Raw genomic sequence first — 288358 nt, forward strand, 5'->3', positions numbered from 1 at the left:
CCGGACCTGCTAAGAGGTCCAATACTCGGAGTCTAGACGACGGAACCCCTCCTGCCGTCTAAGATGGATGCCGAGAAACTTGTAAAGTGGTTGCTGGAGAACCAGCAAGAACAGGTGGCCCAACAGCGACAAAAACAGGCACACCTGCTGCAACAGATGGCCAGCCAGCAGCAGCTACAGACGACCCAGCACCAGGAACGACAGCAGCAACTCCTTCGGGAGTTGGCCACCCAATACCAAGGACAACAAGAGCGCCTGGTCCAACAAATAGCTACGGTAATGGGACCGCCAGGAGTTCCCGCCCCCAACACCACAGGCGCGGGGCTTGTGGACCACCTGGGGGGACTAACGGTCCGCCTCACAAAGATGGGACCAGGCGACGACCCGGAAGCATTCCTGGTGACATTCGAGCGGGTCGCCACCGCTGCTCGGTGGCCCCCAGAACACTGGGCCACGATGTTGGCCCCCTATTTAACGGGACTGGCGCAGATGGCCTACCGTAACCTGGATTCCCGAGAGGCCTTGGACTACCCCCGGGTGAAAGCGGCCATCTTAGACCAGACCGGCATTAACCCCGAGACGTACCGCCAGCGCCTCCGTAAAGAACGGTACCCTCCTGGAGCTCGGCCTCGGGCCGTGGCCCAACGGGTACGGGACCTCTGTTGGAGATGGTTGGAGCCTGAGGGCTTGACCGGGCCACACGTAGCGGAAAGGGTGGCCCTCGAACAGTTCACCCAGATCCTCCCAGAAGGAGGGAAAGCATGGGTACAGCGTCACCGACCGGCCACCCTGTCCGCGGCGGTGGGCCTGAGGGAGGATTACTTAGCAGCTGAGGAAGCCCAGACTCACCCCCGTAGGTCCGGAAACCTGAACCGGGGAGAAGGCCCAGACAGAGGAAGCCCTCGGGGAGCGGGGGCTCGGGAACCTGCCCCCCCTATCCGACCCGCACCTACTAACCTCCACAATCCCGGACCCAGGCGGGAAGTCCCTCGGAGGCCGAGTCGAAGACAACGGCCACCCCAAGGGGGACGAAGCCCAACAAGGGACGGCAACGGACCCGCGGAGGGCCGGAACCGCTGCTGGGAGTGCGGACAAGAGGGACATTTTCAGCGGGAATGTCCTTTTATGGATTGTAACTATGGACAAGTATGGGTTGCCGGTCATAGAGCCCGGAAAAGGGGCCCAGGGAAATTGGTGGTTCTGGTGCGGGTCGAGGGGATCCACACGAGGGCTCTCGTAGACTCAGGATGTAGTCAGACCCTCGTACGGGAGGGGCTGGTCCCGAACCTTAGACTGGCAGGGGATAAGATACACTTACAGTGTGTACATGGGGACATTCGCCCTTATCCCATCGCCTGGGTGAGGATCGGGATAGGGCAGCGGGAGGAAGTCCTCCACGTGGGCATAGCCCCCAGATTGGCCTACCCCGTCGTGCTGGGACGGGATTGGCCCGAGTTTAGGGAGGTCCTCCAACAGTATCAACTGTCAGCTCCGCAAATCGAAGGAGCTACGTCTCCAGGAAAGGAACTCCTCGGACACATGCCAGAGACAGACCCCGGGGAGGGGACGTCTACAGCGGGACAGACACCCGCCGAAGCCCAACATCAACCCATGGAAGAGACTCAGAGGGAGTTGGAACGAGATATTGACTTTGTGAGGGAGCAGAGAGAGGACCCAACGCTGAGTCGGGCTTGGGAGCAGGCCATTGTCCCCGGAGCGGGAGAGGACGTACCTCCAAGACTTCCGCAGGGGCCACGGTTCGAGGTCCAACAGGACCGCCTATATCGGGTGGTGCAGGAGCCACATACGCCTGAGGTCCTCCGACAGCTATTGGTTCCCCAGAGGTTGCGACGAGGACTACTACACTTGGCACATGCCAACCCATGGGCTGGACATCTGGGGCGGGAGAAGACCCTTCAGAGGGTGGCCCGCCGTTTCTTTTGGCCCGGCATTCACCAAGAAGTCCGAGAATATTGCGCATCCTGCCCAGAATGCCAACGGGCGGGACCAAAAGGTGTACCCCGAGCCCCGTTAATACCCATGCCGGTGGTCGGCGTACCCTTTGACTGTATCGGAATGGATTTAGTGGGACCCTTAGAAAGAAGCAAGACAGGGAATCGATTTATTTTAGTAATCGTGGACTACGCAACCCGGTATCCCGAGGCTGTTCCCCTCCGAGCGGCCACGGCACCGGTGATTGCCACCGAACTCGTGAAGGTCTTCGCTAGGGTCGGGATACCCGCGGAGATCCTGACTGATCAGGGTACTAACGTATCCTCGAAATTGATAGCAGAATTGTGCCGCCTCCTGAATATACGGATGCTCCGAACGTCAGTTTACCATCCCCAGACAGACGGGCTGGTAGAGCGTTTTAATGGGACCCTGAAGTCCATGCTGCGGAAGTTCATAGAGGAAGACCCCAGCCATTGGGATACATGGCCAGCCCTGCTGTTCGCCATAAGAGAAGTACCCCAAGCGTCAACTGGGTTCTCGCCCTTCGAACTTCTGTACGGCAGGCAGCCCCGAGGGATCCTGGACCTCTTAAGGGAAGACTGGGAGACTCAGGAGACTCGCGTGCTCGGAACCACCCAGTATGTGCTACGTCTGCGATAACGGCTCCAAACCTTGGGGGTTTTTGCCCGGGAGCATCTGCAACAGGCCCAAGAGACGCAGGTTCGACTATATAACAGAGGGGCTAAGGCACGTAGCTTTAACCCCAGGGACCGAGTGTTACTCTTGCTACCCTCGGCGGAATCAAAGCTCCTGGCCAAGTGGCAGGGACCATACGAGGTGATCCGACAGGTCGGACCCGTAGATTATGAAGTCCGGTTACCGGGACGACGGAAGGACACCCGGACTTACCATGTGAATCTCTTAAAGGCCTGAAAGGTTAGGGAATCCTTGTTCATCACCTTCTCGCCCCCAGACCCAGAATTGGGACCCCTAGCAGGGGAACCCTTAGACCACAAGCCAGCGACACTCGGGGCCGGCCTTACCCAGGCACAGCGAGACCAAATATCGCAACTGGTAAAGGACTTCCCCGATGTGCTATCAACCCACCCGGGACAAACCAACCTGACGAGCCACCATATCGCAACGACGCCGGGCCAGAAGGTGAGAGATAACCATCGTCCCATACCATGGAAGATGTGGGCCACAGTGCGACAAGAGTTGGACACAATGCTTGAAATGGGTGTAGTCGAGGAGTCGAAGAGTGAATGGCGTAGCCCCATTGTTCTGGTCCCGAAGCCCGACGGGACCACTCGATTCTGTATCAATTTCCGGAAGGTTAATGCCATCTCTAGGTTTGACGCATACCCAATGCCCCGGGTAGAAGAACTCCTAGAACGACTCGGGGGAGCGAGGTATTTGTCGACCCTAGATTTAACCAAAGGATACTGGCAAATCCCCCTTACGCCCAATTCCCGAGAGAAAACGGCCTTCCCAACACCCTTCGGCCTCTTCCACTTTGTAACCATGCCATTCGGGTTACACGGCGCTGCAGCAACGTTTCAGCGGCTGATGAATAAGCTCTTGTTGCCTCACGATCAATACGCAGCAGCATATATAGATGACATCGTGATCTACAGTCGCAGCTGGAAAGACCACCTTCGCCACCTCAGGGGAGTCCTCCAGGCCCTCCGAGAAGCTGGGCTCACGGCCAATCCGGCGAAATGCCATCTCGGCCAGGAAGAGGTGACCTACCTTGGGTATGTCGTAGGGGGAGGGAAGTTGCGCCCCCAAATCAATAAAGTACAAGCCCTTATGGACACAGCTACGCCCATGACGAAGAAACAGGTACGCCAGTTCTTGGGACTAGCCGGGTACTATCGTCGCTTTGTACCGGACTTTGCGTCCATAGCTGCACCCCTATCGGACCTGACAAAAAACTCCCAGCCACAACAGGTACAATGGTCCGACCTGTGTGACGAGGCCTTCAGGACGCTGAAAGACCGACTCATGCAGGAGCCGGTCTTGCGACACCCCGATTTTTCAAAGGAGTTCATTCTCCAAACAGATGCGTCAGAGGTAGGCTTAGGGGCGGTCCTCTCCCAGGAATGGGAGGGGGAGGAACACCCAGTCCTATATCTAAGCCAAAAACTACTCCCCCGCGAGAAACACTACGCGACAATCGAGAAAGAGGCCCCGGCGGCGAAATGGGCCATTGATGCCCTGCGCTATTACTTACTGGGGAATACCTTCAAACTGATCACCGACCACGCACCCCTCAGATGGATACACAGCATGAAGGATGCGAACCCCCGAATTATGCGCTGGTACCTGTCCCTCCAACCGTACGACTTCAGCGTGTTTCATCGTCCGGGTAAGGCGCATGCTAACGCGGATTTCTTTTCTAGACAGGGAAAGGAGGGTGGAGAGACGGACCAGCCCCGGGGACGGTCCTTCTTAAGGGGGAGGGTGTGTGGCGGGGCCAGGCAACCCCGCCTTAGCCCAGAAGGAGTTAAGCCCCAGGGACTAGAGGGAGGGGCCAGGCAACCCCGCCGTAACCCGGAAGGAGTTAAGCCCCAGGGACTGACAGCGGAAGTCCCGCCTCCCTGGGCGGACTGGGCATGCTCCAAGTGCTATAGGAGTATAAAGGGAGGGAGACCGGCTCAGTCTGGGGTGGAGCCCGTAGGCGCAGGACCTGCCGGGGAAGCTCCTGCGGCGGACCAGCCAGAGCCGGTGGCTACGCAGGGAAGAGACGTGCTTAGAGGAGACCCAGGGGACAACCGAACTCGCCGAGCACCAAGTACCCGTCGACTCCTGGGAGACCCCAGCGGAGACTCTGGTAGGAAGGGACCCCGGGAGGGTGACAGAGTGGTACCTCCCCTCCCCCCGCCGGGGAATCTCAGCGTGTTTCGGTCGGAACCCCCCCGCTGAGTTGGTAAAAAAGCCTCACGCTACCCTCCACCCGAGGGTCGCTTTTGGGACTCTGGCCGCTAGGCCACGCTACCCTCCACCCGAGGGTCGCTTTTGGGACTCTGGCCGCTAGGCCACGCTACCCTCCACCCGAGGGTCGCTTTTGGGACTCTGGCCGCTAGGCCACGCTACCCTCCACCCGAGGGTCGCTTTTGGGACTCTGGCCGCTAGGCCACGCTACCCTCCACCCGAGGGTCGCTTTTGGGACTCTGGCCGCTAGGCCACGCTACCCTCCACCCGAGGGTCGCTTTTGGGACTCTGGCCGCTAGGCCACGCTACCCTCCACCCGAGGGTCGCTTTTGGGACTCTGGCCGCTAGGCCACGCTACCCTCCACCCGAGGGTCGCTTTTGGGACTCTGGCCGCTAGGCCACGCTACCCTCCACCCGAGGGTCGCTTTTGGGACTCTGGCCGCTAGGCCACGCTACCCTCCACCCGAGGGTCGCTTTTGGGACTCCGGCCGCTAGGCCACGCTACCCTCCTCCCGAGGGTTGCTTTTGGGGCCGCTAGGCCACGCTACCCTCCTCCCGAGGGTCGCTTTTGGTGACTCCGGCCGCTAGGCCACGCTACCCTCCTCCCGAGGGTCGCTTTTGGGACTCCGGCCGCTAGGCCACGCTACCCTCCTCCCGAGGGTTGCTTTTGGGGCCGCTAGGCCACGCTACCCTCCTCCCGAGGGTTGCTTTTGGGGCCGCTAGGCCACGCTACCCTCCTCCTGAGGGTTGCTTTTGGTGACTCTGGCCTATAGGCCCTACCCCCCGGTAGCCACGGGCTGGGTTCCAGACTCTTGCCATTAGGCTGCGTCCCCTTGAGGCAAAGGGGACGTCATAGACTTTGGCCACTAGGCTATACAGCCCTGGATTAAAGGGCTAGTTGACAGACGGTGGCGGATAGTCCACGCCGCCCGCAACCTTAGGGGCGTGGACCGTCACAGGTGCCCTCTCTACACCCACAGAATGCCTGACATTGATGAGGAGAAAGCAGAGGACTAGGAAGGGCATAGTCAGCAAGGTCCTGCAAGCCAGTGATGCACGGGCCTGTGAGCAAAAGGCCCGGAGGGCCAATATGACTAAGACTAGGGAGAAGTAAAGAGAGGAGAGGAGAGAGAAGTCCTATCAGGACAAAGAGAGGGAGATGCACCAGGACATCATAGATCTTCTCAAGCAGCAAACCCAAATGCTGCAGACACCGGTTGACCTACAGGTCCAAAAATCCCAGACTCTCCACCCTTTGCAGTCCTTGGAGAACTCCCTTCTAGCAGCTCCCTACATCCCCAATGTTCCATGTGGCATCTCAGGCCACATCCTAACCCCTACCACTCCATGCTGGGGGACAGCAAGGAAAACCACAGCTTCACATACACTGACCTGTGCAAAGCATGGTTTGCCCATGTGTAGCCACAACAGCCTGCATTTGTCTGCTGAAATGGACAGAAATATTTGCTGCCTTTCCAATTTTAAAGTTCCACTCTGTTAATTGATGTTAAAGCTTTGTTTACATTGCCTGCACTTTTTTGCACATTGTTTTTCTGCACTGCTTTTTGCCACTTAATACATTTCTATGTTTGGAGAATAAAATTATCTTTATTAGTTCACAATATATATATTGCAGAATGCATAGAGGTACTAGGAATTGTGTAGCAATACCCAATTGATGTGGTCTCTTTTGTAGAAATTGTTTCCATTTCATTAAATAACTGAATATTAACCAGTCCTGATTAAGAATAACTCTATAATCCAGTGGTTGGTGTAGTCATCGGAGAGGTGAAAGACCCCTATACGGATCCCTTCACCTCCCCAGACAGAGGGGAGAATTGAACCAGGTTCTCTTACATACCAGGTGTGCAACCTAACCCCTGGCTGAAAGGTGATAGTTCTCCTCCCACTTTGTGGGGAGTTAGGCATCCTCAGAGAACACCTCCTGGATCAGGCAGCAGATGCAGAGGAGCACCCATCTTCCCTCAATTTGAGGATCGGCTTGGAGCTTCAGCACGAGATAAGCGTCTGAGCAGCTAGAGCTAGGCAGCAGGGCACCTGCTCTTAGGCATCAAAGGAACTTTTACAGCAGTAACGTAGGAGCCCAGGCAGTTTTGTGGATCGCAGAGGAATCAAAAAGTCCCCTGGTGTGGGTGGGACGAGCGAGGCCATGATCATGTTTAAGTGTCTTTAATGCCAACACAGGACACTGTGGTAGATGGGGAAGGGGAGGGTTCCCTGCTGGGCTATGAGGGTCTTCCCCTCCCTGTAGCCTTGGTGACTAGGTGGGCCCGACTTCAGGGCTGCACAGGCCTGTTAAAAATCCCCATTTCCTTCCCACCTCTGCCCAGCCTCATCCCGGGAATTGGTAACCCCCTGGCCACCCTGCCCACCCCCCCCCCACACCCTTGCTCACCCCTCTTCTGATGTTATTTACACTCTTTGCATTTCAGTGATGGCTTCACCCAACAAGGATATTTCTTGTCTCTCTGTCCCCTGTGTAATGAGTTCCAAGTTCTCCACATCAGCTGTACAAATGCTGCACTTTCCCAGAGCTGTATCTCCCACACTCTCCTCCACCTGGCTCTATCTCATGTCACTGCAGGGATCACGCAGTCATCTCCTGCTCTGTTTCATTCTCTGCCTTTTGGATGGTGACTCTGATATTTGCCCATCAGTGTTTGTGCCAATGATTATTTATCATTCCCATGGTTCAAAAAACACTAAAATCTCATGGCAAAGGGCTGGGGAAAGGAAAAAAATAGAAGAAATGACTATTCTCACCCATGGTCATTTGTCTCAAGAAGACCATAATAAATATCAGCTATAGCCTGTCAAACAAAACTAATATCCACTTATGTGACGAAATGGCCTTCAGGAAAGAGAGAGAAACCCATGTTACATGGGGAAGGGTATGAAGTTCATATAAAATTTAATCCCAGAGCATGTTACATCTGATGACTCTAAATCAAAATAGATTTTCACATCATGTTCTCTTCTAAGCCACCACTCAGCAATCCCTCACTATTAGGTCATGTTATTTACAAAAGTTTTAGCATCATTGTAATGAAAAAAAAAAAATCCCACCAAAAAAATAAACAAAACCTTTCCATGGGCAAATAAGCAAGTTTGGCAAATAAAAGCCCAGAAGCCACTTCTGTTGATGGACACCGGGATTTAAACTCAGACTGGTCACACTGCATTGGGGATTAATTTAAATCCCCCCTCTGGGTTAGTGACACATTCATCTCCAGTTTTAACTCTAATTTAGAATCAGAGAAATCCAAGTGTGATTCCTAAGCATGGAAAGCTGAGGACACTGGGGAATGTGACCCTTTGGGAGGTGAAGGGGTAGCACTGAGAGAAAATAGCTTCTGTCTGAGCCATAGAGTTTAATGCTGCTGGGGAAAAAGGGGAATCACAATGCCACTGGGGGAAGAATGGAATCCCTTTGACTCATCCCATCGCCTTCAATGCAACACACCTGCTAGCCTGTGTGGAGTTTCTGATGGGACATTAGAGAGACCTTCCCCTTGTAGCTTTTCCCACAGACAGAACATTTATAGTTTCTCTTTCTGTGAGCTCTCTGATGTGAAATAAGTTCTGACCTCTGCCTGAAGCTTTTTCGACAGACAGAACATTTATATGATATCTTTCCAGTGTGGGTTTTCTGATGTTTAACGAGGTCAGAGCTGCTAGAGAAGTTTTCTCCACACTCAAGGCAGTTAAAGGATCTCTACCCTATGTATTTTCCGGTGTGAAATGACGTGAGCCTTCCGACTGAACCCCTTCCCACATTCAGGGCAGTAATAGGGTTTTTCTCCTGTGTGGATTATCTGATGATTCATAAGGTTTGAGCTCTGCTTGAAGCTTTTCCCACACTTGAGGCATTTATAGGGTCTCTCTCCAGTATGGATCCTCTGTCTAATAACAGCTGAGCTGTCACTGAAGCCTTTCCCACAGTCAGGGCAATTATAGGGCATCTTTCCAGTGTGCATTCTCTGATGTTTAATGAGGTGCGAGTGCCGAGTGAAACTTTTCCTGCACTCAAGGCAGTTATAGGGTCTCTCCCCCGTGTGGATTCTCTGATGCTTAATTAGGTTTGAGCCTTGATTGAAACTTTTCCCACATTCCAGGCAGTTATAAGGTCTCTCTCCTGTGTGGATTTTCTGGTGTGAAATAAGGGTTGAGCTCCGCTTGAAGCTTTTCCCGCAGTCGGGGCATTTATAGGGTTTCTCTTCTGTGTGCACTCTCTGATGCACAACAAGGGTGGAGCTCCGAGTGAAGGATTTCCCACACTCCGAGCAGTTATAGGGTCTCTCTCCTGTGTGGACTCTCCGATGAACAATCAGGGATGAGTCATTACTGAAGATTTTTCCGCACTCAGCACATTCATACAGTTTCCCTTTAGTGCAGATTCCTGGCTGGATCATGTTTTCAGGAAGGTCCTTCAAACCAACCCCCTGGTCAGTGGATTCACCCTGTTGTCTCTCCCCTGAGGAGGTTCCCTGCTGCGCCTCTGGCCTGTGCTGATTTCCGCAGGCTTCTCCCTGCTCAGGACTCCAGGACACATCCCCTTCAGATCTTCCCGATAGTGTTCTCTGTGCTTCCATTTGACCAGGACCTCCCTGCTGAGGATGCTCCTCCTTGTTCTCACTCACCATCCCGTCACCTGATGTGACAGAGAGACAATTCAGACAGGAGTCAGTCCCTGCACTGGAAGAAGAGCGCAATGAAGCAGAGAAACTGCCAGCTGCCTCAGCAAGGGTTAAAGAAAGTGTTTGAGTTAAGCTAGCCCCATCCTGCTATACCTGCAAACAATGCCAGGACTGGAGGGAGGATAAAAGAAGGGACCCTGGTTCTGCTCAGGGCTGAAGGGATGGAGCAGTGACCTGCCAGCCAGGGCAGTCACCTGGAAGCCAGCACTGGCTCCCCAACCAAGGGGAGACCGCGAATGAACCCCCAGCACCAGAGGTAACAGACTGAGCGGACCCCAGAGACATTGTGGGCTCATCCTCACCTTGCCGGAAGGACCTTGGACCACATCAAGGCATTTCCCTAGACCCAAGAGGGAACCCTATGGGCAGCAAGCCACTGGCAGATTGTATTAGAGGGGCCATGCCCCCAACTGAATGGACTTGTAGGAAGTAGCCCAGGGCAGTGGGTTCTGACCCCCTGCCGGGAGGGACACCAACCCCACCCTGTTCAGGGGTTGATATACACAGGGCCATGCGCTGGGCCCTGTGGTGAGGGAGGGCCTGGGTGCCCCTTACCACTCCCCTGGCCTTAAAGACAAAGTACACAGCCCAGTAGGGGACTGAGAGCCTGGCAATCTGAGCACTAGGCTGCCCGACCACCCGAGCCCCTGGGAATCTCAGAAAGTGGAACAGGAAAGGGGGGAACAAATTAAAGTATCTGTTGGGATAATTGAAAAAGCAGGATCTAAATCCTTCCCAAAACATTTCCCAGAATGTGGGGGGAGGGGAGACCAATTCTGCTCCCACATCCCATCCAAACATTCAAAGGCAGGGAACTGCTCCCTGGGGTCAGTGAGGGTGGGTGGGAAGTCACGAGCGACATCTGCCATGTGTATACACCACCGGCTGGGGACAATCCTGACCTGGGGACAGAGACCTGGAGATGCTCACAGGGCTTTTGTGAGAATCTCAGCTGTTTACACGCAAGGAGGGCCATCTCTCCCTGGCAGCTGCAGCCCTGGAGCTGGGGAAAGTTGCCTCTTTCTCTGGCCGCTGCAGCCCTGCACGATCCAAATTCCCCCCACTCCCTCTTCTCACCCCACTGCCCCGTCCCACCTACCCACTATTCTCCCCAAGGCCACCACCTCACCTTACATGTGCATCTTCTCCAGGGTCCAGGCACTTAATTACTAGAGCCACACCTTTGTGGCTCCACTAATTAGGTGGGTGGCCCTTCATTCTCTTGTGTGCAGCCGCCCAGGTGTGCACCTTAGAGGGACTATCTGCAGACCACCTGAATGGCGCTCGCGAACCACAGTTTGATAACCTCTGATCTAGACCATCCCTCACAGGTGTTTGGAGATTTTTAAGAGCAGGTTAGACAATGATGGAGAGTCCACAACCTCCCTAGGCAATTTATTCTAGTGCTTAACTACCCTGAAAGTTAGGAAGTTTTTCCTAATGTCCAACCTAAACCTCCCTTGCTGCAATTTAAGCCCATTGCTTCGTGTCCTATCCTCAGAGGTTAGAGAGAACAATTTTTCTCCCTCCTTCTAGTAACAACCTTTTCTGTACTTGAAAACTGTTATGTTCCCTCAGTCTTCTTTTCTCCAGACTAAACAAACCCTATTTTTTCCCCCAATCTTCCCTCATAGGTCATGTTTTCTAGAACTTTAATGTTTTTTGTTGCTTTTCTCTGAGCATTCTCCAATTTCTCCACATCTTTTTTGAAATGTGGTGCACAGAGCTGGGCACAATACTCCAGTTGAGGCCTAATCAGCGTGGAGCAGAGCGAAAGAATTACTTCTTGTTTCTTGCTTACAACACTCCTGCTAATACATCGCAGATCACTTTGAATCTTAATCTTATCCTCCAAGGCACTTTGCAACCCCTCCCAGCTTGGTATTGTCCACAAACTTTATAAGTGTACCCTCTATGCCATTATCTAAATCTTTGATGAAGGTATTGAATGGAACCAGACCCAGAACTGATCCCTGTGGAACCCCACTCAATATGTCCTTCCATCCTGACAATGAACATCTGATAACTACTCTCTGAATGGCTTTCCAACCAGTTTTGCACCCACCTTATAATAGCTCTATCTAGGTTGTATTTCCCTAGTTTCTTTATGAGAAGGTCATGTGAGACCATATCAAAAGTCTTATTACAGTCAAGATATACCACATCAATGGCACACGGCTTCTGCGTCTGTTTAACCAATTCCTCACCTGTGTGGCTGTTTCTCAGGATCTCCCTTTCCTCAGAGTCCTGGAGATCTTGGACCCATGACTCTTCCCTGGGAGATCACAACACGTATGGGAATGGGAAATCCTGTTCCAGGCAAAGAAAACATGTGAGACCAAGATTTTACATTTATTCTAAGACACAGTTGTTTCCAGATGTGCTAGCTGGGTGGGTGTGACATAGCAAGGGTACAATCCAGACTAATGAGCAGCTGTGTCACCTCTGCCCTGTAACCTTGGGTGCCTTACGATGCCTTGCTGAACTAGCACCCACCAGGGCCACACACAAACAGCCTACCAGCATGCAAACCACACACTCAGTGTGTGAGAGAGAGTGTGTGTATGTGTATAACTGCAGCCTAACAGGCACACTTGGGTTACACTCTGACTCTCACCAGCCTTGGTTATACTTCAGTGTGACCCACACGCACCCCCAATCTTAGATTTCCCCCCAGAAATGTATGGCCTGTAGTACCCAGCCCTCTCCTGGACAATACAAATAAAATAAGTCCTTAATTCCTTAAAGGAATAATGACTGCTTATTACTTTAAATAAAGACACTCCAACTTAAACACACTAGATTGGATAAAACAGTAAAACAAGTTTATTAACTACAAAGAGATAGGTTTTAAGTGAATACAAGTAATGAAGCATAAAAGTGAGAAATGACTACAAGAAAAATAAAGAGAAGATGCTTTCTCACATCTAACAAGATCTGAAGCAAAGTTTCTCACCACATGATTCCAGCAGTGTTACTGACCAACCTTCGGGTCAGGACCCATCCCCCATAATCCAACAGCTATTTTCTTTGTTTGCTCAGGTGCAAAGGGGGCCTCTTGGGGTGTCTGCCGCTCTTATTTATAGTCCTGTTCCCCCTTTGAGAAGCATTTCCAGCTGAGAACCAGGAGACAAAGAGTCTGTGTGGAAGGATTTTCTCTGTTGCTTTTTTCTCACCTGCTTGCACTCCCTTTGTCTCCCTTCCTGCTCGATGACTCTAGTTACTGCTTAAATGCTAATGAAGCAGAGCACACATTCCTTTGTTTAGGACAGACCGGTTTGCCAACTTCTGCTATGGTTTGGAACAGGGGTGGCCAACCTGAGCCTGAGAAGGAGCCAGAATTTACCAATGTACATTGCCAAAGAGCCACAGTAATACGTCAGCAGCCCCCCCATCAGCTCCCCCCTCTCCCAGCGCCTCCCACCCACTGGCAGCCCCGTGGTCAGCACCTCCCGCTCCCTCCGCCACCTCCTGATCAGCTGTTTCGTGGCATGCAGGAGGCTCTGGGGGGGGGGAGGGGAGGAGCGAGGGCGCGGGAAAGGGTGGAATGGGGGCAGGGCCTGTGGCAGAGCCAGGGCTTGAGCAGTGAGCACCCCCCAGCACATTGGAAAGTTGGCGCCTGTAGTTCCAGCCCCGGAGTCTGACTATACAAGGAGCCGCACGTGGCTCTGGAGCCACAGGTTGGCCACCCCTGGTTTGGAACATGTGTTAACAACATCCTACAGGAAAATCTTAATTTTACATACAATGTTGCCACATATTTTATCAGGACAACACTGACCACCAAATTATGAATTTTCAAGAGATACCTCAAAAGTCATACTTTGTACAAAAAGTATTCCAGTGGGGTGTAGGATATGAATACAGGAGTGTATTCCATCACGTCTATAAACCAAAGGGATTGGAAACTGTTTCTGGAGACACTTTGAGGAGGACAGATGGTTCCTTGGAGACTTGAGGTTCCCCCCGGCAGGAGATTCAGGGTCCTCCACATACCAAGGGATGTTATGACCCAGACACAGCACAGGTCTTCAACCTCTTATCCCCTCTCCTAGCCCTGCTGAGATCAGAGCCCTAACCAGTCACAGGCAGGGCTGGAAATTACCCCTCCCCACCGAGAGCAGGGAACTTCCCTGGGGAGCTGGGAAATTTCCCAGAGCTTTCATTAAAAACACACACAATTTCTACTGTGAAAGTGCGATGCCCAGAGCTGCTGACTCTGGTGATTTTTATAATGGAGTCTCATGATATTTAGTTGCAGATGAAGTCAAATGGCCCTTAATCAAGTTGGCCACTGTTTCCCTAGAGATTTGGCATGTGGAAGTGAGGCTGCCCCTAATAAAGATGGCCACCCACTGCCCTTGTTTCCAGTGTGAATGATGTCAGGCTCTTCTCAAGGAATATGGCTGGGGCTCTGTGGTTAGGAGACTGGACAGGAAATTCAGAGGAAAAGTGGAAATATAGGAAGCTATAGGGACTCTGGGGGGGTCCAGGAACATGTGTGGGGGACAAAGAGAGGTTGAGGGGGATTCAGCCAGCAGGAGGCTGAGCAGGTGCAAGAGAATAGACAGTGTAGGGGCATGTGGGACAGTAGCTGTGAGAGGTGGGAAATTGTAAAGGGAAAGGCAGGAGAGAAAAGGAGAGTGTGGGGGAGAAGACTGGCTGGGGTAAAGAGGAAACAGAGTCGTGATTAAGCAGGGGGATGGAGAAGTCAGAAGGGTAAATCCCAGCAGCTGGGGGGGCCCACACTTTTCCATCTGCACTGTTGGAGGTGGAGTTTTGTAGATGCAGTGTGATACACACACCAGGGAGCTTCACGCATACATATCTTCCCTACCCCCTGGGCTCAGAAAACAGAAGGCAAATAAAAATTGCCAGAATTTTTTTTTTAACTTGAACTGGAGAAATTACAGTCAACTTCAGAGAACCTGGAAGGGCGCTGAAGGAGAAGAACGTCCAAATGATCTTCTCAGAAATATTTCCTGGCCCACAAGCCAAGCAAGACAGAAAGCAGAAGATTCTGGAAGTGAAGTACTGGATAGGTAAGTGGCGTAGGGTTTTGGGTTTGTGGAACATTGTACTACCTTCTGTGGGGTGAAGGGGCTGTACAGGTTGAATGGCTGCATCTCAGCAGAAGAATATAGCTGCAAGGGCACAGGCTGGACAGAGTATTCAGAAAGGCAGTAAACTAATACCAACAGAGGAGTGTGAAAAGAGGGAACAAATGAGCACTCAGCAAAAAATTAAGAAGTTGAGAACAAAATTAATCAAGACACCAAGAAACATGAAAAGAAAATTCTTGAATTGCTTACATACCTATGCTAGGGGCCTTGATAAAAAAACGAGAAACTGAAATTACTCATTTATGAGCACAAATTCGATCTAGATGGTGTTACTGAAACTGGCGGGATGATTCACATGAGCAGAGTGTTAAAATCAATGGTTATAATCTATTTAGGAAAGACTGAACAGGCAGAAGCAGAGGGGGCGTGGCACCCTATGTCACAAATGGCATTACCTGTTTCTGAGTCACCAACTTGAATGCTTACAGATCAGTGTACTAACAGATAAAGCACAAGATGAGGTACTAGTTGGTGTCTGCTACAGACTACCAAATCACACTTAAAGAACAGGATGAATGGCTCCTCAAGCATCTTTCTATAACATGTAGGGAAGAAAGCTGTGTGATCATGACGAACTTTAATCTGACTGACATAGGCTGCAGTTCGCATGCTACCAGTACTAAAATGTCATTAGAATTTCTCATTTATACACGATAATTTACTCACTCAAAAGTGTTGCAACCAACATGCGGGAATTCTAGCTGAGACCTCATCTTGACAGATAAATTCCTCTTCATCCCAGCACTAACAATTAGTGGTTACAAACAGAATAAAGTCCAAACAAGTTATAGTTATCTCTCTCTCTCCTTGGTGCTTTAACAGGGCCAGTTTCACAAAGCTGAAAATGGTTATGAGCCATATCAGCTGGTAACAATAATTTAAACAGAAAAACATCAGTTACAATGGGAAACTGGTTAGGAACATTTTACTAGATGGCCATAGAGTCACAATCCCAAAAATCGAGAAAGCAGGCTACACTGGTTAAAAAGGAACAGCCTGGCTTAGCAGGGAAGTGAGAGTATTTTTGAAAACTGAAATATGCACATACATACATACTCACACCACAAATGGGGAAAAGGGGAGGGTGATAGAAATTAATATGTTAGAAGCTAGGAATAGTATATAATTGATAAGGGAAGCAAAAGGACATAGGGAGAACTCTATGATCAGAATAGTTAAGGACAATAAGGAGTTTTTAAAGATTACAAGGAAGAAAAGCAATCCTATCAATGTTATTAGTCCATTGCTATATGAAAATAGCTGTCAATAATAATACAGAAAAGGCAGAAGTGTTCAATAAATATTTTTGTTCCATATTTGGGAAAAAGTTGATGATATATTCATATCATCTGATGATGATGATGCTAAAATACTGTCCACTCTAACAATAACTTAAAGGAGAATGCTAAACAGCAGATATTAAAGTTAGACATTTTAAAATCAGCACATCCGATTTTTTTTTTTTTTTTTTTTTTAAATCAAGCTTGGAACAGTGGAGAAGTTCCAAAGGACTGGAAGGAAACTAATGTTGTGCCAATATTTTAAAAGGGTAAATGGGATGACCTGGGTAATTATAGGCCTGTCAGGCTGACATCAGTCCTAGGTAAAATAATGTAACAGCTGATGTGGGAATTGATTTCTACAGAAAGGTAATATAATTAATGGAGGGTAATATAATTAATGTCCATCAACATGGATTTATGAAAAATAGATCTTGTCAAACTTAGGATTTATTTGATGATTACAAGTTTGATTGATCAAGGTAACCATGTTAATGTTGTATACTTGACTTCTGCAAGTCATTCAACAAAAGCCAACTCTTGTAACAACATTTTTATCAATGACCTGGAAGAAAGCAAAATCATTATTGATAAAGTTTGCAGAAGACACAAAGATTGGAAGAGTGGTAAATAATAAAGAGGACTGGTCATTTTACAGAGATTTGGATCACTTGGTAAACTGAATGTTGGCCAACAAGATGTGTTTCTCTACACCCCATATAAACTCCCACATCTAGGAACAAAGCAGGCGGTATTTGCAAAATGGGATACTCTTTCAGAGTCACTGCTTCCCGGGATAAAGATCTGACGCTCAAGATAGATAATCAACTGAACGTGAGTTCCCAGTGTGACGCTATACCTGAAGCATCACATTAGCCCTTTTAATGTATAAACAGGGGAAACTTGAGTAGGAATGGATAGGTTATATTACCTCTCTGTGTGTTACTGGTGCAACTGCTACTTGACTACTATATCCCTTTCTGGTATCCACAATTCAAGACTGATGCTGTACAATTGGAAAGGGCTCAAAGAACCACAAGAATGATTAAAGGATTGGAAAACCTACCTTATAGTGATAGACGCAAGGAGCTCAAGCCATTTAGCTTATCAAACAAATAATTAAGTGGTGACGTGATCCCCATCTACAAGTACTCATATGGGGAACAGAAGTTTGATAATGGGCTCTTCAATCTAGCAGACAAAAGTACAACAAGATACAGTGGCTGGAAACTGAAGCAATAGAAATTCAGACTAAAATTAGGTGCAAACTTTCTACCAGAGAGAGTAATTAAACATTGGGAAAAACTTACCAAGGGTTGCAGTGGATTCTCCAACACTGGAAATTTTAAAATCAAGATTGGATGTATTTTTAAAAGAGCCACTCTATTTCAATCAGAAATTAATACCGGAAAGTCCTATGGCCTGCGTTATTCAGAAGGTCTGACTAGATGATCACAATGGTCCATTATGGCCTCAGAACTTATGAATCTATGCCTGTCTCATAACTTTCTGGAGTGACTCTTGGCTTCGGAGTTCTGCAGGTTGGTAGTAGGTCTTTGATAGCTGCCTGTTCAGGGGTTTCTTTCCTCATAGTGGGTAATTTCTAACTCTTCCTGCTGGGCCTTTCCCACATCTTCCAGCTTCACGTTAAAGAGAATGTAGTGTCCATATAAATAGTTGGTTATCCCTCGTCATGTTCTAGTTTTAGAAAGCTCCAAAAATGTCAGAACAGCAGTGAAAGTAGTTAGGCTTTGGATATCTGTACTAGTTAAATAAGTAAGGTTATTTGGAACTCAACTGTGCCTGGGGTTTCTACAAGTTTCTTTGTGTTGTGTAAAGAGCAAAAGACATAACAATTGGTTATGCGGATGGGACTGGAACTCCAGGGATAGAGTGGAAAAGGAAATGACTCCAGAGACCCAGTGGAAGTGAAACGAAAAGTGATTGCACAGCCTGCAATCACTGGGATTGTCATTAAACTACTCATTTACTGGGGAGATGGGGGGGGGGAGGGTAAATATGTCTGGATGTTTGGAAAAAATGGACTTGTTTGTTAGCTCAGCAGAGGACTCCCATCTATCAAAGAACTAGAACAGTATCTAAACACTAACTACCTGAGGAGAAAAAGTTGGTGGTTTTATTAAGTGTAATGGAGGGGCACACAGAGTCCCTGGCATGAGAGGGAAATCAGGGACACTGGTAGGGATCCCCCCCACACACACTTACTCCTTGACAATCACTTACCTGTGCCTGTTACACTGCAGCCATTTCCCTTCACTATCCCCAGGGAGAGTGGGAAAATGTGGAGTGAAACCTGGATGTTATTTTCCAGCCTGTCGGTGAAAAGGGCAGAGGGAAGGTTTCAGACGGGGACTTTAGACAATTTCACACACTGGTTCACCACCCTCCCTTTCCCTGCAAACAGATGTTCTGCATTCTGTCACACTGCGAAAATGCTGGGGCGTTTTTCTCAACCCACCAACACATACACCTCTACCCCGATATAACGCTGTGCTCAGGAGCCAAAAAACTCTTACCACGTTATAGGTGAAACCACGTTATATCGAACTTGCTTTGATCCGCCGGAGTGTGCAGCCCAGCCCCCCCAGAACACTGCTTTACCATGTTATATCCGAATTCATGTTACATCGGGTCGCGGTATATTGGGGTAGAGGTTTATATTTAAATCCTCCCAGAACCAAATACTAGAAAAGAACAAAATCAAAGCAGCTGCACTGGGGCTCCCCGTGACATTGTCACCCAGGGCAGTAGCAGGGACTACGCAGAGGTAGGAACTGACTTTTCCTGCCTCGGGTCCTTGTCTTGTGCAATGAGAAGTGAATCTAAAGTCAACAGACCTGGGAAGGTTTAGGCACCTGTAACTTCTCTCCCCACTTGCTTCTCCTTTCCCATACTTTTCCTCTCCCTCTTTCATTCTCCTTCCCCCCTCTGGACAGGAGATCTGGTTGCTGTTTTGTTGCGGCCATGTCTACTCTGCAGAGTTAAGAATGCATAGCCCTTTAGGGTAGACGCAGCAGGAGTATTTCTTCCGGTGCAGGAACACCACTTGTCTTGACAGCCGGGCCAACAGAAACAATTTGTCGGCATAGCTGTGTCTAAGGCCTGGTCTACACTACGAGGGTAGGTCGACTTTAGCCGCGTTAAATCGAATTAAGCCTGGACACGTTTACACGACGAAGCCCTTTCTTTCGACTTAAAGGGCCCTTTAAACCGGTTTCTTTACACCACCTCCGACGAGGGGATTAGCGATAAAATCGGCCTTAGGGGGTCGGAATTGGGTTAGTGTGGACGGAATTCGACGTTATTGGCCTCCGGGAGCTATCCCACAGTGCTTCATTGTGACCGCTCTGGACAGCACTCTCAACTCAGATGCACTGGCCAGGTAGACAGGAAAAGCCCCGCGAACGTTTGAATTTCATTTCCTGTTTGCTCAGCGTGGAGAGCACAGGTGACCATGCAGAGCTCATCAGCACAGGTAACCGTGATGGAGTCCCAGTCCCAGTCCCAGGATCGCAAAAGAGCTCCAGCATGGACAGAACGGGAGGTACGGGATCTGCTCGCCATCTGGGGAGATGAATCAGTGCTGGCCGAACTCCGAAGCAGTAAACGAAATGGCAAAATATTAGAAAAGGTCTCCAAGGCCATGAAGGACAGAGGCCATAACAGGGACGCACAGCAGTGCCGCGTGAAAATTAAGGAGCTAAGGCAAGCCTACCACAAATCCAGAGAAGCAAACGGAAGGTCCGGGGCTGAGCCGCAAACATGCCGCTTCTACGCGGAGCTGCATGCCATTCTAGGGGGTGCAGCCACCACTACCCCAAGCGTGTGCTATGAGTCCCTCACTGGAGAAAGACACAGGGAAGCGGGTTCGGCGGACGAGGAAGATGAGGATGGAGAGAACATAGATAGCTCACAGCAGCAAGGAAGCGGAGAAACCGGTTTCCCCAACAGCCAGGATATGTTTATCACCCTGGACCTGGAACCAGTAACCCCCGAACTCACCCAAGACCCTGTGGGCACACAGGGGACCTCTGGTGAGTGTACCTTTGTAAATATTACACATGGTTTAAAAACAAGCGTGTTTAATGATTAATGATTAATTTGCCCTGGCAATCGCGGCCAGTACAGCTACTGGAAAAGTCTGTTAACCTGTATGGGGATGGAGCGGAAATCCTCCAGGGACATCTCCAGAAAGCTCTCCTTCATGTACTCCCAAAGCCTTTGCAAAAGGTTTCTGGGGAGGGCTGCCTTATCCCGTCCGCCATGGTAGGACACTTTACCACGCCAGGCCAGTAGCACGTAGTCTGGAATCATTGCATAACAAAGCATGGCAGCGTATGGTCCCGGTGTTTGCTGGCATGCAGAACTACTGTGGTGGAGTATCGCTTACCATTCCTTATCGCTCTTTGTTATCCTCAGGAGAGTGATATCATTCGCGGTCACCTGGTTGAAATGGGGCGATTTCATTAAGGGGACATTCAGAGGTGCCCCTTCCTGCTCTGCTGAACAGAAATATTCCCCGCTGTTAACCACGCGGTGGGGGGGTGGGGTGAAGTGACCATCCCAGAGAATTGGGTGTGTGGGGGAGGGGAGTTAGTTGGGTTTGTGCTGCATGTTAAACCTGAAACCGCAGCCCCTCCTTTTACATTGCAAACCCATTTTAAATGGCCAACCCAACGGGTGCTTGGTATGGTTAATGAGAGCAGTACTGTTTTAAACCATCCCCACTTGTTAACAAGGTTAAAAAAGCCAAAAGACTGTGTCTTACCATGGCTGCCTGCAAGCTGAAATCTGTGGCCTGGCACTGCGTGAGTGATCTCTCACACCAAACCGGCAGGCCCTCAATATAAGAGGAAAAATGCGACCTTGTACCGAAAGCACATGTGCTATGTGATGTGAAGAGCAAAATCTAACGTGAAAGAGTGTACCCATTGTTCTCTAAAATGTATCTTTTTTTAACCACCTCTCCCTTCTCCTCCACCAGCTGCAAATGTTTCACCTTCACAGAGGCTAGTGAATATTCGAAAAAGGAAGCGAAGGACGCGTGACGAAATGTTCACTGAACTACAGACTGCCACCCACGCTGACAGAGCACAGCAGAATGCGTGGAGGCAGTCAATGTCTGATTTTAAAAAAGCCCAATATGAGCAAGAGGAGAGGTGGCGGGCTGAAGAGCAGAGTTTGCGTGCTGAAACGCGGGCTGAAGAGGAGAAGTGGCGTCAGCTTGTACTCAGAAAGCAAGAGTCGATGCTCCGGCTGCTGGAGCATCAAAGTGATATGCTCTTGCGTATGGTTGAGCTGCAGGAAAGGCAGCAGGAGCAGAGACCGCCACTACAGCCCCTCTGTAACCAACAGCCCTCATCCCCAAGTCCCATTGCCTCCTCACCCAGACGCCCAAGAACACGGTGGGGGGGCCTCCGGCCACCCAATCACTCCACCCTAGATGATTTCCACAGCAATAAGTTTTAAAGTTTTAGAGTTTTAAAGTGCAGTGTGTCCTTTTCCTTCCCTCCTCCCCCACCCATCCCGGGCTACCTTTGCAATTATCCCCCTAGTTGTGTGCTGAATTAATAAAGAATGCATGAATGTGAAGTAACAATGACTTTATTGCCTCTGCAAGTGGTGCTTGAAGAGGGGAGGGTAGGGGAGGGTGCGGTGCTTGGTTTACAGGGAAGTAGAGTTAACCGGGTGGGTGGGGGGTTGGAGATTTCATCAAGGAGAAACAAACAGAAGTTTCACACCGTAGCCTGGCCAGTCACAAAACTAGTTTTCAAAGCTTCTCTGATGCGCACCGCGCCCTGCTGTGCTGCTCTAACCGACCTGGTGTCTGGCTGTGCGTAATCAGCGGCCAGGCGATTTGCCTCTACCTCCCACCCCGCCATAAATGTCTCCCCCTTACTCTCACAGATATTGTGGAGCGCACAGCAAGCAGCAATAACAATGGGGATATTCTTTTCGCTAAGGTCTGAGCGAGTCAGTAAGCTGCGCCAGCGCGCTTTTAAACGCCCAAATGCACATTCCACCACCATTCGGCACTTGCTCAGCCTGTAGTTGAACAGGTCCTGACTCCTGTCCAGGCTGCCTGTGTACGGCTTCATGAGCCATGGCATTAAGGGGTAGGCTGGGTCCCCAAGGATCACGATAGGCATTTCAACATCCCCAACGGTTATTTTCTGGTCCGGGAAGAAAGTCCCTTCCTCCAGCTTTCGAAACAGAACAGAGTGCCTGAAGACGCGAGCATCATGTACCCTTCCCGGCCAGCCCACGTTGATGTCGGTGAAACGTCCCTTGTGATCCACCAGGGCTTGCAGCAGCATTGAAAAGTACCCCTTGCGGTTTATGTACTCGGTGGCTTGGTGCGCCGGTGCCAAGATAGGGATATGGGTTCCGTCTATCGCCCCACCACAGTTTGGGAATCCCATTGCAGCAAAGCCATCCACTATGTCCTGCACGTTTCCCAGAGTCACTACCCTTGATATCACCAGGTCTCTCATTGCCCTGGCAACTTGGATCACAGCAGCCCCCACAGTAGATTTGCCCACTCCAAATTGATTCCCAACTGACCGGTAGCTGTCTGGCGTTGCAAGCTTCCACAGGGCTATCGCCACTCGCTTCTCAACTGTGAGGGCTGCTCTCATCCTGGTATTCTGGCGCTTCAGGGCAGGGGAAAGCAAGTCACAAAATTCCATGAAAGTGCCCTTACGCATGCAAAAGTTTCGCAGCCACTGGGCATCGTCCCAGACCTGCAACACGATGCGGTCCCACCAGTCGGTGCTTGTTTCCCGGGCCCAGAATCGGCGTTCCACGGCATGAACCTGCCCCAGTAACACCATGATTTCCACATTGCTGGGGCCTGTGCCTTGTGAGAGGTCCATGTCAATTTCCTCATCACTCTCGTCGCCGCGCTGCAATCGCCTCCTCCTCAGCTGGTCCTGGTTTTGCTTTGGCATGTCCAGGCTCTGCATATACTCCAGGACAATGCGCGTGGTGTTCATAGTGCTCATAATTGCCGCGGTGATCTGAGCGGGATCCATGATCCCAGTGATAGCTATGGCGTCTGGTCTGAAAAAAGGTGCGAAACTAGTATCTTTTGCATCATTCGGGCATTGCGATCTCAACCCATAATTCCAATGGGCGCCGGAGACTGCCGGAGACTGCGGGAACTGTGGGATAGGTACCCATAGTGCAATGTGCCGGAAGTCGACGCTAGCCTCGGTACTGTGGACGCGGTCCGCCGACTTCATGCACTTAGAGCATTTTATGTGGGGACACACACAATCGGCTGCATACAACCGGTTTCTATAAAACCGGCTTCTATAAATCCGACCTAATTTTATAGTGTAGACATAGCCTAACTGGGGGTTTTCTCGGCATGGCTATGTTGGTCCGGGGAGTGGAAGAAACCACACAGCTTTATCACTGTAAGCTGGCTCGGCTCCTGCAGAAGCTCAGGGGGGCAGAGCCCAGGGTCCGGGGGAGGGTCAAGGAGCGCAGCAGCTCTGGGACTCGCAGACTCCCGCTCCCCACCCCCGGGAGCAGAGCTGAGGCGAGGAGGGGCCGTTCGTGCGGAGTCATTTCCTGACCGGCCCCGGCCCCGGCCCCAGCCCCTTTCCCCCGGGTCTCTCCCCTCACCCGCAGGCTCCGGCTCAGGGGCTGGTGGCGGTAGAGCCCGGTGCTGCCCCAGGGGCTGGTTCCAGCCCTCAGAGAAAGTCCCCCCGGCTGGGCACAGAGGGGCGCTAGGGAAGGGCTCTCCCCGCACACACCCCGCTGGGGAGCAGCGGCTCAGCCCGGGCTCCCGGCTCATAATGGAGCTATGGAGGCAGCAGCTGCAGCGTCTGCGCCGCCTGACCCAGGAAGCTCAAATTGCAAATATCCCAGATTCCTTGGCAGACCCAGTTAAAGGGCCCGCGCAGAATGCCCGTCCCCAGCCTCTGCCGCACCCAGAGCCCTCTGGTGGCAGGAGCTAATGAATCACGCTCCCCTCCTGCGCTCTGCCCTGGGGTTGAACACGTGGCCCAGGAGTAAGGCGGCTTTAGGCCGATTCCCCGGAATCAGCCCCGCGCCTAAGAGGGCTCGCGCACAGTGGCCTTTTTAATTTTTACTCATCCGTACCCCTGCTGCCCGCCAGGACTGTGTCTCTTTCATTGGGGGACTCTATCGAGCGATGGCTCTCTGGTCCCCAGGACATCTCCCCAGGCTCCTGATTCCCACTCAGACTGCAGCACCACTAGGAGAAGGGAGACAACACTCACTCACCAGCTGCCTTGCAAAGGGCACCCAGACTGCCAGGCACACCTTCAGCAGGAGCTGGGGGACAGATGGTAAATGATTTGGAAAAAAACCCACAAAAACAGAATGGCACAAACAAATGGATTAAAAACTGGCTAGCTGACAGATCTCACAAAAATTGTACAATGAGGAACCATCACTGAGCGGGTATGTTTCTGGTGGGATCCTGCAAGGATCCATTCTTGGCCCTACCCTACTTCACATGATTTTCATCAGTGAGCTGGAAGAAAACCAAAAAGTATCACCCATAAAGTTTGCAAATTGCAAAGGGGGGTGGTAAATCTCAAAGAGGATAGGTTGCTGACAGAGCCTCTGGGTGGCTTGGTGAGCTGGGTGCAAGCAAACAATTTATGTTTTAATATGGTCAAATGCAGAGTTGTGAATCTAGAGCCAAATAATGTAGGACACACTTGCAGGATGGGGCACTGTCTCGTGGGAAGCAGGGACTCGCTGAAAAAAGACTTGTGGGACATGGTGGATAATCAGCTGAACATGAGCTCCCAGGGCAATGCCATGGCCAAAAGGGCTAATGCAGTCCTTGGATGTATAAACAGGGGAATATCCAGTAGGAGTAGGGAGGTTGTTACCTCTGTATTTGGCAGTGGTCCAATCGCTGCTGGACTATTGCGTTGATAAACTGGAGAGTGTTCAGAGAAGAGCCGTGAGAATGATTAAAGGACTGGAAAACAAGCTGTACAGTGACAGAGTGAGCTCCTGGGGTCTATTTTTGCTTTGCAAAGGGAAGGTTAAGGGGTGTCTTGCTCACAGTCTATAGGTACCTACGTGGACAACAGAAATATGATACAGGGAAGCTCTTCATGTTGCCAGACAAAGGTGTAACAAGATCTAATGGCTGGAAGGTGAAGCCAAATGCAGACAAGTAACAAGGTGCAATTGTTTAACAGTGAGGGGTTATTAGCCAAGGGGGAAATTTACTAATTTTTAAATCAAGATTAGATGTTTTTGAAACCATATGCTCTAGTTCAAGCAGGAATTAATCCAAGGAAGTTCTATGGCCTGTTATAGAGGAGTTGGGACTAGGTAATCACAATTGTCCCTCCTGGCCATGTAATCAATGAATCTATGTAAAGCTTCCCCATCGAGACCAGCCCTAGAACTATTTGGAAATCAGTTGAGAGTAGGATTGCCAGGTGTCCGGTTTTCAAAGGGAATCTGCTGCGTCCAGTCAGCACATCTGACCAGACACTGCAGTAACTGGCCTCTGCCATTTGGGGACAGGAAGAGCAGCAGCTGTGGCTGGAGTCACATGGAGGAGCTGCTCTCTGCTCAGCTGTTGATGCCTGACAGAGAGCAGTGGCTGGCTTCTGGATTAGGCTGCAAGAGGTAGGTGCCATCGCCCGGGGGAGAATCCTATCCACCACCCTTCTGCCCCCCGTGCTCTGATTGTCCCGTCCCTGGCTCCTCACTATGGGGACTCGCCCCTCCCCACCCCTGGTCCCTTGCTCCAGGGACCCACCCCCACGTGTCCCGGCTCATTGCTTTGGGGACCACCGCCCGCCCCGCTCCGCTGTGCCCCGATTGGGCAGGTGGGCAGGCTCCACATCAGCTCCTCCCAGCCTGACTCTGCAGGCAGCGAGTCCTGGGAGAGGGGGGAATGAGCAGGGCCAGCTCCAGGCACCAGCTAAGGAAGCAGGTGCCTGGGGCGGCCAATACAAAGGGTTGGCACTCCAGTATTGGGGTGGCACGTCCGGGTCTTCAGCTGCAATTCGGCGGCGGGTCCCTCAGTCCCTCTCTTCCTCTTTGAGCTGCCGCAGAAGTGCCACCGAAGAGGAAGAGAGGGAGTGAAGGACTTACCGCCGAAGAATGGAGCGGCGCAATTGAGCTGCCACCGAAGTGCTGCCGACCGGCCCTGGGAATGAGTGGGGGGAGGGAGAGTGAAGAGTGAGCGACAGAGGGTTGGGGGAGAGGCCTTGGGGGAAGGAGCAGGGCAGGGCAAAGATGTTCGGTTTTCAGCAATTAGAAAATTGGCAACCCTAATGGTAATGCTGAGGGTGGGGACCGGGAGCAGAAGTGGAAAGCTGAATCTAAATGCACCATGTGTTGCTATTTCTTCCTCTCCCTTCTAACCCTTCTTCGCTACCAATCATTCCCCTTTTCTGCTATTTTCCTCCTTTTGTTACTTTCACTCCATTTTCGCCCCCTTCACACAGCCACGTTCTCTGTCTCTCACACACAGTCTTGGAGGGGGAGGATCTCTCAGCTGGCCCTGGGCCTCCTCTCTGCCCATTGGGTCTCTCAGACCCACCCCATCCCCACTGGGGCTCTGATCCACCCTCTCTGAGCTTACAGTCCAAGGATCACCATACCCCTGGCAGAGCTCTGACACACACACACACACACACACACACACACACACACAAAATATTAGGAATTTATTTGTACAAAATGAGACATAAAAGATTCTCCCCAAGCCTGAATTTCATGAAACATGAGTCCCTGAACCACCCCACCGTCCAGAAACAAGAAAATCCCTCCCAGGGCAATTATTTCCTGAATAATCCTGGTGTGTCACAATCTCAGATGAGTCCCTGCCTGAAAACAAGGATAAGGGATTCCAGCTACCGTCCTTCCCTTCCAGTAATACACTCCCCATGACAGAAAGAGCTGGGAAGGGACAGGAGAACATCAAATACTAATAATCATGGATTACATCAAAAATGTAATGCCCATTTTGCTTCAGTACTCATTTATGTGACCAGATAGTTAACATAATTAATATTAACAGCAAGGGAGGAATGCAAGCCAAAATAGGGAAAGAACAGGTTAAAGAATAGGTAGATAATAGTATTCAAATGGGGATATCCTGATGAAATTTACTCTAAGGTACTTAAGGAACTAGCTGAACCAGTCTCTGAATCATTAGCGAGTATCTTTGAGAACTCCTGGTGGGTGAGTGATGTCCTAGAACACCGGAGTAAAGCAAACATTGTAGCTATCGTTAAAAAGGGAAACAAAGAGAACTGGGGGAACGATAAACCAGTTACACTAACTTCAATAACCGGAAAGATACTGGAACAAATTATTAAACAATCAGTTTGTAAGTACCTACTGGATAATAGGATAAGAAATAGCCAACATGGATTTGTCAACAATTTCAAAAAGGCTTTGACAAGGTCCCTCACGAAAGGCTCTTAAGCAAAGAAAGCTGTCATGGGATAAGAGGGAAGATCCTCTCATTGATCAGTAACTGGTTAAAAAAATAGGAAACACAGGGTAGAAATAAATGGTCAGTTTTCAGAATGGAGAGAGATAAGTAGTGGTGTCTCCCAGGGGTCTGTACTGGGACCAGAACTGTTTAACATATTCATAAATTCTTTGGAAAAAGGGGTAAACAGTGAGGTGGCAAAATTTGCAGATGATAAAAAATTACTCAAGATAATTAAGTCCAAAGCAGACTGCAAAGAGTAACAAAGGGATCTCACAAAACTGGGTGACTGGGCAACAAAATGGCAGATGAAATTCAATGTGGATAAATGCAAAATAATGCACATTGGAAAAAATAACCCCAACTATACATATAAAATGATGGGAGTCTAAATTAGCTCTTACCACTCAAGAACGAGATCTTGGAGTCATTATGGATAGTTCTCTGAAAACATCCACTCAATGTGCAGCGGCAGTCAAAAAAGCAAACAGAATGTTGGGAATCATTAGGAAAAGGATAGATAAGACAAAAAATATCATATTGCCTCTATATAAATCCATGGTACGCCCACATCTTGAATACTGTGTGCAAATCTGGTCACTCCATCTCAAAAAAGATATATTGGAATTGGAAAAGGTACAAAAAAGAGCAAACAAAAATTATTAGAGGTATGGAACAACTTCTGTGTGAGGAGAAATTAATAAAACTGGATTTTTCAGCTTGGAAAAGAGATGACTAAGGGGGTATATGATAGAGGTCTATAAAATCATGACTGGTGTGGTGAATGTAAATAAGGAAGTGTTATTAACTCATTCTCCTAACACAAGAACTTGGGGTCACCAAATGAAATTAATAGTTAGCCGGTTTAGAACAAACAAATAGACCTATTTCTTCACACAACTCACTGTCAGCCTTTGGAACTCTTTGCCAGAGGATGTTGTAAAGGCCAAGACTATAACAAGGTTCAAAAAACAGCTAGATAAGTTAATGATGGATGGGTCCATCAATAGCTATTAGCCAGGATGTGCAGGAGTGCAAAACCATGCTCTGAAGTGTCCCTAGCCTCTGTTGCCAGAAGTTGGGAATAAGCAACAGGGGATGGATCACTTGATGATTTCCTGTTCTGTCCATTCCCTCTGAAGCATCTGGCACTGGCCACTGTCAGAAGACAGAATACTTGGCTAGATGGACCATTGGTCTGACCCAGTATGGCTGTTCTTATGTTCTTAAATCATACCAAACCAATCTAATTTCCTCTTTGACAGGGTTACTGGTCGAGTGGCTAGGGGGAAAGCAATAGATGTGATACATCTTGTACTCCTGACAGAATTCTGCGCACCTGCATAGCTGCAGAATTCTTATGGTTTGCAGTTTTCTGTGCTCCCTGCTCAGAAAAATGCAGAAGAAATATGTGGGGGACATGTATCTCTTCCCTGGCAGCACAGGTGGTGCATCTGTCCCAGCACACTTAGAGTAGCCGTCAGAGATGCAAATCACTGCAGGGGAGGGGAGCTGGGCGTGCATGCCTGCAGGGGGGGCATTAATTACCATCAAGGGGCAGGGCTGGGCATGCGTGAGCAAACCAACGAGAGAGACTCTGTCCCTCTTGCTTTCTCCTGCAGAGCACCCGGTGTGGAGGGGTAGGGCTTTTTGTTAGGTATAAGGCAGGCTCTATCCCCTAAGGCAGAAATGTAGCGGCCTGCCTATGTTCCTTCATTGCAATGAAGCAGCTGTTTTGCCAGGTTTGGAAATGTAATCAGCCAGTGCTATCCCTTAAATTGCCTGGAGGCTCATTTTATAGAAGATAACAGGGATTGGATTGAAACAAAATTCAGTCAGTTTTTATTTGAGAGGGAACAAGGTGTGGAAGAATAAGAGTGTTCTGTGCAAAACTGTTTCAACATTTGAAATAAAACACTAATTTTCTGAGGCAGAAATGTAGCAGCCTGCCTGCATAGTAATGTAGTTAATGTTCCTATTCTTAGTTAACTGTTCCCATTCTCAGTCAATTACCTCAGGAGCATAAAACCTATAAAAGTTTTAAGGCTCCTTTACATTGCCAGAGTGATGTAAAGGAGCCTCAGGATTTATTTTACTTACCCATTTAAAAAACAAACAAACTTTGAGGACAAATAAAACATTTATCAAGCAGTTAATAAAATGTCAGGACAATCAGAACCAAGCACTTCCCAAAGTACCCAGCCAGGTACAGATGAAGTTACCAAATGGCAAAGGGATATTCTTTCTTTTGCACAACATGAACAGCCTTCACATCATGTATCAAAACGGCTACACCAGCTTCTCGTGCTTGAGAATATCCCTACAAAACTGCATGTGGATGGGGACAAATTATTTTGCACATCCTGCAATGCTGTTCTCAATCATGACTGGCTGTCTGTAATTGTGGATCTTTTTGCATTAAAAAAAAAACACATTATTTTGACAAATAAAATATGCAGAATTTTAAAATATTGTGTGCAGAATTTTTTATTTTTTTTTTGGCACAGAATTCCCCCGGGAGTAATCTTGATTTTAGTAAGGCTTATGACACAGTCCCACATGACATTCTCATAAGCAAACTAGGAAAATGTGGTCTAGATGAAATGACTATAACGTGGGTGCAAAACTCTTTGAAAGGCTATACTCAGAGAGTAGTTATCAATGGTTCATACTCAAATATGAAGAACATGGGAGGGATTTCTAGCACTTTCGAGGACAGGATTAGATTTCAAAATGACCTTGACAAATTGGAGAATTGGTCTGAAATAAAGACAGTAAAGATAAATGCAAAATATTACACTTGGGAAGGAAAAAGTCAACTGCTTTATAATGATAAAGCAGAGCTCCTGAAACTGTGGGGTGCGGAGGAACATTTGGGGGGATGCGACGGGGTCTGGGCCAGCCCTCTTGGGGTGGAGGAAGTGCCACCCAGCCCCGCTTCGCTCCCAGCTCTGCTCTGGCACTGCCCCCAGCCGTGGTCCTGCACCACACCCAGCCTCAGCCCACAACCATGGCCCAATCGCGGCTCCACACCCGGCCCCAGTCCCAGCTGCGTCCCCACACTAGGCCCCCTTAATCCTGTCCATGCCCCCTCCCTCCCCCTGGGAGCTGCAGCCCTACTCCCGAACCCGGCTCCCGTGGGGTAAGGGGGGCACAAACAGGGGTAAGGAAGACCATTACTCTGAAAAGTTTTGGGACCACTGCTATTAGCATAGTTAAGCTCTGGAATAGACTATCAAGGGAGGCTGTGGAATTCCCATCATTGGAGGTTTTTAAGAACAAGTTGGACAAACACCTGTCAGGGATAGTATAGGATTACTTGGTCCTGCCTCGGCACAGGAAACTGGACTAGATGACCTCTCAAGGTTCCTTCCAACCCTGCATTTCTGTGATTCTATAATCCTGTGAACACAGTACACAGTAATAACAACAATAATAGTGAAACTCAGCCTCTCCTGTACTTGCATTCTCCTGAACCACTTCATACACAGTAATTAGTGGCCCCTCACAACTCTCCAGGGCGTTGGTCAAATATTATCTCCATTGTAGGGATGGGAGAAATGGACACAGAGAGAGCAGGGAAAGTAACCAGCACTAGCTCACACCCAGGAATCTTAACTCATTTCCCCCACCCTCCCCTCCAACTGCTACACCACACTCCCAAAAAGACATCCCCTAGAGTTCCCACCTCTCTGGGTAATCTCCATGTATTCCCCAATCTCCAGCCACCCCCACCATCCATGACTTCAGAGATGTCCAATACACTGAGCAGTGCTCTGGCATCCTGTTAGTTCAGATCAGCAGCTCTTCCTGCCTTGTAACTACAGCCCCAGAGGGCCCCTTGCTGCTTCCCTGAATAACATTCCTCTGTCCCTATCCCGAGATGCCCTAGGAGCTGCAGAGACAACTCAGGCAAGAACTGCAACGGGGCATTTTTACCTCTCCTCCAAATTGGAAAATGTGTGTGTAACCCACAGAAATGTCTCTCTACCAATCCCAATCGCCTGCTCACCCCAGACCCTGAAATCACCCAGTTCCTGGGTATCCAGCGTTCCGTCCTCTTCTACCCGTCAACTATCCCCCACTGAAACCCAAACCCTTCATCCACTTGCTGCCCCCGCAAAGACCATCTATCAATGAAACACATTTACACTTTGCTTCAGGAGAGCACAGACCCACTGTCCATAGTGAGAGCTCCTGCCACCTGCTAGCCTGTGTGGAGTTTCTGATGGGACATTAGAGAGACCTTCACCTTGTAGCTTTTCCCACAGACAGAACATTTATAGTTTCTTTTTGTTGTGTGGGCTCTCTGATGTGAAATAAGTTCTAACCTCTGCTTGAAGCTTTTTCGACAGACAGAACATTTATATGGTGTCTTCCTAGTGTGGGTTTTCTGATGTCTAATGAGGTCAGAGCTCCTAGTGAAGTTTTTCCCACACTCAAGGCAGTTAAAGGATCTCTCTGGCCTGTGCATTTTCTGGTGCGAAATAACGTGAGCCTTCCGACTGAACCCCTTCCCACACTCAGGGCAGTAATAGGGTTTTTCTCCCGTGTGGCTTCTCTGATGATTCATAAGGTCTGAGCTCTGCTTGAAGCTTTTCCCACACTCAAGGCATTTATAGGGTCTCTCTCCAGTTTGGATCCTCTGATGTCTAATAACAGCTGAGCTATCACTAAAGTTTTTTCCACAGTCAGGGCACCTATAGGGTATCTTTCCAGTGTGCATTCTCTGATGTCTAATGAGGTGCGAGTGCCGAGTGAAACTTTTCCTGCACTCAAGGCAGTTATAGGGTCTCTCCCCCGTGTGGATTCTCTGATGCTTAATTAGGTTTGAGCCTTGATTGAAACTTTTCCCACATTCCAGGCAGTTATAAGGTCTCTCTCCTGTGTGGATTTTCTGGTGTGAAATAAGGGTTGAGCTCCGCTTGAATCTTTTCCCGCAGTCGGGGCATTTATAGGGTTTCTCTTCTGTGTGCACTCTCTGATGCACAACAAGGGTGGAGCTCTGAGGGAAGGATTTCCCACACTCTGGGCAGTTATAGGGTCTCTCTCCTGTGTGGACTCTCCGATGAACAATCAGGGATGAGTCATTACTGAAGATTTTTCCGCATTCATACAGTTTCCCTTTAGTGCAGATTCCTGGCTGGATCATGTTTTCAGGAAGGTCCTTCAAACCAACCCCCTGGTCAGTGGATTTACCCTGTTGTCTCTCCCCTAAGGAGGTTCCCTGCTGCCCCTCTGGCCTGTGCTGATTTTCGCAGGCTTCTCCCTGCTCAGGACTCCAGGACACATCCCCTTCAGATCTTCCCGATAGTGTTCTCTATGCTTCCATTTGACCAGGACCTCCCTGCTGAGGATGCTCCTCCTTGTTCTCACTCACCATCCCGTCACCTGATGTGACAGCGAGACAATCCAGACAGGAGTCAGTCCCTACACTGGAAGAAGAGCGCAATGAAGCAGAGAAACTGCCAGCTGCCTCAGCAAGGGGTAAAGAAAGTGTTTGAGTTAAGTTAGCCCCATCCTGCTATACCTGCAAACAATGCCAGGACTGGAGGGAGAATCAAAGAAGGGACCCTGGTTCTGCTCAGGGCTGAAGGGATGGAGCAGTGACCTGCCAGCCAGGGCAGCCACCTGGAAGCCAGAACTTGCTCCTCAACCAAGGGGAGACTGCGAATGAACCCCCAGCACCAGAGGTATCAGACTGAGCAGACCCCAGAGACATTGTGGGGCTCGTCCTCACCTTGCCTGAAGGGACCTGGGATCACACCCAGGCATTTCCCTAGACCCAAGAGGGAACCTATGGGCAGCAAGCCACTGGCAGATTGTACTAGAGGGGCCATGCCCCCAACTGAATGGACTTGTAGGTAGTCCAGGGCAGTGGGTTCTGGCTCACTCCCAGGAGGGACACCAACCCCACCCTGTTCAGGGGTTGAGATACACAGGGCTATGGGCTGGGACCCTGTGGAGAGGGAGGGCCTGGGTGCCCCTTACCACTCCCCTGGCCTTAAAGACAAAGTACACAGCCCAGTAGGGGACTGAGAGAGAGCCTGGCGATCTAACCACTAGGCTGCCTGACCACTCGAGCCCCTGGTACAAATGGGAATCTCACAAAGTGGGACAGAAAAGGGGGGAACAAATTAAAATATCTGTTGGGATAATTGAAAACTCAGAATCTAAATCCTTCCCAAAACGTTTTTGGGGGGTAAGGAGGGGAGACCTATTCTGCTCCCACATCCCATCCGAACATTCAAAGGCAGGGAGCTGCTCCCTGGGGTCAGTGAGGGTGGGTGGGAAGTCACGAGCGACATCTGCCATGTGTATACACTACCCGCTGGGGACAATCCTGACCTGGGGACAGAGACCTGGAGATGCTCACAGGCCTTTGTGAGAATCTCAGCTGTTTACATAAAACTGTAGGACTGGAAGGGACCTCGAGAGGTCTTCTAGTCCAGTCCCCTGCACTCGAGGCAGGACTAAGTTATCTAGACCAGTGGTTCTCAAACTTTTTTTTTCACGGACCACTTGAAAATTGCTGAGGGTCTCAGTGGACCACTTAATGATCTTTCCAAATGTTGTTTGTACCGTTAGCTAACGATTGTAAAGCACTTTGGATAAAAGCGCTATATTAAAAAATTAATAATTAGTTTTTTTGTTCTACAAATAAAAGGACAACTCTTATTTTAATATCAGTAGTCTTACCTTTCTAATGCAAGGGATGTGCCTTCTCTCCCCTGCCGTGGCAGCCCCCAAGCTGGGACTGGGAAGGAGGGGGGGGTGTCTTTTCCTCTCTCCCCCACTGTAGCATCCCCCAAACTGGGGCCTCTTTCTCTGGCCGCCGCAGCCCTGCATGTCCCAAATTCCCCCCACCCCCTCTTCTCTTACCACTGCCACCTCCCACCTACCCCCTGTTCCCCCCACGACTGCCACCTCACCTTACATGTGCATCTTCTCCAGGGTCCAGACACTTAATTACTGGAGCCACACCTGCGTGGCTCCACTAATTAGGTGGGTAGCCCTTCATTCTCTTGTGTGCAGCCACCCAGGTGTGCACCTTAGAGGGAACTATCCATGGACCACCAGAATGGAGCTCGCGGACCAGTGGTGGTACGTGGACCACAGTTTGAGAACCTCTGATCTAGACCATCCCTGACAGGTGTTTGGAGATTTTTAAGAGCAGGTTAGACAGTGATGGAGAGTCCACAACCTCCTTAGGCAATTTATTCCAGTGGTTAACTACCCTGAAAGTTAAGAAGTTTTTCCTAATGTCCAACCTAAACTGCCCTTGCAGTAATTTAAGCCCATTGCTTCTTGTCCTATCCTCAGAGGTTAGAGAGAACAATTTTTCTCCCTCCTCTTAGTAACAACCTTTAATGTACTTGAAAACTGTTATATCCCCTCTCAGTCTTCTCTTCTCCAGACTAAACAAACCCAATTTTTTTTTCAATCTTCCCTCATAGGTCATGTTTTCTAGACCTTTGATCATTTTTGTTGCTCTTCTCTGGGCATTCTCCAATTTGTCCACATCTTTTCTGAAATGTGGTGCAGAGCTGGGCACAATACTCCAGTTGAGGCCTAATCAGCGTGGAGTAGAGCAGAAGAATTATTTCTTGTCTTGCTTATAACACTCCTGCTAATACATCGCAGAATGAGGTTTGCTTTTTATTTTTATTTTTTTCTTTGCAGCAGTGTTACACTGTTGACTTATTTAGCCTGTGATCCACTATGACCCCCAGATCCCTTTCCACAGTAGTCCTTCCTTGCTAGTCATTTCCCATTTTGTGTGTGTGCAACTGATTGTTCCTTCCTAAGTGGAGTACTTTGCATTTGTCCTTATTGAATTTCATCCTATTTACGTCAGACCATTTCTCCAGTTTGTCCAGATCATTTTCAATTTTAATCCTATCCTCCAAAGCACTTTGCAACCCCTCCTAGCTTGGTATTGTCCGCAAACTTTATAATGTACTCTCTATGCCATTATCTAAATTACTGATGAAGATACTGAACGGAACCAGACCCAGAACTGATCCCTGTGGGACCCCACTCAATATGCGCTTCCAGCTTCACTGTGAACCACTGATAGCTACTCTATGAATGGCTTTCCAACCAGTTATGCACCCACCTTATAGTAGCTCCATCTAGGTTGTATTTCCCTAGTTTCTTTATGAGAAGGTCATGTGAGACCGTATCAAAAGTCTTACTACTGTCAAGATATACCACATCAATGGCAGATGGCTTCTGTGTCTGTTTAACCAATTCCTCACCTGTGTGGCTTTCTCTGGATCTCCCTTTCCTCAGAGTGCTGGAGATCTTGGACCCATGTCTCTTCCCTGGGAGATCACAACAAGTTTGGGAATGGGAAATCCTGCTCCAGGCAAAGAAAACACGTGAGACCAAGATTTTACACTTATTCTAAGACACGGCTGTTTCCAGATGTGCTAGCTGGGTGGGTGTGACATAGCAAGGATACAATCCAGACTAATGAGCAGCTGTGTCACCCCTGCCCTGTAACCTTCGGTGCCTTACAATGCCTTGCTGAACTAGCACCCACCAGGGCCACACACAAACAGCCTACCAGCATGCAAACCACATCCTCAAAGAGAGAGAGAGAGAGAGTGTAAGTAACTGCAGCCTACCAGGCACACTTGGGTTACACTCTGACTCTCACCAGCCTTGGTTATACTTCAGTGTGACCCCCACTCTTAGATTTCCCTCCAGAAATGTATGTCCTGTACTACCCAGCCCTCTCCTGGACAATACAAATAAAATAAGTCCTTAATTCCTTAAAGGACTAATATGACTGCTTATTACTTTAAATAAAGTACCCAGACACTCCAAGTTAAACACACTAGATTGTAGTTAATAAACTTGTTTTACTATTTTATCCAAAGAGATAGGTTTTAAGTGAATACAAGTAATGAAGCATAAAAGTAAGAAATGACAAGAAAAATAAAGAGAAGATGCTTTCTTGCATCTAACAACAAGATCTGAAGCAAAGTTTCTCACCACATACTTCCAGCAGTGTTACTGACCAACCTTCGGGTCAGGACCCGTCCCCCATAGTCCAACGGCTATTTTCTTTGTCTGCTCAGGTGCAAAGAGTGAGATGAATGGGGGGGGGGGGCAGAGAAGAGGTCTCTTGGGGTGTCTGCCCCTATTTTTTATAGTCCTGTTCCCCCTTTGAGAAGCATTTCTAGCTGAGAACCAGGAGACAAAGAGTCTGTGTGGAAGGATTTTCTCTGCTGCTTTTTTCTTCACCTGTTTGTGCTCCCTTTGTCTTCCTTCCTGCTTGATGACTCTAGTTACTGCTTAAATGCTAATGAAGCAGAGCACACTGTTTGGGACAGACCGGTTTGCCAACTTCTGCTATGGTTTGGAACATGTGTTAACAACATCCTATAGGAAAAACTTAATTTTACATACAATATTGCCACATATTTTATCAGGACAACACTGACCACCAAATTATGAATTTTCAAAAGATACCTCAAAAGTCATACTTTGTACAAAAATTATTCCAGTAGGGTGTAGGGTATGAATACAGGAGTGTATTCCATCACTTGTATAAACTAAAGGAATTGGAAACCGTTCCTGGAGACCCTTTGAGGAGGTCAGATGGTTCCTTGGAGACTTGAGGTTCCTCCCAGCAGGAGATTCAGGGTCCTGGAGTCGAAAACTCGCACATTTCCCCTTGTGAGACATGGCTGCCATTTCCCATTACTTTGGGAGGGGTCTGGGGGGGCTGAAGTCAAATGGCCCTTAATCAAGATGGCCACTGTTTCCATACAGATTTGGCATGTGGAAGTGAGGCTGCCCCTAATAAAGATGGCCACCAACTGCCCTTGTTTCCAGTGTGAATGTCAGGCTCTTCTCGAGTAATATGGCTGGGGCTCTGTGGTTAGGAGACTGGACAGGAAACTCAGAGGAAAAGTGGAAATATGGGGAGCTATAGGGACTCTGGGGGGGTCCAGGAGGATGCGTGGGGGAATCAGCCAGCAGGAGGATGAGCAGGTGCAGGAGAATAGACAGTGCAGGGGCACGTGGGGCAGTAGCTGTAACAGGTGGGAAACTGGAAAGGGAAAGGCAGGTAACTATAGGGCAGGAGAGAAAAGGAGAGTGTGGGGGAGAAGACTGGCTGGGGTAAAGAGGAAACAGAGTCGTGATTAAGCAGGGGGATAGAGAAGTCAGAAGGGTAAATCCCAGCAGCTGGGGGGGCGGGGGGCACACTTTTCCATGTGCACTGTTGGAGGTGGAGTTTTGTCGATACAGTGTGATACATACACACACACACACACACACACACACACACACACACCAGGGAGCTTCACACATACATATCTTCCCTACCCCCTGGGCTCAGAAAACAGAAGGCAAATAAAATTGCCACAATTTTTTTTTTTAACTTGTGATTTTTAAGTTGAACTGGAGAGAATACAGTCAACTTCAGAGAACCTAGAAGGGCGCTGAAGGAGAAGAACATCCAAATGATCTTCTCAGAAATATTTCCTGGCCCATGAGCCAAGAAAGACAGGAAGCAGAAGATTCTGGAAGTGAAGCACTGGATAGGTAAGTGGCGTAGGGTTTTGGGTTTGTGGAACATTGTACTACCTTCTGTAGGGTGAAGGGGCTGTACAGGTTGGATGGCTGCATCTCAGCAGAATCACAGAATATCAGGGTTGGAAGGGACCTCAGGAGGTCACCTAGTCCAACCCCCTGCTCAAAGCAGGACCCATCCCCAACTAAATTATCCCAGCCAGGGCTTTGTCAAACCTGACCTTAAAAACCTCTAAGGAAGGAGATTCCACCACCTCCCTAGGTAACCCATTCCAGTGCTTCACCACCCTCCTAGTGAAAAAGGTTTTCCTAATATCCAACCTAAACCTCCCCAACTGCAACTTGAGACCATTACTCCTTGTTCCGTCATCTGCTACCACTGAGAATAGTCTAGATCCATCCTCTTTGGAACCCCCTTTCAGGTAGTTGAAAGCAGCTATCAAATCCCCCCTCATTCTTCTCTTCTGCAGACTAAACAATCCCAATTCCCTCAGCCTCTCCTCATAAGTCATGTGCTCCAGCCCCCTAATCATTTTTGTTGCCCTCCGCTGGACTCTTTCCAATTTTTCCACATCCTTCTTGTCGTGTGGGGCCCAAAACTGTACACAGTACTCCAGATGAGGCCTCACCAATGTCGAATAGAGGGGGAACGATCACATCCCTTGATCTGCTGGCAATGCCCCTACTTATACAGCCCAAAATGCCATTAGCCTTCTTGGCAACAAGGGCACACTGTTGACTCATATCCAGCTTCTCGTCCACTGTAACCCCTAGGTCCTTTTCTGCAGAACTGCTGTCTAGCCATTCGGTCCCTAGTCTGTAGCAGTGCATGGGATTCTTCCGGCTTAAGTGCAGGACTCTGGACTTGTCCTTGTTGAACCTCATCAGATTTCTTTTGGCCCAATCCTCTAATTTGTCTAGGTCCCTCTGTATCCTATCCCTACCCTCCAACATATCTACCACTCCTCCCAGTTTAGTGTCATCTGCAAACTTGCTGAGGGTGCAGTCCACGCCATCCTTCAGATCACTGATAAATATATTTAACAAAACCGGCCCCAGGACCGACCCTTGGGGCACTCCGCTTGATGCCAGCTGCCAACTAGACATGGAGCCATTGATCACTACCTGTTGAGCCCAACGATCTAGCCAGCTTTCTATCCACCTTCTGGTCCATTCATCCAGCCCATACTTCTTTAACTTGCTGGCAAGAATACTGTGGGAGACCGTATCAAAAGCTTTGCTAAAGTCAAGGAATAGCACTGTTTTCCCCTCATCCACAGAGCCAGTTATCTCGCCATGGATTTGTTTAAATTGCAAGTGAAGAATAACTGAAGGTTTTTTGATATAAAGTCACTTTTCCCTGACTGGGAATCAAACCCAGGCTGTGGCAGTGAGTGCACCAAATCCTAACCACTAGACCGCCTCGTCATAGAAGGCAATTAGGTTAGTCAGGCATGACTTGCCCTTGGTGAATCCATGCTGACTGTTCTTGATCACTTTCCTCTCCTCTAAGTTCTTCAGAATTGATTCCCTGAGGACCTGCTCCATGACACATTATATAGATTAAAAACTGTCTAATTGTATAATGTCTCTTTCAACGAAAGCTAACTCTTGTAACAAGTGTTTTCTGTCTGATATGTACCAGGCAAGTATTTGTGAACTTGTTAGAAATTAATAAATAGTTAAAAAAATAAACTAACTGATAAGTCTCAAAATGTAATTGTAAATGGGGAATCGCCAGAGGACAGGTGTGTTTCTAGTGGAATCCCACAGTGGCTAGTTCTTGGCCCTATGCTATTTAACATTTTTATCAATGACTTGGAAGAAAGCAAAATCATTATTGATAAAGTTTGCAGAAGACACAAAGATTGGAAGAGTGGTAAATAATAAAGAGGACTAGTCATTTTACAGAGATTTGGATCACTTGGTAAACTGAATGTCAGCCAACAAGATGCGTTTCTCTACACCCCATAAAAACTCCCACATCTAGGAACAAAGCAGGCAGTATTTGCAAAATGGGATATTCTTTCAGAGTCACTGCTTCCCAGGATAAAGATCTGAGGCTCAAGGTAGATAATCAACTGAACGTGAGTTCCCAGTGTGACGCTGTACCTGAAGCATCACATTAGCCCTTTTAATGTATAAACAGGGGAAACTTGAGTAGGAATGGATAAATTATATTACCTCTCTGTGTTACTGGTGCAACTGCTACTTGACTACTATGTCCCGTTCTAGTATCCACAATTCAAGAATGATGCTGTACAATTGGAAAGGGCTCAAAGAACCAGAAGAATGATTAAAGGATTGAAAAACCTGCCTTATAGCGATAGACACAAGGAGCTCAAGCCATTTAGCTTATCAAACAAATAATTAAGTGGTGACGTGATCCCCATCTACAAGTACTCATATGGGGAACAGAAGTTTGATAATGGGCTCTTCAATCTAGCAGACAAAAGTACAACAAGATACAGTGGCTGGAAGCTGAAGCAATAGAAATTCAGACTAGAAATTAGGTGCAAACTTTCTACCAGAGAGGGTAATTAAGCATTGGGGAAAACTTATCAAGGGTTGCAGTGGATTCTCCATTACTGGACATTTTAAAATCAAGATTGGATGTTTTTCTAAAAGATCCACTCTATTTCAATCAGAAATTAATACAGGGAAGTCCTATGGCCTGCGTTATTCAGAAGGTCTGACTAGATGATCACAATGGTCCATTATGGGCTCAGAACTTATGAATCTATGCCTGTCTCCTGACTTTCTGGAGTGACTCTTGGCTTCGGAGTCCTCCGGGTTGGTAGTAGGTCTTTGATAAACCTCTGAACATGTGGCTGTTTCCTCATAGTGGGTAATTTCTAACCCTTCCTGCTGGGCCTTTCCCACATCTTCCAGCTTCACATTAAAGAGAATGTAGTGTCCCTATAAATAGTTTGTAAAAAGCGACAAAGAATCCTGTGGCACCTCATAGACTAACAGAAGTATTGGAGCATAAGCTTTCATGGGTGAATATACATGTGTCTGACGAAGTGGGTAACTATAAATAGTTTGTTAGCCCTCACCATGTTCTAGTTTTAGAAAGCTCCAAAACTGTCAGAACAGCAGTGAATGTAGAGCAAAAAACACAACAATTGGTTATGCGGATAGGATTGGAACCCAGGGATAGAGTGGAATAGGCAATGACTCCAGAGACCCAGTGGAAGTGAAACGAAAAGGAAATCACAGCCTGCAATCACTGGGACTGTCATTAAACTACTCATTTACTGGGGAGATAGGGGGGAGAAAAAAAATGGTAAATATGTCTGGATGTTTGGAGAAAATGGACTTGTTTGTTAGCTCAATAGAGGACTGGCCCTCATCTATCAAGGAACTAGAACAGTATCTAATCACTAACTACCTGAGGAGAAAAAGTTGGTGGTTTTATTACCTGTAATGGAGGGGCACACAGAGTCCCTGGCATGAGAGGGAAATCAGGGACACTGGTCGGGACCCCCAAACACACCTGCTCCCTGGTAATTGCTTACCTGTGCCTGTTATGCTGCAGCCATTTCCCTTCACTATCCCCAGGGAGGGTGGGAAAATGTGGAGTGAAACCTGGATGTTATTTTCCAGCCTGTCAGGGTGAAAAGGGCAGAGGGAAAGTTTCAGACGGGGACTTTAGACAATTTCACACACTGGTTCACTCCCCTCCCCTTCCCTGCAAATAGACGTTTTGCATTCTGCCACACTGCGAAAACGCTGGGGCGTTTTTCTAAACCCACCAACATATATATTTAAACCCTCCCAGAACCGAATACTAGAAAAGAACAAAATCGAAGCAGCTGCCTTGGGGTTCCCCCTGACATTGTCACCCAGGGCAGTAGCAGGGACCAGGCAGAGGTAGGAACTGACTTTTCCTGCCTCGGGTCCTTGTCTTGTGCAATGAGAAGTGAATCTAAAGTCAACAGACCTGGACAGGTTTAGGCACCTGTAACTTCTCTCCCCACTTGCTTCTCCTTTCCCCCTTTGCACAGGAGATCTGGTTGCTGTTTTGTTGCGGCCATGTCTACTCTGCAGAGCTTATACATGCATAGACCTTTAGGGTAGATGCAGGCTATGTCTACACTACAAAATTAGGTCGGATTTATAGAAGCCGGTTTTATAGAAACCGGTTGTATGAAGCCGATTGTGTGTGTCCCCACATAAAATGCTCTAAGTGCATGAAGTCGGCGGACCGCGTCCACAGTACCGAGGCTAGCGTCGACTTCCGGCGCATTGCACTATGGGTACCTATCCCACAGTTCCCGCAGTCTCCGGCAGTCTCCGGCGCCCATTGGAATTATGGGTTGAGATCGCAATGCCCGAATGATGCAAAACAGTGCCGCGGGGGGTTCTGGGTACATTGCGTCAGGCCCCTCCCCCGCCGTCACAGCAACGGCAGACAATAGATTCGCGCCTTTTTACCTGGGTTACCTGTGCAGACAACATACCACGCCAAGCATGGAGCCCGCTCAGCTCAGCTCACCGTCACCATATGTCTTCCGGGTGCCGGCAGACGTGGGACTGCATTGCTACACAGCAGCAGCAGATAACTGCCTTTTGGCGGTAGACGGTGCAGCATGAGTGGTAGCCTTCATCGGTGATCGGGATGCTGGTAGCTGTGGGGCTGGCAGCCGTAGGGCTGCATTGCACCAGCCCCTTGCCTTTTGGCAGTAGATGGTTTATTACGACTGGTAACCGTCCTCGTCGGACAATCATGGATATCAGTCATAGTATATTATTTTCTGCCAAGTATTGTCTGCTGAGCACCCAGAAGAGGCCGAGGGCGATCTGGGTGCTGGCAGACATATGGCTGGCACACGTGGGGCTACATTGCTACACAGCAGCAACCCCTTGCCTTTAACCGTCCTCGTTGGACAATGATGGCTACCAGTCGTAGTATACTATTTTCTGCCAAGTATTGTCTGCTAAGCACCCAGAAAAGGCCGAGGGCGATCTGGGTGCTGGCAGAGATGTGGCTGGCACACGTAGGGTTACATTGCTACACAGCAGCAACCCCTTGCCTTTTGGCAATAAATAGTATATTATGATTGGTATCCATCATCATCATACTGGTACGCGCCCAGTATTTGCTGCCAAGCACCCAGAAAATGCTATCAGTCATGCTGCACTGTCGTCTTAAGATGTAAAAAATAGATTTGTTCTGTATTCATTTCCTTCCCCCCTCCCTCCGTCAAATCAACGGCCCGCTAAACCCAGGCTTAGGAGTTCAATCTCGGGGGGGTGCATTCTGTGTGACAGTTGTTTGTATTTCTCCCTGATGCACAGCCACCTTTCTTGATTTTAATTCCCTGTACCTGTATGCCATGTCGTCACTCGCCCCTCCCTCCCTCCCTCCCTTCTTCCCCTGGTCTTTAGATACTAGTTTTGCACCTTTTTTCAGACCAGACGCCATAGCTATCACTGGGATCATGGATCCCGCTCATATCACCGCGGCAATTATGAGCACTATGAACACCACGCGCATTGTCCTGGAGTATATGCAGAGCCTGGACATGCCAAAGCAAAACCAGGACCAGCTGAGGAGGAGGCGATTGCAGCGCGGCGACGAGAGTGATGAGGAAATTGACATGGACCTCTCACAAGGCACAGGCCCCAGCAATGTGGAAATCATGGTGTTACTGGGGCAGGTTCATGCCGTGGAACGCCGATTCTGGGCCCGGGAAACAAGCACCGACTGGTGGGACCGCATCGTGTTGCAGGTCTGGGACGATGCCCAGTGGCTGCGAAACTTTTGCATGCGTAAGGGCACTTTCATGGAACTTTGTGACTTGCTTTCCCCTGCCCTGAAGCACCAGAATACCAGGATGAGAGCAGCCCTCACAGTTGAGAAGCGAGTGGCGATAGCCCTGTGGAAGCTTGCAACGCCAGACAGCTACCGGTCAGTCAGGAATCAATTTGGAGTGGGCAAATCTACTGTGGGGGCTGCTGTGATCCAAGTTGCCAGGGCAATGAGAGACCTGGTGATATCAAGGGTAGTGACTCTGGGAAACGTGCAGGACATAGTGGATGGCTTTGCTGCAATGGGATTCCCAAACTGTGGTGGGGCGATAGACGGAACCCATATCCCTATCTTGGCACCGGCGCACCAAGCCACCGAGTACATAAACCGCAAGGGGTACTTTTCAATGCTGCTGCAAGCCCTGGTGGATCACAAGGGACGTTTCACCGACATCAACGTGGGCTGGCCGGGAAGGGTACATGATGCTCGCGTCTTCAGGCACTCTGTTCTGTTTCGAAAGCTGGAGGAAGGGACTTTCTTCCCGGACCAGAAAATAACCGTTGGGGATGTTGAAATGCCTATCGTGATCCTTGGGGACCCAGCCTACCCCTTAATGCCATGGCTCATGAAGCCGTACACAGGCAGCCTGGACAGGAGTCAGGACCTGTTCAACTACAGGCTGAGCAAGTGCCGAATGGTGGTGGAATGTGCATTTGGGCGTTTAAAAGCGCGCTGGCGCAGCTTACTGACTCGCTCAGACCTTAGCGAAAAGAATATCCCCATTGTTATTGCTGCTTGCTGTGCGCTCCACAATATCTGTGAGAGTAAGGGGGAGACATTTATGGCGGGGTGGGAGGTAGAGGCAAATCGCCTGGCCGCTGATTACACGCAGCCAGACACCAGGTCGGTTAGAGCAGCACAGCAGGGCGCGGTGCGCATCAGAGAAGCTTTGAAAACTAGTTTTGTGACTGGCCAGGCTACGGTGTGAAACTTCTGTTTGTTTCTCCTTGATGAAATCTCCAACCCCCCACCCACCCGGTTAACTCTACTTCCCTGTAAACCAAGCACCGCACCCTCCCCTACCCTCCCCTCTTCAAGCACCACTTGCAGAGGCAATAAAGTCATTGTTACTTCACATTCATGCATTCTTTATTAATTCTGTACACAACTAGGGGGATAATTGCAAAGGTAGCCCGGGATGGGTGGGGGAGGAGGGAAGGAAAAGGACACACTGCACTTTAAAACTTTAAAATTTATTGCTCTGGAAATCATCTAGGCTGGAGTGACTGGGTGGCCGGAGGCACCCCACCGTGTTCTTGGGCGTCTGGGTGAGGAGGCAATGGGACTTGGGGAGGAGGGCTGTTGGTTACAGAGGGGCTGTAGCGGCGGTCTCTGCTCCTGCTGCCTTTCCTGCAGCTCAACCATACGCAGGAGCATATCACTTTGATGCTCCAGCAGCCGGAGCATCGACTCTTGCTTTCTGTTTACAAGCTGACGCCACTTCTCCTCTTCAGCCCGCGTTTCAGCACGCAACCTCTGCTCTTCAGCCCGCCACCTCTCCTCTCGCTCATATTGGGCTTTTCTAAAATCAGTCATTGACTGCCTCCACGCATTCTGCTGTGCTCTGTCAGCGTGGGAGGCAGTCTGTAGTTCAGTGAACATTTCGTCACGCGTCCTTCGCTTCCGTTTTCGAATATTCACTAGCCTCTGTGAAGGTGAAACATTTGCAGCTGGTGGAGGAGAAGGGAGAGGTGGTTAAAAAAGATACATTTTAGAGAACAATGGGTACACTCTTTCACGTTAGATTTTGCTGTTCACATCACACAGCACATGTGCTTTCGTTACAAGGTCGCATTTTTCCTCTTATATTGAGAGCCTGCAGGTTTGGTGTGAGAGATCACTCACGCAGTGCCAGGCCACAGATTTCAGCTTGCAGGCAGCCATGGTAAGACACAGTCTTTTGGCTTTTTTAACCTTGTTAACAAGTGGGGATGGTTTAAAACAGTACTGCTCTCATTAACCATACCAAGCACCCGTTGGGTTGGCCATTTAAAATGGGTTTGCAATGTAAAAGGAGGGGCTGCGGTTTCAGGTTTAACATGCAGCACAAACCCAACTAACCCCCCTCCCCCACACACCCAATTCTCTGGGATGGTCACTTCACCCCTCCCCCCCACCGTGTGGTTAACAGCGGGGAATATTTCTGTTCAGCAGAGCAGGAAGGGGCACCTCTGAATGTCCCCTTAATAAAATCGCCCCATTTCAACCAGGTGACCGTGAATGATATCACTCTCCTGAGGATAACAAAGAGCGATAAGGAATGGATGTTGTCTGCATGCCAGCAAACACCGGGACCATACGCTGCCATGCTTTGTTATGCAATGATTCCAGACTACGTGCTACTGGCCTGGCGTGGTAAAGTGTCCTACCATGGCGGACGGGATAAGGCAGCCCTCCCCAGAAACCTTTTGCAAAGGCTTTGGGAGTACATGAAGGAGAGCTTTCTGGAGATGTCCCTGGAGGATTTCCGCTCCATCCCCATACACGTTAACAGACTTTTCCAGTAGCTGTACTGGCCGCGATTGCCAGGGCAAATTAATCATTAATCATTAAACACGCTTGTTTTTAAACCATGTGTAATATTTACAAAGGTACACTCACCAGAGGTCCCCTGTGTGCCCACAGGGTCTTGGGTGAGTTCGGGGGTTACTGGTTCCAGGTCCAGGGTGATAAACATATCCTGGCTGTTGGGGAAACCGGTTTCTCCGCTTCCTTGCTGCTGTGAGCTATCTACATTATCTTCATCCTCATCTTCCTCGTACCCCAAACCCGCTTCCCTGTGTGTTTCTCCAGTGAGGGAGTCATAGCACACGGTTGGGGTAGTGGTGGCTGCACCCCCTAGCATGGCATGCAGCTCCGCGTAGAAGCGGCATGTTTGCGGCTCTGCCCCAGACCTTCCGTTTGCCTCTCTGGCTTTGTGGTAGGCTTGCCGTAGCTCCTTAATTTTCACGCGGCACTGCTGTGCGTCCCTGTTATGGCCTCTGTCCTTCATGGCCTTGGAGACCTTTTCTAATATTTTGCCATTTCGTTTACTGCTTCGGAGTTCGGCCAGCACTGATTCATCTCCCCATATGGCGAGCAGATCCCGTACCTCCCGTTCGGTCCAGGCTGGAGCTCTTTTGCGATCCTGGGACTCCACCACGGTTACCTGTGCTGATGAGCTCTGCGTGGTCACCTGTGCTCTCCACGCTGAGCAAACAGGAAATGAAATTCAAACGTTCACGGGGCTTTTCCTGTCTACCTGGCCAGTGCATCTGAGTTGAGAGTGCTGTCCAGAGCGGTCACAATGAAGCACTGTGGGATAGCTCCCGGAGGCCAATAACGTCGAATTCCGTCCACACTAACCCAATTCCGACCCCCTAAGGCCGATTTTATCGCTAATCCCCTCGTCGGAGGTGGTGTAAAGAAACCGGTTTAAAGGGCCCTTTAAGTCGAAAGAAAGGGCTTCGTCGTGTAAACGTGTCCAGGCTTAATTCGATTTAACGCGGCTAAAGTCGACCTAAACTCGTAGTGTAGACCAGGCCGCAGCAGGAGTATTTCTTCCGGTGCAGGAACACCGTTTCTCTTGACAGCCAGGCCAACAGAAACATTTTGTCAGCATAGCTGTGTCTACCTTGGGGGTTTTCTCGGCATGGCTATGTTGGTCCGGGGAGTGGAAGAAACCACACAGCTTTGTCACTGAAAGCTGGCTCGGCTCCTGCAGGAGCTCAGAGGAGCACGGGGGGGCGGGGGGGGTTCAAAGAGGGCAGCAGCTCTGGGACTCGCAGACCCCCCGGGAGCAGAGCTGGGGCGAGGAGGGGCCGTTGGTGCAGAGTGACTTTCCTGCCCAGCCCCAGCCCTTTCCCCCGGGTCTCTCCCCTCACCTGCAGGCTCCGGCTCAGGGGCTGGTGTCGGCAGAGCCCGGGGCTGCCCCAGGGGCTGGTTCCAGCCCCCGGAGAAAGTCACCCCCGGCTGGGCACAGAGGGGCGCTAGGGAAGGGCTCTCCCCGCACACACCCCGCTGGGGAGCAGTAGCGGCTCAGCCCCGGCTCCCGGCTCACAATGGAGCTATGGAGGCAGCAGCTGCAGCGTCTGCGCCGCCTGACCCAGGAAGCTCAAATTGCAAATATCCCGGATTCCTTGGCAGACCCAGTTAAAGGGCCCGCGCAGAATGCCCGTCCCCAGCCTCCGCCGCACCCAGAGCCCTCTGGTGGCAGGAGCTAATGAATCCCGCTCCCCTCCTGCGCTCTGCCCTGGGGTTGAACACGTGGCCCAGGAGGGATCCAGCCAGAATCTTTTTCCAACCCTGGAAACGTGTCCCACAGAGCAGCATCCCCTGCTGCCCGCCAAGGCTGTGTCTGAGCTCGAGGGTCTCTTTCATTGGGGGGGGACTCTATCGAGCGATGGGCTCTCTGTCCCCGGAGCATCTCCCCAGAGTCCTGCTTCCCACTCAGACTGCAGCACCACTAGGAGAAGGGAGGAGAACACTCCCTCACCAGCCGCCTTGCAAAGGGCACCCAGACTGCTAGGCACACCTTCAGCAGGAGCTGCGGGACAGATGGTAAATGATTTGGAAAAAAAAAAAAACAGTATGGCACAAAACAAATGGATTAAAAACTGGCTAGCTGACAGGTCTCAGAAGAATTGTACAATGAGGAACCATCACTGAGCAGGTGTGTTTCTGGTGGGATCCTGCAGGGATCAGTTCTTGGCCCTACCCTACTTAACATTTTCATCAGCGAGCTGGAAGAAAACCAAAAAGTATCACCCAAAAAGTTTGCAAATTGCAAAGAAGGGAGGGCGGTAAATCTCAAAGAGGACAGGTTGCTGACAGAGAGCCTCTGGGTGGCTTGGTGAACTGGGTGCAAGCAAACAATTATGTTTTAATATGGCCAAATGCAGAGTTATGAATCTAGAGCCAAAGAATGTAGGCCACACTTGCAGGATGGGGCACTGTCTCGTGGGAAGCAGGGACTCGCTGAAAAAAGACTTGTGGGACATGGTGGATAATCATAGAATCATAGAATATCAGGGTTGGAAGGGACCTCAGGAGGTCATCTAGTCCAACCCCCTGCTCAAAGCAGGACCAATTCCCAATTAAATTATCCCAGCCAGGGCTTTGTCAAGCCTGACCTTAAAAACCTCTAAGGAAGGTGTCAAGGCTGTATCCCTACTTTGAACTTTAGGGTACAAATGTAGGGGCCTGCATGAAGACTTCTAAGCTTAACTACCAGCTTAGTTCTGGTCCGCTGCCACCATCCCAAAGCTAATTCCCTTTCCTGGGTAGCCTTGAGAGACCTTCACCAATTCCCTGGTGAATACAGATCCAAACTCCTTGGATCTTAAATAAGGAGAAATTGACCCTTCCCTCCTCCTTCCTTTCACCAACTCCTGGTGAATACAGATCCAAACCCCTTTTGGATCTTAAAACAAGGAGAAATCAATCAGGTTCTTAAAAAGAAGGCTTTTAATTAAAGAAAAAGGTAAAAATCATCTCTGTAAAATCAGTATGGAAAATAACTTTACAGGGTAATCAAACTTAAAGAGCTTAGAGGAACCCCCTCTGTCTTAGGTTCAAAGTATAGCAAACAAAGATAAGCACTCTAGTAAAAGGTACATTTACAAGTTGAGAAAACAAGTAAATCTAAGACGCCTTGCCTGGCTTTTACTTACAATTTTGAAATAAGAGAGACTTGTTTAGAAAGATGGGGAGAACCTGGATTGATGTCTGGTCCCTCTCAGTCCCAAGAGCGAACAACCCCTTAAACAAAGGACACACACAAAAGCCTTTCCCCCCCCCAAGATTTGAAAGTATCTTGTCCCCTTATTGGTCCTTGGGGTCAGGTGTCAGCCAGGTTACCCGAGCTTCTTAACCCTTTACAGGTAAAAGAATTTGGAGTCTCTGGCTAGGAGGGATTTTAGTACTGTACACAGGAGAGCTGTTACCCTTCCCTTTATAGTTATGACAGAAGGAGATTCCACCACCTCCCTAGGTAACCCATTCCAGTGCTTCACCACCCTCCTAGTGAAAAAGGTTTTCCTAATATCCAACCTAAACCTCCCCAACTGCAACTTGAGACCATTACTCCTTGTTCTGTCATCAGGTACCACTGAGAACAGTCTAGATCCATCCTCTTTGGAACCCCCTTTCAGGTAGTTGAAAGCAGGTATCAAATCCCCCCTCATTCTTCTCTTCTGCAGACTAAACAATCCCAATTCCCTCAGCCTCTCCTCATAAGTCATGTGCTCCAGCCCCCTAATCATTTTTGTTGCCCTCCGCTGGACTCTTTCCAATTTTTCCACATCCTTCTTGTCGTGTGGGGCCCAAAACTGTACACAGTACTCCAGATGAGGCCTCACCAATGTCGAATAGAGGGGGAACGATCACATCCCTTGATCTGCTGGCAATGCCCCTACTTATACAGCCCAAAATGCCATTAGCCTTCTTGGCAACAAGGGCACACTGTTGACTCATATCCAGCTTCTCGTCCACTGTAACCCCTAGGTCCTTTTCTGCAGAACTGCTGTCTAGCCATTCGGTCCCTAGTCTGTAGCAGTGCATGGGATTCTTCCGGCTTAAGTGAAGGACTCTGCACTTGTCCTTGTTGAACCTCATCAGGTTTCTTTTGGCCCAATCCTCTAATTTGTCTAGGTCCCTCTGTTTCCTGTCCCTACCCTCTAGCGTATCTACCACTCCTCCCAGGTTAGTGTCATCTGCAAACTTGCTGAGGGTGCAGTTCACACCATCCTCCAGATCATTAATGAAGATATTGAACAAAACCGGCCCCAGGACCGACCCCTGGGGCTGCTAACTAGACATGGAGCCGTTGATCACTACCCGTTGAGCCCGACGATCTAGCCAGCTTTCTATCCAATCAGCTGAACATGAGCTCCCAGGGCTAATGCAGTCCTTGGATGTATAAACAGGGGAATATCCAGAAGGAGTAGGAAGGTTGTGTTACCTCTGTATTTGGCAGTGGTCCAATCGCTGCTGGACTATTGCATTGATAAACTGGAGAGTGTTCAGAGAAGAGCCGTGTGAATGATTAAAGGACTGGAAAACAAGCTGTACAGTGACACAGTGAGCTCCTGGGGTCTATTTTTGCTTTGCAAAGGGAAGGTTAAGGGGTGTCTTGCTCACAGTCTATAGGTACCTACATGGACAACAGAAATATGATACAGGGCGGCTCTTCATGTTACCAGACAAAGGTGTAACAAGATCTAATGGCTGGAAGGTGAAGCCAAATGCAGACAAGTAACAAGGTGCAATTGTTTAAAGTGAGGAGTTATTAGCCAAGGAGGAAATTTACTAATTTTTAAATCAAGATTGGATGTTTTTGAAGCTATACGCTCTAGTTCAAGCAGTAATTAATCCAAGGAAGTTCTATGTCCTGTTATAGAGGAGGTGGGACTAGGTAATCACAATTGTCCCTCCTGGCCATGTAATCAATGAATCTATGTAAAGCTTCCCCACAGAGACCAGCCGAATAACTATTTGGAAATCAGTTGAGAGTAGGATTGCCAGATGTCCGGTTTTCAAAGGGAATCTGCTGCGTCCAGTCAGCACATCTGACCAGACACTAAGGGTATGTCTACACTACGGGATTAATCCGAATTTATATAATTCGAATTTGGGAAACAGATTGTATAAATTCGATTGTATGCGGCCACACTAAGCACATTAATTCGGCGGTGTGCGTCCATGTACCGGGGCTAGCGTCGATTTCTGGAGCGTTGCACTGTGGGTAGCTATCCCATAGCTATCCCATAGTTCCCGCAGTCTCCTCCGCCCATTGGAATTCTGGGTTGAGATCCCAATGCCTGATGGGGCCAAAAACATTGTCGCGGGTGGTTCTGGGTATATCCTCCCCCCTCTCCAGGAAGCAACGGCAGACAACCGTTTCGCGCCTTTTTCCTGGGTGAACAGTGCAGACGCCATACCACGGCAAACATGGAGCCCGCTCAGCTCAAGACAGCAGTCATGAACATTGTAAATACCTTGCGCCTTATCATGCAGTTTATGCTGAACAAGAACCTGGAAAACCAGGCGGCGAGGAGCAGGCTACAGCAGCGCGGCGACGAGAGTGATGAGGATATAGACATGGAATTCTATCGAACCGTGGGACCCGGTGCTTTGGAGATCATGCTGTTAATGGGGCAGGTTATAGGCATGGAACGCCGATTCTGGGCCCGGGAAACAAGCACAGACTGGTGGGACCGCATAGTGTTGCAGGTGTGGGACGATTCCCAGTGGCTGCGGAACTTTCGCATGCGTAAGGGCACTTTCATGGAACTTTGTGACTTGCTTTCCCCTGCCCTGAAGCACCAGAATACCAAGATGAGAGCAGCCCTCACAGTTGAGAAGCGAGTGGCAATAGCCCTGTGGAAGCTTGCAACGCCAGACAGCTACCGGTCAGTCGGGAATCAATTTGGAGTGGGCAAATCTACTGTGGGGGCTGCTGTGATGCAAGTAACCAAAGCAATCACTGAGGTGCTGCTACAAAAGCTAGTGACTCTGGGAGATGTGCAGGTCATAGTGGATGGCTTTGCTGCAATGGGATTCCCTAACTGTGGTGGGGCGATAGATGGAACCCACATCCCTATCTTGGCACCGGAGCACCAGGGTACCCAGTACATAAACCGCAAGGGGTACTTTTCAATGGTGCTGCAAGCACTTGTGGATCACAAGGGACGTTTCACCAACATCAACGCGGGCTGGCCGGGAAGGGTTCATGATGCTCGCGTCTTCAGGAACACTACTCTGTTTAAAGGGCTGCAGCAAGGGACTTACTTCCCGGACCAGAAAATGACCGTTGGGGATGTTGAAATGCCAATAGTTATTCTTGGAGACCCAGCCTACCCCTTAATGCCATGGCTCATGAAGCCATACACAGGCAGCCTGGACAGGAGTCAGGAGCTGTTTAACTACAGGCTGAGCAAGTGCAGAATGGTGGTAGAATGTGCATTTGGCCATTTAAAAGGTCGCTGGCGATCGCTACTGACTCGCTCTGACCTCAGCCAAAGAAATCTCCCCATTGTTATTTCTGCTTGCTGTGTGCTCCACAATCTCTGTGAAAGTAAGGGGGAGACCTTTATGGCAGGGTGGGAGGCTGAGGCAAATCGCCTGGCTGCTGATTATGCGCAGCCAGACACCAGGGCGATTAGAAGAGCACACCAGGAAGCGCTGTGCATCAGAGAAGCTTTGAAAACCAGTTTCATGACTGGCCAGGCTACAGTGTGAAATTTCTGTTTGTTTCTCCCTTCATGAAAACCAGCCCCCTTTATTGACTCATTCATTCTCTGTAAGGAACCCACCCTCCCCGTTCCCCCAGCTTTCTTTCAAAGGAAATAAAGTCACTATCGTTTAAAAATCATGTATTCTTTATTAAGTGATTATAAACATAGGGAGAGAACCAAGAAGGTAATCTGGGTGAGGTTTGGGAGGAGGATAGGAGGGAAGTAAAAGGCCACTGAACAAATTCAATATAATGACAGCCTTTTGGTTGGGCTGTCCACTGGGGTGGAGTGGGAGGGTGCACGGAGCCTCCCCCCCCCGCGTTCTTACACGTCTGGGTGAGGAGGATATGGAACATGGTGAGGGGGGAGGGAGGTTATACAGCGGCTGCAGCGGCACTCTGTCATCCTGCTGCCGTTCCTGAAGCTCCACCAGACGCCGGAGCATGTCCGTTTGCTCACGCAGCAGCCCCAGCGTTGCAGCCTGCCACCTCTCATCTCGAGCGTCCCTCAAGACCTCACGTTCACTGGCATCTTTCCTAAATTTAGATACAGTGTCCTTCCACTCATTCAAATGAGCTCTTTCATTGCGGGTGGATTCCATTATTTCTGTGAACATGTCGTCTCGCGTCCTCTTTCTACGCCGCCTTATCTGAGATAGCCTTCGGGATGGAGGAGGGAGGCTTGAAAAATTTGCAGCTGCTGGAGGGAGGGTTGAAAAGAAGGAGAGAAGTTTTTTAAATGATACATTTTACAGAACAATGCTTATACTCTTTCATGGTGAAAAACACTATTCACATTACATAGCACATGTGATTTCAGTACAAGGTCGCATTTTCCATCTTAATATTGAGTGCCTGTGGCTTTGGTGTTAGAGATCACAGACGCAGGTCCGGGCAACAGAATTCAGCTTGCAGGCAGCCATGGTAAGCCATTGTCTTTCGGCTTCTGCGCCCTCCTTTCCCACATACCAAGCAAAGCCTGTTGACTGCTGCGGTTTTCCTGTTAACCTTCAGCAGCAGAAAACAAACTAACCCCCCCCCCCATCCAATTCTCTGGGATGATCGCTTTATCCCTCCCCCCACCGCGTGGCAGGTATCAGGGAAGATCCCTGCAGAAACCAAACTAACCCCCCCGCCTCCCCCCCTCCCGCCATGAATTCCCTGGGATGATCAATGTACCCCTCCCCCGACCGCGTGGCTGGTAACAGGGAAGATCCCTGCTAGCCAAACGCGAAAAGCTCAGGGCCAATTCCCCCCCCTGTGCTTGGCTAACTGCAGGGAAGGATTTCTTTTCAGCCACAGGCAAACAGCCCAGTAGGAACGGCCACCTCTGTCCCCTTAATTAAGTTCCCGTATTTCAACCAGGTTACCATGAGCGATATCACTCTCCTGAGGATTACACAGCAAGATAAAGAACGGATGTTGCTTGAATGCCAGTAAACACCGGGACCATACGCTGCCAGGCTTTGTCAGGCAATGATACCAGATTACTTGCTGCAAGCATGGCGTGGTCAAGTGTCCTACCATGGAGGACGGAATAAGGCTGCACTGCCCAGAAACCTTGTGGCAAGGCTTTTGGAGTACCTCCAGGAGAGCTTCATGGAGATGTCCCTGGAGGATTTCCGCTCCATCCCCAGACACGTTAACAGACTTTTCCAGTAGCTGTACTGGCTGCGAATGCATCCCAAGTCCTCAGGGCAAATTAATCATTAAAAAACGCTTGCTTTTAAACCATGTTTTATATTTTAAAAGGTAAACTCACCTGAGGTCCCTTCCATGGGGTCATGGTCTTGGCTACTGGCTTGGGAGGGTACTTCAGTCAGGCTGAGAAAAAGATCCTGGCTGTTGGGGAGAACGGAGTGCTGGGTGCTCTCTGCAAGCTCGTCCTCCTCCTCCTCCTCCTCTTCCCCATCCGCAGAATCCTCAGGTGTAGCTGATGAGACTATCCCCGACCCGGAATCCACGGTCACAGGTGGGGTAGTGGTGGCGGCCCCCCCTAGAATTGCATGGAGCTAGGCGTAGAAGCGGCATGTCCGCGGCTCTGACCCGGAGCGACCGTTTGCCTCCTTTGTTTTTTGATAGGCTTGTCTGAGCTCCTTGACTTTCACGCGGCACTGATCTGAGTCCCTATTGTGGCCTCTCTCCATCATGCCCTTGGAGATTTTTTCAAAAGTTTTGGCATTTCGTCTTTTCGAACGAAGTTCTGCTAGCACTGAATCCTCTCCCCATATAGCGATCAGATCCAGTACCTCCCGTACGGTCCATGCTGGTGCTCTTTTTCGATTATCAGCCTGCATGGTTACCTGTGCTGATGAGCTGAGCTATCTGTGGTCACCTGTGCTCTCCACGCTGGGCAAACAGGAAATTAAATTCAAATTTTCCTGGGGCTTTTCCTGTCCACCTGGCCAGTGCATGCGAGTTCAGATTGCTGTCCAGAGCGGTCACAATGGTGCACTCTGGGACAGCTCCCGGAGGCCAATACCATCGAATTGCGGCCACACTAACCCTAATTCAAAATGACAAAATCGATTTTGGCGCTACTCCGCTCGTCGGGGTGGAGTACAGAAATCGATTTTAAGAGCCCTTTATTTCGAAATAAATGGCTCCATTGTGTGGACGGGTGCAGGGTTAATTCGATTTAACGCTGCTAAATCCGAATTAAAGTCATAGTGTAGACCAGGCCTAAAACTCCGGTTTGGCTGCAGTAACTGGCCTCTGCCATTTGGGGACAGGAAAAACAGCAGCTGTGGCTGAAGCCACATGGAGGAGCTGCTCTCTGCTCAGCTGCTGATGCCTGACAGAGAGCAGTGGCTGGCTTCCAGACTGGGCTGCAAGAGGTAGATGCCACCACCCGGGGGGAAATAAGAACATAAGAACATAAGAAAGGCCGTACTGGGTCAGACCAAAGGTCCATCTAGCCCAGTATCTGTCTACCGACAGTGGCCAATGCCAGGTGCCCCAGAGGGAGTGAACCTAACAGGCAATGATCAAGTGATCTCTCTCCTGCCATCCATCTCCATCCTCTGACGAACAGAGGCTAGGGACACCATTCTTACCTATCCTGGCTAATAGCCATTTATGGACTTAGCCACCATGAATTTATCCAGTCCCCTTTTAAACATTGTTATAGTCCTAGCCTTCACAACCTCCTCAGGTAAGGAGTTCCACAAGTTGACTGTGCGCTGCGTGAAGAAGAACTTCCTTTTATTTGTTTTAAACCTGCTGCCTATTAATTTCTTTTGGTGACCCCTAGTTCTTGTATTATGGGAATAAGTAAATAACTTTTCCTTATCCACTTTCTCAACATCACTCATGATTTTATATACCTCTATCATGTCCCCCCTTAGTCTTCTCTTTTCCAAACTGAAGAGTCCTAGCCTCTTTAATCTTTCCTCATATGGGACCCTCTCTAAACCCTTAATCATTTTAGTTGCTCTTTTCTGAACCTTTTCTAGTGCTAGAATATCTTTTTTGAGGTGAGGAGACCACATCTGTACACAGTATTCGAGATGTGGGCGAACCATGGATTTATATAAGGGCAATAATATATTCTCAGTCTTATTCTCTATCCCCTTTTTAATGATTCCTAACATCCTGTTTGCTTTTTTGACCGCCTCTGCACACTGCGTGGACATCTTTAGAGAACTATCCACGATGACGCCAAGATCTTTTTCCTGACTCGTTGTAGCTAAATTAGCCCCCATCATGTTGTATGTATAGTTGGGGTTATTTTTTCCAATGTGCATTACTTTACATTTATCCACATTAAATTTCATTTGCCATTTTGTTGCCCAATCACTTAGTTTTGTGAGATCTTTTTGAAGTTCTTCACAATCTGCTTTGGTCTTAACTATCTTGAGTAGTTTAGTATCATCTGCAAACTTTGCCACCTCACTGTTTACCCCTTTCTCCAGATCATTTATGAATAAATTGAATAGGATAGGTCCTAGGACTGACCCTTGGGGAACACCACTAGTTACCCCTCTCCATTCTGAGAATTTACCATTAATTCCTACCCTTTGTTCCCTGTCCTTTAACCAGTTCTCAATCCATGAAAGGACCTTCCCTTTTATCCCATGACAGCTTAATTTACGTAAGAGCCTTTGGTGAGGGACCTTGTCAAAGGCTTTCTGGAAATCTAAGTACACTATGTCCACCGGATCCCCCTTGTCCACATGTTTGTTGACCCCTTCAAAGAACTCTAATAGATTAGTAAGACACGATTTCCCTTTACAGAAACCATGTTGACTATTGCTCAAGAGTTTATGTTTTTCTATGTGTCTGACAATTTTGTTCTTTACTATTGTTTCAACTAATTTGCCCGGTACCGACGTTAGACTTACCGGTCTGTAATTGCCGGGATCACCCCTAGAGCCCTTTTTAAATATTGGCGTTACATTAGCTAACTTCCAGTCATTGGGTACCGAAGCCGATTTAAAGGACAGGTTACAAACCTTAGTTAATAGTTCCGCAACTTCACATTTGAGTTCTTTCAGAACTCTTGGGTGAATGCCATCTGGTCCCGGTGACTTGTTAATGTTGAGTTTATCAATTAATTCCAAAACCTCCTCTAGTGATACTTCAATCTGTGACAGTTCCTCAGATTTGTCACCTACAAAAGCCAGCTCAGGTTTGGGAATCTCCCTAACATCCTCAGCCGTGAAGACTGAAGCAAAGAATCCATTTAGTTTCTCCGCAATGACTTTATCATCTTTAAGCGCTCCTTTTGTATTTTCATCGTCAAGGGGCCCCACTGGTTGTTTAGCAGGCTTCCTGCTTCTGATGTACTTAAAAAACATTTTGTTATTACCTTTGGAGTTTTTGGCTAGCCGTTCTTCAAACTCCTCTTTGGCTTTTCTTATTACACTCTTGCACTTAAGTTGGCAGTGTTTGTGCTCCTTTCTATTTGCCTCACTAGGATTTGACTTCCACTTTTTAAAGGAAGTCTTTTTATCTCTCACTGCTTCTTTTACATGGTTGTTAAGCCACGGTGGCTCTTTTTTAGTTCTTTTACTGTTTTTCTTAATTTGGGGTATACATTGAAGTTGAGCCTCTATTATGGTGTCTTTAAAAAGGGCCCACGCAACTTGCAGGGATTTCACTTTAGTCACTGAACCTTTTAACTTTTGTCTAACTAACCCCCTCATTTTTGTATAGTTCCCCCTTTTGAAATTAAAGGCCACAGTGTTGGGCAGTTGAGGTGTTCTTCCCACCACAGAGATGTTGAATGCTATTGTATTATGGTCACTATTTCCAAGCGGTCCCGCTATAGTTACCTCTTGGACCAGCTCCTGCGCTCCACTCAGGATTAAATCTAGAGTCGCCTCTCCCCTTGTGGGTTCCCGTACTAGCTGCTCCATGAAGCAGTCATTTAAAGTATCGAGAAATTTTATCTCTGCATTTCGTCCTGAAGTGAAATGTTCCCAGTCAATATGGGGATAATTGAAATCCCCCACTATTATTGGGTTCTTAATTTTGATAGCCTCTCTAATTTCCCTTAGCATTTCATCATCACTATTACTGTCCTGGTCAGGTGGTCGATAATAGATCCCTAATGTTATATTTTTACTAGAGCATGAAATTTCTATCCATAGAGACTCTATGGAACCTGTGGATTCGCTTAAGATTTTTACTTCATTTGAATCTACACTTTCTTTAACATATAGTGCCACTCCTCCCCCTGCACGGCCTGTTCTGTCCTTCCGATATATTTTGTACCCCGGAATGATTGTGTCCCATTGATTGCTCTCAGTCCACCAGGTTTCTGTGATGCCTATTATATCTATATCCTCCTTTATCACAAGGCACTCTAGTTCACCCATCTTATTATTTAGACTTCTGGCATTTGTGTACAAGCACTTTAAAAACTTGTCCCTGTTTATTAGCCTGTCTTTTTCTGATGTGCCAGATTCTTTTTTATGTGGCTGTTTATCATCTGATCCGGCCCTTACATTATACTTTTCAGTCCTCTGCTCCTGACTATAACCTGGAGATTCTCTATCATCAGACTCTCCCCTAAGGGAAGTCTGTGTCCGATCCACACGCTCCTCTGCAGCAGTCGGCTTTCCCCCATCTCCTAGTTTAAAAACTGCTCTACAACCTTTTTAATGTTTAGTGCCAGCAGTCTGGTTCCACTTTGGTTTAGGTGGAGCCCATCTCTCCTGTATAGGCTCCTCCCATCCCAGAAGTTTCCCCAGTTCCTAATGAACGTGAACCCCTCCTCTCTACACCATCGTCTCATCCACGCATTGAGACTCTGAAGCTCTGCCTGCCTACCTGGCCCTGCGCGTGGAACTGGGAGCATTTCTGAAAATGCCACCATAGAGGTCCTGGATTTCAGTCTCTTTCTGAAATCTATCCACCATCCCCCTTCTGTCCCGCTGTGCCCTGACTGCTCCGTCCCTCGCCCCTCCCCACCCCGGTCCCTTGTTCCAGGGACCCACCCCCACGTGTCCCGGCTCATTGCTTTGGGGACCAACCCTCTCCCCCCCTCAACTCTGCTGTGCCCTGATTGGGCAGGTGGGCAGGCTCCACATCAGCTCCTCCCAGCCTGACTCTGCAGGCAGCGAGTCCCAGGAGAGGGGGGAATGAGGTCCCCCACTCATCCCCCTCCCCCGGGACTCACCTGCTGCCCGAGGGAGAGGGGTGAGGCCTTGGGGGAAGGAGCTGGGCAGGGCAAGGGTGTTCAGTTTTCAGCCATTAGAAAATTGGCAACCCTAATGGTAATGCTGAGGGTGGGGACTGGGAGCAGCAGGGAAGAGCTGAGTCTAAATGCACCATGTGTTGCTATTTCTTCCTCTCTCTTCTAACCCTTCTTTGCTACCAATCATTCCCCTTTTGTTCTATTTTCCTCCTTTTGTTACTTTCACTCCGTTTTCACCCCTTCACACAGCCACATTCTGTCTCTCACACTTACACACAGTCTCTTAGGCCACACAGCCCTTGGGATCTCTCAGCTGCCCCTGGGCCTCCTCTCTGCCCATTGCATCTCTCAGACCCACCCCAGCTGCACTGGGGCTCTAAGCCACCCTCTCTGAGCTTTCAGTCCCCTCCTGGGACTCTAAGGATCATCATGCCCCTGGCAGAGCTCTGGGAGACAAACTTCACACACACACACAAATTATTAGGAATTTATTTGTATAAAACAAAACAGATTAATGTAAACATTTCAGTGACTCAATTTTCAAAAGACTCTCCCAAAACCTGAATTTCATTAAACATGAGTCCCTGAACCACCCCACCGTCCGGAAACAAGAAAATCCCTCCCAGGGCAATTATTTCCTGAATAATCCTGGTGTGTCACAATCTCAGATGAGTCCCTGCCTGAAAACAGGTATAAGGTATTCCAGCTACCGTCCTTCCCTTCCCTTCCAGTAATACACTCCCCATGACAGAAAGAGCTGGGAAGGGACAGGAGAACATCAAATACTAATAATCATGGATTACATCAAAAATGTAATGCCCATTTTGCTTCAGTACTCATTTATGTGACCAGATAGTTAACATAATTAATATTAACAGCAAGCGAGGAATGCAAGCCAAAATAGGGAAAGAACAGGTTAAAGAATAGTTAGATAACAGTATTCAAATTGGGATGTCCTGATGAAATTTACTCTAAGGTACTTAAGGAACTAGATGAAGAAGTCTCTGAATCATTAGCAAGTATCTTTGAGAACTCCTGGTGGGTGAGTCACGTCCCAGAACACCAGAGTAAAGCAAACATTGTAGCTATCATTAAAAAGGGAAACAAAGAAAACTGGAGGAACTATAAACCAGTTACACTAACTTCAACAACTGGAAAGATACTGGAACAAATTATTAAACAATCAGTCTGTAAGTACCTACTGGATATAGGATAAGAAATAGCCAACATGGATTTTTCAAAAATTTCAAAAAGGCTTTGACAACGTCCCTCACGAAAGGCTCTCAAGCAAAGAAAGCTGTCATGGGATAAGAGGGAAGAGCCTCTCATGGATCAGTAACTGGTTAAAAAAATAGGAAACACAGGATAGAAATAAAAGGTCAGTTTTCAGAATGAAGAGAGGTAAGTAGTGGTGTCTCCCAGGGGTCTGTACTGGGACCAGAACTGTTTAACATATTCATAAATTCTCTGGAAAAAAGGGGTAAACAATGAGGTGGCAAAATTTGCAGATGATAAAAAACTACTCAAGATAATTAAGTCCAAAGCAGACTGCGAAGAGTAACAAAGGGATCTCACAAAACTGGGTGACTGGGCAACAAAATGGCAGATGAAATTCAGTGTTGATAAATGCAAAATAATGCACATTGGAATACATAATCCCAACTATACATATAAAATGATGGGGGTCTAAATTAGCTCTTACCACTCAAGAAAGAGATCTTTGGAGTCATTATGGATAGTTCTCTGAAAACATCCACTCAATGTGCAGCGGCAGTCAAAAAAGCAAAGAGAATGTTGGGAATCATTGGGAAAGGGATAGATAATAAGACAGAAAATATCATGTTGCCTCTATATAAATCCATGGTACGCCCACATCTTGAATACTGTGTCCAGATGTGGTCGCCCCATCTCAAAAAAGATATATTGTAATTGGAAAAGATTCAGAAAAGGGCAACAAAAATGATTAGGAGTATGGAACAGCTTCCGTATGAGGAGAGATTAATAAGACTGGGACTTTTCAGCTTGGAAAAGAAACGGCTATGGGGAGCTATGATTGAGGTCTATAAAATCATGACTGGTGTAGAGAAAGTAGATAAGGAAGTGGAGGGGTAGGACTTTTTGTTAGGCATGAGGCAGGCTCTACCCTGAGGCAGAAATGTAGCAGCCTGCCTGCCTATGTTCCTTCATTGCAATGAAGCAGCTGTTTTGCCAGGTTTGGAAATGCAATCAGCCAGTGCTATCCCTTAAATTGCCTGGAGGCTCATTTTATAGAAGATAACGGGGATTGGATTGAAACAAAATTCAGTCCGTTTTTATTTGAGAGGGGATAAGGTGTGGAAGAATAAGAGTGTTCTGTGCAAAACTGTTTCAACATTTGAAATAAAACACTGTTCTTGATGGGGAAAAAAACAACATTGTTAATGGTGCTATTGATAGTTGATCTCATTTTCTGAGGCAGAAATGTAGCAGCCTGCCTGCATAGTAATGTGGTTAATGTTCCTATTCTTAGTTAACTGTTCCCATTCTCAGTGAATACGGTACACGGTAATAACAGTAACAGTGAAACTTGGCCTCTTCTGTACTTGCATTCTCCTGAACCACTTCATACACAGTAATTAGTGGCCCATCACAACTCTCCAGGGAGTTGGACAACTATTATCTCCATTGTAGGGATAGGAGAAATGGGCACAGAGAGAAGAGGGGAAGTGACCAGCACTAGCTCACACCCAGGAATCTTAACTCTCATTTCCCCCACCCTCCCCTCGAACCACTAGACCACACTCCCAAAAGGGCATCCCTCAGAGTTCCCACCTCTCTGTGGAATCTCCACCATGAATTCCCCAATCTCCAGCCGCCCCTACCATCCATGACTGCATAGATGTCCAATACACTGAGCAGTGCTCCGACATCCTGTTAGTTCAGATCAGCAGCTCTTCCTGCCTTGTAACGACAGCCGCAGGGGGCCCCTTGCTGCTTCCCTGAATAACATTCCCCTGTCCCTACCCCAAGATGCCCTGGAGCTGCAGAGACAACTCAGGCAAGAACTGCAATGGAGCATTTTTTTTCTCTCCTTTAAATAGGAAAATGTGTGTGTAACCCACAGAAATGTCTCTCTACCAATCCCATCTCCTGCTCACCCCAGACCCTGAAATCACCCAGCGTTCCATCCTCTTCTACCCCTGCCAACTATCTCCCACTGAAACCCAAACCCTTCATCCACTTGCTGCCCCTGCAAAGACCGTCCATCAATGAAGTACACTTACACTTTGCTTCAGGAGAGCACAGACGCATTGTCCCATAGTGAGAGCTCCTGCCACTTGCTAGCCTGTGTGGAGTTTCTGGTGGGACATTAGAGAGACCTTCACCTTGTAGCTTTTCCCACAGACAGAACATTTATAGTTTCTCTTTGTTGTGTGAGCTCTCTGATGTGAAATAAGTTCTGACCTCTGCTTGAAGCTTTTTCGACAGACAGAACATTTATATGGTGTCTTTCTAGTGTGGGTTTTCTGATGTCTAATGAGGTCAGAGCTGCTAGAGAAGTTTTTCTCACACTCGAGGCAGTTAAAGGATCTCTCTGGCCTGTGCATTTTCTGGTGTGAAATAACATGAGCCTTCCGACTGAACCCCTTCCCACACTCAGGGCAGTAATAGGGTTTTTCTCCCGTGTGGATTATCTGATGATTCATAAGGTCTGAGCTCTGCTTGAAGTTTTTCCCACACTCAAGGCATTTATACGGTCTCTCTCCAGTATGGATCCTCTGATGTCTAATAAGAGCTGAGCTGTCACTAAAGTTTTTTCCACAGTCAGGGCACCTATAGGGTATCTTTCCAGTGTGCATTCTCTGATGTCTAATGAGGTGTGAGTGCCGAGTGAAACTTTTCCTGCACTCAAGGCAGTTATAGGGTCTCTCTCCCGTGTGGATTCTCTGATGCATAATTAGGTTTGAGCCTTTATTGAAACTTTTCCCACATTCAAGGCAGTTATAAGGTCTCTCTCCTGTGTGGATTTTCTGGTGTGAAATAAGGGTTGAGCTCCGCTTGAAGCTTTTTCCGCAGTCGGGGCATTTATAGGGTTTCTCTTCTGTGTGCACTCTCTGATGCACAACAAGGGTGGAGCTCCGAGGGAAGGATTTCCCACACTCTGGGCAGTTATAGGGTCTCTCTCCTGTGTGGACTCTCCGATGAATAATCAGGGATGAGACGTTACTGAAGGTTTTCCCGCATTCAGGACAGCTATAGGATCTCTCTCCTGTGTGGATTTTATGATGCACAATGAGATGTGATCTCCGATCAAAGCTTCTCCCGCACTCAGGACATTCATACAGTTTCCCTTTAGTGCAGATTCCTGGCTGGATCATGTCTTCAGGAAGGCCTTTCAAATCTCCCTCTCGGTGAGTGGGTTTATCCAATCTCTCCCCAGCGGAGTTTTCCTGCTGCCCCTCTGGCCTGTGCTGATTTTCACAGGCTTCTCCCTGCTCAGGACTCCAGGAAACTTCCCCTTCAGATCTTCCCAATAGTGTTCTCTGTGCTTCCATTTGCTCAGACCTCCCTGCTGAGGATTCACCTCCTTGTTCTCACTCACCATCCCATCACCTGATGTGACAGAGTGACAATCCAGACATGAGTCAGTCCCTGCACTGGAGGAAAGGGAATGTCAGAAAGCGGAAGAGGAAAGGGAGGAACAAATTAAAATACCTGTTGGGAAGATTGAAAAATCAGTTGTATCCTTCCCCAAACCTTTCCCTAGCAGAGAAGTGGGGGACCAGCAGGGCCGTCCTTAGGCATACGCAGCACATGCAGCTTCATAGGGCACCATGAAATTTGGGGTACCAAATTGCCCCAAATTTCATGGTGCCCTAGGCAGCTGCATGCTGCATACGCAGCAACACCAGCCCCGGCGACCAGCCGTAACCCTCGGCCACCCCCCACTGCAAGGGGCAGGGCCGTCCCTAGGGGGGTGTGGGGCCCCGGACAACTCCCTCCACCCTGCCTCTTACCCTCCCCCCCTTCTCTGCCCCCAGCCTGCCCCCATTCCACCTCTTCCCCGAGTGACCCCAGCCATGTCACTCGGGTTGGGGAAAGGACCACCCCCGGCTCTCTCCGGCGTAGGATGACCAGACAGCAAATGTGAAAAATCAGGACAGAGGGTGGGGAGTAATAGGAGCCTATATAAGAAAAAAAAATCGGGACTCTCCCTATAAAATCAGGATATCTGGCCACCCTACACTGGCGGGGGGAAGCGGAGCGCTGCAGCTGGGAGCTGGCGGAGTAGAGCAGGCTGGGGCCGGGTTGCTCCACTCCCCGCCGCTGCCGGTGAGTGCGGGGTTGCTCAGGGAAGAGGTGGAATGGGGGCGGGCCGGGGGCGGAAAAAAAAGTGGCCCCCCACAGCTCCTGCCTCCCAGACTCTGGGGGGGGGGAGGAGGCCTGGGGGGCTGTGTAGGGCACCCAAATGGCTAGGGACAGCCCTGGGGACCAGTCCTGCTCCCACAGCCCATCCGAAAAGTCAAAGGGAGGGAGATACTCCTAGCTGTCAGTCAGAGTGGCGGGGAATTCATGAGCAACATCTCCTTATGTATACAACGCCTGCTGGGGACAGTCCTGGGTGAGATAAGGCAGAACTGGAGGAGGTCATAGGGTCTTTGTTCCCCAGTAATTCCTGCATCAAGCCCATAAATTCTTGGGGAGCTACAGTAAATCTTTTAGAAAGACTCCATTTCTGCTTTAAACACTTACAGTGACAGAGAAACCAATCCATGCCATTTTGGATTAAATTTCACAGGCCTTTTCTTCCCGGGGGGAAAAAAATAAACAAACCCTTTTTAAAAAGCTATTTTGAAGTCCTAGGAGTTGTTTAACAGAGATTATTAAAAAAAAAAAAAAAAAAAGCAGGCTTTTTCAAAACAAAATATTTCCTCCAACTCTGAATAACAATACCACCCTCCACCCCCCACGCAGGTAGAGCTCTTGGTAAGTATGAGTATTAAAATCAGCTAGTACAAAGTAAAATTTCAGACCCATGACTTGTTCATACTGCTCTATACTATACACCGAAATGTAAGTACAATATTTATATTCCAATTGATTCATTTTATAATTATCTGGTAACAATGAGAAAGTCAGCAATTGTTCAGTATCAGTGTGCTGTGACACTTTTGTCTGATTTTGTAAGTGAATAGCTTTTTGTATGATTTCGTATGATTTTGTAAGTGAGTAGCTCATAAGTGAGGTGAAACTTGGGGGCTATGCAAGACAAATCAGACTCCTGCAAGGGGGACAGCAGCCTGGAAAAGTTGAGAGCCACTGACCTGGAGTCTCTGGCTCAGGAGCCGGTGTGGATAGAGCCCAGGGCTGCCCCAGGGGCTGGTTCCAGCCACTAGACAAAGTCTCTCCTGGCTGGGCACAGAGGGGGATTTAGGGAAGGTCTCCCCCACACAGACCCCACTGGGGGAGCAGCAGCAGCTGCTCAATCCAGGCTTCCAGCTCACAATGGAGACAGCAGCAGCGTCTTCTCCCACTGACCACCCAAATGCAGGAGCGGCACAACCTCTAAGCCTCTGTCACAATGATTATTATGTATTGCAGTGCGGAAGTGCCAAAGAGCCCTTAATTCTCCCTACTTCCTGCCTCACCCCTGCCAGCACCGGATACAAGAACCGCTCTCAGCAACCCCTTCCTGTGTCCCTGAATATCAACCCAAGCAGCCTGCAGCCCTCCCTGGGACCGGCTGTAACTTGAGCTTAGAATGTCCGTCTGCAGAGAAAGGGGTGGGGGAGGGAATTGGGGGTGTGAAATGCACTAAAGTTTGTCTCTCTCACCAGTAGAGACCTGGAGCAGAGCTCTGTGTGGCTCCAAAGCTTGTCTCTCACACCAAAAGAAGTTGGTCCAATAAAAGCTATTACCTTGCCCACTTTGTCTCTCCAAACTCCAGCATAAGCCCCTTCTGAAATTACCCTTCTTGCCCTGCCAGGATGCTCATCCGCATTTTGCTCCTCACAGAGCCATCCTCTGGGGGCGAAAAGGGAAATTGGCTGCTTTGTTGTTACTGAGTAGGCTGGGGGGATCTGAACATGCTCAGTAACATCTGCTGAAGCCTCTGCCCTCACTCAGCCCTTACTCGCAATCAGAATCTGCTATACACAAGTTTTACAGGAGGGGAGAGAGGGGGCAAATTGGTGGGGATGGATGGGCAGATTTTGTTTTTGCAGGGCTCAAAATGTATCCAGCGGTGGGTCCAACTGGTGGAGGGAGGGGAAGGTGAGGGGCAGATAGACAGAATCGGGGTTCAGAAAGGGGGAATGCACTGCCAGACAGGGGCAGAGGGGATAAAAAAAAGTTACCATACGTGGGATGAGCCAGCTGCAGTGCTTATCAAAATAGGATGTGGGTAGCAGAGGGGCTTGTGCTCCTCACTGGATAGTCCAGCTCAGCACCCTTTTCCCAGGCCTATGGTGTTAAAGGCGCAGTGTGGCCCAATGCCCAGATACAGCAGCCCGTCTCTATCTGAAATGATTCACTGAGCTGCCAAAAGAAATTAGATTCAGTTGCCACCATCTTAGGGCTTGTCTACACTGGAAAATTTTACCAGTTACACAGGTGCAGTTTTACCAGTAAATTTCCCATGTGGACACTGTTATTTCAGTCCAAGAGTGTCTTTTTTTCAGTTTACCTGAAACCATTTACCAAACTATAGAAGCTAAACCACAAAAAATTGTAAAAAGCCGCTCTTATAGAAGAATAACAGCGTCCACACAGGGAGTTACACCAGTATAACCTTCCAGTGTAGACAAGCCTTAAGTGCTTTTTCTTGTCACCACTTGTGTGTGGAATTTACTTCCCAAATATTCCCGAAGGGCACTATGCTATCTTCCTGGAAATTGCTCCGAAAGGGAAAATTCTACTGTAGTTTTACTAAACATAGATACATGAGCTAGGTTAAACCTGTTAAACTGTCTGGCCTGTACCCTTCATTTAAGATAGCTGTGAGAAATGGCTGGGCAGCCTCACCTAAGCCAAAGGGATATGGCAAGCCAGTCCAGAAGTTAGCACTATGTGAACAGAGGGCTACACTGGGTATCGTTTGACCAGAGGTATAGATGTGTGTGTGTAACAGAAGCAGCAGACAGAGCACAGAAAGAGAGAGACAGACAGACATAGCCTGATGAAGCAGCCACAACTCAACCCTGGAAAAAGCCTGGGCAGAGAGCTTTTGGGGTGCAGCCTGAAATGCTTCCTCTGAGCAAGGATGCTGTCCCCTGTTGTTTGATTCCTTCTGTGTTCCGGGAAACAGCACTTTGTACATTTGTAAATAAACTAAATTTCATCAAAGGTACCAGACTCCATCTTCAGTTTCTCCTCCCGACTGGGAAAAAAAAACAGTGGCCTGAACTTTGAGTAGATGTTCAGGTCAAAATTGGTAATGCTAATAAACCCACTTCAGCAAGCGAATCAGGTTGTATTGACATGATCAGAGAAACATATGGATTCTCATGCAAGGGGAAAGTGGGTCACTGAGAAGTTTTAGCCCTTCCCCCCTTCCTGCTCTCCCGTGTGGGAGAAGGAATCAGTCCGGGTGTTTTCCCTCCAAACCAAGGATTTCCTGACATTTAAAGGAGGAGGTTGGAAGTAGGACTAAAATCTAAGGAGCTTTTTCTATAAATATTTACTAATTAGAGCAAAGGAAATGGAAAATATTTTTGAACAATCAGAGAAAAATGAGCAAATTCTGGGAAGAATTTATATCAATATTTAATAAATAACTAGAGCATGTTGATTTCCCACAGTCCTGCCATCAACACGCGCAGCAGGGAGCCCTGGCTGATGCGGCTTTAACACAGCACAGAAGGGGAATGGAGCTGGAAGGGTCCATAGCTGTTGGGGAGGGGGCAGCAGAATGGGTGGGGCAGGTGAATGGCAGGTTGTGGAGAGCTGGGTTGGGCTGTGGCCAAGGGTGGGAAGCAGCTGGGATGGGATAACCTTGGGTCTGGACAGTCTCCTTCAGAGACCTTATTCTTCCCTTCTCCTCCTGGGCTACCCTGAGTGCTGCATAGGGTAGCATTCTGTAGATATTTAAAAACTCAGTTCCCCACTTCCCTTTCAGGGATATGAAAACAATCACACCCACCCTGGGGATTCTGCAAAAAGACTCCTCAACCTGTAGTTAATTGATACAACTTCCCGGACCCACAGCTAGTCCTTCCAGTACTTTGGTAATTGCTGCACTAGGGACCCAGGAAGCATGGAGCAGCCCTGGAGGGAGGGGAACCCCTCATTCTTCCTCATCCTGGCTCGTCTGGGGAAATAAAATGGCCAACTGCCCCATTAGCAGCCATACAAACACTATTATTCCTAATGGGGGAGGCCCCAAACTTTATTATGAACCACAAAATAGGTCACTTTATTCAGAAAAATATGTCAGTTTAATCGATGCAAAGAGGAACAATTTGATTCCTTAATGTGAGGGAAAGTAGATCATTGAGTGGTTTAATTCTGTATCTGGGGTAAGGGCTCAGGGAAAAGGTTTCCCTCTAAAACCAGGAGAAGTTGCTGCCATTCCAAAGGGTGAATAATCCCCCAGATCTGTGAAGATTTGTTCGCAGTATTTCAGAATTAGGTGGAAATTGGCAAAATCTGAGGCAATTTTATACTAATAACCAAAATCTACAGGGAAGGGGCAAAATCAAAGGAGATTTTAAATCTAATTCAGTAATTAGATGGGGAATGGAGAAATTTTGAATTGATTTGATATCGATATTAGATCATTAGAGAGAAAAAGAACGAAGGTGTTGTTGGGGTTTTGGGGGGGGGGCCTTATATAATTTCAGAGAAGGAAAGGCAAATGAATCAGGGCAATTGTTTCCCTCCAAACCAGGGATCCTCTCTCCACTTTGTCACCTACTCTCCTCCTCTGCCTTTTATATCCCTATCTGCACAGAGATGGTTAAATCTACCACATTGCAGGCTGTCTCTCCACCCCCACCACTTTCTCTTCCATCTCCATGTGAGTTTTCACCCCTTCCCCTGCTGAAAAATCCTCCACACAAACACAAGAGGAAAACTCCAATGGGGCCCATTCATAGTCCCACTGAAGCCCTTTCCTCCATTTTCTACACCTCAACCACTCTTACCCTGTCCCCCTCCCCCTCATCCCTCCCCCCTGCGCAGGTGTATTAACAACTTCAACCCCTGCACTTTCCCTGAGTTCTCTCTCAAACACATGAGTGTGACAGAGACATCCTTGGCAGAGACTGTTCCCTCCCAGTGCTGACTAGCCCCCAGGCCTGTTCCCACAGGGATAGTATAAAGGGCATCACCTGCCTGCCCCCCTCACCCCCTCCCCTCTCAGTTCCCAGCCCCAGGCCTGTGAGCTGGGGGAGGGGAGAGGAACAGAGAAGGGAGCGCAGGGGGCAGAGGGGAGCGGGGGTGCAATGTGAGGTGTTGGCTGCTGTAGCAGAGGGTAGGGGGTGGAATAGGGAGGGGGCTGCAGAAGCAGGAAGGGAAGAGCCCAGATCACAAGAGGAAGATTCTGGGGAGGGGGGTGGATGTAATGAGAGGGGGCGACGGGAGAGAGACCACATGGAGGAACACCCACTGGCAGAAATTACAGAGGGGAAGAGATCCAGGAAGTGGGATGGGAAGATCCTGGGGAGGAGCAGAGTGGGCAGAAGGGAGGGATCCAGGAGCAGAGAAGTCTGGAGCCAGGGAAGGGAGGGAGGGATGGGAGAGAGGTCTGAGCCCTGCCTGCATTCTCAGTCTTGTTCTCGGGGCACCATTAAGTGCATAGTGGTTCTCAAAACCCTTAGAGCATGGCTGGGCACTGCAGTGTAGACAGGACTGACCCAGGTCCCAGGAGCTGCATCACCCCAGGGGGTGTCTGCAGAACCCTGCACTACTTGAGGGAAGGGGAACATGGATCAGAACCATGTTCTACTGCAAACCCCACTCAGGTGTTAGCTGGGCCAGGGTTGTTCTGTGCAGGGACCAGATTCCATAGCGGGTGGTTTGATGGTGTAGACAGGCCATAGAAGGGGAATGGTGGGGGAGAGTGGGGAAAACAGATCCTGTCCATGGGGAAACAGCATTGCCAACCCCAAATGTTCAACAGTCATAAATTAGGCTCACCAAAAACCAATAGCTTGGCTTTAAAACCATGAGCTTGTGTAAGAATAACAGCTTTGGGGTTCGTTTTATTTGCCTTCTGCTTTTTAAGTCTGAAGTTTTTTCCACAGCTACGAGGGCTAGAAACTTACTTTTTCTTTAAGAATGAAAACTGAAATCATCACATCTCCACTTGACTCCAGGAGCTGGGGCTTTAAGGAAAACTTTATCATGAGACTCGTAACAAAATCATGAGCGTTTGCCACACTGGGGAAGGGGCAGCGGCCAGCAAAGGGGGCAGCCAACTAGCAGAGAGAAAGAGAGAGAACGGGACAGAGATAAGGGAGTTACAACGGGATCATGTAACGTAGAAATGCCAGGGCTAAGATGTTTGCAACTCCTCCATTCTTTCCCCCCAGGTTTGATTTTTCTGTATCAGGAGACATGGTGGATGCTGGGGGTGACATGGCTTAGGCTGGCAGATGGGCCCCTCTGCCCCAGTGATTTCTCCCGCCTTACCATCTCAGGCCCCCTCACTGCACGGAGTTCCCACTTCAGTTTTGCCCTGCACCCATTACCCTACGTTGTTTAAAGCGGGTGGAAAATGAGGAACATAGGCTTTGCATTACAAACATTTCGGATCCAATTGTTTCTAAAATGAGTGGGGATGACAGTCAGAGAAATGCTCCCACCCAGCCCGGGCTGAACAGAGAGAGCCGTGAGCAGGGGGACCTATGGCTCCGGCCTCTGGGGAAGGCACTGATCTGATTCATCCCAGCTCAGAGCATTGCTGAGATGGGAGGATGTGTCCATACGCAGGGAATCGGGGTGGGAGGGGGAGGTGTTGGTTAATTTAAGGGCTGAAGTTGCTGCCCCTGATCATAGAATCATAGAATATCAGGGTTGGAAGGGACCTCAGGAGGTCATCTAGTCCAACCCCCTGCTCAAAGCAGGACCAATTCCCAACTAAATCATCCCAGCCAGGGCTTTGTCAAGCCAGGCCTTAAAAACCTCCAAGGAAGGAGACTCCACCACCTCCCTAGGTAACGCATTCCAGTGCTTCACCACCCTCCTAGTGAAATAGTGTTTCCTAATATCCAACCTAGACCTCCCCCACTGCAACTTGAGACCATTGCTCCTTGTTCTGTCATCTGCCACCACTGAGAACAGCCGAGCTCCATCCTCTTTGGAACCCCCCTTCAGGTAGTTGAAAGCAGCTATCAAATCCCCCCTCATTCTTCTCTTCTGGAGACTAAACAATCCCAGTTCCCTCAGCCTCTCCTCATAAGTCATGTGCTCCAGACCCCTATTCATTTTTGTTGCCCTCCGCTGGACTCTTTCCAATTTTTCCACATCCTTCTTGTAGTGTGGGGCCCAAAACTGGACACAGTACTCCAGATGAGGCCTCACCAATGTCGAATAAAGGGGAACGATCACGTTCGTCGATCTGCTGGCAATGCCCCTACTTATACAGCCCAAAATGCCGTTAGCCTTCTTGGCAACAGGAGCACACTGTTGACTCATATCCAGCTTCTCGTCCACTGTGACCTCTAGGTCCTTTTCTGCAGATTGGACAATGTTTCTCTGGGGAGCACCTGACAACTACCTCCCCCTCCCCCAATTCACTACAGCCCATCAGCATGTGCTTCAGGCCCATTTAGGGTGACTATGTCCTGATTTTATAGGGACAGTCCCGATATTTGGGGCTTTATCTTATATAGGCGCCTATTACCCTACCCTCCACCTCGTCCCGATTTTTCACACTTGCTGTCTGGTCACCCTAGGCCCACTGAACTGAATTCACACCCGTTACACACAGTGACCAGAGTGACAGAGACCTTTATCTACCCCTGACAGGGTCCTACTCAGCATTACCTGGGGGCGGGGGGCAGCAGTGGGATGGAGATTGCGGGATTCCCAGGTCCCCTCAGGGCCATTAACTGCATTATCAGACTCCCACAGAAAAGGCAAGCCCAGAAGCCCAATGAATGTGATGGGGCCAGTGAGTGAAGGGAACATCCTGGCATTTCCTACCCTGGCGGAGTCTCTGCCCACGGAGGGGAGTGAAACGGCCACAGGGGGCAGCGTGGAGGCAGGAGTGAGAGCGTCGGGGCCCTGCTGTATGGGCTGCTCTGCGTTGCAGACTCAGCCATGTGAGGGGAGCTGGTCCCAGCGCGATGGAGGGAGGGGCAGGGAGAGCTGGGGAAGTCGATTTGGTAGCTGGGCCAGGGGAAGGGAAGTGAGAGCTCAGGGCTGTGTGAACAGTGGGGCCAAGCTGGGTGAATGAGACCTGCTCAAGGAAAGGAGCCCAGGAAGCTTTTTACCCCTTGCCCCTCATATGCGCTCTATCCTGGCCACACAAACACACACCTTCTCACCTCTGCCTGGACCCTGCTCCCCCAGCCTCCCGCCCCTCTTCAAACCTTCTTCTCCAGGGAATGCTCAGCCCCTCCCTCTGTGCCCAGGAACATTTAAACATTTAAGCTTGAGCTCCCTGGGCAGGAGCCATGTCCGTGGGTCTGTCTGTGATGTGCCCACCACTGACGGATACTAATGAATAATCACAATAATCCCGCCAGCAGCACAAAGGGGTCTGCGAGCTCCCAGCGCAGTCTCCTAGTTGGTCTGTACAGTGCTCTCTGCATGTGGTGGGAACCGCAGGACTACTAGTGAGTCCCAAGCAGAGCAAAAGGGGGAATAAAAGGCAGGAAGAGCCAGAACCCCAGAGAGAGGGTGAGAAAAGGGCCCCAAGAATCGCAAAGCACAGAACATGCAGGGAATCTCCCTGTGCGTTACCCAGAGACCAAGCACAATTCTCTTGGATTTATTCGTTATTCAAAGTGATTTGCCAAATAAGACTTGAAAACAATCTGAGCTGTTTCTGACTGACACGTGTCACAAGCTGTAGTTCCCGTTTCCTGATTGGATGAGTGTAACACTTAGAAATTAGGTTTACAGGCCATGACCCCATGCGGGGGGGGAGGGGGGGGGGAAGGGAATGGGCTGGGTGCCTGCACCAGGGTCCTGCATCCCAGAGGACAGAGTGCCCTCTCCTAGCCATGGGAACATGGGAAAGCACCTGGGCCCTGATGCTCTGGCGTAGGACCCCTTCTGGTTAGCAAGTTGTAAAACAATCTAGTTCCTTGCTGGTTCTATTGCTCTCCAGATGCAACATGTAGCCCTGGAGGGACCAACCTCTTCTGACTCCACTTTAATTCCTGTTCTAGTGTCCTCAGGGCTCTAGCCTGAACCCAGACGCTGGTAGAGGTGAGCAGGTGTGACGTTACACTCCATATTATTTATGGAAATATGCTTATAATATTGATATGACATAACTGAGATATACTTTATGCAAGATGGGTCGGTATCATTGGAAAGGTTATGATTTACTGAATGTGATTATCCAATTTGTATGCATGTATCATTTCTGTACCTAAAGTTAAGAATATGGACTATGTAACAATTACAACTGGGTGTGTATTGGGAAGACCCCCACCAGACGACAGGCCATCAGATTTGATTGGCCATTAGGAAGGAACAACAAGACCATGAAGATACTAATCTCTCTCCCTCCTGGGAGGCGTCCTGGGCTGTAACTGTGACACTACTAGGTCAGGTGGTCTTGTCACCTGATACTAAACATTTTCTTGTACTTCTTGTAACTTTCCCCTAAAAGGGAAGGGGAGTCAAGTTTGGGAAACAAAGGATTCCCATCTTATGTAAATCTTATTTAAGGGTGGGGAGAAAAGCAAACGGGACTCCTCTCCATGGCCTGTCTGCACAAGAAGAAAGACTGCTAAAGACACCTGAAGGGAAGGCAAGGGGGGAGTCCAGACTGAGACAGGGGTCCAGTCTGAAAAGAAATATAACTGGAACTCTAAACCACAGAAACTTTGCAACCTGCCTAAAATAACATTTAGGGTAAGAAATTACATTTTGTAACCTGTTTCTTAAGTATATTGAGCTTAGCTTGCGTATTTTGTTTTATTTGCTCAGTAATTGGCTTTGTTCTGTCTGTTATCTCTTATATTCACTTAAAACTCACTTTTGTAGTTAATAAACTTATTTGTTTATAATATAATCCTATTCAATTCACAAGGGGGGGGGCGGAATAAGAGGCTGTGCATACCTTCTTCCACATTGAGGGAGGAGGCAGATTTCATAATATACCTTTGCGTCTGCACTCCAAGGGAGGTGGACACCTGAGTGCTGGGGCAAGTCCCTTAAGCTGAGCCTTCCCAGAGCTGATCTCAGTGTCTGTGTCGTTCTGCAGTTGGGTGTGGCCCCGCCTGCACTTGTTCTGGAGGAGGCTCAATAGCTTGGTTCAGCAAGACAGGTAAAAAGGGTGCCCAGGCTGGCAGAACAGGCAGGCTCAGTGGTATCTCAGCACATCAGGTGGCATTCTAACAGGGGCAACCTGTCACAGCAGGACCAGGCCCTGGAACTTAATCTTAGAAGACAGACACAGGGGATTTGCAAAGAGGAGGGTCTCAGCTGTGGTATTTTGGGGTCAGACCTGGGGGACAGCAAGGCAAAGAGGAGAAGTGGTAGCAGCAGCCACAGCAATAGGAGACCAAGGTGGGGATTGCGGCGAATCATTTTATCCCTAGGGGGCTGGAAAGAATTGGATGGGAGGGGTTTGAGACAGCAGGAGAAGCTCTGGCAGGATGTGGGGAGAAGGGCAGAGAGGAGCTAGGTAAGAGGTGAGGAATCTGGCTGTGAATCCCAAGGGCTGCATGGCTGGAATGAGCAATCCTGATTCCTCTCACAGATGGGTGTGGGACTGAAGAAGCAGATTCCAGATGTGTCTGTGTCTGCAGGTTTTCTTCACCAGAATGAAGCATAAAGAGAAATAAAAGGAGTGGCCGGAAGATGGTTCTGGGAGAGGGACTACCCAGAGTAGAGGGGGCAAAATGTCACCCAAAACGTGTGTATCAAAGAATAACTCCATTGGCTGAATTCCCTGTGACCAGCGTATTATCACACAAGAGCCTCACTGAGCCCTACCCTCTATTTGGAGAAAGGCATCACCAGCCGTGTGCACATCATTTATACGCATCCTTAGAAGGGTCATTGGGCTGATTCCAATGAAAGGAAATTAACTGTCGCTGGTGATCGTTTTCTATAGTGGGGGACTGAAAAGAAATGGGACAATAACTGCGTTTTATTTAAATGTCAAAATTATCTCCCCATCGATTTATATAATCCAGATCCTGTTTTTCTCACACACACACACACACACACACACACACACACACACCCCACCGGGACACCATGTTGCCAACCCCAAATGCAGAGAATTACTTTAGAACTGCTCTCTAATTGCTCTTGAAATTTCTTCATTAGGCAGAACCACCAGCAATTCGTTAATTTCCCCTTGAGTTCACTGCACTCTGATGGGGTCTTAACCAAATGTTGCAACCGTGAGAGAGCGTTTTAGGGCTCTGACTGAACTCCCTGAGCTGAATGCCCATCTCTCTCCAAGTCGTTGGCAGCTACAGGGGCTACCAGTTCTGCCTTGTGCCCTTCCACAATGTGGAGAGTGGCTAAACTTACACCTCTAAAAACTAAGAAATTAAGGTAAATGCCATTCTCACAATGCAACCTTAACTCTTCCCCCTTAGAGCTGGCAATAGCCACTGAGAATGGTTCAGTAACTGTGTTGCCATAATAAGTAGACATGAAGGACTACGAAAATGTACCATTGCTTGTGTTGTGCATGCACTCGTCTACCTTCACTGTGTGAGGCGTAGCTGTATTGAATGGTGAAGAGATTAGCTGCAGCGGGTTGGCAAAGCTGTCACTGTGATAGGAGAAGAGGTGCAGGTGTACTTTAAAAGGATCAATTATGCTTCATTGCAGTGCAGAATTCTGTAGGCTGTGTCAGTAGAAATGCACAAGGGAGTGTAGCCCTGGAGATTGTCAGCAATCTGCTGGCATATGTCATGAGGTCTCCAGGGCTTACTGCAGGGTCAGTGAAAGCCCTGTCTCAAGGAATCCTCAGGGCAGGGGTGAAGGCATGGGAACATTTTGAAATTCTGGGGTGATTTGTGGGGAGTACGCTCAGTTTTTGAGTGTAAGTGGCAGCTGCTCACTATGCCTGACCTACCCCAGAGTCTTCCCTTATCAAGAGAAGGTGGCAGACTTTGTCCTACACTGCTCATCAGTGCTCTGTTCCTGAAGTGTTCTGTAGCATCTGTAAAGGCAGAGAGTTAATGTGTGTTACTGGTACGCTGGGACTTCACTCAAAGAGGGCAGAGTTAAGGTTATGTTGTGGGGGTAGCATCTACTTTAAAGTTATATTTCCTGCTTTTCATGGGGGTTAAGTTGGCACAGGGTTTCAGAGCTATCTGAATAGTAAAAGCAGCTCCTTATTGGGGGAGCTGTATCTGAGGAACCCCTAGACCAAATGAACACAACCTCACATCACTAGCTCTGCCCCCGGCCCAGATGAGGCACAGCAATTTTCAAGACAATCCAAGTCCACATGTGGATTTTAGAGCACACAGAAAAACTGGCAGTTAAAAAGGAAGCTAGTCTCAACTTTAGCTGTAGTGGTGCAACTGCTTCAGTATAATTTGCTTCAGCCAGCCCTAGTCAGGGCATTTATTCACTTTCTCCCCAAGGGGTTCTCAGATGTCTACTGCAGGTTGATCTCCGACTGAAGCTTTTCCCACACTTGAGGCACTTATAGGGTCTCTCCCCAGTGTGAACTTTTTGGTGCCTGGCAAGGTTTGAGCGCCAACTGAAGCTTTCGCCACAGTCCAGGCAGTTATAGGGTTTCTCTCCTGTGTGAATTCTCTGATGCCTACTAAGACCTGACCGATCACGGAAGTTCTCCCCGCACTCGAGGCAGTGATAAGGTTTAGATCTCTCTCCAGTGTGGGTTCTCTCATGTCTAAGAAAGGCTGACCAGTTACAGAGGGTTTCCCCACACTGAGAGCATATGAAAGTTTTTGCTTCGGTGTGGATTCTCTGGTGGCCAATAAGGTGTGGTCTCTCACTGAAGCTTTTCCCACAGTCAGGGCACTTATAGGGTTTTTCTCCCATGTGGATTCTCTGATGTATTTTCAGGGTTGGGTTGTCAATAAAGCTTTTCCCACACTGAAGACATTTATGAGGTCTTTGTCCTGTGTGGGTTCTGCAATGTATAATAAGGTGTAAACTCTGACTGAAGCTTTTCCCACACTCGGTGCATGTGTATTTTCCCTCCCCATTGGAGAATCTCTGGTGCGTCATGTTTTTACTAAGATTCTTCAAACCACCTTCACATTGAATGGATTTACCCACTTTCTTCCCTGACTGGTTTCCCTGTTGTCTCTCTGGCCTGTGCTGACACCCACCAGCTTTTCCATGCTCTGGACTCCAGGACACAGTCCCTTCAGATCTTCCCAATAATGTAACATGAGTTTCAACTTGCTCAGGATCTTCCTGCTGCGGATTCTCTTCCACATTCTCACTCATCATCCCCTCACCTGCTGGGACAGAAAGAGAATCCAAACATGAGTCATTCCCTGACTGGAGGGGGAAAGGAGAAAAACAAACCCATATAGCATTGGAGAAACTGAAAAATCAGGAACAGAATCCTCCCCAAACCCTTTCCCAAGGGAGAGACAGGAGGGGACAAATCTGGACACCATATCCCATCTGAACAATCAGAGGTAGGGAGGTCAGGGGAGAGGGAGCTACTGCCAAGTGTCTAGAGTTCTAGGAACAACTCTGACCTGGCTAAGATGAAGCAGACCGTGGGGGACTTTAGAAGTAGGGTTGCCAACTTTCTAAATGCGGAAAACCCAATACCCTTGCCCCACCCCCTGCCCCGAGGCCCCACCCTGAGGCCCTACCCTTTCCCTGAGACCCCACCCCTGCTCACTCCATCTCCCCTCCCTCTGTCGCTCACTCTCCCCCACACTTGCTCATTTTCACTGCAAGGCCCAAGCAGGCACCAGGAGAAGGCCAGGAGCTGCAACAGTTTGAATGTGGGAGATGGAATGTGTGATTCAAATACCCTTCACCTCACCAGGGAGAGATTTTAAACACTACTGTAAAATTAAAAACTTTAAACTTCTTCTGAAGTGTAAAGAAGATACAAACAAAATTAAACAAAAACAGTTTTAATGAGAGTGGCAATTAAAACTACTTACATTTATACTTCTGTTCTTTTCTTGCTGCCACCACAAGCTCTTTAGCTGCTTCTGTCTTCAAAAATCCAGCAAACTCAGCACATGTCATTTTATAGTTGAAGTGCATGAATAGCTCAGCTTTCACCAGGTCCACTGGGAGCTGATTCCTTTCATCAGTCCACAAGTTCTTCATAACACTGAAAATGCGTTCCACAAATGCGTTGCTGGGTGGTATAGCAAGCACACGCTGCACAATTTTAAGTAAGTTCGAGGCCTCCCAGTGCTTAAAGAATTCTACCCATACTTCAGAGACATTGATTCAGTGATGATGCTCTTGTTGCTCCTGACACAATGTCAATTCAGCATCATTTGTCAAACTCTTTAGGGTTGGTAGCACATCATTCAATGTACACATTTCTGTAAATAGTTCATCGCCGTCCACTTGAATGTCCAAGTTTGTAGTCAAAGCACACAGTTTGTCTAGTTCAAGAGGTCCATCCAGATTGAGTGGCGCACACACATATAGAAAGAGTTTTTTGCTGAAATCAAACCACTTTTCCAGATACTGTGTCCTCCTGCTCAGAAAGAAAGGCCCATATTGCGCAGCTCACTGTTTCCTCTCCTTTGCTCACAAAGTAAGACTTGAGTGCAGGCCAATTCTTCAGTAACCTGTCGACGGCAGTGAAAAGGGTCAAAAACGTGTAGGTACATGGCATAAGATTTCTGAATATTCTGTCTCCATGAAGTCAAGGAACTCTTTAAGTTCACTAATATTCTTTGCACAGGACGAGAATTCACTGAAAACCTTGATGACCAAGTTCTCTACATCATAAGAGAGCATTTTCAAACCATGTTTCACTGTATTGTGTACTATGTGAGTGCTGCAATGCCCTGGCACAAGGTTTGGTAAATCCAACATTTGTTTTAGGTGCACCAAAACAGACTTGTGTTTTCCAGAATTGACAGATGCATTGTCTGCTCCATATGCCACAATTTTATTATGTGTCAGACCGGCATTTTGAAGACAACTTCGTAAGTTGTTTGCGATTGCCTCTGATGTCTCATCTGCATCCTCAAAAAAGTCTATGATACATGTGCAGCTTCCCTTATCTTTATGAAAGTAGCAGATGGCAACTGGGAGTAATTTTGTGTTCCTTTTATTAGAAGTATCTGTCACTATTGAGAACGATGTTGATCCAATGTCTTGCACAGACAGTTTCAATGAATGGGGTGCTATTACATTCTCAATCAAAGCCTCTGCTTTTCTCCTTCCGCAGTGAATTTTGGACGCGATCTTGGAATCAGTGAAAATGGAGGGGTACAGCTTATTTCCACAATCTTGAGAATGGTAGCTATGGTGGTGTTTAACTCCATGATATGTTAAAAGCAATTCAGCCATGCATATGTGTTGTTCTTCATAGGTATCAGCGTTTACGAAGAATTTATCGATTGTACTGGACAACCTTTGAATCTTTTTCTTTTCGGGTTCTGCCATTTCACCTCGCACTAGTGTGACTGCAGCACAGTTTAGCCGATAGATAAAACAATGTTGACTGTGGACGTCGCAACTCTAACTACATAGCTGACTGTTGATGCCTGCTGGCTAGACTCTTAACTCTTTAAAGGCCAGTTGCTCCCCACTGCCTGTGGTTGTGCACTGAAAAAGTTATTCAAAGATTCAATCAAATATATTTTTGACAGCTATATTATGCTAATTTCAGGTTTTATTTGTTACAGGATGCTAGAAAACAATAGAAAATTATGGTAACCAGACTTTTGGTGTCCGGTCAATACTTCTGACTGCACAGGTACTCTTAAAATTGGACATATTAATTATATTATATTATAGTTTTCTGTTTTCAGTGGAGCTAAAGTTAACATAGGTGTTTTGACCAGCTTGTGTAACATCCAATTCTGCAAGGACATCTCTATATTTGCATCAGTTCAATTAGCACCACCCTGGGAACTGCAACTAGCACATCAAACATAAAACCGCATGCTTACAGTTTTCATGGTTAATACAGTTTTATTAAGCCATGGCAAAATGATGTGAAAGCTGTAAGATAACAATGTCATTTACATTTGATACCAGCTACTCTCAAGATTAACAAAATAAGGAAGTAACATGTTGATATATTAGGTCAATTGTATTAAGATAAAGATTAAAACAAAATTCCGAATATATTAAGACAATAAAAAACCCACCCAGAAGAGAGCAGGACATAGTTTAAAAAATATCAATCTGCCATATAGTTGTAAGATGAGGATTTTCAATGGTCCTCATCATGTCCTGATGTTTACCTTGTCACATCATCTCAAAATATCACCATATTGGTGATGGGCAGTTGCAATGGGGTGCTATTTTTATGGGTGCCAAGTGGCCTTGAGACTTGTGACCATACCAAAAATGGTGGTTTACTTGCACAATCTGGCATGAGGGCAGCTCTTAATTTATAGGATTTGGACCCTCTACCAGAATAGTGGTTATTGCTAAATGTTGTACAAAAGAGGACACACACTAACTGGAGAAAATGCACGTAATATCAAAGTAACTAAAAAACCGTCCCATTTTTGTACAAAAAGCCATGTTTTAAAGGTCTTATATACATACCATAGAACAATAGAATATCAGGGTTGGAAGGGACCTCAGGAGGTCATCTAGTCCAAACCCCCTGCTCAAAGCAGGACTAATCCCCAGGCAGATTTTTATCCCAGTTCCCTAAATGGCCCCCTTAAGGATTGAACTCACAACCCTGGGTTTAGCAGGCCAATGCTCAAACCACACAGATAAAGGAAAACAATAGTACCTGTAAATTTGGTTATAAATGGCCCTGGGTAGATTTCAGCAACATCAAACTGCATTCTGCTAGCTAATTATCATTACTATTAAACATCTACCTTAGTGCAAAATACAGCTTAGGGGCTTTAGGGCTCAGACTAATAAAGAAGCAAGATTAACCATTGATGCAGGTCATCAGTTCCATAACTCAGTTGATACAAAGCTGCTACTCTTTGCTTTTTACCACAAAGTAATTTATATTGGAAAAAATAAAAGGATACTATTCTCTGATCTGAAATATTGGAGTAATTACACTTTTATTACATGGGGATCAGTCACAAATCTCACTGTATACCCATTCCAGTGCAAAAAACCTACCTGTATAGAGGACAGAGAATTAGATTAAATCCAATGATATATCTTCTAGGTTATACCTTTTATAAAAAGTGCTATATGGTTCCACCTTAAGTGCTCAACACACTGAAGTAATGTTGTAAACATTATTTATTTGCATTACAGTAGCACTTACACCAGACAATTGTGCTAAGCAATGTACACATCTATAACATACAATCCCTACCCCAAAGATCTTACAGTCTATATATTAGACAAAAGGTTGTGACGGTACCTCCCATAAGGCTTTATGGAAATATGCTTAGAATGTGTTTTATGCTACATATGCCATGTAACATATCTATGTAAAGGTTATGATCTACTGAATGTATTAATCCTATTTGTATGCATGTGTCATTTTTGTATTCAAAGTTATGAATGTTGGCTGTGTACTGGCTTAATTTCTAAATAACCTTAGTAGAGCATTTGGTCAGTTCCTGGAGAAAGGAATTTTGAAATTAAGTATCTCATCAAGAAACACTTAAAGGACAATGGATCTTGGAATGCTCCAATCCACATAGGAAGTCTACTTGAGGATGTTCAAGGTAGCATGTAAACAATGGATGCTACCTGTAAAAACTGTGAGTCATGCATGGACATGTGACTTGCCCAGGTGACTCCTAAACTCCATCTTGGAGCTGGACTTTGCATAGGCGTAAGGAGGGGGTCACAATCCCCAAGGGAAAGTCTATTTAAACCCCTGGGGGGACTGTGACGAACTGGGACTGTTCTTACTGTGATCTGTAAGTGCTGACAGGGGAGTGTGGCTGGGATGGTCTGCATTGGGGGATGGGAGAATGACCGAAGGGAAATACCTGAGCCTGTAACAGGAGAACCCAGGAGGGGGCTCGGGCGAGGTGACACCTTTGCCCGGGAAACTGAACAAAGGCTGTGGGAGGGGTCGCTGAAGGCAGAGTCTGGGAAGCTGGCTGGTGAGGTGGCTGGCAGGCAGGGAGGGCTCTGACCCCTGGAGGGGGCTGGGGTGCCCGAGGACCCCAAGATGGACCTAACTGAGGGGTACCCTGTTGTCTGTGCCTGCAAGACCTGTCTCGGACTGTATTCCCGTCGTCTAAATAAACCTTCTGCTTTACTGGCTGGCTGAGAGTCATGGTGAATCGCAGGAAGCCGGGGGTGCAGGGCCCTGAGTCCCCCCTTACTCCGTGACAACTGGTGGCAGCGGCGGGATCTACTGCACCCCGTGGATGGCGCTTCCTGCAGTAAGTGACTGGGGAGAAGTAAAACGAAGGGGGATTGACGGGGACCAGGCGTGCTGAGGAGTCAGAGAGAGACGGTTATCACCCCTGGGAGTGTGTGACCAGCGAGAAGGACTTTTGCAGTAACAGGGTCCCCCGGGGGATCGCAGCGAGTGGTCCCAGGGGCGGAGGAGTCTGCAGCTCGACCCTGGCAGAGAGGTGGTGACCTCGAGAAGGGCTGGCACACTAGGGGTCTCCCTGGAGACTGTGGGGAGCGGTGAGCACACAGGCCTGTGAGTGGCCAGCAGGAAGATGTATGCCAAGCGGCTTAAGAGCGACCTGGTGGAGCTGTGCAAGCAGAGGGGGGTGCGCATTGGGAAGCTCACCGAAGAACAGCTCATTGCCCAGCTGGAGAAGGGAGATCGCGCGAATGAACTGATCCCTGTCTCTGAGGGAAGCAGCCTGGCAGATGCAGCGCAGGCCCCACTGTCTGTCCCAGCTGGGAGTGGTCAGCCGGCTGCTGAGGGCTTCCCGAGACCCTCCTTCCTATGCCTAGGGGAAGGGTGGGGAGAAGCCCAGCAAATACCGAGGGCGCAGTGACCCCCCCGGCCAGCAGGGGATCCTCCCGGCAATGCTCGCCGGCCAGCAGGGGATCCTCCCGTCCACGCGCAGCATCCGTGGAGCGGAATGGGCTGGAATGGGAGAAAAAGCTAAAACTGAGAGAGCTGGAGGATCGTGAACACCAGAGGCAGCATGAAGAGAAACTGAGGCAGCATGAACGGGAGGAGAATGAGAGACAAAGACAGCATGAAGAGAGACAAAGGCAGCATGAACGGGAGGAGAAAGAGAAACTGAGGCAGCATGAAGAGAGAGAGAGGCATCGTGAACGGGAGGAGAATGAGAGACAGCGTCAGCAGGAACTGGAACTGGCGAGGCTGAAGGGCCGCGAGACCCCGGCTGCGGTGAGTGAGGGGGGACCCAGGACTGCACGGAACTTTGATAAGTGCATCATGGCCCCACGTAAGGAGGGGGAGGACATGGATGACTTCCTGGGATGCCTTTGAGACGGCCTGCGAGCTGCACCAGGTTGATCCTGCAGACAGACTCCGGGTTCTCACCCCCTTACTGGACCCCAAAGCCGTGGCCTTGTACCGCCAACTGGAAGAGGCGGAAAAAGGGGACTATGAACTATTCAAAAAGGCCCTGCTACGTGAGTTTGGGCTGACTTCTGAGATGTACCGGGAAAGGTTCCGGAGTCAGGATAAAACCCCTGAGATCTCATATCTGCAACTAGCCGTCCGCATGGAAGGATACGCCAGCAAGTGGGCTGATGGGGCCCAGACAAAGGAGGACCTGGTTAAACTGCTGGTACTGGAGCAACTGTATGAGCGGTGCCCATCCGACTTGAGGCTGTGGTTGAGGGACAAAAAACCAGAAAACCCGCGACATGCAGGCCGGCTGGCCGATGAGTTTGTGAAGAGCCGGTCAGGGGCTGGCCGGGAGGAGTCCCAAAGGAACAGTCCCACCACAACGCAGAGCGAGAGGCACCATGGGCCATCCCAGCGGGAAAATACGGAGAAACCCCACCAAAGGGGAAGATACAGCGTCAGGTCCATCCAACCCACTCGAGGGAACCCCTGGGACATGGTCTGCTATCACTGTGACCAAAGAGGTCACATACGGGCCCAGTGCCCCAGGCTCAGGGACAGACTGAGCAGACCAAACCCACAGAGGGTTGACTGGGTAGAGACCCAGCCGGGCGAGAGGCAGCACTCCCAGGGAAGGGGGGCTGGCAGAGTACCACCTGCTAAGGAGGGAGGAGAGCTCCAGGCCTGCTCCTCTGCGGGGCGGGATGCTCCAGACTCAGGGTTTTTGGTTTATACGGTGGGCGCGGGGCGGTCCCTCCGGAAAGAGTACCTCGTTCCCCTGGAGGTGGATGGGAGGAAGGTCGATGGATACTGGGATACGGGCGCAGAGGTGACGCTGGCCCGGCCCGAGGTGGTGGCCCCAGATCAGGTGGTGCCCAACACCTACCTGACCCTGACGGGGGTGGGCGGGACACCAGTCAAAGTGCCCGTGGCGAGGGTACGCCTGAAGTGGGGGGCCAAGGAGGGCCCCAAGGACGTGGGGGTACACCCGTATTTGCCCACTGAGGTGTTGATGGGGGGGGACCTGGAGGACCGGCCAAGCAACCCCCAGAATGCACTGGTTGTAACCCGCAGTCAGAGCCGGCGAGGAGCACTGCGCCCTGACCTTGGGGAGGGTGCCTTGCCCGAGGCGCAGGACCCTAACCTGGTGGGGAGGGAACACCCAGGGACACGGCTCAGGGAGGCTGCGGCTTCAGACCCAGCCGGCGAGAGAGAACAGGTGGCCATCCCTGTCCCAGCTGCTGAGTTCCAGGCCGAGGTGCAGAAAGATCCCTCCTTGCGGAAGATAAGGGACCTGGCCGACCTCGGTGCGGTACAGACCATGGGGAGAGGTGGCCGGAAAAGGTTCCTGTGGGAGAAGGGGTTCCTGTACCGAGAATGGGCTCCCCCAGGGAAAATGGAGTCAGGGGGGATCAGGAGGCAGCTGGTGGTACCCCAGAAGTATCGCCGCCAGCTGCTGTACCGGGCCCATGACACCCCCCTCTCAGGGCACCAGGGAACCTGGCGTACCCAGCAGAGGCTGCTACGGAGCTTTTACTGGCCTGGGGTCTTTGTTACTGTCCGGCAGTACTGCCGATCCTGTGACCCCGTCAGAGGGGGAGGAAGGCCCGGGACAAGGGGAAAACGGCTTTAGGACCCTTGCCCAGCATAGAGGAGCCTTTCCAGAGGGTGGCCAAGGTTAAAAGGGGGGCTCTGAACCAAGAGAGCCCGAAGCACAGACCTCCAGACTGGAGCGCTGGGAGAAGACCCCAGCCCAGTTGGAACCCCAGGGGTATTGGGGTGGGAAAAGGGCACAGGCCGCATAACCCTTCCCACATGCGAACTGCGAATGCCCTCGAGCACCCCGACCTAAGGGGGGGCGTGAAACTGGAGGGGCCTGGTGTAATTCTCACCAAGGAATGGGAGGGATGCGGGGGCATCCATGGGAACGGGGGTAGGTTCGAACTTCCCCGGGTCACTGGCTGAAGTGACCCCGCTCAGTTCGGTCTCGAAGGGGGGAGAGATGTGACGAACTGGGACTGTTCTTACTGTGATCTGTAAGTGCTGACAGGGGAGTGTGGCTGGGATGGTCTGCATTGGGGGATGGGAGAATGACCGAAGGGAAATACCTGAGCCTGTAACAGGAGAACCCAGGAGGGGGCTCGGGCGAGGTGACACCTTTGCCCGGGAAACTGAACAAAGGCTGTGGGAGGGGTCGCTGAAGGCAGAGTCTGGGAAGCTGGCTGGTGAGGTGGCTGGCAGGCAGGGAGGGCTCTGACCCCTGGAGGGGGCTGGGGTGCCCGAGGACCCCAAGATGGACCTAACTGAGGGGTACCCTGTTGTCTGTGCCTGCAAGACCTGTCTCGGACTGTATTCCCGTCGTCTAAATAAACCTTCTGCTTTACTGGCTGGCTGAGAGTCATGGTGAATCGCAGGAAGCCGGGGGTGCAGGGCCCTGAGTCCCCCCTTACTCCGTGACAGGGACTCCTCCATTTTGTCTTCAGCTGGCTAAAGAGAGAACCTCCCCACCCCCCAGGATACTTGAAAGAAACCGGAACAAAGGACAGTATGCAAGGGGTGTGAGTGATTGCTGGACCCAGGCTAAAAGGAGATTAGTCTGTAAAAGGGAGCATTCTGGAACTGGCGAGGATCTTATCTGTATTCAGTTTGATTAGACATCGATTTGTGCATTTTATTTTATTTTGCTTGGTGACTTACTTTGTTCTGTCTGTTACTACTTGGAACCACTTAAATTCTACTTTCTGTATTTAATAAAATCACTTTTTACTTATTAATTAACTCAAGAGTATGTATTAATACCTAGGGGAGCAAACAACTGTGCATATCTTTCTATCAGTGTTATAGAGGGCGAACAATTTACGAGTTTCCCCTGTATAAGCTTTATACAGGGTAAAACAGGTTTATTTGGGTTTAGACCCCATTGGGAGTTGGGCATCTGAGTGTTAAAGGCAGGAACACTTCTGTGAGCTGCTTTCAGGTAAACCTGCAGCTTTGGGGCAAGTAATTCAGACCCTGGGTCTTTGTTGGAGCAGACGGGAGTGTCTGGCTCAGCAAGACAGGGTGCTGGGGTCCCGAGCTGGCAGGGAAGGCAGGGCACAGTTACACAGGAATTAGTAGTCTTGGCACATCGGGTGGCAGCTCCCAGGGGGTTTCTGTGATTCAACCCGTCACAAGGTGGATCTAAGAAACAGACAGGGGGAGCAACAGCAGTACAAGCTTCTCCATGTTACCCTAACTAATGTGCCTCAACTGTGCAGTGGAGCCTCCCAGCCATGAGATATCTTGTTGTTCTTGATTCACACTTCTCTCTCTCTGCTGGGAGTGCCAGTTTAACAAGAACGTGGGACTGAACCTAGGGCCTGATGCTGCAAACCCTTGTTCACCTGAATATTCTTATGGAACCGAATGGGACTATTTACTGGCCTGCAACCTCAGCTGGATTCATACCCTTGACCTGGTGGGATTTTCAAAATGTCTAACTTCATCTTTAGGCACCTAATCTTAATGAAGTCTTGATCCTTTTATATACTTCCTACGATATTCTCCAAGTATACTTGTGCTAAGCAGGCCTTGCAATTATATGCAACCTCATAGTACTTAATAGCTTAAAAAAAAGGGGGGAAGAGATTTTAAGTGTCAATGCTGACTGTATTCAATGCTTGATTCTCCTCTCTCAATGGCATTACATTATTATAATGCCGCTCGGCCAGATCCTCAGCTACTGTAAACGAGCATACCTCAAAACCAAAAACAAAACAAAAACACCAAAAACCAGAGCTCCACTGATTTACACCAGTTGAGGATCTGCTCCATTGGTTTTGATGGAGCAACTCTGGATTTATACCAGTGGAAATGAGAGGAGAAGCAGCTCATAAATATCAATTACTAATGACTTACAAAAAAAAAAAAGTTTGTGAGCTTATAAGACAATGTTTTTCATAATATGAAGAACCTATACAAATAGTACAGTTGCTTTCTTTGTGTGTGAACGACTGGGTCTCTGGTATGGATGCAACAACTTCTGAAGTAGATTGTAATGGTTTTTCAAATCAGAAAAGCAGAAGACAAAGAAATTAGAAATTCTTGACATATTGCAAGTTCATATAAATCCTAGTTCTGTCACAATATGTACTTCAGCCGGGTTGCTATTAAAGATCATGTATATTTTCTTAATCATGCATGATTGTACATTAAACAGCTTTTTGAACATTAATTTTGCTTACATTTGCTGTCTCAAATTTAGAAGTAGAAACCCAAATCCTGAATGATTCAGCCTGAATAATTCTGTGCTTTGAGCTGGACTTCTCCACTCTGTAGCTACATTTCTTTGTCTGTGTCACCCACCACAGTAGTATCTAAACACATGAATGCTAAATTAGTGGACTTTTATAATCTGGCTGTGATTTTTACTTTGTAATATCACTTGTAAATACATGTGGCAATTTCAGCAATGGTGGGAGATTTCCAAATCCTTGATTGGATTTAAAGTTTGGATATGGTTTTTTAATTATATGGTCTGGGCACTAAAGGGAAATCTCAGTTAAGAATATCAGATACTGTGGTGGCTAGAGCAAATAGAGCCTTTAATAGTTAAGGAGAGAACATCTGGGAACTAGTGAACTTGCTTTTCATTCCAGCAACTACAGGATCTTCATTAATAGCTTGTGTATTGTAGTTCACTTTGGAAGTTTTACAGCTTTAACAAACAGGTTTGACACTTACTTAATTCTCATCCCCAACCTCTAGCTTGCTCCCCGGCCCGCCACGGACGGCAAGTGAGTGGGGTTAACAAACACGGTGGGGGTGGCAAGGGGCAGCCTGTAGAATCACTATAGGCCCCAGCCCCAGGCAGGGCCAGACCACTGTACCAGGCCTGGGATTGGCAGGAGCCAGGGGTCTGAGGCCAGAAGGGCCCCACTGGTGAGCTGAGAGGAGGCTGAGGCACACAGCACCAACAGGATGCGGGGCCCTATGGGGGAGGCGGCACAGGAGTCCCTGCAGGCCATAGGGCCCTAGGAGGGGCAGTCTCGTCCTCCTCCCCTCCAGCAGCCCCATTCCCAGAGCCTCTTGCAGCACGCAGATACAGGGATACCTTGAACACCTGGGTGCCAGCGATGGGGAGACAGAGCGTGGGGTCTCCGCAGGGGCACGCACTGCAGCTTGAGCCCAGCCACAGGAGCACGAGAAGGAGAAGAGGGCAGCAGCGGGAGCGGCGTGCGCCACGACCCCTCAACAGCTGCTTCCAGCTGAGTGCTCGTGAGTCGTGCTACGTAACCCTGACCTGACCTGGCCAATGGGAGCTGCATGCGAGGGCTGGAGGCAGCATGCAGAGCCCCCCGGCCACCCCTCCACCTAGGAGCTGGACGTGCCTGCCATTTCCCGGAAGCCATGTGGAGCCGGGCAAGGAGCCTGCCAGCCCGCCAACCAGACTTTTAACAGTGGTCAGCGGTGCTGACCAGAGCCGCCAATGTCCCTTTTCGACCCATGGGTTTTCACCCCATTCCAACCAGGAAACCACGTCAGGCTTGGAAATCCTGCTCAGGGGAAAGAGAATAAGCGAGATCTGGTGAATTTGTGGAATATTTCTCACAAAGCATGTTCCATGATTTTAAACCTGAGCCCGTTTTAAAGCAGTAAAATCCTAAAAACACACGTATCAATATGTCTTCATCAATAACAGTTTAGTTCCAAAATACAGACAAATTCCTGCAGTTCAAAAGGTGTATGTATGGGGTGGAGGTGGGGGAATCTGAGAGGATATTATGTAAACGTTTGAAAATTAGTGGGAAAGGGGGCAAGTTATGAGATTTTTTTTTAATCAAACTTTGACAAGCAGATGGAAAACGGCAAAAATCTAAGGAGATTTGATATTAATAGTTGATAACTAGAGAAAAAAGTGAGGGGATTTTATACCATTATTCAATGACTAGGGAGAAAAGAGGTGACTAAAGGGGAATTTAGATCACTATTCAGAATCCGAGGGGATATTAAATAAATAATAGTTAAGATAGTAAGAAAATCGCAGGCTGCGACTTTGTTGCAGAAACCACAACTTTTAGCACACACAACACATCTGAGTGATGTTGCAACCTCGTGCACCAAGTTGTAACACCCATTCACTCAGGTTTGTCCCGCAGCCTGGGACCAGCTCCTGAGAAAGTGCCATCTCCACACCTGATGCGCTGTACCCGACCTGTCCATGGCTCCACTGTTATATCATTGTTGATAAATGCAAAGTAATGCACATTGGAAAACATGATCCCAACTATACATATACAATGATGGGGTCTAAATTAGCTGTTACCACTGAAGAAAAAGATCTTGGAGTCATTGTGGATAGTTCTCTGAAAACATCCACTCAATGTACAGTAGGAGTCAAAAAAGTGAACAGAATGTTGGGAATTAGTAAGAAAGCGACAGATAATAAGACAGAAAATATCATATTGCCTCTATATAAATCCATGGTACGCCCACATCTTGAATACTGCATGCAGATATGGTCACCCCATCTAAAAAATGATATATTGGAATTTTAAAAGGTTCAGAAATGGGAAACAAAAATGATTAGGGGTATGGAACAGCTGCCATATGAGGAGAGATTAATGAGACTGGGATTTTTCAGGTTGGAAAAGAGATGACTAAGAGGGGATATGATAGAGGTCTTTAAAATCATGACTGGGGTGGAGAAAGTAAATAAGGAAGTGTTATTTACTCCTTCTCATAACAAAAAGTAGGGATCACCAAATGAAATTAATAGGCAGCAGGTTTAAAAACAAACAAAAGGAAGTATTTTTTTCACACAACGCACAGTCAACCTGTGGAACTCCTTGCCAGAGGATGTTGTGAAGGCCAAGACTAAAACAGGGTTCAAAAAAGAACTAGATAAATTCATGGAGGATAGGTCCATCAATGGCTATTAGTTAAGATGGGCAGGGTCGGTGTCCCTAGCCTCTGTTTGCCAGAAGCTGGGAATGGGCGACAGGGGATGGATCACTTGATGATTGCCTGTTCTGTTCATTCCCTCTGGGGCACCTGGCATTGGCCACTGTTCGAAGACAGGATACTGGGCTAGATGGACCTTTGGTCTGAACCAGTCTGATTGTTCTTATGTGCCTGAGGAACGGAGCTGTAGACCATGGTCCTTCCCCTGAAGCTTCAGGTGATATTTAGGCCCCCTGAGCCCAGACCATTGAGCACCAGAGACTGAATGGGGGGAAGCTCCCAGCTATGATGTTTACTACATATGAGGCAAATCAGTCAATTTTAATGCACGTAAAGGGAGGGGGAATTAAGTTATGAGGGGGAAAGTTGATTAGTGGGGATAGTAACTCAGAGCAACACTTTCTCTCCAAAACAAGGGGAAATTGCTGCAGATTAAAAGGGTAGGAAACCCATCATAATCTGAGATTTTTATATTTTGAGTATTATTAGTGAGAAAATATTTTTTCTCTCAGAATGCATGCTTTATATATGTATTAATACTTCTTTATTCTGCTGCTACTAAGGTCTGATCTATAATACAGACTTGCATCATATAACTACGTCACTCAGGGGTGTGAAAAATCCACACACCCTGAGCGACATCGTTATACAAACCTAGCCCCTAGAGTAGACAGAGAGTAGAGGGCGTCTCCCATAGACATAGCTACTGCCTCTCGCGGAAGTGGATTAACTATGTGGACAGAAGAGCTCTCTCCCATCAACGTAGAGCGTCTTTACATTAAAGTGCTGCATCGGTGCAGCTGTGCCAATGCAGTGCTTTAAGTGTAAACCTGCCCTAAGGTTTTGTAAATTATTTAATGACTATTTAGAAATGGACTGATGGCATTAAAATTCATCCTCTCTAAGAATGCAGGTTAAGACTTTGAACACCTGTTTGCTAGGCTTGATTTAGAATTGCACTAAATGTACAGAAACCATATTTTTTCTCTAAAAATGAGGAAAAGGCATAAATGCTATATTTATTCCTGTAATTGTAATGCTTCCAATAAGGATACATTAGGTGGGGAAGGGACTTGAATGAGGGCTCCTCTATTATATATCCCAGGTGAGCGCTCTGACCACTGGGCTAAATGCCGGGCTTAATGCTTCCTCTTCCTTGCTAAAATGTCATAGGCACCAAAGGCCAAAAAAGGGTTTGCAGCTGAGAATCCCAAGAAGTGGGAGATGCCTCCCTACAGTCTGGATTTAGGAACCTCTTTCCAAGAGCAGAGTGGGGCCCTACAGCATTTTTAAAAATAGGACTTAGGCACCTTTGAAAAATTGTACCCTCCAGCCCAGGTCCACAAAGGTATTTCGGCATCCATTGAAATCAGTGGAAAATAGGAGCCTAAATACCTTTGTGGCTCTGGGCCTAGGTGATTTTTCCCAACATCTCACCCAGTCTGAAGCAGAGCACAGAACTGAACATCCCTCTCCCCAATTCCAGGTTAGTGCCCCTAACCATAGTGCAGTGTAACCAGAAACTGCGGAGAATTCAGCCCCAGGGGTCTGCATAAACCTCCTCCCCCCTGCAGACAGGTTTATCTAGGACACCTCATTCCACCTGGAAGGTGATGGCAAAGTTTCACTTACCTTTGCTCTACGCTGTGCCCCCTGAAATGTGGGGGTGGCCTTTCCCGTCAGATGTGGGGTCCCCCCAGCTCTTTTGGGAGGGGAAGGTCTATCCTCTCGGTCAGGGTTTCCTGGGCAGGTTGGGGATCTCTGAACTAGGAGACTGTCTTATTGGGAAACAGCAGGCATGTTGCTCCCTCGATATCAGTCTCTCCCTTGTGCAGCCAGGGCGCTGGAGCACTGGGGGCTTTTGCAAGGGACACAATGGAGAGAACGCACTGCAGGCAGCAGACTTAACACGGCAGTGAATGCGATTCACTTCCTGCTGAGGGACCCGTTTCCCTGTGACACAGGCTCCACACGTGGTTCGTTTTGCAGGTTTCTCTGGTTAAGGGGCAGCAGAGAGAACTGGATCCTGGCCGGGTCGCGGTTCTGGGCCCTCGGGAGTGGGGGGCGGTAGCTGATGGGTGCAGAAGGGTCCGGTTCTTGCTCAGAGACGTGAGGCTGCTCTAGCTCGGTCTCTGCATGTTCTTCCTCCTGGGTCCTGCTGCTGCCTCCATCGTGAGCTGGGAACTGTGCCCAACCCAGGGGGGACCCTCTGCTGGACCCAGCCCCTGGGGCAGCCCCGGGCTCTGCCTACACCAGCTCCTGCAGGTGAGGGGAGAGACCCCAGGGCAAGGGCTGGGTGTAGTGTAGGAAACTGCTTAGGGTGCACTGAGCATGCTCAATAACATCTGCTGAAGCCACTGCCCTTCACCCTGCCCTTATTACTTGTAAGATGCTGCTGGCTGCTTTTGACAGGGTTTAAAAAGGGGCAAAGGGGGCAAATCGAAGCGGGGGTGGCCATGGTCTGAGCAGGGGGTGGAAATTGACTGGTCAGGGGCATCAAGCAGCTGCAGGCAGGGTTAGGAAGGGGCTGAAAGGCAAAATCAGGGATGGGGGGGGGAAGGAACCAGGGTTAAGCCCAGGGGTTAGGCCCTACCAGAGGGTGACAGAGGGCCAAACCCTGGCACAGGCAGGGGCAGAGGGGGGTAACAATTACCCTGGTGAACTGAGACACCAGTGTTTGCAAAAATGGGGTGGGGGGCAGAGGGGCTTTTTTATTTCCCCTCCCACAGGACAGTACCTCTCCTCATGGGCTTCCCAGGGCTGGGTTTGTAAAGGTGCAGGCATCTGAATGCCTAGTCACTGCAGCTCCTCTTTGTCTGATGTAACCTACTGAGGTGCTGCATGAGACTTGATTCAGTGAAATATTTTACATATACACCCCCTCAGATAAAAAAACAAAGAATCCCCAGTGTATCTGACTGCATAGAGTCTCATAGCAGTTCACCAGTTTGTCTCATCTGCTGCTGGGATTCCCTGAATTCCCTGAATTTTTAATTCCAACTTTTTCTTATTATTTTTAGAGCAGAAGTTTATTCTGTTGGATCATCTGACTTCCAGTCTGACTGAATGTCTGGCCTGGTCTCAAAACTTTTCATTCAATTCCCCAATGGTGATTGCATTTTGCAACTGCTATTTTGCCTCTCAATCCAGCCCTTAATGTTTTTCTGCATGTCATTGTGTACAGCTTGATTCTCAAATATTCAGTAAAGACAGTATACTATCTCCTAAACATCTTTCTCAAAGGCAAAAATCTATTGTATTTTTTGCTGAATATTAGAACTGCTGTAGTGTATTTAGTCCGTCTAGTCTAGTATCCTGTCTTCTGACAGCAGCCAGTGCCAGGTGCTTCTAATGGAATGAACAGAACAGGCAATCACTGAGTGAACCATCCCATTGTCCACTCCCAGCATCTGGCAGTCAGAGGACAGTTTAGGGACATCCAGAGCATGGGGCTGCATCCCTGATTATCTTGGCTAATAGCTGATGCACCTATCATGAGGGACTGATCTAATTCTTTGTTGAAACCATTTATAGTTTTGACCTTCAGAACATAATGAACACACATCTACAACCCCGAGATACCCTGACAACCACAGGAATTCTAAAATCATGAGTTATACACCCTAAAGTCAAGAAATGTTAATAAATACATGATATTTTGTTCTTGTGTGCCTCTTTGTTCCTGAGCCTTTAGGGTGTAGTAAGGCCAGTTCCACCAAAGCTGGAGCCTAAACACCTGAATGAATCTTAGTCTACCCTCATACTGTTCCTGTTATCTCTCCCAAACATTTCATATGCCTAAGGCCATATCTACACTACAAGCGTATGTTAACTCAAGTTATGTCAGCATAGGCTCGCTACAGTTACTATGTCACTTGTACACATGCAGAGTCCCAAGCATAGAAGTGGGGGACATCATGATTCTATGCAGAACAGATTGCTGTGGGACATAGCAACAACCAATTCAAACTTGTTGGTGGCATTCACAGGTTTGGGATGATGAGCATTGGCTGCACAAGGCCACAATCCTTGATCTGTGTGCCAAACTTGCCAAAATGACAGTTGCACTGACAGTGGAGAAGCAAATACAGATTTCACCGTGGAAACTTTCGAGAGATTGCTACCTCTTACTCAGAAGTATCTCAACTGTATTGTGGCACTCTGGACCTTAAAGCAGTACCCTCCCCCTTCCATTCACCCCGTCATATAATTATGATATATTTCATACAAAGAATGTCATATCACATATCATATGAAAGGTCAGGATCTGCTGAAACCCATTGTTCTGTCATATTATTAGTGCCTATCAAGTTATGAAATTTTCCTCTATGGTTGTTACTGAAATATGTTGTAAGTTTGGGAGTTGCTCTCCAGTAACAACAGAAGAGGGAATGTACAGCCAGGTGGGCACTGAGTGATCATCAACAGCCATTACTTGTCAATGGGAGTTGTAATCAGTGGATTTCCAATTCAATGACAAACCATACCAGGGGTATTTCTGAACACTTTCACTCTGCAAAGCCCATCATCACCTGTCTGGGCAAGGATTTTCCAGGCACATGGACTCAAGCTATAAAATAAAGGCAACATGCATTCGCCTCAAAATCTTCACCCACCTATGCTGGAAGCAACCTGAACACTGGGAAGACAAATGCTTCAGCTCAGGATACTGAGAAGGAGAAGGCTCTGACATTTTCAACCACTGCACTGAAGAATCCAGGTGTGTACAGTATGTGTTATGCCTACATCATGCAGACATAGGCCTTTTCCTCACTGCTAAAAAAAACTTTGATTTTTTTTATCACCTTGCTGTAAGAAGGGTGATTGATCTGTGTCATGGAGTAAGGGGGGACTCAGGGCCCTGCACCCCCGGCTTCCTGCGATTCACCATGACTCTCAGCCAGCCAGTAAAGCAGAAGGTTTATTTAGACGACGGGAATACAGTCCGAGACAGGTCTTGCAGGCACAGACAACAGGATACCCCTCAGTTAGGTCCATCTTGGGGTCCCTGGGCACCCCAGGCCCCCTCCAGAGGTCAGAGCCCTCCCTGCCTCCAGCTACCTCACCAGCCAGCTTCCCAGAGTCTGCCTTCAGCGACCCCTCCCACAGCCTTTGTTCAGTTTCCCGGGCAAAGGTGTCACCTCGCCCCAGCCCCCTCCTGGGTTCTCAGGTTACAGGCTCAGGTATTTCCCTTCAGTCATTCTCCCATCCCCCAATGGAGACCATCCCAGCCACACTCCCCTGTCAGCACTTACAGATCACAGTAAGAACAGTCCCAGTTCGTCACATCTCCCCCCTTCGAGACCGAACTGAGCGGGGTCACTTTAGCCAGTGACCCGGGGAAGTTCGAACCTACCCCCGTTCCCATGGATGCCCCAGCATCCCTCCCATTCCTGGGTGAGAATTACACCAGGCCCCTCCAGTTTCACTCCCCCCCTTAGGTCGGGGGTGCTCGAGGGCATTTGCAGTTCGCATGGGGGAAGGGTTATGCGGCCTGTGCCCTTTTCCCACCCCAATACCCCTGGGGTTCCAACTGGGCTGCGGTCTTCTCCCAGCGCTCCAGTCTGGAGGTCTGTGCTTCGGGCTCTCTTGGTTCAGAGCCCCCCTTTTAACCTTGGCCACCCTCTGGAAAGGCTCCTCTATGCTGGGCAAGGGTCCTAAAGCCGTTTTCCCCTTGTCCCGGGCCTTCCTTCCCCTCTGACAGGGGTCACAGGATCGGCAGTACTGCCGGACAGTAACAAAGGCCCCAGGCCAGTAAAAGCTCCGTAGCAGCCTCTGCTGGGTACGCCAGGTTCCCTGGTGCCCTGAGAGGGGGGTGTCATGGGCCCGGTACAGCAGCTGGTGGCGATACTTCTGGGGTACCACCAGCTGCCTCCTGAACCCCCCTGACTCCATTTTCCCTGGGGGAGCCCATTCTCGGTACAGGAACCCCTTCTCCCACAGGAACCTTTTCCGGCCACCTCTCCCCATGGCCTGTACCGCACCGAGGTCGGCCAGGTCCCTTATCTTCCGTAAGGAGGGGTCTTTCTGCACCTCGGCCTGGAACTCAGCAGCTGGGACAGGGATGGCCACCTGCTCTCTCTTGCCGGCTGGGTCTGAGGCCGCAGCCTCCCTGAGCCGTGTCCCTGGGCGTTCCCTCCCCACCAGGTTAGGGTCCTGCACCTCGGGCAAGGCACCCTCCCCAAGGCCAGGGCGCAGTGCCCCTCGCCGGCTCTGACGGCGGGTCACAACCAGTGCACTTGGTGGGTTGCTTGACCAGTCCTCCAGGTCCCCCCCCATCAACACCTCAGTGGGCAAATGCGGGTGCACCCCCACATCCTTGGGGCCCTCCTTGGCCCCCCACTTCAGGTGTACCCTCGCCACGGGCACTTTGACTGGTGTCCCGCCCACCCCCATCAGGGTCAGGTAGGTGTTGGGCACCACCTGCTCTGGGGGCACCACCTCGGGCCGGGCCAGCGTCACCTCTGCGCCCGTATCCCAGTATCCATCGACCTTCCTCCCATCCACCTCCAGGGGAACGAGGTACTCTTTCCGGAGGGACCGCCCCGCGCCCACCGTATAAACCAAAAACCCTGAGTCTGGAGCATCCCGCCCCGCAGAGGAGCAGGCCTGGAGCTCTCCTCCCTCCTTAGCAGGTGGTACTCTGCCAGCCCCCCTTCCCTGGGAGTGCTGCCTCTCGCCCGGCTGGGTCTCTACCCAGTCAACCCTCTGTGGGTTTGGTCTGCTCAGTCTGTCCCTGAGCCTGGGGCACTGGGCCCGTATGTGACCTCTTTGGTCACAGTGATAGCAGACCATGTCCCAGGGGTCCCCTCGAGTGGGTTGGATGGACCTGACGCTGGATCTTCCCCTTTGGTGGGGTTTCTCCGCATTTTCCCGCTGGGATGGCCCATGGTGACTCTCGCTCTGCGTTGAGGTGGGACTGTTCCTTGGGACTCCTCCCTGCCAGCCCCTGACCGGCTCTTTACAAACTCATCGGCCAGCCGGCCTGCATGTCGCGGGTTCTCTGGCTTTTTGTCCACCAACCACAGCCTCAGGTTGGATGGGCACCGCTCATACAGTTGCTCCAGTACCAGCAGTTTAACCAGGTCCTCCTTTGTCTGGGCCCCAGCAGCCCACTTGCTGGCGTATCCTTCCATGCGGACGGCTAGTTGCAGATATGAGATCTCCGGGGTTTTATCCTGACTCCGGAACCTTTCCCGGTACATCTCAGAAGTCAGCCCAAACTCACGTAGCAGGGCCTTTTTGAATAGTTCATAGTCCCTTTTTTCCGCCTCTTCCAGTTGGCGGTACAAGGCCAAGGCTTTGGGGTCCAGTAAGGGGGTGAGAGCCCGGAGTTTGTCTGCAGGATCAACCTGGTGCAGCTCGCAGGCCGTCTCAAAGGCATCCAGGAAGTCATCCATGTCCTCCCCCTCCTTACGTGGGGCCATGATGCACTTATCAAAGCTTCGTGCAGTCCTGGGTCCCCCCTCACTCACCGCAGCCGGGGTCTCGCGGCCCTTCAGCCTCGCCAGTTCCAGTTCATGATGCCTCTGTCTCTCTTCATGCTGCCTGTGTCTCTCATTCTCCTCCCGTTCATGCTGCCTCAGTTTCTCTTCATGCTGTCTCTGTCGCTCTTCATGCTGTCTCTGGTGTTCACGATCCTCCAGCTCTCTCAGTTTTAGCTCTTTCTCCCATTCCAGCCCATTCCGCTCCACAGATGCTGCGCGTGGCCGGGAGGATCCCCTGCTGGCCGGCGAGCGTTGCCGGGAGGATCCCCTGCTGGCCGGGGGGGACCCTGCGCCCTCGGTATTTGCTGGGCTCCTCCCCACCCTTCCCCTAGGCATAGGAAGGAGGGGTCTCGGGAAGCCCTCAGCAGCCGGCTGACCACTCCCAGCTGGGACAGACACTGGGGCCTGCGCTGCATCTGCCAGGCTGCTTCCCTCAGAGACAGGGATCAGTTCATTCGCGCGATCTCCCTTCTCCAGCTGGGCAATGAGCTGTTCTTCGGTGAGCCTCCCAATGCGCACCCCCCTCTGCTTGCACAGCTCCACCAGGTCGCTCTTAAGCCACTTGGCATACATCTTCCTGCTGGCCACTCACAGGCCTGTGTGCTCACCGCTCCCCACAGTCTCCAGGGAGACCCCTAGTGTGCCAGCCCTTCTCGAGGTCACCACCTCTCTGCCAGGGTCGAGCTGCAGACTCCTCCGCCCCTGGGACCACTCGCTGCGATCCCCCGGGGGACCCTGTTACTGCAAAAGTCCTTCTCGCTGGTCACACACTCCCAGGGGTGATAACCGTCTCTCTCTGACTCCTCAGCACGCCTGGTCCCCGTCAATCCCCCTTCGTTTTACTTCTCCCCAGTCACTTACTGCAGGAAGCGCCGTCCACGGGGTGCAGTAGATCCCGCCGCTGCCACCAGTTGTCATGGAGTAAGGGGGGACTCAGGGCCCTGCACCCCCGGCTTCCTGCGATTCACCATGACTCTCAGCCAGCCAGTAAAGCAGAAGGTTTATTTAGACGACGGGAATACAGTCCGAGACAGGTCTTGCAGGCACAGACAACAGGATACCCCTCAGTTAGGTCCATCTTGGGGTCCCCGGGCACCCCAGGCCCCCTCCAGAGGTCAGAGCCCTCCCTGCCTCCAGCTACCTCACCAGCCAGCTTCCCAGAGTCTGCCTTCAGCGACCCCTCCCACAGCCTTTGTTCAGTTTCCCGGGCAAAGGTGTCACCTCGCCCCAGCCCCCTCCTGGGTTCTCAGGTTACAGGCTCAGGTATTTCCCTTCAGTCATTCTCCCATCCCCCAATGGAGACCATCCCAGCCACACTCCCCTGTCAGCACTTACAGATCACAGTAAGAACAGTCCCAGTTCGTCACAATCTGTTGTGAAGTGACAACACAATGAAGACAAGACAACACAACTTTTAACAGTGAGGGAAAAGGCTCAAGAAAATGTCTCAAAAATTAAATCAGAGAGCAATAATGTGACATGTGAGCGCCACGGTTTTGAGTGTAAATTTTTTGTGGTGATACCTTGTTGCTCGATATATGTAACAGTGACAAAAGTGGAAGTCTGTATAAAGCACAATGGTAGCTTTTCTGCCTATGAGCTTGCTTTCAAAAGGAATTCATAAGCATTTCAAATACTATTTATAATGCTTTGCACTACTCCCAATGTTTTGTGTGCATTCAATGTTTCTTTACTAATAGACTGTATGACCTACTATACAGTGGAAAGGGACTGTCATAACTATAAAGGGAAGGGTAACAGCTCTCCTGTGTACAGTACTATAAAATCCCTCCTGGCCAGAGACTCCAAAATCCTTTTACCTGTAAAGGGTTAAGAAGCTCTGGTAACCTGGCTGACACCTGACCCAAAGGACCAATAAGGGGACAAGATACTTTCAAATCTTGGGGGGGGGGGGGGGAAAGGCTTTGGTGTGCTCTTTGTTTAAGGTTGTTGTTCGCTCTTGGGACTGAGAGGGACCAGACATCAATCCAGGTTCTCCCCATCTTTCTAAACAAGTCTCTCATATTTCAAACTTGTAAGTAAAAAACCAGGCAAGGCGTCTTAGTTTTACTTTGTTTTCTCAACTTGTAAATGTACCTTTTACTAGAGTGTTTATCTTTGTTTGCTGTACTTTGAACCTAAGACAGAGGGGGGTCCTCTGAGCTCTTTAAGTTTGATTACCCTGTAAAGTTATTTTCCATACTGATTTTACAGAGATGATTTTTACCTTTTTCTTTAATTAAAAGCCTTCTTTTTAAGAACCTGATTGATTTCTCCTTGTTTTAAGATCCAAGGGGGTTTGGATCTGTATTCACCAGGAGTTGGTGAAAGGAAGGAGGGGGGGAAGGGTCAAATTCTCCTTGTTTTAAGATCCAAGGGGGTTTGGATCTGTATTCACCAGGAGTTGGTGAAAGGAAGGAGGGGGGAAGGGTCAATTTCTCCTTGTTTAAGATCCAAGGAGTTTGGATCTGTATTCACCAGGGAATTGGTGAAAAGTTTCTAAAAGCTTCCCAGGGAAGGAAATGGTGGCAGCGGACCAGAACTAAGCTGGTAGTTAAGCTTAGAAGTCCTCATGCAGGCCCCCACACTTGTACCCTAAAGTTCAAAGTGGGGATACAGCTTTGACATGGTGGCAGAGCGGTGGAGATCGTGTTAAACCCAAAAGCCAGTAAGAGATTTTTTTTTCCTTCTAGCTGCTAGGAAAGCAGAGCTGAAGGTAGATGCATATCTTATATCTCCTTGCCTGAAGGCAGAGGTGTTAAGTTTTTTTTAACAAGAGCCTTTGTTAAGAGAAGGGTTCAAAGTGAGCAAACTTTGACTGGTAAAGGCAATTTACAAGCTGAATTGTTTTTTTTTCTTTTTACATCCTCGTGAGTAGCTAGTTAGAAAGTCTCTGTTAACTCAGCAGCAGCCAGAGCTGAGTACATCCCAGTTTCAGTCAACTGCAGAGGGGTGTGACCCAGCACAAGAAAACAGGAAAATGACTACCAAAGAAGTAGCTAACAAAATAGAACTGGCCAAACTAGAAGCAGAAGAAAATGAAAGAAAACATCAGAGACTGCTTCAAATTAAAAAACTCGAGAAAGAAGCTGAAGAGGAGGCCCACAAGAGAGAGATGGAGCTGGAAAAAGCCAAAGAGGAGGCCCATGAAAGAGAAGAGAAAGCCAAACAGGAGGCCCATGAAAGAGAAGAGAAAGCCAAACAGGAGGCCCATGAAAGAGAAGAGAAAGCCAAAGAGGAGGCCCACAAGAGAGAGATGGAGCTGGAAAAAGCCAAAGAGGAGGCGAGAGAAAAAGAAAGGAAGCATGAACTGGAAGTAGCAAGGGCTAAGCAGGATGCATCAGACCATCCTAGCAACTCCTCTCCAGGTACCACTTCCCATCCCAGGAAATTCCCCACCTACAAGGCAGGCGATGATACTGAGGCCTTCTTAGAAAATTTTGAAAGGGCCTGCCTTGGATACAGCATCACTCCAACCCAGTACATGGTAGAGCTGAGGCCGCAGCTCAGTGGACCCTTAGCAGAGGTGGCGGCTGAAATGCCTAAGGAACACATGAACAGTTATGAACTTTTTAAAAACAAGGCCAGAATCAGAATGGGGCTAACACCTGAGCATGCCCGTCGGCGGTTCAGAGCCCTAAGGTGGAAACCCGATGTGTCATTTACCCGACATGCCTACCACATTGGGAAAAATTGGGATGCCTGGATATCAGGAGCAAATGTTAAATCTACGGAAGAGTTGCCCTTCCTAATGCAAATGGAGCAGTTTTTAGAAGGTGTTCCTGAGGAAATAGAAAGGTACATCCTAGATGGGAAGCCCAAAACTGTAACCAAGGCGGGGGAGATTGGAGCCAAATGGGTGGAGGTGACAGAAAAGAAAAAAGCTAGTAGCAGTTGGAGCGAATATCAGAAGGGGCAAGCCGAAACAAAACCTTATCACCGGGGACAACCCAAGGCCCCACCCACATCCCAAAGGAAACCCCAGACGCCTTCTCACCCCACCACACCAGTCTCCATCAACCAACATCGCCCCGGTGATACCTTAGCAGGGCGATGTTTTAAATGTAATGAACTGGGGCATATAAAGGCTCACTGCCCCAAGAACCCCAACCGATTACAGTTCATTACACCCCAATCACACCAAAGATCCCCAGACCCAGATGCCTCTCTCATACCCTCGGAGCGAAGGGAAACCTTGAGAGTGGGCGGAAAGAAGGTTATCGCTTGGAGGGACACTGGGGCACAAGTGTCAACTATCCACCAATCCCTAGTGGACCCCAAACTCATCAACCCGGAGGCTACAGTGACAATTCAACCCTTCGTGTCACAGTCGGTAACCTTGCCTACAGCCAAGTTGCATGTCCAGTACAAGGGCTGGTCAGGAATGTGGACTTTTGCAGTCTATGACAATTATCCCATTCCCATGCTACTGGGGGAAGACTTGGCCAACCATGTAAAGCTAGCCAAGAGGGTGGGAATAGTCACCCGCAGCCAGGCTAAGCAAGCTTTCACCCCCATCCCTGTTCCTGAGCCGTCCACCAGGGCCCCGTCTGTGTTACCAGAGACCCAAACACAGGTGGTGGAACCGGATCCCCTGCCAACGACTGCAACAGCCATAGTGGATCTAATCCCAGAGACCCAGCCAAAGCCAGTCCCAGAACCGGAACTGGCAACGCAACCAGCACCAGAACCATTGCCAGCACTGAGTCCAGCGCTTGCAAACCCGTCTACAACTCTAATGCCAGAGGGCACCAGCGAGCCTGAACTGGTGGAAGCAGCAAATAACCCTACCCAAGAGGCTCAGCCAGAGCCTGAAATACCACATAGTGCACCAGCGGACAGCAGTTCACAGTCAATGGAAACAGCCCCAGCACCTGCATCGCTTCCAGAGGGACCAAGCCCCAGTCCACAGTCCAAGGAGGAACTGATGTCTCCAGCATCAAGGGAACAGTTCCAGGCCGAGCAGGAAGCAGATGACAGCCTTCAAAAAGCTTGGGCGGCGGCACGGAGCACCCCACCGCCTCTCAGCTCTTCTAACCGATCCCGGTTTGTTGTAGAAAAAGGACTTTTATACAAGGAGACTCTTTCTGGTGGGCACCAGGAAGACTGGCATCCTCAAAGACAGTTGGTAGTTCCCACTAAGTATCGGGTAAAGCTCTTGAGCTTAGCCCATGATCATCCCAGTGGCCATTCTGGGGTGAACAGAACCAAAGACCGGTTGGGGAAGTCCTTCCACTGGGAGGGAATGGGCAAGGACGTTGCTAATTATGTCCGGTCTTGTGAGGTGTGCCAACGAGTGGGAAAGCCCCAAGACCAAGTTAAAGCCCCTCTCCAGCCACTACCCATAATTGAGGTCCCATTTCAGCGAGTAGCTGTGGATATTCTGGGTCCTTTCCCAAAGAAGACACCCAGAGGAAAGCAGTACGTACTGACTTTCATGGATTTTGCTACCCGATGGCCGGAAGCTGTACCCTTAAGCAACACCAGGGCTAAAAGTGTGTGCCAGGCATTAGCAGACATTTTTGCCAGGGTAGGGTGGCCCTCCGACATCCTTACAGATTCAGGAACTAATTTCCTGGCAGGGACCATGAAAAACCTGTGGGAAGCTCATGGGGTGAATCACTTGGTTGCCACCCCTCATCACCATCAAACCAATGGTCTGGTGGAGAGGTTTAATGGAACTTTGGGGGCCATGATACGTAAATTCGTAAATGAACACTCCAATGATTGGGACCTAGTGTTGCAGCAGTTGCTTTTTGCCTACAGGGCTGTACCACATCCCAGTTTAGGGTTTTCACCATTTGAACTTGTGTATGGCTGCGAGGTTAAGGGGCCATTACAGTTGGTGAAGCAGCAATGGGAGGGGTTTACGCCTTCTCCAGGAACTAACATTTTAGACTTTGTAAGCAACCTACAAAGCACCCTCCAACACTCTTTAGCCCTTGCTAAAGAAAACCTAAAGGATGCTCAGGAAGAGCAAAAGGCCTGGTATGATAAACATTCCAGAGAACGGTCCTTCAAAGTAGGAGACCAAGTCATGGTCTTAAAGGCGCTCCAGGCCCATAAAATGGAAGCGTCGTGGGAAGGACCATTCACGGTCCAGGAGCGCCTAGGAGCTGTTAACTATCTCATAGCCTCCCCCACCTCCAACATAAAACCTAAGGTATACCATGTTAATTCTCTTAAGCCCTTTCATTCCAGAGAATTAAACGTTTGCCAGTTTACAGCCCGGGAAACAGATGATGCGGAGTGGCCTGCAAGTGTCTACTACGAAGGAAAATGGAATGGTGGCGTGGAAGAGGTGAACCTCTCCACGACCCTGGGACGTCTGCAGCGACAGCAGATCAAGGAGCTGTGCACAAGCTTTGCACCGATTTTCTCAGCCACTCCAGGACGGACCGAACGGGCATACCACTCCATTGACACAGGTAATGCTCACCCAATTAGAACCCCACCCTACCGGGAGTCACCTCATGCCCAAACTGCTATACAAAGGGAGATCCAGGACATGCTAAAGATGGGTATAATCCGCCCCTCTAATAGTGCATGGGCATCTCCAGTGGTTCTAGTTCCCAAACCAGATGGGGAAATACGCTTTTGCGTGGACTACCGTAAGCTAAATGCTGTAATTCGTCCTGACAACTATCCAATGCCACGCACAGATGAGCTATTGGAGAAATTGGGACATGCCCAATTCATCTCTACTTTAGACTTAACCAAGGGGTACTGGCAAGTACCACTAGATGAACCCGCTAAGGAAAGGTCCGCCTTCGTCACCCAGGCAGGGGTGTATGAATTCAATGTAATCCCTTTCGGGTTGCGAAATGCACCCGCCACCTTCCAAAGACTTGTAGATGGTCTCTTAGCGGGATTGGGAGAATCTGCAGTTGCCTACCTCGATGATGTGGCCATTTTTTCTGATTCATGGACAGAACACCTGGAGCACCTGGAAAAAGTCTTCGAGCGCATCCGGCAGGCAGGACTAACTGTTAAGGCTAAAAAGTGTCAAATAGGCCAAAACAGAGTGACGTACCTGGGGCACCAGGTGGGTCAAGGAACTATAAATCCCCTACAGGCCAAAGTGGATGCTATCCAAAAGTGGCCGATTCCAAAGTCAAAGAAACAGGTCCAATCCTTCTTAGGCTTGGCCGGATATTATAGGCGATTTGTACCACACTACAGCCAAATCGCCGCCCCGCTGACAGACCTAACCAGAAAGAAACAGCCAAATGCAGTTCAGTGGACTGATGAGTGTCAAAAGGCCTTTAACCAGCTTAAGGCGACACTCATGTCTGACCCTGTGCTAAGGGCCCCAGACTTTGACAAACCGTTCCTAGTAACCACAGATGCTTCCGAGCGAGGCGTGGGAGCAGTTTTAATGCAGGAAGGACCGGATCAAGAATTCCATCCTGTCGTGTTTCTCAGCAAGAAACTGTCTGACAGGGAAAGCCACTGGTCAATCAGCGAAAAGGAATGCTACGCCATTGTGTACGCGCTGGAAAAGCTACGCCCATATGTTTGGGGACGGCGTTTCCAACTACAAACCGACCATGCTGCACTAACGTGGCTTCATACCGCCAAGGGAAATAACAAAAAACTTCTTCGGTGGAGTTTAGCTCTCCAAGATTTTGATTTTGAAATACAACACATTTCAGGAGCTTCTAACAAAGTGGCTGATGCACTCTCCCGGGAAAGTTTCCCAGAGTTAACTGGTTAACAATTGTTCTTGGAATGTGGGACATATTGTTAGTTTTTATATAATCAGTAGTATGTCTAAAGGTACATGTGTCTTATTAACTCTGTTTTCTCCTAGAGCTCCAGGAAAAAATCACAGCCAGTATGGAACCGGACGTCCAACACTATCTGTGATTTGGGGGGGGGTGTCATAACTATAAAGGGAAGGGTAACAGCTCTCCTGTGTACAGTACTATAAAATCCCTCCTGGCCAGAGACTCCAAAATCCTTTTACCTGTAAAGGGTTAAGAAGCTCTGGTAACCTGGCTGACACCTGACCCAAAGGACCAATAAGGGGACAAGATACTTTCAAATCTTGGGGGGGGGGGGGGGGGAAAGGCTTTGGTGTGCTCTTTGTTTAAGGTTGTTGTTCGCTCTTGGGACTGAGAGGGACCAGACATCAATCCAGGTTCTCCCCATCTTTCTAAACAAGTCTCTCATATTTCAAACTTGTAAGTAAAAAACCAGGCAAGGCGTCTTAGTTTTACTTTGTTTTCTCAACTTGTAAATGTATCTTTTACTAGAGTGTTTATCTTTGTTTGCTGTACTTTGAACCTAAGACAGAGGGGGGTCCTCTGAGCTCTTTAAGTTTGATTACCCTGTAAAGTTATTTTCCATACTGATTTTACAGAGATGATTTTTACCTTTTTCTTTAATTAAAAGCCTTCTTTTTAAGAACCTGATTGATTTCTCCTTGATTTAAGATCCAAAAGGGTTTGGATCTGTATTCACCAGGAGTTGGTGAAAGGAAGGAGGGGGGGAAGGGTCAAATTCTCCTTGTTTTAAGATCCAAGGGGGGTTGGATCTGTATTCACCAGGAGTTGGTGAAAGGAAGGAGGGGGGGAAGGGTCAAATTCTCCTTGTTTTAAGATCCAAGGGGGGTTGGATCTGTATTCACCAGGGAATTGGTGAAAAGTTTCTAAAAGCTTCCCAGGGAAGGGAATGGTGGCAGCGGACCAGAACTAAGCTGGTAGTTAAGCTTAGAAGTCCTCATGCAGGCCCCCACACTTGTACCCTAAAGTTCAAAGTGGGGATACAGCCTTGACAGGGACTAATACAGATTTCTTTTGAAATGCTCAGACTTTCATTAAGGGTTTTTCATGCAATAGCCATGAAATTCAACGTGTAAAATGGTTTTTAAATAGTCCTGAAAAGATGTGGGCTTGGTCCTCTGTGCTCCAAAAATGTGTTTGGTATCAAGTGTTATCTAATAGGTACTGTGAGGATGTTGCCTAAGCATCTTGTCATACAACTAAAGTGTCACTTATGATTTCTTGAGTAATAAACATCATGAACATAAGGCTGTGACACTCTGATCCTCAAAGTAGTACCTGGAACCCCCATATTTAGTATTGTCATAGGATTAATAGATGTTTTGTACAAATGCATGCTTTTACTTTTTAAATGTTTTTCATGCCTGTTATCATCACGATACATAAATGTGTGTGTTATATGGGTTTATTTATTTCAGATTCTTCAGCATTTCAGAAAACTGATTTTTCAAAAAAAAACCCCACCCTTTATTAGGAAAAGAACTCCCTGTAATAAAAATCAGTATGGCAGATAAGGCGGGTAAGAAGAGGGTTTCCATGTATATGTTCTGTTGTTTTCTGAATGTATTAAACAGTGTCTGCAAACACCCCTGCTTGTGCTTTTTTTAAATTCACATTCTTGTGCTGTTATATTTCCTATCCTGAGTTACTATGATTTCATTTTGTTAAAATGTTACAGGTGTGCTCATTATTTCAAATGAAATGTGATTTCCATGGATCAAATGCTGGCACACTTTGTAACAAAAATACTTTGAACTTATGCACATAGCTCACATGTATTTATATAGCCCTTGTGATTGGCCTATGAATGATGCTGCATTGTGGAGTTTGTTGAGTTTGGCTTTCCCTGCTTATATGTCTGCAATGTTCATGTCACACCTACAATATAAACGCTGCTTGTTATATGCATAGATATTTGATGTTTGCAATTTTGTGGAAGTTAAGTGTGTAATGTTTTCTTCTGTGAACAATACTCAGTTAAATCTTTTGAGGGGAAAATTGCACAGATATTGGCATATAAGAGGAGTAACACATATCCTGAAGGAATGAATAAAACAGGCAGACTTAATTTGTGTCAATTTGCTGCAAACTTTTCTTTGGAAGGTAAGCAATTCTTTTTCTCATGTAATAAAGACACAGAACACAATGGAATTTTCAGCATATACATGATGGTCCTGATCCCCCAACACTGGGATTATTTGAAGTGTTAAATTTACCTTCACTAGGACCAGGATTAGGATCACTAGTTTTCTTCACATTTCCCAGAAAATCTCCTTTGCTACATATGCAGGCACTGTAACAACATATTTGTCAGTTACATGACAAAAGAGTATGAAATATAAATAGTACCAAAAAAGAGCCTAAAATTTATCTTTATTTCTCAAGTACGTTATCCAGTCTATTCTACAAACAACAACAGTCCATATATGTTCATTGAGCAATGACTTCTAGTTTAAATTTTTTTTTCAACATCTATTTATAGTCAGATATTGAAATTCCCCCCACCCCCCTTACCAAAGGCAGGACAACCCATTCTGTATTCAGATATCTTTTACATGCATATGCCTTATAATGAATTTATGACTTCAAAAATATCTGATAATTGCTTAAGGGCAACAGCTGATGTCATTGTCACATCTCCATCTCCATCTCTATTTCTATTGGGGGAGGGATAGCTCAGTGCTTTGAGCATTAGCTTACTAAACCCAGGGTGGTGAGTTCAATTCTTGAGGGGGCCACTTAGAGATCAGGGGCAAAAATCAGTACTTGGTCCTGCTAATGGAAGCAGGGGGGCTGGACTCAATGACCTTTTAGGGTCCCTTCCAGTTCTATGAGATAGGTATATCTCCATCTTCTCTGAGTATCAGAGGGGACACTTTTCCTTTCTGCCAAAGGAAGAAAGGTTGGTCTCGTGCACACCATGAAACAAGCCCTACAACTCTTTGAACGGTATCATGACAGTCCATGAGGTGGACATCAAGGAATAGTCAAAATGACAATGGCCCTGAGCACAAGATACTATTGCCTGGGATGACAAAAGACATTGCCAGGTCTGTACAGGAATAAAACTAAATCCCGGAATATGTAATTTATATTTTAAATGCAAATTTTACATTTACATTGCAAAGAACAATAATTATACATTTGCTGTAAAATGTACAATCCCTTCCCTTGCAATAATATTTTCATACAAGGATTTTAATGTCATCCTATTATTCCATTCAAACTAGGTTTTGCGATGTCTGCGTTGCCAGAAAGTAGAAAAGGAATTAAATCTGGATACCACCTTGAAAAGCATAAAGGTGAATTTTGGACTCTAAGACATCTACTACATTTCTTCAGAAATTCCTTTTATCTTCCTTCCAGTGTCAAAGCATTAGGAATGTTCTTAGTGTGGACTGCATATACATGATATCAAGTCTTATTCACTTCCTTTAAAAACCGTTAAGAAATCTTATAAAGAGAGAGTCAAAGATAATTGTTTATCATTATCCATTTTTATTATTGCTACACAATGAGGCCTTTAATTCACAACAAATGCAATGCATGGTACAACAGAGTGCAGCAATGAGCTCTATTGCTCCTTGCACTGGCAGATTTCTGCAGGTTTATTATTATATCATTTTTCTTACAAGTATTCCTGTGTTCCTTTTTTGTTAACTTCTTTTTGTTTGTTTATTTCTTTTTTTCTGTTTTTTAAAATGGAAATTAGATTCTGATAGTGTGGTTGTGGAACCCACATCACAGTGCTCAGTATGCTTACGGGCTTATTGAGAATATGAAATAAGAGAAATCCAAAGTATGACTCCAACCGGTTCCCTTGCATACAGGTCAGTCGGCCCTTTGAATTGGTGGGAATGGATTTAATAGGGCCATTACCGGCAACAAAGGAGGGATACTGGTATATACTGACAGCCACAGACTATCTTACAAGATGGGTTGAAGCATTTCCATTTCGAAATAAGTCGGCAACTGTGATGGCAAAGAAAATGTACAGAATTATAATGCAATTTGAATGTCCACAGCGTATACTGACAGATCGCAGGTCAGAATTCAATAATGAGGTAAATACTTATTTCTGAGGTTGTTTTTGACTATGTCTTCAACCACACTTTCAGGTCACAGATAGTTGATGGTGAACATGGGCTTAATTGCCCTCATGAGTTTTTCTTTATGGGCATTTTTGCTGACAAGTTTCTGTGAACTCCCACTCAACTTTGGCAAACAGTACTGTTGGTCACCACATCAGGGTTGCTATAATATTTTATTCTTTGGTCTCTTTTTACCCACCAAACCTGTCCAAAGGATAATTTATTACATGACTTATTTTCTTTCAGTGTAACCTGGAGATTTGCAAAAAATTGGGAATACAATGTGGCTTCACCTGCCCACACCACCCATAAACCAATGGGGTGGCTGAAAACACAAACAAATCCATTAAAAGGTAATCTTAGGGCTGGGAAAATTGTGTTATAGCCAAAAATAATATAAATCTATAAACCTATTATAACCTATTATAATAAAGCAAATAGTCAAACCATTAGAAACCCATAAGAGAATATATATAGGCAAGTAAGCAGACTAGCCCTATAGGCTACAATACCCCATAGCCGTCACAACTTTCTACCCCTGGACTAGGATATAGGGAAAGGTAAGAGGTAGCAAATTGTGCTGGGAATGTCCTCATGCATCAAAATTTACCAGCCCTGGTCATCCTAGGTGAGAATGCCTCCATCCATCACAACTTACTGCCCTTGGACTGTAGGATGGGGAAAGTCAAAAGCAGCAAGTTGTGACAAGGCAGCAAAGGAGAGGATACAGTACACAGATGTTAATAACTGCTACCAAAAGCAAATTGTGCAGGCAAAGTTACACTGGCAGGGTGAGGAGCAGCAGGTAGCACTGAGGGGGAAGGAGGGTGAACTGGAGGGTTTTTTCCTACAGCCCAGTGACAGGTTAATTTGACCTACAAATAACCAGAGGAATCTGGTGGCATACCACTGACAACTCCATGGCCCAAACTAGGGGAGCAGACCTTGCAGCTCAACCCTCTGCTAGCAGGCAGTGAACATGCTGTGGAGAAAAGAGATCACTGTTTACAAACTGCTCCCTGGATCAATCTCTTACCAGAGTGAATTCCACCAGAGTCAGTGTCACCGGGAAACATGTCCCCTGACTCTCTGGATTCTGGGCAGCTTCTGTAGGACAAGGAAGCCATCACCCCCATATCCTGGTGTGACATTCTATACCTTGGGGGAGCATCCTGTAACCCCCATATTCCTCATTTTTATATCATCGTGATCTTACATATAAAGCATGCCTTGTAAGGTATCAGGGGAAAGGCTATGATCTTGCTGAAAGTCATTTTTCTATCTAAATATGTATATCATTAATGCCTATGAAGTTACGAGAGTTGTCTTGTATGGTTGTCACTAAAACATGCTGTGGATTTGGGAGGTGCCCAGATACTGGCTCTACAGAGACAATGACAAGGGAGGTAACCAACACCGGGGTGGGTGCTGTTGAACAGACTTCACCAGCCCTTGTCCAGCAAGGGAGCTGCAATTCAATGACTCACCTGCATGAGGCCACACCAGGGGAATTGCTCAACCTTGCTTAGGGACTCAGCAATGCCCACCAGACATGCCTGGACTGGTGCTCCCCAAGCACATGGAACTGAGAGTATAAAACAGAACACAGTGGCCACATGATGCTTGGCCTTTCTCCTTCACCCACCTATGCTGCAAGCAACCAGGACACTGAGAAAACTGAAGATTCCAACTGAGGGGACTGGCCCAGATTTCAAGGGTGAAATTTGTGTACTGTGGACTGCAATATCCAGTGGGGTGAGAAAAACTGCTTGATCTAGTTGTTGCCCAGTCTAATAGAGTTGAGAGTTTAGACCGCGTGTTTATATTTTATTTTATTTTGGTAACTACTCTGACTTTTTGCCTAACACTTATAGTCACTTAAATTCTATCTTTATAGTTAATAAACTTCTTTTACTGTTTATGTTTACCAGTGAGTTTGTATGAAGTGTGTGTGGTAAACCTGCTCAGGTTTTACAAAGGCTGGTGTAAGTCCACTTTCCATTGATGAAGTGGTGAACAAATTAATAAATTTGCACTGCTCATCTTGAGCAGTGCAGGGCGGTATATTCCTGGGGTACAGTGCTGGGAGCGGGGGGAATCTAGGTGGTGCCTTTCTGTGTGATTCCTGAGTGGCTCTGGGCGCATTCATGCAATGTAGCTGGGTGTGGGGGGTCCATATGCGGTTGTGCTGAGTGACAACAGCGCCTGGAGGGGTTGGCTGCTGGTCACTAGCAAGGCATTGTGAGAGACAGCCCAGGCTGGAGAGAGTTCTGGGAGCACAGCGGTCCCACAGTCCCAGGCTGCACCCCGGGGATCCCGTCACACCCGGTTAAAACTGGGAACTCTTGGGAAAAATCCAAAGTCTTCATAGACGTCCAATCTGGATGTCTCCTCTCTGTCCACCCATTGACATGGTGCCTTCTATGCATAATGCCTCCTTAATGCTGAGAGGAGCTGCCTGGTCCTAGGGAATGTGGTTCTCCAGAGTGGGAGGGTCTGGGGCAGGGAGGGTCTTTTTTATCTTAATTTTTATTTAAAAAATACATAACTATCCCATCTGCCTTGGCCCTAAATCACCGCCCCCCTGGGCAATTGACCCCTCCCCCCCCCATATCGGTGGGCCTGGAGGTGACAATACAATAAATAATAACAATAACAGACAGACAGACAGACACAGGCCAAACCCAGTGCAATCGATCTCGCTAGGACCCAGGAGGCGCCGTGCGGAGCGATTCCCGGGGTCACTCAGTCTGGCAGCAGGAAGTGAATTGCAGTCCCTGCAGTGACTCTGTTGCGGTGCAACCCACGTTCCTTGCAAGACCCCAGAGCCTCGGCTGCTGCCGCTGGGGACCCCAGAGCCCTGGCTGCAGGCGGGGGAGGTTTCCTATCGAGGGAGGAACATTCCCGCTGCTCCCCGAGAGACTCTCCCAGTGCAGAGACCCCAGCCTGTCCCGACCCCTCTTACTGGGAACCAGAGCCCTGCTCCCAGGCAGTGCCCCAGGTGGAGAGAAGGTGAGACCTGTCCCCCTCCCCAGGGAGAGACGCTCCCGTTTGCAGCCTGTCTGCAGGGGTAGAGGATGCCCCAGGCTGCTCCCAGCTGGGGTGGCTGCGGTTCCCTGCGTTGGGCAGAGGAAAGCTGGCTCCCAGCTCCCATGGTTTGCAGTGAGTGGGGGGGATGTGGGGTGGGACAGCGACATGTGAGGAGCGGTGGTGGGGTGGGGGGAAGCCGGAAGGGGGCTGAAGAGGGGCAGGGGGCTCTGAGAGCCAGAGGGCATTGAGGGGTGAACAGGGATGTAGGAGGGGGGTGGACAGGGATGCGGGGGGGTTGGGACCATGGGGATGTGGGGCTGCAGAAGGGAGGCTGAGGGAATCTACAGGAATTGGGGGGCAGGGGGAGAATTCTCGGGTTCAGGAGAACACAGCTGGAATAGAGGGAAACTCTGAGTGGGGGGATAAAGAGAAGGAAAAGGGGGGCTGTGGGGTGAGGTGACTCTGGGAAAGCTGGAGGGAGAATATGAGAGCAAGTGGAGACCAGCTGGGGAAGGGAGAGTCAGAGGATAGGAGAAGGGAGGGGGATGGTGAGAGATACAATAGCAGCTCCCTCAGCCCATGGGATATGAGAGGGGGAAGGGGCTGCCCCACCCAGCAGTGAGTGGGGAATCTTTCCCCCCTAGAAATGGTAAAACAAGCATGGGGGGGGGGGGTGCAGTGGACTTCCCCCTAAGGCAGGCCTGCACAACTCATAAAGCCGCGAGGGCCATATTACTCCAAAGAAAACAGCTGAGGGCCGAAACCCCCCCCCCCCCCAGCGCTGCCGAAACACACACACCCAGCACCGCCAAAACACAACACCACCACCCCCAGCACTGCCCGCCCCGCGGAAACAAACCCTCCTTCCCCAGCGCTGCCCTGCCGAAAAGGAAGGTTGGGGGAGGGGGGGTGATACTTTATTAAGAATTTTTCAATTAAATCAAACAATTTTTTAAATTATTTTAATTTTTTTTATGAATAATGGAAAAATGAAAAACACTTGTTCCGTTGAAAGAAAACATTTGAACTTTTATATGACTTTGTATTGAACCTTGGTAATATGTTATAGCGGGCCCCTAAGGTAGTATAATTAAGGTAAAATAAAAATGTCTTTTTGCTAGAAGTAGAATAAGATCTTCCCCCCAACTTTGTAATCAATTGCCCTGTTGAATGAATGAGGAAGGCGTGGAAGGCAGGCACCTCCAGACAGCTGCAACCCTTGGAGGGGATGGGAGCCAGACCAAGGACAATCAAACTTGTCAAGTGGGATGATTAGAGAAGAGCAGTTAGAAGCAAGCACCTTCCTTTGGGAACACCCTCTTTGCAGCATTGGGACAACCCCCAGCCCAGAGAAAAGCAGCAAAAAGGGCCAATTTTTATGAGACAAGATCAATAGAACAGGTCAGCCACGACTCGCCGCTTGCCTCCTCACCCCCCCACCCAAGTATAACCCCCCCCCCCCGCCACTGCCCGCCCGATTGCCTCCTCAGCCCCCCTACCTCGCTGCCAGCTCACCTGCCCCCTTGCCACTGCCTGCCCGCTCACCTCCTCATTTCCGCCCCCCCCCAGCTTGCCTACTCACCCCCCACCGCCCGCTCGCCTCCTCAGCCCCCCTCCCCCGGGTCATGTGCCCCCCACGCCACTGCCTGCCCACTCGTCTCCTCAGCCCCCCTCCCCCCGCCGCCAGCTCGCCTGCCCACCGCTGGCCCCTTCTGTCGCTGCCCTTACTTCCCAGCTGGCCGACCATTGGCTTGCCCCACCCTGCCGCTTGCCTACTCACACCCCACGGGCCACACAGTGAGCCCACACGGGTCACATGCGGGCCGTATGTTGTGCAGGTCTGCCCTAAGGGCTCAGAATTTACAAGGCAAATAGTCCCGCTTCCGCCCCTATTTGCGCACACATTTGCTCTTAATTTAGGGCATTTCTTCACTATTGGCTGGATCAACGGGGCAGCGATCAATTCAGCAGGGGGTCGATTTATCGTGTCTAGTACAAACCTAAAAAAAATATTGGAGGTGGGTATCAGAGAGTGCCCGGAGGAGGTTGGGAGGGGGCCCTGCAATCTAGTACACGATAAATCAACCGGCGAGTGCTCTCCCATCGAATCCAGGAGAAGCGCAAGGGAAATTGATGGGAGAGTGTCTCACATCAACACACTGCAGGGAAGACACCGCAGTAAGCAGATCTAAGTACCTCAACTTCAGCTACGGTATTCATGTAGCTGAAGTTGCCGATCTTCCATGGTAGTGACCGGCCCTTAGTCTTTGTTTTTTTTAAGACAATTTCATTATTTGGGGGGTCTGACTCCTCAGTGATAAATGTTTGGGGCTGACAGGACTGAACAGGGTCCTGCTCTGATTTCTGTGTCAAAGCAGAGTCACTGCTGGGAACAGCAGACAAGGAATTCACCTGGTATTTGTTTTGGTTTCATTCAGGTTCAGTTTCATTCAATAGGTTCAGTTTCATTTCTGGTTCAAGCGACCCAAAGAAACAAAAATAGAAGTTCAGTTACTGGTTTAAATCCTATTTCAATCTTAGTGAAGGTAAATCCAAGAAAGAGCTGCAACTTAAAATGGAAACTGTGATTTTTGATTATTTATTTATTTTGTAACTTTAACTTCACATGAGTTTTCCTAGTGTTTTTGTGTTGTCAAATATACATGATTATTTTTCCTAAATAATCTGTTTGAGAAACCTAAAAAAAATAATAATATTGGAGGTGAGTATCAGAGAGTGCCCGGAGGAGGTTGGGAGGGGGCCCTGCAGTGGGGAAGGCAGCTTGGAGCATGAACCCTGCCTCAAGTGGGACAACTGGAGGGAGGAGCTGCCCCAGGGGTTGGGAGGGTGGGCGGAGGCCTGTCTATGGGGAGAAGGTTGGGGAGCCATTACCTTTGCCCTGCGACTTGAAGAGCTATGAACTTCAGGGCCCAGGGAGCCTCCCCCTCTTCTCTCCCCAGGGGGGTGTCTCAGAGGTGGCTCATCTACCTCTGGCCCCCCTTCTGCCTCCCATGGTGTGCAGGCAGCTCCCAAGCTTCCCCTCTCCCTCCCTGCTCTTGTGGTCTGGCCCCCTTCTATTCTCATTCTCTTCTCGCTGTCCTGGGGCAGGCCATTCTGGGAGCCATCACCAGCCCATTGGCTAGTTTGTTGTCTTCTCTTAAATGAAAATAAGATCACTGTAGGTTTTGGGTTTTTTTTTAAATAATGAGCTTAAAAATGCCGAATCTTTATTTTATCTGGTAACACCACCTCCCCCCCCCCCTTTTTTTTTTTTTGTTCAGTTCTGTTGAGATTCAGTCGGTAAAACAAATTTAAGGTTGAGATTCGGTTCCAGTTAATGTATAAAATACCAGTTTGAACTGGGTCTCCGATTCCACTATGAGTCCAGATGGGCAAGTGAAATCAATATCGATCTGACTGTCCCTGGGGCTGCAGGGGCAGCACAGGGCGGCTCGGTTATTAGCTGCCCCCACGAGAGGGCTCTGGTAATTGCTAAGGCCAAAGAGGCCGGTGTCAGTCTCTCTGTCTGTGCTCAGGATACTGGAACCCTAGAGCCAGCTGGGCTTCCTGGGGCACATGATGCTGCCTCCATTGTGAGCTGGGAGTCCACACTGAGCAGACAGACTATCATTAAAGCCCCTCTGTGTCCAGCTGAGGGGGGACTTTCTCCTGTGGCTGGAACTAGCCCCCTAGGGCAGCCCTGGACTCTGCTGGCATCAACTCCTGAGCCAGAGACTACAGGTGATAAGAGAGACCTATAGGCAAGAAAGTGACTCTGCAGAAATGGCTCCTGCTCTGCCCCATCTCTGCTCCCGGGTGTCTGCTGCCCCCGACACTCCCAGGCGCACACTCCTGTTAGCAGTGACAGTAGCTATTGGAGAGGAAACGCCCACGGGAATGGCAGGACAGTAACCAGTTCTTCCATGCAGAAGGGAGACAGGAGAGACTGGCAGGGGCAGCAGGAGCAATCAGTGGGGAGGGAGGTTCCCAGCTTCTAACCCTGCCCAACTCCATTCCCTGCAGCACCCCGGGGCAGATTGACTTTCCTGGGGAGGAGCAGGGAGAGGAAAAGCCAGTTCCTGCCTCTGCCTGGTCCCCGCGCTGCTGGGGGAATGTGCTGCCCTGGGGACAGTGTCAGGAGGGATCCCCCAAAGCAGCACCTTTGATTCTGCTCTTTTCTAGCATTTGGCTCAGAGACTGTGTTCCTGGGAGGATTTAAAAGTGTCTCATGGGTTTAGTCCGGGGGGAGGAGAGGGAGATCAGGGGGATCAGGTCTTTGTTGTAATAACATAACAGGGTTTTCTCAGCATGGTGGAGTCTAGAGCAGTGGTTCTCAAACTACTGTACTGGTGACCCCTTTCACACAGCAAGCCTCTGAGTGCGACCCCCCTTGTACATTAAAATCACTTGTTTATATTTTTAACACCATTATACATGCTGGAAGCAAAGCGGGGTTTGCGGTTTAGGCTGACAGCTCATGATCCCACATGTAATAACCTCGCAACCCCCTGAGGGGTCCTGACCCCCAGTTTGAGAACCCCTGGTCTAGAGTGTCTGTCTGCAGGGAAAGAGCCTGGGGGGAATTGGAGTGTGAAAGGGACTAATGCTAATTTAGAAAGCTCCCCAATTGCCCTTCTCACCCTGACAGGCTGCAGAATAACAACCCTGTTTTGTTCCAGATCATCCCATTGTCCTAGGGGACAGGGAAGGGAAATGGCTATGGTGGATCCAGCTCAGTTAGGGGATTTTGGGGGGAGCTGGTGGGGAGGGTTGCTGTAGAGGTGGAGGGGCAGGAAACAAACAGGGTGAGGCAGGGAGATGGACAGGGTGTGTTAAACCTGCTGGGACATGCTCAGCTTAGGACCTGATTTATTAACAGGCCCATTGGCGGGGTGAACATTCCCCCATTTCTGAAACAGGAAACAACCCCCTGGACAGGGCTGGGAAAACAGACCAGAGTGCTGGAGCCTGAACCCACTAGGCAGAGACTGCTGAGAAATACAAAGGAAGGTGCTGGGATTCCTGTCCCTGTTCCCTGCGCAGAACTCTGCTTCCCACGTCAGCCTGTGCCTAGTAGATGGGTTATAAATGAGAAGACCCCGCACTTCCCCATCTGCTGGGAGGTACAAGGGGCTCTCGCCTTCTCTCTGTTCCCTGGAGCCTCCTGGCCACTCTGAGCAGGGTGGAGGTGGGATTCTGCTCCACTGGCCCTCCCAGAGCTGTCCTATTTTTGGGCTTCTTTCCCCATGAATAGTGGGATTGTGGCTGGGGCACCAGGCACTGAGTGGGGAGTACCTGTTGTTTCAGATGCCGGTGACCTTCGAGGAGGTGGCTGTGTATTTCACCGAGGGGCAGGGGGCTCTGCTGGACCCTGGTCAGAGAGCCCTCTACAGGGACGTCATGCAGGAGAATTATGAGACTGTGACCTCGCTGGGTAAGGATTCCTGTCCCCTCAGCTATTGAAGCCCTGGGGCCTGCATTTCTGCACCTGGTCAGGTTCTTCCCTGGTCACTTAGATTAGAGGGAAATGGGTCACATAGTCCACAGCTCCAGGGTTAGAGAACCATTCTCCTCCAAACCCCCTCCAATGGGATAAGGGAGTCATGGAGCTAATGGACATGCTAATTCATCTCCATCCCTCCAGCTGTCATGGGGGCAGAAGCAGAGTATTATCCTCTCTGCATTAATGCTCACTTCAAACAGGTTCTCTGTGTACCTTCCTTCATGGGACTAGCTCCATGTGTGGGGAGGGCTCTGAGGTTTAAACAGAGGCAGGGGGTTAAAGTCAGAGCTGCATGTGCCTCAGCAAGTCCCCCAGAGCACACAGCCCCTGAAAACTCCCAGTGAGGGTGTGACAACTCCCCTCCCCTCCAGACATCGCCTGATTCCAAGGGGGTTCAGTGACCATGTTCCCATCTGTTCAGATCCCACAACCCCCCAGCAAATAATGGGGTCAAGTTAAACTCGAGATGTGCCCTTTGTGACAAATACTCCACCAATCCTCTGTGCACTCTGCTCATGCCTGATTTCACCCCCTGAGCAGGACTCCCCATTCCCAAACCTGACCTAGTCGCCCGGCTGGAAGCAGGGGAAGAGCCATGGGTCCCGGATCTCCAAGCCTCTGAGGAAAGGAAGGTCCCAAGAGACACCCACACAGGTGAGGAGCCAGTGATACTGACACAGAAACTGGCAAATGAAGGAAAAAGCTGAAAATCTCCAAAATGTGCTATGAGCCCCCTCAGTTCTGCCTCATCTCACTCAGGTCAGGTTGTGGTCAGCATGGCAGATATCGCTCATGGCTTCCCACCCACCCTGTTAGCTGTCAGGAGTTTTCTCCCTGACTTCACTTCCCTGTGAATGTTTGGATGGGATGTGGAGGCAGAATCCAATTTCTCAGTCTCCCCAACAGTTATTGTGTTGTTTTCCCTCTTTGCTATTCCCCTTTCTGTCCTTTCGACCAGCCCAGGCAATGACTCCTGCCTGGATCCTCTCCCCCAGCAGGTGACAAGACAAAGAGTGAGAACGAGGAGGAGACTCCACACCAGGAAGGACCTGAGCAAGTGGAAATACAGGGGACCATTTTGAGATCTGACAGTAATTTTTCCCAGTGCTTGGAACAGAGAACAGCCTGGAGTAATTGGCGCAGGTCAGAGAGGAAGTTGGGAAACAACCCAAGGGAGAAAGTGGATGAATCTATTGAATGTGGGAGAGGAGGCAATGGTCCCAAGGAAACCACAGCCCAGCAGACAAATCACACAAAAAAGAGATCCTATAAATGCTTGGACTGTGGGAAAAGCTTCAGTTGGCTGTCTGGCTTTATAAAGCATGGGAGAATTCACACAGGAGAGAAACCCTATGAATGCTTGAAGTGTAGGAAAACTTTTAGTCAGCACTCAGGCCTTGCTAGCCATGGAAGAATCCACACGGGAGAGCGACCCTATAAATGCCTTGAGTGTGGGAAAAGCTTCAGTCAGCTCTCAGGCCTTATTTGCCACAGGAGAATCCACACGGGAGAGAGGCCATATAAATGCTTTGATTGTGGGAAAAGCTTCAGTGCACCATCAGCCCTTATTGTACATCAGAGAATCCACACTGGAGAGAGACCTTATAAATGCTTGGACTGTGGGAAAAGTTTCAGTCAGAGTTCTGGTCTTACTAGCCATGGGAAAATCCACACAGGAGACCGACCATATAAATGCCTTGAGTGTGGGAAAAGTTTCAGTGCACCATCAGCCCTTATTATACATCAGAAAACACACATCGGGGAGGAATCTTTAAAATGCTTGGACTGTGGGAAAAGTTTCAGTCAGAGCTCTGGCCTTATTAGCCATGAAAGAATCCACACAGGAGAGAAACCCTTTACATGTTTGAACTGTGGGAAAAGTTTCAGTGAGAGCTCAAGCCTTATTAAGCATGGGAGAATCCACACGGGAGAGAAACCTTATAAATGCTTGGACTGTGGGAAAAGTTTCAGTCAGAGCTCTGGCCTTATTAGCCATGGGAAAATCCACACAGGAGAGGGACCATATAAATGCCTTGAGTGTGGGAAAAGTTTCAGTGCACCATCAACCCTTATTATACATCAGAGAACCCACACGGGGGAGAAACCTTATAAATGCTTGGACTGTGGGAAAAGTTTTAGTCGGACCTCAGGCCTTATTAGCCATGAAAGAATCCACACAGGAGAGAAACCCTTTAAATGTTTGGACTGTGGGAACAGTTTCAGCCAGCGCTCAAGCCTTATTAAACATGGGAGAATCCACACGGGAGAGAAACCCTTTAAATGCTTGGACTGTGGGAACAGTTTCAGACAGCGCGCAAGCCTTATTATGCATGGGAGAATCCACACGGGAGAGAAACCCTTTACATGCTTGGACTGTGGGAAAAGTTTCAGTCAGCGCTCAGTCCTTATTGACCATGGGAGAATACACACAGGAGAGAGACCCTATAAATGCTTGGACTGTGGGACAAGTTTCAGTCAGCGCTCAAGCCTTATTAAGCATGGGAGAATCCACACGAGGGAAACCCCATAAATGCTTGGATGAAGGGAAAAGCTTCAGTCCCAGCTCATAACTTCATAAACATCTGAGAATCCACATGGGACAGAATCTGTAAATGATTTGACTGTGGAAAAAGTTTCATTTGAAGATCAAACCTTGCTTGACATCAGACAGTCCACACAAGAGGGAGAACCCATAAATGCTTGGATTGTGGGAAAAGCTTCAATAACTGCAGGAAAAGATTCAGTGTGAGCTTACACATTATTCCCCATCAGATAATTCACAGAAGAAAGAGCTTGAATTGGGGGAAGCTTCATTTGGTGCTCACAGGGCATCAAGCATCAGCAAATCCACACAGGGAAGAGCCTCTCAGATGTCCTTAGCACGAAAAATGCTTAGTTGGAGCTAACACCACATTGGACAGCAGAGACTCCTCCACAAAGGAGAGAAATTCTCTCAGTGCCCTGACTAGGGCTGGCCTTAGTAAAAACTCCATTTCCCAATTCCCACACACAGCAGTGGCATTTGGCTCTCAAGTTTCCAACTGCCCGTCTCTAGGGGCAGGTTCCAGCAGCAGCTGATCAGTGACCTTCTGGCTTTGCCTGGTCTAAGCAAACCCCAGGCAGAGGAGGAGAAGTCCCTATCAGCCTCTCCTCCCTGCTGCAGCCCTGGCTGCTGAACTGATGGGCCTTCCTGCCTCCTGGTAACCTGCTGGCGGAAGGGAGAGAGAAACTGCTTGTGACACTACACCCCATATTCTTCACAGTACTATTACTATGATATTATGGCATAATTATGATGCATTTTGTACAAGAGGGGTCATGTAAGATGTCATTGGAAAAGTTCTGATTTGCTGAATATGAATATCCTATTTGTATGCATGTATCATTTTGGTATCTGAAGTTATGAATCATGACTATGGCCTTGTCTACACTGGCACTTTACAGCGCTGAAACTTTCTCACTCAGGAGTGTAAAAAACTCGCCCTTGAGCAATGCAAGTTTCAGCGCTCTAAAGTGCCAGTGTAGTGGCACTAGGGCTGGGAGCCATGCTCCCAGTGCTGTTAGCTGCCCTTCGTGGGGGTGGGTTTTTTAGAGTGCTGGAAGAGCCGCAGCAGTTGTTAGTGTAGACAAAGCCTTTGTATCTTTATTTCAAATGTAGTTACACCTGGGTGACACCCACTAGGCAAGATGCTTCCAGTCTAGACAGCTGGTTGGGAAGGGCCTATATTGGGTAATGAGCCATCGGGGGAAACAATGGGCTATAGGAGAATCTCATCCCCCCCCCTGAGTACGCTCCAGACAGCCTATGAGTAATGGGTGCTATGACTCAGCAAGGTATGCAAGGGCATGTGACCAGACCACATGACACTGATCTCTGTTTTGGGTACCTATGTTTTTCCACAAACTGGTCTGGGAACCAAGGTTGAAAGAAAGGGTTTCTGCCATATGGAACAGCTATGTAAGGGAGTGACGACATTGGTGGTTGTTCACTCTCCCACTGCTGAACACCTGCTGAAAGAAGCTCCAAAAGAAAATGACTTGGAACGGGTAGGGAGCCCAAGCTGCAAAGCAAGTGCAGCTTGTGTCTTCAGCATCTGCAAGCCTGCTTGTATCATCAGTCAGGATGAAAAATTGTTAATTCATATCCAATCTTTCTAGTCTTTTAGGCTTAGTTTGTGGTTTTGTTTGTTTACTAGATAATCTGCTTTGAGCTGTTTGATATCACTTATAATCACTTCACTTCGATTTTTCTGTCGTTAATAATCTTGTTTTATGTTTTAATCTGAAACAGTTTGCTTCTGAGTAAAGTGTCTGGGGAAAATCTGCAGCCAGAACCTGGGAAAGGAGGATAAGGGAACAGATGGACACACACATGCACAGAATTTTTCTGATTATCATCTCCCTGACCCTCCCCCCAGTCACTAGGTCAGTCTGTGCAGTCAGGTGATAATGGTGATGTCACCAGTCCTTGATGTGGTCTTTCAAGGGGGTCTCTACTACCCCCAATTGGCTTTTTTCAGTTGGCCCCTAGGATCTAATTGGACCTAGCAGTCTGCATCAGTTCCTTTGGGCTGTGTCTATAGAGTCAGCCCAAGATAGAGAGGACTCCATTGTTTCTGCCCATGCCTATCCACCCTCTCTGTGCTCTCTCCTTTTATAGCTGGTTTTGTCTCCCTTACTGGTTGCAGCTGTGGGAGCCTGCCTCTGTTATTGGCAGTAGAGGCAGCTGTGTGGGGATCTGGTCAGGCTGCTTGCTTGCAGGCAGGAGGGGCTCCCCTCCCCCTAAAAACCTTTGCTCAATATGGGGTTTGTAGATTTCCCTTTACAAGCAGACAGGAGTGAAAGTGCATCATTTTTCAGGCCTGCTCTAAAATGCTGTCTCTGAATAACCAGCCGCTTTCTGTGCTCACATATTGGACACAGCTGCCCAGACCCCCATCTCCCTCCAGTTCTGCTTGCATTCCCTAGACCGGCTTCTCCACTAGGGATCCCCTGTTTCTAATCAGGTCCCTGTGGAGGAAGGGATGAGGAAACAGAGACACAAATCTCTCTCCCTCACCCATAATCTGTCAGTCCCGGCTCCTTTTCTGGTGGGGAACTAAAGTAAAACTGGCCCATCAGGGCTGTGAGCAGGAAATCTCCTCCCTCCCCCAGCAGCTCCCCCAGGGCAATGACCCAAAGCCTCCCCACCAGCATACAGAAGCTGAATGTCCATGTGATAGTGGTTGGAATGAGCTGGGATCTCAGTCTGGGCCATAGTGGGGCAGATGACCCCATCTCACACAACCACACCCAGCAAGGCCCACACTGATTTTCTCCCTTTTTGTCAGCCCCAGCAGAGAGACCAGGGACTCATTGGCCCACAAAGACCAAGCTCCTGTCCCCCGGGTGAGGGCTGGGGCCCGAGGGCAGCGGTGAGGGGATCTTGCACTAGGGGTCCTGCACTGCACAGGGTGTGGGATAAACAGAGAGCTCTAGGGGTGCCTGGTTCAGTGCTGCATGTGCTGGCCAAGAAGGCAGCAGTCACGCCTGTTCTTAGCCTGGCAGCTACTGCTTCTGTTTCCCTGCACGGTCTCCCCAGCTCTCATGGACTCCTGGCTCTTTGCAGATGGCAGCAGGTGTGCGGGGAGCTGGCCCAGGGGCTCCTGCGCTGTACAGGGGATGGGCTAACCAGAGAACTCCAGGCCCCAAGGCTCTCAGTCTTGTCCAGTCTGGCTGCAGGAGGAGATCTGGGGACAGACAGAGGGGGCCTGGGTGACACTGGGGAGCAGCCACGTGGGACCAGAAATGGAACTCCAGCTGCGGTGAGAATGGAGCACTTGCCAGGGATGTGGCTAGTTACAGGGGCTGCCGTATAGCTGGTACAATGATGCAGCTATTTAATGCATTGCACTGAGGAATTCATACATTCTTGCAGTTGGATGGTGTGAGCTGAAATTATTTATCTGCTCCTGTTTTGCTGGATAATGCATGGCTGGAGATTTCTAGCCATGAGTCACACTCCTTCATTCTGCGGCTGTTTCATGTGGCTGGGCACTGCATCCAAGAGTCTATTGCGGCAGGGTGGCTTTGAGCTCAGATTCAACAGTGAATCTGGGGAGTGGCCTTCTGGAACCAGAACAGGAACTGCAACTGCAATGGGAAAGGCCTGCTGAGCCGAGATGCTGCTGGGGAAGCAGCGGGTTACTTCATGAGCAACCAGATACAATATTGTTACAGATCCTGACTCATACTGTGATGAGATACATTGTCATGATTATGAAAGGCAAACTGGTTACACGGTTGTAAATTTCCTTCTAACCAGTCAGTCTTCCTGCTGTCAGCTCTGGTGGATGGGCTCAGGCAGAGGATCTCACTGCTGCTGGGTTGGTTTTTTTGCTGGTGAACATATTGCCTGAGAACTGTAGTCATCAGTCAGACACACGCAGTTACTTTTGGCCAACAGAAGTGCCCACCAGGAGCTTTGAGGAGGAGGCTGGCGAGATGAGTCCCTCAGTCCATGTGACTTGCAGCTGACTGTCCAATGAGACAATTCCCAGACTGCTGAGCGGAACGGGGGGATGGGGGAGGGGGGATGCTATCCAATGACAAGAACAAAACACATGGGCTCGGGTACAGTGAAACGAGCCAGAAGCCATGAGTACAAATCATCTCACTTCTACTGAGTGCTCCCATCTCTTATGGCTGACCATGACTTCATATCCCCAGCCCTAGAACGCAATCTAGTATTGGACACCTTTGCAGCCCATTGTGCTAATAAATTAACAGAGAAGTTACACAAGGTCAAAATGGGGACTAGAACTAGGGTCTCTAGTGTGGAAGCCCCAGGTATTAGCTACTCATCCCCACCGGCTTTAGTCTCAAAGTGTCAAATATCTGTTGGCTCTCCTGTTGCGAACCGTTATGGCACACCAGGGGTACCAGAATAGGGTGGGGAGGGGGCCATGGCCCCGTCACTTTTAAAAGTGGGAGGGTTATGTCCGCCCTCTTTTTAGTGGCCATAAGGGTGAGGAACAGTGGGAGGGGCAGAGAGTGAGCAGGGGATGGGGCCTCATGGGGGAAGGGGCAGGCAAGGGTGGGGCCTCGTGGGGAAGGGGCATTGCAAGAGTGGGAGCTTGAGGGGAAGGGATGGCACAGGGGCTGCAGGAAAGGAGCAGTGCAGGGGGCGGGGTGATGGTTCAGGTGCTGGTGTCCCCCCCTCCCCCACTTTTAAGGAGCTTCCCTCACACACACACACCACCACCACCACAGTGAAGCCAGCAATAGGAACCCAGAGTCCTGATCATAAATGTTCTACTGATGACTAGCAAATACTTGTGTAACCCACTGGAAAAGCATGTGTCCTGTCCCTGCTGGTGGCTGTCCACACACAGCACAGCAATTATTCCCAGAGCTGAAGTGGTGGGGTGTGTGTTGGGGATCTGAAGAGACATGATTCAAATCCTGTAGCAGATCCAGAGGGAGGGGAACTTTGTAGTTCAGTGTGTTTTGTATTAGTTTCTATTTTGCTTTTTTAAAAAAAGCATTGTTGTTAATGGTTTATTTTAGGGCTGTTGATTATTCACAGTAAACTCATGCAATTAACTACAGAAAATAATCATGATTAATCACACTGAAACAATAGAATACCAATTGAAATTTATTAAATATTTTGGATGGTTTTTCTACATTTTCAAATATATTGATTTCAATTACAACACAGAATACAAAGTGTACAGTGCTCAGTTTATATTATTTTTATTACAAATATTTGCACTGTAAAAATGATAAAATAAATTGTATTTTTCAATTCCCTCATTACAAGTACTGTAGTGCAATCTCTTTATCATGAGTGTTGCACTTACCAATGTAGATTTTTTTTTGGTTACATAACTGCACTCAAAAATAAAACAATATAAAACTTTAGAGCCTACACGTCCACTCAGTCCTACTTCTTGTTCAGCCAATCGTTAAGACAAACACATTTGTTTACATTTACAGCAGCTAGTCCAAGCCAGCCCCTTGCTGCTGCAGCCTCACTGCTATTGGTAGTGTGCTAGCTTCAGCAGTGTCCGCATGTTTACATGTACCCAAGAATCACACCTCCCAGCTGCTGTTGAGACGTACCCTCAATTGAATTGGGATATTCTTAATGTAAGGAGGGTCTGGATGAGCTCTCCCCAACACCTACTGATGAGCTGGGGAAGAGGACTTTGGCTTTGTTTGCTTAGGCACATCCACCCTGCCTAGGTGCTCAGCATGATGGGGCTGATTTTCCCAAATGGTCACTTTTGGCTGGTGTTGGATCACAAGTCACTTTGTTATTGGGGGCTGGGGTACTAAAGGGTTGTTATCCTTGTTGTGTGAATCAAGGGAAGCAGAACTGTGCTTGGCATACCCTGATTGAGGGACTCATCTTCAACTAACTGCACTCGGTAGGCAGGGGACATGGGTGCCGAAACCCACTGGAGTCATGAGAGTATGGTGATATACTTGTGCCTGCTGGTGTGGGCCCCAGACACAATTTGATCCTTACTGTGTAATGACAGAGTGGATTAAGACTCAACTGGGAGTCTTGTTACAAACCAACAGAGCTGAAATCACTGATAATCAGGGCTCAGCATTAGGCCTATTGCGGGACAGTGTCTCTGGTACAATAGACTGCTCTGTCTGTGCTAGCAATGAGGCTTCCCACCTAACGGCTGAAATCACTGAGAGCTGTGCTAAGTGGTAGGACCTCAAGATATCCCAGAGAGTGTGGGATGGTGACCAAGTGGCTGGTGAAGGGATGAGTGGAGTGGTGAGTCGCTGGCCAGGCAGACTGTGCCACAGCAAATGCCTGGACAGCTCTGAGTGAGCAAGCCGCACCCCCCACCACCACCACCACCACCACCACCATGCCAGGGGGAGAGGTGAACTCTGCAGATGCATCTCTGAACTCTGGGTCTTCACTGTGAGTGGGGTGGGGGGAGAAGGGAGGGGCACGTTAAAGGAACTTTTGGTTGCTGGCCTTAAGACCCTGAGGCAAAAGGACACTGCCCAGTGACCTGTGAGGTGGGTGTATGCACTGAAACCACAATAGGTGGGAACTAAACCCCATTGGGTTATTTCAGTGACAATGTGTGTGCAGAGGAGCCTTGGCTTAGCTGTGTCTTGCTGTACATCTAGCCACCGGCCTGGGACCAGCCGGGCTACATGGGTTATGTAGAACCATGGAACCACGGGCTACATGGAACCATGGGTTAAGGTCAGAGGCACCTGGTTTGTGCTAGTGACAAGGCATGAAAATGTCAGCAACACATTAATCCAGAGCAACTCTTGAGCTGAAGGGTGATATTATGGTAAATCTCCTAAGCTTTATGACATCGCAGTCTAAAGGTTGCAGCCCATCCAAAACACCATCTAAGAGCTGGAAAGAAGATTTTAGGTTTAATCTTTGTAAAACTCCATAGACCAAAGGAAAAATAACAATCCTACCCCCACCCTGCCCCATTCCAGCTACCCCAGGCTCCTCCAATCATTCTCCTTGGGCCTATACTGAGCTCCTAATCACTGTGTGGACTGGTTCTGCTTGGGGAGATATACAAGCCAGGGATTCTAGTTTGGGATTTTTCTGACTCTGGGGAGAGGAGTGTCAGGAGAAGGGACAATGGGGATTGTTCAGCACACAAACCTGCATATGCTGAAGTCCACAATGAGCAGCAATCTACTCCTCTGCACAGGCTCTTTGCTGCTGGAATGCCCAGAAAATGTTTCCCAACAACTCATTTACTGCTATAGGTCTAGATTCTGACTCAGGTTGTACCATTGCTCCTTTGACCTCAGCAGTTAGCCAGTGTTTGGGGCCATGCTAGGTTCTTCCACTGGGTGGAGAAATTGATTATAGGAGTCAGGTATTTATCTTTGATGCAATCTTTATTATTTACAAAGAATGTCCACACATTCCTGTGCCCTGAACACGGTAGAAACAAACAACTGCAGGCAGTTTCCTTACTCAAAAATCCACATCTGCTGTTCCAAGGAACCCTGTGCTTGAAGCAAGCTCTGTATCTTAGTTTCCTGCCAGGATCACATTCACGACTGCTTCTCTTGGCTCTCTGCCTCACACACACCAAGCTGCCAGCCAATCCCTCTGACCCCATGTTTTCAGCTAGCTCCAGGGAAACCCCTCATAGGCCGGGACTACACTTAAACATAGATCAACCTAGTGACATCACTCAGGGCTATGAAAAATTTTGTACCCTGAGTGCCACAGCTAGATTGACCTAATCCCCAGTGTAGACAACAGAATTCTTCCATTGACCTGGCTACCACCTTTCAGAAAGGAGGATTAACTAGAGCCATGGAAAAAACACTTCTGTCAGTGTAGGAAGCATCTACACTACGGCACTTCAGCGACACAGCTGTAGCTCTTCTGTAGTAGCGACTGTAGTGTAGACATACCCTTATTCTTCCTGAGGCCTGGTCTATACCTAAAACTTAGGTCGGCCTAGCTATATCACTCAGAGCTGTGAAAACTTTCACACCCTGTGTGATGTAGTTAGGTCAATCTAACCTTGGATGTAGATGCAGAAAGGTCAATGGAAGAATTCTTTGTTGCCCTAACTACTGCCTCTCCCAGAGATGGATTAACTGCATCAATGGAAAAACCCCTTCTGTCGATGTAGGAAGTGTCTACACTAGTCACTCATTTCTACTGGATATTGGGATGAATGCACACTCTCCAGTCCCTGGGTCTCCCTCTCCCAGGCTCCCTGCTGGTGCAGAGCCTACATTTTCTCCCCCAAACCCCAGTTAATTAATTCTGTGTCCCTGCCACCCCCACATCTGCCTGTACCCAGCCCAGCTATTAATTCTGCTCCCCAACCCAACATCACTTCTGTCCACAGCCCCTCCACCAATTGTAACCCTGCAAACCCCATACCTGCCTCTCAGGGCCCCTCTGCTCCTCCTGCAGCTCCAGGGGTTCTGCACCCCCTCCCATCCCTGGTGCTACAGGGGCAGGGGTGCAGTTGGGGCAGGGGGGCTTGAGCACCCACCGGCACCAGGAGAAGTTGGTGCCTATGGTTGGGTAGACTGGAGTCTTCCAGGTCATAGGAGCTAGGATTATTTGGCTAGAGAAGCCCATTTTTTCATTCTCAGTGGGCTGTTCCCATCATGTCTCAGTGACACTGTCTAACCCAGGATCCCCAGAGTCCTCCTGGATCATAGAGAACAGTGGCAAACAGGCTGCACAATCCCTGGGGCAATGAAATTTGCTTCTCTGCCTCGCTCACTGAATGCTCTCTATGGTTTGACAGTCCAGAGGCTGCACAGAGGTGAGACCTGATGCAACCTCCTGCATGATAGAAAGTCCACAGGAGGGGATCATAAAGACTACACTTTCTGAGGGTAGAGAGGCTGATTTCAGGGTCCCCAGTGAGATGTTCCTCTCCCTCCCCCTCCACCCCGTGTCTCAGGGACACAGTTTGAGCCAGGATCCTGCCTCCAGTATCCGGAGCCAGGGTCGGATTCTCTTCCCAGGTACAGAGGCCAGTGGGAAAGCGAAGATCGGGGCCTCGTCACCAGCATCGATAAATGTCACCTGCCCCCGCTCACAGTCCAGACAAACCTGGATCCTGCTGGGGACCCGGCTCAGGGGCAGGAGGATCACAGTGGAGGTGAGAGCCTGAAACTGACCCCTGCAGCACTGCACAGCCCAGATCCCCCCCCACCCCCCCTCATGGTTACGGCTGATCCATCTCTTCCTCCTCACAGACTCTCTGGCTACCCCCACAACCCAGTATCCCCCAACCCCCACCTCCCAGCAATGTCTCCCCGAGGTGAATCCCTCACAGCCCAGCACACAGGGCTGTGTCAAATCTCTCAGGGGTGTCAGGCAGATCCTGCTGTGTGTGTCTGCCCATCTCACACTTTTCCAATCCTCAGACAGGATGAGGATGGGATGAGCCGTGTCTGGATCCAGAGTCACATTCACTGGGGGAAAGAGAGAATCAGAGCGTTAAGGGCAGATCTCATGCCTGGGGGAACCTGGAACCATTTTTCACGCTTCCCAGCACCCCTGTTCTTCTGGCTGGGATAGTCCTGGATCCCAGGGAGCTGCCTCTGTCCCGGGCACCTGAGACGCAACAGGGATGTATGTCACTGCGGTTCCTCCGTCTGTGTCATGGGACCCACTTCATTAGTTTCTCCTTCATTGCAGAGGCTTCAGCTCAGCTCCTCCTGTTATTGACCTCATAGTCCTCCAGCAGCTGTCCCAGAATGCCCCATTCCCTGTGACACTGACAGATCTGGTCACAGTTGTAAACTCTACTGCCCAAGGGTCACAGAGACTGGAAGCCACCACCCCTTTCAAAACCTCTCACGTGTTTTTGAAATGCCTTTCCTGATTGCCCTCCTTGGCAAGGACAACAAGGGAGAGGGAGGAAACGCAACAGGAGCCAGGACCTGTTGAAGACACCACCAGTAGTCTAGTCAGTCTGCCAGACAAGCATGGATGGGCTCAAGGTATGGGAAGGTACCTTGGGAAAGTGTGACCATGCATTTTTCCTTACAATGTTTAAATTTAAAGATGGTGCCTGGCCCATCCCCAAGATAACAAGCCACAGGTACTGACTTTTCATTGTTTTATTCATACAAGAAGTAGAGGTACAACAAGCAGAGGTAGAAATGACACGTGCTTTTTATTCCCCTGCTAGGTTAAGCATAGGGGAAGGGGGGCACTTTATGTACATAGGGATGTCCTGAGACATCTTGATTAAACTTTTATGGGGATGCTCTGAAATCCTCTCCCAAAAGCTTCTAGGGAGGGCTGCCTTATTTCTTCCTCCATGGTAGGACACTTTGCCACGTCAGTCCATGATGAGTTCAGCTGGCACCATTGCAGTAAACAGGCTAGTGGCATACAGGCCCAGGCAGCTTCAGGACTTCAGTAGGAGCTATGCTTTCTGTTCCTTTGTTACCCTCAGGAGTGAGAGATCAGCTAAAACCACCACCACCTGTGGAACGTCGTGCCAGTCTTCAGTGGCATTGCCTTGCACTTGTTCCCATGGAACAGGGACTGAAATGTTATTGCTTTGTGCAACCAAAATTCCTCCTCCCCCCATCTCCTCACTCACCACTCGTGGGGCCATACGCACCATGACTGGGGCTGGAGTGCGGTGCAGTGTGGAGGCACTCCACAGCTGTAGTGTCAATAAACTTTTCTTCTTAAAAGCGTTTCTGGGAATAAGGGATGGGAGTTTTGAGCCTTGTCTCTCCCTTTCCATTGTGACTGTAAATCCAATGACATGTCTGTGTTTAATCAGCAGTTCTGCCGTTGCAGCCTTAAGGGGTGCTGTGGCAGGGCCAGGCAACCCCGCCTTAGCCCAGAAGGAGTTAAGCCCCAGGGACTAGAGGGAGGGGCCAGGCAACCCCGCCTTAACCCGGAAGGAGTTAAGCCCCAGGGACTGACAGCGGAAGTCCCGCCTCCCTGGGTGGACTGGGCATGCTCCAAGTGCTATAGGAGTATAAAGGGAGGGAGACCGGCTCAGTCTGGGGTGGAGCCCGTAGGCGCAGGACCTGCCGGGGAAGGTCCTGCGGCAGACCAGCCACAGCCGGTGGCTACGCCGGGAAGAGACGCCGTCCACGGCCCGCCGGCGCCCCGGTGCTTAGAGGAGACCCAGGGGACGACCGAACTCGCCGAGCACCAAGTACCCGTCGACTCCTGGGAGACCCCAGCAGAGACTCTGGTAGGAAGGGACCCCGGGAGGGTGACAGAGTGGTACACCCCCCCCCCCCCGGGGAATCTCAGCGTGTTTCGGTAGGAACCCCCCCGCTACCCTCCACCCGAGGGTCGCTCTTGGGACTCTGGCCGCTAGGCCACGCTACCCTCCACCCGAGGGTCGCTCTTGGGACTCTGGCCGCTAGGCCACGCTACCCTCCACCCGAGGGTCGCTCTTGGGACTCTGGCCGCTAGGCCACGCTACCCTCCACCCGAGGGTCGCTCTTGGGACTCTGGCCGCTAGGCCACGCTACCCTCCACCCGAGGGTCGCTCTTGGGACTCTGGCCGCTAGGCCACGCTACCCTCCACCCGAGGGTCGCTCTTGGGACTCTGGCCGCTAGGCCACGCTACCCTCCACCCGAGGGTCGCTCTTGGGACTCTGGCCGCTAGGCCACGCTACCCTCCACCCGAGGGTCGCTCTTGGGACTCTGGCCGCGAGGCCACGCTACCCTCCACCCGAGGGTCGCTCTTGGGGACTCTGGCCGCTAGGCCACGCTACCCTCCACCCGAGGGTCGCTCTTGGGGACTCTGGCCGCTAGGCCACGCTACCCTCCTCCCGCGGGTTGCTTTTGGGGACTCTGGCCTATAGGCCCTACCGCCGGGTAGCCACGGGCTGGGTTCCAGACTCTTGCCGTTAGGCTGCGTCCCCTTGAGGCAAAGGGGACGTCATAGACTTTGGCCACTAGGCTATACAGCCCTGGATTAAAGGGCTAGTTGACAGACGGTGGCGGATAGTCCACGCCGCCCGCAACCTTAGGGGCGTGGACCGTCACACTTGGTGGAGAATGCGGGCATGGCCCCGGACCTGCTAAGAGGTCCAATACTCGGAGTCTAGACGACGGAACCCCTCCTGCCGTCTAAGATGGATGCCGAGAAACTTGTAAAGTGGTTGCTGGAGAACCAGCAAGAACAGGTGGCCCAACAGCGACAAAAACAGGCACACCTGCTGCAACAGATGGCCAGCCAGCAGCAGCTACAGACGACCCAGCACCAGGAACGACAGCAGCAACTCCTTCGGGAGTTGGCCACCCAATACCAAGGACAACAAGAGCGCCTGGTCCAACAAATAGCTACGGTAATGGGACCGCCAGGAGTTCCCGCCCCCAACACCACAGGCGCGGGGCTTGTGGACCACCTGGGGGGACTAACGGTCCGCCTCACAAAGATGGGACCAGGCGACGACCCGGAAGCATTCCTGGTGACATTCGAGCGGGTCGCCACCGCTGCTCGGTGGCCCCCAGAACACTGGGCCACGATGTTGGCCCCCTATTTAACGGGACTGGCGCAGATGGCCTACCGTATCCTGGATTCCCGAGAGGCCTTGGACTACCCCCGGGTGAAAGCGGCCATCTTAGACCAGACCGGCATTAACCCCGAGACGTACCGCCAGCGCCTCCGTAAAGAACGGTACCCTCCTGGAGCTCGGCCTCGGGCCGTGGCCCAACGGGTACGGGACCTCTGTTGGAGATGGTTGGAGCCTGAGGGCTTGACCGGGCCACACGTAGCGGAAAGGGTGGCCCTCGAACAGTTCACCCAGATCCTCCCAGAAGGAGGGAAAGCATGGGTACAGCGTCACCGACCGGCCACCCTGTCCGCGGCGGTGGGCCTGAGGGAGGATTACTTAGCAGCTGAGGAAGCCCAGACTCACCCCCGTAGGTCCGGAAACCTGAACCGGGGAGAAGGCCCAGACAGAGGAAGCCCTCGGGGAGCGGGGGCTCGGGAACCTGCCCCCCCTATCCGACCCGCACCTACTAACCTCCACAATCCCGGACCCAGGCGGGAAGTCCCTCGGAGGCCGAGTCGAAGACAACGGCCACCCCAAGGGGGACGAAGCCCAACAAGGGACGGCAACGGACCCGCGGAGGGCCGGAACCGCTGCTGGGAGTGCGGACAAGAGGGACATTTTCAGCGGGAATGTCCTTTTATGGATTGTAACTATGGACAAGTATGGGTTGCCGGTCATAGAGCCCGGAAAAGGGGCCCAGGGAAATTGGTGGTTCTGGTGCGGGTCGAGGGGATCCACACGAGGGCTCTCGTAGACTCAGGATGTAGTCAGACCCTCGTACGGGAGGGGCTGGTCCCGAACCTTAGACTGGCAGGGGATAAGATACACTTACAGTGTGTACATGGGGACATTCGCCCTTATCCCATCGCCTGGGTGAGGATCGGGATAGGGCAGCGGGAGGAAGTCCTCCACGTGGGCATAGCCCCCAGATTGGCCTACCCCGTCGTGCTGGGACGGGATTGGCCCGAGTTTAGGGAGGTCCTCCAACAGTATCAACTGTCAGCTCCGCAAATCGAAGGAGCTACGTCTCCAGGAAAGGAACTCCTCGGACACATGCCAGAGACAGACCCCGGGGAGGGGACGTCTACAGCGGGACAGACACCCGCCGAAGCCCAACATCAACCCATGGAAGAGACTCAGAGGGAGTTGGAACGAGATATTGACTTTGTGAGGGAGCAGAGAGAGGACCCAACGCTGAGTCGGGCTTGGGAGCAGGCCATTGTCCCCGGAGCGGGAGAGGACGTACCTCCAAGACTTCCGCAGGGGCCACGGTTCGAGGTCCAACAGGACCGCCTATATCGGGTGGTGCAGGAGCCACATACGCCTGAGGTCCTCCGACAGCTATTGGTTCCCCAGAGGTTGCGACGAGGACTACTACACTTGGCACATGCCAACCCATGGGCTGGACATCTGGGGCGGGAGAAGACCCTTCAGAGGGTGGCCCGCCATTTCTTTTGGCCCGGCATTCACCAAGAAGTCCGAGAATATTGCGCATCCTGCCCAGAATGCCAACGGGCGGGACCAAAAGGTGTACCCCGAGCCCCGTTAATACCCATGCCGGTGGTCGGCGTACCCTTTGACCGTATCGGAATGGATTTAGTGGGACCCTTAGAAAGAAGCAAGACAGGGAATCGATTTATTTTAGTAATCGTGGACTACGCAACCCGGTATCCCGAGGCTGTTCCCCTCCGAGCGGCCACGGCACCGGTGATTGCCACCGAACTCGTGAAGGTCTTCGCTAGGGTCGGGATACCCGCGGAGATCCTGACTGATCAGGGTACTAACGTATCCTCGAAATTGATAGCAGAATTGTGCCGCCTCCTGAATATACGGATGCTCCGAACGTCAGTTTACCATCCCCAGACAGACGGGCTGGTAGAGCGTTTTAATGGGACCCTGAAGTCCATGCTGCGGAAGTTCATAGAGGAAGACCCCAGCCATTGGGATACATGGCCAGCCCTGCTGTTCGCCATAAGAGAAGTACCCCAAGCGTCAACTGGGTTCTCGCCCTTCGAACTTCTGTACGGCAGGCAGCCCCGAGGGATCCTGGACCTCTTAAGGGAAGACTGGGAGACTCAGGAGACTCGCGTGCTCGGAACCACCCAGTATGTGCTACGTCTGCGATAACGGCTCCAAACCTTGGGGGTTTTTGCCCGGGAGCATCTGCAACAGGCCCAAGAGACGCAGGTTCGACTATATAACAGAGGGGCTAAGGCACGTAGCTTTAACCCCAGGGACCGAGTGTTACTCTTGCTACCCTCGGCGGAATCAAAGCTCCTGGCCAAGTGGCAGGGACCATACGAGGTGATCCGACAGGTCGGACCCGTAGATTATGAAGTCCGGTTACCGGGACGACGGAAGGACACCCGGACTTACCATGTGAATCTCTTAAAGGCCTGAAAGGTTAGGGAATCCTTGTTCATCACCTTCTCGCCCCCAGACCCAGAATTGGGACCCCTAGCAGGGGAACCCTTAGACCACAAGCCAGCGACACTAGGGGCCGGCCTTACCCAGGCACAGCGAGACCAAATATCGCAACTGGTAAAGGACTTCCCCGATGTGCTATCAACCCACCCGGGACAAACCAACCTGACGAGCCACCATATCGCAACGACGCCGGGCCAGAAGGTGAGAGATAACCATCGTCCCATACCATGGAAGATGTGGGCCACAGTGCGACAAGAGTTGGACACAATGCTTGAAATGGGTGTAGTCGAGGAGTCGAAGAGTGAATGGCGTAGCCCCATTGTTCTGGTCCCGAAGCCCGACGGGACCACTCGATTCTGTATCAATTTCCGGAAGGTTAATGCCATCTCTAGGTTTGACGCATACCCAATGCCCCGGGTAGAAGAACTCCTAGAACGACTCGGGGGAGCGAGGTATTTGTCGACCCTAGATTTAACCAAAGGATACTGGCAAATCCCCCTTACGCCCAATTCCCGAGAGAAAACGGCCTTCCCAACACCCTTCGGCCTCTTCCACTTTGTAACCATGCCATTCGGGTTACACGGCGCTGCAGCAACGTTTCAGCGGCTGATGAATAAGCTCTTGTTGCCTCACGATCAATACGCAGCAGCATATATAGATGACATCGTGATCTACAGTCGCAGCTGGAAAGACCACCTTCGCCACCTCAGGGGAGTCCTCCAGGCCCTCCGAGAAGCTGGGCTCACGGCCAATCCGGCGAAATGCCATCTCGGCCAGGAAGAGGTGACCTACCTTGGGTATGTCGTAGGGGGAGGGAAGTTGCGCCCCCAAATCAATAAAGTACAAGCCCTTATGGACACAGCTACGCCCATGACGAAACAGGTACGCCAGTTCTTGGGACTAGCCGGGTACTATCGTCGCTTTGTACCGGACTTTGCGTCCATAGCTGCACCCCTATCGGACCTGACAAAAAACTCCCAGCCACAACAGGTACAATGGTCCGACCTGTGTGACGAGGCCTTCAGGACGCTGAAAGACCGACTCATGCAGGAGCCGGTCTTGCGACACCCCGATTTTTCAAAGGAGTTCATTCTCCAAACAGATGCGTCAGAGGTAGGCTTAGGGGCGGTCCTCTCCCAGGAATGGGAGGGGGAGGAACACCCAGTCCTATATCTAAGCCAAAAACTACTCCCCCGCGAGAAACACTACGCGACAATCGAGAAAGAGGCCCCGGCGGCGAAATGGGCCATTGATGCCCTGCGCTATTACTTACTGGGGAATACCTTCAAATTGATCACCGACCACGCACCCCTCAGATGGATACACAGCATGAAGGATGCGAACCCCCGAATTATGCGCTGGTACCTGTCCCTCCAACCGTACGACTTCAGCGTGTTTCATCGTCCGGGTAAGGCGCATGCTAACGCGGATTTCTTTTCTAGACAGGGAAAGGAGGGTGGAGAGACGGACCAGCCCCGGGGACGGTCCTTCTTAAGGGGGAGGGTGTGTGGCGGGGCCAGGCAACCCCGCCTTAGCCCAGAAGGAGTTAAGCCCCAGGGACTAGAGGGAGGGGCCAGGCAACCCCGCCGTAACCCGGAAGGAGTTAAGCCCCAGGGACTGACAGCGGAAGTCCCGCCTCCCTGGGCGGACTGGGCATGCTCCAAGTGCTATAGGAGTATAAAGGGAGGGAGACCGGCTCAGTCTGGGGTGGAGCCCGTAGGCGCAGGACCTGCCGGGGAAGCTCCTGCGGCGGACCAGCCAGAGCCGGTGGCTACGCAGGGAAGAGACGTGCTTAGAGGAGACCCAGGGGACAACCGAACTCGCCGAGCACCAAGTACCCGTCGACTCCTGGGAGACCCCAGCGGAGACTCTGGTAGGAAGGGACCCCGGGAGGGTGACAGAGTGGTACCTCCCCTCCCCCCGCCGGGGAATCTCAGCGTGTTTCGCTCGGAACCCCCCCGCTGAGTTGGTAAAAAAGCCTCACGCTACCCTCCACCCGAGGGTCGCTTTTGGGACTCTGGCCGCTAGGCCACGCTACCCTCCACCCGAGGGTCGCTTTTGGGACTCTGGCCGCTAGGCCACGCTACCCTCCACCCGAGGGTCGCTTTTGGGACTCTGGCCGCTAGGCCACGCTACCCTCCACCCGAGGGTCGCTTTTGGGACTCTGGCCGCTAGGCCACGCTACCCTCCACCCGAGGGTCGCTTTTGGGACTCTGGCCGCTAGGCCACGCTACCCTCCACCCGAGGGTCGCTTTTGGGACTCTGGCCGCTAGGCCACGCTACCCTCCACCCGAGGGTCGCTTTTGGGACTCTGGCCGCTAGGCCACGCTACCCTCCACCCGAGGGTCGCTTTTGGGACTCTGGCCGCTAGGCCACGCTACCCTCCACCCGAGGGTCGCTTTTGGGACTCTGGCCGCTAGGCCACGCTACCCTCCACCCGAGGGTCGCTTTTGGGACTCTGGCCGCTAGGCCACGCTACCCTCCACCCGAGGGTCGCTTTTGGGACTCTGGCCGCTAGGCCACGCTACCCTCCACCCGAGGGTCGCTTTTGGGACTCTGGCCGCTAGGCCACGCTACCCTCCACCCGAGGGTCGCTTTTGGGACTCTGGCCGCTAGGCCACGCTACCCTCCACCCGAGGGTCGCTTTTGGGACTCTGGCCGCTAGGCCACGCTACCCTCCACCCGAGGGTCGCTTTTGGGACTCTGGCCGCTAGGCCACGCTACCCTCCACCCGAGGGTCGCTTTTGGGACTCTGGCCGCTAGGCCACGCTACCCTCCACCCGAGGGTCGCTTTTGGGACTCTGGCCGCTAGGCCACGCTACCCTCCACCCGAGGGTCGCTTTTGGGACTCTGGCCGCTAGGCCACGCTACCCTCCACCCGAGGGTCGCTTTTGGGACTCTGGCCGCTAGGCCACGCTACCCTCCACCCGAGGGTCGCTTTTGGGACTCTGGCCGCTAGGCCACGCTACCCTCCACCCGAGGGTCGCTTTTGGGACTCTGGCCGCTAGGCCACGCTACCCTCCACCCGAGGGTCGCTTTTGGGACTCTGGCCGCTAGGCCACGCTACCCTCCTCCCGAGGGTCGCTTTTGGGACTCCGGCCGCTAGGCCACGCTACCCTCCTCCCGAGGGTTGCTTTTGGGGCCGCTAGGCCACGCTACCCTCGTCGCGAGGGTTGCTTTTGGGGCCGCTAGGCCACGCTACCCTCCTCCCGAGGGTCGCTTTTGGTGACTCCGGCCGCTAGGCCACGCTACCCTCCTCCCGAGGGTCGCTTTTGGGACTCCGGCCGCTAGGCCACGCTACCCTCCTCCCGAGGGTTGCTTTTGGGGCCGCTAGGCCACGCTACCCTCCTCCCGAGGGTTGCTTTTGGGGCCGCTAGGCCACGCTACCCTCCTCCTGAGGGTTGCTTTTGGTGACTCTGGCCTATAGGCCCTACCCCCCGGTAGCCACGGGCTGGGTTCCAGACTCTTGCCATTAGGCTGCGTCCCCTTGAGGCAAAGGGGACGTCATAGACTTTGGCCACTAGGCTATACAGCCCTGGATTAAAGGGCTAGTTGACAGACGGTGGCGGATAGTCCACGCCGCCCGCAACCTTAGGGGCGTGGACCGTCACAGGTGCCCTCTCTACACCCACAGAATGCCTGACATTGATGAGGAGAAAGCAGAGGACTAGGAAGGGCATAGTCAGCAAGGTCCTGCAAGCCAGTGCTGCACGGGCCTGTGAGCAAAAGGCCCGGAGGGCCAATATGACTAAGACTAGGGAGAAGTAAAGAGAGGAGAGGAGAGAGAAGTCCTATCAGGACAAAGAGAGGGAGATGCACCAGGACATCATAGATCTTCTCAAGCAGCAAACCCAAATGCTGCAGACACCGGTTGACCTACAGGTCCAAAAATCCCAGACTCTCCACCCTTTGCAGTCCTTGGAGAACTCCCTTCTAGCAGCTCCCTACATCCCCAATGTTCCATGTGGCATCTCAGGCCACATCCTAACCCCTACCACTCCATGCTGGGGGACAGCAAGGAAAACCACAGCTTCACATACACTGACCTGTGCAAAGCATGGTTTGCCCATGTGTAGCCACAACAGCCTGCATTTGTCTGCTGAAATGGACAGAAATATTTGCTGCCTTTCCAATTTTAAAGTTCCACTCTGTTAATTGATGTTAAAGCTTTGTTTACATTGCCTGCACTTTTTTGCACATTGTTTTTCTGCACTGCTTTTTGCCACTTAATTTTATTCTCCAAACATAGAAATGTATTATCTTTATTAGTTCACAATATATATATTGCAGAATGCATAGAGGTACTAGGAATTGTGTAGCAATACCCAATTGATGTGGTCTCTTTTGTAGAAATTGTTTCCATTTCATTAAATAACTGAATATTAACCAGTCCTGATTAAGAATAACTCTATAATCCAGTGGTTGGTGTAGTCATCGGAGAGGTGAGAGACCCCTATACGGATCCCTTCACCTCCCCAGACAGAGGGGAGAATTGAACCAGGTTTTCTTACATACCAGGTGTGCAACCTAACCCCTGGCTGAAAGGTGATAGTTCTCCTCCCACTTTGTGGGGAGTTAGGCATCCTCAGAGAACACCTCCTGGATCAGGCAGCAGATGCAGAGGAGCACCCATCTTCCCTCAATTTGAGGATCGGCTTGGAGCTTCAGCACGAGATAAGCGTCTGAGCAGCTAGAGCTAGGCAGCAGGGCACCTGCTCTTAGGCATCAAAGGAACTTTTACAGCAGTAACGTAGGAGCCCAGGCAGTTTTGTGGATCGCAGAGGAATCAAAAAGTCCCCTGGTGTGGGTGGGACGAGCGAGGCCATGATCATGTTTAAGTGTCTTTAATGCCAACACAGGACACTGTGGTAGATGGGGAGGGGGAGGGTTCCCTGCTGGGCTATGAGGGTCTTCCCCTCCCTGTAGCCTTGGTGACTAGGTGGGCCCGACTTCAGGGCTGCACAGGCCTGTTAAAAATCCCCATTTCCTTCCCACCTCTGCCCAGCCTCATCCCGGGAATTGGTAACCCCCTGGCCACCCTGCCCACCCCCCCCACACCCTTGCTCACCCCTCTTCTGATGTTATTTACACTCTTTGCATTTCAGTGATGGCTTCACCCAACAAGGATATTTCTTGTCTCTCTGTCCCCTGTGTAATGAGTTCCAAGTTCTCCACATCAGCTGTACAAATGCTGCACTTTCCCAGAGCTGTATCTCCCACACTCTCCTCCACCTGGCTCTATCTCATGTCACTGCAGGGATCACGCAGTCATCTCCTGCTCTGTTTCATTCTCTGCCTTTTGGATGGTGACTCTGATATTTGCCCATCAGTGTTTGTGCCAATGATTATTTATCATTCCCATGGTTCAAAAAACACTAAAATCTCATGGCAAAGGGCTGGGGAAAGGAAAAAAATAGAAGAAATGACTATTCTCACCCATGGTCATTTGTCTCAAGAAGACCATAATAAATATCAGCTATAGCCTGTCAAACAAAACTAATATCCACTTATGTGACGAAATGGCCTTCAGGAAAGAGAGAGAAACCCATGTTACATGGGGAAGGGTATGAAGTTCATATAAAATTTAATCCCAGAGCATGTTACATCTGATGACTCTAAATCAAAATAGATTTTCACATCATGTTCTCTTCTAAGCCACCACTCAGCAATCCCTCACTATTAGGTCATGTTATTTACAAAAGTTTTAGCATCATTGTAATGAAAAAAAAAAATCCCACCAAAAAAATAAACAAAACCTTTCCATGGGCAAATAAGCAAGTTTGGCAAATAAAAGCCCAGAAGCCACTTCTGTTGATGGACACCGGGATTTAAACTCAGACTGGTCACACTGCATTGGGGATTAATTTAAATCCCCCCTCTGGGTTAGTGACACATTCATCTCCAGTTTTAACTCTAATTTAGAATCAGAGAAATCCAAGTGTGATTCCTAAGCATGGAAAGCTGAGGACACTGGGGAATGTGACCCTTTGGGAGGTGAAGGGGTAGCACTGAGAGAAAATAGCTTCTGTCTGAGCCATAGAGTTTAATGCTGCTGGGGAAAAAGGGGAATCACAATGCCACTGGGGGAAGAATGGAATCCCTTTGACTCACCCCATCGCCTTCAAGTATCACAGATTCTGAAACAACACATTTATGTAGCCCTGCTCCTGCTCTGTGTTATATTTAAACATCTTGGAAATAGAAGAAAGAGTACAAAAAGTAATGATCTTCAGTACAATTCAGATCAATGTGAGAATAACTGGAAATGAGTCACTCTGTCCTGAAAGAGCATACTTAATCTTAAGAGCGACTCAATCACTCTGCTAATGAGGCAACAATATACAGGAGATGCTCAGGGATGATCTAGGATAGAGAAAGTGCTGGAGATTCGGTCAGGATCAGAGGGAAACATGCCAGCTAACCCTCACCACTTTTCAGTCTAGACAAACCTTTGGAGGCTAAAGCTGAGGTGGTCCTGGCCCATGCGTCCCTTTGGAAATCATATAAGAACGGCCATAATGGATCAGACCAAAGGTCCATCTAGCCCAGTATCCTGTCTTCCAACAGTGGCCAATGCCAGGTGCCCCAGAGGGAATGAACAGAACAGGTAAACATCAAGTGATCCATCCCCTGTCGCCCATTCCCAGCTTCTGGCAAACAGGCTAGGGACACCATCCCTGCGCATCCTGGCTAATAGCCATTGATGGACCTGTCCTCCATGAATTCATCTAGTTCTTTTTTGAACCCTGTTATAGTCTTGGCCTTCACAACATCCACTGGCAAAGAGTTCCACAGGCTGACTGTGCTTTGTGTGAAGAAATACTTCCTTTTGTTTGTTTTAAACCTACTGCCTATTAATTTCATTTGTTGACCCCTAGTTCTTGTGTCCCTCTCAGTGATGCTTTCTTAATACTGAGAGGACAGGGAAAGGGGCAGAGGAGCTGAAGTATAGGAGAAGTACCTTCCTAATCCCATCCCTTTCCACCCTTGTTATTCCATGATCCCCACACACTGGATACCTCAACACCCTGCATCTGACTGCTTCTGGTTCCCATCTCCATCAGCCCCAAACATTAAACTCCTCCATTACCTGCCCATCATCCATCCCTCCTGGTCTGTTAACATCTGATCCCCTGAGAACCAAGCACCCTGGGGGATCTGGGGAGAGAAGGAGTTACCAGCCCTCAGGGGCACCCCACTGCAGGGAACAACTCCAGTTAAGTGCGAGAGCCCAGCCCATGGGCTGGTGGAAGAAGAGAGATGGAAACAGGTCTCTAGAGTGAATATGGGGCCCAAGTTTTCTTCTGCTAATCTCCATGAAAGGGCAGGGAAGGGGAGAGGGAATTTCCAGAGGAGTTCTTTTCTCTTCCTTTGCCCAACAGGTAGAAGGCGGAGAGGCACATCGCCTCAGCAGCCGGGCCTGCAGCAATGAGGCAAAGTGGATCAGGTATTCTGCTCTGCCTGGGGTGTTCTAGACAGGCAGAACCAGAGTCACTCATCAGTTCAGGTTTGTCTGCTGCTGTATCCTCACCCCAGAGAGGGGCAGCCAGATATTTGGGAACCAAATGTCACTGGTGTAGGAGGGAAATCAGGAAATGGTTTATTTTTACTATGGCTACTGACTGGGGCATTTATAGGAGTCTCTGCCATGTGGATTCTCTGATGTTTAATAAGGTATGAGCTCCGAGTGAAGCTTTTCCCACAGTTGGTGCATTTATAGGGTCTCTCTTCTGTGTGCGTTCTCTGATGTTTAATCAGGGATGAGCTAATATTAAAGCTTTTCCCACAGCTGGAGCACTTATAGGGTCTCTCTTCTGTATGGATTCTTTGATGTGTGATAAGGGACGAACTAATATTGAAGCTTTTCCCACAGTCGGAGCATTTATATGGTTTCTCTCCCGCGTGAATTTTCCGATGTGTACAAAGGGATGAAATCACATTGAAGCTTTTCCCACATTCAAGGCATTTATATGGTTTCTCGCCTGTGTGAATTCTCCGATGTCTAATGAGGGCTGAGCTCACACGGAAGTTTTTCCCACAATCGGGGCATTTATAGGGTCTCTCTTCTGTGTGGAGTCTCTGATGTAGAAGAAGGGCTGAGATCTGGTTGAAGCTTTTCCCACAGTCGGGGCATTTAAAGGGTCTCTCTCCTGTGTGGATTCTCTCATGGTTAATAAGGCTTGATCTCTCCTTGAAGTTTTTCCCACAGTCGGGGCATCTATAGGGTCTCTCGCCCGTATGGATTCTCCGATGTGTTTTAAGGGATGAACTCACATTGAAGCTTTTCTCACAGTCAGGGCATTTATAAGGCTTCTCTCCTGTGTGCACTCTCTGATGTCTAATGAGGGCTGAGTTCACACTGAAACTTTTCCCGCAGTCGAGGCATTTATAGGGTTTCTCTCCTGTGTGGACTCTCTGATGTTCGATGAGGCGTGAGCTGCGAGTGAAGTTTTTCCCACAGTTGAGGCACTTATACGGTTTCTCTCCTGTGTGGGTTTTCAGATGTAAAGTAAGGGCTGAGCTATTGTTGAAGCTTTTCCCACAGTTGGGACAGCTATAGGGTCTCTCTCCTGTGTGGATTCTCTCATGTCTAGTTAAGTCTGAGCTCCGTTTGAAGCTTTTCCCACACTCGGTACATGTGGTTTTTCTCTCTCCCATGAAGATTCTCTGCTGGACTGTTGTTCTCTCAAGGTCCTTGCAACCTCCCCCATAATGAACAGATTTACCTACTTCTTGCACTGGGAGGTTATCCTGATGGTTCTCTGGCCTGTGCTCATTCTCACAAGCTGCTTCCTGCTCAGGACTCGAGGACACGTTCCCTTGAGATCTTCCCAGTAATGTCCAGTGTTGTTCCACTTGCTCAGGATCTTCCTGCTGGGGATTCTCCTCCTCGTACTTTCTCATCATCCCATCACCTGCTGGGATAGAAAGAGAATCCAGACGCGAGTCATTCCCTGTGCCAGGAGGGTGGGGAAAGGGAGGGAGGGAAACCTCAGAAAGGGGCAGAGCAAATGGGGTGGTGGATGTGTGGGGGGAGACACAAATGAAATGAACTGTTGGGAGATCAAAAAAAAAATCAGAATCTCCATAATTTTTTCCCAGAGAATAGAGAGGATCCTATCTCAGGTGGCAAGGAGGTGCTGCCAGGTGTCAGTGATGGTGGGTGTGAAGACATGAGTGACGTCTGCCATGAGGATACAACACCTGCTGGGTACAATCCAGAAGTGGGGCAGCTAAAGAGGCGTTTTGGGGAATCCAAGCTGTTTCCATCATTCAAGAATTGTTTCTGAGTCGGTTTAAAGGACTCCTCATCTGCACAGGTACCTCTCAAGATCTCCCTCTCCTTGGAGCCCTGGAGATCTGGGACCCACAGCATTTTCCCTTGTTCCACCTTGGAGATCATGTCAGGTTTGGGAAGAAGAAATCCTGTTACAGGAGAAAGTAAACAAGTGAGATGAGGGTGAATTACGAATGCAAAGAATATTCCACAGGTTAAGGTTGGTTCCTTATTCCCAATTTCTTATTCAAAAGGCCAAGATTTAAAACAAACAAACAAACAAAACCCTCATCAATGCAAGTTTAATTTTTTAAAAATTTCAACAAAATAAGTGGGATTGAATTTTCTAACAATTTATAGTAAACAAAACCCACTCTCACATGGTGTATCTGCCTCTTAATTTGAATAAAGTTATTGATAGGGCCCTACCAAATTGGTAAATTTCACGTTTTCAGATGTTTAAATCTGAAATTTCACGGTGTTGTAACCATGGGGGCCCTGACCCAAAATGGGATTGTAGGGGGATTGCAAACCTGTTGTAGGGGGTTCACAGGATTGCCACCCTCAGCTGAACTCTGAAGGCAGAAACCGTGGAGCTTCCTGCAGCCGCAGGAGGTTCCTGGAGGTGGTGGTGGGTATGAACTCCCCCCGAGAGCGGCCGTGCAGGGGATGAACAAGTCCTGTCCCTCCCCAGCCCAGCTGGAGCAAGGACCCCCTGGCTGGAGTGCTCCAAGCAGCAGGGAGAGATCGGATTTCACAGGGAAGGGCTTATTTCACAGTCTGTGTGACTCGTTTTTCACGGCCGTGAAATTGGTAGGGCCCTAGTTATTGATATTTGAAAATGTGTATGTAGTCAGAGATCTTGTTACTGTGACTCTTGGACAGTTCTGAAGCAGCTGGGACATGCCACTGTCCAACGCAAAAGTTTATTCCTGTGCAATGTGCTGGCACATGTCATCCCCTGTTGTGATAATTTACCCTAATTGTGAGCTTAACTGTGAAAAGTGAGTGAAAGTTCATAAAATGTCACAGTAACCTATAATAACAAACATTGATGGGAAAAGATGCAAAAGAGAGACAGGAAGACTGAATTAATCCAAACAAAAAAGGCTACTGATATAACTCAAGGACTGTGTTAAAATCATGCCCAGCAAACAACAGCAGTGTGAGACCAGAAATCAATGAACCAAAATTGGTGTATCAGAAATTAGGTCTAATATAAATCTATCAATCTAGCCTTCATTTATAATGTTAATTCTAGCAATTTTTCCTGTGTGCTGCTTTGTTTGGATGGTGAGAAAGCATTCAACTGGCTGGAGGGGAATACATCAGACATATTTTGGTAAGGTTTGGTTTTGGAAATGAGTTTTCTACAGGCATATTGGCCCTGTATACTCATCCTCGTGCGTCTGCCTTGGCTAATGATCATCAATCCGCAACTTTTAATTTGTCCTGGGGTAAGGGACAGAATTGTCCCTTATTCACCCTCTTTGCTCTGGCAATGGAGCCGTTTGCCATAAATGTAAGAAACAAGCTCTTGGTAAAGAGCATCAAAATGTCTTCTGGATTAGAACACAAAAATAGCTTTGTAGTCTGATAATATCTTGTTATATTTGCAGGATCCAGAAGCATCATTAAAAATGATAGAACAGAATTGACTTTGGAATTTGGGCAGGTATCGGGCTTCAAAATACACTATGATAAATCTGAAATTTTAGGAATTAATATTCCTGAAAGGGACAAAACAAACTGCTGTCAGCGACATAAATTTAAATGGGTAAAGACATATTTAAAATATTTAGGAATAAATATTGTAAAATCTTTTTTTAAGGCAAACAACCTTCCATTGTGGGGAAAAAACAACAACATAAGAGTTGGAGAAATTGAACAAATATTAAATTTCTTGGCTAGGTGGGGTAGCCTCATAAAAGATGAATGTCCTCTCAAAGTTGTTATTTTTGTTTCAGTACATCCCAGTTGGTATCCGTGACATGCTTTAAAAACATGGGAGGATGCACTGTTAAAATTCATATGGAAACATACAAGACAAAGGGGGAGTTCTAAAGTAGTCCACCCAACTGTGTAGGTTTATTCAGTAGCTTTCCCTAATTTGGCTTATTATTATTATGCATCAAAATTGAAAGACATGATCAATTGCATTAACAATAGACCATTCAAACGCTGGGTAAAACTCGAACAAGACAAGAGCCCAAATATAGCTATTGATAGTAACTGTTGGGTTACAAAGAAATGTAGGTCACCAAAAATAAAAAATCACCCATTCATCCAGGCCAACTTTGCAGCTTTGGGCAACTTTTTAAAAATTCCTTTACCTGAGGCCCTCTCCCTTAGCTACTTTTATTACTAGTCACGAATTTATCACTAGGAAATATCAAAGTGACTACGCATTGTGGGTAAGAGCTGAGATTACTTAGTTTGGACAGCTGTTCCTGGATCCCGATTTGAAATCATACCAAGAGATAGCTAATAATAATTAAGATCCCATATTTTCAATATTTACAAATCAAACATTCTATTGTGAAATCTGGATACAAGATGTCTCTATGTAGACCTTTGACCACATTTGAGGAGTTAATCCAGGAGGAACCTGGAACAAAAGGTTTAATTTCTAAGATATATACAATTTTGATTGAAAAAGATGTTGATAGGAAAACAACCCAGATAAAAAGATGGGAGAGGGATATGGGCAAAGATATTGATATTGATTGAGTGGGAAAGGGAATATACATATACATCTTCAATTTGTGTAGCTCACAAAGATTTTTATAAATTACTGTATAGATGGCATTTGACTCAAGTTAAGCTCAATCATATTTTTACTGCTAGGGATGCACTGTGGTGGGGAAAAGGGAACATACTTGCACATATGGTGGTTGTGTCCAGGAACTAGACAGTTTGGGGAGGCAATTATTAAAGAGATTCATCTTATAACAAAATGACAGCTTCCCAGAGATCTCCTGACCTGCTTCCTTACAGTCCAGTAAAGGATGTACATTTTAAAAAGAATGACAAATTAATTTCTTTTTTTTATGGTTAGCAGCAAGGCTAAGTGTTGCTTATTATTGGAAAAATGTGACTTCTCGTCCTATGGAATTGTGGTATTGTAAAATATGGACTCTTCTTGTAATGGAACAGCTTTCACACCAAGTACGTACACAAAAGAAGTGCCAAAAAGAGGATAGGTGTTTAGAAATGTGGTCATCCTTTGTAGCGTACTCAGAGGAGGAGGGCTTGTCAGTTGACGAGTCAGAATCTTTAGCCAGGTTCTTTGAATATTAACATGATGCTGAATAAGTCATGTATGATAAAGGAAGTTAATATTTTATTGTATCTTTGCCTTAATAAAAAGTTTCGGAAAAGAAATACTGTGTATTATCATTACAGTGGCACAGTCTCACCTGTACGGATTGGCTCAGCGGCTCCTATCCATTCTCTTCTCCCATTTCACTGAGCAGGGAAATCTCCAGGGACAGTTCAGAGATCCTCTCATCCCCTCTCTTGACAATTGCTCTGTCTAGCTCTTCCAGCTAGGACAGCAGGAAGCTGCTCCTGCAGAAACCCACATAGCTTCTTCCACTCCTGGATGATTTTCTGCCTCTTGGCTTCTGTCTGTTTCTGCAATTACAGGAAGAGGGTGGCAAGGTAACCAGGGGAATATCCTACATGTGCCTCCCAGCAGATGGGGGAGATATTGGCTAGAACCCAGAGTCCCTAGTGGTGCATGATGGGAAGTTCACTTAGAACAGGAAGGATGGAGGGCCCAGGACAGGGACAAATGGCAACAGCACAAAAACCTCAACAACTTGCACTGAGCCAAAAATCTCCATCCAGTCAGCCCACATTTTCTCTCCTCTCTCCCCATCTTCCCTAGGCACTCCAGAGAAATCCCAGCCACTATAATATCTGAGCAGCCTCTGGGCAGGGTCTCTCTGGGCCAGTTCATAGACAAGTCCCATACACTGGCAAATGTTCCCCAAGAGCATCATGATACCCTCCACGTGCTTGACCCCACCCTCCTCCCTGGATTCCAGTGGGGATGGTTTCCTGGCTGAGGCCGGCAGAGGGTCCTTGCGGTTGCCACATCACTCCAGGCACTCTGATCCCAGGCAAACCTCGGTGCCGGGGTGGGGAGAATGACTCTGAGCACCCACCAGCCATTCCGCTCTTTGCCTCTTCTTGTCATCTTTGGCTTCTCTTTGCTCGTTTCTCGCACAGCACAGATGCTCTTGCAGCCCCTCCTGGAAGAATCAGGGAGGGGGGAGATTTTATATATATATTTACAAATGACTACAAACGCTCTCACAGCTGGCAGATTTCCTGTGTTGCAGCTGCCCATGCAGCGTCCCTGGGATTCACACCCAGAGCAGGATGTGGCCCTTAGACTTTGTCTCCATTGCAGTCCAACCTCAGCAAGGCAGGTGTGAAAAGGGAAACGAATAAAAACAGAACCCACCTTGTCGCCAGAGGCCCAACCCCCAGCTGCAAATATCCCCCACACTATAGGGCAGTGGTTCTCAACCAGGGGTACACATACCTCTGGGGGTACGCAGAGGTCTTCCAGGGGGTACATCAACTTATCTAGATATTTGCCTAGTTTCACAACAGACTATATAATAAGCCCTAGTAAAGTCAGTACAAACTAAAATTTCATACAGACAGTGACTTGTTTATACTGCTCTATGTACTATACACAGAAAAGTAAATACAATATTTATATTTCAAATTGATTTATTTTATAATTATATGGTAAAAATGAGAAAGGAAGCAATTTTTCAGTAACCGTGTGCTGTGTGACACTTTCATATTTTTACGTCTGATTTTGTAAGCAAGTCGTTTTTAAGTGAGGTGAAACTTGGGGATACACAAGACAAATCAGACTCCTGAAAAGGGTACAGTAGCCTGGAAAGGTTGAGAACCACTTCTATAGATGTACACAAAATATTAAAATTCAGACATTGCCCCCAGCTTCCCCAGCTCCAGTCACTCAACATACCCAGAGTGCCAGCTCTGAACCCCCCCTCCCCCACAAAACCCCCCCATTAGTTTCAGTCATTGCTCCCAATGCTCAGAACCCCCCCCCCAGAGGCTGACACATGGACTAACTACATGAGGAGGGCGTTGTTATAGCAGATTGACCCTAGGGATTGTTAATTTATATTCATTCCACTTTAAAAAAAAATCCTTCCCTTCCATCGGAATCCCAGCTGTGAGATTAAGCATAGCGCATGTTGGGTACCGTAACCCTTACAATGCCAGGTCTGTGTCATAGCTAGAGAAACTGGTCCCCCCCGACCCTCCCAAAGACTAGAGCCAGAAAGTTTGGATCCAAATAAGGTGGTCAGATGTCCTGATTTTATAGGGACGGTCCTGATACTTGGGGCTTTGTCTTATATAGGTGCCTACTGTTACACCCCCCCCCCCCCGCCCACCTCCTCCGCCATCCCAATTTTCCTCCTCCGCCATCCCAATTTTTCACACTTGCTATCCGGTCACACTAGATCCAAATGGCATTTGTTACCAAGAGCAGAAACCAATCCAGCTATGGGAAAGGAAACACCCCCAGGAATGGGACAATAGGTCTCCCAGCCAGAAGGGGAGGGTAGAGGGGAAAGGAGGAGGACAGAGAGACTGGAAGGGGCAGCAGAAGCAATCGGGGAGGGGGAAATGGGGGGGGGGAATGGGACATTCCCGACTCACAGCCCTGTCCAGCTCCATTCCCTGCAGCACCCCGGGACAGATTGACTTTTCTGGGGAGAAGGTGAGGAGCAGGGAGAGGAAAAGCCAGTTCCTGCCTCTGCCTGGTCCCCGCGCTCCTGGGGGGACACGCTACCCTTCCTCCTTTGGCTCCTGCTATCACAGACTGCCCCTTTGCCCCACATGTGTTCTCCTGGTGCGTCCCCCCCAGATGCTCTCCTTCTGGGCAGAATGTGTGTGTGTGTGGGGGAATGCTCTGGGTCGTGCTGCTGGCTGCCTCTGTTGTGGTGCTGAGGTGATTTCAGCCAGTCCTCCCTGGGGACCCCCCACTAGTCACCCTGAGGCCCCTAATCCTGCATAGGGGCCTGCAGCCCTGTGCAATGGGGCAAGCCCTTCTGCTGCTTCCTTACAGCTGCTAAGCCAGGGAAGACCCATGGGGAGCAGAGATGGGTCAAGGTGCAGAGCCACTTTCCTGCCTGGCCCCAGCCCTTTCCCCCAGGTCTCTCCCCTCACCTCCAGGCTCTGGCTCAGGGGCTGGTGTCGGCAGATCCCGGGGCTGCCCCAGGGGCTGGTTCCAGCCACCGCAGAAAGTCCCCCCGGCTGGGCACAGAGGGGGGTTAATGCAGGTCTCTCCCTGCACAGATCCCGCTGGGGAGCAGCAGTGGCTCAGCCCGGGCTCCTGGATGACCAGGAATGGAGCAGGAGCCAGCAGCAGCATCTCAGTATTTGACCCAGGAAATAAAGACCCCAAGAAACCTGCATCTCTCCTCCCTGTATAATAACCAGAGCCCTCCAGTGGCAGAAGCAAATGAAATAGCCTCCTTCCTCTTCCCCACCTCAGGACGGACACAGATCTCATCTCCTCCAGATCTGGAGTCAGCCTCTGTCCTTCCTTGCCATGAATCTGGACTGACACCAGAATTTAACTGAGACCAGAATGTGACCTGGACATGTGGCCCAGGAGGGATGAGGCCAAGACCTATTTTAATATTGCCCACCCCGGATATTCAGCATTCAGGAGTCAGTCTTCAAAATCACGAATTTGGCTTAAGCCATAATCATTTGGAGGAGAGGCCGGGGGAGGAGGTGGCAATTTGCCTTCTAGATTTTTGAGACTTTGGAGGGAAGATGCCCACCCGCAAAGCATGTTTGAGCATGTCAGGTTCTAAATTTCCCAATGGTTGTTTTCAGGGGACATCCCTTAGCTCACAGGTCCCCAAACTGTGGGGCGTGCCCCTCAAGGGGAGCATGGAGGAATATTCAGGGGGATGCAGCAGGGTCTGAACTAGCCCACACAGGGGGTGGGGCAGGAGCGCCACCCAACCCCACTCCGCCACCAGCTCTGCTCCGGCCCCAGCCCCAGCCCCAGCCCCAGCCCCAGCCCCCAACAGTGGCCCAGCTAAGGTTTCCGCTCCTCCTGGCCCCAACCCCACCCCCAGTTCCACCCCCAGCCTCGGCCCCTGGTCCTGGCTCTGTTCCCAGCCCCAGACCTGCTCACAGCTCTGGCCTCAGCCTCTGTGTCCTTACCCCTGTCTGTGCCCCCCACCCCCAGACATGTCCCAGCTCCCCGGGGGGAGGAGAGGTTGCAGACAGGGGGTAAGGGGGGTGCAACTGTGAAAAGTTTGGGGACCACTGCCTTAGCTTCTATCCCCTGGGGTGGGGGAGCTGCCATGGTATCCCTCCCCACTTTCTTCACTTATCACTACCCTATCTCTCTACCTTCCCCATCTGGTCTCCTTCCACACTCAGTCTCCTCGTCCCTCATTTCCCTTCACAGTATCCTACCCTTCATTTTCCCTTTCTGCCAACCTGATTTCTGTGGCCACCTCATCGTCCCCTGCTCCTCCCCCGCACATTCATGTTTCCCCGCCTTATCCTCCTGCATGATGATTCCCTTTATTCTGTCAGTGTCCCTTCTGTATCCTCTACTTCCCAAGGCCTCTCTCAGCCTCTTCCTGCCTGACATCTTTATATGCCCCCTCAGCATCCTGCAGCTCTTCAATTTTCTTTCTGCTCCCCATCCTTATGCATAGAAATGCCACCACCTCTCCTTGGGGCAGCTTGGCTTCAGCTTTCATAACAGGAATGGGAACTGAGGGTCATGTTGAATAGGGGGAAATTTACAAGTTAGTTTCCAGGCAATGTGAGATCCTGGGGTGCTCACAGCCGCCAGAAATAAGAACATAAGAACGGCCATACTGGGTCAGACCAACAATCCATCTATCCTGTCTTCCAACAGTGGCCAATGCCAGGTGCCCCAGAGGGAATGAACAGAACAGGTAATCATCAAGTGATCCATCCCCTGTCACCCATTCCCAGCTTCTGGCAAACAGAGATTAGGGACACCATCCCTGCCCATCCTGGCTGATAGCCATTGATGGACCTATCCTCCATGAACTTATCTAGTTCTTTTTTGAACCCTGTTATAGTCCTGGCCTTCATAATATCCGCTGGCAAAGAGTTCCACAGTCTGACTTTTGTTTGTTTTAACCCTGCTGCCTATTCATTTCATTCTGTAATTTTCACTCCATGCATCTGAAGAAGTGAGGTTTTTTACCCACAAAAACTTATGCCCAAATAAATCTGTTAGTCTTTAAGGTGCCACCGGACTCCTTGTAGTTTTCAAATGGTTATTTATAGGAGTCTGTGGCCTTTTGTACTTATCTGGGGTCTAGAGTGGAGGCCGAGTTGCACCTCACAATCTTTAATGTAGTTATCCTCACAACTCTTTCTTTCCTAAAAAACACAAATTCTGCTTGCTTTCTCCATCAAATATGTATGGTTTCCCTGGAACCCCTCTGCAATCTCCTCTCCGGTTTAGTTCCTGGAGCAGACAACACTGCCAACCTCAAACTTTGAAAAATCACTAGTCGGGACAAAAATAATAATAAAATAAATAATAACAAATAATGAGATAGGCTTATAAACATGAGGGGAGGGGTGTTTAATAATAAATGTGTTTTGCTTTCTGGCTTCTGACCCCTAAGGTTACACTCAGGTCATGTTTTCAAACCTGAGGGCTAGAAACTTTTTTGGGGGTGAAAGCTGAGATGCTCACCAAATCAATGGCTTTAAGAAAAAGCACCAATTACCTAAAGACTCTCAATAAAATCACAAGAGCTGGCAGCAACAACAAGCAGATTCTGAGAGGAGTGGAGGAAATTGGCTCCCTTGCTGTTAAGGTAACTCATATTCCTCCCCCGGGTGCATTCACAACCAGGGAGCAGGTTCCCGGGGGCTGCAAGGTCTGAGGCTCCCCGGTAGGGTGACCAGATGTCCCGATTTTATAGGGACAGTCCCGATTTTTGGGTCTTTTTCTTATATAGCCTCCTATTACCCCCCACCCCCATCCCGATTTTTCACACTTGCTGTCTGGTCACCCTACTCCCCGGGGATCCTTTGTACAGAGAGTCACTTTCCAGCCCATCCCCAGCCCTGTCCCCATCACCTGCAGTCTCCAGCTCAGGATGTCGGCAGAGCCCGGGGCTGCCCACAGGGGGGCTAGTTCCAGTCACTGGAGAAAGTCCCCATCTCTGCTGGGCACAGAGGGGGCTGTAATGCAGGTCTCTCCCGGGCCCAGACCCCGTGTGGGAGCAGCAGCTGCTCAGTCCCGGCTTCCAAGAGCCCTGATTGCTGACCACTCAAATCCAGGGACAGCAGCTGCCGCACAAGATCTCTGACTCCGCTTTTCCCATCTCCCACTTCCTTCCTCCCAGCACCACCAGCCAGCTGTCAGCTGATACAGCCCCTTCCCGTGTCCCTCAACACCAGCCCCGCCTGCAACAACACTCTCTGTGGGACCCGGGACTTTCCCAAACTGGAGCTCGCCTTTGGCTAGAAGAACCCAGGCGTCCTGACTCCCAGCTCCTCCACACAACACCCCCCGCGCCACAGTCCTGCTCTCTCACTCCCACCCCGACCCTGCTGGGTGTACCCCCCTCACAGCCAGGGATCTGCATTTCTTTTCTTCCATCCAAGCCGAGGAGGGCCTTTTCCCCTCCCCATCCAGACTCGCATTCACCGAGTGTCACAAACACCCTAGGAGGGGCCCTGGCACAACCATGGAGAAGCTCCTCCGTGTTCCCCCCACTCATCCTGGTTGCAGAGGAGCCATGGGGTAACTTACAAACTGCCCCCTTCTGACCCAGTTTGTTACTTCTAGCAGTTACTGACAACTAGCTATTTTCTTTTGCTGCGCCCTTGCTGCCACTGTCTTCTGTCCCATCGTGTAGTGCAGGGGAAGCAAATTGAGACGGATATTCCTGTCGAAATTTGCTACTCCAGCATCCCATCTCCTAGCCCAGGAGTAGCAAATTGTGACTAATGGGGAGAGTTATACATGCCATAATTTGCTACCTCTGCCGTTCCCCGCCTTCTGGTCCATGGGTATCAAACTGTGAAGGGCGGCCCCCTCCTGTCACATTTTGCTACCAATGTGAACTCTCTATTTTTAATTTGGACACAAATAAAGAAAGGTTGGGGGGGTTTTTTTGGAAAAGCATTCTAGAGCATGAAACCTCAGGGCTGTTGTATGTAAACCCCTGAGAGAAGGCATAGTTATTTCTTGATTAGTCTCTTTCGATTGTAGATTAGGCCACACAGTTTCTATAGCAAACAAACGTAATGCACACAAAACTCCAAAAATGGTGCAAAGCATTGTAAACAGTATTTGAAATACGAACACCTTCGAAAGACAAGCTGTCCAGGCAGAAAATCGACCATTGTTCCTTGTGCAGACTTCCTCACATTGTCTCTGTTACATATAGTGAACAAGTTTTCAACACAGAATTTGTAGTTCTATACAAAACAAAACAAAACAAAACAAAACAATTACCTTTCTTAGCAGTGAGGAAAAGACCTAAGGGCTAGATTCACCAAGGGACTTAGACGTTGTGATGCTGAGTGTTGCAATACCAAATTTTCTGATGCCTAGAAAGTCACAGGAACAGTGGTGAGACCCACAAAACCTGACTCAAGTGCCTAGGACCTAGTCTATACAATGAATGAGGAAAGAGAGGAGCCTTAGAATTCAGTCCACAAAAGCCAGTGAGCTAAGTGGGGAGAAGCCTAAGCTTGCCAATGGGAAATCCTGATGAGAAGGGTCTGTCCTAAGCACATGGGTGGCCTGTCATCCTGCCATTGGGGGAGGCTAGTCCCCAGACCTGCCCCTCCAGCCCAAGGCCCTTCCCCTCCCTATCTGCCCCCTCTTCCCCGCAGGAGCTGATAGTACATCCCCACCACAGACCCCGGCCCCAGCCCCAGTGCTCTAGGCAACGCAGCCAGCCCCGGTGCGCCGGGCGGCGCAGCCCCAGCCCCAGCCATCCTGACTCCCTGCCGGAGGTAGGCCAGCCAAGGCAGAGCTCTAGACCGCAGCGGAACCTGGCCTGGGGGCAGGGCCGGCTCCAGGTTTTTTGCTGCCCCAAGCAAAAAAAAAAAGCCGGAGTGCCGCCAGGGCCGGCTCCAGGCACCAAGCGCAGCAACAAGCAGGTGCCTGGGGCGGCCAATGGAGAGGGGCGGCACGTCTGGCTCTTCGGCGGCAATTCGGCGGCAGGTCCCTCACTCCCTCTCGGAGGGAAGGACCGGCCACTGAATTGCCGCCGAAGAATGAAGCGGCGGTGGTAGAGCTGCCGCCAAAGTGCCGCCGATCACGATCGTGGCTTTTTTTTTTTGCTGCTTGGGGCGGGAAAAATGCTGGAGCCAGCCCTGAGTGCTGCCGCCGAAGCAAAAAAAAAAAAAAAGCCGGAGTGCCGCCACCGAAGCAAAAGCCTGAATGCCGCCCCTTGAGAAGTGCCGCTCCAAGCACATACTTGGAACGCTGGTGCCTAGAGCTGGCCCTGCCTGGGGGCAAAGCATGGGCGGGGGCATGCTAGGCTGTTTGGGAAGGCACGGCCTACTGCCTATGATACCTGCCATCCATGCCTAAGCCCTATAGATAACTCATGCCTCCTGATACTGAGGGGGCACAATGTAAAGGGGGGACACGTGACCACCCCATGCATCGCCTCCGGGAGGAACTTCCAGCCCCACCTCCATAGACCTGGGCAGCCACAAGATCAGGGAGCACGTGACTCTGGGCCCGGCTGGGGCCAGCCCTGGCTCAGGGAGACTGACAGCACCAGTGTTTCCCTGCAGCTCCCGGACACCTCGACAAGGGAGGGGCGGGGCACAGGCAATGCCCCTACCTCCGGCTGAGCAGAGACCAGGGAACCAGCTCCCGGCACCTTCCCCAGTGACACCCTGCCCTGCACCCAGCCTGGGGACTGCCGTGCTCTCCCCACCCCATCAGAGTAACCTGTGGGGGAGGGGGACTCTGTCCTTCTCCTGCTGTGCCTGCCCCCAGCACATTTCCAGCTTGCTTGGCTGTTCTCCCTGGCAGCTGGCCCTGGGCCCAGGCGGGCTGAGGGTGGCTGCTCCAGGAGCCCAGCTGGGGAGGCAGCAGTGGCCCACCCCCTCTGCTCCCCACCTGGGCCCGGCTACCTGGGACAGGGGCCGTGTGAGCCGGAAACATGCCGAGGGAATGGGAAGCTCAGGCTTGCTTGGCCCCTTTCCCTGGCTACTGGGCCTGGGGGGGGAGCAGAGGGGGCGGGCCCACAGCCTCCTCAGCTGGGTTCTCACAGGCAGCCTTCACACTACACAGAGCAGTGACCCAGAGCAGCCTCCCATCCTTAGCCTGCATGAGAAGTGGCTCCGTCCCACCCCTTCTGCTCTCTGCCCAGGCCCGTCTGCCAGGGAGAGGGGCCGAACATGCCAGGAGGCAGGCACACCTGGCAGGCCGAGCAGAAACCTGGGGGGGCACTTGGCCCTGCATTGCCCCCCCCCCCAACGTGTAGCCTATGCTAAGCCCCACCTGCCTGATACAGTTCAGCACCTAAGGCAATGTCTACTCTACAAGTTTTGCTGATGCAATTTACGCCAGCATAAAGCTGCTGCAGTTAGTACAGTAACTCCTCACTTAATGTTGTAGTTATGTTCCTGAAAAATGCAACTTTAAGTGAAACGATGTTAAATGAATCCAATTTCCCCATAAGATTTAATGTAAATGCGGGGGGTTAGGTTCCAAGGAAATTTTTTGGGGCAGACAAAAGGCATTATATACTGTACAGTACTGTACTGTACTGTGGTGGGGAGGTGCCCCTGGCTTACCCCTGGGGCTCAGGGCTGGGTGTGCAGGGTCTGGGAGGGAGTTAGGGTGTGGGAGGGCGCTCAGGGTGGGGGTGCGGGAGGTGGATCAGGGCTGGGGCAGGCAGGAGGTGCAGAGCACTTACCTGGGGCAGCTCCTGTTTGGTGCAGGGGGTGTGCAGGTGGCTCTGCGCAGCACGGCACCGCCCCCATGGCCGCAATTCTGGGAGCCGCGATTCTGGGAGCTGCCTCCCCCCGCAGGCAGGGCCACCAGGAACACAGGGGCTTTAGGGGCTGCAGGGCCCTGGGCTAAGGGGGCCCCGGGGCCCTGGCCTGCAGCTCTAAAGGCCCTTTCGGAATGCGGCCCTGCGAGCACGGGCCGGAGGACTCAGGAAGAGCAGGGGCAGCTGCGCAGCCAGCGGCCGGAGAGAAGCGGTGCTTTCCCCAGCTGCTGGGGGAGGGGGGCAGCTTCCCCGCTCGCTCACTCCCTCCCAGAAAGTCCTAAGCACCGCCAAACAGCTGTTTGGTGGTGGGGGAAGCACTGGGAGGGAGGGAGGAAGGGAGGGGAAGGAGGCAGAGAAGAGGAACTTGTGCAATGTTCCCTTGTAAAGTCAGCCAAACAACGCTATAAGGGAGCATTGCATGACTTTAAACAAGTATGTTCCCTAATGGAGCAGCGACGTAACTTTGAAACAACGTTAAGTGGGAGGACGGTAAGTGAGGAGTTCCTGTATGCCGCTCGTGCATGTGCATACTTGGCTGCTTGGGTCAGCACTGCACATGCTCAGCAGGAGTGCTTGTCTTGGTGCACATGGCCAGGGCCGGCTCCAGGCACCAGCGCAGCAAGCAGGTGCTTGAGGCGGCCAACGGAAAGGGGCGGCACGTCCGGCTCTTCGGCGGCAATTTGGCGGCGGGTCCCTCAGTCCCTCTGGGAGGGAAGAACCTGTCGCCGAATTGCCGCCGAACAATGAAGCGGCGGCGGTAGAGCTGCAGCCAAAGTGCCGCCGATCTTGGCTTTTTTTTTTTTTCCCCGCCACTTGGGGCGGCAAAAACGCTGGAGCCGGCCCTGCACATGGCGTATCAGGGATAAGTATCCCGGTGTGCAACTCGCTGTCCAGCACATTGTCTATTGGGAAATTATGGCAAAGCCTGATGGAACAGAATTGAGTCATGCAGGGGTAACTGGGAGCAAGAGGTCAAATTCCCATCATGCAACTTTCTCCATTCCATAAATGTCACCCATATCCCATAATTTTCATGCCTTTTATAAAAATCCCAGGAACCGGCGAGGGACTTCACACTATCCATCATCTTCGACAGAAGCATGGAGCCCGCACAGCTCTGCACTATTGTTCAGGGCACGGCAAACGCAGGCTGAACCTTCCTCTGGTATTTGCAAAACCACAGAAAGAACCACTGCAATACTGCCTTCCGTTACCTCTCCCTAAGCCCCAGAGACCACTGTCATGAAAGTTTTTTTCTGATTTTTTTTATCTATTTTTTTGTGTGTCTACGCACAAAATTATTTTTTTCCAAGTATGTGGCATTTCATTCCACATTAAGCATAAGAACAGCCATACTGGGTCAGACCAATAGTTCATCTAGCCCAGTATCCAGTCTTCCAACAGTGGCCAATGCCAGGTGCCTCAGAGGGAATGAACAGAACAGGTAATCATCAAGTGATCCATCCCCTGTTGCCCATTCCCAGCTTCTGGCAAACGGAAGCTAGGGACACCATTCCTACTCATCTTGGCTAATAGCCATTGATGACCTAGCCTCCATGAATTTATCTAGTTCCTTTTTGAACCGTTATAGTCTTGGCCTTCACAACATCCTCTGGCAAAGCATTCCACAGACTGACTGTGTATTGTGTGAAGAAATACTTAATTTTGTTTGTTTTAAACCTGCTGCCTATTAATTTCATTTGGTGACCCCTAGTTCTTGTGTTATGAGAAGGAGTAAATAACACTTCCTTCCTTACTTTTTCCACACCAGTCATGATTTTATAAACCTCTATCATATCCCGCTTAGTCGTCTCTTTTCCAAGCTGAAAAGTCCCAGTCTTATTAATCTCTCCTCATACGGAAGCCGTTCCATACCCCTCATCATTTTTGTTGCCCTTTTCTGTGCCTTTTCCAAATCCAATATATCTTTTTTGAGATGGGGCGACCACATCTGCATGCAGTAGTTAAGATGTGGGCATACCATGGATTTATAGAGAGACTTTGGAAGCAGACTAACTATATTTTAGAATGAATTATCCTGGAATAAGGTTTGTGTTGACACATCTCCATTTCAAATGAACTATTCTGATTCTAGCAGGCCTGCCACTGCTATTTCACTGCATTGCTGTACACTTGGATCAGTCTGTCTATGTACTGCTCTGGGTTCATCTTGACCGGATGTCACCTCCCCCATTTAAATGCTGGTCTGCAGCCACGTACACCCCTCTGCAATTGCAACTCAGGGGAGTTTTGCACACCTGGAATCACCAACTAGTTATAGCAACCATTCACTGTGCCTCTAGGATGGGGGGGGGGCAAACTTTTTGGCCCAAGGGCCACATCTGGGTATGGAAATTGTATGGCGGGCCATGAATGCTCATTAAATTGGGGGTTGGGGTGTGGGAGGGGGTGAGGGCTCTGGGGTGGGGCCAGAAATTAGGAGTTCTGGGTGTGGGAAAGGGCTCTGGGCTGGGGAAGGGGGTTGGGGTGTGTGGGGGGTGAGGGCTCCAGCTGGGGGTGCAGGCTTTGTGGTGGAGCTAGGAATGAGGGGTTGGGGGTGCAGGAGGGTGCTCTGGGCTGAGAATGAGGGGCTCAGAGGGCAGGAGGGGGATCAGGGCTAGAGCAGGGGGTTGGGGTGCAGGAGGGGGTCAGGGGTGCAGGCTTCAGGCAGCGCTTACTTCAAGCAGTTCCTGGAAGCAGCGGCATGTCCCCCCTCTGGCTCTTATGCATAGGGGCAGCCAGAGGGCTCCACATGCTGCCCTGTCCACAGGCGCCGCCCCTGCAGCTCCCATTGGCCACAGTTCCTGGCCAATGGGAGCTGCAGGGGCAGCGTGTGGAGCCCCTGGCTGCCCCTACGCGTAGGAGCTGGAATGGAGACATGCTGCTGCTTCCGGGAGCTGCGCGGAGCCACGGCATGGAGCGGGACAACTCCTGGACCCTGCTCCTTGGCGGGAGCTTGAGGGCCGGATTAAAACATCTGAAGGGCTGGATGTGGCTCCCGGACTGTAGTTCGACCACCCCTGCTCTGGGAGGTCCCATGCCGAGGTCCTAGATTTTCTTGCCCTTTGGGGAGAGGCACGTGTCCTGACCCATCAGAAGTCACCAGAATGCAAAGATCTACAAACAGATATCAGACCGTACGAAGGAGACGGGGCACTCATAGGACTTGGCCCGGTGCCCCAACAAAGGAAAGGAGCAGTTATAAAAACACCAGGCACAGAAACAAGACTTCCAGTCACTGTTGCAGTACCTGTTCCAACTATGCAGACCTGGACTGGGTTTATGCTGAGGAGGACACCACCGAGCCCTGGCACGTTCTGGACTGCACCAAAGGCACCCAAGTGACCATGACCCCAGGCAGAAGGAGACTGTCACAGCCAGCCAGGCACTCAAAACTCCAAGGCAGAGACAAAGCGGGAGATGGCCCCGGAAACCCAGGCAGACACCCAGGCTGACAATGCTGGGGAAGAGACCTCTTCTAGTCAATGTTATGTGCTACATTGTAATACAACTGTAAGGGTGATTTAAACAACTTGGTTCCGGGAACCATCGGGCTGCCACCGTGTTGGGCGGTTATGAGCTAGGAGGCTCTCAGTTTTTATCCCAGGTTGTTAGTGCTGCACGGTGGCACGTGCCTGTAATCCCAGCTATTTGAAAGGCTGTGGCTGGCGGATCGCTTGAGCCCAGAGGTTCTGGGCTGTGGTGTGCTATGCCAATCAGGTGTCTGGAGCACCTGACAGTTCTTTTTTGAATCCTGTTATAATCTTGGCCTTCACAACATCTTCTGGCAATGAGTTCCACAGGTTGACTGTGCACTGTGCGCTAGTTCGAACAAAACATCCTCATCCATTATCCTGTCATCCCATTCTTATCTTACGAGGGGTCGGTGTCTTCCTGTTCAATCTCTTGGGAATTTGTTTACGTTGTTACTTGAGAACTCTGGGTGTTCTTGTACCACACTGGAATGTGCTTACTTGGTTAGCCAATACCCGGTGTGTTACTATTCTGCCAAGGCCGGGACTACTCTGGTTCACAGCCTTTCATTCACACTGCTAGTTATGCCTCAGGCTCCGGCAAGGCCTACACCACACTACTCAAAACTGCATCCTCACCAGAAAATTTAAGCTCCAAAGCATTTATTGCTCTGAAATATCAAATTCCACTATCATCAGTTAAATGTGCCATCCGTCCACCCCTCTTCCCAGGCTGCTTAATGTTCCTTCTCCCTCTTGGAGCCCGCCCTGTACTCAAGATGTTTTAACCTGTGGTTAAAAACAAAACAAAACAAAACAAAACAAAACAAAAATCTCATTGCATGGCAGGCATGTTTATTGTAGTGGCAGATATAGAACGAGAAAAGGCAACAGAAAAAAGTACTTTAGCTCCCAGTTGGACCAATGCCTTGAGCTTCTCGCTACCGTTTGCCCAAATTAGGCTACAGAGTGATTTAAAAATGCAGAGATTTTAAGGCATTTGTGGCTATGTCAACTCATACCCTCAGCATGGTTAACCCCTTGGGGCACAGAGCAATTACTGCAAAAAGTGTATTTTGCAGCACGCTTTGTGCTGATCTGCAATTGCTATACAAGAGATTTTAAGGCAAAGAGAGGGCTCTATTTTTGCATGCACGTTGTGAAGCAATGCAGCTTTCTCAGGGCTACCCATATAAGTGGTGGTTCCTTTCCACTTCTGCTCCAGGTGTGGGGGCACCATCCTGGCAAACTGCAGGGCAGCAGAACTTCCCAGTTTATCCATTGCCTTTTTGAACAACAACCTCCTCTGCCTCTAGGGGGACACACCTTAGGGGATCGTCCTCCAACGTAAGGACCTCCTACAGAGTTGCACATGCAATTACAAACCCACCCTCTGCCATCCCCTCCCCTCCAAACACCCACCCAGCCAGCTCCCCTCCCCAGCCCACAACCAGGATTGATATAGGGGTCCTATAGAGCAGCAGTTCTCAACCAGGGGTCCAAGGGCCCCTAGGGGGCCGCAATCAGGTTTCAGAGGGTCCGCCAAGCAGGGCCAGTGTTAGACTCACTGAGGTCCAGGGCAGGAAGCTGAAGCGCTGCCGCCCCAAGCCCCGTCATCCGGGGCTGAAGGTGAAGCCTAAGCAGCTTAGCTTTGCGGGGTCCCCTGTAGCATGGAGCCACGCGGAACTTCCCTGCTTGCTACCCCCTAACACTGGCCCTGGCTTTTATATGCAGAAAAACAGCTGTTGTGGCACAGGGGGGCCATGAAGTTTTGAAGCATGTTCAGGGGGCCTCAGAAAGAAAAAGGTTGAGAACCCCTGCTATAGAAGGTGGAAAACGTCTCACCGTCCCTATGGTCACCCCCGACTGTGAGGAGCCCACGGAAATGGAATTCCGAAATGGAGTAAAAAGCAACATTTGATCTTTGTTGCCATGGAAACTATAACTGGGTAGGGCCGCCTGGCCGGGGGGGGGGGGGGGGAAGCAAGTGGGGCAATTTGCCCCAGGCCCCGGGCCCTACAGGTCCCTTCCCTGGCTACTCACCCGTCGGCGGTCCGGGTCTTCGGCGGCACTTCGGTGGCGGGGCCTTCAGTCGCTCCGGGTCTTTGGCGGCATTTCGGCGGCGGGTCCTTCAGTGCTGCCGAAGACGCAGAGCGACTGAAGGAACTGATGACGACGACTCGGAGCGCCGCCTGATGAGTACAAGCGCCGCAGTGGGTGGCGCCTTGTTTTATGTCTGCTCCCCCGCTTTGTCCCAGGCCCCCTGAATCCTCTGGGCAGCCCTGTAACTGGGACAATACTTGTGCTGTTGATCAGCCTCCTCCCCCCCCCCCCCCCCCCCCCCCCCCCCCGCCCCGCGCCTTACACCTTGACACACCACAGATGCCATGGACAAGAGTGTGGTCAGTTGCTGAAGTTCTGGGAAATCTCTGAGCAAAGGGGAAGAGACAGAGGACATGCTCAGTGACTTTGTGGCTACATCCCAGCACAGGCAGAAGACTGAAAAGCTGAGGGATAGTTGCCCTCACAATGGTATCGAGGACTGGAAGAGGTAGAGGGACCTGCTGAGAGAACACACTGACAAAGACAACCCACCCATGCAGGCACAGATGCTGGAGATGACGCAACGGCAGATAGCTCTGCTGGAGAACAGTGGGGCTAAAGTTCACATCCACCACCCCAACCTAGCCATGTGCTGTGGCCCCTCGAGAACTCAGCAGTGGGAACACTCCTTTGCTTCCCCAACTACACAGGACAGGACTTTCCTTTGCCATCTCACATCACAAGACATGTAGAGCGGTCCCCCCCTTCAAACATATTTATGACTCCATTGGCACAAAGTTGTGCACTCAGCACTTTTGGCATGTCTGGCACAGTTTTATTGTTTCAAAGTTTGTGCCGGGCTGTTTTCAACAAAGGTTTTTATTTACAGCTATTTGTTATTTATTTACAACTGAAAAGTTTCATAAAATCCTTGCACAAAGCACAATAAAATCCCACACAAAGCACAATAAAATCCTACATAAAGTAAAATTAAAATCCTACCACAAAGTTACATACATTTTCCCCCACTACCCCTTCGCTTCAAAGGAGAACAACACATCCCTGACCATGTGTCCCTGACCAGTTGTGGCATTTAGCAGAGGCACCCTCTCTGGCTGTTCATAACATTCACAGGGTTTCTTCACTTCCACCTCTTGCCAACATCAGATGTTGTGGGAAATGCAGCAAGCACCTGTCACAAGAGGCAGATATTGCTCAGCAACCTTGTCAACCTTCCCTTCATTCTTCCAGATGCCCACTCCCCTGTCATTCTGCAGCTACTCAGGGTGTAAGTTAAAGAGCTCCTTTCTCCTCTCCAAGTGTTCAGGAAAAGGATTCATCAGCCAGGGAAGCAGAGGGCAAGCTGGGTCTCCCAGAGTGACAGGAGGAATCACATGATGAATGTCCGTAGCAACACATGGCACCAGTTCTGGCCTCGTTGCCGAAAAGGTCTGAGTGTCGAACAACGCTGGCATTGTGGAACTTTCCAGACCACCCCACATTAATACTGGTCGAACTTTCCCACAGTGATCAACCAGGCCTTGCAGCACCGTGCCCAAATATCCTTTCCTGTTGACGAACTCTGAGATCTGGTACAGGGAGGCAAACAATAGGCATATGGGTACCATTAGTGGCCCCAATACAATTCAGGAGCCCCAGCCTTTCAAATTATTCAATAACTTCCTGTGTACTGCCAAGCCTTAGGACCTGGCCTAGCAGCACTCTCTGAATAGTAGCACATGGAAATGCCATCATTGGAGGTTTTTAAGAGCAGGTTGGACAAACACCTGCCAGGAATGGGCTAGATAATATTTAGTCCTGCCGTGAGTGCAGCGGACTGGACTAGACGACCTCTTGAGGTCCCTTCCAGTCCTACAATTTTGATTCTATGACAGCCCCAACAGTTGATTTACCAACACCAAACTGGTTAGCTGTTGCCCAGAAGCCATTGGGAGAGTAGCAAGCTTCTAGATAGTGAAGACCACAACACTTTATGCTGAAGGGAACTCTCCGGTTGGTGCGCTGCCACTTCCGCTCATGGGCCAGCTCTGCACAGTTTTCGAGGTACGTGGCCTTTGTCATTCTGAAGTTCTGCCACCATTGCTAGTCATCCTTGGTCTGCATGACTATCCTGTCCCACAAGTCACTGCTCGCTGGTCAAGCCCAGAAGAGAAAGTCCACTGAGGAAATGCTCCAGAAAATGGTCTTGCAGAAGTAACTGCTTGCTTTTGTCCTCCTCCTCTTCTATTTGAGTCACCCATATTGGTGCAGCATCACCATGGCTGTCTCTCAAGGCATCCAAAGCCACCCACCCAGCTGCTTGACTGCCAATACCTGTGCATCGGCCTGTTCATGTTAATGATTGTCAGGGTCACATGTTCCCTTCATGCTGCCTGCCAGAGGCTTGAAAATGGTGCTGGCTCACAAAAGCCAAATGAATGATGGGACGACACGAGAGTAATCCTGAAATGTGTTAGTTTGACCCCAAATCCCAGAATTCCAGTGGCTTTGGGTTGCTATCCCACAATGCACCAGGAGAAAATCCCAGAATACACAGAGCCAAGCGGCAGAACATAGTAGCATGGTACATCTGCCCAGAATGCAGCGCTGTGTGGATTCAATTATTCAAAAGGGGAGGATCTTAAACCGGCATAACAAAGCAGTGTGGTAGTACTGCTTTCAGAATAGTTATTCCGGATTACAGTGGACAAACATAATCCAAAATATATTTCAGGTGTCGACAAGTTCTTAGCTAGCCTTAGTCAGGGCAATTATTCAGTTCTCCTCCTAATGCATAATAAGGGGTGAGCTTTCTGTGCAGCTTTTCCCACACTCAGGGTTTTTACAAGGCATTTCTCTCTTGTGGATTCTCTGATGAGAATTAAGATGTGAACGGCTGCTGAAGGTCTTCCCACAGTTGGGGCACTTATAGGGTCTCTCTCCTGTGTGGATTCTCTGGTGTATAATAAGGGCTGATTTTACACGACACCTTTGCCTACAGTAAGGACATTTATATGGTTTTTCTCCCGTATGGGTTCTCTGATGCGTTATCAGGTGTGAAGAGCAAGTGAAGCCTTTTCCACAGACAGGGCATCGATAGGGTCTCTCTCCCGTGTGGATTCTCTGATGTACAATAAGGGCTGAGCTGTCACTGGATCTTTTCCCACAGTCGGGGCAGCTAAAGGGCTTCTCTCCCGTATGGAGTCTCTGATGTCTAATAAGGTCTGAGCTCTGATTGAAGCTTCTCCCGCAGTCGGGGCATTTATAGGGTTTTTCTCCTGTGTGGATTCTCTGGTGTTTAATAAAGGTGGAGTTTGCAGTGAAGCTTTTCCCACATTCCTGGCATTTATAGGGTCGCTCTCCAGTGTGGATTCTTAGATGTGTAACAAGGTTTGGGCTCTGGTTGAAGCTCTTCCCACACTGGGGGCATTTATAGGGCTTTTCTCCTGTGTGGATTCTTTGATGTATAAGAAGGTGTGAATGACTACTGAAGCTTTTCCCACACTCACTGCATGTGCTTGGTCTCTCTCCCATGTGGATCCTCTGGACTCTGGTTTTCTTGAGGTGCTTCAGACCTCTCCCACAATTAGTGGATTTATCCACTTTCTTCACCGGCTGGTTTCCCAGTGGCCTTTCTGTGCCACACTGATTCTCACAGGTTTTTCCTTGCCCAACACTCCAACAGATGTTTCCTTTGGATCTTTCTAATAGTGTCCCATGCTGTTCCACTTGCTCAGGACCTCCCAGCTGAGGATTCACCTCTTCATGCTCATTCTTGATCCCATCAGCTGTTGGGATAAAGAGAAAATCCAGAGATGAATCATTCTCTGTGCTGAGAAGTAAGGAAAACTCAGAATGGAGAAATGCAAAGGTGGGGGTGGGAATAAACCAAATTAATTGTTGGGCAAATGAAAAAATTCAGGAGTTGAATTCCCCCAAATTCTTTCCCAGAGTTGAGAGAAAGGAGGGAACCAATTGAGCCACCACATCCCACCTGAACATGCAGAGGAAAGGGTGGTCAGCAGGGAGGAAGTTAATGTCAGGTGTGAGTCAGGGTGCGTGGGAAGTCATGAATAACATATTTTGTGGATATGACACCTACTGGAGACAATCCAGAATTAGAAGCATACATGAGGACTTTGTGAGAATCCCAGCTGTTCCTTCATTCAGCAATGTTAACTGACACCGTTACCTGCATGGCTATATCTCAGGATTCCCCTTTCCTCTGAGCCCTGGAGATCTGTGAGCCACGGCTCTTCTCCCCGTTCCAGCTGGGAGATCACTTCAGGTTTGGGAATCGGAAATCCTGCTCAAGGGGAAAGTAAACAGGTGAGAAGTCCTATGGCTTGTGTTATACTGGAGGTCAGATTATACAATTACAGTATCCCTTCCAGTCTTATCCTCTACGATTCTATGAGATCAAGGTGAATAACGTGTGTGGAGAATGGTTCCACATAAAAAGTTTAATAATTTTGACCCAGTCACTGTTTGTGCTGGTGGAACACGCATGGGGACATGGTCACAGAGATCCTTTGGGAGTCACATGTATGTGTGTGGGGGTGAGAGGGGTGTTGCACCTTTAGGACTTCCAGACACTGGGGAATTGGATCGCTAAGACATAGCCTTTGCTTGCTTCTAAATCTCCAGAGACCTCTCTCTGGATAGAGCCAGCGCCAAGAAGGGAGGGGAAACAGAGAGTTTGTATGCACATGGGGGTGTGACTACGTGTAACCCACACACCTTCTGGGTGTGGTGTTCTGTCCCCTCTAGTGGCACCGTGACCACTTAGAGAGATTAATGAGTTTGTTATAGCCTTAGCTAAGAGCCATATGGCTATTAGCTCATGCAGTAGAGGCTCATGCATTTAGCTTCAGAGGTCCCAGGTTCAATCCCGCCCACTGACAACTGGGATCTGTCGGTGTTACATACGGACAGGCAAATTCCACCTTTCTGACCTTTGAAAGCTCTGGGGTTGGAGGAATTAGCATCTCCAATATGTATCTTGCTCCCCTAACCCTGGAGAGGAGGTGTGGAGGAAGCCAGTCTCTCTCATTGAATTCTGGGCACCTGGAGAACGTGCCATCCCCTCAGCACCGACAAAGGGAAAACAGACCAGTACCAGCCACGTGAGAGAGATTCAGCCAGCAGCGGAGAGTTGCAAAACAGGCTGAGGCTTGGTTGTTTCTGGTAAATTTAAAAGGGCCAGCCTCAGGAAAGCATGCTGGGAAAAAATAAAAGTTTCTCACACAAGGGTGTAACCCTGTACTGGGGCAAGTTAGCAGGAAGCAGACAGTCACCAAAGAAGTTGCCCTGGTAAGAGTTCCTCCGTGCTGTGTCTGGCACCACTATCACATAGGCAGGCTGGGTGGGGGTGTAGCCTGATCCCCTTTAAATCTAAGGGACCAGGAAAGAACCTTGACCAGAAGCTAACCAGGGACTTCAGAGACAGCCCCCATCCTCCAGCTTCTACTTCCCGAGGGGACAGGGATCCTTACCCAGCGAGGTCACATTCTCATAATTCTCCTGCATGACATCCCTGTACAAAGCTCTCTGACCCGGGTCCAGCAGAGCCCACTCCTCCTCGGTGAAATACACAGCCACCTCTTCGAAGGTCACCAGCTCCTGAAAATGACAATTGTCCCCCATTCGGTAACTGCTGCCCCAGCCCCAATCCCACTATTGACGGGGAAGGATGGCCAAAAAAAGTAAAAGCTCTGGGAGGAGCACAGTAAAACAATCCCATCGCACGCAGAGCAACCCGGAAGTTGTGAGGTGTGAGGAGAAAGAGAGTCCTTGTCACTCCTAGCACAGGGGGAGAGGGTCATTCGCATTTATCACACACCTACTGATAAAGATGAAGACCCACAGCAGGGTCCAGGAATAGAGCCCTAGTAGGAACCCAAACACCTCCCCCATTCCCAGCAGCTGGCTGTGAGGAGACAGGGGGAGGATTAGGAACAAAGGATGCAGGCCATACTTACAGGATGGGGGACTCTGCCCCGGGAAACAGTGACTCTGAAAAAGATTTCGGGGTCATGATGGATAATCAGCTGAACACAAGCTCCATATGCAATGCTGTGGCCAAAAGAGCTAATGTGATCCTTGGATGCATAAACAGGGGGATCTCGAGTAGGATCAGAGAGGTTATCTTACCTCTGTATTTGGCACTAGTGCACCACTACTAGAAGCCTGTGTCCAGTTCTGATGTCCACAATTCAAGGAAGCTGATAAATTGGAGGGGGTTCAGAGAAGAGCCATAAGAATGATTGAAGGATTAGAAAACCTGCCTTATAGTGAAAGACCCAAGGAGCTCAATCTATTTATCTTGACAAAGAGAAGGTTAAAAGGTGACTTGATTACAGTCTATACATACCTACATGGGGAACAGAAATGTGATAATCGGCTCTTCATTCTGGTAGACAAAGGTATAACATGATCCAATGGCTGGAAGTTGGAACTAAACAAATTTAGACTGGAAATATGGCATACATTTTTAACAGTCAGAGTAAATAACCATTGGAATTATTTACGGAGGATCATGGTGGATTCTCCATCACCGGCAATTTTAAAATCAAGTTTGGATGTTTTTTCTAAAAGATCGTCTCTAGGAATTATTTTGGGGAAATTTGGCCTGAGTTATACAGGAGGTCAGAGTGGATGATCACAATAGTCTCTTCTGACCCTGGAATTTATGAATTCTGACTAACAGGGGGAAATTGGTTGCAAATCTGAAGTTTTGAAGGCAATTTGTGGGAAAGTGATCATGAAATGGTAGATTTCACGATTCTAAGGACAATGGACTTCAAACGAGCCGACTTTTACAATCTCAGAGAACAGGTAGGTAAGGTCCCCTGGGAAAAAATATGAAGGAAAAAAGAGTTCAGGAGAGCTGACAGTCTCGCAAAGAGACAATATCTAAGGTACAACAGCAAACTTATTCCTATGTGAAGGAAAGATAGGAAGAACAGTAAGAGGCCAATATAGTTCCACTAGGAACTCTTTAATGACCTGAAAATCAAAAAGGAATCTGACAAAAAGTGGAACCATGGACAAATGGCTAAGGATGAGTACAAAAGAATAGCACAACCATGAAGGGACAACAATCAGAAAGACTAAGGCACAAAATGAATGACACTAAGCAAGGGGCATGAAAAACAATAAGAAAAAGGTCTATAAATACATCAGGAGCAAGAGAAAAATAAAGGAAAGTGTAGGTCCTCTGCTTAGCTGGGAAGGAGCGCTAATAACAGATGACACCAAGAAGGCTGATGCATTTAAGGCATATTTTGTTTCAGTCTTCACTAAAAAGGTTAATTGTGACCAGATACTAACACAATTAATATTAACAACAAGGGGGAAGGAATGTTAGCCAAAATAGGGGAAGAACAGGTTAAAAAATATTTAGATAAATTAGATGTGTTTAAGTTGGTAAGGCCTGATAAAATTAATTGTAGTATACTTAAGGAACTAGCTGAAGCAATTCCTGAACCATTAGTGATCATCTTCAAGCACTCATGGAGGACAGATGAGGTCCCAGAGGACTGGAGAAAGGTAAACATTGTATCTATCTTTAAAAAGGGGGAAAAGCTGGGCCTGGAAAATTATTGACCAGTCATCCTAACTTCAATGCCTGGAAAGATACTGGAACAAATAATTAAACAATTATTTTGTAAGCACCAAGAAGATAATAGGGTTATAAGCCAACATGGATTCTTCAAGAACAAATTATGCCAAACCAACCTAAATTTCTTCTTTGACAGGGATATTGGCCTAGCGGATATGGGGAAAGCTGTAAACATGATATATCTAGACTTTAATAAGGCTTTTGACACAGTCCCACATGACATTGTCATAAGCAGATTAGGGAAATGTGGTCTAGTTGAAATTACTATAAGGTGAGTGCAAAATTGGTGAAAGACCATACTCAAAGAGTAGTTCTCAATGACTCACTGTCAAACTGGGGGGGAGGGGGATGACACATGTATCTACTGCGGTTCCATAGAGGTCCATCCTTATTCAGTGTTTTCATTAATGACTAGGATAATAGAGTAGATAGTATGCTTATAAAATCTGCAGATGACACCAAGATGGGAGGAGTTGTTATCACTTTGGAGGACAGGATTAGAATTCAAAACGACCTTGACAAATTAGACTGAAATCAACAAGATGAAATTCAATAAAGACAAGTGCAAAGTACTACTCTCAGGAAGGAAAAATCAAATGCACAGCTACAAAATGGGGAATAACTGGGCATGCATTGTACTGCTGAAAAGGATGTGCGGGTTACAGAGGATCATAAACTGAATATGAATCAGCAATGTGACGCAGTTGCAAAAATGGCTAATATCATTCTGGGGTCTATTAACAGGAGTGTTCTGTGTAAGACAGGCGAGGTAACTGTCCCACTCTACTTGGTACTGATGAGCCCTCAGGTGAAGTGCTATGTCCAGTTTTGGGTGCTGCGCTTTCGGAAAAACGGGGACAAACTGGAGAGAGTCCAGAGGAAAGCAACAAAAATGATGAAAGCTTTAGAAAACCGGATCTCTACAGAAAGGTTAATAAAACTGGGTATGTTTAGTCCGGAGAAAAGAAGACTAAAGGGGGACCTGATAACAGTCTTCAGATATGTGAAGGGCTGTTTATAAACAGGATGGAGATCAATTGTTCTCCATGGCCACTGAAGGTAGGACAAGAAGTAATGGGCTAATCTGCAGCAAGGGAGATTTAGGTCAGATATTAGGAAAAACATTCTAATAATAAGGGTAGATAAGCTCTGGAAAAGGCTTCCAAGGGAGGTTGGGGAATCCACATCATTGGAGGTTTTGAAGAACAGGTTGGACAAACACCTGCCAGGGATAGTCTAGGTTGACTCGGTCCTGCCTCAGTGCAGGAGGCTGGACTAAATGACTTGTCACAGTCCCTTCCAGCCCAACATTTCTGTGATTCTATGATCTCTCCTGGGGCGGCAGGTGTGGATGCCCCTTTCACATTCCTCACCCTTGTGTATTTACTGCCTTGGTCTCCTTCCCAGCACATACCCCCTCCGCTGTGCACTGAAAAACCCCTACCTGAGCCGCTGCTACTGCAGTCATTTCCCTTTCCCGTCCCCCAAGAGGATGGGACGATCCGGAGTGAAACACAGACATTATTCTGCAGCCTGTCAGGGCGAGAAGGGAGGTTTCAGAAGGGGCTCTAGTCCATTTCACTCCCCTAGTCTCCACAGGGTCTTTCTCTGCAGACAGACACTCTAGACTGTGATTCAGGAAAAACCCTGGGTCACTTTACTACTGCACACACCTGGACCCTCTCACCAGGACTAAACCCACCAAGATATTTTTAAATCAACCCCCCTCCCTCCCCAGGAATAGAGTCTCTGAAGCAAATGCTAGAAAAGAGCAGAATCAAAGAGGGATCCCCCCGACATTGTCCTTGAGGGGATTTTATATCAATATTCAATAATTTGAGAGAAAAGTGCAAAATCTGAGATTTTATATAAATATTTGGTAAATAAACAGCAATGCTTATTCCCAATTGACACGGGCAGCAGGGAGCCCTGGCCCCCACCACTTTACTAGAGGCTGAGGGGAGAAGGATGGAGACGGAAGGTTCTGTGATGGTTGGAGGGGGCAGCAGTGGGGCAGGGGCAGGTGACTGACTGGCAGCTCAAAGTTGGGGGGAGGTGAGTTGGGCTGGCAGGAGCTGGGAGAAGGAAAACTGGGGCTGGACAATCTCAGTTGAGGGCACTTTCCCCACCCACTTGCCCTGTTTGGCCCTCCAATCTGGGTTACTGACTCAGGGCAAGTTTCCCTCAAAAACGAAGAGAAGGTGCTGAAGTTAAAAAAGCCTGGGAAAAGTACCCACTCTGAGAAGATGTTTAAATCAGTGTTCCACAAATGGAGAAAAAGAACAGCAAAATTTGAACAGATTTTATGTCAACATTCAATCATTAGAGAGAAAATGGCAAAATTTGATGAGATTTGATATTCACGTTTAACAGTTAAAGAGCAATGAGAGGTGTTAGAACGATATTCAATAATTAGATGAGAGAGTGGGGAAGTTTGAGAGATTTTATATCACTATTTGATAATAGGTGATGGGTCAAAATCAGAGTGTTATTTTATATCAATATTCAAAAATTGGAGAGAAAGGTGCAAAATCTGAAGAGATTTAATATTAATATCAGGTAACTAGAGAGACAAAGCAAAATCAGAGGGATGTTAAATCATTAATAGCAAACTATAAAATGGGGCATAATTTTAGAGGATAATATGTTAATATTTGATCACTTGGGAGAAAATTGGCTAAAATCTAAATATTCAATAATATGAGAAAAAAAGCAGCAGCAATCTCCAATTGTGTGAGAGAAAAGGAGAAAAATCGGAGGGGATTTTATATGAATATTCAATAAAGAGAATGGCCACCACGTTCCCACAATCAAACACATCCCAGTGCTCTCCCAAATTCCAACCACTTGACACACTGACACCCCTCATCCCACCTGGGGAATGACTCAGGGCAACAGTTTTCCTTCAAATTAAAATCAGGGGAATTTGCTGCATTTCAAAAAGCAAAGACATCCCCCCAAATCTGAGTGAGGGGGTTATATCAGGATTTGAGAATTAGAGGAGAAATAGCAAAATTGGAGGGGATTTGACATTAATCTTCATAATGAGAGAGGAAAAAAAGGCAAAACCTGGGGGAATTCATGTGATTTTTTTTTTTTTTTTTGGTAATCAGAGAAAGAAAAAGGGGAAAACTGAATAGCTTTTTTCTACCAATATTCAACAATTATCTGGATAATGGCAAAATCTAAAGGCAATTTTATATCAATATTTGATAATTAGAGATTAAAAAGCGCAAAATGAGGAGCGTTTGTGTCCATACTGAATAATTAAGAGAGGGGAAGAGGGAAATCTGTGGAGATTTCTCACCCATATTTGATAGTGAGAGAGATAGGGACAAAATCTGAGGGGATATTATATGAGTAGTCAATAAGTAATTAGAAAGTGCTGGTTCTCCTCACTTCCTGCACCCTTCTGCCATTCACATGGACAGCCAGGAGTCCTGGATGATGATGCTTTCACAGGAGAAGCAGGCACAAGGGGTGGGAGAATGGAGCTGGAAGGTCCCAGGCAATTTGGAGCGGGGAAGTTAACCAGAAGGTGGCATTGCAGTGGGAGGTGGCGGTAGCAGGGTAGGGGCAGTTGGTGTGTTAATAATATTCAATAAGTTTGTGAAAATGGAGAAAAATCTGTAGAGGATTTTTATATCCACGCAGTAGAACTTAGATTCTATCAACCCCTGTCTTAAGAATGTCCAGTTACATGAAATCATTTTTCTGATAGAAAATAAATTTATATAATGAAAGTGATATTAATGAAGAACATGTTGACATCTCTGCCCATTCTGATGCCTTGGAAATTGCCTTGCAGTGGTTTGAAAGACAAGAACAAAGCAATGTAATATTAAGACATTCACTTCTATGAACTCCTCAATAAAAATTACTTCATGAAATAGGAGTTCTATTGTATTTAATAATTAGTTGGAAGTTTAACCCCAGTCAGCCGGGGTCCAGCCAACTGCCCCGTAAGCAGCTGGGTGGTGCCACTCCCCCACGTTCTACAGCGCCCTTATCCCCACAGGGTCCCAGCACTGTCTATCCAGGCCCCAGCCTCACAACTTGCATTTGTTAGGACTGATTCTCTCTTTCTCCCCAATGAGAAGCGTGTGAGTGGGGGGGAGGAGGTTAAATTTAATGTTTTATTTATTTATTTGGGCCCGGATCCACCCAAGTCTTAATGTTAGGTACCATTGCAATCCACGAAACCTCTGCTCTGCTGCTGCCACACCCTGTAGGTGCCTAAACTCACTCTCAACCTAAGATTTTGCAGTAAAAAGTCCCCTAGGCACCTACCGTATGTTTCTGTCTCTGAGCGTGCGCACTGCTGCCTCACTCTAGGTGTCTAGACCCTTATCTCCCACCCTGAGTGATCCATGAATTGGGGGAAAAGAGACTTTTGGCTGCCTAAGTCATAAGCAGGTCCTGTATGCAGAGGTCGCCTATATCTACACCAAAGAGCTTGGTAGGGACAAGGGAGGACACTCTCACTTATAATATTTAGCCTGCTGGTGAGCGTACTCATCTGGGATGTGGGAGACCAGCAGTTCAAGCCTCCTATCTGCCTGATGAGAAGGAGGTTGAACAAGGGTCTTCTATGTCTCAGGAGAGTGTGCTAACTTCTGATTCTCACTCTCTTTCTCTGGGCCAATTAATATTAATTATTTAATTAAAGTGGAACAACTTCATTAGGAGAGATGGAGGGAGGGCCCACATCAGAATGTCCCCTAGCCCAGTCATTACAGCACTCTCCGTAGGGGTAGCAGACTCGAACCTGGGACTCCCAAGTACCTTAACCAGCGGGCTAAAGATTATTAGGGTACGTCTACACTACCCGCGGATTGGCGGGTAGTGATAGATCTATCGGGGATCGATTTATCGTGTCTAGTGTAGACGCGATAAATCGATCTCTGATCGCTCTGCCGTTGACTCCTGTACTCCACCGCGGCGAGAGGAGGAAGCGGAGTCGACAAGGGAGCAGCGGCAGTTGACCCCGCACCGTGTGGGCACAAGGTAAGTTGACCTAAGATACGTCGACTTCAGCTATGTTATTCTCGTAGCTGAAGTTGCATATCTTAGGTCGATCCCCCCAGTGTAGACCAGGCCTAAGAGAGGCACAATCCTCCTCTCCTGGCTGTTCTGGGAGGTGTTTGTTTGCCTCTGCGCACACTACCAGATCTGGTCTCTGCAAACGGAGAAGCCCTGATTTCTCCCTAGTTTGTGGATCACAAGCAGGTTGGCGCCTCCATGCAGCTGGGACTTAGGTGCTGAACTCCAAGTGAGGTGTGGTGTTTAGGACACATCCCTCTCATCAGCTTCTCCCATGGGCTAACTTAGGCGGCTCCAGTCTGGCTTTTGTGGAGCCTATTCTAAGCACCTATCGCTCCCCTTTCATTGGACAGGGAGCCTAGGGGACTAACGCAGGCTTTGTGGATCACTGTGTTGTTACCTAAGCCCTTTTGTGGATCCAGGCCTCGGATGCCAGCTGCAGTTTGTGGGCTGGTTACTGAAAGCAGGTCTAAGAAGCCAACTGGCACTGGGAATGCAGATGGGGGATGTTTGTGGTGATTTTGAGCTCCTGTGGGCGTTTGTCCCATGGCCGGAGAAAGCAGTCTCCTGCACAGTAGAGCTTTCCCTCTGCCACAGACAGACTCCTTTTGCCTGAGGAGCCGAGCTGGTCATTATCCCAGAGCGTCAGGCAATCTTTAGGATTCCTGGTTCTAGACTGAGTGCCTTGAAGATAAAGGGCAGACTATGAATAGGGGGAAGCTCCTGGCTTTTATGTTAATTAAATATGGGCAAGACAGCAAATATGTCAATTTTAATGTACATAAATGGGAAAACAGTTTCCTGTTGAAACAAGGGTAAGTGACTATAGCTAAAAAGGGTAGAACCTCCTCTCCCATCTGAGATTTTATATTGAGAATTGAAAATTATTAGTGATAAAATAGAGCAAAATCTGAGAAGGATAATTTGCCAAGCAAAGCCAGGCCCACACTCAACATGCTGGTATTTCTCTGTTTGGATGTACTAACAGCTTTTGAACACTGCAGCCGATCAATTCCAAAATTGTCAGGAAATATTCTAGCCATCAGTGGATAGGAAGATCAGAAAATAGGAAGGGGGAAAGAGGAGACACATAATTGGAGCCCATGGCATCTGGTTAGCACACACATCACCTTTAACCAGGACTGTAATTGTCTATAGATCTGGTTGATGGCAGCCATTGACGCCTTCCACTAAAGCAACAGTCCCAACTCAGCTCTGCCCTTTGCCCAAATAGAGTTTAAAATGTTGCAGGGAGTCCTTGAAATAGAGGGGGACAGGGGAGGGGAATTGAGGTATGCAGGGAGCTCTAGATATGTGCAATCAGTTCCTACTACAGAAGCAAGATAGCATGTGTCCCCTTTTTTAAACTGAATTAATTTTTTTAGCACCCATCATTGCAGTATCTTGGGGCTGTATTTTCAGAGGTGCTGCGCAGCACCCACCACTCCAGCTGAAGTCAACGTGAGCTGTGGAGGCTCAGCACCTCTGAAAAATCAGGCCCCACGTGACTTGATTGAAAAGGGAAGTGATTTTTATTGGGACAGTTTTGCATTAGTTTATTTCTGTAACATTTAGCCCCAACCACTTTGAGGAAAAAATCTGTTTGTCCGAAAGCTCCCGCTACACTTGGGAATCATCCAACAGCCCCCACCAACAACAGGAGAGACAAGACTTAACCGCCATTATATGTCTCTGGAGGAAAATAAACAAACAGAATTATTGTTTTCATTTTTAAATAAAGACCCCCCCTCCTCACCTGCAACTGACCATTTATCTACCAGAGGGTTACGCACTTTGGTGCTTCTTTAGACCAAGTTCATTGCACACCAGCGTTTCCTTGCTCTTATCCATTCTCCCCCACAAGTGCCCTGCGGTCTACACTCCCATCCCCTTCAATTTCAAAGACTCCCTAGAACCCCAATGCCAGGGGTTCTGTGTGTCACAGAGAGGAGAATGGGGACATGCCAGGGACTCCTTGTGTCCCCAGTTTCACTCTTTTGGTTTTCCAGATTTCACCCAAATCAATAGGGTTCTGTCCTTTGAGTCCTAGAACATTCTCTGAAATCCTGGAATCGATCAGATGCGGCATTCAAAAGTTAACGTGTTACAGACAGACTGGAAAATGATATCGAGCTGAATGCAGGCCCTCACAAGCTCAGCCAAAAATCCTGGGAAAGAATCAGGTGTAATTTGCCATAAAAAATAATAATTCTTGAATGTTATAAACTTACTAATGCTCCAATCCTCCACAGAGTCTTTTAGGCTTAAGACTCTTTTGTAATACTAAGAAAAGAAGAAGAAAATCCCATCCAGGTCTTTTTTAATGTACACAAGGAAGCAAAGAGAAAACCAATTTTTTTTGTTTTGTTTTATAAAGTCATTCTTAAAAACCCTGGGTGCATCTTCTCACCAGCTCATCTAAGTTGCAATTGAGCAGCTATAAGGATAAGGCTGAAGGCAGCAGGATCTGGCTAAAGATCTCTTTCCCACAACGTTCTAATCACACCTTTTTGCCACTAGTTTATTATAGTAATGAACAACATGCTGATGGGAACATAATATGCTAACACTGGGGACTGAAATGTAGCCCTTTGGAAATGAACTTTGGCAGCCCTTTTCTCCCTGGCAAAGCATCCTTATTTGTAGAGCTGTGGTGAAGTCCTGGGAGTGTCAAACAGAGATTTATTATTGGAAATTACAGGCTTTTTTTGAAACACAATATATTCCCTGAAGAATTGGCTATTTAGAATCCCCTCACTCTGCCTTTGGCCATCGGAAAGGAATAGCCAGTTTCCTCCGATTAGCAAAACCATTAAGGGCCTGATCCTTCCAAGAAAACCATATGCATCATTTTAGAAAATGTCACATGATTTGCAGGAAGGAACCCTCAGTCCAAGCCAGGTTACACATGATGTGTCGGATGGAGAAAACATATCCCGCTCAGCACTTTAACACTGAGGAGGTTTACTGACTTCTGTGGAATCGGAATGAACCCTATGGTTATTTCTCAGGGGCTTGATAATGTGGAGAGATTTTTAAAACTATGAATAATCCCTCTCCTCTCTTCTCTGTGCCACCCACTCTTCTCTCCCTGTTACTTCCCTAAATGTGCAAAGATGGTCAAAATCTGACACATTTCTTGTTGTCCACCCCCCATTCCCTCCCTCCTTTTTTCTATCCATCCCTGTCTGATTTTTCACCCCTTTCCTTCCTGACATCTCTGCCTGCCACACAGAGGCACAAAAGAGAATCTCCCAGCGGAGCCCATTCATGACCCCAATGCAGCCCCTCTGAACCACTGTGCTCCCCTTTCCTCCCCTGGTTTTGCTCCTGGAGCAGACCCCAGGCAGAGGAGCGCAGTGACTTCATTGTTAAGGCAGGTGAGATCCCACCCCGGCTGCATTAACAAACAGGACTCAGGGGAGGGGGGGGGGGGACGGCAGCACCCCCGTCTTGAAGTGGTGTCCATCACATGCAGAGTTTACAGTTTGGTTCAATAGTTCTCAGCACCCCCACTGCACAAATCGTCCCAGCATCCCTGGCAGGGTTGTCTTGTGCAGAGAGTCATTTTCCTGCCCAGTCCCCTCCACTTCCCCCAGTTCTCTCCCAGTCACCTGGCATCTCCCCTGCAGGGGCTGGTGTCGGCAGGCGCAGCAAGAGCAGCAGAAACATCTTGCAACAAGCTGCAGGGCCTTTGATTGCTGCTGCTGCTGCTCTGTCGTCTTCCTGTGCCCTTAGATACCAACCCGGGCTGCAGCACGTCCCAGGCAGTGACTGGAGTTATCTTTTCCAGAGCTGGGAAGCACCCAGGCATGCTGACCTCCCCCCTCCCCCCGCCACACACACGGCCCTCCCCTCCTTCTTCCCCCACTCCCCAGCCCTACTCTCCTTCCCCAGTGGGTCTGTCCCCCTCCCCTCCCTGGGATCTGGGGCTCTTGTCTGGGGAGGGTTTTCCTAGCCAGAGCTTAATTCACCGAGTGTCACAAACACCCTGTGAGCGGCCCCACAGCTCTAGCTGATTTGTTCTCCCCTCCTCCCCCACACGCCCACGGATCTGGCCAAGTGCTATCCTTTTTGCTTGCAGAGGAGCTGTGACCCAGCCTGGAGCCTGCAGGACGCGCTCAGCTGTCCTGGGGGCCCTCACCCCCCTTCCCCGGACTGCTGGGATGAATGCCTTTGCTGCCCGAATATAGTGTCAGAAACTGCTTCCTCTGCACACTTTGCTACATATCAAAAACGGACACCGAAGATGCCTTTTTTTGCATCTCCATTAAAAAAAGGAGAGAAACAAGCATCAAGGTAGCAAATTCTGCCAGAAGAGGAAAGTCTCTCTTTCAGAATTTGCCACCTCTCACCTTTCTCTGCATGGTTCTGACCCCCACCCCTGCAATGTTCTGAGAACTTCTTGGCCTCCCCTTTCCCCTAGAAGTAGCAGCATGGGGGGGGGAAGGGTGAGCCTGCAGAACCTTCCCCACTTCTGCAAGCAGCCTAATATAATCCAGTGTGGTTCTCAACCTATTTTCCATTGTGGGCCACATATGCAGCTCTCTGTGTGTTATGTTGGCTGCATCCATGCAATATATATGCTACCTTTGTGGCCCTGAGGATGTCACATGGGCTGTAGCCGTGTGCTGATTGAACCGCAAGTAGCGGAGCCATTGAATTAACCCATGATGTAAGCCCATGTGACATCCTTGGTATTTAAATGGTCAAACACATAGGAAATAGTTAAAATTTTGATCTGTAAGGCTATGCAATTTTGGCTAAAGGTGGATAAGTTGCTATCATTTTAAATCATTGCTTGAAAATTCATTCACCATAAAATATCAATGACTCAACTTAATTTTTCCACAATGTCCACTTTGCTGTGGTGTGACTATGTTGTTGCAGCTCCAGTAAAGTATTTAACTTGTCTACTCATCAGAATAATCTAGTTAGTAGGCCTGTGTTTCTGGATGTATGTTTGGTATACCAGTGGAAAGCCGTAAGAAATGTAAATCTTGAATTGCTCTAGTTCAGCCTGTCTGTTGATAGAGGTCACAATGATTATCAATATGGCAGCACAAAGACACTGAAAGTTTGCAGTGATGCTGTGACAGGCATGTAAACATTTGTACAGGGAAAAAAGTGGGACTAAAACTAAGAGAATGTGATAGGCTTGGATGGATTCGATTTTTATTGATAAATGTTGGTAAATAATTTCACAGCACACACACAAACCAATTCAAATATTTCTATCAATAATTATTTAAATGTACAGGTAGGCAAAGTAAGAAAAATGCTTCTTGATAACTTATAGAGTGTGATTTAAGGATATTTACTTTGTATATTTCAACATGTGATGTATTTTAATGGTTAGTAAAGCTTTAACTTTGTAATCACAATATCTACTGTCATTTAATAATTATTGTCTGACCACCCCATAATTCTGAACTGTGAAAATTTAAATCTATAAAAATCTAAAAGTATGTTTAAAAAAATCTATATTATCAGTTGAAATTAAAAAAAAAAAATCTAATTCTGCCAAGCCTATATATAACTTACATACTACGTGATTACTCCGATTTTATAGAATTCGATTTTTGGAAACAGATTGTATAAAGTCGAGTGCATGCAGCCACACTAAGCACATTAATTCAGCGGTGTGCGTCCATAGTACCGAGGCTAGCGTCGACTTCCGGATTGTTGCACTGTGGGTAGCTATCCCATAGCTATCCCATAGTTCCCGCAGTCTCCCCCCGCCCATTGGAATTCTGGGTTGAGATCCCAATGCCTGATGGGGCAAAAAACATTGTCGCGGGTGGTTCTGGGTACATGTCGTCAGGCCCCTCTCTCCCTCCCTCCCTCCCTTCCTCCCTCTGTGAAAGCAATGTCAGACAACCGTTTCACGCCTTTTTTCCTGGGTTACCTGTGCAGACGCCATACCATGGCAAGCATGGAGCCTGCTCAGCTCAAGGCAGCAGTCATGAACATTGTAAACACCTCGTGCATTATCTGCAGTTTATGCTGAACCAGAACCTGAAAAACTAGGCGAGGAGGTGGCGGTGACGGCAGCGCGGCGACGAGTGATGAGGACAGCCACTGTTGGGGATGTTGACATGCCTATAGTTATCCTTGGGGACCCAGCCTACCCCTTAATGCCATGGCTCATGAAGCCATACACAGGCAGCCTGGACAGTTGTCAGGAGCTGTTCAACTATAGGCTGAGCAAGTGCAGAATGGTGGTAGAATGTGCATTTGGACATTTAAAGGGTCGCTGGCGCACTTTACTGACTCGCTCAGACCTCAGTAAAACCAATATTCCTATTGTTATTGCTGCTTGCTGTGTGCTCCACAATCTCTGTGAGAGTAAGGGGGAGATGTTTATGGAGGGGTGGGATGTTGAGGTAAATCACCTGGCCGCTGATTACGTGCAGCCAGACACCAGGGCGATTAGAAGAGCACACCAGGAAGCGCTGCGCATCAGAGAAGCTTTGAAAACCAGTTTCATGACTGGCTAGGCTACAGTGTGAAAGTTCTGTTTGTTTCTCCTTGATGAAAACCCGCCCCCTTGATTGACTCATTCCTTGTAAGCCACCCACCCTACCCCCTTTAATCACAGCTTGCTTTCAAAGGAAATAAAGTCACTATCATTTAAAAACCATGTATTCTTTATGAATTGAATATAAAAATAGGGAGAGAACTGACAAGGTAGCCTGGGTGGGGTGTGGGAGGAGGGGAGGAGGGAAGGAAAAGGCCACTTCAAAACTTGTTGAATGACAGCCTTTTGCTTGGGCTGTCCACTGGGGTGGAGTGGCAGGGTGCACGGAGACTTCCCCCCCACCCCCGCGTTCTTGGGCATCTGGGTGAGGAGGCTATGGAACTTGGGGAGGGGGAGGGCGGTTATACCGGGGCTGAAGTGGCACTCTGTGATCCTGCTGCCGTTCCTGAAGCTCCACCAGATGCCGGAGCATGTCCGTTTTATCCCGCAGTAATCCCAGCGTTGCATCCTGCCTCCTCTGATCTTCCTGCCGCCACCTCTCATCTTGAGCGTCCCTCCTGTCCTCACGTTCATCCCTCCTGTCCTCACGTTCATCCCTCCTGTACTCACGTTCATTGGCCGCTTTCCTGTACTGTGATACTGTGTTCTTCCACTCATTCAGATGAGCTCTTTCATTGCAGGTCGACTGCATGATCTCAGAGAACATTTCATCTTGTGTGTGTTTTTTTTGCCGCCTTATCTGAGATAGCCTTCGGGACGGAGGAGAGAGACTTGAAAAATTTGCAGCTGCGGGAGGGAAAAAAGGGAGAGAAGTATTTAAAAAGATACATTTTAAAGAACAATGGGTATACTCTTTCACGGTGAACAATACTATTCACATTACATAGCACATGTGATTTCGGTACAAGGTCGCATTTTGCATCTTAATATTGAGTGCCTGCGGCTTTGGTGTTAGAGATCACAGACGCAGGGCTGGGCAACAGAATTCGGCTTGCATGTGGCCATGGTAAGCCATTGTCTTTTGGCTTCTGCAACCTTCATAAAAGCAGCCCCCTCCTTTCCCATACCAAGCAAAGCCCGGTGAGTGCTGTGGTTTTTGTGTTAATGTGCAGCAGCAGAAACTAAACTAACCCCCCCCCCCATCCAATTCTCTGGGATGATCGCTTTACCCCTCCCCTCACTGCGTGGCTGGTATCAGGGAAGATCCCTGCTAGCCAAACGCAAACAGCTCAGCGCCAATGCCCCCCCCCCCCCCCAACCGCTTGGCTAACTGCAGGGAAGAATTTATTTTCAGCCACAGGCAAACAGCCCAGTAGGAATGGCCACCTCTGTCCCCTTAATTAAATTCCCGTATTTCAACCAGGTTACCATGAACGATATCACTCTCCTGAGGATAACACAGCGAGATAAAGAACGGATGTTGCTTGAATGCCAGCAAACACCGGGACAATACGCTGCCAGGCTTTGTCAGGCAATGATACCAGATTACTTGCTACTAGCATGGTGTGGTAAAGTGTCCTACCATGGAGGACGGAATAAGGCTGCCCTCCCCAGAAACCTTCTGCAAAGGCTTTTGGAGTACCTCCAGGAGAGCTTCATGGAGATGTCCCTGGAGGATTTCCGCTCCATCTCCAGACACGTTAACAGACTTTTCCAGTAGCTGTACTGGCTGCGAATGCATCCCAAGTCCTCAGAGCAAATTAATCATTAAAAACCGCTTGCTTTTAAGCCATGTTTTATATTTACAAAGGTACACTCACCAGAGGTCCCTTCTATGGCTTCATGGTCCAGGATATCGCCTTGGGAGGGCTGGGAGGCTACTTCAGTCAGGCTGAGAAAAAGATCCTGGCTGTTGGGGCGAACGGTGTGCTGTGTGCTCTCCGCAAGCTCGTCCTCCTCCTCATCTTCCCCGTCCTCAAAATCCTCAGGCATGGCTGAGAGTAACCCCTCATCGCAATCCACGATCAGGGGTGGGGTAGTGGTGGCGCGCCCCCCCCCCCCCCCCCCAGAATTGCATGCAGCTCAGCGTAGAAGCGGCATGTCTGCGGCTCTGCCCCGGACCTTCTTTGGTTTTCTGGTACACTTGTCTGAGCTCCTTAACTTTCACGTGGCACTGTAGTGAGTCCCTATTGTGGCCTCTCTCCATCATGCCCTTGGAGATTTTTTCAAATGTTTTGGCATTTCGTCTTTTGGAACGTAGTTCTGCTAGCACGGAATTGTCTCCCCATACAGCGATCAGATCCAGTACCTCCCGCACGGTCCATGCTGGAGCTCTTTTTCGATTCTCAGACTGCATGGTTACCTGTGTTGATGAGCTCTGCGTGGTCACCTGTGCTCTCCACGCTGGGCAAACAGGAAATGAAATTCAAAAGTTCGCGGGGCTTTTCCTGTCTACCTGGCCAGTGCATCTGAGTTCAGATTGCTGTCCAGAGCGGTCACAATGGTGTACTGTGGGATAGCTCCCGGAGGCCAATACCGTCAAATTGCATCCACACTAACCCTAATTCAAACCGGCAATGTCGATTTCAGCGCTACTCCCCTCGTCAGGGAGGAGTAAGTACAGAAATCGATTTTAAGAGCCCTTTATGTCGAAGTAAATGGCTTCGATGTGTGGACGGGTGCAGGGTTAATTTGATTTAACGCTGCTAAATTCGACCTAAACTCGTAGTGTAGACCAGGCCTAAGTGTTAAATTCTCAAAAGCTCATAAGTGACTTAGTAGTCAAAGTGCCACTGAAAGTCGATAACACATGATCCAAAATCATTTAGGCATTTATGGAAATTTCATAAAAGTATATGCGAAACAATTCCACTGATAATAAAGCTTAATGCTCTTTTGTTGTTAGGTTTTGTTTTCTGTTTTTTCGTTTTGTTACTCATTTAAATGGGAGTGCCACACACAGAGGAAATTTCATTGTCACCAACTATTCTGCCCATGGTCCAGAGTTAGATTGCTAACTTGGGATGCAGGAGACCTGGGGTTACTTTCCTTGCTGTGCCACAGACTGTGTGACTGTGGGCTATTGACTTAGGCCCAGACCTACAAAATGAGTTAGGCACTGACACCCCAGATTTAGAAGCCTAAATCCCAGTGTTAGATGGCATCCCACAAAACCCAGTAGGTACCTAAATTCACTCAGCACCTAAGTTTTTGCAGTAAAAGTTCCCTTGGCACTTAAGTCACTGCCTCTGAGCGTGCATGCTCCTCCCTCACTCCAGGGCCTGGTCTATACTACAAAGTTAGGTTGACATACACCACCTTGCATTGACCTGATTGTGCAGGTGTCTACACTTGGTCTCCCACCAATGTAAGCTGAGCTCTACTTTACACTGACATAGTAACACCACCTCCCTGAGCGGCGTTGAGCCATGGTTGATGTCCAGAGGCCAACGCAACGGGAATGTAGACACTGTTACCTATGTCAAGCCAAACGCTCCTCCAGCAGCTGTCCCACAATGCCCAATGCTGACCTCTCTGGTCACAATTGTGAACTCAACTGTCTAGGGGTCACAGAGACAGGAAGCCACCCGCCCCTTTTGTCATAACTATAAAGGGAAGGATAACAGCCCTCCTGTGTACAATACTATAAAATCCCTCCTGGCCAGAGACTCCAAAATCCTTTTACCTGTAAAGGGTTAAGAAGCTCAGGTAACCTGGCGGACACCTGACCCAAAGGACCAATAAGGGGACATGATACTTTCAAATCTTGGTGGGGGGAAGGCTTTTGTTTGTGCTCTTTGTTTTGGGGGAGTTAGCTCTTGGGACTGAGAGGGACCAGACATCAATCCATGCTCTCCAAATCTTTCTGAACAAGTCTCTCATATTTCCAACTTGTAAGTAAACAGCCAGGCAAGGCGTGTTAGTTTTATCTTTGTTTTCTCAACTTGTAAATGTACCTTTTTGCTAGAGTGTTTATCTCTGTTTGCTGTAACTTTGAACCTAAGGCTAGAGGGGGGTCCTCTGGGCTCTTTAAGTTTGATTACCCTGTAAAGTTATTTCCCATCCTGATTTTACAGAGATGATTTTTACCTTTTTCTTTAATTAAAAGCCTTCTTTTTAAGAACCTGATTGATTTTTCCTTGTTTTTAGATCCAAGGGGGTTGGATCTTGATCCACCAGGAGTTGGTGGGAGAAAGGAGGGGGGATGGTTAATTTCTCCTTGTTTTAAGATCCAAGGGGTTTGGATCTGTATTCACCAGGGAATTGGTGAAGAGTCTCTCAAGGCTACCCAGGGAAGGGAATTAGCACATTGGGAGTGGTGGCAGCGGACCAGATCTAAGCTGGTAGTTAAGCTTAGAAGTTTTCATGCAGGCCCCCACATTTGTACCCTAAAATTCAGAGTGGGGAAGCAGCCTTGACATGGTGGCAGAGGTGGGATTCGAACCCACGCCCCCGAAGAGTCTGGAGGAGAGAGAAAGAGAGAGGAAGCATGAACTGGAATTAGCACGGGCTAGGCCGGATATACCAGCCAATCCTAGCAACCCCTCTCCAGGTACCACTTCCCATCCCAGAAAATTCCCCACCTACAAGGCAGGCGAGGATACTGAGGCCTTCTTAGAAAATTTTGAAAGGGCCTGCCTTGGGTACAGCATCACTACAGACCAGTACATGGTAGAACTGACGCCGCAGCTCAGTGGACCCTTAGCAGAGGTGGCGGCTGAAATGCCTAAGGAACGCATGAACAGTTATGAACCTTTTAAAAACAAGGCCAGACTCAGAATGGGGCTAACACCCGAGCATGCCCGTTGGCGGTTCAGAGCCCTAAGGTGGAAACCCGATGTGTCATTTACCCGACATGCCTACCACATTGGGAAAAATTGGGATGCCTGGATATCAGGAGCAAATGTTAAATCTACAGAAGAGTTGCCCTTCCTAATGCAAATGGAGCAGTATTTAGAGGGTGTTCCTGAGGAAATAGAAAGGTACATCCTAGATGGGAAGCCCAAAACTGTAACCGAGGCGGGGGAGATTGGAGCCAAATGGGTGGAGGTGGCAGAAAAGAAAAAAACTAGTAGCAGTTGGAGCGAATATCAGAAGGGGCAACCCGAAACAAAACCTTACCACCGGGGACAACCCAAGGCCCCACCTACCTCCCAAGGGAAACCCCAGACGCCTTCTCACCCCACCACACCAGTCTCCACCAACCAACATCGCCCCAGTGATGCCTTAGCAGGGCGATGTTTTAAATGTAATGAACTGGGACATATAAAGGCCCACTGCCCCAAGAACCCCAACCGATTACAGTTCATTACACCACAATCACACCAAAGATCCCCAGGCCCAGATGCCTCTCTCATACCCTCGGAGCGAAGGGAAACCTTGAGAGTGGGCGGAAAGAAGGTTATTGCTTGGAGGGACACTGGGGCACAAGTGTCGACTATCCACCAATCCCTAGTGGACCCCAACTTCATCAACCCGGAGGCTCCAGTGACAATTCAACCCTTCATGTCACAGTCTGTAACCTTGCCTACAGCCAAGTTGCATGTTCAGTACAAGGGCTAGTCAGGAATGTGGACTTTTGCAGTCTATGACAATTATCCCATCCCCATGCTGCTGGGGGAAGACTTGGCCAACCATGTGAAGCTAGCCAAGAGGGTGGGAATAGTCACCCGCAGCCAGGCTAAACAAGCTTTCACCCCCATCCCTGTTCCTGAGCCGTCCACCAGGGCCCTGTCTGTGTTACCAGAGACCCAGACAAAGGTGGTGGAACCGGATCCCCTGCCAATGACTGCAACAGCCGTAGTGGATCCAATCCCAGAGACCCAGCCAAAGCCAGTCCCAGAACCGGAACTGGCAACACAACCAGCGCCAGAACCATTGCCAGCACTGAGTACAGCGTTTGCAAACCCGTCTACAACTCCAACGCCAGAGGGCACCAGCGAGCCTGAACTGGCAGAAGCAGCAGATAACCCTACCCAAGAGGCTCAGCCAGAGCCTGAAATACAACATAGTGCACCAGCGGACAGCGGTTCACAGTCAACGGAAACAGCCCCAGCACCTGCATCGCTTCCAGAGGGACCAAGCCCAAGTCCACAGTCCAAGGAGGAACTGATGTCTCCAGCATCAAGGGAACAGTTCCAGGCCGAGCAGGAAGCAGATGACAGCCTTCAGAAAGCTTGGGTGGCGGCACGGAGCACCCCACCGCCTCTCAGCTCTTCTAACCGATCCCGGTTTGTGGTAGAACAAGGACTTTTATACAAGGAGACTCTTTCTGGTGGGCACCAGGAAGACTGGCATCCTCAAAGACAGTTGGTAGATCCCACTAAGTATCGGGTAAAGCTCTTGAGCTTAGCCCATGATCATCCCAGTGGCCATTCTGGGGTGAACAGAACCAAAGACCGGTTGGGGAAGTCCTTCCACTGGGAGGGAATGGGCAAGGATGTTGCTAATTATGTCCGGTCTTGTGAGGTGTGCCAACGAGTGGGAAAGCCCCAAGACCAGGTCAAAGCCCCTCTCCAGCCACTACCCATAATTGAGGTCCCATTTCAGCGAGTAGCTGTGGATATTCTGGGTCCTTTCCCAAAGAAGACACCCAGAGGAAAGCAGTACGTACTGACTTTCATGGATTTTGCTACCCGATGGCCGGAAGCAGTACCCTTAAGCAACACCAGGGCTAAAAGTGTGTGCCAGGCATTAGCAGACATTTTTGCCAGGGTAGGTTGGCCCTCCAACATCCTTTCAGATTCGGGAACTAATTTCCTGGCAGGGACCATGAAAAACCTGTGGGAAGCTCATGGGGTGAATCACTTGGGTGCCACCCCTTACAACCATCAAACCAATGGCCTGGTGGAGAGGTTTAATGGAACTTTGGGGGCCATGATACGCAAATTCATAAATGAACACTTCAATGATTGGGACCTAGTGTTGCAGCAGTTGCTTTTTGCCTACAGGGCTGTACCACATCCCAGTTTAGGGTTTTCACCATTTGAACTTGTGTATGGCCGCGAGATTAAGGGGCCATTACAGTTGGTGAAGCAGCAATGGGAGGGGTTTACGCCTTCTCCAGGAACTAACATTCTAGACTTTGTAAGCAACCTACAAAGCACCCTCCGACACTCTTTAGCCCTTGCTAAAGAAAACCTAAAGGATGCTTAGGAAGAGCAAAAGGCCTGGTATGATAAACATTCCAGAGAACGGTCCTTCAAAGTAGGAGACCAAGTCATGGTCTTAAAGGCGCTCCAGGCCCATAAAATGGAAGCGTCGTGGGAAGGACCATTCATGGTCCAGGAGCGCCTAGGAGCTGTTAACTATCTCATAGCATCCCCCACCTCCAACATAAAGCCTAAGGTATACCATGTTAACTCTCTTAATCCCTTTTATTCCAGAGAATTAAAGGTTTCCCAGTTTACAGCCCAGGAAACAGATGACGCGGAGCGGCCTGAAGGTGTCTACTACGAAGGAAAAAGTGACGGTGGCGTGGAAGAGGTGAACCTCTCCGCAACCCTTGGACGTCTGCAGCGACAGCAGATCAAGGAGCTGTGCACTAGCTTTGCGCCAATGTTCTCAGCCACTCCAGGACGGACCGAACGGGCATACCACTCCATTGACACAAGTAATGCTCACCCAATTAGAACCCCACCCTACCGATAGTCACCTCATGCCCAAACTGCTATAAAAAGGGAGATCCAGGACATGCTACAGATGGGTATAATCCGCCCCTCTAAGAGTGCATGGGCATCTCCAGTGGTTCTAGTTCCCAAACCAGATGGGGAAATACGCTTTTGCGTGGACTACCGTAAGCTAAATGCTGTAACTCGTCCTGACAACTATCCAATGCCACGCACAGATGAGCTATTGGAGAAATTGGGACATGCCCAATTCATCTCTACTTTAGACTTAACCAAGGGGTACTGGCAAGTACCACTAGATGAACCCGCCAAGGAAAGGTCAGCCTTCGTCACCCAGGCAGGGGTGTATGAATTCAATGTACTCCCTTTCGGGTTGCGAAATGCACCCGCCACCTTCCAAAGACTTGTAGATGGTCTCCTAGTGGGATTGGGAGAATCTGCAGTTGCCTACCTCGATGATGTGGCCATTTTTTCTGATTAATGGGCAGAACACCTGGAGCACCTGGAAAAAGTCTTCGAGCGCATCAGGCAGGCAGGACTAACTGTTAAGGCTAAAAAGTGTCAAATAGGCCAAAACAGAGTGACTTACCTGGGGCACCAGGTGGGTCAAGGAACTATAAATCCCCTACAGGCCAAAGTGGATGCTATCCAAAAGTGGCCGATTCCAAAGTCAAAGAAACAGGTCCAATCCTTCTTAGGCTTGGCCGGATATTATAGGCGATTTGTACCACACTACAGCCAAATCGCCGCCCCGCTGACAGACCTAACCAGAAAGAAACAGCCAAATGCAGTTCAATGGACTGATGAGTGTCAAAAGGCCTTTAACCAGCTTAAGGCGACACTCATGTCTGACCCTGTGCTAAGGGCCCCAGACTTTGACAAACCGTTCCTAGTAACCACAGATGCGTCCGAGCGGGGCGTGGGAGCAGTTTTAATGCAGGAAGGACCGGATCAAGAATTCCATCCTGTCGTGTTTCTCAGCAAGAAAATGTCTGAGAGGGAAAGCCACTGGTCAATCAGCGAAAAGGAATGCTACGCCATTGTGTACGCGCTGGAAAAGCTACGCCCATACGTTTGGGGACGGCGTTTCCAACTACAAACCGACCATGCTGCACTAACGTGGCTTCATACCGCCAAGGGGAATAACAAAAAACTTCTTCGGTGGAGTTTAGCTCTCCAAGATTTTGATTTTGAAATACAACACATTTCAGGAGCTTCTAACAAAGTGGCTGATGCACTCTCCCGGGAAAGTTTCCCAGAATCAACTGGTTAAAAATTGTTCTTGGAATGTAGGACATATTGTTAGTTTTTATATAATCAGTAGTATGTCTAAAGGTGCATGTGTCTTATTAACTCTGTTTTCTCCTAGAGCTCCAGGAAGAAATCACAGCCAGTGTGGAACCGGCTGTCCAACACTATCTGTGATTTGGGGGGCGTGTCATAACTATAAAGGGAAGGGTAACAGCCCTCCTGTGTACAATACTATAAAATCCCTCCTGGCCAGAGACTCCAAAATCCTTTTACCTGTAAAGGGTTAAGAAGCTTTAGAGAATAAGACTGAGAATATATTATTGCCCTTATATAAATCCATGGTTCGCCCACATCTCGAATACTGTGTACAGATGTGGTCTCCTCACCTCAAAAAAGATATTCTAGCACTAGAAAAGGTTCAGAAAAGAGCAACTAAAATGATTAAGGGTTTAGAGAGGGTCCCATATGAGGAAAGATTAAAGAGGCTAGGACTCTTCAGTTTGGAAAAGAGAAGACTAAGGGGGGACATGATAGAGGTATATAAAATCATGAGTGATGTTGAGAAAGTGGATAAGGAAAAGTTATTTACTTATTCCCATAATACAAGAACTAGGGGTCACCAAATGAAATTAATAGGCAGCAGGTTTAAAACAAATAAAAGGAAGTTCTTCTTCACGCAGCGCACAGTCAACTTGTGGAACTCCTTACCTGAGGAGGTTGTGAAGGCTAGGACTATAACAATGTTTAAAAGGGGACTGGATAAATTCATGGTGGCTAAGTCCATAAATGGCTATTAGCCAGGATGGGTAAGAATGGTGTCCCTAGCCTCTGTTCGTCAGAGGATGGAGATGGATGGCAGGAGAGAGATCACTTGATCATTGCCTGTTAGGTTCACTCCCTCTGGGGCACCTGGCATTGGCCACTGTCGGTAGACAGATACTGGGCTAGATGGACCTTTGGTCTGACCCAGTACGGCCTTTCTTATGTTCTTATGTTCTTATAAGCTCAGGTAACCTGGCGGACACCTGACCCAAAGGACCAATAAGGGGACATGATACTTTCAAATCTTGGTGGAGGGAAGGCTTTTGTTTGTGCTCTTTGTTTTGGGGGAGTTTGCAATTGGGACTGAGAGGGACCAGACATCAATCCATGCTCTCCAAATCTTTCTGAACAAGTCTCTCATATTTCAAACTTGTAAGTAAACAGCCAGGCAAGGCGTGTTAGTTTTATCTTTGTTTTCTCAACTTGTAAATGTACCTTTTTGCTAGAATGTTTATCTCTGTTTGCTGTAACTTTGAACCTAAGGCTAGAGGGGGGTCCTCTGGGCTCTTTAAGTTTGATTACCCTGTAAAGTTATTTCCCATCCTGATTTTACAGAGAAGATTTTTACCTTTTTCTTTAATTAAAAGCCTTCTTTTTAAGAACCTGATTGATTTTTCCTTGTTTTTAGATCCAAGGGGGTTGGATCTTGATCCACCAGGAGTTGGTGGGAGAAAGGACGGGGGTGGTTAATTTCTCCTTGTTTTAAGATCCAAGGGGTTTGGATCTGTATTCACCAGGGAATTGGTGAAGAGTCTCTCAAGGCTACCCAGGGAAGGGAATTAGCACATTGGGAGTGGTGGCAGAGGACCAGATCTAAGCTGGTAGTTAAGCTTAGAAGTTTTCATACAGGCCACCACATTTGTACCCTAAAGTTCAGAGTGGGGAAGCAGCCTTGACACCTTTAAAGCTCAGCAAATTTTTGAAATACCTTTTCCTGATTGTCCATCGTGATGAGCACACCTAGGAGCTCTCAGTTGTTGTGTGCAACTGCCCAGCTGACCATGCCGGCTACATGTTCCAGGCGCACTCCCGCCTGGAGTAGACAGGAGAGACTGGATCTCCCGGGCCTACAGGGAGAAGAGGCTTTGCAAGCACAGCTATGGACTAGCCAGAGAAACATGGACATCTCTGAGAAGACTGCATGGGGCATACAGGAAAATGGGCACGACAGGAACCAGCAGCAGTGCTGCGTGAAAGCAAAGGAGCTGCGGCAGGCATATCAGAAAGCCAGAGAGGCCAAGCCTCCAGACCTGCTCCTTTTACAATGAGCTGCATGCCATACTTGGCAGATAACCCACCACTACCTCACACACCACTGTGGATACTTCCGAGCATCCTGAGTCCCAGGTCCCAGCTGTGAACAGCAAGGAGGAGGAAGAGGAGGAGGATAGGGGACATGCTACAGGGAGGTTCAGCTATGCCACAAGCCAGGATCTATTTGAGACTCCACTGAAGTCCAGTGAGTCCCAGCAGTCGAGCGGAGTCGAGCCTGATGCAGGGGAAGGAACTTCAGGTAAGTGTGTAAATTTATTTTTCCGATACGGTGATGGCACCCCCAATTTGGCAGGATACAGCTATTGACTTTTCATTAATTTACTCGTGCTAGAAGAGGTAGCTGGGTACAGGAGTGGCAGAAGCACCCTAAAAGTGGGGGGGCCACAAGCGCCCAAACTGTGCTCCCACCCTCTGCACCACGCTGTCCCTGAGGCTCCGCCCTTCTGCTGCCCATTCCCCCAAGCCCCCGCCCTCACAATGCCCCTTCCCCCAAGATCCCACCCCCGCACCATATGTTCCCCCGAAGCTCCGCCCCTGCCCTGTCTCTTCCCCCAAGGCCCCACTCCTGCAACACCTCTTCCCCTCAAGACCCCACCTCCTGCTCACTCCTCTCTCCACCTCCTGCCCCCATCACTCACCCTTACCACCGGTAAAAAGTGGGAGGGTCATGGCCCCCTAACCCCCCCCGTTCTGGCACCCCTGGGTGGGTAAGCAGAGCCGTTTGTTTATGTACATGGAGATATCCCTTGAATCCTCCTGAGAGATCTCGAGTAAACTTTCACAGAGGTGCTCTGCAGTCTTCTCCCCAAGATTTCTAGAGATGTCAACCTTATCTCTTCCTCCACGGTAGGACACTTTCACCCTACTGTGGTAAAATGGCTAGTGGCCTACGGGCCCGGGTGGTTTTGTTACCCTCAGGAGTGAGATACCAGCTAAAATCACACCCGCCTATGGGAAACGGTGCCAGTATTGACTGCCAGTGCCCTATACTCAGTTTCATGCTACCAAGCAATTCCCTCCTCGTTTCCCTCTCCCCAGGTGAGCCATACGCACCATGGCTGGTGCTGTGAGAAGCGCGGTGCACAAGCACTCCCAAGCGGAAGTGTCAATAAGCATGTCTTGTTTAAAATGTCAGGGGAGCGAAGGAAGGGAGTTCTGAATCTCAACTTCCACTTTCTGTTGTGACAATCGTGCCTCTGTGTGTTTTATCCAGACCTACTGTCCCCCTTGAGGGGTTCCCCTTTCACACCTGCACAACACCTGAGCCAGATAAGTAGGAGAAAGAAGAGAACTCAGGATGACATGTTCAGTGAGATCCTGCAAGCCAGTGCTGCATCCGATGATGAACAGAGGGCCTGCAGGATGAATATTGTAGACTGTGTGGAGAAGGAAAGAGTGGACAGGAGAAAGGCGCAGGAAAAGCAGAGGGAGATGCACTAGGACATACTTGGGCTTCTCTGGCAGCAAGCACAGATGCTGCAGACTCTTGTGGACCTACAACTTCAACAAACACAGGCTCGCCTCCCTTTGCAGCCCATGGAGAACTCCGGGATAGCACCTCCCTACACCCCTCCTCAACATTCCACATGACATCAGGGGCTGCATCCGTAGCCCTACCACTCCGGGGGACATTAAGGACAACCACAGCATCACATACATCAACCGTAGCTCTCAACAGGTCAGTGTATGTGTAGCTAAACTGGACATGAATGTTCCTTCCCCTTCTTTAAGCTCTGTTCTAGACATGTACTAAGGTTTTAACGTATTTACTTTTAATTTGCAAATAAATATTAGTGTTTTCATTGCTCAATAAAACTGTATTGTTTGGAAAGCAATTCATCTTTATTAGTCCCCAACATATGTTGCACAATGCCTGACGGTAGTGAAAGCACCCACTTACATGTTGTCGTACATTGCGACACAACTCATAAGATCAGCGACAAACACAGTGTATCATAAAGGTACAGCAAGCATCACAAAATTGCATTGTCACTGTTCTATTCATAGATGTAAACCAAGCACCACACAATGCCTAACTGGCCCCAAAATAGAAGCACAGTGCACCACAACCCATTACTGTGGCTCATGATTAAAGCGCTCTTTCAAAGCCTTCCTGAGCTGTATAGCTCTGTGTTGAGATATTCTAATAGCATTAGTGTCTGGCTGTTCAAATGCTGCAGATGGCCACTCCACTTCTACCCCTGCTGCAACTTTTCCCCCTTTGCTTCACAAAAATTATGCAGGATACAGTCGGCAACTAACCATTGGGATATTTTTCTCACAGAGGTCCCATCTTGTGATTAAACAAAGCCAGTGCCCCTTCAGTCTACCAATAGCACATTCAATGGTCATTTTACATCTGCTGAGCATGTCGTTGCATCTTTTCTTGGTGCTGTTGAGGTGATAGTCGGGGGGGCACCTTGCTCATTCTGCTGTCTAGGTGCTCGCTCTGCTCCACCAGCCGCCCACCACTCCACTCTGCCGGCCACCCTGCCAGGGTGAGAGGTGAGCTCACGCAGATGCACCTCTGAACTCTGGTTCTTCCCTGACCAAGGACGACCACTGTGAGTGGGGTGCCCTGGAGGGAGAAGGGAGGGGCACGTTAAAGGAACTTTTGGTTGCTGGAATTAAGAACCTGAGGCCAAAGGACACAGCCCAGCATACTTTGGGGTGGGTGTTTGGCTCATGGTTTTGTTTATGAATCCTGCTTGCAGCGTTTTCCCAAATTAATGCCGGGGACATCCCTCCTTTTATTAAAAGTTTCTTTTCCACACACAGACTCAGTGCTTGTGAGAGGGGAAGTATTGCCTCTTAGAGGTGCCCAGGGATGGTATGTAATTGTCCCAGGTTACTGGGCAGGGGCTGGATCCGGTTTTGTGTTGTATTGTTGAAGAGGAACCCCTAGCTATTCAACCTGGCTGCCGACTCCACCTGGCAGAAGGGTTACAAGTACCTGCTTAACTTTACCTACGTAACTTGTCCCTTTGATTTAACTGACTTGCACTCAGGTGTTTGCAGCATTGGGACCTCTGAACAAAGAGCCCTGAAAGATGGCCAATAGAAGAAGTTATACATTTAGTGAGACTCGCTTTCAACAAACTTTCCTTTGCCAGCAATAAAGTATCTGGATCCTCTCTGCTAATTGGACAGGATCCACCTACTGATTTGGGAATTGCTGTCTCCTGTTTCAGCTCTGCTAGAGAAGCGTGCTCCCTATAGGAAGCCAGTCTCACTGTCAGAGACGGTGCATTCTCTGCTGAAATTCTCCCCAAGGGAGACACTAGAGGAGACTATAACCGAAGTAAACACACTATTTAGTGGCTGGTTTGGTCTGTTTTTTCTTCCATAATAAATTGCTTATTGATCATAACTGTGTTCTCTTGGTGCTTTAAGACAGAGCGTCTAAGTCATAGTAAGAATCTTTAAGAGACAAATGGCGTCATATCCTGGCATTTAACCAACCCGATTTGTTTCTGCAAACCATGGGCCTCTCCTCAGCTGGTGCAAATGGACATGCACCCTAACTCACCTGTAAATGCCCCTTTCATACCCACCTCACCCAGCTCAGCAATGTAGTAGGAAGAGTACCTGAGACATAAGCTCTTGAAACAGAGGCCTGGTATGAGGCAGAACCTGCTCACAGAATCTGGCAAGGACAGGGCTGATATTGCAGAAATACACATTCCTAAGAAGTGCTAGTTACAGAGTGCTTACGCAAACACATCCCAATATCAAGTGGTACCAGAATATCCCGATATCAAGGATGGTACAAAAACATTCCCCAAGGATAACAAGAACACACTGACCCCTCCTAAAAGATAAGGTCAGGATGACAGTACATAATAGAGATGTTTTGATCGAACCGACATGTACAAGGTGATGGATAATAACTCCCCACGTCAGGGGGCAGTAACTGTCAGAGGCAGTACTAACTTGTTTGTATCGGAGTATAAAGATGTATCTCAGAGGGAGTATCTTTGTCTGAGCTAGGGAGGAATGGAAAGTCCCGCTGTTCACTGAGCTGGTTCATCGTTACGGGCATACGGGGGAAGGGATAGCTCAATGGTTTGAGCTTTGGCCTGCTTAAACCCAGGGTTGTGAGTTCAATCCTTGAGGGAGCCACTTAGGGATCTGGGGCAAAATCAGTACTTGGTCCTGCTAGTGAAGGCAGGGGGCTGGACTCGATGACCTTTCAAGGTCCCTTCCAGTTCTAGGAGATAGGACATCTCCATTTATTTATTTGGGGGGAGGGATAGCTCAGTGGTTTGACCATTGGCCTGCTAAACCCAGGGTTGTGAGTTCAGTCCTTGAGGGGGGCCATTTAGGGAACTGGGGTAAAAATCTGTCTGGGGATTGGTCCTGCTTTGAGCAGGGGGTTGGACTAGATGACCTCCTGAGGTCCCTTCCAACCCTGATATTCTATGATACATGTATTAGTGGTCCGGTAGAGTCTGTGAGATACTAATACTGTGTTTTGTCGACAATAAACCTGGCCTGGTGCCTTTGTCCCTTAACGGATCCTGTGGTCATTGGTCTGCTATACTGGCTGTCTGCGCAGAGCTGGGGCAGCACACAGGAACAACACACACACAGAGCCGAACATCTAACCACAACCTCCATCCCCAGCCAACCAACTGCCCAAGAGCAGAGCTGGGGTTGCAGGAACCCCTCCTCAAGGAAGCTCAAGCTGCTGTTTCCTGGGGAGACAAGTGTCTCTGTCCCCTTTCCTCAAGACTGTTGCACCCCTGGTGCCTCCCCTGACTCTGGCAGCTGGCTTGACCCCGCCCTGCTCAGGGCTACTGCTCCCCCAGGGACAAACCCATCTACTCCTGTGAAGTCTCAGCTGAGTTGTAAGAGCTGCCCAAGTACTGAGTCTTTCCCAGCATCCAGATCAGGGGCAAGGGCTCTCCCAGGTAGGGTCTCTGATGTGCAGCAGGAGCCCATCATTCTAGCCTTTAGACAAGGACAATGTTCTCTCCCCTCTGAGAGATCCCTTGGCCAGTTTGTCAGAAGTGGGCACTGGAGGTCCCCAGCTGGAAACACCTTCAGCCTGATTTTCAGAAAGTGCTGAGCAGCTACAGCACCAAGTGAAGTCAGCAGAATCTGCAGAACATGACAACCCCGGATGGGGGAAATGGAGCCTCAAAGAGACTTCTCAGGAGGTCTCCAACTCCCTTAAAGGCCATTTTTTTACTCCTTATTCCAGACAAAGGAGTCTGGAGAGACTCCTGTGTCACATTGGGGTTGGGTCACCAAAGCAAACACAGGAAGTCCAGGGGTTTCAGATTCATGGGAACCACAGAATAAGGTAAATTTACAGCAGGGTCAGTGTTTCCAATCCAGTGGAGGCTTTTATTCCCCTGGGGACATCCTGTGTGTGTGTGTGTGGGGGGGGGGGGTGTTGAGTGGGACAGGGAGAGTTTCTATTGTCCCCATACAGAACACTGCAGTAGATGGGGGAAAGAGGGTGACCAGATGGATTTTTAGCCTTGCCTTATCCCTTTGCTCTTTAGCCTTGCCTTATCCCTTTGCTCTTAGTGTTGGGGCCTTCCCCACTCTTGCCCTTCGCACCATTCTCCTCCTCTGCCCCCACCCTTCTCCGTTATTCGCCCAGCTCACTGGGATGGGTCTGGAGGGCCCATGTGGTTCTGATTCAGAGTTTCCCCCTTGTCCCTTGTCACATATGACTTATTGCTAGGGGTCCCACGGGGAGGGGCCTGGAGTCTCTGTCAGAGCTGAGTGGGATTCGGGGGATACTAAGAAGGAGTGGGATGTGAGGAGGGTTCTGAATATGCAGGGGGGTGGCCGGGAGTACCAGGCATAAGGGGCAGCATGGGGGGGTTGAGGAGGGTCTCTGGTCATTGCAGGAGTCAGGAGACTGTGTGATGGATGGGCAGTGCTGAATGGGCTCTTAGCCTCCCCCCTAGGGACGGGTCTGGTCACACCTGAAAGGATCAGGTCCAGATCTGTGTTTGCTTCTTAGCCCTGGTACCCTGACTCAGCATCTCAGCTCCCTGCAGACGGGAAATCCAGTCTCTGGCCCTAATGAGCCATAGAACTGACCCATACAGACTAGAGAGAACTCTAAAGCCCATATTGCCCGACACCTCCACTCCTGCCAGATGTTGCCGCAATGAGCTTGGGTAACTCAGGGAATTACAGACTGCACGAAAAACACCCTCCTTCCCCCACCCCCGGGCTCCCAGCTCTCTCCCCACAAACCCCAAATAACTGATTCACCTGCCTCAAGCCTCCCTCTGCTTCCTGCAGCCCCATTCCCAAAGCACCCAGCATCATCCCCCCTCCGGTGCTTCCCCCGCACAGACAGACCTCTCCGCCACAATGCTCCAGTGAGGTTTACTGCAATTTTTTTTAATGCTGCAGAGTTCCAATCACGGTCCGTCATGGGTTCCCATCCCGCCTGGCTTCACTGGTGGTCTGAGCATTCTCTGTAAGGTCGACATTTACAGTGTTTCCCATGTGGAGCCTCCGATGTTTCACAAGGGCCGAGCTCTGCCTGAATCTTTTCCCGCATTCCGGGCATTTATAGGGTCTCTCTCCAGTGTGGGTTGTCTGATGTCTAATAAGATGGGAGCTGTTGGTGAAGCTTTTCCCGCAGTCAGAACAGTTATAGGGTCTTTCTCCTGTGTGGATTCTCCGATGCTTAGTAAGGGCTGAGCTCTGACTGAACCTTTTCCCGCAATCAGAGCAGTTATAGGGTCTCTCTCCCGTGTGCAGTCTCTGATGCGTAATAAGGGTTGAGCTACCCGTGAAGCTTTTCCCACAGTCAGGGCATTTATAAGGTTTCTCTCCCCTGTGGATCCTCCTGTGGGCAGCAAGGTTGGTGCTCCGACAGAAGCTTTTCCCACAGTCTTTGCAATTGTAGAGTTTCTCTCCCGTGTGGATTCTCTGATGCTTGAGAAGGTCAGCACTCACAATGAAGCTTTCCCCACAGTCGCATTTATAGGGTCTTTCTCCTGTGTGGATGCTCCTGTGTGCAGATAGGGCTGAGCGCTGGCTGAAACTCCTCCCGCAGTCGGGGCATTTATAGGGTTTCTGTCGTGGAAAAATTGCCCACACCGTTGATTTTGGGTCAGACACACTGATGCACCTTTATTAGGTAACACAAATACAATTATGCATAAAGGGAAGGTCGGCGTATCCCCATGCAAGGGGGTCAGCCGCCTTGCATAAATTACACAGTTTCAAGCTTATAAAGGTAAAAACCACAACGCGTAATCAAGCATTACAAATCTTATCAGCCTTATTTGGTATATTTGCTAGCAAACCAATCAAAGCCTCTCTGGGGCCGCGATTCGGACCTGATACCATTTAGGGCTTTTCCTGTTATTGCTAGAGGCTCCTGCACGGCCCCCCCTACTTGCGGTTTTCACTATACAAGACTCTTTTGCTTTACTAATTTTCCATAGCTAAACTCCTGTTATCCTAGGTCAGGTTACCCAACTACCAGTAGGCGTTGGTTCCTCTTTTGCTTCTGTTGGCCTTTTGATTGAGCCATACAGGTTTTACATTATGCCACACAAGCTTACAAATCTTGCTTATACCTTTAATATTAAGCAGGCCTGCCATGGCCTACTGTTGCCAGCTTAGCAATAGGAAAAATCCAGAGTAAGGCGTATGGGGGTCCCCAAAATCCTCAACAACTCCCTCCTTTTGATGCTTATTCAACAGCATCAACTTCCTCGATATGAATGTTCATTAAAGCTTGGACCTCAGGTTTCTCTTCCAGGGGCGTTTCATATTCGCCACAGTAGGGTATTTCCAGTGAGTCATATACTGGATCTTCTGGTTCAAACACAGAAGTTCGCAAAGGGGCGAGGGGCAAGGGGTGAGGGGGTGGTGGAGGGAAGGACAATACTGCAGGTCGGGGACGGCAACGTGTGCAGCAACAATAGCATACACAGGTGCCCAACAACAGCCCACCACCGATGAGCCCCCAGAACAGAAACCCATGTATATCACGAGCTAGGGTGTTGGGGTTGGGGTCAGTCCTCTCACCCCCCTCCCTACCCTCTGACCTAATTTTCGAGGAGTGGGTGTTTGTTTGGGTAGAAGGGTGCTTGGTGGTTTCCGCAGGGGTGGTACTCGGCCCTAGTTTTGGTACATTTCTTAAGACTTGGACTATGTCATTTTCCGGGGGATTTCAACAAAGGCTTAAGGGGGGGGCTAGTTTGCAGATAGCTGGAGTTACGAAATAGGTCATAGATTATGCAAAGGAGAAATTGCATGAGTCTGTTTGCATTTAGCTAAAGTTACCTATTGCTTCACACAAGCGATTATTATATTTTATTAGCCATGAACATATTTTATTAGTACTGCTGGGGGGTCATTTCCTTCTCTGTTGGTACTTTTGCATAGCCTCACAAACTGATTTTTGGTTCAGGCTTTTAGGCCTACCCCATTACCCACGAAAGTCCTCAGTATGGCAGATTTCTAGGGAAGATGTTTCAGGGTCTTCAGGTAGGCATTACTATTTTTATTTAGAATGGAGGTCATTGGGCAATACTTAGCACACAAGTTTATACTAAGGTGGTTAACAGTTGGGTCTGAAAGATTATTAACATCAGTGGAAAAGAACAGGGCCCTGAGGGGTGGTTGTGGCTGAGGCTGGGATATGAGACAAACTTTACATAAGCAGCACAATAAGGCAATTAACAATTTACAATAAGCAGCTAAAATAATACTAAGCAAAATTTTTACAACTATAGAAGTGGAAAGGCTGGGTACAAGCTGAGCCAATTCTTTAGTAAGAGGGATGGCTGGGTTGAGGGACACATAGATTTGGGGCATACCAGGCCAGGTAATAAACGGCTGCCTTGTGCAGTGGTTAAGTTAAGACTGTATGGAATGGGGATTTGGGGCTGAGATGGCAGGGCACACCCATTCTTTTTGCTAAACAATAATTTTCCCTCTGGGTCCCTTTTAATTGCTTCTCCTTCCCAACAGGTCATGTCCAATATATTGATCATTTCCCCAGGATGCAATTTGCGGAGGCAAAATAGCTGTGGGGGTTCCAAGGGCCATAATGACCACAAGGTTCCGATACCCACCCAGATATGTTGAGCAGCGAAATCATAGGGAGTGGTGATAAAATGGCTAGGTTCATGGGGTGGTTTAACTTCCCATACCTGCCGGTGGATAACCCAGTCCCATAGACAATTCGCCCAGGGTTTTGGCACAAGTAAGTGCACTGGAGCCCAGGCGCCATTTACCGGTTCCGAAGCTTGGAAGGTACATACAACAGATGTTTTATTTATTGTCCAAATAGCGGCTACTTTAGTTAGGCCATGTAAAGCTCCTTCCACCAAACCTCTTTTTCCTTGATAAAAACTTTCCCACTGCACAAGCTGGGCCAGTTGAATGGCCGCTCTCTGAAAATAATCAGGGTACTAGGTAGTTATTTGGAAAGCAGAGAGGGAAATGAGAAAGTGGTGGTTCTTTCAGTAGCATTTAGCACAATTTACCACTGTAAACAACAATTCCATCGGTAGGATGTGCTATACCACATTCGTTGTTCCGAGGCTTGAATTTTTCCTGAGGCTATGGCCAGACAGATTTGTATGGGAATTGGAGAAGATACAAGGGGGAGTAGCTGGGGAGCGGGGACTACAACAATGGGCAACCATATAGAGCCAGAATACACTGCAATACGACACAGGCCAAACCGAAGGCTACTGATTGGCCAAGATTTAAAAAAAACAAAAACAACACAAAAAAATTACTTTTTTTTTTTCCCTCCCCACCCCAAGTTCGTTGAGGAGGAGAGGCTGAAAAATATTAAAAGTTTCATCTTTAGGTAGTTTTGGCTAGCTTCCGCAAGCTATTCTTCAAGATTTCGTAGTCTCAGTTCACTTAGCTGTCCGGCAATGAGGCTGCAAGGGAGGGGTTACCAGCACAATCACCTTGCTTGGTTGGAGGCTTTATTATGGCCTCAGGTGGAGAAGCTGTTTTCTTAGCAAGGTCCGAAGGCTTAATGGATTGGTCAGCGGACAAGAGTCCCACAGCATGGGGCGAGGGCAGTTCTTTGCTGATGGACCCTTATGCAAACCCAGTCTCTGGTTTCCGCGAGTGGCAGGACTGCTGTATATAAAAAGACCTAACACATTTTGTTAGTGCCTGACTAGACTATTGTATAATTTATTAAATGACTGTTTATTTGAACTAGGCCAGCAGGGCACTGTTGGTAGTTGCATTGGGTGCCCTGGTAAAAATTTTTCACGAGGGCTGAATTTGGTCCCTTGATTGGGGGTGGCCTTCAAAGGGTATTTGGCCATATTGGATCTGTGAAGCTGCACACATACTGGATCTGTGAAGCTGCACATAGCTCTTGTATAATCAGTTCAGATATGTCAGACCGTGATACAAAATTCTTAAGCAAAAGCTCCACAACAGCCCCCGCATGACATATTCTACCAATGCAAAACTGTTGTAAAACCTTCATCCAAGATCCTGCATCTGCCCCCCTTTACAAAAAAATACACCACCAAAACTAACACACACTTATAATTATAACTTTTAAACATTTGAACAAATTAATTTAAATATCCAAAACAGATTTAAAATTTTCCATTTTAAAACAATTTAAACTTTGCAAAGCACTAAATTACTTTAAAGATTAAATGCTAAATACCAAAACTAAACAACACTAGTTTATTTTGTTTGGCAAAAATATTTCCCTTGGTTCCATAACCCCAAAACAACATTAACTTATCTTAAACTTATAAACAATAATTATACACACCAGGAGTGTTTTTTAACAAATTTAACTAACCTTTTTTTTATAGTCAAATGATTTTACCTTAATAACCTTTTGCCTGGATTACTTACAGACACTCCCAAAGGAATGGCTGCAAAGAAACCAAGAATTTCCTTTTTAACATTTATTCATAGTTTCACCGCTTATGCCATTTGTGACGGGTTGGATTACAGAAACCCACTTGGGAGCTGCCACCCAATGTACCAAGACTACTTCTGCTCCTGCTTTCCCTGCCAGCTTAGGACTCCAGCACCCTGTCTTGCTGAGCCAGACACTCCAGTTTGCTCTAACACAGACCCCGCTGAATCACTTGTCCCAAAGCTGCAAGTCTACCTGAAAACAGCTTACAATAGTGTGCTTGTCTTTAGCACTCAGATGCCCAAATCCCAATGGGGTTTAAACCCAAATAAATCCGTTTTACCCTGCACAAGCCCATGCAGGGCAAACTCATAAATTGTTTGCCCTCTATAACACTGATAGAGAGATACATTTTATATTTTTAGTTTTAGATACAAGAGTGGTATAAATCAGATGACTATACTTAGTAGATTATAACCTCTGTAATGATACCTTACAAGAGACCTTTTGCATAAAGCATATCCCAGTTGCGTTATATTTACTTATTACCATATTTTTTTTTAAAACTATTTCAGTTACATTATATTGACTTATTATGTTTTTATAAAATTATATGGACTTTACATTACACCACTATTTAAGCAATTATTATTATGAAAGGAAAAAGGCAAGAAGCCAACTTTGCAATTACTTAATTTTCACCAGCAACTACAGAGTTAACCCCCTAACCCCCCTCTCCTGACTTCCTCAAACTACGGTTGTCTGCCCGCTTGGGCCCAATCCTTTTTTCTTATGGGCACAGGCATTGTTTTACTATTAATTCAGCAGGGAGGGTGGGCTGTTTTTACCAACCCTCCCTGTAGAAGAGGACCAATTATTTAACAAAACAATTATTATTATACTTAAAGAGTGGTTAAACAACACAACAACACTAAAACACTTGCTATTATGCTTGAAGAATAATTAAACAACACTAAAATTTATATTACACAAATTAGAACACTGCAATAAGCTCTGCTCTCTCTTCCGGGGGAGAGCAATCCTTCCCTCTTGCTCCTTTTTAAACCTGGGTGTAGCCTCACCCCTTTCAACATTCACACCACTGGGGAGGATTTATAAGGGAGGTCCTCGCATGCACCCTGTCCGGCAACGAGTTATCAATCCGCCCCTGAGGGGAACGGGGTAGGATGCCCGATTGCCCCAGGTTTTGGCAAACGATTTCCAGGGGCTCCCCTTCACACACAGCAAGGGGAGGGAGCTCACTCCACAGTGATCCAACCCACACGCGAGTTCTTGCTCCAGAGGAAGATAAGATTCGGGGAAGGGTTTTGGTCGTAGGTCAATCACACAAAATTTAGGAAAGCTTCGGTCACCGTACTCTCCTCCCCCAGTAGAGAGCACCGGCCCGTCTTCAAGAGTACGGGATGGGATACTCTACTACCTAGGAGTACTAGGACGGATTCCTTAGGGGCCCCCCCGCTCTCCGAGCAAGGAGGTGGTCGCCGTACACTCCTCCCCCAGCAGGGAGCACCGGCCCGTCTTCAAGAGAACGGGATGGGTTGCACCACTGCCTAGGAGTACTTGGACGGTTTCCCGGGGCCTTCCCGCTCTCCGAGCAAGGAGGGACACAATTGTCACTTAACTGGGTAGAAAAGGGTGGGGACCTACTACTTTACTTTACACAAAACGGGGGTCTCCGCTACTTCACTTTACGGTCCCTTACCCCGCTCGTAGCAGGTCCCGGAACCACCTTACGACCTACAATCACACCACACCTAATTCGGGATCTTTGCTATAACAGTCCTTTCCAGCCCCCAGCCTATTGCTAGTGGGAGTCCTGTTAATCCCCGGGCCGCAGGTCTCATTAGTTCACACAGCCTATTGCTAGTGTGGTCCACCAGCCTATTGCTAGTGGGAGCTACTCCGGCCCCTTCGGCTGCACCGGGTCCTCCTGGATTACGCCCCTACTCCTGTTGAAGTCCAGGCAGTGGATTCCGCCCCTACTCACTATGGGGTCCACTTTCCCGGGGTGCTCCTGCAGCCGGTCCCTCACCTCCCTCTGAGATAACCACTGCCCAGAGGGATATGGCCACAAAGCTAAGCAAGCAACAATATAGAAAGCTTAAAAAGGCAAAGCATAGGAGTTTGGCGTACTTCTTGTTCTTATTAAGATTAGAAACCCTTTCAGTTGTTTACCTCTAGTCCTTGGGCCACTTAGTTCTTGAGTCAGTGGTGGTTTCCTTTATGTCCCAGAGAGATCACCCAGCCTATTCAGCCTCTGTTTCTGCCTGAATAATCTTCTGCCATCCGAAACTTGTTTTTATTCTGGGCTGGCACTTTAAAAGTGTTTAACTGCCAGACGGATGTCCCAGTAATTTCACCGAGGCTGTTTCAAAGAAACCGTTGGGTCTAAGACCTTGTGTACACACCACAAAACAGACAATCCCTACGCCCTCCCCCCTAGCTTATAGCCTAAGAGAGCGCAGCATGATGCAAGAATTTAAACAGACAAGTTACAGAACAGACACACACAAAACGAACAGGCGTCAGGCAAATGAGTCTTACCTCAAAAGGTTCGGATCACAGCGCGCCCTCACCTGAACCCAGAGCCTATGGGCAGCTCCCCACCGAAGCCCAAATAGAGACAAGGGTCTCTTACCTGGCGCCTGGGATCGGTGTGGAAGCGGTCCACGGTCCTCCGGTCCGGTGGGACCCCACGCAGTCATTTTAGTTCACAGACTCATAGCCTGAGGCCAGTTTATTGACATACAAACCAGTACGCACTGGGGTGTGGTCCGGAGACCAACACACCAGCAACAGCTCACCAGCTTCTTTTATTTCATTAAACCACAAACAGGGTACAAACAATACGTCATGAGTTAAGAAATTGGGGACCAATTATAAACCCTGGGCATTACCGGGCGAATACCCTCCTCCGCCTGTCTGGATAATGGATATTGGCGGATCCTGGGGAGGGGCTTCGCTGGGTTTACACGGATTTTAACCGGTTGAGCAGAACCAATGCGCCCAACCTGGTTGGCATGTTTTGCCCATAACGTGGGTGAGACCTTTGCCAGCAATTCCTGTTGCAACAAGGAAGGGCTGGACTGGGTGTCCCCCATCGGAGCCTGCTCTTCCTGCAGCAGAGCTAAAACTGTATTCTGTGCAGGATCGGGCACCTCCAGAAACACCCCGTCTGGGGAGCAAAAAATTGTACAATTCAGTTTACACAGCAAATCCTTTCCCATCTTATTGTACCACATAAAATACGCATCAAACTGACCCTGGGGCACCGTGTTGGCAAGAAGGGCTTCTCTAAGGTGCACCATCCTGTCAAGATTAAAGCTACCCTCCAGGGGAAACTGCAGTTTTGGATTATCTCTAGTGTACCAGTTCCACTTATCTAAATATTTACACGTCGACGATCCACAATGTACGTACATATAAGCAGCAGGCGTGCCTTTGGGTGGGACCGGCAGGATTTTTGATCCTTTGGCCCCCATTCTTTCACAGCTTACTTTCACTTAAGCCAATCACACCAGGATGCTAACTCGGGGGTTACCACAGTTCTACACTAATGGCCCAACTTCAGGCCTGCCCTTGTTTCATGGCAGGAACACAAGGGAGCAGGTTCCCAGGTATTTTCTCTTCTGGTGAACCTACAGGAAAGCGGACAAGGGGGGCGGGCTGACTGGACAACCCGTGGTCCCCGTACGTCCCTCTCCAGCCCTGGGCACCAGCCTTCAAGCCAACGGTGCTGCAGTAGCCTTTGAGCCGACGGTACGGTTTCCTGGGGCTTCCCTCCTCTCCGAGGTAGGGAAGGGAGCTTATTGCTCCGGGGGGGAACAAAAGGGACCCCGTGGCCTTTTACAAGGCGGTGCTCCAAGAGCGGTCACTGGGCCATGGGGAAGTGGAGGGGTAAGGGTAACGGGATGGGGAACACACAAGCACCCTGACTGGTTAGCCACTTACCAAGGCCTGCCAGTCGGGGAAGCTTTTCAGTCTTTCCTCAAGCGGGTCGTGGAGCTTGCTTTCAGAACACCCCCCGGTCACGAGCAATTACTTGCTTCGCAGGGGGTCTGGGGCGTCTTTCCACGACCAATACACTCCGGCCGCCTGGCCTTATACACACACACACAGGCCGCTCGGCCTCACACACACAGGCACATTTCCTGGCACAGCCGCCAGGGCGAAACTGCCCCTTGTCCCTCCCAACCTGGTCGGCTCCGGGACCCCGAACGCCCAGCTCTAATAGGCGATCAGGATACTTCGGACCAAAGGAGCCTGGTCCGAGGGGGTGGCCGGCACTTCCTGAGACTGGGGCGCGTAACCCAGCCCAACACTTCGGAGACTGAGACCCTAACTCAGCCTAGACACTTCGGAGGCCCGGCACGTCTGCCGGCACCTTCGGAGACTGAGACCCTAACTCAGCCTAAACACTTCAGAGACACACTTCGGAGACCCTTCGGAGACTGAGACCCGCCCAGTCTAACACACCTAATGAAGGCGTCAAGTGTGTCTGACTTTGTCCCAAGGTTGGATCCAGCTTGTGACTTACCCCAGTCAGAGCCTACGGACCAGTCCTCTCCCAGGCCCCTAACAGCAGAGGTTTCAAAAGGTCTCTTACCTCTCAGATGGGCCCCGGGGTTGGAAGAGAACTGCCCGCGGTCCTCTGATCCAGGGATGTCATCTGTGGATCCCGGACGAGCCCCCAAATTGTCGTGGAAAAATTGCCCACACCGTTGATTTTGGGTCAGACACACTGATGCACCTTTATTAGGTAACACAAATACAATTATGCATAAAGGGAAGGTCGGCGTATCCCCATGCAAGGGGGTCAGCCGCCTTGCATAAATTACACAGTTTCAAGCTTATAAAGGTAAAAACCACAACGCGTAATCAAGCATTACAAATCTTATCAGCCTTATTTGGTATATTTGCTAGCAAACCAATCAAAGCCTCTCTGGGGCCGCGATTCGGACCTGATACCATTTAGGGCTTTTCCTGTTATTGCTAGAGGCTCCTGCACGGCCCCCCCTACTTGCGGTTTTCACTATACAAGACTCTTTTGCTTTACTAATTTTCCATAGCTAAACTCCTGTTATCCTAGGTCAGGTTACCCAACTACCAGTAGGCGTTGGTTCCTCTTTTGCTTCTGTTGGCCTTTTGATTGAGCCATACAGGTTTTACATTATGCCACACAAGCTTACAAATCTTGCTTATACCTTTAATATTAAGCAGGCCTGCCATGGCCTACTGTTGCCAGCTTAGCAATAGGAAAAATCCAGAGTAAGGCGTATGGGGGTCCCCAAAATCCTCAACAGTTTCTCTCCCGTGTGGATCCTCTGGTGGGTCATAAGGGATGAGCTGTTCCTGAAGCTTTTCCCACAGCCTTTGCATCTGAAAGGTCTCTCTCCTGTGTGGATCCTCCGATGAACAGTCAGGGCTGAGCTGACACAGAAGCTTTGCCCGCACTCAGGGCATTTATAGGGCCTCTCTTGCAAGTGTAGTCTCTGATGTTTAAGAAGGGTGGAGCTCTGCCGGAAGCTTTGCTCACATTTAGGGCATTTATAGGGTCTCTCTCCGGTGTGGATCCTCCGATGTGCCGTGAGGTTTGAGCTCACTCTGAAGCTCTTCCCACAGTCGGGGCATTTATAGGGTCTCTCTCCCGTGTGCACTCTTCTATGTTTACTAAGATCCGAGCTCATGCAGAAGCTTTTCCCACAATCTTTACATCGATAGGGTTCCCCTTCCGCGTGGCTTCTCCTGTGTACAGCGAGGGCTGAGCTCCAGGCAAATCTTTCCCCGCAATAGTCGCATTTGTAAGGTGTCTCTCCCGTGTGTATTCTCTTGTGTTCAGTAAGGCTGGAGCTCCGCATGAAGCTTTTCCCGCAGTCCTCGCATGTAAAGGGTTTCTCTCCCGTGTGGCATCTCCGATGTGTGATAAGCTGTGCCCGCCAATTGAAGCCTTTCCCACAGTCGGCACACTTATGTGGCTTCTCTCCTGTGTGGATTCGCTGATGAATGGCAAGGCGTGAGCTCCAGTGGAAGCTTTTCCCACAGTCGGGGCATTTATAAGACTGACTCTCACTGGCTTTTTCCTTTTCACGATTCTGGGAAAGTTCCCCTTTGGTGCTTCCTGATAACATCCCATGCAGTTCCATTCGCTCGGGACTTTCCTGCTGAGGTCTGTCATCTTCATTCTCCCTTCTGAACCCATCAGCTCCCTTCTGAATCCAGACGTGAGTCATTCCCTGTGCTGCAAAGGTGAATGGCAAATACGGGTAAACCAAACCAAACCAAACCAGCTGATAAGCTCAATACCCAGCCAGCAAAGGAGAAGGTGCCGAGGGACCAATTCTGCCTCCTCAGCCCATCTGAACATGGAGGAGAGGTCACTACTGGCTGGTCCCAGTCAGGATGGATGAGAGGCCATGACTGACATCTGCCATGAGGGTATGACACCTGCTGGCTATTTTTCTGACTGAGCTGAGAAGAGGCAGGGGTCGGAGAGCTTACAGGGGCATTGGAAGTTTTGGGGTTTGGTTTGACTTATTCCTCACCTGGGTGGGAGTCGCTCAGTGTCTCCTTTTCTGAAGAATCTTGAGGGTCTAGGGCACTGGGTTCTTCCCCGTGGTCCATGTGGGAAATGAGGTCTAGTGAGGTGTTCGGGGGACCGGAGGTCCTGCTCATAGGATGGAAAGGGGTGATTATCAGAGCTTGTTATAGCTCCATTGACCATTTCCCAGAGAGAACATCCCACCTGGTCCCATCCAGCCTCTTTCTTTGCAGGAGGGACATTTCATCCTCAAAGATGGGAAAATGTTCATGAAGACCCCATGGGAAAGCCTAGTGACTGGAGGGAAACGTGCTGTGTGTCTCCTGGAATAAACTTAGGGATCCCCAAACATGGGGAATTGATTACTTGGTCAGAGAGCAGATAATAAGCCACTTGTCACAACACTGCAGAAGGCCAGAGAACCTCAGGGGAGGGAACCAGCCCAAGGCAGGGGACACAAGGAGTCTGTGACTATTGAAGCACTGTGGATATTCAGATACTCAGATGTGTAGGACAGATAGGAAGTATGGCAAGAGACCACCCTGGCTTCACCAGGAGATCTTCTATTTTCTGAAACTCAAAAAAGAGTCCTACAAAAAGTGGAAACTAGGTCAAATTACAAAGCATGAATATAAACAAATAACACAAGCATGTAAGGACAAAATTAGGAAGGCAAGATTAAACTAACTAGAGACAAAGGGTGACAAGAAAACATTCTACAAATACATAAGAAGCAAGAGGAAGATGAAGGACAGGATAGGCCCATTACTCAACAAGGGGGGCAAAACAATAACAATAAATGGGAAAATGGCAGAAATGCTAAATTACTTTTTTGTATTAGTTTTCATCAAAAAGGTTAGTAGTGATTGGATGCCTAACATAATGAATGCCAGTGGAAATGAAGTAGGATCAGAGGCTAAAATAGGGAAAGAACAAGTTAAAAATTACTTAGATAAGTTAGATGTCTTCAAGTCACCAGGGCCTGATTAAATACATCCTAGAATACTCAAGCAGCTGACTGAGGAGATATCTGAGCCATTAGCGATTATCTTTGAAAAGTCATGGAAGACGGGAGAGATTCCAGAGGACTGGAAAAGGGCAGTTATAGTGCCAATCTATAAAAGGGGAAATTAGGACAACCCGGGGAATTACAGACCAGTCAGCTTAACTTCAGTACCAGGAAAGATAATGGAGCAAATAATTAAGCAATCAATTTGCAAACACCTAGAATATAATGTGATAAGTAACAGTCAGCATGGGTTTATCAAGAACCAACCTGATAGCTTTCTTTGACAGGGTAACAAGCCTTGTGGATGGGGGGAAGCAGTAGATGTGGTATATCTTGACAGTAATACAGCTTTTGATATTGTCTTGCATGACCTATTCCTAAACAAACTAGGGAAATACAACCTAGATGGAGTTACTATAAGGTGACTGCATAACTGATTGGAAAACCATCACCAGAGAGTAGTTATCAGTGGTTCACTGTAAAGCTGGAAGGGCGTATCAAGTAGGGTCCCACAGGGATCATATCTGGGTACAGTTCTCTTCAATATCTTCATCAATGATTTAGATAATGGCATAGAGAGTACACTTATAAAGTTTACGGACGATACTAAGCTGGAAGGGGTTGCAAGTTCTTTGGAGGATAGGATTAAAATTCAAAATGATCTGGACAAACTGGAGAAATGGTCTGAAGTAAATAGGATGAAATTCAATAAGGACAAATGCAAAGTACTCCACTTAGGAAGGAACAATCACTTGCACACATTCAAAATGGGAAATGACTGCCTAGGAAGGAGTACTGCGGAAGGGGATCTGGGGGTCATAGTGGACCACAAGCTAAATATGAGTCAACGGTGTAACACTATTGCAAAAAAAGCAAACATCATTCTGGTATGTATTAGCATGGTGTTGAAAACAAAACACGAGAAATACTTCTTCCGCTCTACTCCACGCTCATTGGGCCTCAACTGGAATATTGTGTCCAGTCACGGGAAATACCAAGTTTTGACATTTCTTTCTGATTTGGAACAAATTTAAAAATCACAGAATTTTCCATAAAATTCCAGTTTCACACAGCTTTAACTACAGTGACTGATACTTAAAAAAAAAAAATCATGAGATAGAATCATGTTTCCTTTGCTATGTTCCCTGCATTTTGTAAACCAAATAGTTCTTCAGTTGTCCATAGAGTCTTTTAGAAAATATCAGAATACTTGTGTACTTCTAACATTTAATAAAAAAGAAGAAAACCAAAGTCTCTTTCAGGTCTTTTTTCATTCAGCACAAGTGGGGGAAATTGGTCACAAACCCAATTGTTTTTTTAGGTAACCTTTAAAAATTGTGGGTACATAGAATCATAGAACTGGAAGGGACCTTGAGAGGTCATCTAGTCCAGTCCCCTGCACTCGTGGCAGGACTAAGTATTATCTAGACCATCTCTGACAGGTATTTGTCTAACCTGCTCTTAAAAATTCTCCAATTATGGAGATTCCACAACCTCCCTAGGCAATTTATTCCAGTGCTTAACCACCCTGACAGTCAGGAAGTTTTTCCTAATGTCCAACCTAATGTCCATCTCATTGCCTTGTCTGAATTATAGTTCAGCAACTGTCAGGCAGGATTTGGTCACAACTATGTGCCTGATAAAGCTCTAATTACATCCCACTAGTTGGTGACACTAATAAATAAAATGCTGACGAGAAAGGGAATTTATGCACATTATGGTCTGAAATTTACATTTTGGGGGATAAAATCTGACTGGCCTATTCTCTCCAGTGAGACATTGCTATTTTTCAGGCAGTTATGAAAGCATGGGTGTGTCCAACAGAAATATTATTTAGAGAAACACAGACTTTTCCGAAGCATGAGAGTCTGAAATGTGATAGGCTCTTTCTCCCCAGTCAAACATGATTTTTGAAGCTATTATGAAGTGAAGTGAGTGATAAAGATTTTTTTTTTTAAAAAAATACAGACTATCCGGCAGCAGAAATATTCCTTTAACAGCTGAACAGGATCCTCCTACTCTGATGTGCCCTTGATAAGGAGTAACCACTGAAGGCCCCCATCCTCCCGAGGGATCTGTGCAGATCATTTCAGTGGGGATGGGTGGGTAACATTTTTACAAGGTAGGAAGAAAGTAACACAGTCCAAGTCCTTTTACTCCTGATGTGTATGATAGAGCAAACACTTCCCTGCTGGCACTTCACAACCAGGGAGGTTTATCTATCAAAGCAAAATTTGAGGGGACCCCACAGCTTCTCTTAGAGAGGTTGGCAATGGGGTTATATTTGTAAATGAAGAATAAGAACATAAGAACGGCCATACTAGGTCAGACCAAAGGTCCATCTAGCCCAGTATCCTGTGTTCCAATCATGGCCAATGCCAGGTGCCCCAGAGGGAATGAACAGAACAGATAAGTTAAGTGATCCATTCCGTCACCCATTCCCAGCTTCTGTCAAACAGAGGCTAGGGACACCATCCCTGCCCATCCTGGCTAATAGCCATTGATGAGATCAATCCTCCATTACCTTATCTAGTTCTTTTTTGAACCCTGTTATAGTCTTGTCCTTTACAACATCCTCTGGCAAAGAGTTCCACAGGTTGACTGTGCATTGTGTGAAGAAATACTTCCTTTCTTTTGTTTTAAACCTGCTGCCTATTAATTTTATTTGGTAACCCCTACTTGTGTTATGAGGAGTAAATAACACTTCCTTATTTACTTTCTCCACACCAGTCATGATTTTATATACCTCAATCATATCCTCCCTTAGTCGTCTCTTTTCCAAGCTGAAAAATCCCAGTCTCATTAGTCTCTCCTTGTATGGAAGCTGTTCCATACCCCTAAACATTTTTTGTTGCCCTTTTCTGAACCTTTTCCAATTCCAATACATCATTTTTGAGATGGGGCGACCACATCTGCACGCAGTATTCAAGATGTGTGCATACCATGGATTTATATAAAGGCAATATGATATTTTCTGTCTTATTATCTATCCCTTTCTTAATGATTCCCAACATTCTGTTTGCTTTTTTGACTTCAGATACACATTGAGTGGATGTTTTCAGAGAACTATCCACAATAACTCCAAGATCTTTCTCTTGAGTGGTAACGGCTAATTTAGACCCCATCATTTTGTATGTATAGTTGGGATTATGTTTTCCAATGTGCATTACTTTGCATTTATCAACATTGAATTTCATCTTCCATTTTGTTGCCCATTCACCCAGTTTTGTGAGATCCCTTTCCTAATGATTCCCAACATTCTGGTTGCTTTTTTGACAGCCGCTGCACATTTAACCTCCCTCCCACCCATCACTACCGCACACGCACTCTTCCCTCTCCTGTGTGTCACCCCTTCACCTCTCCCCTGTTGTTCACCTAACCGCAGAGATGGTTAAACTGACCACATTTCACACTGTCTCTCTACTTCTCTGTCATATTTTTCACTCTTAAGCTTCCTGACAACTCTACCCTTCCTCAGACAAAAATGGGACACCCCCTTTGGGGGGTCTGTTCATAGTGCCCCTTAAGTCCCTCTTCTTCCTCCCCAATTTCCCCATCTGAAGTCACAACCCCCCAGCTTTGCCCCTGGGACAGATCCTGATCAGTGCTCAGGGCAGACTGAGACCAGCAACAGCAGTCATGCTGTTAAGGCAGCTCCAATCTCTCCTGCAGGTGCATTAAACAAGGGAGCAGATTCCCAGGGGCCCTTTGTGCACAGTCACTTTCCTGCCTGGCCCCAGCCCTTTCCCCCGGGTCTCTCCCCTCACCTGCAGGCTCCGGCTCTGGAGCTGTTGTCGGCAGAGCCCGGGGCTGCCCCCAGGGGCTGGTTCCAGCCCCCGCAGAAAGTCCCCCCCGGGCTGGGCACAGAGGGGGGTTAATGCAGGTCTCTCCCCAGCACAGACACAGCTGGGAGGGGAGCAGCAGCGGCTCAGCCCCGGCTCCCAAGGGAGGCAGCAGCAGCAGCTTCTTCTAAGAGCCCTGCTAATGAGCAGCTCCCAGGCAAGGGGATGCTGCCCAGTCTCTGATCCCTCTCTTCTTTCCTCTCCCCGCCCCCCTTCCTCCCACACCAGTCCCTTCCTGTGCGTCCCTCCATATCAACTCGGGCTGCAACCGCCCCCTGGGGCTTTCCCGGGTTGGACCCGAACCTCCCCAGACCCTGGGGTTAGAACCCAGGCGTCCGGTCTCCCCAGCCCTGCTGCTCCCCTTCCAGTCTCCCCAGCCTGGCTCTCTCCTCCCCCTCCCCCAATGGATCTGCAGACCCGGCTGCCTGGGATCTGGGTGTTTTCTCTCCCTTCCAGGCTGAATTTTGTCTCAATGCTCCCAGTGTCACAAAGACCCTGGCGGGGGCCCACAAGACATGAGCCAATCCCGGGCCAGGGGACGCCTCTCCATTTCCCACCACAACCTCGCCTCCACCCCCTCCCTCCCCCAACCCAAGCAGAGACTAGAGCCCTTTGTATGTGCGGAGCGGCCATGGCCGGTAACGGGAGCCCAGTGCCGAGCCTGGAAGATACGCTCTCCTCCTGTCCCGTGTGCCTGGAATATTTCATAGATGCCAGCTGCGGGCACAACATCTGCCCGCGGGCCTGCAACTCAGACCCCCTGGAGGAGCCGGAGTGGAGCCCTTCCTGTCCTAGATGCCAGAAGCCCGTCCTGCATGTTTCATGTGCCACATACTGGGTAATAATAACGTGAGCTGGACTCCAGGCTTGTAAAACCGAGCTAGCGCTTTGGCAGAGAAGTATTGACAGAAGTGCTGCAACTGTAGCTGGCATGCTAGCCATGTTCACACAGACTGACTGCTGCCATAGGCTTCCTTCCTGTGGAGCCCTGGCTCCTCCTCCAAAGTTCCCTGCAGGATGCTCTGTGGAGCATGGTGGGGATGACGCCATTGCCCACTGAAGCATTCGAGAATCAAGAGATTGGTTTAAGAATCATGAGATTTAAAAAAAAAAAAACAACAACACACGTGGAGATCTCTTTATTTTAGGGTGACCATATTTCCCAAAGGGAAAATGGGAGATGGCACGGTGCTGGCTCCAGCTACCCACCTGAGCCCTGCCTCCCCCCACCCCCTGTCCCCGCTCGAGGCTGGCTTCGCTGCTCGCCCGACCCCTGCCTGCCCCCTGCCTGAGCCCTGCCTCCCCATCACACGGTCCGCTGCATCCCACTTTTTTGACAAAAGTGAGCATTTGTCCCATTTGCTCTTTCCATCTGATCAAGCAGGCAAGAGCAAACGGGACAAATGCCCATTTTTGCCAAAAAAGTTGGGACGGGCGGGACACGGCTTAAAAAAGGGGACTGTCCTGGCCAAAACAGAATGTATGGTCACCCTTTTTTATTTTCTTTCTGGCTTTTGAGCCTTGAGGGTTCACCACGTTGATGCTTTTTAATTGCAACCATAAAGATGAGAAACTTAAATTTTGTAGAAAGTGAAAGCTGAGAGTCTGGTGTACTCACACGACTCCAGGTTCTGGGGCCTTAGGGGAAAAATCACAATATATCATGAGACTTGAATAAATCAGAAGAGCTGGCCATACGGGAATCATCAGGCAGCTCAGTGCATGGGGTGGGGGAGAGGAGCGAGAAGAAGTGGGACATGAGGTAGACCCAGGGAAATGCTGACACTGTCCTGCCAAGGGGATCAGGAACCCATCTCCGTGGTTTGCCTCAGGGACCCTGAGTTCCCCCCGTGGGGCCCAGAACGGGGGATGACCCAAGGCACTAAGGTGAGACGCGATGGGCGCAGGTCACAAACTAGAAAGAACAGCCCTTGCTGCAGGGTGAGTGTGACTGAACCAGGGAGAGGCTGAGGCTGGGGTCGGGAGATGCAGGCGGGGAGCTATAGCCCAATGCCTACTGCAGAGCATGGTGCTAAGTCTCAGCCCCTCCCCCCACCTCTGAAAGTAAGCGGATATTCACAGTGGGTCATCTTTATGTGGGGGTGTTTGCTTGGAGCCAGGATGTGAGTACAGGTGGTGGTGATGGTGGGGAATTGAACATGTGGGGGTTTTAAGAGCTGGGATTTTGGTTGGGGGGGTATTTGGCTTCGGGGTGATGGGGATGTGGGATACATTGATGGTGTGCACCCAGGGTCTCTGGAGAATATTTGGGGTGTGCGGCAATATTTGGAGCTGGTCTTGGGGGCATGTCAGGGAGTTGGGAAGGAGTTTGGAACGGGGGGGGGGGGATGTTGAGGAGGGGAGGGTTGGCGGGTTTTGGAGCTGTGCTTTTGTGCTGTATCATTACTACTTCCAGTTCTCTCTGTTTCTGTATGGACAATCCAGCCCCCTGATTGCCATCCCCTCTCCCATCTGCTGTAGCTTTAAAGCAGTGATAGTCAATGGTTTAGGAGCCAAATTAGTGATCACTATTAGCCAAAAGAGCCACAGTTGTGTGAATTCATTGTTTCATTTACTAGAGTACTATATAGTCATATTTAAACAGCATGACAGGGGAAATATTATATATATATCCCTACTTAATTTACGATTTTATGGAAATTGTGGATCCCACAATATTAGACTTCCACTACAATTTTAATGCTGAATTCAGGTGTATGTATGTTACCTTTTAACAGTCAGCCTCACTGACAGTCCTGGGCGGCCGGGGCTCCGGCTGTCATCCCCACGCATGGCAGGGCTCCAGCTGTCAGCCCCAGGCAGCCAGGACTCCCGCTATCAGCTATGGGTGGCCAGGGCTTCTGCTGTCAGCCGGCTTTTCCAAATTACTGCAATTAATAAAGGTCCATTATTACTTTTCTGTGATTTTCCATGTCTTGTCTGCAACTCAGCCGCAATTATATGACAATCATCCTGCGATTCAAGGATAGTCTTATATATATATATAATTCTCAAAGCAAATAAGTTAATAACTTAGTGCAAGTTAATAACATCATTGGTTAATAACAGAATAAAAGCATCCTGATTGGATAGTAACTTAGATTGGTTAATAATGAAATCACACAGTGTTTTACTATCATGTGCTGCAAAGAGCCGCAGGAGACACATTGAAGAGCCACTTGCGGTTCTCGAGCCTCAGTCTGAGTATCAGTGCTTTAAAGCAAGAAAGCTAAGGGCCAAATCCTGCCCTAGGATCTGTGTGAGTGTGCGCCAGGGATACTGTGGGGCAGAGGGGTCCCTGAAATCTGGCAGCTGTGACACAGCACTGTCTGTAAAATCAAACTCTCTTACACCTGGCTCCCACCCCCGCTTCTTCCAGGATATGTCACAAGAGCGGCTGGCCTGTCTGATAAAAGAGAGAGAAGAAACCAAAGCTGATGAGGAGATGCAAAGTGAGAAGCTGCTGGTAGGTGCCCAGAAACCCTTCCCCAAGGCTTGCCTGGTATCAGAGTACCCTGAGTGACATGGCAACACATGGCTTGTCCTGCCAGCCCAGTCAGGGAACCATCCCCATTGCAGCCCAGGGAGCAGGGCAGGATTGGGCAGGTGTTGGGTAATGTGATGCCCTCGGAGTGTGATCGGCTGCCATGCAGGAAAGTGTTTGTCTGCATCTTGGCCCAGAAAGACCCCAGCCCAAGCTGTTCAGATATGACAGGAACCAGGGTTCCTGTAAAAGGTGGCTCAGTGCCTCCACAGGAAGAAAATACTGGATCCTGAAGGGCTCTTTCATCTGTCAGAGAAAAGCATAACAAGAACCATGGCTGGAAGCTGAAGCCAGACAAATTCAAATTAGAAATAAGACACTTTTATAAAAATGTGAGAGTGATTAACCAGTAGGACAAACTACCAAGGGAAGCAGTGGATTCTCCATCTTTTGATTCCTTCCAATCCAGAGCGGATGCCTTCTGGAAGACCTGCTTTAGTCAGATACCGGTTGTTGGGTTCAATACAGGAGTCACTGGTTTGAAATTGGACAATGTGTGATATACCGGAGATCAGCTAGATCTGTGGTTCTCAACCTATTTACCATTGTGGGCTGCACATGCTGCTCTCTATGTGTTATGTGGGCCGCATCCACACAATATATATATACTACCTATATGTCCCTGAGGCCAGGGCTGGGTAATCTTTTGTGGGCCCTGGTGCCTGGACTGTGGCCCTGCCCCCCCTTCCGCCTGTGCTCTGCCCCGAGGCCCTGCCCTATCTTGGCCTCTTCCCCCCCCCAAGGCCCTGCCCACTGCTCACACGGGGCGGAGGAGGCAGAGAGGAGGGAGCAGGGGGCGAGGATGGGAGGTGGTGGAGAGGAGAGAGTGATGGGCTGGGCCTTGGGGGGGGAAGAGGCCGAGCAGGGGCGGGGCCTCAGAATGAAGTGTGGGCAGAGCATGGGGTGGGGCTACAGTCCGGGTGCCGGGGCCCCTTCTGAATATGGGCCCAGCACCATTGTAAACCCGGCGTGACTGGCCGCAGCTGTGTGCTGATTGGGCCTTAAGCAGCCCACGGGCTGCGGGTTGAGAACCACTGGTCTAGATCTTAGAATCATAGAATATCAGGGTTGGAAGGGACCTCAGGAGGTCATCTAGTCCAACCCCCTGCTCAAAGCAGGACCAATTCCCAACTAAATCATCCCAGCCAGGGCTCTGTCAAGCCGGGCCTTAAAAACCTCCAAGGAAGGAGACTCCACCACCTCCCTAGGTAACGCATTCCAGTGCTTCACCACCCTCCTAGAGAAATAGTGTTTCCTAATATCCAACCTAAACCTCCCTCACTGCAACTTGAGACCATTACTCCTTGTTCTGTCATCTGGTACCACTGAGAACAGTCTAGATCCATCCTCTTTGGAACCCCCTTTCAGGTAGTTGAAAGCAGCTATCAAATCCCCCCTCATTCTTCTCTTCTGCAGACTAAACAATCCCAGTTCCCTCAGCCTCTCCTCATAAGTCATGTGCTCCAGCCCCCTAATCATTTTTGTTGCCCTCCGCTGGACTCTTTCCAATTTTTCCACATCCTTCTTGTAGTGTGGGGCCCAAAACTGGACACAGTACTCCAGGTGAGGCCTCACCAATGTCGAATAGAGGGGAATGATCACGTCCCTCGATCTGCTGGCAATGCCCCTATACAGCCCAAAATGCCGTTAGCCTTCTTGGCAACAAGGGCACACTGTTGACTCATATCCAGCTTCTCATCCACTGTAACACCTAGGTCCTTTTCTGCAGAACTGCTGCCTAGCCACTTGGTCCCTAGTCTGTAACAGTGAATGGGATTCTTCCGTCCTAAGTGCAGGACTCTGCACTTGTCCTTGTTGAACCTCATCAGGTTTCTTTTGGCCCAATCCTCTAATTTGTCTAGGTCCCTCTGTATCCTATCCCTACCCTCCAGCATATCTACCACTCCTCCCAGTTTAGTGTCATCTGCAAACTTGCTGAGAGTGCAGTCCACGCCATCCTCCAGATCATTAATGAAGATATTGAACAAAACCGGCCCCAGAACTGACCCTTGGGGCACTCCGCTTGAAACCGGCTGCCAACTAGACATGGAGCCGTTGATCACTACCCGTTGAGCCCGACAATCTAGCCAACTTTCTATCCACCTTATAGTCCATTCATCCAGCCCATACTTCTTTAACTTGCTGGCAAGAATACTGTGGGAGACCATATCAAAAGCTTTGCTAAAATCAAGGAATAACACATCCACTGCTTTCCCCTCATCCACAGAGCCAGTTATCTCATCATAGAAGGCAATTAGGTTAGTCAGGCATGACTTGCCCTTGGTGAATCCATGCTGACTGTTCCTGATCACTTTCCTCTCCTCTAAGTGTTTCAGAATTGATTCCTTGAGGACCTGCTCCATGCTTTTTCCAGGGACTGAGGTGAGGCTGACTGGCCTGTAGTTCCCCGGATCCTCCTTCTTCCCTTTTTTAAAGATGGGCACTACATTAGCCTTTTTCCAGTCATCCGGGACCTCCCCCGATCGCCATGAGTTTTCAAAGATAATAGCCAATGGCTCTGCAATCACATCCGCCAACTCCTTTAGCACCCTCGGATGCAGCGCATCCGGCCCCATGGACTTGTCCTCGTCCAGTTTTTCTAAATAGTCCTGAACCACTTCTTTCTCCACAGAGGGTTGGTCCCCTTCTCCCCATACTGTGCTGCCCAGTGCAGCAGTCTGGGAGCTGACCTTGTTCGTGAAGACAGAGGCAAAAAAATCATTGAGTACATTAGCTTTTTCCCCATCCTCTGTCACTAGGTTGCCTCCCTCATTCAGTAAGGGGCCCACACTTTCCTTGACTTTCTTCTTGTTGCTAACATACCTGAAGAAACCCTTCTTGTTACTCTTAACATCTCTTGCTAGCTGCAACTCCAAGTGTGATTTGGCCTTCCTGATTTCACTCCTGCATGCCTGAGCAATATTTTTATACTCCTCCCTGGTCATTTGTCCAATCTTCCACTTCTTGTAAGCTTCTTTTTTGCGTTTAAGATCAGCAAGGATTTCACTGTTTAGCCAAACTGGTCGCCTGCCATATTTATTATTCTTTCTACACATCGGGATGGTTTGTTCCTGCAACCTCAATAAGGATTCTTTAAAAAACACCAAGCTCTCCTGGACTCCTTTCCCCCTCATGTTATTCTCCCATGGGATCCTGCCCATCAGTTCCCTGAGGGAGTCAAAGTCTGCTTTTCTGAAGTCCAGGGTCCTTATTCTGCTGCTCTCCATTCTTCCTTGTGTCAGGATCCTGAGCTCGACCATCTCATGGTCACTGCCTCCCAGGTTCCCATCCACTTTTGCTTCCCCTAATAATTCTTCCCGGTTTGTGAGCAGCAGGTCTAGAAGAGCTCTGCCCCTAGTTGGTTCCTCCAGCACTTGCACCAGGAAATTGTCCCCTACACTTTCCAAAAACTTCCTGGATTGTCTGTGCACCGCTGTATTACTCTCCCAGCAGATATCGGGGTGATTAAAGTCTCCCATGAGAACCAGGGCCTGCGATCTAGTAACTTGTGCTAGTTGCCGGAAGAAAGCCTCATCCACCTCATCCCCCTGGTCTGGTGGTCTATAGCAGACTCCCACCACGACATCCCCCTTGTTGCTCACACTTCTAAACTTAATCCAGAGACTCTCAGGTTTTTCTGCAGTTTCATACCGGAGCTCTGAGCAGTCATACTGATCTCTTACATACAATGCAACTCCCCCACCTTTTCTGCCCTGCCTGTCCTTCCTGAACAGTTTATATCCATCCATGACAGTACTCCAGTCATGTGAGTTATCCAACCAAGTCTCTGTTATTCCAATCACATCATAGTTCCTTGACTGTGCCAGGACTTCCAGTTCTCCCTGCTTGTTTCCCAGGCTTCTTGCATTTGTGTACAGGCACTTAAGATAACTCGCTGATTGTCCCGCTTTCTCAGTCTGAGACAGGAGTCCTCCCCTCTTGCACTCTCCTGCTCGTGCTTCCTCCTGGTATCCCATTTCCCCACTTACCTCAGGGCTTTGGTCTCCTTCCCCCGGCTAACCTAGTTTAAAGCCCTCCTCACTAGGTTAGCCAGCCTGCTTGCGAAGATGTTCTTCCCTCTCTTCGTTAGGTAGAGTCCGTCTCTGCCTAGCACTCCTCCTTCTTGAAACACCATCCCATGGTCGAAGAATCCAAAGCGTTCTCTCCGACACCACCTGCACAGCCATTCGTTGACTTCCACAATTCGACGGTCTCTACCCAGGCCTTTTCCCTGCACAGGGAGGATGGACGAGAACACCACTTGCACCTCAAACTCCTTTATCCTTCTTCCCAGAGCCACGTAGTCTGCAGTGATCCGCTCAAGGTCATTCTTGGCAGTATCATTGGTGCCCACATGGAGAAGCAGGAAGGGGTAGCGATCCGAGGGCTTGATGAGTCTCGGCAGTCTCTCCGTCACATCGTGAATCCTAGCTCCTGGCAAGCAGCACACCTCCCGGTTTTCTCGGTCGGGGCGGCAGATAGATGACTCAGTCCCCCTGAGGAGGGAGTCCCCGACCACCACCACCCTCCTCCTTCTCTTGGGAGCGGTGGTCGTGGAACCCCCATCCCTAGGACAGTGCATCTCATGCCTTCCAATCGGTGGAGTCTCCTTCTGCTCCCTTCCCTCAGATGTATCATCTACTCCACTCTCCACATTAGTACCTGTGGAGAGAACATGAAACCGTTAGATGATCTAATGGTCCCTCCTGACCTTAAAATCTTGAAGGTAGAGCACCGAAAGGAGATAAAACGTGGGCTGACTGGATGGAGATTTTGGCTCAGTGCAAGTTGATGAGGTTGTGGAGAGAAAAGTCCATCCCATTGTCATTAGCGACATGCGGCTCTCCCCTGCCCTGAGCCCTCCATCCTTCCTGTTCTAAGTGAACTTCCCATCATGCACCACAAGGGATCCTGGCTCTGGCCAATATCTCCCCCATCTTGCTGGGAGACAAATGTATGATATTCCCCTGGTTACCATGCCGCCCTTTCCCTGTAATTGCAGAAACAGACGGAAGCCGAGAAACAGAGGATCCTCTGCGAATGGAAGGATCTATGTGGGTTTCTGGAGAAGCAGGAGCAGCTGCTGCTGTCCCAGCTGGAAAAGCTGGACAGAGCCATTGTCAAGAGAAGGGACGAGAGCATTTCTGAGCTGTCCCAGGAGATTTCTCTGCTTAGTGAACTGTTCAATCAGAGGGGAGGAGAGAACAGGCAGGAGCCACTGAGCCAATCCGTACAGGTGAGATTGTGCTATTGCAGTGACAATGCACAGCAATTCTATGGCAGCATCTCAGCCTTAGATCCCAAAACAGGTGGGATTGGGATCATATCCCCATTTTACACAGGGGGGAAACAGATGCCGAGAGAGGCAGGGACTTGCCCAAGGTCACACAGTGAGTCTTTGTCAGAGCCAGGAATGGGATCCAGGGCTCCTGGGCACTGTAACCCCAAGACTGTCTCTCCCACCCTGTAAATGTGTATATGCCCTTACTCTTTGAGAGTGAAATTCCTCCCAGTGCAGAGGGCCGGTGTCAGCCCAGATCAGCCCCTGGGTTGAGTGGGGAAGAGGGGCTTGTGTGGGCTCTTAGCACCAAGCGAAGTTCACGCTGAATGTCACAAATGTTTTCTTCTTGTGAAGTGCCTGGGTTGCCAGTGAGGACCTCTCAGCAGGGGTTCCCCGGGGGCTGCTGAGAGTAAATATCCCACCTGGAGGGGATGGCCACTGCTCTCTGAGTGTCTGAAATTCCCCAAATATCTGAGACTCCAATAGCGACTTGCCTGCAGGAGCGGAGGCCTCCCCCAGCCTGGGACACATCCTCTGACTGTCTCTTCTTTCTCTCTCTCTCTCTCTAGGGTGTGGGCAGCTCTGAGAGCAGGTGAGTTCTGGGCTCCGTCTCCCTCATGGTCAGTTAGGCTTGGAAACCACACTGAATACACAGCTGCCCCCAGTCCATGGAGTGTGACACACTGGCTTGGTGCGCGTGATCATGTCTCCCCCCAGTGGCTGCCAGTGGCGTACCTAGGAGTGGAAATATGGGTGGGCCCTGACTTGCGGGTGGATGGGCAGTGACAGACGGTGCTAGCTCGCTTCTCCCCCGACGCCACACCCTCTTCCTAGCCCTTGTGCCCCCAGACACAGGGCTTCACCTGCCGAGCTGGGCATGCGCATGGGGTGGCTCAGAAAACGGCAAGGCAGTAGCTTTCTGAAGGGCGAGCGCATAGCTCCAGCCTGGATTTCAGGTGCCCGAGTGACGCTCTGGGCCGCTGTGGCAGCACTACTCCCCTGCTCAGATTTGGGTGGGCCTGGATGCTAAGTGGGTGGGCCTCGGCCCACCCATGTCTACGCCTCTGGCGGCTGCCTCTGTAAGGAGAGAAGCCAGCTACTATCTGACAGCCAATGGGGTTCCTCCTTTAGCTTAAGTATTAGGGGCTTTGTGTGAAAGGACCAAGTTCAAAGAAAACTCCCAAATTGGCCACCGTTCCTTGCCTCGGTGTCTCCCACGTCCCATTTTGCTCTGGGCACAGGGCTCAAGGCAGGTGACACCATCTCAGTCTACAAAACTGATAACCCCAGAGTTCGGGGGCTGCTGGGCTCGGGTTGTGGACCAGGCCCCTTTGCCACCCCTCTGCCTTCCTCCAGCAGGGAGGACAGGACGCTGCAGAAGCCAGAGTCTGGGTTTGTGAAGCTGGAGAAGAGACTTGAGGATTTCTCTCAGAGAAGTGCCATCCTGCTGGAGCTGCTGCAGGGATTCAAAGGTAAATGGGAGTCTCGTGGTGGCATCTCCTCTGGTTAGAGTAATAGTCGCCCTGGAGAGGAGTCGGCGGCTCTCGTGACATCACTGACCCCGGGCGCCATCTTGTGTTCCCCAGCTTGGGTGAACTGGCCTTTGCCATGGCAATAGCCGTCTGGGGCTTTCCCTGTCTGCAGCGGCTGCATTGCTGGCCTTGGGCTGCCTTGCTAGTTCATAATTAAAAGTGCAGTTACATTAATGTCCAATTGGAACATCCCCATGAATGCCGGAGTCTGAATTCTTACCTCTCTCGTGCTCTCCTTCCCCTAGAGACTATGCGACTGGAGCTGGACAGCGACATAGGTACGTGCCTTTCTCTGACAGACCGTGGGGGCTGATGTCAGAGATTTAACCCCAGGGACATTATTGGAGGCCTGAGGGGAGGCCGTTTCTATGAGCACGGCTGGTGGGGTTGAGCAGGCCCCTTGCACCTCTATCTCAAGCCTTCCTGCTTTAATAACCTACACCTGGGACCCCCCGTTAATGTCAACGTTTCACACATCAAACCAGACAAGCAAAACATTCTCAAATGTTAGCGAATCGGGAACGTTCCTCCCTGGGTGCAAACTCTGAGGGGGAGGCATTTTCTGACATTCCCGCCCCATAGCCCCCAGAACCCTTGTGAGAAAGATTGTCTCGCCCACACTCTCTCCCATGGGAGAGGAGATTCAGAGACAATGCAGAGAATAATCCATCCCCATTGCTTCCGAGGGAGAGACTGGGTGGTAGATGCCTCTCTGTGTTATTAAACTTGGGCACACACTCACATAAATCGAGACTTCATGTCTCCCTCCCTTCCCAGGAGTAGCTCTCTGCCTGGCAAGAGCTCTGTCTTCAGCACTGTTAGAAAGGGGGAAGAGGTTGCACAGCTGTGCTCTGCCAGAGTTATAAAATTACCTGGTTTGTGGAGATCCCTGGATCTTCTGCTGGAGCAACAGCACATCTTCCAGGAAACATCTGACTTCCCCCAAAAGATTTCCAGGAACATTTGCCCATCTGTTTGGTTTATACAAGTGTGCCCACCCAGCCAGCACATCTGGAAACAACTCTGTAAAACTCTAGACTCACATGTTTTCTTTCCCTGGAACAGGTTTTCTAATTCCAAAACCTGACATGATTGCCCGGGTGGAATGGGGCAAAGAACCCTGGGTACCAGATCTCCAATGCTCCAAGGAAAGAGAGATCCTGAGAAACATCTGCACAGGTGAGGAATGAGTCACACAGATTGGCGAAACCATCTATCATTGCTGTAAACAGCTGGGATTCCCACAAAGGCCCGGAATGCTCATCCAGTTCTGCCTCACCTCACCTAGATGAAGAGGGCCCTAACAAATTCACAGCCATGAAAAACACGTCACGGACCATGAAATCTGGTCTCCCCCCTGTGAAATCTGGTCTTTTGTGTGCTTTTACCCTATACTACACAGATTTCATGGGGGGAGACCAGTGTTTCTCAGATTGGGTGTCCTGATCCAAAAGGGAGTTTCAGGAGGGTCACAAGGTTATTTTAGGGAGTCACGGTATTGCCACCCTTACTTCTGTGCTGACTTCAGAGTTGGGCAGGATACCATACTATGCTACCCTTACTTCTGCGCTGCTGCTGGCAGCGGCTCTGCCTTCAGAGCTGGGCTCCCAGCCAGCAGCCTCCCATTCTCCAGCTGCTCAGCTCTGAAGGCAGCACCGCTGCCAGCAGCAGCACAGAAGTAGGAGTAGTAGTACTGCAACCCCTCCCCTACAATAACCTTGCAAACCCCCCCGCCCACACACACACACACACACACACACACACACGCAACTCCTTTTTGGGTAGGGTGACCAGATAGCAAGTGTGAAAAATCAGGACGGGTGGGGGGTAATAGGTGCCTATGTAAGAAAAAGCTCCAAAAATCGGGACTGTCCCTATAAAATCAGGACATCTGGTCATCCTATTTTTGGGTCAGGACCCCTACAATTACAATACCGTGAAATTTCAGATTTAAATAGCTGAAATAATGAAATTTACCATTTTTTAAATCCTCTGACCGTGAAATTGACCAAAATGGACAGTGAATTTGGTAGGGCCCTACAGATGAAGATTGGTGACATAGCTTCCTGGTAGATATCATTCATGGCTTCCCACCCATCATGACTGAAACCTGGCCCACTGAGTGTTCTCATGGAATGTGGAAGCATAACTGGTCCCCTCCTCTCTCTGTCTTCTGGGAAAGGTAGGGATGGGGTGGAAGTCAGCTCCTGGTTTTTCAATTTCCCCAGCAGATATTTGGGTTTGTTCCCCCCTTTCCTGTTCCCCTTTCTGAGGTTCCCTGTCCTCCAGCACAGGGACTGACTCCTGTCTGGATTCTCTCTGTCCCAGCAGGTGATGAGACGGTGAGTGGGAATGATGAGGAGAATCCACAGCAGGAAGGTCCCAAGCGAGTGGAACCTCATGGGACGGTATCAGGAATATCCAAAGTGAATGTTTCCCAGAGTCCTGATCTGGAAGAAGCCCATGAGAGTTGGCGCAGGTCAGAAAGGCAGCAGGAAAACTGTCAAGGGAAGATGCAGGTTAAATCCACTGCCCGAGGGGAAGGCTCGGAGGATCTCAATGAAACAATGATCCAGCTGAGAATCGGCACTAAAAAGAAACAGCATGAATGTGTTGAGTGCGGGAAAAAGTTCAGTCACAAATCAAATCTTACTAGGCATCTGAAACTGCACACAGGAGAGAAACCATTTATGTGCAGTGACTGTGGGAAAACCTTCACTCGGAGGTCACACCTCATTTCGCACCAGACAACACACTCGGGTCAGAAACCTTATCCCTGCTGTGAGTGCGGGGACAGATTCACGCGGTGCTCAAACCTTATTTCACATCAGAGAATCCACTTGGGAGAGAGACCCTATAAATGCCCCGACTGTGGGAAAAGCTTCAGTTCAAAATCAAACCGCACTGTTCATCAGAGAATCCACACCGGAGTAAAACCTTATAACTGTGCTGATTGTGGGGAAAGTTTCATTCAGAGCTCACACCTGGTTGTTCATCAGAGAACACACACGGGAGAGAGACCCTATACATGCCCCGATTGTGGGAAAAGTTACAAAGCGAAGGTTGCTCTAATTTCCCATCAAAAAGTCCACAGAAGATGGGAGCTCTCAGTGTGGGGCAATGGGTCTGTGCCCACCTGCAACAAATTATAATTTGCTTCATTTGAGGGTGGATCTGGGTGGGACAGTAGGTGGCTACATGGTTTGGGTTCCAGTGGATGGTGGTGGAGGCCAGAATAGGAGGGAGCACTAGGCACTACTGGGGAGATGGGTCATATCAGGGTCTGGGAGGAGCAGGTGATGGAATCAATGGGGAGACATTTCTGTGGGTTCCACACACACTTTCCAATTTAGAGAAGAGGTAAACTAAAGCTCCCTTGTAGTTTGTCTCGGAGACGTGTCGGCAGCTCCTAAGGCCTCTTGGGCAGGGGCAGAGGCACATTATTCAGGGAAGCAGCGACGGGCCCAGTGGGTCTGTAGTTACCAGGCAGTAAGAGATGCTGATCAGAAGTTGCAGAATTTTAGCATCATGTTCAGTGTATTGTACATCTCTGCAGACACAGGCAGTTGCTGGAGATTGGGGGGATTTGAGGTGGAGATTCCCTGGAGAGGTGGGGGTCTTTGGGGGATTGCGCAGTTCCGGTGAGGGCAGTATTGTGTAATAGTGAGAGCAGGGGGAATTGCGACTCAGGACTCCTAGGTTCAGATCCCAGCTCTGAGAAGGGCGTGAGGTCTAGATTAGAGTGGAGGGTGGAAGTGGGAGGCTGGAATGCTAGGTTCCATAACCAGCTCAGTTCCTCCCCTCCTCTTTGTGCATCTGTTCCTCCCATTCCCGCCATGGGGATAATAGTAGTCTCCCACCTCCCAGGGAACCATGCAACCGCACTAATTACTGGGTGTTAAGAAGGATGCAGGTACTAGAGCAGGGAAAGGTCCTTAACTGGCTGAGGAAAGAGAGGCTGACAGTCAATTTGATGGCATTTCTCTGTTTATATGGATGTAATGCGATAACTTTTGAACACCGCATCCAATTGGGCCGAACCCTACCGAGTCTCCAAATGTCTGTAGATCAAACTGGTTGATCATGGCAAATCCCAAAGGAATGTGGCCTTCTTGGAAATTGAGAGCCACTCGGATTGATCTCTGGCTATGTGCTGAAGGTGGTCTATTCAGTTTATATCCATCGCTGGCCATCTTATTTGTGCCACCAAAGATTTTGGTGCCCATGTGATCCTTGTCTGTGTAGTGGCATTCTTTCATACACACACTTTGGAACTCATTGGTCTTCCTTTCTAATAATATGTCCACACCAAGGATACGTCTATACTTACCCGCTGGTTCGGCGGCCAGCAATCGATCTTCTGGGATCAATTTATCGCGTCTTGTCTAGACGCGATAAATCGATCCCGGAAGTGCTCGCCGTCGACGCCGGTAATCCTGCTCTGCGAGAGGAGTAGGCAGAGTCGACGGGGGAGCCTGCCTGCCGCGTGTGGACCCGCGGTAAGTACTTTTAAGTTCGAACTAAGGTACTTCGACTTCAGCTACGTTATTCACGTAGCTGAAGTTGCGTATCTTAGTTTGAACTGGGGGCTTAGTGTGGACCAGGCTCAAGAAAGCCACTGAAACCAAACCTGTTGGAGGTGGTTGCTGGGTTTGGCTTCAAATAGCCTCATGTCTGATCTTGTCCTGCCACTGGATCGGGAACAGTTGATGCAGATGACGAGAATGTGATGTTCTTCAGTCTTCCTCAGCGCCCACTTCCATACAATAGAATTAATAGAGCCATGCTTTTTTAGAGCCACTGTTTTGTAGCAAGCTTGATGTCACAACCTCCCCACAAAGGCCGCTGAAATGCCCGAAACACGGCAACCACCACTACTGTATAAGTGCCATCTTTTGAGCATCCTGCAGCCCTGTCCATGACACTGGCCAAATATTTGACAGTTGCCACTTGCTCAGTCTCCTGTCTGGACAGGTTAATACTGAGCTGGTTGCAATCTGGAGCTGGAGGCCACTGGGGATTAATAACCATACCAATGTGCAATTGAGACTGAGCCAGCAAGACAATGCCATTGATGTATTTGAGATCTCAAAGAGGAGTGGTATTCAGCTCAATTCCACCCACTTCTGCCTCCTCAAGCTTATTTGTCAACCGATCAGTTGTTGACACTGAACAGCGATGGTGTCAGAACTCAGCCTTGTTGAACTTGCGTAGATATAGGACACTGTGCTCTGTATCTGCTATTGACTCCAACGCAGCTTTCCCTTCCATGACGGAGTTCTTCTGTCAAGGATACCCAGGGATGCCGAGTCACCTCATCAGATCCTACAGCCTCGCTCAGTGCACTGAATCAAAATGCTGGCGGAAATCTGTACCATGGCTGTGCATGGCTTATTAAGTTCAGCCATCTTCTCACAAAGCTGTCTCGCAGTAAAGATCTGGTCAATCGCGGAACAGTGAGGTCTCAAGTCACACTGTGGATATCGTGACCTTCGCAAAAGTGCTTCGTTAATGCAAGACATTAACACAGGAGTGAAGATTTTCCTCAGGACTGACAACAGCATGATGCATCTGTAATTGCTGCATTCCCACCTCCCAGGGAACCATGCAACATCACTACTGTGTGTTAAGGATGCAGATACCTGAGCAGGGAAAGGTCCTTATCTGGCTGAGGAAAGAGAGGACCAACAATCAATTTGATGGTATTTCTCCGTTTATCTGGATGTAACGCGATAACTTTTGAACACTGCATCCAATTGGGCCAAACCCTACTGAGTCTCCAATTGTCTGTAGATCAAAGAACTGGTTGATCATGGCAAATCCCAAAGGAATGTGGCCTTCTTGGAAATTGAGAGCCACTCAGATTGATCTCTGGCTAAATGCTTAAGGTGGTCTAGCTGTATATTCAGTTTATATCCATCTCTGGCCATCTTATTTGTGCCACCAAAGTTTGAGCCAGAATAACACCCTTCTTCCAGTCATGGGGGATGGTATTAGTGCACTGGAGGGTCTGGAAGAGCCTATGCAGCCACAGGACAACAATACTCTCACCTGCCTTCCGCAACTCAGGAGTGATGTTACAATCTCATTGATGGCAACCATTGATACCTTCCAGCTAGCAACACTCCGCATCTCAGCCCCATAGTCCTAGCAGAGATTAAAATGTTGAGGGGAAAATGGGAGCCCCTGGAGCCCTTGGCATGGGGGTGGGAGGAATGGGGGAACCTGAAATAGAGGCGATGGGAGGTAGGCACACATGGAACTTGCAGGGGGAATAGAATGATGCAAGGATCCCCTAGTGCAGAGGTCCCCAAACTGTGGGGTGGGCCCCACCCAGGGGGCATGGAGGAATGTTCGGGGGGGTGCAGTGGGCCAGGCCAGCTCCCATGGGGGATGGAGAGGGAGCACCACCCAGCCCCATCCCGCCCCCAGTTCTGCTCTGGCCCCACCCCCAGCAGCGGCCCTGGCTCCCGACCCTGCACCTGACCTCGGCCCCAGTCTCGCTGCTGCTCCACGTCCGGCTGGGGTCCCGGCTGCGGTTCTGCTCCCAGCCACAGACCCATCCACAGCTGTGGTCCCAGCCTCAGCCCCCTTGCCCCTGTCCGCATTCCCCTCTGTCCCCCCCCCTCCTCCCGAGAGCTGCGGCCCCGCTCCTGGCCCTGGCTGTGGGGGGGACATGGATGGGGGAAGAAAGGGGTGCAACCCTCAAAAGCTTGGGGACCACTGCCCTACTGTGTGCAGTTAGCTCAGCCGACAAGCAATGAAGTGTGCAACTCTCTGGTTACGACTGTATTTTTTTATTATCTGACACTGTCCAGTTCTTTCCCTGCTCTCTCTATGCATCCGAAGAAGTGAGGTTTTTACTCACGAAAGCTTATGCCCAAATAAATCTGTTAGTCTTTAAGGTGCCACCAGACTCCTTGTTGTTTTTTTAGCCTGGGTTCAGACTCATTGGCTGAACAACAGGAGTCGGCCAAACTATTTATTGGGGGGCAGCTTCCTAGGGACTGGCAGGCATTTTCTGAGAGAGCAGCGTGGATTCAGGCCCACAGAAAGTAACAGAGGGATGGGGACTGCTTTGGCTGAGGGAGAATTTGCAAGGCAGATGCTGGTGATCAGAGGACAACGAGAAAATTTTAAAGAAACCCAAATATTATGAGTTTTGCAATAAAATCCCCAGAGCTGCCAACTCCTCAGCTGCTTTTCCCCTCCCAACCTCTGGCACCTCCCCCAGCACCCACCCTGATGACCCAGCCACAAAACCACCTTGCCTAGAGGTGGATGTGCAAGGTGGGTTCCTCCCACCAACACTTTCCAGGGAGTGGATGGGTGGGGGCCCCACCCACACCTGCTGGGAGCACAATGATGGGCGGGGGCACCGGGAGGGCTGTGGCTATTGCTAAGGGGGGGGGGGGCAACTTGTGTGTTCTCTGTCTGTATTTGTTCATGCATGGGGGGGAGGTGGGGTCTCTGGGATTCCTGGGTCAGATGCTGCTGTTGCTGCTGCTGCTGCCTCCATTGTGATCTGGGAGCCTGATGTGCAGCTGCTGCTCCCCCAGTGGGCTCTGTGCTGGGAGATGGGAACTTTCTGCGGTGGCTGGAACCAGCTCCTGGGGCAGCCCCGGGCTCTGCCGACACCAGCCCCTGAGCCGGAGCCTGCAGGTGAGGGGAGAGACCCGGGGGAAAGGGCTGGAGCCGGGCAGGAAAGTGACTCTGCACCAACGGCCCCTCCTCGCTCCAGCTCTGCTCCCGGGGGGGCGGGGGTCTGCGAGTCCCAGAGCTGCTGCCCTCCCTGATCCCCCCCCCCCCAGGCTCTGCTCCCCTGAGCGCCTGCAGGAGCCGAGCCAGCTCCGGGAGAGCGAACGCCCCGGGCCGGGCCAGGGAACGAGTCTCCCAGCCCGAGGGGGCAGGAGGGAGACCGGGATAGAGGCTGGCAGGGGCAGCAGGAGCAATCAGTGGGGAGGGAGGTCCCGGCTCCCAGCCCTGCGCAGCCCCATTCCCTGCAGCCCCCGGGGCAGATTGACTTTTCTGGGACAAAGTGAGGAGCAGGGAGAGGAAAAGCCAGTTCCTGCCTCTGCCTGGTCCCCGCGCTGCTGGGGGGATGCGCTGCCCTGGGGACAGTGTCGGGGGGATCCCCCAGAGCGGCTCCTTTGGTTCTGCACTTGGCTAAGAGGCTCTGTGCCTGGGAAGGGGGGTACCAATGTCTGGGTGGGTTTGGTCCCGGTGGGAGGGGCCGGGTCTGCACTGGAATAAAGTGCCCCGGGGTTTTCCCAGCATCACAGCGTTTAGAACTAGTCTCTCTGCACGAGGGAAATCGGGGTGTGAAATGGACCAAAGTCTTCTGAAACCTCCATCACCTTTCTTGCCCTGACAGGCAGCAGAATAAGGACCACGTTTCACTCCAGATCGTCCCATCCTCCCAGGGGACAGGCCAGGGAAATGGCTGTGATGGAGCCAGCTCAGGTGGGGATTTTCAGAGAGATGCTGGTGGGTTTGTGTGTGAGAGAGAATTCCTGCACCCTGTGCCTGGGGGTGAGGCTGTTCTCATGACTGAGCTGGGGGCGTACTGCTGCGGGGGCTGGTCCTGAGTGGAGGATGCTGTTTCAGGTGCCAGAGGCTTTCGAGGAGGTGACCGTCTGTGCCACGGAGGAGCAGTGGGCTGTGCTGGACCCTGCTCAGAGAACCCTCTTCAGGGATGCCATGCCAAAGCATTGCAGGACAGTGCTCACAACGGGTAAGGATTCCTTGCCACTTGGTTAGTCGAACTGGCGGGGGTCTCCGAAGGGCCCTGGGTGCTCTACTGGTGCAGTAGATATCAGAGGGATCAGACATTTCCAGAGCTCATGTTTGCCAGAAGCTGGGAATGGGCAACACGGTTTGGATCACCTATGATTGTCCTGTTCTGTTCATTCCCTCTGGGGCACCTGGCATTGGCCACTGTTGGGATACTGAGCTAGGTGTACCTTTGATCTGATCCAGTATGGCCGTTCTTATGTTCTTAATAGAGACCATCCCCTGCTCACTCACTCCCATGCGATAAATAAGGGGTAGGGAAGAAAATCCCCATCCCATCCATCTCCCTGAGCCAAGGCAGGGTTGTTCCCTGTGGTGCATTTCCTAGTGCTTTGGCCAGTCCTTGTTTCAAAGATTCTGAGTGATGGGGCTCCCACCCCTACCTTGGGGAGACCGTTCCCGCTCCCACACTGGCGCACTGCCAGATTTCTCCAGGTAACTGTGCACACTCCCTTTCTATTCCCATACAAAACCCTGGAGCTAAGTTTGAGAGGTCAGACCAGTAATTTAGGGTCAGATAAGTCACAGGGATGCTGTAATTCTCCCAGAGCTGAGTGTTACAAGCCCAGGAAATTCAGAATTAGTGTGACACTCAAAAGAATTATAAATGCTTTAAGCTCTGAAACACACAATTAGGACACCCAGATGGCTTTAACTCCACCCTGCAGTGAGACTGCACAATAACCATACCTCTTTTCATCAGTAGAGCACAAAGGGCTTTACAAAGGAGGGCAGTATCATTATACCCACTGCACAGGTGGGGAAACCGAGGCACGGAACCATGACGTGACTTGGCCACAATCACCCAGCAGCAGAGCTCTATCTTGAGAGTGACAGGCTAGTGCTCTACCCACTAGGTCACACTTAAAGCATTTTTAGGTTGGTTGTCCCAGATCAGATTCAATTGATTTTGAAAGACACATTTGATTTTGCTCCTCCTTCCCCTCATGGCATCATCACAGGGATGAGTTAAGGTGGTTTGGGGACATAAGAACGGCCACACTGGGTCAGACCAAAGGTCCATGTAGCCCAGTATCCTGTCTTCTGACAGTGGCCAATGCCAGGTACCCCAGAGGGAATGAACAGAACAGGTAATCACCAAGTGATTCATCCCCAGTTGCCCATTCCCAGCTTCTGGAAAACAGAGGCTAGGGACACCATCCCTGCCAATAGCCATTGATGGACCTATCCTCCAGGAACTTGTCTAGTTCTTTTTTGAACCCTGTTATAGTCTTGGTCTTCACAACATCCTCTGGCAAGGAGTTCCACAGGTTGACTATGCCTTGTGTGAAGAAATACTTCCTTTTGTTAGCTTTAAACCTGCTGCTTATTAATTTCATTTGGTGACCCCGAGTTCTTGTGTTATAAGAAGGAGTAAATAACACTTCCTTATTTACTTTCTCCACACCAGTCATGATTTTATAGACCTCTATCATATCCCCCCTTAGTTGTCTCTTTTCCAAGCTTAAAAGTCCCAATCTTATTAATCTCTAATCATATGGCAGCTGTTCCATACCCCTACTCATTTTTGTTGCCCTTTTCTGAACCTTTTCCAATTCCAATATATCTTTTTTGAGATTGGGCAACCACATCTGCAGGCAGTAATCAAGATGTGGGTGTGCCGTGGAATTATATACAGGCAATATGATATTTTCTGTCTTATTATCAACGCCTTTCTTAATGATTCCCAACATCCTGTTAGCTATTTCATGCCTTAACATGTTAGGATTTTTGTTGGGTTTTTTTAGGTTATTTAACTCTGAATGTCCTGGTCTTAAAATACTTGATTTGAGATCATTACAGTCACCATGTAATGTATAATTACCCTATATTATTGATGTGTAATCTCAATTTCTATCCCAGTTCTTAACATTAGAAATTCCCAAGCAAAACATGTATTTGTTTATTTAAATTAAAAATGGCATGCATGAACAGTAAGCAAGAAGCCCAAAGAGAATGTTACCATGGACTATTTCTCATTGCTTGAAGAAACATGGGATCAACAGCAAATCTTTTATTTTTATTTTAACATTTAGAGCTAGACATAGCTGCCAAGTTTGTACCACTCCATGTGTGACAGTTTATGCAAATTAGACCATTCATTTGCATAATTTATATGTGCCCTTAAGCTTCGGCTTAAGAACATAAGAACAGCCATACTGGGTCAGCCCAAAGGTCCATCTAGCCCAGTATCCTGTCTTCCAACAATGGCCAATGCCAGGTGCCCCAGAGGGAATGAACAGAACAGGTAATCATCAAGTGATCCATCTCCTGTCGCCCAAGGCTTGAGGTCAATACACCTGCCCTAAATCATGAAGGGACAGGACATGAAGTTGCACGAAACTTGGCAGGTGGCCGGGCGCTGAAGGTGTCTGGGGAGTAGGTGGGGGCTGTCTGTGTGTGGAGGGGGAAGCCAGGGCAGGTGGGCTTGTGGGGTGTCTAGTAATGGGGGGAGATGGGGGCAGCTCAGTGCCTGGGGGGTAGAGATTTGGGGACAGCTTGCTTTGTGGGGGTGTCTGGGTCAGCTGGGTGATGGCTAGTGTAGGTAGATTTGCATACAAATCAAGGGGGGAAGATATGAATAGCTTGGGAGCTTCAGGGGTAGATGGTGGCAGCTGGCAGGGATGGCCGATGTCTGGGTGTGGGAGTAGTTGGCTGGGAATGTTCATGGGGAGCTGGCTGCTTGCTGGGTGGGGGAGCCTGAGACCTGCTGTCTCTGGTGCCACTGCTTACTGCTCCCCACTGCTGGATACGGGCAGGGAAACAGTGAGATGGAAACCACATGGTTGCCCACTCAGCAGGTTCCCCCAGAGCCTCTGGCAGCCATGAGGCAAAATTGCAGCCCATGCCCCAGCTGGGCATCCGGACTGCAGACAAGCCTGGCAAGATGCCTGGGTGCCATGCAAGACGAGCAACGCTTGGCAGCGCTGGCCAGATTCAGCTGTAGGCTGTGGCTGCTTGACACCACTCTGGAGCAGCACATAGCAAGCAGAGCATACCATCCAGTTGGGTTGACAGGTGCTTTGCATCCCAGTTTCCCTCAGTGCACATGCTCCCCAAATCCCCCAGTCCCCTGAAAACACCCCTAACTTCCCTGTGCCTCTCTGCAACTCCCTGCACCCACTCCCTCCCTCCTCCACCTCGCATTCCCCAGCACATGAGTGCATTCACACACATAAAAACGCATGTATGAGTGCATGCACCCCCTCAAGTTTTCCCCTCCTACCTGAAATGAGGGTCTACCATCACCCCCACATCTATCTATCCTCAGACCCTGCCATTAATTCTGGCCCCCAGCCCCCATCTGTTCTGCTCCCACATCTCTTCTGCCCCCTCTCCACCCCCCCCCCCCAGTGCCAACTCTGCCCCTCCTGCAGCTCCTGGGGCTCTTCAAGCCCTGTCCCAGGCCGGGGACGGGGGGGCTGCACTAAGGTCCCCCCCATCATCCCTGCTTCCAGGCCAGGTATTGCAGAGAGGGAGGGGAGAAGCAGAGGAGTTGTCGTGTTGCTCATGGTGGGGGACAAGGGAGCAGAGCCATCCTGAGCTACTGTGAGAACAGTGCTGGTTCCTGAGGGGAGGGAGGAAAGCTCTGCCTGCCTCCTGCAGCAGCCCTGATTGGCTGCCCATACCCAAGAGGTGGGGCAGTAGGGAAGTCAGCCAATAAGAGAGGTTTCTCTCCCCAATGCAGTACTAAAAATGTGTCTGACCCATTTGGAACCAGTGCACGTTAAACCCTGGTTGAATCGGTCTGGTGCAATGTGCAGCTTTTGAAAATAAAGATTTAGGACTAAGGGTCACTGTTTGCTGTTATTTGTCACGATAGAAAGTTTTATCCTTCTACAGAGGCTGTAAAATCTTCTCCTTCAGAGAAACTCACACAAAATTATCCTCTTTCAAAATAGCCGCCCTCTCTTATTGTTCTCAAGGGGGAATTCAGCCAAGCTGCCCTTTATAGGTATGTCTACACTGCAGTCAAAGACCTGCAGCATGGCTGCGGCTGGCTCAGGTCAGCTGACTCAGGCTGGGGCTATGGGGCTATATAATTGCAGTGTAGAGATTCAGGCTTAGGCTGGAGCCCAAGCTCTGAGACTAGGTGCCACAGGTTTTTTATTGCAGTGTAGACACACCGTAGGTTGTCAGGAGTCAGAGAGTAGTAATGAATGGAGACTGTGGCCAGCTTTGCTAAGGGCAGCCTGTGGACAGCGGTTCTCAAACTGTGGATCAGGACCCCAAAGTGGGTTTAAACCACGTTTTAATGGGGTTGCCAGGGCTGCTGTTAGACTTGCTGGGGTCTGGGGCTGAAACTGAAGCCTGAGCCCCACCGCCTGGGGCCAAAGCCGAAGCCCAAGGGCTTCAGCCCTGGGTGGTGGGGCTCAGGTCACAGGCCCAGGCCACCCAGGGCTGAAGCCCATGGGCTTCAGCTTTGGCCCCCTGCCTGGGGAGGTGGGGCTCTGGCTTTGGCCCTCCTGGCCAGGGTGGCGAGGCTCAGGTGGGCTCAGGCTTCGGTCCCCCCCCCAAGGTCATGTAGCATTTTTTGTTGTCCAAAGGGGGTCATGGTGCAATGAAGTTTGAGAATTGCTGGATTAGTCCCAGTGAGAACAAAAGGAGATGGCAGCCATTCTAAAATAGAGCAGGGCTTCACGGAACTCTCTGAAAATTATTCTGTTGGAGAAATTTTCATATGAACAATGACGGCAATAAATGACCATGAATCTTAAAAACAAACACACACACAAAAAAGCCCTTAAAATTTAACTTATATAGAAGATGCCAGTGAGTTTTAACTATAAGGGAAGTTTAAAGAGTCTGCATTATTATGTTACTAAGATCACTTGAATTGAAAAAAGTGAGACACCAAGTGGTAAAATTTCTTAAATGACCCATTATTTAATTAATTTTGACTTGTAAACTAAGGAATGGATTTACTAGCAAATTCTCAAAAAAATGATTCCATGTTCAAAACGTAAGTGCTGCAGTTTTGGGGAGGATACACTGTGTTCTTCAGACATGACAATGAGGCTGAATCCTGCTTTAAGTGCAAAATTAGCCTTAATGTCAATCTTAACTATGGGTCCACAACTTGCATCTCCATATTTTACTTGCTGGAGAGGGCTTTATAAAGTAGTTTAGTGCCTGGTCATCTCTGAGTCATCATTCATTTCCTTACCCTCCATTTGTTAATGGATCTACCTTTTCCAATGCTCCTTTTTGCCCTGGTAGCTTTGTAAAATCTCACATTATTCTTCTTAGCCTCTCTGGGTACATTAGTTCATTCTTCTTTTCTGCTACCTTCCTCTTTTCCCTGCAGCCGTAACTGACTCTGGGTATCCTTGTTCAGCTTCTTCTGTCTTTCCTGAACAGGTTGATTTTAGACTTAGACCTTTGAGTGACATGGTCCAATTTTTATTTTCCTGAGGAATTTCCATTGTCCTTTTCCCGAGGAATTAGAGTCTGAGATTTTACTATCAAAATAATAGAAATAGGCTGAGGTTAAGAAAGAAAGAAAGAAAGAAAGAAAGAAAGAAAGAAAGAAAGAAAGAAAGATTATTTTAAAAATGGACACATATTTTCATGGATATTAAGACCACAAGGGACCACTATGATCATATAGTCTGACCTCCTGCATAATACAGGCCAGAGAATTTCATCCAGTTAAGTCCATAACTACTGATTGGGCTGGAGCAGATCATTTTTAAAGAGACATCCAATCGGGATCTAAAGACTCTAGAAAATGGAGAATCTTCCTCATCCCTTGGCCAGTTGTTCCAATGGTTAATCGTCCTCACTGTTAAAAATAGATTGTATCTGATTTCTAGTACAAATTTCTCTAGTGCAGCTTCCAGCCATTGGATCTTGTTCTGCCTTTGTTTGCTAGCTTGAAAACTATCAGAAATCTCCTCTTTCGGTTGGTGCTTTTAGGCTATGACCAAGTCACCACTTAACCTTCTCTTGGGTAAAATAAAATTTGAGCTTCTTAATTCTCTCATTGTGAGAGGTTTTCCAGATCCTGAATCATTCTCATGGCTCTTTTCTGAACGGTTTCTAATTTTTTCATCACCCAGCTTCAAGGGTAGATGCCAGAACTGAACACAGTGTCCAGTAATGGTTGCGTCAATGCTGTATACATCCCCCATCCTCCTTGATATCCCTCTGTTTATACATCCAAGGATCATGTTAACCCTTTTAGCCATAGCATTGTACTGGGAGATCATATTCAGCTGATTATTCGCCGTGACTCCTAAGTCCTTTTCAAAGTCACTGCTTCCCATGATACAGTCCCCCATCCTACCAGTGTAACCTACATACTTTGTTCCTAAACAGAGAGAGAGGCAGAAATGCACAGAGGTTGGTTTTGTTTAAAAATGTAACCATTTTCATTTAGGCCGTGGGTGTTGCTAGGGTGGGTCACTGCCTGTTCTAATCATTGTTATCCTCCCCCAGCCTCCCCTCTCCCTTGTTGTTTGTTACACTCACTCACTGATCCCCGTCTTAAACTAGATTGCAAACTTTTCAGGGCAAGGACTGCGTTCACTGGCCCTGAGCCTCCTTACTATTCTCTCACAGTCCCCTCTCTGTTTTCAAGGAGCAGATCCAGGGAAACGGAGCTGTTTTCTATGTAACTTAGGAACCCCTTTGATGACAGGCATCTGGCTGTGTGTGTTCCCAGCAGAGACGTAAAGAGTTAAATCCCCACCCTTAGCAGAGAGTCCTGTGGCTTTGACCAGCCAGGTGGGTGGCCAGAGGATTTTATTTTTTTAAGAAGAGGTTAGGTTTGAAAAAATCACAGCACATTCTCTGTATCAAACACTCCACAAATCTGTGCTTCACGCTGTTGTCACCTGTTTCTTTCCCCCGAGCAGGATCTCCGATTTACCAACCTGAGTTGCTTGCTCGGCTAGAACGAGGGGAAGAGGCCTGGATCCCAGATATCCAGAGCTCCGAGGAAAGCTCAGAGGAAGAACCCGTTAGACCCATTCTGAAACAATGGCTGAGGAAAGGAAAATGGTGGGATTACGACAAAGGCCCCATGAGCTCCTCCACTTCTTCCTCATCTCACTCAGGTCAGGCTTGTGCCCATCAGGTACCGTATCCTCATGGCAGAGTCACTCATGGCTTCCCACCCCTCCTGACTGAGACTTGGCTTTAGTTCCCTCCACCTGAGTATTCAGATGGGATGTGAAGGCAGAATTGGTGCCCTCCTCTCTCTCCTCTGGTGAAAAAGTTGGGGGTGGGGAAAATTGGCTCCTAATTTTTCAATCTTCCCAGCGGTTATTTCGTTTGTTCCCCTCTTTCTGAGGTTCCCTTTCCTCCCTTCCCCTCAGCATCGGGACTGACTCCTGTCTGGATTCTCTCTAAAAAAGAACAGAAGTACTTGTACTTTTTGCAGATACAGACTAACACGGCTGCTACTCTGAAACCTGGATTCTCTCTCTGTCCCAGCAGGTGATGGGATGGTGAGTGAGAAGGAGGAGGAGGATCCTCAACGGGAAGGTGGTGAGATATCATCAGGAAGATCAGAAGGGGATGTCTCTCCAGCCCGTGAGAGTCAGGGCAGGCCAGAGAGGCTGCAAGGAAACCACCCAGAGAAGAGATGGGTTCAATCCACTCACAGTGGGGAAGGTCACAAAAACCTCAACTTTAAAAGCCAGCAAGGAATACAGATGGCACAGAGAAAACATGTATGTATCGAGTGTGAGAAAAGCTTCTGTAGTAGCTCGTCCCTCCTTAGACACCGGAGAACCCACACAGGAGAGAGACCCTATAGATGTCCCGACTGCGGGAAAGGCTTCATCTCCAACTCAAGCCTCATTAGCCATAGGAGAATGCACACAGGGGAGAGACCCTATAAATGCCCTGACTGTGAGAAAGCCTTCATTGCGAACAAGTCCCTCAATAAGCATCGCAAAATCCACAGCAGGGAGAGAGCCTACCAATGCCCTGACAGCGTGGAAACCTTCATCACGAGTGAATCCCTCCAAAAGCATCAAAAGAAACACATGTCAGTGAAACCCCATCAAAGCCCTGAGTGTGGGAAAAGCTACACTGTTCATTCAGCCCTTGTCGTCCATCAGAGAACCCACATGGGACATGAAGCTCATGTATGCCCCAACTGCGGAAGAAGCTTCAGAGACAGCAGGACCCTCATTAGACATCAAAGAATCCATACGGGAGAGAAACCTTATAAATGCTTTGAGTGTGGGAAGTGCTTCCGGGCCAGCTCAACTCTCACTATCCATCAGAGACTCCACACAGGAGAGAAACCTTATGAATGCCCCGAGTGTGGGAAAAGCTTCAGATCAAGCACGGGCCTCACGAAACACCGGAGAACACACGTGCGAGAGAAATTGTCCACAGGCCCTCAATCAGGTTGGCCAAAATGAGTAATGCATTTGCCCAATCCCACAAATATGGGCAGGATACAGTCAAATATCTGTCCAGGAGCCAGCCAGCAGCAGCCAACCCCATGCTGACCAGTGACCTCTGACTCTGCCTGGCCTACAAACCCCAGACAAAGAAGGAAATGACTAATCAGCTCCTTGCTGCCAAGTTGCTGGTTCTTCTGCCTCCTGCCAATGTCTGGGAGAACAGGAGAGAAAGAGTCTCCTTAGACTTGGGTGCTCTCCCTTCCCATGTCCTATTCCTCATCCATGAAGCCAGAGAGACAGAGGGAAGACCACTTAGTTCAGGCCTTTCACTCACTCTATAGACTTGTCCCTGCCTCTCCATACACCGCGACATCTGGCTGGGCTCCATGACTTACATGGATCCATGTCCTGTGAGAGGAATGTCCCAAAAACGTTGATGCCTTCCCCGCTCCTTTAATTCCCCAGGCAACAGGGTGACTGGAAGAAGAATCTAACTCTAGGAGATGCTGTGCAGAAGCTGGTGTTGTTAGTTGCTCAACGAAGGTGACAGGGAACCAAAGTCCAGCCTGACGGGTTATGAAATGAGAAGAAGTTGGAAACAGACAGACTGGTACTGAACCGGATGTGTTTGGACTAGGAGAACTTTGATTGGGGGGAGGGGTCCTCGGGGTGAGGCCCCCAGTTGGCACAGCAACAAGCTGATGGATTTCAGGAATGGAAGGAAGTGTCCATAATTGGAATCACTGGGTGTGTGCCAAGAGTGGGTAACTCTGAAGGGGTGAAATTGCCTCCTTTCTAGGGGTCACTTAAGGCCAGAGACACAAAAATATTTAGGCACCTAAAAGCCTCGTTAGGCACCACTGACATTTTCAAAACCACTGCTGAGCTGCCACCTAACCCCACAGGCACCTCGGTTTCTGCTGGGGGGAATGAACGAAGTTGGCTATGCACTGATGCTCAAAGCTCATGCCAAAGCTTGATCCCCAATGGCCACGAAATGGGATGCTCAGATGAGATGTTCCCCCCATCTATCTTGCCAGCATGACCCAATTCCACTGGGATTCTCAGAGCAAACACCAGGACCCGATACCAAAAGACAGCCAGGTTGTGACTTTTGTGTATCTCCCCTAGCAATTAGGGCACTCACGTAGGAGGTAGGAGACCCAAATTCAAAGCCCTGCTGTGATCTGGAGCAGGGACTTGAACCCATGTTTCCCACATGTGTCCCCTAACCAGGGGGCTATGGCTTTCTCCATCACTCCTGTTAGAGTTGTGCCTCTGTGTATAAATCATTACATATTCATTGGGGGGCTGAGAAAGAACCATCTGGGATACGGGTTCAAGATCCTACTCTAAATGAGATGGAGCAAGGACTTGATCCCAGGGGAGTGCTGTAACCACTGGACTATTGGATGTACTGAATTTGTGTCTCTCTTCCTCCCGCTTCCCCGCCAGTGCATGGGCTGCTTAGGCAGCTGACCTAGCTCAGGTGCTTAACTCCAGGAGAGGGTTTCATGGCTGAGAATCCAGAGTGGAGTGAGTTCCCTCTCAGATGCACAAGACCAGATCAATCAGAGTTAGGGAACTTTCCTCTTCATCTCACTCTTGCCTAGCTTAGGTGGCTCTCTGCTCAGCCTGTCTGGTTTCTGACGATTCCTTCCTTAGTCCTCTACCTCTCCCTGCTCAACACCTGGGGGAGCCTGGGAACCAGGGCTGAGCATGTCACTGGGTGGTGGGGCACCCAGGGGTTAGGCATTGCAACACCTAAGTACCTTTGCAGAGCTGGCCTGCTGTCACCTGCTTGAGCTCAGCCTGTAGATGGAAGAGCTTGAAGAAACCAACATGCTGGAGAAGGAGGGGCTTCTCTATCACGGATCCCAGTATCTGCTGTCACCCACAGGTCCTTCATTTTCCTGACAGGAGTCCCAACCGGACTGGGTGAGAATTGAGAAAGCACCATTCAGAAAGGCTGATCTCAATGGTACCATACATGGGAGACACTGGGTACGTCTTCACTACCCGCCAGATCGGCGGGTAGCAATCGATCTATTGGGGATCAATTTATCGCGTCTTGTCTAGACACGATAAATTGATCCCCGAACGCGCTCCCCGTCGACTCCGGAACTCCACCAGGGCGAGAGGTGGAAGCAGAGTCGACAGGGGAGCTGCGGCCATCGATCCCACGCCGTGAGGACGGGAGGTAAGTCGATCTAAGATACGTCGACTTCAGCTACGCTATTCTTGTAGCTGAAGTTGCGTATCTTAGATCGATCCCCCCCCCCCCCCAGTGTAGACCAGCCCCTAGAGAAACCTTTGTGGGCAGTGGGAATCCCACCTGATGCCCAGCAGCATTAGCTTCTGAATGTCATTGAACGCTGTTCCCCAGCTCGGGTAGTCTCTGAGCATCTCATTTATATTGGTCCCCCACTTAGAGTTGCTAAATAACCTGTCTCATTCCAAGTTATTCTGACAGTGCTCTGCGTTGTTCTTAAGAACTTTTGTTGTGGTTTGTTTTTGGTTTTTTGTACCTTCTCATTTAAAATGTGCCAATCACCAAAGAGACACATATAAAAGCTTAAACCCACCCAGTGCAATGCTGGCCAAAAGGGCGAATGTGATCTATGGAGGTGTAAACTAGGGAATCTTGAGGAGGAGTAGGAAGGTTTTATTACCTCTCTATTTGGCAACTGCTGCTGGAATACCGTGTCCAGTTCTGATATCCACAATTCAAGAAGAATGTTGATAAAATGAAGGGTGTTCAGACAAAAGCCACAAGATTGAGTAAAGGGTTATCTATGGCTGGAAGTTGAAGCTAGACAAATTCAGACTGGAAATGAGGCACACATTTTTAACAGTGAGGGTGATCAACTGTTGGAACAATTTACCAAGTTTTGTGATGGATTCTCCATCACTTGAAATGTTTAAATCAAGATTGGTTGTTTTTCTAAAAGATCTGTTTTAGTTCAAACAGGAATTAATTCAGGAAAGGCTTCTGGCCTGTGTTAGGCAGGTCAGTCTAGATGATCACAATGGTTCCTTCTGGCCTTGGAAACTATTAATCAAGGTTTTTCTATTTCCTGAAGGTTGTTTGGTCAGATACTCTGATTTTTTTTTTTTTTTTTTTTTTTTTTGCTTTGTCTGGATATAGCACCAGCAAATTTGGATTTTAGTCTTACAAATTGTCATTTGTCCCATAATAATTTCTTTTCATAATTTTTTTCCTCTCATTTAGTCCTTATAATTTTTCAGTTCAAAATGGAATGTTCTGAACTGGCTTCTGGGCAATACTTTATTTGTGTTTTTCTTGCCTTGAATAAGGAGGAATAAAATGAACTGAGTTCCCCAGAATCCAGAGCTCTTTATCTAGTGAGAACCTGAGTAAACATATTTCTTTAATGGGGCAAGATGGGGCCGCCAGCAAAGTCTCTTTATAAGGGTTTATAGGTTACACTTTACAAAGCCACTGAGTGTATATAATTCCCATTTTTGCCCCTTCTCTAAAATAAATAAAAATAGCCAGATTGGCCTGAAATTTGGTAAGTCAAATCTCTCTGGAGTTGAAATACCAGCTCTTAGCACTCTCATCTGAACTGAGCCTTTTCATCTCATCTCATCCAAGAAAGGAAACAGAAGAAACAAGACAACTGAGGCTCTGTTTACACTTATGGTGGTGTGTAGAGTACAGGTACTATGCATATTGCTACACACTGCAGTGAAAGGTAGGCTGCATCTACACTTCTCACCGTGGTGTGCAGCTCTGTCATAGGAGAGGCAGTGGTGAAAGGTTCTCGCAATGGGAAGCTGTAACTCTATAGGCACCTAAACTTGATTGGCCCCTAAGATTTTTCACTAAACGTTCCCATGGTGCCCATGTTTCCACTTCTGGGCATGTGCAGTTACAGGTCTATCTGATCCTCTCTTGCTCTACTGTGGATTTTATTATAGCTAGTAAAGTTTGAGCTCTGATTGATGCTTTCCCCACAGTCCAGGAACCATTAGAAAAGGGATAGAAAATATCCTAATACCACTATATAAATCCATGATACGCCCACAGCTTGAATATGGTGTGTAATTCTGGTCGCCCCATCTCAAAAGAGATATATTAGAATTGGAAAAAGTACAGAGAAGGGCAACAGAAATTATTAGGGGTATGGAACAGCTTCCATATGAGAAGAGATTAGTAAGACACGGATTGTTCAGCTTGGAAAAGAGGCGTCTAAGGGGGAATATGATAGAGGTCTATAGAATCATGACTGGTGTGGAGAAAGCAAATAAGGAAGTGTTATTTACCCCTTCTCATAACACAAGAAGTAGGGGTCACCCAATGAAATTAATAGGCTGAATGTTTAAAACAAACAAACAAACACACAGTCTTCACACAACACATAGGCAACCCTTGGAACTTGTTGCCAGGGGATGTTGTGAAGGCCAAAAGTATAATTGGGTTCAAAAAAAGAATTAATTGAGTTCTTGGAGGATAGGTCCATCAATGGCACAACCCCATACACTGGGTGTCCCTACACCTCTAACTGCCAGGACAGCTGAGACTAGATGACAGATGATGGATCACTTGATAATTGCCCTGCTCTGTTCATTCCCTCTGGGGCATCTGGCATTGGCCACTGTCGGAAGACAGGATACTGGGCAGATGGCCATTGGTCTGACCCAGTCTGTCCATTCATATGTTCTTAATATAGGGAGTCTCTCCCATGTGGTGTCTGTGATACCAAAGAAGGGTTGAGCTCTGACACTTGATACATTTTTTAGTTTCTGCTGATCCATGATTTCCTGAAGGTCCTTGAAACTTCCTCACAGTGAGTGGATTTGCACTAATTCTTCCCTGGGTGATTTTTCTGATGCTTTCTTGCATTGACACTCGCAAGTGGGTCTTCCCCACAATGCCCCATGTTGTTCCACTTGCTCAGGGCTTTCCCGCTGAGGATTTTCCTGAGAATTCATTGTCTCATCTCGCCTTCTGGGTTTGAGAGAGAATCCAGACAGAGTCGTTCCCTGTGCCGGGGGAAAGGGAACCTCAGAAAGGTGGGGGGAGGGAGGAAGAAAACACAATAACTAATGGGAGATTTAAAAAATCTGGAATTGAATCGACATCTTTCTCTCAACTCTTTCCCCAGAGGAGAGAGAGAAGGGGACCAATTTCTGCCACCAGATCCCACCTGAACTCCCAGGTATCTATCAGGGTGGGTGGGAAGCCATGAGTGATGTCTGCCAGGAGGATATGACACCTGACCTTGGGAAATGAGGCAAACCTCGAGGAGCTCATGGGTTTTCGGGGGAGGGGGATCCCAGCTCTTTCCTTCATACGTTGATGGTTTCTAACTCATTTTAGATTCCTCATGTGTCTGTGGGGTTATTATGTTGGGTTTAAGAATTTGAAAACCTATTCCTAGGGAAAGTTAACAGGTGAGATGAGAGTGAATTACATATCTGAGGAATATTCCATGCATAGACTTCCATGATTTTGACCCAGCCCCCTTCCATTTGGGTGTGTATGTAGGTGTGTGTGAAATTCCAACAGATGCGAACATGGTTATGGAGAGTCAAATGTCTGTGTTGCACCCCCACTCCCCCATAGGGAATTGGTGGACACAGCCTTGGTGTTAAGACTTTAGCCTGTTTCTACATCTCCAGGCCAAGAGATCCAAGTTATCTTCTCAGAGATCCTTCCAGTCCCATGAGCAAGAGAGGGCAGTAAAAACTGTTGGCTGTGTGACTGATATAAAGTTGTAAGTTTGGTTTTGTGGAATATTAGGCCACATTCCAGTGAGAGAAGGGGCTGTAAGAACAGGACAGCCCTCATTTCACATGCAGGGGGGTCAATCTTCTCAGTTCGAAACTAGCTGGAGCAGTCAGGAGGGCATTAAACTAACAACACACAAGGAGGGTGCTAAGGAGGCAGCTACAAAAGGATCTCTCAAAACTGGGTGACTGGGCAACAAAATGGAAGATGAAATTCAATGTTGATAAATGCAAAATAATGCACATTGGAAAACATAATCCCAACTATACATATAAAATGATGGGGTCTAAATTAGCTGTTACCACTGAAGAAAGAGATCTTGGAGTCATTGTGGATAGTTCTCTGAAAACATCCACTCAATGTGCAGCGGCAGTCAAAAAAGCGAACAGACTTTTGGGAATCATTAAGAAAGGGATAGATAATAAGACAGAAAATACTATACTCGGGGGAGGGATAGCTCAGTGGTTTGAGCATTGGCTTGCTATACCCAGGGTTGTGAGTTCAATCCTTGAGGGGGCCACTTAGGGAATCTAGGGCAAAAAAATCAGTACTTGGTCCTGCTAGTGAAGGCAGGGGGCTGGATTCGATGACCTTTCAGGGTCCCTTCCAGTTCTATGAGATAGGTATATCTCCATATATAAAGCCATGGTATGCCCACATCTTGAATACTGCATGCAGATGTGGTCACCCATTTCAAAAAAGATATGTTGGACTTGGAAAGGGTTCAGAAAAGGGCAACAAGAACGATTAGGGGTATGGAACGGCTGCCGTATGAGGAGAGATTAATAAGACTGGGACTTTTCAGCTTGGAAAAGAGATGACTAAGAGGGAATATGATAGAGGTCTATAAAATCATGACGGGTGTGGAGAAAGTAAATAAGGAAGTGTTATTTACTCTTTCTTATAACACAAGAACTAAGGGCCATCAAATGAAATAGGCAGCAGGTTTCAAACAAACAAAAGGAAGTATTTTTTTCCACATAAGGCATAGGCAACCCTTGGAACTTGTTGCCAGAGGATGTTGTGAAGGCCAAGACTATAACAGGGTTCGAAAAAGAACTAGATACATTCATGGAGGATAGGTCCATCAATGACTATTAGCCAGCATGGGCAGGGATGGTGTCCCTAGCCTCCATTTGCCAGAAGCTGGGAATGAGCGACAGGGGCTGGATCACTTGATGATTACCTGTTCTGTTCATTCCCTCTGGGGCACCTGGCATTGGCCACTGTCGGAAGACAGGATACTGGGCTACATGGACCTTTGGTCTGACCCAGTATGGCTGTTCTTATGTTCTTATGTTCTTATGAATTAATCCTAGAACCACAGCAGAGGCAATCTTTACAGCTGAGATCACCAAACCTGGAATAATGGGCTAAAGAGGGTATATATTGCTTATGGGCGAGGGAGTCACTGTACAGCTAGGTAGGGTGGGTAAATTGCAATAGGTGAGCATCACCAGGATGGCTGCAAACACCCTTTGCTTGCACACCAGGATCTACCATAACACTATTGGGCCTTCATCATCCTGATCATGAAAGTTGTGCTGACCAGAGAAGAGCAGAGAGACAGAACTACATGTCCTGAAATGGTAACTTTAAACCATTTATTATAATATTATTGGGCCAAAATTGCCCCTGATAAAAAATCCTCTCTAACAAAAGGGAAGGGAGGGGAAGTTTAAAATGCTTTAGCTCTTTTTCCAGGACTCTCCCACAAAAGACACAAATGGAGGGCTGTAGACATTCATATGCAAATACCTCAGATGGTGAAGGAGATTTGGTGGCCACGCAGACTAGCAGTGTCCTAATTAAGATCTCATTAAGAATATAATGATGCATTTAACATCTATCGTAACTTCATGCTGCATGAGTCTCAGGGCTTTTCTGTACGGGGGAATCATACTGGTATAACTATACCAATAATAAGCAACAGAGGGTCCTGTGGCACCTTTAAGACTAACAGAAGTATTGGGAGCATAAGCTTTCGTGGGTAAGAACCTCACTGCTTCAGATGCAAGTAATGGAAATCTCCAGAGGCAGGTATAAATCAGTGTGGAGATAACGAGGTTAGTTCAATCAGGGAGGGTGAGGTGCTCTGCTAGCAGTAGAGGTGTGAACACCAAAGGAGGAGAAACTGCTTCTGTAGTTGGATAGCCATTCACAGTCTTTGTTTAATCCTGATCTGATGGTGTCAAATTTGCAAATGAACTGGAGCTCAGCAGTTTCTCTTTGGAGTCTGGTCGTGAAGTTTTTTTGCTGTAAGATGGCTACCTTAACAGCTGCTATTGTGTGGCCAGGGAGGTTAAAGTGTACTTAACCTCCCTGGCCACACAATAGCAGATGTTAAGGTAGCCATCTTACAGCAAAAAAACGTCACGACCAGACTCCAAAGAGAAACTGCTGAGCTCCAGTTCATTTGCAAATTTGACACCATCAGATCAGGATTAAACAAAGACTGTGAATGGCTATCCAACTACAGAAGCAGTTTCTCCTCCCTTGGTGTTCACACCTCTACTGCTAGCAGAGCACCTCACCCTCCCTGATTGAACTAACCTCGTTATCTCCACACTGATTTATACCTGCCTCTGGAGATTTCCATTACTTGCATCTGAAGAAGTGAGGTTCTTACCCACGAAAGCTTATGCTCCCAATACTTCTGTTAGTCTTAAAGGTGCCACAGGACCCTCTGTTGCTTTTTACAGATTCAGACTAACACGGCTACCCCTCTGATACTATACCAATAATGACATTGTAATACAGGAATAACTACCTGGGCGGATACTCCTATCCGGGAATAAGGCTTTGTCTATGTTGGAAGTTACCTGAGTGCTGGAGAGAGGCAAAATAATGATTAAGGAAATCTGTCCTAATTGGTAGATCCAAAGAAATAGAAGAAGTTTTGATGGCAACTCAGGAAATCAGACACCCCTGACGTTACATAATAACAACGAATAAACGCATGCTATAGAGAAAATAAAAACAAAAACAAAAAATTGAAACAACAATTGTAAATTACAAAATAACAATAATAGGATATTTTATATTACAAAACACTATGCATGTGATTGCTTATCCACTAGCATTCATTATTATTTTCTATGTTCGTATGCTATTAAAACTATACATTAAGTAGCCCACCATCTATATGTTCACCGTTAAACAAAGTAAATGATGATGTGCTAAGGGCAATGAGTCATAAAAATAGTGTTTTAAAAATAAATGGAGTGAAAAGACATTTCCAGAGGATTACAGGAAATGGAGTCGAACCACAGATAAGACAAATCTGTGAGCTACTATGAGGCTATATGCGCTGGCACATTCCATCTACATAAACTGACAAGGAATTCTTTTAAACACCAAAAGCATGTATGAGACGACGAACATTTTGAGGATGGTATCTGTGTGTAAAATATTCTCCTGTATCCAGTCTCTTTTGGCAGCTCAGTACATCAGTTCAGATAGAGAAGAGCTGCTATATCTGGGCTTTGGGCCACACCGCACTTTTAACACCATGACCCTGGGGAGAGGGTGCTGAATTGGATCATCCAGTGAGGAACACAAGCCCCTCTGCCAGGCCACACCTATTTTGACAACCACTGTACATGGCTCACCCCACCCTCCCTATCCCAGGGTTTCCCTGTCTGGTAGTGCATCTCCCCCCCCCTTTCTAAATCCCACTCCAGCGGTTTCAGTAGATGTTACTGAGCACAGCTCAGCTCCATCCAGCCTGCTCAGTGACAGCAAAGGAGCAATTTCGGATTCTGACACTTGCACCTGCCCCACAGCCCAGGCCACTGCAATGCCCCAGCAGGCCCCCAGGGCGGGTGTGCACTTCCTGCATGCTCCAGGCTGGGTTCCCAGCCACTGGGCCATGATTCCTCTGCCAATACCAAGTCCTCCTTGGCCTGGGGGGAGGGGGATGCTGCGGTGGGACATGGAGCGGGCGGCTCCTCCCCTGGGGGGGGATTGGCTGGTGCCTCCGGCACCCCCTGGCAGGGGAGTTTGTGACACCCGGTGAATGGCGCTCTCTGATCCCAGGCTGTGAGGGGGAGAGCAGGAGTGGGATAGGGACGGGGAGGGGGCTGGGACCTGGGAGTCAGGACGCCTGGGTTCTATTTCCAGGTTGCAGACTGAGGAAGTCCCCGGTCCCAGGGAGTTGTTGCAGCGCGGGCTGGTATCGAGGGGCACAGGAAGGGGCTGGAGCAGCAGAGAGGAGGGGAATAAGAAGGGCTGGGGGGTTATAAAGAACAAAGGGATCATATAAACTATGCAGGTCCAAGCTGCCCCTGCGAGCCGGGAGCCCGGGATGAGCCGCTGCTGCGCCCCAGCGGGGTCTGTGCCCGGGAGAGACCTGCACTAGCCCCCCTCTGTGCCCACCCAGGGGGGACTTTCTCCGGTGGTTGGAACCAGCCCCTGGCTCCAACTCCTGAGCCGGAGACTGCAGGTAATTGAGAGAGACCTGGGGGAAAGTGCTGACTAGGGCTGGGCAGGAAAGTGACTCTGCACAAAGGGTCCCGGGAGTCTCAGCTCTTGCAGCCCCTGGGAAATAATCTGTCCCCTTTGTTATCAATGCACCTGTGGGACGGGGATCTGAGCTGCACTAGCAACAATGAAGCGGCTGCTCTTTCCTTCCAGGATGCAGACTGGAGGTTCAGGTGAGAAGAGCGGCTGCAGGGGGCCAAGAACAGTTCCCAGAGGTGCTGCGAGGAAGGAAGAGGGGAAAAAGGAGACAGAGGTGGAGGTGGTGAGGTGTGAAAGGTGATAGATTGAACAGTCTTTGTGCACATAGGGAACTAGCAGAAAGAGGGGAGCGGTGGGGTTCATTCATCATTTAATAGTCTAGCCCCCTTGCAAACCTCCCAGAGACAAGTTGTGGGGTTCCCTCAGACTCTGCAGTGATGGGGTAAACATCCCCAGTATTAAAGTGCTGACAAGGATGTGTTTGCTCCAGGAGTTTGACAGGTGTAAAAGGACTAGGGCTGTGTGTGTTTCTATGAACATTTCCAAAGAAACTCTTCTCCCTGTGATAATGTGACAGACACCTCCTGAAATGATCCATGCGTATCCCTTAGAAGGAGTCCTCAATATTTTTGCTAATCTGAGCAAACTGATTTTAATAGGCAGCAGGTTTAAAACAAATAAAAAGGAAGTATTTCTTCACACAATGCACAGTCAACCTGTGGAACTTCTTGCCAGAGGATGTTGTGAAGGCCAAGACTATATAACAGGGTTCAAAAAAGAACTAGATAAGTTCATGGAGGATAGGTCCATCAATGGCTATTAGCCAGGATGGGCAGGGATGCAAAACCATGCTTTCAAGTTTGTCAGAAGCTGGGAATGGGCGACAGGGGATGGATGACTTGATAATCACAGGTAATCACCTGTTCTGTTCGTTCCCTATGAGGCACCTGGTATTAAGACTAAAGGTGCCACAGGACTCTCTGTTGCTTTTTACAGATCCAAACTAACATGGCTACCCCTCTGATACTAAAATTTTGTATTCCTTAATTTAGAGGTTTATCAGAGACCAAATTATTTGACCCAGACAGGTGCAACAGGGGATAGATCACTTGATGATTTAACTGTTCTGTTCATTCCCACTGGGGCACTTAGCATTGGCCACTGTCGGAAAACAGACTACTGGGCTAGATGGACCTTTGGTCTGACGCAGTATGGCCGTTCTTGTGACCAAATCCTACTGCCTAATCTGGACAGCTGCTGAGCTGTAGCTTAGATAAACCAGTGAGTCTAAGCACCGTGAATTTTTAAATGTGACCTGCAACAGGAGAAAAATGTTTTTTAGCTATTTATGTTTGAATAAGAAAAAGCTGGAAAGGTTTTAATTTTATTTATTTTCTTTTGTATAGTAGAAATTCCCATCTGATGTTCTCCAAGATGCTTTCAAAGGTGATGTTCAGAGAGGAAAATATGGGTTTGCACCCATTTCAGAAGTGGCCACAGACTTTGAATGCCTCAGTTTTGGGGTGTCTGACTTGTGACACCACAGGCCTGATTCTCAGGGGGTGTTGAATTGCCATTGATTTCATTAAGAGTTGTAGCAGCTCAGCATTTCTGAAAAGAGGCCCAAGATGTTTCAGGCTAGGAACCCATCAATTAAGGAAAGCAGAGTAAGTAGCCTCTTGGAAAACTTGGCCCACTGTTCTCCCCAAGTGCACAGAATTGAATATTTCAACACAATCCCCTTGGGTACCTCCCTAACAAACTTTACTGACCCCCAAGTGAATACAAGTCTTTTATATTCTCAGAAAATAAACCGGACTCAAAATGCTTTATGAAGAATCTAATAAATCATTTACACATTAACAGCACCTCTGGATCAGTCTGAAAAGCAAATCCACGTACATTCAAAAATAAAACAACTACATTATAATGAAGTTTACTTTGTTAACCTATATGCAACCCCCAGGCAAATGCTCCTCAAAGTTCATATTCCCATTACTACAAATATGGGTCTTCATCTTGCAGACACTTCACTTCAAGCATCTGAGTAATCATATTGATTTCAGCAGGAATATCGTGCAGAAAGTTAAATGGGTACATGTTTGCAAGAAGGAAATTATAGCTCTGCAGGGCAACAACCAGCAGATATTGCAGCCTCAGCTCTGACCAGCATCCGTGAGCATGCCATTAAAACTGCACACTATCCTACATTTTTAAATAAATCCGCACCATACCAACTGCAAACCTACCTCCATTACAATTCATGATTACCTGTTCTGTTCATTCCCTCTGGGGCACCTGGCATTGGCCACTGTTGGAAGACAGGATACTGGGCTAGATGGACCTTTGGTCTGACTCAGTTGTCTGGCCATTCTTATCTTCTCATGTAACTCCTTTACAGCTTTTGTAGACTGAGCTCATTGCACAAACCGGGCTCCCTGAAACTCTCCATATTCCCCCCACATACCTACCAGCTCATTGCCTGCCACCCTCCCATCCGCCTCTATTTCAGGTGCTCTCTGCAACACCCTCCATCCCCTCCCTCATGGCTGGGGCTCTTCCCCATCCCCCCTCATACCAGGGTCTCCCAATCTCCCCCTCACAGGGGTTCTGTCTGCCCCCCCCCCTTCCCTTCTCCCATACCCGGGTCCACAATTCCCCCCCCTTCAGGCCAGCAGCTGCATGTGCACCCCCTTCCCTCATGCCCTGCTTTCCTCCCATACCTGGGTCCCCAATGTCCCCCCGCTAATGGTTCTGTGTGCCCCATTACCCCCCCCCATCCCACCACCTGGGCTGTTTGCATGCCCCTAATCCCCCCTAGTTCCCTCCTTCCTCCCCTCCCTTGTTTGTCATTCAGGGTGTTGACATGTTAAACACTATGGCTGGAGGGGCAGAGATGAGATGGTGTATTGTTATGCTGGAGGGTGATAATGCCCACCATCAGCCAGACAATTACAGAGGTGCTTGAATCTCTGTGGCTGTGCTAACCAGGGAAAAGGGGCTCCACAGGTCCTCAGCTTTTCCCCTTCCATTTTTTTCAGTTTTCACCAGAATTAATAATAGGGTTCTTCTGCCCACAGATGACTAGAACATTACCTGGACATTTGGAATTGATCAACTGGAGAGTTCAAGTAGAGCCTGACACGTTGGCCCAGTTAAAATATTAAAAATGACACCTATGTGAAATATAATATGTTACCATTAGTATCTCAATCAAATATAAAAATCTAAATGGGTTGAAATGAAAAATCTGGAACAAAATGTTTCAATATTATTGAAATGAAACAAAAACATTGAAATTGACACATTCCCAGAAAACATTTTGATTTTGACAAATCTGCATTTTTGATAGAAAACTGCTCCATTTAATTTTTTTTAGGCTTGATTATCAAGTACTAATTATCAAATACTAATATAAATTCTGCTTTGCTTTAGCCTCCCCCCCCCCACACTAATTATCAAATATGTATATAAAAGCCTCTCAGATCTTGCCCCTTTTTGACCTAATTATCAAATAGGATATACATTTCCCCTTTGATTTTGCTCCTTTCTCTCTCATTATAATAAATATATTATGATAAAATTCCCTCACAGTTTTCAATTTTGTCTCTCGTCATCCAATATTGATATAAAACCCTTTGATTTTTATTTTTCTAATCACCCTTGTGGAGTGCAGCAGCTTCTCCTGATTTTGGAGGAAACCAAGGCATTACCACAGATGGGGAATATGAGGGGTGTGATTAAATTCCCTCGTCGGGCACAGACGTGGGGAACGAGGCCAAGGGTTGAACTCCCCAGTCATCAACTTTCCCCCTCACATGAGAATCAAATTTTCCTCCCCTTTGCTGACTGCTTTATAGATAGAGCAGAATGAGGGGTTATAGGTGATCCTTTCACAGGGGGCTGTTCTGTGCCTGTCTGGGTCCCTGATCCCAGTTCCTAGAGTTGCCACAAATTCCCATTGCTTATAATAATCCCGACGGATTAACCCCCTCACATTCCCATCACTGCTTTCACCCCAAAGGGTCTCAAACACTTGTGACAGATGAACGGTATGGGACTTGTTCCCCTCCGTATTGACATGCAGACAGCTCTGGAGTGGGAATGGGGTGACTGGCTGTTCTCTGTCAATGACAGGGCATGGCAGGCCAAAACAGAGGCCGTGAAGAGCGAATGTCTGTGGCTGATGCGGATACTTTCTCATTTTCCGTTACTAATATTCTATCTCCTCAGATTTTGTGTCAGGTATCAAACACTTGTACCAAGCATTTTGATACCTGTATCAAACACTGATCGAAAATCTCCTCATACAGTGCCACTTTCTATCTAATCCAATCCTCTAATATGGATTTCAAATTCTCTCTGATTTCACCCATTTTCCTCTCTAGCTATTGAACATTGATATCAAACCCCTGTAGATTTTGCCCCTTCTTTCTGCTGGTTATTAATTATAAAATCTTCATTGATTTTCTATTTTCCATCTAATTTACAAGTAGTGCTATAAAACGTTCTCAGATTTTAGTACTTTTCCACCTTTTTCAACAGAAGCAATTTCTTGTTTTGGAGGGAAACTCTTGTCCTGTGGCACCACCTTGTTGGGGTATAGCGGGGCGGGGGAGAGTTAAACTCCCCGTTGATCAACTTTCCCCCTCACATTTGAGAATCATTTCCCCTTTTGCGTCCTAAAATCGACATGTTTCCTGATGAAAACAACTGGCTCAATATTTAACAAACATCAAAGCCAGGTACTTCCCCATTGGGGGGTATGATGCCTCCCAGCTGTTAACAAGACAGCTGGCCAGACCCTGATGGATTGTTTTATTGTGGCTGAAAACCTCCATCACTTATAATATATATATATATATATAAAAATAACAATCCTATATTCCTGTATATTAACCCCTCACGTTCTCATGACCACTCTCACCCTGAGAGGTCCTAAAAGTTCAGGACAAACGGTCTCTGTGGGGGTTTTCATTCCCCCAGATCTGAGCCCATGGCTGCTTCTGGGAACATATTAGCTATTCTTTGCCAGCAACAGGGGATGGACATTTCTGGAATATTCTGGCTCTTCCATCCCCTCCTTATTCCCGTTAAAGTAGCATCATGTGGGGCTCCCTGTGTGACTGGCAACAGGTGGGAAATACTTTGTATTTATCTAATTGATATAAAATCCCCTGATTGTTTTTGTTTCTCATCCCCCTTTAAAACTGCAAGAACTTTTGGTTTGCTCTAAGTCCTTACCTCAGTTTCCTCTCAGATTGAGAATCATTTGCCCATTTATGTCAATAACAATGGACGAGGTTGCTGACTGAGAGTTGAGCCCTGTGAGACTTAGGAGAGGTGCCAGGGTTTAAAAGGATCCCCTGGAATATAACTGGGCTCAAAGAGATGGTTTAAATATGGTAGAATATTTTCTAAAAAATAAATGAGTTCTTACAACTTTTAGAGCTGAATAGTGGATACCAAATTCTCTCTTCGTTCGGGAGAGGAAGGACTTTCTGATGAGCCAAAGACACCAGCCAAAAATGAGACACCATCTTTCCGCACCACGATGGAAAGCAGGTGGGAGATGCAATTTCTGAAATATTTCATCCTTCAGAATTTGCATCCCTCAGACCAGGGCCGAGGAAAGGTGGGGGCTGCGTTATGTGAAGGGTGTCACAAATACCTTAGAAATTGCATCCCCCACCCTTGCCTTGACCCATGGCAAACAATTTCTGAGGGATGAGAGTGAAAGGAGCAGAAATTATTCCATGCACTTACAACCAGAATTACACTTTCCGGAGGGCTGTAGTGTTTGAATGGAGTGGTGTTCCATGCAGATGCAGATGTCTGCCCAGACAGTGACAGGATTGGAGATCCTGGCTAGGGCAGAGAAATCTTTGAGTGGAACAGACTAGTTCCAGTTGTTCCTGTTCTGATCCCTGTTGTAAAACATGTAGCTGTGTGTTCTCCTCCCCTGGCAATTCTTGGTTTCAGTCACAGCCCTTTACATCTTTTGTGTAAACCTTTTTAATTTAGATGGGTTGGTATTATCCATAGTATCTTAAAGTATGACCTGTGCTAATGGTTTACACTCGCTAAGGCCTACAGCAGTGGCTCTCAACCTTTCCAGATCACTGTACCCCCTTCAGGAGTCTGGTTTGTCTTGCGTACCCCCAAGTTTTACCTCACTTAAAAACTACTTGCTTACACAATCAGACATAAAAGTACAAAAGTGCCACAGTACACAATTACTGAAAAATTGCTGACTTTCTCATTTTTACCATGTAATTATAAAATAACTCAATTGGAATTAGGGCTGTCAATCGCAGTTAACTCAAGCAATTAACTTGAAACAAATTAACTCGATTAAAAAATTAGTCGTGATTAATTGCAGTTTTAATTGTACTGTTAAACAATAGAACACTAATTTAAATTATAAATATTTTTGGATGTTTTTCTACATTTTCAAATATATTGATTTCAATTACAACATAGACTACAAAGAGTACAGCATTTACTGCACTGTAAAAAAAAAAAAAAGAAATAGTATTTTTCAATTCACCTCATACAAGTACTGAAGTGCAACCTCTTATCATGAAAGTGCAACTTACAAATGAAGAATTATTTTTTTACATAACTGCACAAAAAAAACCCCCAACAATGTAAAACTTTAGAGCCTACAAGTCCTCTCAGTCCTACTTCTTGTTCAGCCAATCACCAAGACAAACAAGTTTGTTTACATTTACGGGAGATAATGCTGGCTGCTACTTATTTACGATGTCCCCTGAAAGTGAGAAAAGGTGTTCGTGTGACACTTTTAGCCGGCGTTGCAAAGTATTCACGTGCCAAATATGCTTAACATTCGTATCCCCCTTCATGCTTTGACTTGTATATTGCACTCACTTTCTTTTTTTTTTTTTTACAGTGCAAATATTTTTAATAAAAAATATAAAGAGGGCACTCTACACTTTGTATTCTGCATTGTAATTGAAATCAATATTTTTTGAAAATGTAGAAAAACATCCAAAAATATTTATAATAAATTAAAATTGGTATTCTGTTATTAACAGTGCAATTAAAACTGCAATTAATTGTTTTAATCACAATCATTTGACAGCCCTACTAAGTATGTGAATTATTTAGTAATTTCCCATAATTGTACAGTAAGTAGTTAAATTACTAATTAAAAACATTGAGTCTATCAGTTATCTAGTTTTTTATGACAAAAATACTATTACTGACTAGAACAGGGCTTGGATGACTGGGCAGCCTAGTGGTTAGATAAGAACATAAGAACAGGCATATTGGGGTCAGACTAAAGGTCCATCTAGCCCAGTATCCTGTCTTCCAACAATGGCCAATGCCAGGTGCCCCAGAGGGAATGAACAGAACAGGTAATCACTGAATGATCCATTCCCAGCTGCTCATTCCCAGCTTCTGGCAAACAGAGGCAAGGGACACCATCCCTGCCCATCCTGGCTAATATCCATTGATGGACCTACCCTCCATTAACTTATCGAGTTCTTTTTTGAACCCTGTTATAGTCTTGGCCTTCACAACATCCTCTGGCAAGGAGTTCCACAGGTTGACTGTGCGTTGTGTGAAAAAAAATACTTCCTTTTGTTTATTTTAAATCTGCTGCCTATTAATTTCATTGGGTGACCCCTAGTTCTTGTGTTATGAGAAGGAGTAAATAACACTTCCTTATTTATTTTCTCCACACCAGTCATGATTTTATAGACCTCTATCATATTCCCCCCAGTCATCTCTTTTTCAAGATGAAAAGTCAGTCTTATTAATCACTCCTCATATGGAAGCTGTTCCATATGCCTAATATTTTTTGTTCCCCTTTTCTGAACCTTTTCCAATTCCAAATTATCTTTTTTGATATGGGGCAACCACATCTGCACGCAGTATTCCAGATGCGGGCATACCATGGATTTATATAGAGACAATATGATCTTTTCTGTCTTATTATCCATCCTTTTCTTAATGATTCCCAACATTCTGTTTGCTTTTTTGACTGCCGCTGCACATTGTGGATAGTTCTCTGAAAACATCCACTCAATGATTCCAAGATCTCTCTCTTGAGTGGTAACAGCTAACAAACCCCCTCATTTTATATGTATAGTTGAGATAATGTTTTCCAATGTGCATTACTTTGCATTTATCAACACTGAATTTCATCTGCCATTTTGTTGCTCAGTCACCCAGTTTTGTGAGATTCCTTTGGAGCTCTTCGCAGTCTGCTTTAGACTTAATTATCTTGAGTAGTTTGTATCATCTGCAAATTTTGACACCTCACTGTTTACCCCTTTTTCCAGATCATTTATTAATAGGTTGAACAGTACTGGTCCCAGTACAGACCCCTGGGGGACACCACTATTTACTGCTCTCCATTCTGAAAACTGACCATTTATTCCTACCCTTTGTTTCCTGTCTTCTAACCAGTTACCAATCCATGAGAACCTTCCCTCTTATCCCATGACAGCTTAGTTTGCTTAAGAGCCTTTGGTGAGGGACCTTGAAAATGTAAGTACACTATATCCACTATATCTCAGCCCCCTGCTGGCTGAGTAGCCTCAGCCTTTAAGGCTGGGTGGCGGATGGGGCACCCAGGCCCTCCATCTCCACCAGGTCCCAGCCTAGGGCCCTGTATGTCAAACCCTGAACAGTGGGCTTGGTGTCCCTCCTGGCAGGGAGAAGTTACTGTCCTGGGCTACTTACTACCAGTCCGTTCCATTTGGGGCATGGCCCCTCTAGTCCAATCTACCATGCAGCTTGCTTCCCACAGGATTCCCTCTGGGGTGCAGACAGAACCTTGCTGTCGTCCCAGACTCCTTCAGGCAGGACAGCCACAAGCTGGTGAGGTTGACCCACACAATGTCTCTGGGGTTCACTCAGCCAGTTACTTCCCATGCTGGGAATTCCTCCACAGTCTCCCTTGGTTGGGGAGCCAGTGCTCCATCTCTTCAGGCAGGGAGACAACTAGCTCCTGTCTCTTCCCCAGTCAGCCCTGAACTGAGCCAAGCTCCCTTCTTTTATCCCCGCTCCAGGCCTGGCATTGGTTGCAGGTATAGTGGGGCGGGGCTAGCTGGGCCCAAAGGTTTTCTTTAACCCTTACTGTGCTGGTTGGAAGTTTCTTTGCTTCATCACACTGAATATCACTAAAGATCACCACCACAGAATGGATAGATTCTCTTACCACTCCTAAGAAATAAATGACTAGCCATAGAATCAAAGAAATATAGGGCTGGAAGGGATCTTGAGAGTCGTCTACTCCAGCCCCCTGTGTTGATGCAGACCCAACTATACATTTACCATTCCTGACAAGTGTTTATCCAACCTGTTCTTAAAAACCTCCAGTGATGGGGATTCCACAAACTCACCAGTTAACCTCATTCAGAACCTAACTATCCTTATAGTTTAGCAAGGTTTTCTGAATATCTAATCTCAAAATCCCTTGCTGCAGATTAAGCCCATTACTTCTTGTCCTACCTTCAGTAAACATGGAGAACAACTGATCACCGTCCTTTTTATAACAACACTTAACATATTTGAAGACTGTTATCAGGTCCCCCCTCAGTCTTCTTTTCTCATGTCTAAACATGCCCAGGTTATTTAACCTTTCCTCATAGGTCAGGTTTTCTAACCCTTTTATCATTTGTGTTGCTCTCCTATGGTCTCTTTTCAATTTGTCCATGTCTTTCTGAGGGTGCGATGCTAAAAACTGGACACAATACTCTAGCTGAGGCCTCGCGGGTGCAGAGGAGAGTGAAACAGTTAGCTCCTGTGTCTTACATATGATACTCCTGTTCATTCACCCAAGAATAATATTAATCTTTTTCACAACGGCTTCACATTGTTGCATCCTATTCAGCTTGGGATCCACTATAGCTCCCGGATGCTTTTCTGTAGTACTGATGCCTGGCCAGGTATTCCCCCTTTTGTATTTGTTCATTTGATTTGTCCTTCCTCAGAGTAGTATGGTGCACTTGTCTTTATTTCATTTCATCTTGTTGATTTCACACCAATTCTGCAATTTATTGAGGTCATTTTGAATTCTAATCCTGGGCTCCAAAGTGCTTTCAACCCCTCCCAGCTTGGTTTCATCTGCAGTTTTTATAAGCATAGTGTCCACGTCATTAGCCAAGTTGTTAATGAAAATATCGAATAGTATTGGACTTAGGACAGACCCCTATGGGACCCTTCTGGATACTTCTAAAGTTATGAAGTAAAAAATTATTTCTCTCTGTGGCTACCCAGCTCTTGAGGAAGGAGGCCGGAGAACCAACAGCACTGGGAACTCAAGACGAGGCTGAATTCATTTGTTAGTGTAGAGTGTTTTTGACAGTGATAGATACCTGACTGGGCATCGGCAATGGGATAACAACAGGGAGAAAGCAATAGGTCTGAGTGGGAAGGGAGAGGGATTACTGGGAGGTCAGTCTATCCCAGGGGTCACAGGATGGAAAAGTGCCATTGAAAAGCATAATGCAGTTGAGATTGGAGCAGAGATGTCTGTGACTGAGCTGGTGGGATTGTGGCTGGGGCAGCAGGTTCTGAGAGGGGGACTCTGGCTGTTTCAGGGGCTGGTGACCTTCGAGGAGGTGGCGGTGTATTTCACCGAGGGGCAGGGGGCTCTGCTGGACTCTATTAGAGAGCCCTCTACAGGGACGTCATGCAGGAGAATTAGGAGACTGTGACCTCACAGAGTAAGTATCCCTGTCCCCTTGGGTGTTAGGATCTGGGTGGTCTCTGCAGGTCAGCTTCAGCTCCAGGATCCTACAGCCCTTGCTCCTAAGATATCTGGGGTGATCAGCACTTGCAGGTGCTAGGCCCTGTGTGAGAGAGAGGATCACCTCCACACCTCATTCCATTGGTATGGAAACTCAACACTCAGTGTTAATCTGGGCATCCCCAGGGTTTCAAAAGAGAGTGACTCCCTGTGTCCCCTGTCTGGGGCTGGTTCCATCAAGGGGTAGTGGAAGCTTCCTAAAAGTGGGGGAGCCACCAGTGCCTGAACTGTGGCCCTGCCCCCACCCTCAATCCCCAGGAGGCCCCACCCTCGCACCACCTTTTCTCCTGAGGTCCCGCTTCTGCGATGTCTCTTCCCCCCAAGACACTATCCCCTGCTTGCTCTTCTCTACACCCTGCCCCTCCTCACTCACCCAGTAAAAAGTGGAAGGGCCATGCCCCCTCCCCCTCCCCCCTTCTCTGGTGCCCCTGATTCTATCCCTGGGGTCGCTGGCCCCTTACCGTGTTGTGACAAGCGGCTTATTATCTGCTCTCTGCCTAAGTCATCAGTTCCCCGTGTCTGGAGATCCATGAGTTTACCCCAGGAGACACACGGCACGTCTCCCTGCAGGCACTAGGCTCTCCCACAGGGTCTCGTGAACACGTTCCCCATCCATGAGGATCAGATGTCCTCCCTGCAGAGAAAAGGGCTGGGTGTGACGTTATGGGATGTTCTCTAGTGGGAAATGCTGAATGGAGACTTAGCCCATCCTGATCTCACCCATTTCCTTCTGATGAGCAGAATCCCCAGACCGGACTCCATCTGCCACATGGACCAAGAGGAAGAGCCCTGTGTCCTGGACTCTGAGGATTCTTCAGAAAAGGAGACTCCGAGAGGCCCTCAGGCAGGTAAGAGATAAAGTTAAACCCACTCCCAAACCTTCTAACGCCCCTGTGGGCTCCCCCTTTTCATGGTTCAGTCAGGATTGTCCCCAGCAGGTGTCGTACCCTCATGGCAGATGGCGCTCCCAGCCTCCCACCCATCCCGACCAACACCCAGCAGTAGCTCCCTCCCCACTGAGTGTCCAGATGGGATGTGGAGGCAGAATGGGTCCCCTCATCTCCCTTCTCTGGGGAAGGGTTTGAGGAATTCACTTGCCGGTTACTGATCTTATCATCCAGTTTTAGTTTTGTTTGTTTTATGGAATCTTACAATCGTAGAATTGTAGAACTGGAAGGGGACTCAATCGGTCATCAAGTCCAGTCCCCTGCACTCAAGACAGGACTAAATGCACTCCCCTTTTCCATTTCTCTTTCTGAGGTTCTCTGTCCCTGGCACAGGGGAGGACTGATGTCTGGATTCTCTGTCCCAGCAGGTGATGGGATGGTGAGTGAGAACGAGGAGGAGAATCCTCAGCAGGAAGATCCTGAGCGAGTGGAATCACAGTGGACAGTATCGGGAAGAGATGAAGGTGGTGTTTCCCTGAGTCCTGAGCTGGGAGAAGCCCGGGAGAATCACCCTTATAAATGCCCCGACTGTGGGAAAAGCTTCCGATGGAGCTGCCGCTTCATTGAACATCAGAGAATCCACACAGGGGAGAAAACCTCTATCTGTGCCGACTGCGGAGAGAGCTTCAGTCGTTACTCAAACTTCACAAGACACCGCAGGATTCATACCGGAGAGAAACCCTACAGCTGCCCCGACTGTGGGAAAAACTTTGGTCGCACTTCTGACCTCATTATACACCAGAGACTGCACACAGGAGAGAGACCCTACAAATGCCCTCAGTGTGGGAAAAGCTTCAGCCGCAGCTCGTACCTCATTCCTCACCAGAGGACACACACAGGAGAGAGGCCCTATAAATGCCCTGACTGTGGGAAGAGCTTCAACCTGAGCTCAAACCTTATCAGGCATCAGAGGATCCACACGGGAGAAAAACCCTATAGATGCCCCGACTGTGGGAAAAGCTTCTATCTGAGCTTACACCTGATTAGGCACCAAAGAGTCCATATTGAAAGAAAATCCTATGACTGCCCCGACTGCGGGAAAAAGTTCATTCGGAACTCAGCCCTGATTATACACCACAGACTCCACACGGGAGAGAGACCCTATAAATGCGCCGACTGTGGGAAAAGCTTTGGCATGAGCTCAGACCTGATCAGACACCAGAGATCCCACACGGGAGAGAGACCCTACAAATGTGAATGTGGGAAAAGCTTCAGCGTGAGCTCCAAGCTCATCAGACATCAGGGAACACATGTGACAGAGAAACCTTTCCGTTGTCCTGAATGTGGGGAAGGCTTCGCCACCAGCTCCAAACTCATTAAACATCAGAAACACCACCTGGAACAGAAACCCTACAAATGCGGGGACTGCTGGAAAAGCTATAGCCACAGTTCCGAACTCCTCAGGCATCAGCGAGCCCACACGGGAGAGAGACCCTATAAGTGCCCCGACTGTGGGAAAGGGTTTAGTCGGAGCTCGCACCTTATCAGGCATCAGAAAATCCACAAGAGATAGGCACGGGTCCTGGTTCTTCCTCTAGGGCTTTTCAAACAAATTCAGTTATAAATAATTGGTGGTGTGGAGATTCATGTGTGGGAGAGGCACAGGCAAGGGTGAAGGGGAAATGCGGAAGAAGAAAAAGAAGTTTGGGGGCTGGTGCGTCAGTTGTTTGCGGTTTGTGGGGAGGGAACTGGGATTTTATTTTTTTTTGTCTCAAAATTTCTTAAATTTCCCATGCTCATTCCACACCCTTTTTCTCTGGCCTGGCAGGATGTGGGACAGCAGGTGAGATGGGACTTGAATTATATAATTCACTAGGGCCAGAGACTAGATTTTCTTGACTAGGGAAACTGAGGAGTTGCACTGACGCTACGCCTAAAGGAAATGCCAGTCTGATGCTATATGGAGAGGATGTGAGATGCGACACCATTCCTACTGTCACCCGTGTTTCCAGCACCAGAGTATGAGAGACAGCAAATCTGTAAATGGAGAGGGGGAAATACCACAGATCGGCATATGATTTACCTGTGGCTCTCACTACTGCAAGAGCAGACAGGTCTGTAATGTATCTTTACAGCACCATAGCACAGGCTGGAAATCTGCATTGTAACATCCAATGGAGCTGGACAATTCATGTCCAGGCTCCGGATTTAACCTGATACATATATAAAAATGTGTACACATGTAGGTATATTATTTCCCAGGTGAAACCTGCATCAGTGCAAGTTAATAGCTTCTCAGTGAGTGGCATCTGTGTCACACAGAGTACGTTCCTGGTTTAAACATTAGAGCCCCTTTTGACCCCCAATTACTTGTCTTGGGGTACCGAGTTTCACCCAAGGTACCTAGAACCCAATGACATAGAATCAGTGAATGATGGTGAGAACGCTGAGACTGGAGAACTCGCTGCACTAGCTGCACACAGCTCATTATTTCTATGAGGAATTGTAGCTGGCATGCAGGGGAAAAGATAAGGAAGCACGTAGCAGGCAGCTCACAGAGTTATAGTCCAAGGGCCAGATTTCCATAGGTATTTAGGCACCTAAAGAAACCTATGGCAGTTAGGCACCTTACCTGGTTAGGTGCTTTTGAAAATCCAAGTAGGCACCTAACCTGCATCTTTAGGCATCTTTGAAAAACTGGCCCCGAGTGATCTCACAAGCAGTGAAGCTTCCATCAGCTCAGGGAGAGAGAGAAACAGTCGCTTGACTCAGTGAGGTCAGATGTAGAGTCTTGAAGAGATGCTTGTGGTTCCTGATGTTTGTTTAAAACTACACAGGAGCACAGTGAACTAAAAGGTGAATTAATACATTACCCATGGTTCTGCCTGGCTGGGTAATTTAAAAAGCAGTTCGAGAGCAGCTTTAAAACCATTCCCTTTTTAAATGTGGGGTTTGCCACAAGTGGTGTTTAGGTGAGTCTAAGCATGAGAACCATGACTATAGGAAAATAGGGACATGTGGTGTCTAGGTGAGTCTGTGTGTGTACAAAAAACATTTCCCTGGGGAAACAATTTGGAAAGGTAATTAATATACGTAATCATTACAGTTCTTTTGCGTCCCTGACTTTAGCATGAATGTTGACATTTTGCTCGGCTAACGCATGAACTCTTTACCTAGTTAGCTCTGTGAACTTCTGCAGTGGAATAGCGGAGCCAAGCTCCCATCTGGTCACAGCAGGCTGCTGCTTCAGTGCAATGGGTGATACAGCCCATGAGCTGGAGTGTGGTTGGTTCCTTGCGGGGCTGTGGATGGAGATGGTATTTATACCATTTATACCGGGCCGTGTGGGTGCTTTACTCTCCTGAGTTTGTGCTGTCTGCTGGACAGTAATAAAAAGCTGATCCTAAATGTCTATTTGACCAGCATAGCTACATTGGTCAAGAGTGTGTTTTTTCTCACACCCCTGACCCACTATAGCTATGCTGATGTAACTTTTAAATGCAGGCCAAGACTCAGTCCGTGCTTCACTGTGGAGGAGAGGGGACTGGGGCTTCTCATCGGACTCTCGTGTGTTAATTACCACGTTGTCGAACTTGCATTTTCAGGGCCTTCTTCCCTACAGGGGGATTCCAGAAAACGTTGCTGTCTTTCCTCTTCATATAAGCGGCTGATCGTGGAAAGAGGAGACAAAAGGAGGTGGGGGAAGGGCACGTTATAAGGATACCCAGGATGGATGGAAAGTGCCCCCATATTGAAAGCATCTGATGGTGCTGAGCTGCAGGGGTCTCCTTTATTTGTGGCACTGTCATGCTAGTTTTGCTCTAGCTTGGGAGAAGGCTAGATCCTTCCTCTGCCATGTGTCTGTCTGTGGGGAGCGTAGGGAAGGGGTTTCATTAGCTGCTGCCACCAGAGGGCTCGGGTGAGTGCTAAGGTAAGGAGGCTGTTTTCTCTTTCTCCCTCTGCTAAGCATACTGGGAATTGAGCTTCCTGGGTCAGATGCTGCTGCTGCCTCCATGTGATCTGGGAGCCTGGCTGAGCAGCTGCTGCTCCCCCAGTGGGATCTGTGCCCACTGTCGCTCTCCCCCCAACCTGGAGGAGCAGTGCATTGCTCTTCATCTGCTCCCTACCCTTTGGCTGCTCTGGCTTGGGTAGCCCTATCCGGACTTAAAAATCCCACTTGCATAGTTGTTATGGTCATTGGAAGGCTCATGGGTTTCACCACATCAAGGTGCCCTCCTTAAGGAAGACCAGTGGCCAGAGCTGCTCAATATCCTTGTTCCAGTTCATTTTATCCTTATGTCTTTCAGCCAATCCCTTCTGAGGACACGTGGCCTGATTTTCATTTCTCGCATGCTCCTTTTCCAGAGGAATTCACCCGAGATGTCCCTCTCAACTGTTAAAGTGATAGAAATAGGTTGATTTTAAAAAGAAAGAGAAACAGGTAGAGAGGTGGTTGGTTTATTTTAAATTACACCCATTTAAAAACAATAGAAATGAAAGCCAGAAATCCACAGAGAGGTCGCTGGAAACAAGCTAATACTGTCATTTGATTTGGTGCACTCGGGCTGTGCACATTGTTCATCTGTGTCACTAACAGTTCTTATTCTTGTTCCTCTTCTCCGGACTCCCTCGTTCTACTGCTGTTCGTTACACTCATTCATTCAGTCCTGTCTTGGAAGCTCTTCAGGGCAGGGACTGTGGGTCTCTTTTATATGCTTGTAAACTCCCAGCGCGAGGGAGCCCCAATCCTCTTTGCAGTTTCTGGGTGCTACCAGAGTTTAAAACATCCGTCATTTTCCTCCTTCCCCAATATTCCCTCTCGCTGCACTTGACTCCCTAGAGATCCTAATTCCCCTAATGTATGTTGTGGACATCGGATGCCCCCGGACTGCTGCATTTGGTGACATCGCAGTTCATGGGCAGCATGTGCACCCCCCGTTTGGGGAGGCTAGCCTTGTGCCTGAAGCCCCTCCCCTTCTGCCCGAGGCCCTGCCCCGCTCAGCCTCTTCCACCCCCCGTCTCGCCGTCCAGCCCGCCGGTGCAGCCCCAAACCCTGGCCGGCCTGCTGGCGCCCGGAGCAGTCTGGAGGAGCCCCAAGCCCTGAGCCCGGGCTACCCAGAGGAGTGCTGAATCCAGCCACGGCCTGGTCCTGGGGCTGCAGCGGGGAGCATTAGCGGAGGTTTGGGGAAGCTTAGCCTCCCCCAGCCTCCATTACCCACTGCCCATGCCCCACTTCCTGACTGTGCTGAATCCCACTAGCTCGCTCACTGGTCTCAGTTTCCCTATGACTCTCCCTGTCGCTGCGCCTCTCTGGCGGTAAGGAGTGGCTTCCCCTGTGGCCAGAGTCTCCCCTTTCTGGGATATGGACAGTGATGGACTTACCTTCCGTGCCCCTTTGATGATGAGTGTCTGGCTGTGTGTGCTCCCAGTGGAGGTTAAACCCCCCATGAGCAGGGTGTCCTGTGGATGCAAGTCCCTGGGGAGCTGACTCTGGGATTTTACTGCCTTTAAGTGGGCTGGGGTTAAAACCGCTGGCATGTTCTTTGTGAGAAATAGTCTACAGGTCTGTAGCTCTCCCTGCTCTCACCTTCGCAGGATTTCCAGTTCACAAACTGACTGGCTTGCCTGGCTGGAGCAAGGGGAAGAGGCCTGGGTCCCGGATCTCCAGAGCTCCCAGTAGAGTGCAGAGGAGGAACTGGCTAGACCAACTCTGAAACTGTGGCCGAGGAAAGGAAAATCCTGGGATTCCCGTGAGATCCCCTGGTTTTGCCTCATCTCACCCAGGTCAGGATTGTGCCCAGCCAGCATTGTATCCTCCTGGCAGATGTCACTCATGGGTTATCACCCGTCCTACCTGACACCTGGCAATGGCTCCCTCCTTTTCCCCTTAGGGATGTGGAAACAAAATTGGTCATGTTCCTCCCTGTTCTCTGGAGATAAAGCTTTGAAGGATTCAACTTCTCATATTTTAGTCTCCCAAACAATTCTTCTAGTTGGCTTCCTCCGAATCCCCTTTTACTCTTCCCCTTTCTGAGGTTTCCTTTCCCCCTAGCACAGGGAGTGATATGTCTGGATTGTCCCTTTCATTCAAACAGATGACAAGTCAGAGAATGAGGAGGAGAATTCTCTAGTGACATCACAGAGATCCAAAGGGAAAGTTTTCAAAAGTCCTGAGCAGGTGAAGGGCAAAGTCTGTAAGAGCCAGCGCAGGTCAGAAAGGTTGCAAAAAAAGCAGTCAGGGAACAGACGGGGTCAGTTCTCTCCTAAGGGAAAAGGTGACACACACTGTGACAGCAAACATCACAGATGAGGAAGGTGAATATCTTATGTGTTGAATGAGGGAAAAACTTCAGCAGTAGATCAGCCCTCTTCAGACCCAACCGAATCCACATGGGAGAAACCCCATCAGTGCCCTTACTGCAGGAAAAGCTATGGTGTCCACTCAAGCCTCACTGTCCACCAGAGAATTCACACGGGCGAGAGTGCAAAAGCAGCTTCAGGACCAGCAGGACCCTCACTAAACACCAGAGAACCCACACGGGAGAGAAACCATACATCTGCTCCAAGTGCGGGAAAAACTTCCGGGCAAACTCAACCCTCACTATCCATCGGTGATTCCATACAGGAGGGAAGCCCTACAAATGTCTCGACGGCAGGAAAGGCTTCAGGACAGCTTGCCCCTCACTAAGGAGATGCACAAGACAGAAATTGTGTCAGAGCCCTGTCTAGGGCTGGCTGGAAGGAACGATAGAGCTGTTGATTCCCTGCAAATATCAGTAATGTTCAACTCTCAAGTGTCTGGCCAGGAGATGGCAGCAGCTGACCTGTAAACTGATTGCTAGACTGAGAGGCTCATCAAACCCCATGCAGAGGAAGAGAAGCCCCAATCGTCACTTGGCTGCAGAGCAGCTGGGTTTTTCGGTTTCCTGCCAACCTTTCCATGGGAGGAGAGAGAAGGGGCCTTCTCATTGTGCTCGCTGCACTGAAACTCCTTATGTTCCTAAGCTTGATTCCTCATCCATGCAGGCGTCATGCTAGAGCGGGGATTCTTAATCTTTTCAGGTGGCAGACTGTGACGGGTTTCCCTCCGAGGTTGTTGCTTTGGGGCACAGAATGTCATAGTGACCTCATGCGTAGAATCAAAAATTTTCACAATCCCCTTATACTTACTATAAAAATAATAATGAAAAAGGTAGCACAGAGCTGGTTGAAGAATTTTTGACTGAAGTTTTCCATCAACGCCCCCCCCCACCACCACCAATTGGCAACATTCAAAACATTTTGACAGTGTCATTTTGATTCATTTGGACTTTTATACCATATTAAAATATTGATTTTTAATATTTATATATGTATTGTATTTTAATATCATATAAAAACATGATCTAGGAGGGAAGATTGAAAACATTGGGTTTGTTTAGTCTGGAGAAGAGAAGATTGAGAGGGGACATGATAACAGTTTTCAAGTACATAAGAGGTTGCTACAAGGAGGAGGGAGAAAAATTGTTCTTAACCTCTGAGGACAGGACAAGAGGCAATGGGCTTAAATTGCAGCAAGGGCGTTTTAAGTTGGACATTAAGAAAAACTTCCTAACTGTCAGGCTGGTTAAGCATTGAAATAAATTGCCTAGGGAGGTTGTGGAATCTCCATCACTGGAGATTTTTAAGAGCAGGTTAGACAAACACCTGTCACAGGGATGGTCTAAACCAGTGTTTCTCAAACAGGTCCGTGGACCCCTGGGGGTCCCTGAGGGTCCCCCAGGGGGTCTGTGGGCCCCACTGATCAACTCATCCCCCTCCATCCCAGCGCCTCCTGCATGCTAAAAGTCCGTCAATGCAGCAGGGCTAAGGCAGGCTTCCTACCTGCCCTGGCTCCACCCCGCTCCTGGAAGCGGCCGGCACATCCCTATGGCCCCTGGGCAGGAGGCATGGGGTCTCCGCGCGCTGCCCCTGCCCCGAGTGCTGACTCCGCAGCTCCTGTTGGGAACTGCGGGGGTAGTACCAGAACATCCTGATATCAAGGGTGGTAAAAAAAACATTCCCCAAGGATAACAGGAACACACTGACCCCTCCTAAAAGATACGATCAGGATGACAGTACGTAATAGAGATGTTTTAATCAAACCAACATGTACAAGGTAATAAGTAATAACTAGCCATATCGGGAGGCAGTAACTATGTCAGAGGGGCAGTACTAACTTGTTTGTATTGGGGTATAAAGATGCGTCTCAGAGGGAGTATCTTTGTCTGGTCTAGGGAGGAACAGAAAGTTCTGCTATTCACTGAGCTGGTCCATTGTTACGGGCATACAAGTATTAATGGTCCAGTAGAGCCAGCAGCTCCTCCGGTGCGGCTGTACTGCCCCCAGCCCCACCCACTCGGGTAGGCACCAGGGTCATCAGCAGCTGTCCCTGGTCACGGAGCCCCAGTGGGCAGGGCTGGGGGCAGTACAGCCACACCAGAGGAGCTGCTGGCGCAGATCGCTGGATCCTGGGAGCGACGGCCCGACATGCTGTTGCTTTTGCCCCTGCATTTCCCAGTAGAGCCCTGCAGCTCTGCGGGTACCGATTTATATCCATAGATATCCACATCCACATATATAAATTTTGTATCTGCACAGGGCTCTAGAGATCAATCAAATGAATCCTAAAGCGGAATGAGTATGTCTACACATTGAGCGGGGGCTGTGATTCCCAGGTGAAGGAGCCATACCTGCGCCAGCTCTGATTGAACCAGCATACTAAAAATAGCAGCGTAACTGCAGTAGCACGAGTGGCAGGAGGGCATTGCCATTCAAAGTACAAGTCCATCCACGATGCTAGGTACATATTCAGGGCTGTTAATTCTTTCTCCCTCCCCCTCCCCCCATTCCTTATATAACCCGTCACACTATGCTCTATAGGAAATGGCAGGATCTGGCAGTTTAAATAAAATATTCTACCTTGAACATTTAAATGGAGCAAAAATTATATAGTAAACTTCCCTGAGTATGGTGGTGTGTATTGGGGTTTTCAGAAAAATCCTCGGAAGTCCATCAGAGTGTTTTGTAAACCTTTTAAACTCTCCTCACTAGTTTGCGTCACATTTGCTCACCGTAGGGAAACAGAAGAGGGTTAGTCGTGGAGACGTACAGAGAACTCACCCGCCTTTGAGTAAGAAAACATTGTATGTTTTCAGAGATTGAATCCCTCCCCCAATCATTTCCCCAAGCTGCATGCAAAAAGTGTGAAAAGATCTATTGGTATTAAAGTAGCAGCTAGAGCAGCGGTTCTCAAACTTTTGCATTGGTGACCCCTTTTACGCAGCAAGTCTCTGAGTGCAACCCCCCTTATAAATTGAAAACTTTTTTTTATATTTATCACTATTATAAATGCTGGAGGCAAAGCGGGGTTTGGGGGTGGAGGCTGACAGCTCATGACCCCCCACATAACCTTGCGACCCCCTGAGCGAGAGGCTCCAACTTAGAGCAGGCATCTGTAGTGCAACTCCACTGTATGAACACAGAGGAAGAGGCAGTTCCTGCCCCAGTGAGTGTACAATCAAAATAGATAAGACAGACACGAGATGGGAGGGACAACAGAGGCTGAGGGGGAAAGTGACGTGCCAAAGATCACCAGGTCGGTGACAGAGCTGGGAACAGAAACCAGCACTACCCGCTGGCATGTGGCATCTCTCTGAAAAGATTTTTGCAGCTTAGAAAACAGCAGAATCTACCCAGAGTGCTGACCCTCCTACCAAACGTCAAGCCAGTCAGCTTTTCCTGTGGTATTAAGAAGGATTGCAAAGTTCAGTTTTAAACCACAGACATCGGCCTGGTCCACACTACTAGCTTCTGGCAGCCTAGCTGCATCAGTCAGGGGCGCGAAGAGGTGTGATCCCTGACCAACAGAATTGTGGTAGCAAAACCCGTCACTCTAGCTGGAGTTACACTGGTGAAAGCTCAGTTTTACCAATATATCTTGTTTTGCTTGTGGCAGGAGATTTTTACTCTCCTGGTAAAATTTTTACTCTCCTGGTACAAAGCACAGCTTTGCCGGGGTAGCTGCGTCTACACTGGGAGTGCTTTGTTGGTAGAGCATACCAGTAAAGTGCTCGTCATCAACCCCAGCAAGTGGGCTCCATAGTTAGAACTCTCTTTTACCCTCTAAAGTGTTTAAAGGGATTGTTTAAAGGCCACACCCCAGGGAGAACTCATTTTTTTAAATTACAACCTCTCCAACCAGGCATTTATTTGATGGGTGTTAAGGGGCTGATCTAAGTCCCCATTGGGCTCTGCCTTGGGCCCTAGCTGAGATACCTTTTTATCTTTCTACTGCACATTTCGTATTGGATTCGTGTTAGAGTGAAGAACTCACATTTTAAAATAAACATCACTTTTATACAAGTCATGTAAAGTGCCTTCTTAGCCAGACTCATCGAGGGGATCTGGTTTCTGGGGGGTGATGATTATAGCAGGAATGTACACTAAATAAATAAAATGGCCTATTAAAAAACCCCAACTCTTTAAATTACATTGCCCAGACTACTCCACAGCTCAGTGATTACAGCACTCGCCTGAGCTGTAGCAGATCCCTGTTCAAATCCCTTCTCCTCACCAGACGGGAGGGTTCCCACATCCCAGAGGAGTGAACCAACCACCAGGCTGAAAGTTACAAGAGAGCTTTTTTCTCCACAAGCGGGTTTACAAGCTGAGAAACCCTATCACAGACAGCTGCCTCCCTCCAGCTCGCATGTAGGTGCTGAACTCCCCTGGGGTGGGGGGGGGCAGGAGGAGGGGGGGAGGGTTTAGGACTTGCCCATCTCCTGGACATCTCCTGTTACATAGCTAAGGCAGGGAGCCAACTAGCAGGCCAGCTTTTGTGAATCCCATTCTGTGGGGAGCCCTGAGCACCTAACTCAGCCTTTGTGCATCCCGGTGATTTTCTAGGTGCCTAGAAGTTCAGTGCGGTGATGCCCAGTGTCACAGTACCCAAGACCCTGTGGGTATCTAGCCCACAGCGACTGCATCCCAGGCTGACAGGCCGGTCAGCGCAGGTCTCTCAGAGGCTCAAACACGCAGGTTCTTAAAGGGGAGATTGACTCTGTAGGTAGCTGGGTTTCTGTAAGAATGGACCCATTCTGTCAGCCCAGCTGCATGGGTTCCACTTAAAAGCACGAACCATTCACCCTCTGCGAGTGCTGCGTGACCTCCCATCAGAGCTGATCAGCGCCCCCTCAACACCCTCACTGCCCGGCCGCTGGGGAGACCACACGGGCCTGGCACAGAACCTAACAGGCAGGGACAGTGACTCTGTTGGGCTGCAAGAAGCAAATTCCAGAATCAGAGCCCTCCAGGGAGGAGCATGACCCTGCAGCGAGTCCCCCTCCTGGGTACACCCAGTAGACGTGAGCTCCGTTGTCTCAGCTGGTGCAATGGCACGTGGAGAAAGAAAGAGCTCTGAGGAAAGCAGGACCCAAACCACTCAGGGCCTTAGAGATTAACCCGTCACTTGAATTGCCCCAGGACTCAGCTCCTAGCCAGGGCCATTGCTGGGGTGCAGGAATAATGTACCAGCTGCTGCCTTGTGTCCTAGTTGTGGTCCCCATGCACAAGTCCATGCAGAGTGTACAGTCATGACCTTTTCAGCAGGGGGACCTCAGAGGTCCGGATCCCTGCTGGGTTATCTTTATGGTAACCACCTGCCGGGCTCTGCACTGTTTGCTCCTGCTGGCACCACAGTGCAAGGTGGCCTCAGGCCAAGCAAAAAGGGAGCAACTGGAAATGACAGCAGAGGTACAGGTCAGGCTTCCAAGGAGAGGCCCAGGAGCTGGGATCTGAGGTGGGGGAGAAAAACCACAGGGGAGAGGAAGAAGGCTGCAGTGGAGGAGAAGTGTTTGAGCCCCAGGGCTGGGAGGAAAGGCCGGCTGCTGAGATTCCCAGGCAAGCACCCGCAGCACATGAGGTAGAAAGGCAGACAGGAGCTGTGTGTGCATCCCCGAGGTGATGTCGCAGTGGCCCAGGCCCCTCTCTCAAATCAGCGTGAGTGGAAGGGTCTCCCAGTGAAAAAAAAAACAACCACAGAGGATTCCAGACAGCATCTTTAGGTGCAGGTTTTATTTACCGAAATAGAAATAAAAAAGTGCGACAGAGAGAGAGTTCTGGGAGAGGGAGTAACTAGCGCAGAGGGGGTGAAACGCCACCTGAAATGGGCAACGGGCATCAAAGAATCAATCCCATTCCCCAGTGAGCAGAGTGGCATCACAGCGGGACTCCTCACTGAGCCCCACTCTGCTCGTTTGGGAAGGACACAGGAAGGGCAAAGATCTGGACTGTCAGTGACCCATACTAGTCACTAATTTTAGACATTCCAAAGAATCGGCATAATTACTGTTCAATACCCCAGTGATTTCCCCAGAGATAAATATAAGCCACACATTCCTTTCCCACCACCCACTGCTTGTTGCAAACCCCAAATACACATAGGAAATGACTGGTCTCTACTTTCTCTCGAAGATTCCCAGTGAGGAACCCCCCGCGCTGTCATTCTTGAGTTACCCTTTTAGCCCAGGGTGCTCTGAGGTCATTTTAACCCAACATCAGAAATCGACTCTTTGGAGCTGCGACTCTGCACTGACCGACTAAAATGCCTAAGTGCTGGCCTCAGAGCTGCTGGTGGCTCATGGGTGGGAAGATTATTGCACACAGTAACCGTGATCCTGGCACACAACACCTTGTTCCTTTCCTTCGAGCTGGTGTTCCTCTTTGCAGCAATGAGCTCTGGCCAACTAGTGCAGAGTTATCCCGTCTCAGCACCTGATCACTTGCTAATTCAGTCACCCAATTCAAACTCCCAGCAACCCGTTCGCTGCCCATTCTTCCTCTCCTAGTCCCCCGAACAGTTGATCTCCCTGGTTTCCTCCGAAAGCCTGCAAGGGAAGGGCCTCTGGGGCACCCACCCCACATGAACGCCGGTAAGCGGGGGAGGCCCAGCTCAAGTCCCAGAGGATGGTGCAGAGACAGGTCTCTGCCCTGAGAAAGGTGGCTCAGCTCAAGGAATTGGTTAGTGGAAAGGGATTTGAGTCCCCAGAGATGAGTGTCTAGGGGAGCTGGGTTCTTCTTTCCCTGACCACCACCTGGCTGGCAAGTGGCAGAGGGGCCTGGCAGCACCGCAATGAGGAAAAACTGATCAGGGCTTCTCCTCCTCTGCCTGCGGTTTGCTACAGGAGGCAGAGCCAGAGATTCACCGAGCAGCCCGGAGGCACCTGCAGCTGCCCCCTGATCCCAACGATAGGCAGCTGGATACTCAAGGAACTGGGAAATGCGGTATTCACTCCACCCCAGGCAGGTAATTTACAGCGTTTCTCCATCAGGTGGAGTTTCTGGTGTCTAATAAGGTGTGGGCTCTGATTGAAGCTTTTCTCGCATTCGTCACACTTGTATGGTCTCTCTCCCGTGTGGATCCGCTCATGTACAACCAGGTGCGAGCTCCGACCGAAGCCTTTCCCGCAGTCGGGGCATTTAAAGGGCCTCTCACCTGTGTGGGTTCTCTGGTGTCTAATGAGGTGCGAGATGCAACTGAAGATTTTCCCACAGTCTATGCATATTTTCTGCATCTCTCCAGTCTGCTGGACCATGGTTTTGTTGCTGTCTCTGGAACCACCCTCATGGGAAGTGGATTTACTTTGTCCCTTCCTTGAGTCCTTTTCCTTCTGCCTCTTTGATCCATTCTGACTCCCACCAGCTTCTCCCTGTGCAGGAACATTTCCTCTGGATCCTCCCAATACCATCCCGTGTGGTTCCACTTGTGCAGGCCCTTCCTGCTGAGGATTCTCCCCCTCGTTCTTACACAAGATCTTGTCACCTGCTGAGATAGGGAGAGAATCCAGACCAGAGTCAGTCCCTGTGCCGGGGGAAAGCAAACTCAGAAACAAATCAAAATAGCTGTTGGGGAAATTGAAATATTAGGTTCCAAATCCCCCTAAACGGGAAGACTGAACCGACTCCACTTCCATATCCCATGTGAATGCTCCAGGGGAAGGAGCTACTGCAAGGTGTCAGTTAGAATGGGTGGGAATGACAGCTGAGGACTTGCTGGCTATCCTCCTGATCTGGTTGATCATGAAGCAAAACTGGGGGAGTTCAGAGGGCCTACATGGGAATCCCAGCTGTTTCCTTCACAGATGGACGATTTACACATCAGTTGAACCAAATCCTCACCTGTGCAGGCACCTCTCCGGATCCCCCTTTCCTCCGAGCCCTGGAGATCTGGGACCCACGTCTCTTCCCCTTGTTCCAGCTGACAGATCAAGTCCGGTCTGGACATCAGAAATCCTGCTCCAGGGAAAATTAACCTTGTAAGAGGAGGGTGAATTACATATTTGGGTAACAAAGTTTGAAATGTAACGTTCTAGCCCAGTCAAAACAGTATAATTCCAGAGCCATCTTTTCAAAGCCGCAGGACACTACTAATGAACACAGTCAAATATTCAGAGGGGTTCCTTTTTACTACCCCGCCAACCTGGAATCCCCTCTAGGGTCTCCCTCAGTTGCTACCCAGCCTTCCCCCATCTCCATATGGGCTGGGGAAGCGTAATGAACAGACTTTTGGGCTGCTGCAAACCATGATTGGTTATTGCAATTATTCTGAACCATGACCAATTAATGGGGGACCCGAATTGAAAGGGTGCAGGGCTCTAACAGAGCATGCCCGGCTGCCAGCCCCATCTCTTGTACCAAAGGGTCCCTCACGGCCTGCAGTCGTGGCTCTATGGCACGGGGAGGGTGATAGGCTGGTCCCAAGACTGACTATTTGCTGTGAACAAAGCCAGCGAGAGACTCCTCAGAGAGGTCCCTAAAAGACAAGAGAGGGCAGCTGTGTGTCCCAGAGAGAAGAGATTCCACCCACGATCCCCTTCTCGAGGACAATGAGGGCCCCGGGGAGAGTCAGAGGGAAGCTGGGACCAGTGCGCACAAGTGAGCGGGATTCAGTGTGGTAAGGGGTGGGAGGGAGCAGCGGGAAGGAGCAGCAGCAGGGCCGGATTAGCTTTTTGTGGGCCCGGCGCCAAACATATTTGTGGGCCCCCATTGGGGAAATAGGGCATGTGATGGGGGGTGGTCCGCAGAGGGAGGGGCCGGTTGGGGGCAATGAGGCGCAGTGCAGCGGGAGTGGCCCCACTCAGCCCAGCACAAGGGCACTGTTTACAAACCCACAACTGCTAGATGCACACTGGCCTGCCCAGCCCTGCACTGCCAGCGTGCCCCCTCCACACTGCCCAATGCCCTCCCCTTATGTCCAGCGCCCCCTCGCCCAGAGACCTCCCCCACAGATCTCTATGCCCAGTGCCCCCTCACCCAGAGACCTCCCCCACAGATCTCTATGCCCAGCACCCCCTGCCCAGAGACTTCTCCCGCTGACCTCCCACCACAACTGCACAGCACCCTGCACACCATACCCCCTGCCCAGCTCCCCCACCCACAGATCCCCTACTGTCCAGCACCCCCTTCACAGTCCCACCATCACAGCTGTCCAGCGCCCCATATTCCTGAAGGAATTCTGCATCAAATTCTGTGTATATTTTAAAATTCTGCAATTTTATTTATTGAAGAAAAAAAAAAAAATGTGGAAGCTCCACCATGGCAGTGGGGAGCACAGGCTACTGGCTGCATGGAGGTGGGAGAATACCCTGCAGCCTCCCCCGCCCCTCTGGGACAGGGACTTGGCAGTGAGGCTGCACCTGACCTGGCACAGCACAAGGGCCATTCCTGCCACAGAAACACCCTGGGGCCCTGCCCCTTCTGTGCCAGGCACACCAGATGTGAGCAGGGAGGCTCAGCCTGGCAGCAGGATCCAAGTGCAAAGGGACTTAGTGTGGGGGGATCCACATAGGGGTAAGAGGGTTCTGTGTGGGGCAGTCTGGGTGCAGGCAGCTCAGTGGGGAATCTGGATGCACAGGGAGGTTCCAGGTGCAGGGGCAATGGGAGTCTGCAGGGGGGACCAAGTGAAAGTGGTTGGAGCTCAATGGGGGTGGGGAGGTCTGGGTGCAGAGGAGGTGGGGTTCATTTGGGTGGGGGTCCAGGTGTAGGTGGTTGGGGCTCAGTGGGGAGGGTGTCTGGGGGGGCTCATTGGGGTGGTACAGATGCAAGGGAGGTGGGGCTTGTCAGGGTGAGGGTTTGATGGGCCTGCTTAACAGGGGAGCCCCAGCTTCTGCCAAGGGGATCCGCATGCTGGGCCCCCGCTTCCCCTATCCTCTTCTCTTCCCCATCCTATGCCCCTTCCCCACCACTCCATCTCCTTCCCATCCCACCCCTTCCTTCCCTCCTGCCTCTCCCCCCTGCCCCCACTTCCCCCATCCCCTTCCCCACCGCTCCATCTCCTCCCCAGGCTTGGGGGGCAAGGGGGAAACCGCCCCCCAGCAAAAGCCGGCGGAGCAGGCTGGGGCCGGGTTGCTCCACTTCCTGCCGCCCAGCGATTGCAGGGCGGGCCCGACCCCGCACTCACGGGGTGGCAGGAAGTGAAGCGACCCGGCCCCAGCCCGCTCCGCTCCCCTGGCTCCCAGCCTTGGGGCTGGGAGATAGGGGGGAACCGCTCCCCAGCACTCACCGGCAGTGCGGCTGGAAGCCGGCCGAGCAGAGCGGGCTGGGGCCGGGTCGCTCCACTTTCCGCCACCCAGTGAGTGCAGGGCAGGCCCAACCCCTGCTGCAGTCCCCCGGGATGTTGCTCAGGGGAAGGGGTGGGAAGAGACAGGGTGGGGGCAGAGCAGGGGTGGGGTGGAGCAGGGGTCAGAAGAGGCAGGGTGGGGGCAGAGCAGGGGCAGGGGCTTTGGGGAAGAGGCGGGGCGGAGCAGGGGTGGGGGCAGCTTTCCTGGCCGGCTCAGCCGGCCGGGGGATCGGGCTGGCCGGGGCCCCCATCTGACTCTGGGCCCGGTGCCATAGCGCCACTGGCGCCATGGTAAACCCGGTACTGAGCAGCGGTGTCACTGAGTACAGCAGTTCCGGGGTAAGAAGAGGTCGGGCAAGCACATTGGAGTAGGTAGGGAACCCGGTGAGTCAGACGGAGTATTAAAATCTGCCAAGGTGCGGAGAAGGCCAGGGAGTTAGTGTGCACCATAATTATAAGCTGCTAAATCCTCTGTTATTAATGACTTGGATTGCTGTAGTACCTAGAGACTTCACGCAAGGTCCAAGGCCCCTTTGTGCTAGGCACTGCACAGACAAACACAGTCCTGCCCTAGAGAATGTGAAGTCCAGGTAGAAAGGGAGCTATGGGGCTGATCCCACTGAAATCTAAGGGACCGGGAAGAACTGTGAGCAGAGGTCAATTCAGGCAATGCAAAAGTTCAAATATCAACATGCCTAGGAGACAGGAATCCTTACCCAGTGAGGTCACATTCTCATAGTTCTCCTGCATGACGTCCCTGTAGAGGGCTCGCTGACCCATGTCCAACAGCGCCCATTCCTCCTTGGTGAAATACACAGCCACGTCCTCAAAGGTCATGGGCATCTGCATCAACAACAAGAGTCCCCTGCTCACAACCTGCTGCCCCAGCCAGAGTCCCATCAGCTCAGTCACAGGCAGAGCTGGAAAAATCCCCCTCGGCCCCAGAGAGCAGAGCCCTTTCCCTGCCAAGCAAGAGGTGCTGCTCTCATTTCAGAGGGAAGCGAAACTCCCAGCCTGTCCGGCTGAGATGAGGATTATGAAAGGGGGGGGGGGGTCGGACGCAGCCGTGTTTCCGCTGGCAAGACAGCCGGCTTTGGCCCCTCGGCACTGCTCAGAGCTTCCCTGGTAGCAGCAGAAAGCTAAAGAGAATGTCGTTTGTTTCAGAGCTGTTCTGCAGAGCCTGAGAAACTCACTAGCATCATTTGAATTGCTGCCTGTGCCCGCTACTGGTCCAATAGATCAGATTGCTATTTGTGCCTGCTAATAGCAGCCCACTGGGCCAATATATTAGATACACCCCTCTGGCAGCTGGCCCTCAAAAATGCAATAGGCTACTGCCCTCACAAGCTAAGGGAGTTACTTTAGCTCAAGCGGCAGAGATCTGCGTGTGGTACAGGAGTTTACCAGGCCCACCACACAGACACACACAATAGCAAGAGATGGATATGAAAATGGAATTAAAACCTTGCTCAAAGACCCACACAAGCCACCGTGGCATACATGGGAACATCTGGCACTGCTCTGACCAGTGCAACAGGGCTTCAGAGAGCCAGGATATCATGAAAACGAATGCTCTTCCCAACCAGTCTGGAAGATAAGAAATGATTCGGCCTGGGCCCCCACATGCTGCTGCGCTGCTTTTCCCAGTCTGCCGACAGGCAGCTCCAGAGTAATCTCTGCTGGCCAATTCCAGGCTGCTCTTCAGAGCTCTGTGGGCATTTGAGAAATGCATCAGAAACTCTCTGCTGTTGCCGCTGCCCACTGTGAAACTCTGAGCAGTAGCAGAAGCTGCACGGGAGTTATTCATTGGGGGGGGGAGGGGTTAGGGGAAACGCCCCAGAACTGGAAGTTCAGAAAGGGATCGGATAGCAGAGATCCCCATGCAGACTGCTTCAGAGCTCATCGTGTGGCTACTAGATAAGAGACAGATCCTGGAAATGGAGCCCATGAGTACGGTCCGTGGACAGCTTTCCAGGAGGAATTCCAGTAGCTGAACATGGGAAGAAGGGTTGGTTGCCCCCTTTCCTCTTTGTATTAACCTCTGGCTAGGAAGCTTAGGGCTGTGGCTAGCAGGAGTCCGATACGTTTTTCAGTGCCTGGACACGCGGCTTGATTCTTGGTCCACAGATGGGGGAATTCCCCCTGTTCTCTAGAGTCCCAGCAGGTTTGTCACAATCTATCCCCACCTCCCACTCCCTCCTCCTGTGTATGCCCTGCTCCCTCCCTGTCCAGCACAAACCCTGCAGCAGCTCCCTGAAAATCTCCTACCTGAATACGCTGTGCTAAAGCCATTTAGCTTCTGGGATGACGTGGCTGGACTGGACGGATGTTATTCTGCAGCCTGCCAGGGAGAGAGGTGATTGGGGAGGCATCAGAGGGCGTTTTAGTCCACTTCACACCTTGACTCCCCCCACGTTTGTCTCCTGCACACAGAGGTTCGGACTCTACAATGCTGGGAAAGTCCATAGTCACTTTATTACAGCACAGACCTGGCCCCTCCTACCAGGACTGAGACATCTTTAAACCTCCCAGTATCTGAGTCTGTGAACCAAACGCTAGAAATGAGCCAAATCAAAGGGGTGCTGCAGTGAATGGAGCTGGGCAGGTTTGGGAGCCTGGAGTCTCCCTCCCCATTCATTGCTCCTTCCCATCTCCCCCCCCTCCCCCCAAGCTCATATTTTAAACCCAGCTGGAAACATTGCCATTATGCCCATGGCTTTTGCTTCTCTTTCAAAACACTACGCCAAGGAAGGCGTGAATTCCAGCCTGGGATTGCTTGCAGCAATTTCTGCTTTTTTAGCCTTGAGAAACTGCCGGCCTTGGACGAAGGCAAGGGACAGATGGGGAGGCAGCTTTTGAAGGATGAAAGGGGAATCTTACAGAAATTGCATCCTCCGGTTGTCCTCATTCATCCAGTAGCAATTTTGTGGCACGTATTTCTCACATCAGATCAGCCTCTTCTCTTTTGAGCAAAGAGGGAAACCTGTCTCAATTAACTTCATAAGCTATGAGGCCTTAATTTGTTATGTTTCAATGAACAGTCCCTCTTATCAGAGTCAAATTCCAAGGCCAGAAGGGATCATCTAGTCTGACCTCCTGTGTAACACAGGCCAGAGAACCTCCTCCAAAATAACTCCTAGAGCAGAGCTTTTAGATAAAACACCCAGTCTGGATTTTAAAACGGTCAGTGACGGAGAATCCACCATCACCGATGGTTGTTCTAATGATTAATTATTCTTACTGTTAAAAATATACACCTCCTTTCGGGTCTAAATTTGTCTAGCTTCAACTTCCAGCCATTGGATCATCTTATATCTTTCTCTGCTAGACTGAAGAGTCCATTATTAAATATTTGATCCCCACATAGGTAAGAACAACTGCTCTATTGTGTTTCTATAGGGTGCACAGGCAAGGCCTGATGGGATCTCTCTTCCTTTCGTACCCACCCACACCTCACATCAGAACCCAAGCCAAATCTGCTTGTTTTTAATTCTAGAAGTGTCGGTGTGTCTCCTCTCTCCTGTTTTTGCTGGGCAGCTGGGCTGAACGATGCCCAGGTATACTGGGGCTGGCTGGGTGATCTCCGGGTATATCAGGAACTTCCCCAGCTTCTTATTGTAGAGAAGAGTGTTGTTGAATCAGGGAGGAAAATAGGTCTGTCTGATGGAGTGCTTGGGGTTGAAACAGTTTTCAAATCAGTTTAACTTTCCTAAATAAATAAAATCAAAATCGATTCCGCTTTCAGTCAAGTCACTAAGATATCATGAGGGTGGGGTGCTAAGTATACTCAATCAGATTTCATTTACTATCTCGCTTGCATGTTACAAGACTACTGGTTCTACAGTTGTCTGTACAATCTTTTAGGCAATTTAAAGTACATAAGACTGACATGTATATGCATCCACCCCACTCCCATGCCCCAAACCATTCCAGATCTCTTCTAGTGATCGTTAAAGTTCCAAAACACATAGCTCTGCAGCTGAAGGCAGCAAGATTTGGCCAAGCAGCATGTTTGAGAAAGGGACAATAAGGCTTGATTAGAACTATTTATTTACACTAATAAAATGCTGTTGGGAAGGGTGATGCGCTCACATTATGGCCCGTTTGGATGAAATCGGAAAGCCCTCTCTCTTCCCAGAAAAAGATTTTTTCTTTCTTTTTTTTAAAAAAAGATCACATGTCATGAGAGCATCAAATAGAGACCTAGTTAAAGAAACAATGGTGTTGTAGCCATGTCGGTCCCAGGATACTAGAGAGACAAGGTGGGGGAGGGAATATCTTTTATTGGACCAACTTCTGTTGGCGAGAGAGACGAGCTTTCGGGGCTCACCCAGAGCTCTGCTCCAGGTCTGGGAAACTCACTCAGAGTGTCACAACTAAATACAAGATGGAGCTAGGGTGACCAGATAGCAAGGGTGACAAAGCGGGACGGGGGGTAGGGGTAATAGGCACCTATATAAGACAAAGCCCCAAATATTGGGACTGTCCCTATAAAATCAGGAGCTCTGGTCACCCTAGATGGAGCAGACTGTTTAGCATATGTAGTTCTGTGTACATCTGTATAGGCATTAACTACTTACGTGAAACAATCCGTTCCACCTTGTATTTAGCTGTGATGCTCCCGAGTTCATTCCCTGCCCGGAAGAAGAGCTTCCGGTAAGCCTGAAAGCTTGTCTCTCTCTCACACTTGCCTTGGCTCTTCAGAGAAACACAGACATTTCGGAAGCACAAATATTTCTGCAGCAGCGGAATGCCCAGGAGCCTCTTGTCCCACAGACATCTAGAGCCCACGTGAGCCACTTTGCGCAGATGACAAATGCACCGGGAGGGCCCTGAGCCTTCCCAGGGATCTATCCCATTAGTTACAGGGAAGGGGGTTGGTGTGGAAACGTTTATACAAACCCAACCAGGCCAAGTCACTTTAGACCTGACACGTTTGACACAGCAAACCCATCCCTATCCGCACTGGAATACTGGGGGGATTTCCCCAGCCCTGCAGAGCGCAAGTGGCCCCTCCGGGCTTGTCTAGGGGGCCAGATTTTTAAAACACAGAACCCCCAAGACTCCCCCCTCCCTGGGATTTCTCTCATCGAGCAGCTTCCCCAGCCCTTCCCCCGGGTCTCTCCCCTCACCTGCAGGCTCCGGCTCAGCAGCTGGTTCCAGCCCCCGGAGAAAGTCCCCCCGGCTGGGCACAGAGGGGCGCTAGGGAAGGGCTCTCCCCGCGCACACCCCGCTGGGGAGCAGCAGCAGCTGCTCAGCCCCGACTCCCAGTCACAAGGGAAGGAAGCAACAACAACTTGACCCAGGAAGTTCAGCAGACCCAGAGAGCAAGGAAACGAGTCCAGCTTCCCCTCTTTTAACAGTGGGCCCTCTGGTGGCAGCGACTAACAAAACGGA

General features: G+C 49.0%; 7 protein-coding genes and 1 pseudogene across 7 annotated transcripts; 2 read left to right on the forward strand and 6 right to left on the reverse strand.

Moving 5' to 3' along the window:
* Positions 1 to 8615: 8615 nt before the first annotated feature.
* LOC135887544 (zinc finger protein 239-like) lies at positions 8616 to 9554 on the reverse strand. Its single transcript, XM_065415272.1, has one exon. It carries the CDS (start codon positions 9552 to 9554, stop codon positions 8616 to 8618), a length of 939 nt encoding a protein of 312 aa, XP_065271344.1.
* A 22140-nt stretch (positions 9555 to 31694) lies between these two features.
* Positions 31695 to 32639, reverse strand: LOC135887545 (zinc finger protein 436-like). The gene has a single exon (XM_065415273.1). The coding sequence runs from the start codon at positions 32637 to 32639 to the stop codon at positions 31695 to 31697; it is 945 nt and encodes a 314-aa protein (XP_065271345.1).
* A 30394-nt stretch (positions 32640 to 63033) lies between these two features.
* On the reverse strand, positions 63034 to 64071 carry LOC135887546 (zinc finger protein 239-like). The gene has a single exon (XM_065415274.1). The coding sequence runs from the start codon at positions 64069 to 64071 to the stop codon at positions 63034 to 63036; it is 1038 nt and encodes a 345-aa protein (XP_065271346.1).
* Positions 64072 to 119087: 55016 nt separating this feature from the next.
* On the forward strand, positions 119088 to 132915 carry LOC135887547 (zinc finger protein 251-like; annotated as a pseudogene).
* Positions 132916 to 137313: 4398 nt separating this feature from the next.
* Positions 137314 to 185668, reverse strand: LOC135887549 (zinc finger protein 436-like). Its single transcript, XM_065415275.1, has 8 exons — positions 185497 to 185668; positions 170742 to 170812; positions 170084 to 170210; positions 168781 to 168894; positions 167578 to 168376; positions 144881 to 145354; positions 138103 to 138193; positions 137314 to 137529 (listed from the first exon to the last, which is right to left on the reverse strand). The coding sequence occupies exons 1-8, from the start codon at positions 185666 to 185668 to the stop codon at positions 137314 to 137316; spliced, it is 2064 nt and encodes a 687-aa protein (XP_065271347.1).
* Positions 185669 to 201054: 15386 nt separating this feature from the next.
* On the reverse strand, positions 201055 to 211758 carry LOC135887550 (zinc finger protein 239-like). Its single transcript, XM_065415276.1, has 3 exons — positions 211338 to 211758; positions 211010 to 211253; positions 201055 to 201466 (listed from the first exon to the last, which is right to left on the reverse strand). The coding sequence occupies exons 1-3, from the start codon at positions 211756 to 211758 to the stop codon at positions 201055 to 201057; spliced, it is 1077 nt and encodes a 358-aa protein (XP_065271348.1).
* Positions 211759 to 266207: 54449 nt separating this feature from the next.
* Positions 266208 to 267898, forward strand: LOC135887551 (zinc finger and SCAN domain-containing protein 2-like). Its single transcript, XM_065415277.1, has 2 exons — positions 266208 to 266286; positions 266754 to 267898. The coding sequence occupies exons 1-2, from the start codon at positions 266208 to 266210 to the stop codon at positions 267896 to 267898; spliced, it is 1224 nt and encodes a 407-aa protein (XP_065271349.1).
* A 10507-nt stretch (positions 267899 to 278405) lies between these two features.
* On the reverse strand, positions 278406 to 288220 carry LOC135887701 (zinc finger protein 436-like). The gene is made up of 5 exons (XM_065415430.1): positions 288094 to 288220; positions 285230 to 285302; positions 283678 to 283804; positions 280522 to 280635; positions 278406 to 280168 (listed from the first exon to the last, which is right to left on the reverse strand). Exons 2-5 carry the CDS (start codon positions 285251 to 285253, stop codon positions 279522 to 279524), a joined length of 912 nt encoding a protein of 303 aa, XP_065271502.1. The 5' UTR covers positions 285254 to 285302; positions 288094 to 288220; the 3' UTR covers positions 278406 to 279521.
* Positions 288221 to 288358: the final 138 nt, after the last annotated feature.

Source organism: Emys orbicularis, chromosome 13 (genome assembly GCF_028017835.1).
Source record: "Emys orbicularis isolate rEmyOrb1 chromosome 13, rEmyOrb1.hap1, whole genome shotgun sequence".
In the NCBI taxonomy this organism is placed as follows: Eukaryota; Metazoa; Chordata; order Testudines; family Emydidae; genus Emys; species Emys orbicularis.

Bases quoted from the DNA above. Each gene is read 5' to 3' on its own strand.
- LOC135887544 (XM_065415272.1), bottom strand. From the start codon at position 9,554: ATGGTGAGTGAGAACAAGGAGGAGCATCCTCAGCAGGGAGGTCCTGGT.
- LOC135887545 (XM_065415273.1), bottom strand. From the start codon at position 32,639: ATGATCCAGCCAGGAATCTGCACTAAAGGGAAACTGTATGAATGCGGA.
- LOC135887546 (XM_065415274.1), bottom strand. From the start codon at position 64,071: ATGATCCAGCCAGGAATCTGCACTAAAGGGAAACTGTATGAATGTCCT.
- LOC135887549 (XM_065415275.1), bottom strand. From the start codon at position 185,668: ATGCCTGAGGATTTTGAGGACGGGGAAGATGAGGAGGAGGACGAGCTT. The intron at 170,813-185,496 runs GTGAGTGTACCT...CCAATTTATCAG, and splicing joins AGCCATAGAAGGGACCTCTG to CTTCCTTGAATTGTGGACAT. The intron at 168,377-168,780 runs GTAACGGTGTCA...TTATCCCAACAG, and splicing joins CCTGAGATATAGCCATGCAG to CTGATGGGATCAAGAATGAG.
- LOC135887550 (XM_065415276.1), bottom strand. From the start codon at position 211,758: ATGACTCACGTCTGGATTCAGAAGGGAGCTGATGGGTTCAGAAGGGAG. The intron at 211,254-211,337 runs CACCTTACAAAT...ACGCGGAAGGGG, and splicing joins GAGAATACACACGGGAGAGA to AACCCTATCGATGTAAAGAT. The intron at 201,467-211,009 runs GCAAGAGAGGCC...GAGGATCCACAG, and splicing joins AAACATCAGAGACTACACTT to GGGAGAGAAACCTTATAAAT.
- LOC135887551 (XM_065415277.1), top strand. From the start codon at position 266,208: ATGGACCAAGAGGAAGAGCCCTGTGTCCTGGACTCTGAGGATTCTTCA. The intron at 266,287-266,753 runs GTAAGAGATAAA...CTGTCCCAGCAG, and splicing joins TCCGAGAGGCCCTCAGGCAG to GTGATGGGATGGTGAGTGAG.
- LOC135887701 (XM_065415430.1), bottom strand. From the start codon at position 285,253: ATGGCTTTAGCACAGCGTATTCAG. The intron at 283,805-285,229 runs GTAGGAGATTTT...TTGTTGATGCAG, and splicing joins CTTTAGCACAGCGTATTCAG to ATGCCCATGACCTTTGAGGA. The intron at 280,169-280,521 runs GTGAGGATTTGG...TCCCTATCTCAG, and splicing joins CCGGAGAGGTGCCTGCACAG to CAGGTGACAAGATCTTGTGT.